The sequence below is a fragment of the Eschrichtius robustus genome, chromosome 10 (assembly GCF_028021215.1).
Source record: "Eschrichtius robustus isolate mEscRob2 chromosome 10, mEscRob2.pri, whole genome shotgun sequence".
Taxonomy (NCBI): domain Eukaryota; kingdom Metazoa; phylum Chordata; class Mammalia; order Artiodactyla; family Eschrichtiidae; genus Eschrichtius; species Eschrichtius robustus.
Genome location: NC_090833.1, coordinates 5,573,999 through 5,851,496, shown reverse-complemented (window position 1 = coordinate 5,851,496; position 277,498 = coordinate 5,573,999). Strand labels below are relative to the sequence as shown.

Sequence of the window (277,498 nt, the reverse complement as noted above, 5' to 3'; positions counted from 1 at the left end):
GTACCTATCACAGCACAACAAACGATCACAAACTTAGCAGCTTGAAACAACATCCATTTATGATCTCAGTCTCCGTGGGTCAGGAGTCTGGGCACAGCTTTGTGGTCCTCCGCTCAGGATCTCCCACGGCTGCAGTCAAGGTGTCGGCCAGGCCGCGTCCCTTTCTGGGGCCCAGAACTGTCTTCCGAGACCTCATGGCTGTTCGCAGCATCCAGGTCCTTGCAGCAGTAGGACTGAGGTCTCTGTTTTCCTGCTGGCTGTCAGCTGCGGCTGCTTTTGCCATGTGGCCCTCATGCAGGCAGTTCCCACCACAGAAGCTTGCTTAAAAAGGAGAATCTCTCTTTTTAAGGCTTTTGCCTGATTAAGTCCGGCCCACCCTTTGGGTGAACTCAAAATCCAACTGATTTGGGACCTTAATGACATCCACAAAACTCCTTCCCCTTTGTCACAGTCCATTGGCTAAAAGCAAACCACTGGTCCCGCTCACAGTTAAGAGAAGAGGATTATACCGGATGTAGACACCAGGAATTATGGGGCTCATCGTAGGATCTGTCTCCCACAGATGGTGATGACTATCCTGACGTCTATCATCATCAATTTGAACTTCACATTAAAGGAATCAGTGTCTCTTTGTGTAAGGCTCCTTTCACTCAACATTGTGTCTATGGTATCTATCCATGTTGTTGCCTATATAGCAATTTGTTTCTTTTCACTGTTACATAGTATTTCATCACCTGAATGTACCATGATTTATTCACCCATCCTCTGTTGATGGATAATTCAGTTGTTCCTAGTTTCTGGCTAGTCAAATCGAGCTGCTAGCACTTGGGATTCTGGTTTGGATTCTAGAACAGTAAAAGGACATTAATGGAAAAACTGGTAAAATCAGATCTAAGTCTGATTTAATATTGGACCAATGTTAGTTTCTGAGTTTTGACAAATGCGCCATGGTTACATATGAGATGTTAACTGCAGGGGAAGCTGGGTGAAGCACATGGAGACGCTCTCTGTACTATCTTTGCAACTTTTCTATAGAGCTAAAATTATCCCAAAATAAACATTTTACTTAAGAAGCAAATGAATAATGCTGCTAGCAACCATCTGCTACTGGCCATGGTGGAGTAATAGGTACCAACTAACTCTCCCACTATAAACATCCATAAAACTGGATCAAATGTATGAGGCAGTTATTTTCAGGAAGTACAAGACTGCAATCCCTGGGAGAAGGGAAACATGTGAGGTGAGCTCCGCACTCACCTGGCCCTCTGCCTGGGGCCAGTGCCCCAACCACAGATCAGAGAGCTGGGGTCCAAGCTGAATACAGTCATCCCACTGAGCTGGGGAGGCAGAGGTCAGAGTTTGGAGCTGCTAAAACAGCTGGAATCTGTGGGGCTGGAGAAGAAGTTGCTGCACAGCAATGGGTTTCTAAGCAAGTCCTTGGTCCAGATCTGGGCTGTATGTGCTCAGGACAAGACCCCTTGGGTCTTCCCAGAGACCAGCTGCTATAGGGTGGGGAGTGGAACAGAGATACTGAAATCAAGCAGTGCTGGGGGATGTTGGCATTCTGGTCCAGCCAGAGAGGAGAGACCTCATTAACCTCGTGGGCCTCCAGCTCTGACATCAGAAGAGTCTCCCCTTAGGAATGAGGACTGTGCCCTACAGTAAGGTCTACATGTCCTAATAACAAAAAAACAAGCCCTGACAAGATCCACAGGGGAAGCAAAATTAAGAGTTTCAGACCTGCCAAGTTAGAGGGATTTGAGAAATACCTTGGGCTCTCTACAGATCTGCTCTAACAAGGTACAAAACCAAGCATGCATGAGCCCAAGGTGATCAGCTAGCAATGAAACTGCCTGCTCCAATAAGAACCAATAGTCTTCCTAAGAAGATTACAGAATCCACAGTCTCTACAACGCATCATTACAATATCCAGTATATAATCAAAAATTACTAGAGGCACAGGAGTAAAGCTCCTTTGAACATTCTTGTACATTAGTTTCATAGGCACTCATCTATTATTACTCAGGAGTGGAATTGCTGGGTCTCACTGTTGTTTTGCTAAAATTATTCATTCAGCTGCTTGAGAGGTTAAGAGGAAGGAACCCCAAACCCAGCCTGTCCCCTAGTCTTCAGACTATTTTAATGTGTCTACGAGGGGCCATCAGTACCCAACTCTGGGCTCCATAGCTTGTGAGTTTTTACCAGGAGAATGCTGGGCAGGGCCCTTGAAGGCCTCCATCTCCCTGACGTCTCTTGTCTCTCCCTCAGTGTGGGCTGGAGTCGGCGCCCTCAGATGAAACCCAACATTTTTGTCATTGTTGTTCTAAATCTCTCCTGCACCGCCAGAGTCAGGCCAAGGAGAAGGAAAATAAAATCACACCTGATTCATTTGGACAAACTATCCTTAGAAAAATAAAACCTGTGTTCCCTGACCCGCAAGCTCTGCAAGTGTCCATCCCCCTCTACCCACCGCCTTGCTTCCTTATCTCACTCACACTGGGTGATAGCAAGGAACCCATCACAGCCAGGCTCATCTCAGAAGCCAGGGTGGCAGAGACCAATGGGAGGGAGTTCAGTTGTGGCACAAGGCACTGCACACAGTGGGCACTGATGGGCTGTGCGCCAGCTGTTGGGCTAACCCTGGGGGGAACCAGAAGGGACAGAAACGAACAAGATCTTGCCCTGATCCTAAAGGGGAGGACAACTGGGGCAGAGCAGGAGTTAATAAACATGCACTGAATAAATGAATGAAAGAACGAACGAACGAGGCTGGAGAAGCCACCCCCTTTCCTGCTCTGACGGCCAGGATGGAGAAGGAGGGAAAGGAAGGTGGTGGAAGGTCAGCGTTTGGTCCAGCCACAGTCATTCTGTGAACTTCCACTCCACCAGGCATTGAGGATGCCCTGGTTGGCAAACCAAGTTTTTATGCCCACGGGGCCCACACTCAAGAGGCAGGGGAGCAGATCACGGACTTGGAAACAAATAGAATAAAATGTCAGATGATGATGAGGGCTAGTAAGATACATGAAGCAGAGCAAAGAGGTGGAGAGTGATGGTAAGGGACTATTTTTTTTTCTTTCATTGGGATTTGCTCTATTATAATTAGCTCCATGGCAGTGAATGCTGGCATTGCCTTCTCCCCTAGAGCCATTACATTACTTGGTAATTGAAAATAGCATTTAAACCATCCACTTGTTTCCACGTTAGAGTCCCAAAGAATGAAAATATCTGCTCATAGGTTAGAGGCTGCATTTCAGGTATTTATACCTCCTATGAGTTCTACCCATGGGAGTACCATCTGCTGTATTTGCATACCTGATTGAATTTTTATTTTTAATTGTGGTAAATACATATAATGTAAAAGTTACCGTATTAGCATCTTTAAGTGTACAGTTCAGTGGCATTAAATACATTCACGTTGTCATGCAGCCATCACCACCATCATCTCCAGAACAGTTTTCACCTTGTTAAACTGAAACTCTGTGCCCATTAAACAGTAACTCTCCATTTCCCTCTCCCCTCAGCCCGGGAAGGGGTTATTTTAAACAAGGCAGTGAGGGAAGCCTTTCTGAAGTGGTGACATTTGGGGAGCAACCTGAGCTAGCCCTCCAGATGGGGGGTGGGGGAGGGATGGTCAAAGTAGCAGGTGCAAAGGCCCTGAGGCGAGAGTGGGGTCATGGGTTTAAAGAGCAGCAAGGAAGCTGCTAGTGGGGAAGGGGGTGGGTAGAGGACAGAAGGGGAGAAAGAATAGGGAGGAAGGCAGGGAGAGAAGAGGAGAGAGATGGAGGGCAGATCATATAGTGTCTTGTGGGTAGAAAAGAGGACTTTGACTTTTTTTTTTTTTTTTTTGGCTGCGTTGGGTCTTCATTGCTGTGCACGGGCTTCCTCTAGTTGGGGCGAGCGGGAGCTACTCTTCGTTGCAGTGCACGGGCTTTTCATTGCGGTGGCTTCTCTTGTTGTGGAGCACGGGCTCTAGAGCGCAGGCTCAGTAGTTGCAGCACACGGGCTTAGTTGCTCCGCGGCATGTGGGATCTTCCCAGACCAGGGCTCGAACCCGTGTCCTCTGCCTTGGCAGGCAGATTCTTAACCACTGTGCCACCAGGGAAGTCCCAGGACTTTGACTGTTGCTCTGAGTGAGACAAAAGGCACCAGAGGCTCTTAGGCAGAGACGTGTCATGGTCCCTTGCTGTTCCCCTGCCACAATGGCATGGTCTCCACTGGCTGCTGAGTGGAGAGCCTGAAGCAGGAGCTCAGTCTGGAGACCATTAGGAAGCTACTGCCAGGTCTAGAAGACCCATGATGGGGGCTTGGGCCAGGCGATAGGGTGGCAGTGGTAGAGTCAGGGTTGGAGTCAGGATTGATTCTGAAGGTGGAGCCAACAGGATTAGCTGATGGACTGGACATGGGGGTGGGAGAAAAGGGGGCCCCAAGGTTTCTGGTCTGTTGAGTTCTGTGACTTTTGACCTTTTCTTTCAGCAAATACCTGTTACTATTGTAATGAGAAAGAAAAAAGAAAGTACATCTTTTACTGAAGGGAGAAAAAAGCATCCTCTTCGTTGAAAGCAATCCTGAGGGGAGCGCATTACAGGAGGCACCATCTTTCCCAGGTGCCCCTTGAAGATGGTTTATCCAACTTAGGGAACTTTGAGCAGGGCGGGTCCGAACCTGCCTGCTACACACGTCAGTCTCTTATTGTCCTTGTTCATTCTATGCCCTTCCTGTCCTCCAGCCTCTGACCAAGGCCCGCAGGGATGCACAGAGCAGAGGAAGGTCCAGAACAGAGGACTGGGGGTGGGGTGAGGAATAGGGGCAGCGAGAAGGTTTTGGTGAGTTGAATGAAATTCTTGCTTTTGATGAAAAGAGCGTCCTTCTCCTCCATCAACTAGATTCCCAGCACAGACTGGGTTCCCCTCCAAGGCCAGTTTCTCCTGGGCAAGGACTGTCCTTGGCATCTCCCTTCATCCGCCCCTCTGTCACTGCCAGTGTTTACCATTGAAACGTGGAGAACAGAGACCCATCCTGGTCTCACCCCTGTGCCCAGGCTCATGTGGGTTCACTGGCCCTCGGTGTGTCCCCTCCCACTCCTCAGGGCTCTGTCCCTCCTCAGAGCCTTCTCACTACCCTTCTGCTGCCCAGATGTCTCCTTTCCTTCCCTCTCTGCCCACCTGAGGCTCTCAGTGTCCCCCACCCCCCTCCTCCTGACCCACTTCCCAGCACCACCCCCCCAAGGTCTCTTCCTCCAGGCAGTCTTCCCGACCCTCCACCAAGGTGCCCTACAGGTCCGTGCAGCTTCTCCATGGAGTACACATCACGACTATAATTAATGATTATCTCTGGGATTTTTAATTATCATCTGTCCCTCTGCTAGCCTGTGAGCTTCTCGTTCACTCTGTATTCCCAGCCCCTAGCAGAATGCCTGGCCCATAATCTGGGCTCAAAAAATACTTATTAAATGATCTATAACTCAAATAGGGATGAGTGAATCTGAAAAAGAGCCACCCAGGAGCTAGCATGCAAAATGGACTTTGAAAGTAGATAAAATGTCAATCAACAAAGGTGGAAAGATGGGGGTTTCCAGGGAGAGAGCTCACCATGAAAAAGGAATGATAGTAGGAAAGTGTAGGTCAACCTCAGTACTCAAAGCTGTATGTACAGCAAAATAAAATATTTTTAACCTTTATTGAACAAAAGTGCTTGTTAAATGAATGACTGTCCATCTGGATGGATGAATAATTGAGTGGATGGATGGATGGACAATGGGTTAAATCAAATCCTCTCCTCTTAAGAAACAAGACCTGGGAGAAAAGAGGATTAATAAAGATGGCTGCATTGAATTAAGGTTAAGGAAAACTGCTTTAACTCCAGACCATATCCCACTGTCTATGTACCCTTGTGTCAACTGCCTGTCTGCCACACTCCTTCCTGCTCCCAGGACCCCTGCCCCTGACTCCAGCATCCCCTCACAAGTAGCTACTTCCTTGCTCACTACTTCTTACCAAACCTAGAGCAGAAGCCCTGGGCATGAGGGTGGCCAGGAGATAGACCCTTTGTCCAAGCCTCAACCCAGGTAGGGGGGCTGCCTCCTCCCCACTCCCTCTGCCATCTCTCGGTGACTTTTGTCCTTGGATCATCTGCGTGACCAGAGAGGTTTCATTCTCTTGCAACTGGGCGGCCATTAGGAAGAGGCAGACGCATTACCCTCTCACTGCACAATGGTTGGCTAATTCAGTTATTCTGTTTCACCTGAAGACTGTCTTTGCTGCCTGAGCCTCTCCTTCGGAGCAGGGCAGGCCCCATCTGTCGGACAGTTCGCTCCAATGTCTCCGGCCATTATGCCTCCACTCAGAGGACGGGTGCGTGTGCAAGCGAGCGAGCGTGCCTGCCTGTCTGCACTCTCTCCCTCTTGTCTCTTTATCATTCTCCCAGGGCTAAAGAGAACTTGTTTCAAAGAGTGCTGTCAGATGTGTGCAAAACAGACCGATAAAACCTAATGCATTTGCTCCCCTTTGTCTGCCTGACTCTCCTACTGAACATTTCCCACTCAGAAAGCCACTTAAAACACATCAGCAGTAACTCCACAAAACAGCCACTTGTTGGCTAATTGTGCTAAGCAGCTGCTGGCAGGGCTGGGGGAGGGGTGAGGAGGGGACCTCTGCGAGAAGCCCCTTTGCTCCTAGCCCAGCTCCTAGGGAAGGGTCCTAGCCCAGGCATCGCCTCCCTCTCCTGCCTCTGCACTGGGAGGTTCTCGCTAGGAGAGAAGAGACAGGGCTCACTGGGTGGGGGGCAGAGAAGAATACAGGCCTGGGTGGGGGGGACAGGATTCTCTCCCAGCACCCCACCAACTTGCGACGGGACCCTGGGAGGGGGAGGGGTCACTGCCCAGCTCTAGGACTCAGTTTCCGCTTACATCCCTGGAGGGTTTTGGACTGTGGCGTCTAAGGTCTCTACCAGCTCCCAAAGCCTGACTGGTGTAGTGCCCCAGAGCCTCGGACAGACCCGGGTTCAAATCTTCACTCTGCTCCAGACAGGCCGTGTGACCTGCAGCCCCAGCCTCTCAGAGCGTCACTTTCCTGGTGGGGAAAACAGGATAGTTGCAATGTCAGCCCTCACGGATGCTACGAGGATTCACTGAGGTGGTGCCTGTTTGGATCTTGGAGCCGTGAGCACAGGCCCTCCCCAGCTCTCAGAGAATCACAGTGTGAAGGATGGGGGCTGCTGGGGACCATTATAGGGCACCCTGACCCAATCTCAGGAATCAGGCAGGTTAAGCTGAGACCTGAAGGTTAAGAGCTGAGCCTGCACGCCGTGTGGGCAGAGATGAGGTGGGGTAGGATCGCAGTTGGAAGGAACGGTATATGCAAAGGTCCTGAGGCAGGGCTGAACTGGAGGACCGGAAAGGAGCCCAGGGGAAAGGCTGGTGAAGTGACAAGAACCTGGCCAGAAGGACCCTGCAGGATACAGTAAGGAGCTTGGCTTTATCTTGAGGTCAATAGGGAGCCACGGAAGGGATGAGAACAGCAAGGTGTTCTCACGAAATTTCTCTTTTTCAAAGACCCCTACTGGCTTCCAGGTGGAGAAGGAGTTGGGAGGCGGGGGTTGAGAGCAGAGGTAGGGAGCTCTCCCTCCGCTGCTCCAACAGCCCAAGCAGGTGCTGGCTGGGTGGCAGAAGTGAAGGGTCCTCCCTGGGATGGGAAGAGGGAGGAGCCGGTGTTCCCTGCTCTGGATCCTCAGGACCCCCAGCTCGCTGGCCCTGCTGGTGTGGCCGCTGCCCAGTCTGGAGAGGCAGGGGTTAAGCGCCACAGCCTTGCAGAAATCAGAGGATTACAGGGTTGCGGGTGACCTGTCCCTTCTGTCAGACAGGTGCGACGCACCCTGCTATCTCTGGGCTCGACTGTCACCGCTGTGCACTGTATCAGGACTCCATTAGGGGTCCCAGGCGCTGGCTGGCAGCTGTGAGGCCAGGGGTCTTGAGGACGGCAAGTCCTTACCCCACTGCACCTGCATGTGAAGATAGCCCTGTCCGCTGGTCCACGCTGCAGCCTCCCCAGAGGCAGGAGAGCCATGGGTGCAGGCAGCACATGTGGGCTTGGGTCTGAGCAGCCCCAGTTTGAAGCCTGACTCTGCAGCTCCTGGACCTCGGATATGATGCTCAGTTCCGTTCCCTGAGCTTCGGCCCTCTCATCTGCAGGTGAAAATGGTGATGGCAGCCTCCCCAGGAGGCCACAGAGGGGTCTCAACAAGGCCCTAGGCTTCAAGGAAGTGCCCGGCACACCGGAGCTGCTATCATATTCCTTACTTCTGTCGCCTGCCTTTCTACATTGCGAGGTGATGGTTATTATTATCACCCGGTCTTTCGCTTCTGCCAGTTTCCCTTTTGGCCTTGTCTTTGGAAGCTCAAAGTCAAAGTGAACGCGTTGGTCAAAATAGCTCACTCTTCCCAGGTTCCTGGTATAATTACCACCCTCTTCATCATTGCTTCTGATGCCTCCTTTATTTTTGCTTTGCAAACTTTAACCGTCCTTGGTGCGTGTGATTTCAGAGGCACCACACACACACACAAAAAACTTGCAAATGAGAATAACTTAATTGCCTCCCTGCCCTTGACTGTGGGCGGTCACTTCCAATCCTGGGATGTGGGCCCTGGAGGCTGCCCAGGATGCCTGTGCTGGGGGCAGCATTAGGGGTCCTTCCTCTTGGCCTCCTGCTCTGCCTCTGGGGGTCCATCTTCTCTCACAGCAACTACAAGAGGAGCCCCAGTTCCATCCTCATCTCCCGCTGTAGAGTCGCTCACACCGGCATCTATGGATTTTGTGGCCTTTCCTGGAGATGGTTGGGCTAGGGGGTCCCAGAGAGGCCCGTGCTCCCCCCACACCTCTGCTCCTCACCCCCAGCCCCAAAGACCCCCAATTCTTCTCCCTCTGCTCTGCAGGGCACCTCCCGACACCCCTGATGTCTTGGGCCCCTCCTGGAACTCTCATCCAGCCCCAGCTTGAGAAAGCTGCCGCGTGGTTTGGCACCGAGTTCCAGTAAGTCTGCCCCCGAGGCACATTGTTTTGCAACACTGATGCTGGATTAAGCTGCGTGGTAACCCACATGGGTACCACGACTGGGGAAGTGTGCTCCCCTCTGGAGGAGCCTCTCTGCTTCTCAGCGCTGCCGCCTCTACAAAGTATGTCGTCGTGGGCGCTTTCATGGACTATTCTCTCCGCACAGGGAGCTCATTGATCTTTCCCAGGTTGTTCACATCTTTCTTTTTTAAGGGGAAAATAATTCTTTAAATGCTAGTAGAATGCTCATTTTCCTGTTCCCCAGATATGTCAAGTTTATATACAGTCAATAAGCCTGTTAACAACTGCCCATCTTCATTTCTCATAAAAAAATATCCCCTATGTTTATGTTACAGCTCACTTTTGCAGTACATGGGTGAGAAGAGGAGGCCAGGAGAGAGTGACTTCTGCAATTTTTCATTGATTCGTTAATTCGGCAAATATTGTCGAGTTCCTGTTGTGTGCCAGGCAGGCCCTGTGTTACGGTCTCAGGATATAACTTTGGAAAGGGCAAACAAAGGCCCTGACCTTGGGAGCTCACAGGCTAGTAGAGGGATTAGCCAGTTAGTATAACAGCCTCAGGGAAAGGAGGAGAGCATCCCTGAGGAGGTTAGGTCTGGCTGGGACCTGGAGGAGAAGGAATATTAACCAGACCAAGAGGAGGGGAAGGGTGTTCTGGGTAGAGGGAACAGCACTTGCAAAGGCTAGGAGGTCAGAGAGCCATAGACCTGTCTGGGAACCTGACAGATCCGTGTGGCTGGAGGGAAGTACCCAGCCAGGGTGAAGGGGCTCAAGGGGGACAGGAGAGACTTGAGGGAGAAGATGAAGGCAGGGGTCAGGTCTTGCTGTACCCTTGGGCTGAGTTCAGGAGTATGGAGGCCATAGAGGAGGATTATGCAAGGGAGTGGCCCAATCGGATGAGTGATTAGTGGAGGAATGTTCAGGATCTGGCTTCAGAAGGGTTTGAATTCAAATCTCAATTCTGACACTAACCATTGACCTCAGGCAAATTGCTCAAGCTCTGAGCCTCAGTTTCTCCAGCTATAAAATGGGGACAGTCATAGGTTCTACCACCAAGAGATGTGGAGAGGAGTCACTGAGACACTGTGTGAAGCCATCAGCCCAGGACCCACATGCAGTGGGCACTCCATGGACGGTATCTTCTGTGGGCAGGCTTTTTGCTTGATTTGCTCCCTGCTGCATCTTCACACCCGGAAATAATAGACATGCAGTAAATACATGTCAAGTGAATGGAGAAGTAGACAGTGGATTGGAGAGGAAAGCAGGGATCAACCAGGGATCCCTCTTGATTACGGAAGACAAGAGGATAAGAAAATAAGAAATAAAGCTAATTCAATAATCAAAATGCTATAAGCCGGCACAAAAGGTTAAGTAACTTACACACAATAGCATTTTCCCTGCCCATTTACAGGTGAGAGCACAGAGGCTCAATCAATTGCCCAAGGCCACCCAGAGAGAGAGAGAGCTCTGAGGCTGGAATTTGCATCCAGGCCCTTTGACCCTGAACCTTTGAAGAACAACTATGATGTCATGGGTCCTACCCATGTCCTGTTCCACTTGATTTACTTACCTTTTGGCTGCCCACACGCGGCTAAGCTACATGCAGGCATAAGAGGGGACCGGTGGGCACAGAAATCAGTGGTCCCCAGAAAGGGTCTTGTCCCAAGGGCCTTTCAGTCCATCAACAGCTTTTTTTTTTTTTTTAATTTTTAAAAAAATTTTGACCATGCCGTGCGGCATGTGGGATCCTAGTTCCCCGACCAGGGATCGAACCAGCACCCCTGCGTTAGAAGGGTGGAGTCTTAACCACTGGACCGCCAGGGAAGTCCCCGTCAACAGCTATTTATCCAGCACCTGCACGGTGCACTGCCCTGTAGGTACAACAGGGAGCACGGTCTGTCCGCACGGGGCTTACAGCTCGTGGAGGTGATGGACATCAAACCAAGAATGACCAGTGGGTGGAGAGCCGCGTTGGACAGGGACAGGCAAGCTGATGTTCACTGGCAGGGACGGTGGTTGAACTATGCGGATGTGTCTGTGTCCACTTCCGTCCCGTGGGACCCACCACACAGGCCTCACCAGGCCCACTAACTAAAGAGTTAAAGCCTGCCCACCTGGGGATCTCCAGGCCCCTGCTGCAGGGCTGCAGTCAGCGCCCATTGTGATTGGCTGTACCTGGTCCGTGCAGCCATTCAGGATTTTGTGCGGTACCCCCAGGTGCAGAGGCTACAGAGAGCTTTGAGGGCCCGCCCTGATGGCGGACAGGAGTGAGCTGGGAAGGCTGCTTGAGGAAGGGACATTTTAGGGATACCTGAGGCTGAGTGAGAGTTAGGTGGGTGAAGAGAGACAAGCAGAGGGAAAGCCAGGAGGAAGGAGACACGGCTGCAAAGGCCCAGGGTGGGAAGGTGCTGGGAGGGGACGGAGAGAGACTCCATGATGAAGCTGGAAGGAAGGAGGCCCTTGGGGGGTGGGAGAGGGGGGAGATTTAGTTTTTATCCCAAAGCCAGGCCAATGAAGGGCTTATCCCAAGGTCAAAGAACCGGAAGAGGTTCAAGGAAAGAGAGGGTCCTGGCTTGGTGGGAGGGGCCAGAAGGGGGAAGGGAGATGGGTGGAAGGGGAGGCTGGGGCCGTGGTGAGGATGCCGGAAGAAGGGCAGGAAAGTGGGCTGGAGACGGAGGCACAGGCCCCAGTCAAGCGAGAGGTCAAATGAGAGGTAAAATCCCCCATATAGCCCACCCACCAGGGTCCTGGAGCTTGATGCTCAGACATCATTCCTTGGACCCCCAGAGACCCAAAGGGAGCTTTCTGGAACCGGAGGCAGGTTCCAAGTCTCAGAGCAGGCAGGTGTGAGCGCTGCAGCGTCCAGGCCCGGCTCCCCGGAGCACCAATTCTGAAAATGACAAATGGAGACCCAATAAGAAGGTTGGAAAATGGGCACCTTGGCGCCTCCCTGTGTCTATTGCAGGGTTTGGAAATAGCTGAGATGAAAAGAGAGCCACAGGGCGGGGGTGCCCACTGGGCAGCTGGGAGGCCAGAGGGAACGGCTGCCACTGGTGCAGAGCAGGAGGCCGAGGAGGGAAAGGAGGCACAGGCAGGATAATGGAACAGCACGATCGGAAGATGGAAAGGACAAACGTCAAAATGGACACGCACACAAAGACCAGTTGTGGTGTGGCCTAAGACTGTGGTGTGTGTGTGTGCGCGCGCGACGCGGGCTTGGAGGAGCAATTTCAAAAGCCTCCAGCCCCTTAGCCCATCTGAACACCCCCCTACTGTCTTCACTCCCGACCACAAAAAAAAAAAAAAAAAAAAAAGCAGAGAGAGAGAGAGCACGAGAGAAAGAAGGAAAACAAAATATCTACAGTTGTCGAGACAAGAGGAGAAAAATAGGGGCAAACATCCGTAATTTTCTCTGTGGGGCTTTGAGGTAATTGAGCCATTTGGATAAAAATAAAGGCAGCAGGCCCCTTAGGTAAGAAGAGCTTTTGCAATCTAAGAAGCTTGAATTATGCGTCTTGTGTCACTTGAAATCCCCCCATCTCCCCCTTCCCCGGGCAGCCCAATCCACTTTCCCTTTTCTTATTATTTTTTTAAGTACCCTGTCAAATGTCGTCCGCAGAGCAGAGAATTTCAGCTGTCACAACTAATTTCAATTTTTCCATGTGCTTTTCCCCCCTCGGTGTCCCGGGGGAGGGGCCTGGCTGAGCCCCCGTTCCCTCCCTCTTGCATCCGCTCACTCTTTTTATTTATCATTATTGTTATTATTTCAAAACCAGATTTACATCATAAATTTGTTTGGGGAGTGTTTAAGGACTGTGGTTTGCTTCTTTGGGAAACTGGGCCTGGCCTTGTAGGTTTCCAGCTTCCCCCCCCCCCCATTCACACCCCCAGGTCCACCACCTTGAGCCCTCAAGGACTCCCACCACTCTCTTCTCGCCACCCACCCCGACCCCAACCATCCACCAGAGAAAACCCAGACCCCAAACACAACACTGATGCTTGAGGTTCTATCAGAAGCGTGGGAACCACTCACGTCTCCCCTGGTAGAGGGAGGGCCAGCGGGGACAAGTGACATTGATTTGGCCCACTCTTCCCCATTTCTCTCATCTTTTCCCTCATCTTTCTTTCCTTCTTAATTTATGCATTAACTCAAGGGGCATTGAGCCAGGGCCGCCTCCTACGTGCCCATCCTGCCAGGGTGCTGGACACATGAAGGTCAGCAGGCACAATCCTTACCCTTGAGGAAACGACAATCTGGTAGAGTCAGGAAGGCAGACAGATTGGTACAAAGCATTTGGTGTGCTGGCCGGTGGCTGTGCAAGGACGGTGGGGTACAGTGGAGGCTAGGTCATGGTAGCTCAGCTACTATGAAGCCTTTGCCAAGGAGCGGTGCTTGAGCTGACATTTGGAAGCAAATGGAAGCTTGCCTGCCAGACAAGTAAGGGAAGGGAGTTCCACACAGAGGGAACAGCATGGGCAAAGCCTAGTGTTATGAGTTGAATTGTAACCCCCAAATTCATATGCCAAAGTCCTAACCCCCAGCACCTCAGAATATGACCTTTTTGGAAATAGGATCCTGACAGATGTAATTAGTTAAGATAAGGTCACACAGGAGTAGGAGGGGACCCTAGTTCAACATGACACAGACAGACACACAGGGAGAGAAGGCCACGTGAAGATGAAGGCAGAGATTAGAATGACGCTTCTACAAGCCCAAGAGGGCCAACGATAGCCAGCAAACCACCAGAAGCTGGGTTCTGCCTCACAGCCCTCAGAAGGAACCAACCCTGTGGACACCTTGATCTCAGACTTCTAGACTCCAGATCTGAGAGACAGTAAATGCTGCTGTTGAAGCCAAGCAGTTTGTGGTGCTTTATGACAGCAGCCCCAGTAAACTAATATGCCTGGAGTGCATGAAACAACATGTTCTGAGAAGTGCGTGTGATTCAGCAAGGTGGGTGCTGGGAGTTTGAAAGGGGTGGGGCTGGAATACAGCAGGGCCAGATCCTGCAAAACTGGAGACATTATCTGGAGAGCAGGGTGGGGGGCAGGGGCATGCGGGGAGGGCATGAGAACATTTTAAGCAGAAAGGGGGTGGGATGGGATGAACATTGTTTTCTTTCAATGTTTTCAAATTGAAGTATAGTTGATTTACAGTGTTGTGTTAATTTCCGCTGTACAGCAAAGTGATTCAGTTATACATATATATATACATATTCTTTTTTTTTTTAAGATTTTTTTAAAATTTATTATTTATTTTATTTTTGGCCGTGTCAGGTCTTCGTTGAGGCATGCTGGATCTTTCGTTGAGGCACGGGCTCTTCGTTGTGGCACGCGAGCTTCTCTCTAGTTGTGGCGTGTGGGTTTTCTCTCTGTAGTTGTGGTGCACAGGCTCCAGAGCGCACGGGCTCTGTACTTTGCATCACGTGGGCTCTAGTTGAGGCGCGCGAGCTCAGTAGTTGTGGCACACGGGCTCAGTTGCCCTGCGGTATGTGGGATCTTAGTTTCCTGACCAGGATCGAACCCACATCCCCTGCATTGTAGGGCAGATTTTTTACCACTGGACCACCAGGGAAGTCCCTCTTTTTTAAAAATATTCTTTTCCATTATGGTTTATCACAGGTATTGAATATAGTTCTCTGTGCTGTACAGTAGGACCTTGTTGTTTATCCATTCTGTATATAAAAGCCTACATCTGCTGACCCCAACCTCTCACTCCCTCCCTCCCCCAACCCTCTCCCCCTTGGCAGCCACCAGTCTGTTCTCTATGTCCATGATTCTGTTTCTGTTTTGTAGATAGGTTCATTTGTGTAATGTTTTAGGTTCCACATATAAGTGATATCATATGTTATTTGTCTTTCTCTTTCTGACTTACTTCACTTAGTTTGGTAATCTCTAGTTGTATCCATGTTGCTGCAAATGGCATTATTTCCTTTTTCATGGCTGAGTAGTATTCCATTGTATATATGTACCACATCTCCTTTATCCATTCAACAGTCGATGGACATTTATGTTGTTTCCATGTCTTGGCTATTGTAAATAGTGCTACTATAAACATTGGGATGCATGTATCTCTTTGAATTATAGTTTTGTCAGATACGTGCCCAGAAGTGGGGATTGCTGGATCATAGAGTAATTCTATTTTTAGTTTTCTGAGGAACCTCCATATTGTTTTCCACAGTGGCTGCACCAACTTACATTCCCGCTAACAGGGTAGAAGGTTTCCTTTTTCTCCACACCCTCTCCAGCATTTGTTATTTGTGGATTTTTTCATGGTGGCCATTCTGACTGTGTGAGGTGGTACCTCACTGTAGTTTTGATTTGCATTTCGGGATGAGCTTTGTTAAATGCACACCCTGGTTACAAAGAAAGCACTGGGGGTGAGACGTCTTTTTTCTCCCACTCCCTTACTTTCTCTTCCCCTTCAGCGCGTGCTCCAGAGCCAGGCCTGGTTTACTCACCAGTGGGTTCTGGGGCTCACGATGCAGCCTGTCCCTCATGGGTCCCCACCAGAGTCTGTCGAGAGAAGAAACAAGTCAGCTAGCTCCTGGTTCCCCAGCTCTTCCCCCATTGCCCCCTTGGTTAATGGCCCTCACAGAGCACCTGGTGTACAGAACACTGTTTAGCTGAGGGGGCTGAGTGACAATACATCCACTCTGGGACACATCCCACCGTGCAGCTGGTGTGTCAGCACAGAGGCTGCAGAGAAGTGGCCACCTTGGGACCAGAGTCACCAAATGAGGATGGACGTGGATGAGGTGGAGAGCCAGCCCCTACTTCTCAATCCCCTCTCTTCCTCCTTGGTCCACCCAGGCTCCTAGTGTGAGCTGCTTGGTTTTCTCCTGTGTTGTCCTGCTTTCCTCTCTTGTCCTGCTGTCCCTGGGAGAGAACAGAGAAGGGCCTAGAAAAGGCCAGGGCCCTTCTCCAGGACCTGAGACACAGAGAGGTTACATGACCTGCCCAAAATCACACAGCTGGTAAGAGGTGGAATCGGGGAATTGAACCCAGGAAGTTTGGGACAGAGCCCTCACTCTCAACACACACGGCCCCCCACAACACCCATTTGTTTAACTCAGCACTCACTTCCAGAAAGGCAGTGTACCTGGTGATTAGGGCATGCTCTCTGGAGTCAGGCTGCCCACAGCCGAATGTCGGCTCCATCCCCTCCCAGCTGAGCCACGGGACCACTCCGAGCGCTGGTCTCCTCAATGCAAAATTGGAACACTAATGGCTCCTACTAGTGGCAAATACTGGCTGCTGTCCACCAAGCTGTTTCCCTTTTCCTCCCAGGCACTCCCAGCCAGACTACGTTTCCCAGGCTCCCCTGCAGGCACCTTGTGACAGAGTTCTGGCCAATGGAATGTAGGAGGAAGGGACATCACAACTCCTAGGCCTGGCTCCTAAAACGTCCTGCACCATTCTTCCCACGCTCCACCCTGGGCCCATGAATGACCGCGTGGAACAGAGTCCCCACCCAACACCCTTGCCCCACATTGGACTATGAAATGAGCAGGAAATGAGCTCTTATTGTGGGGTTATTTGTTACGATAGTTAGCCTGCTCTTATGAACACCCTCCCCATCTAGCTCTCGTGAGGACTGAAGGGTGAATCTCTCCAAAGTGCTCAGCACAGCGCTTGGTGCTTATGAAGTTCTGGCTAATGAGTTACCATCATTGTTCCACAGCTCTGTTCTGCTGGAGTGTGAGCTCCAAGGGCCCGGCACATAGCGGATGCTCATAAATACACATCAGATGCCGTGTGTACCTGTGTCCAGCATTTGGGTCAGTGTTCCCTTCCCAGGCCTCCAGTCTCTAAGAGCTGGGCTCCCTGTCATTCTGTCAGGGATACTTCAATCTGGTGGCTCCTGGCCTCAGTAACCTTCCTCCCTATAGCTGTAGACTCAGCCCTGCCTCCACTCACGATGTGAGAAAGATGTGCCAACATCCACTGCAGGATCCCCCAAACTATGGCCATGCCTCAGAACCCAGGCTCAGAGTTCCTATGCAGGGGTCTAAGGAGCCTTCCCAGGATTTGGCTTCAGAGGCCCTGAGAACCCCCTGAGTCAGATGCCATAATCTGGGCAGTGTTACCCTACCTCCTCTCTCTAAATGTCTGTGTGAGGGGTGCCAGTACCACACAGGACCACACCTGCTAGCCAGCCCTGCCTTCCTACCATTTAGGAGCTCCTCGGGGGAGCTTTGTGATTTTGGATGTGCACATTAACCACTCTGAGCCTCAGTTTCCTGCTTTCCTGCTCCTAGGGCCAGGCTGCTGGTTACGGTGCCCAGAGTAAGTGCTCAACCAATGCCTGGGGTCAAGGCTCTGCCCACCATTCTCATCCCAACAGAAACTGGGAGGGTGAATCCTGAGTGCTGAGATGACGTCTCCACAGGCAGCATCAGAGCAGACCCAGGAAGCCAAGCCCCATGCTCTGTATTGGGGCTGGAAGCCATGTGGCTGGGAAATCACTTGTCCACAAGCCCAAGTCTAGTCACGGAGTTGTGGTACCACGAGGGAAATTGCCCTAAATGTGAGTCCACGTGCAAGCCTGGGGAAAGTGGCTCTGATGCGTGTGAGCAGATAGCGGCAGTCCTTAGTGCACAGTGTTTGCAGCTTGTCTGCCTTCCAATCGCTCCTAAATAATATGTTTTATTTGCTGTGACTGCTCACAGGGGCCCTGCTCCACGCAGCAATGGCAGCCAAAGCATAACGTTTAAAGTCTCATCTGCTTTTCATTTGTAATGAAATGGGTTTCAGACTCCCTCAGCCGGCTTGCCCAGTGCTGAGAAGCAGCTCTCCCCAGGATACATTTGGGCCAGGCCCATCACTGAGCAGACACCAGCATGGCCCGGAAGGATGGATAAGAGAGGCCAGTTGGCTGGGAAGCAGCATTTCCTGCGGCAGTTCTGGGTCCAAACCTTGAGTCCTCCGCTTCCTGGCTGTGTGGCTTCAGTAACATTGCTTGTCCCCTCTGAGCCTCAATTCTTCATCTGTGGAAGAAATGATGAGGTCTTTGCCACCCAGGGGTTCCCCTAATTCTGATTTCTCCAGCAAGGAACCAGCAGGGGGAGTTCTTGGTTTTCCGCCCACCACCCGCCACGGCAAAGGCTTCAAAATTCAGCTTCTATATTTGCACACCCATGTTCATAGCAGCATTATTCACAGCGGCCAGAAGGTAGAAACAACCCAAGTGCCCACTGACAGATGAATGGGTAAACAAAATGTGGTATACGTACAGTGGGATATTATTCAGCCTTAAAAAGGAAGGAAATTCTGACACATGCTACAAAATGGATGAATCTTGAGGACATTATGCTAAGTGAAATAAGCCAGACAGAAAAAGACAAATATTGTATGATTCCACTTATATGAGGTATCTAAAGAAGTTGAATATTAATATAGACAGAAAGTAGAATGGTGGTTGCCAGAGGCTGAGGGGAAAGAAGAATGGGGAATTAATGTTTAATGGGTCAGAGTTTCAGTTTTGCAAGATGAAAAAAACTCTAGAGATGGATGGTGGTGATGGTTGTATAACAATATGAATGTACTTAATGCCACTGAACTGTGCACTTAAGAATGGTTACAATGGTAAATGTTATGTATATTTCACTACAATTTAAGTTTTTTGTACATTAGAAAGAAAACTCAGCTTCGTTAAAAAAAAAACTAAAAAGGAAGAAAAGAGAAAAACAACAAATATAAATATTAGGAATGGGAAAGGGAATACAATGATGGAGGAGATTTCAAAAATGAATAGCGGATTCCATGTATAGATCTGGCTAGTAAAATTGAAAATCTGGATGGAATGAATGATTTACAGTTTCCAAGACATTATGAAATTACTAAAATTGACTTTAAAAGAAGTGGAAAACCAAATAATACATTAACTATGGAAGAGGTAGACCATTTTCTCCAAGAATTCCCTCCCCAAAGAAAGTATCCGGGTCCTGATAGTTTTATGTCTGGATTATTTCAGACATCCATGAAATAAGTAATCCCAAGATTCAGACTCTTCCACAGCAGAGAAAAGAATGGAAGCCTCCCAACTTATCTTATGAAATTTGCATAACTTCATTGCCAAATGGTAACACAGCACAGAAAAAGAAAATCACAGACTATGTGTCATACAAATACAGATGCAAAAGTCATGAATTAAATTCTGACAATTTTAATCCATCCATATATCACTGTCAGAGAATCAGGATGTGGCAACGGCCATTTCTACCTTTCCTTTAATAACTTGCTACGTGTGTAAATCAGGAATTCATCTTCAAAAATTTTTAAATTAATTTTTATCGGAGTATAGCTGATTTACAATGTTGTGTTAGTTTCTGCTGTACAGCAAAGTGATTCAGTTATACATATACATATATCAACTCTTTTTTAGATTCTATTCCCGTGTATTGTAGTCATTACAGAGTATTGAGTAGAGTTCCCTGTGCTATACAGTAGGTCCTTGTTGATTATCTATTTTATATATAGTAGTGTGTATATGTCAATCTCAATCTCCCAATTTATCCCTCCCCCTCCCTTTCCCCCTTGGTAACCGTAAGTTTGTTTTCTACATCTGTGACTCTATTTCTGTTTTGCAAATAGGTTCATTTGTACAAAAAAAATTTTTTTTGAATGTTCAGTGCTTTTATGTAGAAAGCATGGGAGGGATATAAAAATGTGAACTATAAAGTTCGTGTGATAGCTCAGCTCCTGTAGACACAGGCGCTACTGGGAACCCCTGACTGCTTAGAGATAAAACCAAGGCTGCAAAGATAAACCAGAAAGACTTAGAGACGTGCCTTTTTGTGGGTGTTAAATGCTGAGACCTCCCGAGAGAAGGGGGAGGCTGTGGGGACTGGGCTGTCGCAGAGAAGTCTTCATTTATATACTCATACATTTATTTATTCACACGGGAAACATAATTGATTGCCCACCCTTCTTGCTCCGCTAAAAATAATCCCTGAGTACTTACTGTGCGCTGGACACTGTTCCAGGCACACGGCTTCAGTGCAAACTAGAGAGGCAGAGTCCCTGCCCTCAAGCTCCCATTCTCAGAACCCTCAGGCAACAGAGGCAGGTCTGGTAGGGATGGGAGTACCTTCCTGCTGCTGTGCTACAGGCCCCGTCCTCCTTGGTCTCTGCTACAGGGTGGAAGTGCGCACAGTTCGGTGGCTTGGTGCTTGCTTAGGACCCAGCCCACAGCCTCATCGGTGATGCCAATCCTAATAACGGGCACTTCTGAGCACCCTCTTGCCATCGTCTGCCGGAGTGCTCTGTGTGCATCCCATGTGCACTCCTAGAGCGGCCTTGGGACATGGCCATTTTCCAGGCGAGATCGCTCGGCTCAGTCAGAGACTTAAGGGACTTGCTCAAGGTGACTTAGTTACTAAGTGGCAGAGCTGGGATTGGGGCCGGGTCTGACTCCAGAACCTGTGCTCCTAGCCACTGGGCAACCCTGCCTCAGCCCAGGTGTGGCACCTGGTGGAAGTTTCCAACCAGCTCAGGACCCTTGGGATTCTTGAGGCTTCACCACACAGGGCTCCCAGCACCTCTTTTCTCTGCCCTGTCTCTCTTTCTCTTCCTTCTTCTTCCTCCCTCCCCCACTCCCATCGCTCTCCTAACATTCTTAGAAGATAAGGGAGTCTGAGTAGCAGGGGAAAATTTTTACCAGATGGTGTAACATTGTAGTTAAAATCTGAGGCTGTGAAGTCCAGCAGACATGGCCTTGAAATCTAGCTCTGCAATGTACTAACCTTGGGCAGATCCCTTCAGCTCTCTGAGTCTCAGGTTCCTCATCTGTAACACGGGAATAATTAACAGTACCCAACTCATAGGTCATAAAACTTGAATTAGATAAAACTGCCCCTAGTTCAATAAACTTGACGTCATCATCACCACCGTCACCATTGTCACTTGTTATGATGAGGGGCAAACGACAGGCAAATGTTCATTTCTATCCTTCCTTTATCTGACCTACAATATATTTTTCACCTGGCTAGATATTCTCACTATGCACTAAAGAATAAGATCTTTTTTCAAAATTGATTTTTAATTGGGAACTATATTCAATGTCTTGTAATAACCTATAATAGAAAAGTATCTGAAAAAGAATATATATATAATATTCAGTTATATGTACATAAAACGGAATCACTTTGCTGTACACCTGAAACTAACACAACCTTGTAAATCAACTATACTTCAATTAAAAAATAAAGGGGGAGATGCAAGAGGGAAGAGATATGGGAACATATGTATATGTATAACTGATTCACTTTGTTATAAAGCAGAAACTAACACACCATTGTAAAGCAATTATATTTCAATAAAGATGTTTAAAAAAATAATAAAATAAAATAAAGGAAAAAAATTTAATTGACTGTTAATTATATGAGCAATGCACAAATACATACTACTTGTTTTTTAAAAACTACCATTATAGGTAAGACTAAAGTCTCTTTTTTTTTTTTCATCTTTATTGGACTATAATTGCTTTACATTGTTGTGTTAGTTTCTGCTGTACAACGAAGTGAATCAGCTATATATATACATATATCCCCATATCCCCTCCCTCTTGAGCCTCCCTCTCACCCTCCCTATCCCACCCCTCTAGGTCATCACAAGGCACCGAGCTGATCTCCCTGTGCTATGCGGCTGCTTCCCACTAGCTATCTATTTTACGTTTGGTAGTGTATATATGTCCATGCCACTCTCTCACCTCGTCCCAGCTTCCCCTTCCCCCACTGGGTCCTCAAGTCTGTTCTCTACGTCTGCATCTTTATTCCTGCCCTGCCACTAGGTTCATCAGTACCATTTTTTTTTCAGATTCCGTATATATGCGTTAGCATACAGTATTTGTTTCTCTCTTTCTGACTTACTTCACTCTGTTTGACAGACTCTAGGTCCATCCACCTCACTACGAATAACTCAATTTCGTTCCTTTTCATGGCTGAGTAATATTCCATTGTATATATATGTGCCACATCTTCTAGGTAAGACTAAAGTCTCTTTTGAGTGCCTGTCCTATAGGCTCTGCCATCTTCTCATCCCTTCCCTCCCCACCCCATCCTTCCCCATCATTCTCCAAAGGTAATCTCTATTATCATTTGCTGCCTCTGCTTCAGGCGTTTTTTTTTTCCTGTGCATTTGCCAGCACATGAATTTATGTGTGTGCAGTACATTTGACTTGCTTTTTACATAAAGGGATCAGACCAATCATATCTTTCTACTATTTGCTTTTTTTACTCAATAACACCTCTTTCGATTTACTAATGTCAGTGAGAAAGGAAGAAGGAGGGGCATCCTAGGTCTGGAAACTTCAGGACCAAAGACTGCAACTCACAGACTAGTCATTCCACTGTGGCACTTGAATTTGCTGGGCTCACCTTTGCTCTCCTTGTGACTTATCTGTTTTATCTTTGCAAACAAACCACGGTTGTTGTCTGTCTGAATCACCTGCAAGCCTCAGGTTCTAAAACATGAAAACATCTTTCTCTCCATTCACTCGGGTCAGAGTATCCATCAAACCCAGCCAGTGGGAGGGAGGCTTTCTTTACAAGATTATGAAAAGACAACTCAGGGTCTGCGGCTACGAGGCCCAGGCCTGTTGTCAAGGCCTCTTTTCTTGAGCCCCAAGTTTTTGGAAGCTGTGATCATCAACAAGAAAAACCAGAAAGACATGTGTCACTGCGAAGCATGGAAAACACACCCGAATGTTACAAAAGCAGTCTGTGATTTGACCCTGGAATCAGACCTTGTCCCAGGCATTGGGGTGAGAAAGGATAACCCACCACCTGGTCTTTAAGACTTTTTGACCCTTGAGGCAATCCCAGCCACTGATTTTGTCTTAGGGATGAAAGGCCCTTAACCAAGAGTGACATTTTGTTGAAAATGCAGCCAGGTTACTTCCTGCTTCCACATGGGGTAGAATTTTCTTTGGAAGCATCACATTTTTCCTGCTTCATGGCAGCCTGGTTCTAGTGAAGTAGCCATTGTTTTTCCCCCTGGCCTCCAGGTCCAGAGCTGAGTCAAGCACCAAGCCACAGATAAAATAGACAACTAATGAGAACCTACTGTATAGAACAGGGAACTCTACTTGATGCACTGTGGTGACCTAAGGGGGAAGGAAATCCAAAAAAGAGGGGATATATGTATAGCTGATTCATTTTGCTTATAGTAGAAACTAACACAACATTGCAAAGCAACTATACTTCAATAAAAATTAATTTAAAAAATAAAAAATAAAAATAAATAAAAAACAAACAACAACAACAAAAAGTTAAAAAAAACAAAAACAAAAAACCAAGCCTCAGAGCAGAAAACTGGTGTTCCTAAATGGACATAGAATAGAAGCAGGACACCTATGTGACTGGGAGAGAGAAGCCTGCCTACCTGCCTCTCTCTTTTCCAGATACTTCCAGGCTCAACCAGATTCAACACACACACACACACACACACACGTGCGCGCATGCACACACACACACTTTTAACTCTATCCTGAATTTGTGGGACCAAAAGGCTTGAGAATCTCTAGAAATCTCTGTGTAACAAATAGGGCGTATGTTCTGATAGAAACTGTTCTTTTCCATTATAGCAAGCAACTCAGCCTCCGCGCCGAGTTTATTCTTTGCAGTGTTCGTCACTGCTACCACCACCACTCCAGCCCATTTCTGTCTGCTGACTCATGTCTCTTTCCCGTCACAGATATCAATTGCAGGCTTTCTTTATGGTTTGGTTATTATCTTGTGATCCTTGCAACTCCTTCCTGGATTTCATTTCCAGCCCCCGTCCTAGCTATCTTTTTCCTGATATCATGCCATCTTGGTGAGGATGATTATTGAAGACAAGGGCCTTTCAGAGACAATACCTCAATAATCCATCCACAGGAAGAGCCTTTGTTGGAAGGATGGATGGATGGATGGATGGATGGTGGATAGACTGATGGATGGTGGATGGATGGATGGATGGATGGATGATGGGTGGATGGATGATGGGTGGATGGATGGACAGGTGGATGGATAGATGGTTAGATGGATGGATGGAAGGGAGAAAGTTTAATGTAACAATCCCTGGCAGTCATTATTTACTCCCTATGCAGAAGGAAAAGAAACAGTTTCATAGGCAATCAAATGATTTTGTGTTGGTCTAGCCAGGAATGAAGTCCATCCAAGTCTTAGCTAAGGATGAGGGAGGATGGATGTGACCAGCAGGGCACATATAATTTACTGAAGTATAGTTGACTTACAATGTTGCGTTAATTTCTGCTGTACAGCAAAGTGACTCCCATATATATATATATATTCTTTTGCATATTCTTTTCCATTATGGTTTATCACAAGATATTGAATATAGTTCCCTGAGGGCACATATATTTTTGAATGCTGTCTGAGCATAACCCATTTGAATGCATCCTCTTTCAACCAAATCTGTTTCTTCTCCCACACTCTCAAACTGGTTTTGTGTCACCATTTTTAGTGGACAAGAGTTGTTTATTTCCATTGTATCCACTTTTCTTCTGGTAACAGTTATATTTTCCTCCATCCCTTCATTCCCTCCCAATATCTATGGCTCTGAGATCTCTGAGCTCTCAGAACTCTATGGCTGAGATCCATGACTCAACTTCCTCCCCCCAAGATGGCTTATGTAATCTTTTTTCCAACATATTATTATGAAATTTTCAAACAGAGCAAAATTGAAAGAATTCAATAGTGAACACCCATTAACCCACCCCCTAGTTTCTACTATGAACATTTCACTACATTTGCTTTATCTCATGTCTATCCATCTATCTGCCCCTCCGTCAAGCAATTCATCCATCTTATTTTTGTTGCATTTCAAAGTAAATTGCAGACATCAGTACATTTCCTCCTAAATGTGTATCATTGACTAGAGTACAATATTTGTCTGCGTGTTTTTTCTTTCATTATAAAGTTTACATACAATAAAATATACAAATCTTGACATATGCTTGATTTTGTATATACTGTGTAACCTAAATTCCTATCAATATATAGAACGTTCCCTCATGCTCCTTTCCACTCAATCTCCATCCTCAACTTTCAGAGGCAACTACTGTTCTGATCTTTCCACTTGGGCTGTTTCTAGTTTTAGGCTATTATGAAGCTGCTATGATAATTACCATACAACTTTTTTTATGGACACATGTTTTCATTTCTCTTCGGTAAATACGTAGGAGTGGAATTGCTGGGTTAAAGAGTGGGTATATTTTTAGTTTATTAAGAAGCTTCCACTCTTTTTTTCTAAGTGGCTGTACCATTTTACACTCCTAAGAACCATGTGTTAGCGTTCCAGTTGTTCCATACCTTGTCAACATTTGATATCTCTTCAGTTTTAGTTTTAGCCATTCTGGTGGGTGTGTAGCGGTTTTAGCTTGCACCTGCTTAATGACTAATAATGTTGAGCACATTTTCTTGTGCTTCTTGACCATTTATTCATTTTCCTTTGGAATGTGTCTGAATTTTTTGCCCATTCGAAAAGGTACATGCACCCCAATTTTCATTGCAGCACTATATACAGCCAAGACATGGAAACAACCTAAATGTCCACTGACAGATGAATGAATAAAGAAGATGTATATTTATACAATGGAATATTACTCAGCCATAAAAAAGAATGAAATAATGCCATTTGCAGCAACATGGATGGACCTAGAGATTATCATACTAAGTGAAGTAAGTCAGAAAGAGAAAGACAAATATCATATGATATCACTTATACGTGGAATCTAAAAAAAAAATGATACAAATGAATTTATATACAAAACAGAAATAAGGACTTCCCTGGTGGCTCAGTGGTTAAGAATCTGCCTGCCAATGCAGGGGACACGGGTTTGATCCCTGGTCCGGGAAGATCCCACATGCCGCGGAGCAACTAAGCCCATGAGCCACAACTACTGAGCCTGTGCTCTAGAGCCCGCACACCACAACTACTGAGCCTGCATGCCACAACTACTGAAGCCTGCACACCTAGGGCCCATGCTCTGCAACAAGAGAAGCCACTGCAATGAGAAGCCCACGCACTGCAATGAAGAGTAGCCCCCACTCTCTGCAACTAGAGAAAGTCCGTGAGCAGCAACAAAGGCCCAACACAGCCATAAATAAATAAATAAATGTATTAAAAAAGAAAAAAAGACCCAATCAAGGCACATGAACTGTATCTGATTGTTATGCCTCTTTGGTCTCCTTTAAAAAAAAAAAACAAAAACAGAAATAGACCCACAGACATAGAAAACAAACTTACGGTTACCAAAGGGGAAGGGGAAGAGGGATAAATTAGGAGTTTGGGATTAATATACACACTATTATACATAAAATAGATAACCAACAAGGACCTACTGTAGAGCACAGGGAACTATACTCAATATTTTATAATAACAAGGGAAAGGAATCTGAAAAATGGAAAAGAATCTGAAAAAAAATAGATATAAGGGAAAAGAATCTGAAAAAAGGAAAAGAATCTGAAAAAAAGGGATAAGAATCTGAAAAGGAAGGGAAAATAATCTGAAAAAAATAGCTATATATTTATATATAACTGAATCACTTTGCTGTACACCAGAAACTAACACAGCATTGTAAATCAACTATACTTCAATAAAAAAAATTTTTTAAAGGAAGGAAATTCTGACACACGATACAACATGGATGAAACTTTAAGACATTATGCTAAGTGAAATAAGCCAGTTACAAAAGGACAAATACTGTATGATTTCACTTACATGAGGTACCTAGAGTAGCCAAATTCATAGAGATAGAAAGTAAAGTGGAGGTATCCAGAGCCTGGGAGAGGGGAAAACAGGGAATTCATGTTTAAGGGGTACAGAGTCTCAGTTTGAGAAGATGAGAGAAGTTCTGGAGGTGGATGGTGGTGATGGTTGCACGGCAATGTGAATGTACTTAATGTCACTGAGCTGTACACTTAACAACAGTTTAAATGGTAATATATGTATATATTCACAATATAACAATTAAAATTTAAATATTTATTTTTAAAATTTGACTCATTAGATTTCAAAAAATAAAAATTGTGATATTAACAAGTGTCAGCCGGGATGAGGAGTAACAAGAACTCATCTGCAGCTGGTGGGATGTGTGTCCCACTCTGGAGATATTTTGTCCACATTGGAGAGCAACTGGGCTTTCTCTAGCAAAGCTGAGGTGGCATATTCCCTACCACCTTCCCCCACCCCCAGCATCTTCACGTCTGGGTGTATATCCTAGAGAATCTGCCAAACACTGCATAAGGAGACAAGTTCAAGAAAGCTTACTGCAACATCATTTTGTGGCAGAGAAAAAATGGAAACAATTTAAATGGTGATCCACAGGAGAAAGAATACATAATTTCTAGTTTATTCATATAGTGGAATAACAGGGAAAGTAACTGAAATACGGCTACACGGGTGAACTTGGATAAACCTCAGAAATACACGTGGGGTCAAAAAATAAAAAAAGACACAAATGACAGAAGGATACATAGAGCGTGATACCATTTATATCAATGTAATGTTTAAAAGCATTAGACACACACACAGACACACACAAGAATACAGCATCCATTAGAATGTAGATTACCGGGCTTCCCTGGTGGCGCAGTGGTTGAGAATCTGCCTGCCAATGCAGGGGACACGGGTTCGAGCCCTGGTCTGGGAAGATCCCACATGCCGCGGAGCGACTAGGCCCGTGAGCCACAACTACTGAGCCTGCGCGTCTGGAGCCTGTGCTCCGCAACAAGAGAGGCCGCGACGGTGCCGCGCACTGCGATGAAGAGTGGCCCCCGCTCTCCGCAACTGGAGAAAGCCCCTGCACAGAAACGAAGACCCAACACAGCCAAAAATAAATATAAATAAATAAATAAAAATTTAAAAAAAAAAGAGACAATAACACTAAAAAAAAAAAAAAAAAAGAATGTAGATTACCAAGTTCAGGAAGGCAGTTACCACTGGAGAGGGAAGGAACAGACTAGGATCGTGGAGGGTTAAACAGGGCTCTTCACTAGTAACTGCAGTGCTGACTTCCTTTGTTGACATTGGGTACATGGTTCTTCATTACATTATTCTATGTACTTGTTTGCTTGAAATATTTCATAATAAAAAATAATAAATCAAAGATTAAAAGAATATGATGGGACATTGCCAAAAGGGTCTAGGCATTAATTTATAGAAATCATTGTTCATTGAACACATACTATGGGCTCAATGCTGGAGACACAATGGCAAACAACATGGATACAGTGCTGCTGTCTCTGAAGCTGATGATCTTGTGGGGGAGACAAGTTTTAATCAGATAATCAGGTGAATGAATGTATAACTTAAACTAAAATAGGTGCTCTGACTTGCAGGAAGGAGACTGGGAGTTTTCTATAGAGGGGTTTAACTGGTCCAAGAGAAACAACTTAAAGATGCTGACATTGGGAGATGCCCAACAAACAGCCCAGCTGGACCATTCTACATTGAAACCCACAGTCAACAATCCTCACCCACCCAGAAGCATGAACAGGCCACCATGTATTCCCAAACACCTGAGGAAAGTCTGTAACATGAAAAATAGGGACCATAAAGCCTACCTACTTAGATACATACATACATACATAAAACAACTGAGATCAGTGCAACGTGAACTGTGCAGGGAGAAAAATCTTTTATTAAAAAACTATGTTTATCATCCTCAGAGAGATAAGGGAAGGTATTCCATCCACAAAACAAGAACGGAAGGCTATTTTTTAAAGAAAGGACTGTTGGGAGAGCAAAGGAGATCTCTTAGGAATTAAAAACATGACAGCATAAATGAAAAACTCTACAGAAAGACTGGAAGATCAAATTGAGGGAATACTCTTTTTTTCTCCAGAAAGGAAAGCAAAAGACAAAGAGATGGGAAACAGAAAAGATAGGACAATTAGAGGACCAGTAAAGGAGGTCCAGTATCCAAATAATAGAAGCTCTAGAGAGATAAATAGAGAAAATCATGGAGGAAATCCTCAATTAAATAGTTCAGGATAATATCCCAGAATTGAGGGACATTAATTTCCACATCAAAAGGGTAACTGAGTGGCCGGCATAATGGATGAAAAAAAATCCACTTCAAGACACAACACCATGGAATTTCAGAACATTGGAGAAAAAAAGAAGAGTCTATTAGATTTCCAAAGAAAAGGGGAAAAAAGTCCAAAAGGATAATATATCAGAATAGCATCAGGCTTCTCAACAGCAACAATGCTTGCTAGAAGATAATGAAGGAATGCCTTGGAAATTATTGCCTCAATCTAAAATTCTATACCCAGCCAATCTATGCATCAACAGTGAGAGTGATCAGTAACGATCTAGAGTAATTTTCCTACTGTCAGCAAGGAGTGGGACTGATGCTACTACTTAAATTCTAGCAGATCATCTGAGGGAAATTGTATCCAAGTGATAATATGCTGGGATTTGATAAACTGGGATTCATCCGCTCAACATAATTTAGTGTCTCTGTGGACCTGATACTTGGTGTTGGGAATACAAACATACAACACAGTGTAATTTCTATCAGGAATCTGGATATGTCACTTGACTTCACTATGTCCTTACTTTCTCCACTACTAGAATGGATCGGATGCTCACCTACTTTGTCTCACAAAGATGATGGAAAAGACAAGAGTATGAGAGAGAGAGTAATTTCAGCTCCTCAAAAGGAAAATATGAACAAATATGAATCCAGTTCTTTCTCTGCTTAGCTCTGTTATCAGCACTGACTTTTGTTTGCCCAGCAAACATCTCCAGGCACACAGTGCATTTGGAGAGCAGGGTGCCTCCCTTCCACTCCAACTCTGAAGTTGATGGAGAATTCCACTCCTGGCCACAGCCGATTGGTTTAGGGTAGACACCCAACCTTTCTGAGCCAATCAGAATCTTGCCCTGGAATTCTTTTTTTTTATATATATAAATTTATTGTATTTATTTATTTTGGCTGCATTGGGTCTTCGTTGCTGCACGCGGGCTTTCTCTAGCTGTGGCGAGCGCGAGCTACTCTTCGTTGCGGTCCACGGGCTTCTCATTGCAGTGGCTTCTCTTGTTGTGGAGCATGGGCTCTAGGCACATGGGCTTCAGTAGTTGCAGCACGTGGGCTCAGTAGTTGTGGCTCGTGGGCTCTAGAGCACAGGCTCAGTAGTTGTGGTACACGGGCTCAGTTGCTCCGCGGCATGTGGGATCTTCCCGGACCAGGGATTGAACCCGTGTCCCCTGCATTGGCAGGCGGATTCTTAACCATTGCGCCACCCGGGAAGCCCTGCCCTGGAATTCTTAAACTGGAATGGAGATAAAGAAGTCTGTTTCTCTTCAGGTGGCTGGCAATGATGTTGTGTAAACTCCAGTGCTGTTTGCTTCGATATTCCATCTTCCAGTCTGAGGAGGAGAAAGAGCAAGTTGGCCACAAGAAAGGATGAAGCCCCAAAAGGCACAAGACAGTTACCAAGGTGAGAGATGAAAAGAGAACCCTTCCTGACTTGGCAGCCTTGCTCCATTGCCAAACCCATTCCTTTCATGGCCTGCATTTCACAAGCTTCCCATAGCAGCACTCCAACAGATCCCCCCTTTTTTGACACCTCAGTATTTTATTTCCTAGGGTGATTAAATTTTTTATTGTAGTAAAATATATATATAACATAAAATTTACCATTTTAACCATTTCAAATGCACAATTCAATGGCATTAAGAACGTTCACAATGTTGTGCAACCATCACCACCATCCATTTCCAGAACTTTTTCATCATTCCAAACTGAAACAGTACCCATTAAACACTAACTCATCATAAATGTACACTTACCATGTGATCCAGCCATGCCTAGGTATTTACCCAAGAGAAATAATAGTATATGTTCATAATAAGACTGATATTCAACTTTATTTATAACAGCCCCAAATTGGAAGCTGTCCAAATATCCACCAACAAGTAAATGGATAAATTGTGGTATACCCATTCAATTGAACACTATTCAGCAATCAAAAGGAATGAGCTACTGATACACAGCACCACATGGATGAATATCAAAATAATTATGTTGCGTGAAAGAACTCTGACAAACGAGTACATACCGTGTGCTTTTATTTATATAAAATTCCAGAAAACACAAACTAATCTATAGTGACAGAAAATAGATTGGTGGTTATTTGTGGATGAGGAGGCCAAAGGCGGGGAGGCTGGAGAACGGGGAGAGGTGGGATGGAAAAATTACAAGGGGGCATGAGGAAACTTTGGGGGGTGTGCATGTTCATGACTTTGATAGTAATTATGGTTTCTTGGGTGTATATGTAAAACAGTGTCAAAGTATACACATTAAATATGTGCAGTTTATTGTATATCAAAATTTTTTGTTCTTTATTATATATCAAATTTTATCAATAAAACTGTTGTAAAAAAAATACTGGATGTTAGAAGACAATGAATGATGACTTCAGTGTCCTAAAGGAGAATTATTTGCAATACCAACTTCTACAACTATCTAAATTGTTAATTGAGACAGCAGAATAAAGATTGTTTTGGACAAGCATGGCCCCAAAATATTTACTGCATGTACCCTCATAGGAACTTACTTGAGGATGTAGCACTACTCTGTGAAGAGTAGGGTGGTATGAGGGCAAGACTGGTACTCTTACTCTGATGGTAAGACACAGGGTACCTGTGTCTTAACATTGCTCTAAGGAATGTCCTTATTCCTCATCAGTGCTGGAGATTCTTAGTAACTCTCCTTTATTTTTAGATTTGATGCTGACATGCTCTTTAGTCTGCATTTGAAATTCCAGTGGATGTTTGACAATAGAAAAGGGGGTCTATGAAAACCTCTAAATGGAGAACACCCCACTCCCAAAGAGTTACTGCTATGAATTCGTTCTACCTCAGAGAGAAAGAAAAACAGTGCAGATCCTGCGATAGGAATGCAAGCCTTCCCCAAATTACAAATGACCAGATGTCAAGGATCCTTAGCATAATGAATACTGGAAATACCCATATTATATCCTTTAGGGTAAGGGTCTACTATACAACATTCCCCATATATATTTTGTTCCTCTTAATTTCTTTAGAAAATCATATCACTGTTCAGAAATATTCGCCTTTTCTCCCTGGAGGTGGATTATATATCTCTGCCATTTGGCCAATACTTGACCACTGGCTTGTTTTGGTCAATGAAGTGTGAGCAAATGTAATGCATAGCATTTCTGAGGTGAGGCAGAAGCTTTAATAGACAGTCCGTGCTTTACCACACTTTCTTTTCCCTTTGCCTCAATGACGTTTAATGTTTGAGACAGGCTGTTCTATCAGCTTTGGATGAAGAGTGAAGGCAATGTGTAGCAGAGGCACAACCTATCAGCAATGTTCATCATGTAGTATGAATGCTCATGTTCATGTGAAAAATAACCTTTCTTGCTATTAGCCACTGATATTTTGAGGTTTGTTACTGAAGCATAACCTAGACTCTTACAGATAAAATTTCATTTTAGAGTGGCTTCTAGTTGGTAATATCTAAGGAAGCATTTCAATGTCATCAGTAATGTACTTCTAAATCCCAGGGTGGGATGGCTTATTTAGGTGACAGTCTCGTATGCAAAGCGAGTCACAACCAGAGTATGTGGATTTTTGTTTAACCTCTGAGAATCTTTTCCTATCCAGTTTGGGCAAAATCATTCTCATTCATTCATTTCAGAAATATTGAGAGCCAACAAAATGCCAGGCATTTTGTTAGGTACTGGGAAGAGCAATGAACAAGGCAAGCGCGGTCCCTGTCTCAACAGAGGTTTTATTCTAGTGGAAAAGACAGACAATAAACAAATAATTACACAGTGATTTAAAAACAGTCGCGATAAATGCTAAGATGATGAAGTCTATGGTGTTAGTAGAACATAGAACACTGGACCTGACTGGGTCTGGGTCATCCTCCTCTTTGGTGCCCCCAGAAATAAGTGAGCTGCCCAAAGTTACTCAACAACTAAAAGGGGGAAGAACAAGAACCTCATCCTCTTACTTAGGCGTTCTGTGATCTTTGGACCAAACCTTGAACTGTGCCTTATATTTGGGCCAATAACCCTGTTTTCACTCATAGGGAGAGCCAGCTGGAATTTGGATGAATCAACCTACTTACCTCAGATTTTTAAAAGTATTCAAAACTCAAGTATCACTGATACTGGGTCAGCAGAACCATCCCTGTTTGGGAAGGTTGATGCCATATCCTTGATTTTTACAAGGATAGCAAATTAAAACACTCAACACACCCAAGCTGGACCACAAATAGATATGTTGGCATGTGTTGGTCCTGCCTCACAATAGCACTTCAACAACAGCAACACCGCCAACTATGTGCTTTCCTACATGGCTTGAAATATTTTGTCCAAAAGCGATACTCTCCAATATTGCAATTTTGCCAAATTCTTTTATTTTACCATAATCTAGGAATTAATCCGATTTGGCTTTATTCAATTCAAAATAAGTTTCCTAAGCACCTAGGGATACAGGGAAAAATAAGTCTCAGTCTCTGCTCTAAAGGAACTCACAGTCTAGTAGTGAAGTCATTAACAAATGAAGAACTGCTCTTTGATTATTGGCCATTTATTGCTCATACCACTTTCCAAAATCTAAAGTTCTCCTGTCATGCTGACACAAGAGCTCAAGAGAAGTCACACTGGATTTTACTTCTTTATTTCCCCTTTCTTAGTGCTCATCTTCATTCATAACTTCAAGATGGGCATAAAATAGTTGACAACATGACTCTCCATTAAATTCGATTCCTTGGCACCATAGAGCTTGGAAATATTAATCATGAGGGCAATCTTGTTAATCCAAAGAGGGGCACCTCTATTTGGACCTGCCACTGACAAAATGTGTGTCAAGCCCCTACGTCTTGTTTCTTGGTCGGGGCGGGGGGTAGCTGTTTGCTCATTTGTAAAATCCACCTCAAAAGCTCAAGTGTGTTCCAGCGTTAAGATTCCTTCCTTTGCTTTGAAATATCTATATCTAGTTACCATCATTTTAAAAAGTTACTTAAGCGTTCCAAGAAGCCCTCTTGCAATACTGTTTTGACTCAGCAGGCAGGGAAGCAATGATGGTCCTGTGGTATTTCCTGTATCCCCAGAGTCCCAGAGTTCGTGAAGGAATGTGTAAGAGGACACCACGCTGTCTTTCCAGTAGAAGCGCCCTTCCTAAGCTGTGTCGCTAGGCAACCCCAGGTGTGGCATTAGCCCATCCTCGAGGAAACTGATCACGATGCAAGAACTCGGGCCCAGGACTCTGCAAACGTGGGGCACTGTTTTGTGGTGCTGTTCCTTGCCCTCCAGCCTCCCTCTGGGTCCTCACGGTGCCATTTCAAAGCGCTCAGTCCCAGTATTCCTAATCGATGGTCATTTCTGAGAGGGGCAGCCAGGGTGCCGTCTAGGGAAAGCCAGGTCACTCCTCTCTGGGTTTCCAAACGGTCGACAGCCGGACACCTCGGGAGACACACACACACACACACACACACGCCTCAAGGGTATGTCACGACATCATCGACGGCCCTGGACCAAATCACGTCTGGGAATGAAGGGATCGCAACCTATCCCTCGAAACCAGATGGCAGCCTCGCTCGCAGGGCCCGCCCCCCACTTCCGGCCGGACCGCGGTCACGTGCCCTGACCCCGCCCCGCAGACGCGGCTCCTCTCGCGTCGGCGAGCGTCCCGGCTTCCCTTCCGCCGGAAGTGGAGCGACTTTCCTTTTCCGGCTACGGGTCCCCAAGCGGAGCGGGAGGCCCGACGGGGGAGCCGAGCGGCGGCGGCGGCGGGGGCGGTAATGGCGGAGCTGGTGCAGGGGCAGAGCGCTCCGGTGGGGATGAAGGCCGAGGGCTTCGTGGACGCTCTGCACCGGGTCCGGCAGGTACGGGCGCGGCCGGCTGGTAGGAGCACGGGAGCCCGAGGCGGGGCTGGGTCGGGCCTGATGGGGAGGAGGGGGTCCGGCCTGGGGGCGGGAGGTAACCTGGGCTGACGCCCCAGCTGGGCTCGGCCGTTCCTTGTGGCTCCTGTAGCCGAGAGGAGCCGAGGGATGAGGCGCCACTGGGAGGCCCAGGCCCAGCCTGTCGGGCCGGTCTCCCAGGTGCCTGCAGCCGCTGGGAAAAGATTTGTCTAGGACGCCTGGCCCTATCGCGTCCTCACGCCGGGGCTGGACCCGCAGGGCAGCCAGCGTGGGGTTCTGAGGTTTACGAGGGTAGGGGGCTAGGGGAGCTCACGGCGAGGACCCGGTCTAGACAGAAGGGGGCTGTCTCAGGCCCAGTAGCTTTTTAAAACTTGGAAAACATCCTCTTCAGACTTATTATATTTCGAGGGTGGAGTGGAAGGAATTCGAGGGTATTTTACTTTTGAGGGTGCTTCGGGAGAGGAGAGAAAGAAAGATGTTAGATAGGTGTGGGTGGTCCATAAGACGTAGAAATTCCTTATGGGCAATAGTTTTTCCTCTTTCAGGGAGCATGTGATATGAAGTCATTCCAACAGTGAAACTTGACCATCTGACAATGTCGTGCATTTTGTCAGACTTAAATAAACTGATTTTTAAGAGGTTGCAAGCTTCCCTGGAGAATGAATATGGGACCTGCCAGAAATACTCTTTGGTTTCTGGTATGATGTTTAGAACAGAACATGTCCTTGTAGTGTGTGTGAAACTTAACTGAACTTAAGTGTTAGCTCTAACACTTCAATTTCTTCTGCTGAGTGTCTTATACTCATCGTCTCTTCCTATTTAATTGTAGGCATACTAACGGATACTTTAAAAGTTGGGCTATAACTAATTACTGCTTGATTCCTAACAGAAAGCTACAGGACTCATTGTATTAGAAGAAAGCCTCCACTCGGTCGCTTGAAGATATGGTCTTTCCACCTCTTTCCAGTATTCGAGGGGAGGGAACCCTACCTGTTTCCCAGATACTGACTTTTCATTGTAATACTGATGCTCCTATAGACATTACTTTGGATCCCAGAAGTTTCCAAACCTGTGGTTCCGCCTAAAATTTTATCCGATGACTTGTTACTTACTGCCTAGGCACCAACCAATATATAGTGAGTATCCATCTTACTTAGACTTCAGAGCCAACCAGTGGCTGTAATGGATGAACAGTGCTATCCAGCTCCCCTTCCAGCACTCTGCTTGCCGGCGTGTTACACTGCTCTCCTCTACAGTACAGGGTCCTGAACCTTGTTTCTCACCGGCTACTAATATGTAATGGCTTTCACTCTGTGCTGATGTGTGACAATCACCTTGTCGGCCTCTGTATCCAGGAAGAATTATAGTCACTACCCTAAAGAGCTCAGATCCTCAGTTTGCAGAAGGCCTGTAGTTGAACATAAAATGAATTTTGAACCATTGAGAAGACTTTCTGCTTCTCTTGAGCCAGTGGTTGAACTCATATTCTTGGACAACCTGCTCAAGAGGGAGGGAGACCCTCTGTTAAATGCTGACCTAATGTGGATTGTTGAAGCAGTGGTGTTTACTACTAGCAGAGGAAACTTCACTGGAAATGTTCCCAGCTCTGAAATGCACCATTGACTGGAGCAGTTGTAAGCCCAATGGAGACAGTGCTGTAAGTGTATTACTTCCGAATATTAACAGCTGGAGGGCGATAACTATCTCCAAGGATTTGATGGCCTTTAAAAACTAAAGAAAACACAGGTTTGTGGGTAATTTTAGGTTTATTTATAGATTTGCATTGGGCAAGAATGGACTGTTAGAAATCTAAAATATTGTGTGCTTATATCAATAGTAAAGCTTACCTCAAAGGGGCTCATATCATATGGGCATCTGATGATGGTGGTTCTACCTCGCCATTGTATACACAGCATGTTGCAGAAATGTGATTTTCCCCCCAGTAACTGGAGATAAAAGACAGTGCATTTCTTTATTTAAATGATTGGAAAGCTTTCTCTCCTCTTAGGTGCCCTCATAAACACCAGGGACAGTCTGTAAGGCCCTCATAAGTTTGTCAGGGAGCAGTAAGCTGTCTGGTGCTCAGTTTATCCAGAATATCACAGTGGAGTCTGAGTTGACCCTGATGGGATTTGAACCTGCAGTTTCTATTAAGTCTGATATGTAGAGTCCAGCACCTAATCCACGAAGCTTCCCTCCTGGCATCTTGAAACCTCCTTTTGTATCCTTTGGACTCTTTCCAACAAAGGGAACCAATTGTTGCTGTTAGATCACTCTAAGCATGGTATTCCTAGATCTGAAGGGAGTCTCTGAAGATGTCATATAAAATTTAAAATTTCTGCAGCAGTGTGAAGTCAGTGAGTTAATAGTGTTTGGCCAAAGGGATAACATAGTCATTTTGTAGGGAAGTACACAAATGTAGAAATGTGATCTGATTCAGTCCTACTGGTGAAGATCTAAAACTGCTGGGTGTTAAAAAAAAAAAAATCATGTCCAGTTCTCTGAAGTCATTGGCTGGTTAGCAAAAATAAAGTGTTCCTTCAACTCGTTGTTTAGAGAGCGCAGGATCCTAATAAGAATGGGATGTGGACTTAAAGCCAGATTATCCTGTTCTGTGGCCGCACTGCACCTCTACGCTGACTACTGTCTGGCAGGCTTTCAAGGGGACCTCATGGAGATTATGGATGAGTAGATACAAATCTGTTTTGTTTTGTTTAGCTTTTCTAAAAATATAAAAGCGTTCCTGGAAAGCCCACTGCTGATAGTTTAGTAGCATCCATCACCAAGTGCACCCATTCGCATTTTAACAGGACGGTGTCACACCACAGTGTACTTCACATTCCCAGCAGCCTTCCTTCCACGAGCTGGACCAACCACCTGCCAGTCATCACCCAAATAGACGTTCTCTTATCAAACTGCTAGGGCTTCTTAGGACTTTAAGCTCCTATTTTGACCTAGACCCAGTCAGTGCCTCTGCACTGCATAATTCCAGAGTGTTCTATTCACATAAATACAGTGTTCATTGGTACCTCATGGAGTTGGGCATCATGGTGATTCTGCTCCCAAATGATTGTGACCAGGCCACTGAAGAGTCAGTGGAAAGTAACCTTTGACAGATTTTAAGGCCTAGAGCCTGTTCTTTACTAGCGCTGTTTTTTGGAACTGTTGGTTGGCGTGGGGCCTCCGACGTCCCACAGACCTGCACAAAATGCTTCCCAGTGCTGCTGTTTCACACTTCGAGCCTGAGCAGTAGATGATTTGGCACGTGTGCTGTATAGAAACACTAAATTTCCTTTAAAAGAATGTGCCTCTACCATTTAAAGAAAAGGCCTGTGTTCATTGGCTGTTGGGCACTCCTTGAGAGATACTGCCTTTGCTCACCTCATATGTGCCTCATGGCAGAGTCACGTGTGCTGAATGCTCAGTGGCTTTTAAGTTTACTCCACTGAGACTGTCTCAGACGTGCCCAGTGGTTGAGTAGCTCAGATCATCATTTCACAAGGGACTCACTCCTGCATGTACATTCGTTTGAACTTTCTCAGACACTTGAAGAAAACCAGTGTCTGCAGGACATCTGTGGGCTGCTCTGTGTCTTTGCTTTGATGGGACCCAGTAGAGTACCCTACAGAGAGCGAGTTCTTGTTGAAGGGTTTTCATGATGTGACTGAGCCCATTTGGGTCACCGCGCTTTAATGGAAGCACTGAACTTCATATTTGGTATTGAAAAGTAGATGGTAAATGAACAGTACGTTCCACTGTATGCCTCTAACGCTTTTCTGATATTCAGCTGGGACTTCTTTATCTTTCTTTTAAAATCTGATAACCCACGTGTATCATCAAAGTAAGGTTTCTTAAGTCCCAAATGCAAATTTGCCTAGACCAGAGTTTTCAGACTGGTGGCTTGTGGGCTGGAGAAGGCTCAGAGCGGGCCTGCAGGCATGCTTTGTTTGACCACACAGCGCCAACACTTAGAAACTAGAACAATTTCACGTAAAAAGTGAGATTTTTATCTAATACTTGGCCATACTGCTCCCACGTTCTGCAGTGACTTTATTTGGCAGGAGCTGGGTAGCAGCTGCCCCTTTGCACGGGGCATTGACTCTCCGAGTTGCCTTTGTTCTCACCACTTTGCTTTTGTTCTGCACTGCCCATCGGGATGCCTAGTCAGCAGCTTTTTTTCCTCATCCTTTTCCAAATTGTGAGCCCATACAATAATTTAAATTTCTGACGGAAAGAGCTGTGCTGGAGAGTTAAGAGATCTGAGTCTCCTGCAAGTAGCTGCGTGACCTTGGGCTAGGCTGGCCTTTCCCAGCATTTGATCTACAAGCTGTTCATAGATCTTCCATGGAAAAGGGCTCATGGACAGAGAAGTTTGGGGGATACAGGGTTAAATAAAGGTGAATTGGCTTCTTTACTGCAGGACTTCTCAGAGCCCTTAGTATGCTTCTGTGCATTAAGTCCTACTAGGGTTTGGGATATGCATTGTAAATATACCCAAGTTCTGTCACTTCATACCCTCTTTTCGTAAAACCAAATCACCGTCTGTGGATCAAACTTCAGGAAATATTAAGCTAGATAATCTCAGTGGTCCCTTCAAGCTCACCAACATTCAGAGCTTCCATCTAGCTAGATCTGAAAAAAGTTTTGGCCATATTATTTTGGTTCTTTTACTTTCTGATGTGTTGGGAGTCTGTTCCAGCTCCTCTCTCCCTAGCTTTGCTGTGCAATTCTTTTAATCATCCCTCTTGAAAATGTTTTACATTTATTAGAGTTTTGTTTTAAAGACACTTGGGAAAGAATAGCCAATACTTTTGGAGGCATGAACTACATTTTTATCCTAGTATCAGATGATAGCAGATCACTTGCAAGACTGAGTAGTGTTCTTGGAAATTGTGAAGTGATGGGGATTGCCTGCTATTGTTTGAGGATCTGCTGAGGCCAAGGCCTCTTTCTGGATGCCGGGCCAGTGTAAAGATAAATAAGACAAGTTTGCTGCTGGTTTTATCTTACCGTGGAATTAGATCCTCACAACAACCAAGTGAAATAGTCAGGACAAGGGTTATAATTTTCATTTTATATTTGAAAATAATAAGCCAAAGAGAGATAAAGCAGTATTCTCGGAGGCACACAAACAGTTAATATATGCAGTAGTTCTTGGACCCATGTCTCCTGCATTCTAAGAGGGACTCGGTTCCTTTGCAGAGGTAGTTGGGTAGTTTTCCATCTCAATGAGAATTCTGCAGCAGAATCTTCAAAGCATCAAAGGGATGCTGGTGGAATTAGATGGGACACAGGGGAGAAAACTAATGGTCATGTCATCTTGAGGGTCTTTGGAGGGGAGATCCTAGCTGGAACAGTATTTCAGCTTGGAGCCTCAGCTGGTCATCTTAGCATTTTTCTGACAGGCTTCTCCGTATTCACTTTAACTTTAGCAAACGTTTAATGAGTACTTTCAATGTGCCAAACGCTTTGCTGTGCATTAGGGAAGTTCTTGAACTTTTTTTGCAGCATAGACCTTTTTAAGACTCTTGAAAACTTTGAACCGCTCCTCGGAAATATTTAAATAGTTTGTATGTAATTTCAGGAGGTTCATGAATTCTCTAAAACTAATCCCTGGAGCTCCCAGTCAAGGAACCTTTGTCCTGGGAGTACCAAGATGATTGAGACAGGTCCACACCTCAAAGAGCTCCCTGTAATGGGGAGACAGTATAACCAGCAACTTCCTCAGTGAGGTCACGCTACTTAAAGGTAGTTTTTAAAGTGCTTTGCAAACAGATAAGGGAGTATTTAATTCTCCCCAAATGTGGGTGGCATGAAGTTGTCAGCAAAAGCTACTAAGAAGAGCTGATATCTTATTCGATTGACATATAGAATTCCTTGTTTTGGTTAATGCCAGTTAATAGGGCAGAATCAGCCAGGGCCCCATCTCTAATGACAACAATAGCTACCATTCATTGAGCTTGTGTTGTGCTGGGTGCCAGGCAAGGACTTTCATATAAGTTTTCTCACTTGATGGTTGCAGAATACCCAAGAGGTAGTATAGTGAAGTGGTTATTAAAGCTTTGGATTCAGTCTATATGAGTTCAAGTTCTGGTTCTGCCAATTACTAGCTTAGTGACTTTGGATAAGTTATCTAACATCTTTAAACCTCAGTTTCCTCATCTGTAAAAGGGAGATCATTGATGGTGGCTATATCTATCCATCTATATCTATATCTATATAGATAGATAGATAGTTTTGTTTTTTGTTTTTTGGAATAGCTAATATTGGAAGTTAGGAGGTTACCCTTGGGAGGTGGACGTGGGTAGTGACTGAAGGGGTCATGAGTCCAGCTTCGGGGGTGCTGGTTATGTTCTGTTTCTTGATCTGGATGCTAGTTGCACAGGCATTTTAGTACATGAAAATTCAAGCTGTCAACTCACCCATGTACTTTTTTTGTATTATTATTTTATTATTTTTCAATAAAAGGTTAAAATAGCAAACATTTTTCGTTCCTTACGATGTGCCCAGCGTTGTTCTGGGTGCTTTACATTGTTGTCTTGGTATCCCCATGGGTATAATTCCAGGCAGACTGGCTCCAGATCCCACAGAATTGAGACTAGTAGCTACTGTCTGAGGTCACCGTGAAGATGAATTGACGGCACCATCAGGCACTTAGTAAGTGCACAATAAATTTGATGCACTGCTGTCTTCATAGTAACCTAGGCAGTGGGTGCAGAACGAGGACTTGCCTCTGTGCACCACGGCTCCAGACCTGCCCTCCGAGACTTGCTCGCTCCCAGCCACTGGGCTCGACCGCTCTGGCCACATACTGTGTCCTCCTGCTGTGGGGAGTAGAGACTTTTTCAGCTCAGTCTGTCAGTTCGCCAGGGCGGGGCCACCCTGGGTGACTTCAGAGCAGAGGTTCCAGGGAAGCAGGTTGGGTTCCTCCTCCCTAAGTGGTGGTGTGAGCTCTCACCTCTACTTTAGAATCGACAGTGACTATGTTGAAGGACATGGACCCAATCAGTGTGTGGATGACTTGCCGCCATTCAGATAGCTTTGCCTGTTTCCATTTAGTGTAAAGTTTTATTAAATGTGAAGTTGTGGAAATATTCACAGCTTTCTGTTTGGGTTTATAGGGTGAGCTACTCTGATTACAAAACTTAAAGATGTGCACTGGGAATAATTAGTTGCCATGTTTCCTAACTTTAGTGAATCGTGTACCACCTTTATTATGATTGTCATATCAGTGAACCCTCAGTATTCTATTTACTTTATATTTTAAAATCATTTTAAATTTAGGTTTATTTAAAATATTTTTGAACATTCATCCATGCACTTCCCCAGATTGCTTTGTACTCTTTAGAAAACACTGGTTTAGTTCATCCCTGCATTTTACAGGGAGCAAGACCACTGAAGGTCTTGCCCAAGGTCGTATGCCGGAAGAGCCGGCTGGAAAACCAGGACTCCTGACTGATGCCTGGTCCAGTGCTCCCCTCCTCCATGTTTCCACTAACTACTGGCAGTGGAGGTTAAATGTCTATGACGTTGATTTATATTTCATCTATTAGCTGTGCTTAAAATAGCACAGGTAGTGAGGTAACCCATTCTTGCCGCCTCCCCCCCAGAAAGGGGGGAAAGTGAATCAAGTAGTAGAAAATCAGTAGCAGCGTCCCCTCAAGGTCTTGCTTTCAGATAAGCACTGGAGTGGCCTTGGTTTTCTTGGAATATCGTGGCTTCTGTGACTATTTTCTGGCGTACGCCATTATTAACTGAAAACGTACCTCACTTCCCTTAAGCAGCTGCTGTTCAGAATGGTCAGTTATGGACGTGAGGAATTACTTGAGCTCTGCGTACTGGAAATCATTAGGTTTTAAGTCCTTGGGAAGTGACTGTGTTTAAGAAAGTATCAGGTGGAGGAAAGGGAGTTAGCCTAGTGCTGTGGTTAGTAGCACGGACTCTGGAGTCAGGCAGGCCTGGGCTTCAATGCTGTTTCTGCCGTTTATAAGATGTGTGACTTTGGGCAGGTCACTCAGCCTCTCTGAGCTTCACTTTTCCTTGTCCTAAAGTGAAAATAATAATACTAACCTCCTAAAGAATCATCATGAGGAATAAATGAGATAGCATCTTTAAAATGTTCTTAGCAGAGTGCCTACACATAGTAAGCACTCATTGAATTTTAGCTCATTATTTCAGTAGGCATTTAAAATCATGTCTTAGAACAAGGTAGCATTTGTATGAATAAAGGAATGCATTGTTTCTTTATAGCATATTATAATATATAATGTGATATCCATGTAAGTTATGGTATAATTGTATATTATAATGTTAAACTCACATCTAACATTTGTTTAGCTGCAGTTCAAATGCAGTTATTGACTTCAGAGCTACACCTCTTAACCATTATCCTGTACTGCTTTTCTCTTAGTGAAAATTTCCCAAATTATAGATTGGGAAGCAAACATGATTTAAAAACAAGTCTGAAATCCTCAGTCACATTTTAGAAGGTCGCTTGTTGATTTAATCAAAATTAGGAATAGAAAACTATTGTAACACTTCTGGCATATCAGCTTTGGGGAGAAAATTACATTCCAGCAACATATGAAACATACCATATAAATTATAAGGAAGGCCAAGGACTCAGGAATGACATCTGAGCTAATTTGGAAGGAAGGGAAAAGGTCTGGAAGCTAAGAGGTCTCATCAGAAGAGGGTAGAGAGAGTGCCAGATTTGTAGAGCTTACATTTAGGGTCCTGTCTTTGAGGGTGATCTGACATGCACACTACTGGGGGACTCCACTGATAACCATAGCCTTTTCTCTTGTGTTTTGGGGTCGTCCTTACTGTCTCTTGCCAATGTTTTGGTCTGTCTTCAAACAGACAACTGGGCCAGTAATCTTGAAAACCCTCACATTGGCCATTTACTGCTCAGTTTATTGGACAGACGAAAGGGCCTCGGTGGGGCATAAGCCACTGCAGTGTTCTCACCTTTTAATCTGCCTGCTTCCCGAGCTGAGTCCTTAAAGATAAGTTTTGCATCTTAAGTAAGTAGCCAACCTCCACAAGCTTATCCAAAACAAATATGGAGAGCAAGATTGAAAGCTGGTGGTAGAATGCTGTTAGGCGAGATTTATACAGTATTCTGTTTTAGAGCAAATGCCCACTTGCCTTGAAATTTGAATATAAGAGATGGGGTTTCTATCAGCAGTCTTAGTATTTTAATTATTTAACTTAAAATAGTGTTTTTCAACGAGCACCTGTCCAGGCTACCATCATCTGTAGCCTAGACAGGGCAAACATTTTCTTCAAAAGTCCAGATAGTGGGAATTCCCTGGTGGTCCAGTGGTTAGGACTCCGTGCTTTCACTGCCAAGGGCCCAGGTTCAGTCCCTTTTCGGGGAACTGAGATCCCACAAGCCACGTGGTGCGGCCAAAAAAAAAAAGTTCAGGTAGTAAATTTTATGTATATATATATATATGCTCTGCACACCATATGATCTCTGTGAATGGGTGTGGCTCTGTTCTAATAAAACTTTATTGACCAAAGCAGGTAGTTCACCAACTGGGGTTTGCTGACTCCTGGCCTAGAATACCTCCTAAATGGTCCTGCTGCTCTTGTCCCCTTAGAATCTATTGATATTTTCCTCGTCCAGGGACATTTTTTAAAATCATAAATCAGCAGGTTACTCCCCTTACTAAGCCTTGTAGTTGCTTTCCATCACCCTCCATATAAAATCCAAGCCCCAGAATTCCCTGGCAGTCCAGCGGTTAGGACTCCATGCTTCCACTGCAGAGGGGCACAGGCTCCATCCCTGGTCGGGGAACTAAGATCCTGCAAACTGCGAGGTGCAGCTAAATATATACATAAATATAAATAAATAAGTAAGTGAATAAATCCAAGCCCCTTCCCATGACCTCTGAAGCCCTATGTGAACTGCTCTTGCCCACCCCTTGGAACACATCTAGTTCCTTCTATTCTAGTGACGTCAACTTACCTATCAAGCTTGCTCCTGCCTCAGGGCCTTTGTACAAGCTGTTCCCTCTGCCTAGAATGCTCGTCCTCATCATTTAGGTCTCAGATCACATCTCAGCTCACAGCAGCCTTCCCTGATCACCCTGTTTAAAGTAGCTCTCCCGAGGACTCTGTATGTCCTTGTCTTCTCTTATTAGTATCATGCTTATCACCAGCTGAAATGATCAGTTTACTGATTAGCTTGTGTACCTGTGACTCCCCACTGATTGCCAACTCTGGGAGAGTAAGGACCTGCTTATTCTTGTTCACTGCAGAGCCCAGGACATAGTAGACACTCAGCACTTGTTGGGTGAGTTGCCTTCTTTTACAGCCCTGGTATTTGTGAAGTGCTTTCTCATGTACAGAGCTCCTTTGTGTTCAGAGTATGTTGTTATCTTTTCAAAAACTATGAAGCAGATGGTATTATACCCAGAGGATCTTAGACAGAGAGGAAGGGGACTTGCCCAACACCACAGAACTAGGAAATGGAAAGGAGGAGACCTGACCCAGGATACCTGACATTTAAATTCTGCCTTAGGTTTTCAGTATCATGATTGTCTTTGGTTGTTTATTTGTTTAAAGTAATTTATGTTGGTCCCAGAAAGTCTCAGAATTCTGGGCACATTTGGACAACCTCAGGAAAACTACCACTGGAGACATAGGTCTGGGACATCTCTGCTGGCTGCCCCTAATCCCCCCTTGCTTGTGAGGCTTGACTGAGGGACTAACGTCAAGACCAGTTGTAAATACTCCTTTGATTAAATCAAAGAGTTAATTTATTGTGAAAATCACGTTTAATTCCTAACGGAAACAAAGCAGATAAGTGTAGGAAGCTCTGCATAGCATTTGTTTCTAGGGGAAAATTTTAATAACTATGTTCTGTTCTTTGATGATAAATGTTAAAAGTAGAATAGCTCTCAGAGGTTATCTCGATCTCTCCAGTGCAGGAATCTTTCCAAACTCGTCTGGACAGATGGTCACCCCCCTGCTGTTTGAACTTCCAGTGGAGAGCAGCTTGTTGTTTTATGTTTCTGTAGATCACATCGTCACTTTATAGGGGTTAAGGTTAATAGGACGAATATATTCCTAAAGAGCTGTCAACATTTGAGCAAACATGGCCTCTTAAATATTGCTGGGGAATTTGTTCCTTAAGGGAATCCTGTGCTAAAACCTTTTGAACAGAGTTCTTCATATTGTTGGCCTGCTTTTTTCCTTAAAATGTGGTATACCTATATTTTAAGTGATGACTTAAAAATTTGCTTGTAGAAGACAAATTTTTGGAAGTATCATTTCTAAAGAGACATTATCACTAAGACCAAAAGGGAACTCAGTTAATAGTGCAAAGTCCATGTCCTGTCACGACATTGCTTTACATTAATCTCCGTCGGGGGGAGAAATGGGGTAGCAGACCTTTAAAGAAGACTCTTGTCTTTCTCCCTCGATGGAGCCATGATTTGTTACTGAGTATTTAAATCTGATTCTCTCTGTAGATTGCTGCTAAAATTGATTCAATTCCTCACTTGAATAATTCCACACCTCTAGTGGACCCCTCAGTGTATGGCTATGGAGTACAAAAACGGCCCTTGGATGATGGAGGTAAGTTGCTGTAAATATCTTTGCCTTTCAGGTGGTAGTGAACCTGCCAGTTAAGTTGGAGTCTGTGTCAGCCATTTCCTTAACAGCTTTCTCCAGCGTCACTCTCTGAAGACTGGTTGCGGGGAAGTATTTAAGATGATTTTCCTCAGCAGTTCTACGGCATTTGAGTTCTTACTTGCCTTGATAATACAGGGAGTCTTTTCGGCTGGGCTGTAAGGTAAAAGACAGTCTTCGAGCATCAGCTTGGAAATAATTTGACTGATTCGAGAGTTTTGCTTGATTTAGCCCTCAATTATTCCTCAGTGCACACGTGGGAATTGAAGTTCCCACTTTTCTCCAAAGAAAAGCTGAGATTTGGTGCATGGCTCTGGGGAGGCTGTGGCTACATACTGACCTTAAAGAAAGGAAAGGGGAGTGATGACCTTTTTTCAGTTTATCTGCTGGTTGTTTCCCACCATTCCCATTTATAACAGGCTCTTTCTAGCAGCATCCATTTTTCTTTCATTCATTCCTTCGTTTATTTCATTGGTTTGTTTATATACCCTACTCATCCCCAAAAGAATTTGAGACCACTTAGAAGTGCGTCATTACCAGCACTTTGGCAAAGAGTATCAGATGTGTTTCTGCAGAGAACTTGGACTTCCTTTATTATATTTCATCTCCCACAAAGTAGCTCTGTAAAAGGGATTCTGAAATACACAAGATTGCACGTGAATATGCACATAGTGGGTGGGCCAATGTCTTCTCTTCCTGTCCTCAATCTGCATATGTACCCAGCCATGTATGTGTTCATATTTCTGTGATACATTATTAAGTGAAAAACAGTCAAGGTATACAACAGTATATATTTTGTAATCTCCTTTCCCAAAAAAAGTGCATGTTTTATGTTCATAGAAAAAATGTAATATGGCATGACTAATTGCTCTGGTCTCTTTGGAGATTCTAAAAAAGAGATCGCCATCGTTTTTGTAAGTGGGAACCTTTTTGGAATAATTATATAGACTCACACGGTGCAGATTTTAATGGAACAACCCGCAGTTTGGGTGTAAAAGTTCTTGTCTATTTAAAAAAATTATTAATGTTTATGGTCACTCACAGAAAATCTACCACAGGGCCACTGGAACTAAGGTGACGATTTACACTGCTACTCTGAAACGGTATCTTGTGATCATCTTATATTTGATTGGCATTAGTGATTTCTTAGACCAGACATGACTGTGATTGCATTATCTGCATTTTTGCCTTAGCAAAAAGCTGTCATGCAAAGCAACCTTTTTTACCTTTTCTGGGCAATCATGTTTCAGTTCCTCTTATGGGACATCAATATAAAAATAACACTAAGTTGTCTGGCTCTGAGCATATGTCTCATTAATGGACAGTGTGTCTCTCTGGCCCACCATTTCCAGAAATTGAGATCAATACATTCCACAACTCTCAGCCTTGTTTTCACCCACTGTGTGGAGTTGAAGTCTAAAACTTGTGCCCACAGAGAATAGTATCACTATGTCCTTTGCATAATGAATGCCTAAAAATGTGCAAATGAAACCTCTGGCATCTTGCAGACTTTTTTTTTTCCCATTAATCCTTTGCACACCCATTTGAAAGAATGTGGCTCGTTAAGTCACCAGTAAGTCCAGAATCTCACTTGAAACTCCAGTTCATTATTATATGTGTATTGTCACCTTTTTTTTTTTTTTTTTTTGAGAACCATAATTTTTTGCATTTTGGGGGACTAAGTTCTTGTGATTAGAGAATAAATACAATTTTTCTCTTTCCTCCCCCAAAATATTAAGTCTCCTTTAGTAGGAAAGAACTGAGGGAGACCCTTTCTGCCTTGAACCGTGTCTCTTGTCATCCCCAGGCCTGTGTTTTACCATGATGACAGACTGTATTTGAAGTGTGAGAAATTTCTCTCAGCCTTTTTACGTTCTACATAACAGTTTGATAAAGTTAATCCTCTCTTCTGTTTAAATAACAGAATTACACAAATTGTTTTTCTCCAAGTTGGTCTCTTTGTGTAGAGTTTGAGATTTGCTGTGGACCTTAAGGAGAGCTGGGCATCTGGGGCCTGCCCCAGCCTCTTGTCAGTTGTCTCCTGACAGGGGTGAGGTCACTGGGCCAGTTCTGTTCTCTTGAATAAATATGTGGATAAACAGATCCTGTCAAGGAAAGTGACGTTCTTGTTTACCCGACAGCTTTCTAAGGGTCACAGTCTTGCTGTTTGTGAGATGAAAGTTTAGAAAAGCAGAGACGAACAACAAGCAGGAATGCCGGCACTTTTTTCTTAGCAATAAAGATTTCCGAGGGCTTTGCAGTTTTTTGTTTGTTTGTTTCGGCTTGGGATTTTTTGACGGAAGTTCATCAGATCACTTCTTTAGCAATATGAACTTGCAGACTTTTCCCGTGAAGCCAGGTTCTTTGACCTCTGGGAGGTTAAAGTTCAGTCCCCTAGAAGTTTTTGGAGGTGTTATTTGGGTCTGCTTAAAGGTACTTCAACTCTTAAGTCAACCATAAAGAACCTTAACATAGGGCTTATTCGGGACATTGAGATGTGCAAACACGTGTATGAATGGGAGGATTTTTTAAAGTGCTAGGCAGTAAAACCAGGAGGAAAGCGATTTGAGTTCGTTGTGTTCTGATGTAGAAAGCGATTTGGGTTAGTTGTGTTCCAAGGCAGTTGTGAGTTGTCCGTCCAACTGCCAGTTCATGAGCTCACTTGGAACCCAGCAAGAGCTTCGCACCCAGCTTCCAGAGCCTGCCTTGGTCCCTGATCTGGGAAGAGCAGTCATTCTGCTGCCCTCCCCCTCTGGGTCAGGTCATTTTTTTTTTTTTTTCCAATTTATTTATTTATTTATTTATTTATTTTTGGCTGTGTTGGGTCTTCGTTTCTGTGCGAGGGCTTTCTCCAGTTGCGGCGAGTGGGGGCCACTCTTCATCGTGGTGCGCGGGCCTCTCACTGTCGCGGCCTCTCTTGTTGCAGAGCACAGGCTCCAGACGCGCAGGCTCAGCACTTGTGGCTCACGGGCTTAGTTGCTCCGTGGCATGTGGGATCTTCCCGGACCAGGGCTCGAACCCGTGTCCCCTGCATTGGCAGACAGATTCTTAACCACTGCGCCACCAGGAAAGCCCTGGGTCAGGTCATTTTAACTATCAGCATCTTCTGTCTTGGCACCCACGCTTTCTCATGGTTTTTGAGGTGCACCCTATGGATTCGAGAAGCTCCCTGCTGGTCTTGGTGTGACAGTGGTTCCATCCAGGACTTTCTTCATGCTTCTGCTGGAGCCCATCGAACCAGTTCCATCCCTCTGCTCTATGACTTGTGGCAGCTTCCGGTAACCAGGGGGGCCCAGCCCTTCCTAACCTGGCCACCGCCTCCTGCCCCTCTAGTCTCGCTCCCCCGTTCTGCACTCTGCAGCGGCCTAGTCAGCTTTCTTCTCTTTGCCCTTCCAGAAACACTTCCCCCATCCCAGCCCTTTACCTGGCTGACTCCTGCTCACCCTCAGTCTCGGGTGTGATGTGACTTCCTCCTGGAAACCTGTCCTCATCCTCACCTTTTGACTTTCTTCAGTGCCTCGCTCGCGTGCCCCCTCAGGGTGCCCCCTCCCTTCTTTCGTTTCCTTCGTCCCCTTTACTCCTTCCTCCCTCCCTGTTCCCCCTCTTCCTCCCGTTCTCACACGCCCACCTCATCGGGAAATAGTAAATGGCACTCTGCTCTGAACTTTGACAGCAGTTCACTTGTCCCCTTCTTGGGGCACATTTCATCTTCTTTATTCTGCAGGTGACGGGAACGTCACGTCCCTCTCCTACCAGATTCCACGTGCCATGATCATAAAGACAGTTTATTTCCGTACCTACCTCATGCAGTGAGTGAATAAATGCTTAATACCTAAGTTCTCCCTCTGTGTATCCTATGATTAGCATTTAGGAAATTTTGTGAAATGGAAGCTCCAAATTTAAGAGAATAGTATTAGCTAACTGATTTAGAAATGCAAGTTTAAGTTTAATCTAAATCAGAAGTTGGCAGGCTTTTTCTTAAAGGGCCACGTAGTAAATATTTTAGGCTTTCAGGCCGTATGGTCTCTGTCCCACCCACTCAGCTCTGCCGTTGGCACTCGAAAGCAGCCTTAGACAGTACGTAAACAAACGAGCATGGCTGTGTCCCAATAACTGGTTGTTTACAAAAGTGGAAAGCTGGCCCTCAGGCGTAGTTTGCCAACCTCTGATCTCCAATCAGCCTTGTCAAATGATTAACTCTAACACTTGCTTAATCGTCAGTTAGGAAGGTGCACAGAGGGTCCCCCCTCCCCTAATTTCCTTAAACAAATCTCCTTGTCTCAGGTTCCACTCTCTGTCTTGACTGCTGGAGAAAACAAGTGGTTTCTGCTGTTTACGTAGAGCTGGTTGACAGATGGAAAAGGCACTCTTCCCATTGTCCCCGCCATATTTCGAGTGGCAATGAGAGCATCTTCTCCAACTTTTTTTACTCTGGGAGAGTTTTAGGTAATCACGTCCCCTTGAGCTTTTTTAGTTCAAACAGACCACACTCTCTTCCTGTCTTCTCTCTAAAGAGTGGCACCAAAATCACAACTTGGGGTGAATCAAGCACCATTCCTGCCATTGCAAAGGATCGGGGTTGGGGGGCGGGGAGTGTTATGCTAGTGACTTTGAAAATATGCCTGCCTTTTCTACCAGAGACTTACCTTTGATACTTACGTAGTACCATCTTAGATTTACCACACTTTCTGGTCTTCTTGTGGAATGAAGGAAGGAGAATTCTTAGGGGTACTACCAAATGAATGATTTACAGGAAGATAGGAATAGAATATCTCTACGGTCCTTTCCAAGTTTTATTTCAGCACTTGTGGCATAGGGCAAGGAGAAGGAGGAAAAAAGAGTGAGGAGGCAAGAATGTTTTAAATTCCAGACTTTCAGAGAGAGAAGAGGGATGAGAGGTGCCCGTGCTCGGGAGTGGCGAGGGCCAGTGTGCCTGCAGCTGCATGGCAGGGGCGTCCGTGCAGCTGCAGGCACGGAGCCTGCACCACCTCAGGCAGGAGCCTGCAAGGGCCAGAGCCTCTACTTTGGAAAGAGAAAAAAATGCATCTCAGAGATGCTCATACTCTCCCTTCATGGAGGGTAATAATGATGCTGCAGGGATGAAGAGCCAAGACTAAAACCTGGTCCCTGAGAGCTGGAGGGGGTGGGGGAAGATCTGCCTTTTACAACGTAGGCAAAGTAAATCAGGGGTGTTGTCAAGCAGTAGTCTTCAAGCTGGGGTGCATGATGTCCTCCCAGGGTTAGGTGGGTGTGGGCAGGTTCACGGGATCCTTCTCCGGCTCTTACACTTCTGTACACCCTCTCCCCTAAAATGGATCTCTCTGAGAATTGTGTCTCTGATGGGGATGCCACGTGGGCCTTCTCCTTTCCATGCCCCTTTTCACATCACCCTTCTTTAGTTTATGGCGGTTCATCACCAAGAGCGGTAAAATCCTCAAATGCCTGAAAAGGGGTGAGTCCAGGATTCCGAGTGGGGAATCCCAAGATGATAAAAGCATGAGAGTCTTGGTAAGAAATATTAAAGGGGTCAGGATCTGATTTTTATTTTATCCAGGTAGCAGCTCATGGCAAAGGCTCATGCTGTCCCCTCCTCCCCTCCATCTGATCCATCCGTTTTAGGATTATAATTCAGAAGTGAGTTGTAGTCACGTGAGTGCATATTAACACATGTGTGAGTTGGAAAACGGAAGTGAGTTTTTTTTTTTCCTGGCAAAGTATGATCGGACTGGTTGGTTTGACAGTTGGCTTAGCCAAGTAGATGAAATCGTAGACATCGTCCATAAAAATAAATGAGCTAAATCTGCAGTATCAGTGTTGCAGCAGAGATATAACTGAAGCCATGTACAATACCTGATGTATTATTTGCACCCATTAACCTAGGAAAATAACTTAATTGTCAAATCAAAAGGGTTTCATAGTTTTTCAAAATTCTTTTAGGGAATATATGACCCAGAGTGGTTCTTGACCCTGGCTGTATGTGAAAACCACCTGATGAGCTTTTTTTTTTTTTAATTTTATTTATTTTTTATTTTTATTTTTGGCTGTGTTGGGTCTTCATGGCTATGTGTGGGCTTTCTCTGGTTGTGGCGAGCGGGGGCTACTCTTCGTTGCGGTGCGCGGGCTTCTCATTGCAGCGGCTTCTCTTGTTGTGGAGCACGGGCTCTAGGTGCGCGGGCTTCAGTAGTTGTGGCACGCAAGCTCTAGAGCGCAGGCTCAGTAGTTGTGGCGCACGGATTTAGTTGCTCCGCAGCATGTGGGATCTTCCTGGACCAGGGCTCGAACCTGTGTCCACTGCATTGGCGGGCGGATTCTTAACCACTGCGCCACCAGGGAAGCCGCCTGATGAGCTTTTTGCAAAACTAAATATGCACTTACCATTCAGGCCACGGTTGCACTCCTGGACATTTATCCCCAAGAAAAGAAAACTTGTGTTGACACAATAACTTGCCCACAGATCTTCATAGCAGCTTTATTCATAATAGCCCCAAACTGAAGCCCAGATGTCCTTCAACAGGTGACTGGTTAACAACCTGGTACCTCCATGGTCTCCATGGACTACCGCTCAGCAATATAAAGGAACAGACTGTTGATACCTGCAGCCACCTGGATGGATCTCTAGGAAATTACGCTGAGTGAAAAAAGCCAACCCCAAAAGGTTACATACTGTATGATCGCACTTCTATGACATTTTTGGAACGGAAAATAGATTAGTGATCCCCAGGGTTTAGAGATGGAGTGGTGGGAGGGCCCGTACAGAATAAGAAGAGGCCGGAAGGAGCCCTGGAGCCTGAACTCCTTATTGTGGAGGTGTCTGGAGAAGTGGTTTGACCAAGGGCGGGTACCTGGTAAGTGGCAGAAGGAAGACTTGAACCTGGGTCTCTGTCTCATGTGCTGTGATAGGGTATGCTTGAAAGTGGAGACTCCGGAGTCTGAATTTGGGGTTTGCATCCCAGCTCTGCGTGTTATTAGCTGTGTGGCTTTGGGCAGCTTGCTTCCCTTCTCTAAGTCTGTCTCCTCGCCTGTAAAATGGAGATAATATTTACCTCATGAAATTATCATCAGGATTGTGAGAAGTTATTTTCACACTTTTAAAATACTACTCACAATGTAAGAAATACTCATATCTCCATCAGAAATAGTTACTACACACATACTGAAATCACATGTGTAATTGAAATTAAAACTTTATGAAATACATACCCTTAATATACATGGCCCCTTCTGTTTTCTATTTCATTTTTTATAAAGCTGGTCATGACCCCCTAAATTGATTTCATAACCGCTGGATGAAATAAAAATAAGGCATAGTGCTGTAAATAAGTATCATACCCTTTATTTTTCCTCTTAATTTTTCTCCCGAGACGCTTGGGTGGGCACTGGAACTGGGGAGGGGTGCAGGTGGGGTTCCTAACACCTCTGCACTCCTGGAGACCAGGGTAGGTTGCTGCTCATCACAGAGCCGTCTGCTTTCCCCATGAGAATCTCACCTTGAAGGCAAAGATGACCTCGTTCACCATTTCACGCCCAGGACCCGGCACAGTGCCCAGTGCCTGAAAGGCGTGACGGTGCAGAGGTCACGTGGGCACGGGCACTCGCTCACCTGTGCCCTTTCCTGAGGGCTTGGGTGTGATCGCGCCTCCACTGGTCAAATGGGACGGTAGTAACAGCATCTGCCTCGCAGGGCTCTTGTAGGACTAAGTGGGTTCTTGCCCTCAGAGGCCCCTAGAGGAGCGCCCTTTGAAGCTCGTGGTGGTCTTTTTCCACTCACAGAGCATGTCAGCTGCAAGTGCAAGTGACATCATTGAGATAAACTTGGATTTACTCTCACCTTTAAAAAATTATAATTTGCCAAATTAGTTACAGATTATGTGTCTAGGGACTTTCAGCTGATTTTAGCGTGTCAGTGCGTTGTGACTCTGGGATGGGGGTTGCTGCCTTAGAACACAGGAAGCCTTCGTATTGTCCTTGGCAGAAAAGCTTTTTAAAAATGCCTTGGAAACTGCAGACGTCCCTGCAGCTAACTGCAAGTCTCACTGACTTTAACCGGGGCTTGGAAAGGCATCGGTCAGAGTCGAGGAGACTGGAATCCAAGCACGGGCGCAGGAGGGTTGTGTTCAGAGGCTGAAGAGGAAGGTTTGGTTTATTGCTTTGTTCTGCGGGTCACGGGTCACGTAAGAACTGCCGGCGCTTCCTCTCCGGACCCGCCTGCTCACCTGCCGCAGGTCTGCTGCTCTGTGCGGGAGGCCGGCCTGTTGTCTGCACTGTGACGAGGGATGACGGACGCTTTGGTCCCTTGAGCTTTTTTGAGGGGGAGTGGGAGGGGGTAACCGTTAAGATGGTTGTGTATTATAAAGCTGGGTGTGTTCCCCAGCGATATTTTGATAGCATTTCTTTGGGGGGAAGAAAATGGAGACTTTTTTCCTCCTCACTAATGGGGAATAAATGTGTCCAGTGCCTTATTTTTTTCAAAGATCATGATTGAAACTGGCAGAGGGTTACTTTTCAGAAAGGATTTCTCGTGTTGTAGCGTGAATATTTTCTCTAGGAAGCTCATCTTCTCATCGCCCGGGCGGCCTCCCATTACATAGCGCGCAGGGTACATGAGAACCACACCTGTGCGCGTTTGTGCCGAGGGGCACTTCGGAGGCAGGCTGAACCATGGTCGACCAGCAGGTGCCATTAACAGGAAATAGGACTGATTTTATTCAGCACTTTTCCTTTTTTACAGTAAAATGACGGTAGTTACCATAAATTGAGCTTGATAGGCATTCCCATGTGCCTCCCTCGCCTGACCCCTTTTCATCCTGAAGACGCAGAGAAGGCCCCCTATTCGTGGAGTCGGACGTTAGCGGTTTGCTGTATGAGTGCCCAGTGCCCCTTATCTAACTGCTGGTTTTCATTTTTAGGCATCAGATGGGAATGTTTCCGAAGGGAATGAAACTTTAAATGGCGTTGCAGCCTCAGGCTACAGCATTTGCATGGAGGAGGGAGACGATTTGTCCTGCTTAAGAGTCCACCAACTCAAAGAGTTGGATCTGGATTTGAATTTGATTTCATTCTTCGGTGCTGTGGCTCTCAGCAGTCCGTCTATTTGTGGGATGGTGGTGTGTGCACTTTTATTTTCGATCTCTGTAGGCACCTCCACTTGGCAGCAAGGCAGTTGGCTGTCAGAAATGATACAGTGTGCATGACACCCGTCACACGTACTTTGCCAACAAAAAGGAATTTCCTTTTTTTGATGAGCACAAAATTTCAAATGGCTTTTGACCACGAGCCCTCTGAATGTTCTTGTGAATCTCATGAAGTTCTTTATGGTAGTGTAGCCCTTTACTGTGTTTCTGCGGCTTTTCTAGCTGAAATATCAGAAAATCATCAGCCCTTTGACACCTCTTACCAAATAGCACAGGGGACCAGGAGCCAAGGTCCGGCCACGTTGCCGTGTTTGGGGACTGGGCACCTCTCCTCTGTGTTTGCATCATTTCAGGACATTTTAGTTCCTCTGTCTTCCCTGGATTCTTTACCCCTACGAGAAGAATTCTGACAGTAAGCAGGGAAGCTGAGCTTGACCCTTAAATAGGAACAGGGGGCCAGCCAAACTCAGCAACACTCTGTCATGGACCTTCTCCTTCAGTGTGTTGTTTTCATACCCACTGCCTTAGGTGTGGGCGTTCCCCTCTCACAATGTCCACTTTTCACGTGGAATGGGAATCATGAACACTGCCTATCCCGGGTGAGGGCGTTTGTCATATTCAAACTGGAAATGCAAAAAGAAAATTTTAAGATTCAATAAAAAGCAATTCTGTTATCCCTGAGATAAGCAGGTTAATAGTATATAATGTCAGTATTTCGGCTGTAGACCATTATGTTGCTGTTGATCCAGGAGAAATATGGCATCGACTCAGTAGTTTCGTGTACTTTTTGCTAGCATGTTTCTCCGTGCTTTTTATTCTCCTTTTAAAACATCATGATCTGGTTTCTTCTCCTTTGTCGTTTTATGACTGGTCAGAGAATGACAGGGTTAAGTTCAAGCAGAAAGAAGAGCTATATTGGAGACCTAGATTTCGGATGTCAAACCATTTCAGTCTTTGTTCTGAGGTTGATGTAATTGATCCTTCCCCACTTATCGCATATCTGTCCTTCTTATAACTTTCCCCAGAGACATATTTTTGAATGCTCTTGTTAGCATATTGTAACATTCATTCAGTTCCTTGTAAGACAGTTAGGATTTATACTTTTTTGTTGTCTGCTGACCGTGTTTCCTGGGCTGCATTTTCCAAAAGGGAAACACCACAGAATCATTTTTTGCTGATGGCTGGTGGAGACACTCATCAATAGCTGAAAGAGGAGAAACGAGCAAAAAGCGTAGATGGAATGGTGTTGTGGGGATATGATTGCAAAGTTGGTTTTCATCGTTAGAGCCTGTTGGGCACCGTTGTCTCTGTGAAATGGGCTTGAGAGACGGTTGCTCACGCTTAGTGTCCACTGTACACAGACGGCGGTAGTGGCTCAGCAAAAAGGCCCGGGGAGGGAGGAGGCCGGATCCTCTCCTGGAGATGCTTATGCTCTTGAGGGGGTAGGAAGAGGGGGGGGTGGGGTGCCCCGTGGCATGGCCGGCGGGAACATATGTGCACTTTCTTAGGGACTGCAGCTGCCACGGGGCAGTCTTTAACAATGCTTCCGAGCTAGGAGGTTAAATCTTCTCATTTGTTTTAAAAAGAGGAAGAAGAGACCCTCGCCATCTTTACATTGAGTTTGGATCCCAAGCGGGAGGGAGGTAGGAAGAGAGAGGGATTTAGGCGAGCAGGATTTTCTCCCAGGCCTCTCAGCATGTGGACACACAGATCAATTTCTTATCCTGCGTTCAGCTGGACACTGGGTTAGAGACTCTGTTGATCACGACGTCCCCTCCTGTTTCGTATCATGTAACGCATTCATTTCAGCCACTGAGCCTAAATTACTGTTTGCTTTCTTTCTGCCTTTCTTTTTGTTCCCCCCTGAAATGGTAAGAACTTGTGTAAGGATGAAGTTAGTTTATCCGTGCTAATGCTTTGATTTTTCTCTTCTCTTTCTCTTTGCCACAGTAGGTAACCAGTTAGGGGCCTTGGTACATCAAAGGTAAGCAGTGGGTTATGTTTTATTATTTATTGATCATTTCTAATTGTTTATTGATCCACCATCTGTACTAGAGTGTTAGAAAGTCGGAGGTTGAGAGTGTGAAAAAACATGGGCTAGATTTCCTTAAGACTCAACTTTTTTTGTAGTCCTTTCCAAGACAGTGTAAGCTGAAGGGATGAACTAATACAAGGTATTAAAAAGCAGCCATTATCGTCTGTAAACTTAGAAGACTTCTGGGATGTTGGCGCTGCTCTTTCTGCCCACATATGTTGAATTTAAAAGTAGAGAATGTGAGAATTGTCCTCCTCGTTGGATGGTTTTCCCAGTATTTGTTTTACGGACCCTAACCTCTTCACTTGAGCAAAGCTGTGCTGAAGAAGTGTGACTTGCTGGGCTTTCACAAGATGGAGCTGGTGTTGCTCCAGTAATCACGGTCTGGGAGGTGGGAGCCCGGCTCCCCCCACTGCAGTGAGACGCCTCGCCGCGGAACCTTGGATGGCTGCCCGGCTGACTCCCTTCCTTAGTTTCCCCTCACAGAGTTCCCTTAAACACTGAGAATTTAGAGAGAGACAAAGACCTCTGGGCTTTAAAAAGACCAGTCTGTAAGATGGAATATTTGTGGTCACAATGTTGTCCTTCAAAAAAGGATAAAATATACAGGAAACCGCCAGGAAGGCTTCTCTTCCCTAAGGGGTGAAATTTTATGCTGTGTATTTGTTACTGTAACATGTTATCCTTAACCTTCACCAGCAATGATACAGTTATATCCTCTTGTGTTCTGTGCAGATGTTTAGGAGTTTCTAGAAATCACCAGGCATCAGATAACCAAAAGATCTATTCTGGGGTTTTTTAGTTATTGTTTCTTTGTTTGCTTTGTTTTTTAATGAATTGAAATATAGTCATTGAAATGAGGTTGTGTCAGTATCAAATGTTAACTTTCCTATAAAGCCATAGTTAATCAGGATTTTACTTTCCAAAATGTTTATACTTTGTGCGTTAGACCAGTTTCAGCCTTGCATTTAGCGTAGAGCTTTGTCTTCCAGGAAGCCCAAAGCAGTTCATCCTAATACGTTTTTTCCTCAAAGAGAGTCTGCTAAAATTGTCCCTGCGGGCTGAGGAGCTGCCTGAGTTTTGAGTTGTGCTGGTGTTGAACCCCTTCTAGTAAATTCCCCAGTGCTGTTTCCTGGGAGTCGGCAGCTTGTGCTGCGTGTGGCTGCACGTGCGGGGGCACTGTTCCCTTCACTGCCTTCAGGGACCCTCCCGACAGGGACCCCCGTCTAGCGTGCGATGTCCTGTCAGGCCGGCCGAGCCTTGCCGGTAACAGCCACGCTCTTACTCGTGAGGAAGCCGGGAATTGCCTGATTTCGGTGTGAATTTGGATATCCCAAGAGGTAGAGAGAATCCCTGTGCATATGTAATCTGAGGATGTAAACACGGGAAGACTTTGCTCGCATCAGAATGATACAGTGGCAGTGCTATTTATGATATTGCATTTCTTCTAAGTGCTGCCCTTTCCCTGAAAACATGCACTTTATTCATTCCTTTCCATGATGGGTAAAAATCCAGCTGTGTGAGAGATGTTTAAAAATGCTTACCTTTTTTTTTTTAAACTACTTGCATTTAGCTTCCTCCTAAGGTAAATGTTTAGATTTAATTGCTTTCTGGGGTGTTGGGCAAATTGGATATTGTCCACAATACACTATACAGCAAATTTGAAGATTTGTTTGGAAGAGCCAGTGCAGTAGTTGTTTTTTTTTTAAAAAAAAAAACAAACGCATAATGGATGGGGTAGCATTTAACAGAAGTACGTTGCCAAGTAAGCAAGGTAATTATTCTGTACTGGTCAGCACTGATTAGGCCTCGGTTGGATACCGGTTCCACCTGGGACGTCTCACACTAAAAGGCAGATAAATTAGAAGGAGGCCAGAAAGCAACAAAAAGATTGGGAAACAAGGAATATTGAAGAGTAGTTGTCCCTCTTCATCTAGGGAGACTTGAATAGAAGTCTAAAACACTCCCCACTCCCCAGAGGATCTTCAAGTGTTCAGCAATGCTGAGGGTAGCTGTAGGAAGAAAAGGCAGTTGTTAGTGCAGTTGATGGTTTAATGAAAAAAATAGAGGTTTCCTCCTCTGACACAAGGAAAGGGGAGGCTTGGATCTTTTGAAGGAGTGATGGACCAAAGGGTTCATTAGATGACAGTCTTTGTGGATGGTTGTGGACTTGTTAGCCAAATTGGCATGATTTCTTTTAAGCCTTTATCTTCTAACATTGCCAATATGGGAAATTCGGGGAACCTAAAATGACTGCAGAATTCTTTATTCTGTGTATTTTTCCAAAATGTTCTTTGTTTTTAGGGCAGTAATAACAGAAGAATTCAAAGTGCCTGATAAAATGGTTGGATTTAGTAAGTATCCACATTATCTACTTTTTCCCTCATTTCTGTCCCTTATTTTCATTTTAATCTCTTAGTGTGAGTGTCACTCGTGGTAGAATGCTCTGCACACCATGTTCTCTAGAGCCCTGGAGCACTGCAGGACTCTCCAGGCTGAGGGGGAGACCAGAAGGTTGGGCCCTGGGTCCCCCCCCGCCCACTTCAGCTAGAGAACCCCGTGTCATCGGCTGTGTTTCACATGCAGTTCCTGTGGGCTTGCTGAGGCCAACTTGTTTTGTTGTGCCGTGAGCCAAGTGGGAATGTTTGCTGAATTAATTGTCACGCATGTGTGGTTAAATATGGAATGAAGGGGGCATGTTCTCACCCTGTTTAATTTGTTTCAGTTATCGGCCGGGGAGGTGAGCAGATTTCACGGATTCAAGCAGAATCTGGTTGCAAAATTCAGATTGCCTCGGGTAAGGGCTACTTTTTTTTTCATAGAGCTCAGTTTGGTAGAAATCAGTCTTTTTTTTTTTACTGAGTTTTTCATATTTAGTACCTTTGCTTGTTGCTTAGAGGTTTAGGGGCTTGGGTGAGTATATGTGATTGCTGTTTTCCTTGTACTTTTGGAGCTGAACGCCCAATTGAGAACCAGAAAAACCAGAGCAGAAGTGGGCCCAGAGATGATGCCGCCCGTCTGGCCTCTGGGGAGACCCTCTGCAGCTCTGGGCCCGGTGTGGCCCCTCCCAAACACCTGCTGGTCTAGGACCTCTGTTTTCTGCACCAGAATGTTATGCCAGACATAGTGGGGCCTGGACGAGTCCTGGAGCTCTGGGCTCACGCCTGGGGACTGCTCGCCAGCTCCCCTGGAGTAGACCGTCCCTGCCCTTTGTCGAAAGAGGCCAGCTGAAGGTTCTGGCTAAATTAGCACATGTTAAACACAGTTCAGGACCTTTCCCAGCCTGGTGCATTTTGACCATGTGATACGGAGAGAGACAAACTGGGGAAGAAGAGTTTTTACTTTCGTTTATAAGTTTCATCATCTGAGTTTGACCTCTTTGCACAGCAGAGGATGGGATTTGGAGGACATTCGACCACAGAAATGTTTGTCATTTTAAAAGATACTTAGTACAGTGTCTTGAAGGCAGTTACTGCTGTTAGCTATTTCTCTTTAATTTTTTTTGAATATGAGTTTTCAGAGGCAGTTGTTTTTAGGAACAAAATAAAGCGTCGTGTGTGGTGTTGGAAAGTAAGATTTTTTTCCTCTCTTGTCAAATGGCCTGGAACCAGTTCCACGTGGGTGTCACTATTCTCTTGAAGTGTTCATGCAATTACTGGTCATAACTCTGATGTGCATGCCATTAAATTCCTTACGAGTGTGCCTCAGGGCTGCAAACAGATAACCATTAAACTACACTGCAGATGGACAAACTGAGGAACAGCGGGTTAAGTGACTCTGGCACTTACTAGCACGCAAGCGGGTCAGATGTGAAGCTGAGGCTGGTAATCAGGACCGACTCAGAGACCTCTGCTGCGTCCTCCCAGCTTCCCCTGCAGGACTTGTTTTCAGTTGGAGAATCTAGGGTGGAGCTACCAGCTTGATATTCTCTCCACAAGTGGAAGCAAGCTGTCTTTTTCTGGGAGCCAGGCCTTCTGTGGGGCTGGTGTAGGAACCAGCCCAGAGAGACAGTCTGTACACAGAGGCGAAGGTGCACGGTTGCCTGATGCCCACCAACACACCTCATCTTCTTGATTCTTCTTATAGAGAGTTCTGGGATTCCAGAGAGGCCCTGTGTACTTACCGGAACCCCAGAAAGTATTGAGTAAGTTTATTTTATTTACTTTTTCCTTTCACTCTTCTTCCTCCTTCCCCAGATGGGGAGAAATGGAAGGGCAGAATTGTTACTGAACACTGTCGATCTGTGCTGCAATCTGGCCACGAAAGCAGGTGCTTCCTTAGAGAAGGACCTGGGAGGTTGCCACGCCAGGGGAGTTGTTGTTCTGTTACCTTAAACACATAAGGTATCACCTTTTTTTCAAACCCCACAGAATTTCTCACAGTTGTCATAACATCTGCTTCATAAACCAGGTCCTCGAGAGTGTACTTTCACCCTGCCTGAATGCTCTCATTAACTCGCTTCTTCCGTGTTAATATCTCCTTTACCTGAGCAGGTCTGGATCAGTAAGCCTCTCACTTTGTGAAGCATTGAGAATCCTGGCATCAGGTCCTTTGCCTGGGGCTGATCCCGTTGCCCTTCTGATATTTGTGAACCAAATGAATCTACTCTTTGTGGCCATTGCTCCACTCAGAGGGCCATATGGACCGGCCAGAGGGTGTTTGGACTTTTGGGGCCCTTACTGCAGCCTTAAGACTAGCATTGCTCTCCTGGTACACGCATGCTTGGAGCCTTGTACCAGATGCAGGCCTCGTAAATCCAAGAAGCCCCTGGGGAAAGGGGAGGTACTAACTTAGAGTCTGCTCTCCTTCCTCTTTCAGTCTACCAAGTAGCGTTGCATTTGGGGACAGGGGTGCTGAGGTTATGTCTGGCTCAATAGGTAGGGCTGTTTTATTGTTTCCATTTCTCAGGGAGTCTAGATGAGTTTAAATTTTCTTGTTCTGCTGTAACATTGCAAGCAGTGAACCAGAATAAATATCACTGGCAGGTGTGCATTATAGGGCAAGCAGGATGCTTTTGCTGGAGTCAAGGCACTTTTCTTCCAACACAGGTTAATCTAGTACACAAGCAAAATATTAAAAATCTGCTGTAACTGAGAAGATACACAAGGCTGACTCTACACAAAGGCTCAAGACTACAGAAGGCAACATCTATTTCCTGCCATTCGCTTCTTTCTTCCTGCTCTTTTAAACATTCCTGCTTCCTCTTCTACCCAAGCAGTGGAGGCAATGGGATTATAACTTTAGGAGGAAACAGTTTTTTCTTCAGTGTGCAGTATAGCAGCCTGTTTAGTAGCTGAATTTTTCCCTATTAAAAGAACCACAAAATAGATTGTACGTGGTGATTTAAAGAATAAATACTGCAAATAACAGCCATGGGAAATTCTGGTGCAGAAAAGGAAATGGGCCCAACGGATGACCTCGGTAGGCTGGGTTATTCTATTTCAGCATTGCCATTTCCCTCCCCAGTCTCCAGGTACATCAGCATAAAATCCCACGTGAAATGCAGGCTCGTGACAATCTGACATGAAAAGCACAAAGCAGGTGTATATGACTGTACAGCTGCACCAGGGCCCTGCCTCCTTTTTTTCCCACCCCTTGAAACCAAACTGGTGATTCGTAGCCGTAGCTTAGAAGTCATCGAGCAGTCTGGTTGGTTATGGAGAAGAAATTTGGAGTTTGAGAATTCAAATGACGATTACTAACCCTTGCTTTCTCTCTTCCCGTCTTTCTCATTGCTTTCTCTCCTGCTCTTATTTAACAAATATCTGTTGAGCATATGCTCTGTGAGAGGGGTAATGCTGGATCGGGGAGCAGCAAGAGATGCAGAGGGGTCAAAGGTAGACACTGCCACCAGAGCAGCTGACATTCGAATCGGAGACAGGCGTGTCTGTGGCGTGCACGCGAGACACAAGCGCAAGCAGAGGGCAGACGTGGAGGGGCTGTTTTGGAACGTTGCTGTTGTGGTGTGCGTTGCTTTTAAATTCCAGCCCAGTAGCGTGGCGGATGGCAGAGACCTCCCGGGTTGTGAGGGCAGGAGCTGGAGCTGGATGGAGGGCTGCCTTGACTCCTTTGCGTGTTCCCCCGGTGCTGTTTCCCCTTCCTGGGCGCCTACAGCATTCATTTAATGCTGGCTCTCTTGTGGTTCTTTTCCCTCCCCAAAGACAAGCCAAACGGCTCCTGGGACAGATTGTGGACCGCTGTCGGAATGGACCTGGCTTTCATAATGACATAGACGGCAACAGCACGATCCAGGAGATTCTCATCCCTGCGTCTAAAGTGGGGCTGGTCATCGGCAAGGGAGGGGAGACAATAAAGCAGTTGCAGGTGCGTGAGCCCTTGGCCGAGCAGCGCTCAACAGCCCTCCTCCTCCTCCCATCTTCCCGGGTTGGGAGGTTCTGTCGCGGCTGTGGCGTGTCCGAGCTGGGCTGGCTGTGCACCACGGTGCAGAGCTCCCCTCGAACGCTCTGCCCGAGTGCCTCTGCCGTTCTGAACGTTTTCTGTGGCCAGGCTTGATGCCAGCTGTGACGCCAAGGCCTGGGGTCCCCGTGAAGTGGCAGCATTCACTGTGGCGATGAAGCCCTGTTAGGACTCAGATAAAAATCCTGTGTCCAGAGCCGGGGGCCCTGAGCCAGGAGCACTCCTGCTCGTTAGTTGTGCGATCAGAGTTCTGTTCGTGTGCTTTTCTGAGGCTCAGGGTCCTCGTCTGTAAGAGCAGGAAGGGGCCGGCCTCGCTGGTGTAATGAGCTGCAATAATACCCGTTATTTTGATTTACATGAGACCCTTAGTGCAGAGCCCGCCACTGAGTAAATGCTCCGTGAACATTTGCTGCTCTGAGCTCCAGAATCCCTCACGTGAGACACTTGGGCCAAACGTGTTGTAGAATTTAATAGCCCCAGCAAGTTTTGGGGCTGCATCCCGTAGCCGAGTGCAGGTTTCCATGGCTAAACCTAACAGTCACACTGCGTGAGAGGAGGGCTGGAAGTATGCTCACGTGAGTTCAGGGTAGTTTTGCTGCCAGATTTAGTTAGGAGCAAGCTCTTCTTTCCGAGCTCTGGGCTTTCAGAGTTGCGGGTCGAGTTGTGGCCTGCCTGTGCGCTCTCGCATAGCCCGGTCCTTGGGTGTGGAAGGCATTCTCCTGTGGACTCCTGAGAGTTCAGACTTTAGAATCCCAGAATCCAAATTTTGGTGCCGCGCTCATCGGCTCTGGAGCCTTCGGTAGCTTGCTCAGAGCTCTCCTCTGTGAGGTCGGGAAGTGGTGGCCCTTCCCTCCCGTTGCTGTGCGTGAGCTCTGACCACGTGACGTTAAATAGATTGTCTAGCTCAGTGCTTATTAGCGTTTTGTAAAAGTAGCTCATTCATATTTAGATATTCCAGGGACCGGAAAGGGAGGAGAGTTTTGGGAAACGGTTTTCTCTGTCAGGCTTGGACGCCCTCAAGCACGGCGTGTACGTCAGCGTTCTCGGAGGCCAGCCTCACGGGCCGGATCAGAGGGCAGCGCCTTTGGTAGTGGGGCATGGCTTACCGTGGACACGCCCCGACCCGTGCAGCTTGTGCCGTCCTGCGTGCCTCTTGCTGACAGTGAGGGCTGTACCGGTGTGTGTGCCCTCACAGGAGCGGACAGGTGTGAAGATGGTCATGATCCAGGACGGCCCATTGCCCACGGGAGCAGACAAGCCTCTTCGCATCACCGGAGACCCGTTTAAAGTACAGGTAGGAGAGAAACCATGGATCAGGCAGGTCCTGGGTGTGGCGGTATCACTTGGTAGTACTTGTAGAGCTTTTATGTCATTCAAGAAATTATAAAACTGGGTGTTCCTTGAGCTGGTTTTCCCAAACCAAGTTTGGTGATGCAAAGAACGGGGCTGTGCTGCCCGGTACCAGAGCTGCCGGCCACGGGGCTGTTGGAATTCGTTCAGATTAAATAAAACGTGAGCTCCTCATTTACACCGGCCATGGTTCAGCGCTCAGAGCGCTCAGAGCCGCATGTGGAAGGTGGCTGCCGTCAGGGCAGCCCATGCACAGAACTCGTCCATGAGCGCAGAAGGTTTTATTGGCTGGCACAGCCCTGATCAGATGCAGTTTTCGATGTTGAGCTGTGGTCAGCTCAGATGCAGGCTCCCTCTGGCTTTTATTTGTTTGTTCTCTAAACCCATTTTTACAAGATCACTGGCTGAGGTGGGAGGTGACCAAAGGTGCCAGTACCACACAAGGCACGTGTGTGCCCTCGTAGCAAGCGTCCTGTGTGCGTCAGAGGACAGCCGCAGGTGCTGAAAGCGGGGGCTTAGGTCTGAATCACCCAGGTGCTCCATCTTCCAGCACCTGGGCTGTTAGCAGGAATGCGTGTGGGCTGTGGGTGTGGGAGTGTGTCTGTCCCCGTGAGACACGAATGCTCTTTTTTCTGCCCACTGCAGCCTGCCTGACCTTCGCTGCATTTAGAGTAGCTCCAGAGCGACACACCTTGGTGAGCCAGCCCGTCAGCGACAGCTGTCCCTCTGCAGGGGCTTTGGGGTTTTGGGGCTTTGATCCAGCAGAGGTTACCAGTCTCTGGCAAAAGAATTCCCGTAGTTCTTAATGCTGTCGTTCAGCTGAACTCAAATGATATCACTGGTAGTTTTTTTTTTGCCAAGGTTTCTACATGTAAAATAACGATTTTAAAACAGGTTTGAGGGCCGGTGATTACAATGGCTGCTTTGCTTAGGTTCCCGTCAGCAATGCAGCCCTTCACTATCTACTGCCCTGTCAGGTCCCCCAGAGTTTCTGATCTCTTTAGATGTAAACAGGTGGGCTTTAATAAAAAAAACAGACTGCACCTAATCTTCCTCACTCGGCTCATGCAGTCCAGCCTGGGACTCCTCTGCTGTGTGTCGTAGAGCTCTGGACGGAGGGGAGAGCTGGCTGGACACAGAAAGCCTGCCTCCCAGAAGCCCTCCACTCTTGCCTTCTCCAGTGGAACGTTTGGCTTTATCTTTTGTAGAAAGAATACCTGGGCAAAGAGCTTATTTCATTGATGTTTCATGAATTTGCAGGAAATTTATTATAAAGAAAGGTTTTCAGTATTTTTTTTATTTTAAAACTGTGTATTCCATATTTTTTATTATGAAGAAGCTGTCTGCTTTATTTAGGGTATATTGTTCTTTGGGTTTCTTTTTTTTTTCCCCTCTTCCCAACTTTTTATTATGAAAAACTTCAAATATATAGAAACGTTGAAAAGATAGCGTAGCGAACATCTGAATACCCTCAACCTACTTACTGTTTTGTTTGTGTGTTTATGTTTTATTTTTTTGCTTCACCATTTGTAAGTAAATGTCAGATACTGTGACTTTTTACCTCCAAATCCTGCAGTATGTATCTCCTAAGAATAAAATTTGCTTCTATAAAACCAGGCCTAAGGAAATAACGGTAATCCCAATAACATCATATTATAGTCAGTCCATGTTCCGATTTCTCCAAATGTCATGAGACATTGCTGCTTTGGGTTTTCTTGTTTTCGTTTGGTTTGATTTTTCCAGAACTGGGACTCAGTTTCAGTTCTAACATGACTTTGAGTTGTGCACGGTTGCTCCTTCGCACAGGCTCCTGTGGGGCCAGTGCTGGCATGGGTGGGATGGACTGACTCAAGTGCATTCTTGGGGGTGAGGACACTGAATGCGCCTTAGAGACGGTCAGGTGTGAGGGATGGTCTTGCCAGTTGGTAAGATGTTCGAGCTCTGAGTGCCAGAAGGTATTTTCGGGCTCCCAGGCTGGCCTTTTCCCTTTTCCTCCCTGGAGCTTCTCTGCCATGGGATGCGTTGTTAATGTCTTCCTTCCCATGGAAACTGCCCACTGCCAGAGCTCTCAGACCCCACACTTGCCCACTAGAAAGAAATGGCACGTCAGTAATACGGTGGAGCGACCATCACCAATTTAAGAGGGTTTGATCTTTCACCTGGTGTCATGTCTTTTTTCAGGATTTTGCTTTCCTTAATGCCTTTTATCTGTGTTTATGCAGCAAGCAAGAGAAATGGTATTAGAGATCATCCGAGAAAAAGACCAAGCTGATTTTCGAGGTGTACGCGGTGATTTCAGCTCCCGAATGGGAGGAGGCAGTATAGAGGTATGCTTGAGTCACAGGTTAGTAGGCAAGTTTAAGGTTGTAGGGCACGCTTCTGTTAGCTCTTTAACGTTGAGCAAGTTATTTAACTCTTTTCTCACCTGCAAAACCCTCCGAGTACACTCACTTCCCAGGATGGGTGTGAGGAAGGAGTGGGGCAGGCAGCTGTAGTGAGGAGCGCCAGCTACGTGCATTTCGGGGAGTGGGGCCGCTCCCCCTGGTTGGGGGTTGTGCTTCAGAGCGTGCCCCACTGCCCAGGTGAAGACCGAAGTCCAGGTTTTCGTGGTGATCTATGTTGTGGTAGTATCAGACTCCTAAGCCTGTTTTACTGATGAGGTGGAATGGGATCGAAATACATCCTTGATGTCTGCATCCGCTACAGCGTGGGTGGACCTTGCAAACGTTATGCTTGGTAAAATAAGCCAGGTACAGAAGGATGAACATTGTTATGATTCCACTTACATGAGGCACCTAGAATAGGCAAATTCATAGAGACGGAAAGTGAAGTAGAGGTTACCGGGGGCTGGGGAAGGAAGCACTGTGGTTTCACAGGAGTTCTTATTGGGGATGATGAAAAGGTTTGGGGTGTAGACATCGGTGGTGGTTACACACATTGTGAGTGTGTTTAATGCCACTGAAGTGTGTTTTTACAAATGGTTAAAATGATTAATACTATGTTATATATATTTTACTACAATAAAAGAGTGAAGGAAAAGAAAAACATTTTATAGGACCATAGTATAATCAATGTGTGTGGTACATTTATGTTTATTTCATAGAATTTGGAAGATAAATTTTTAATCTTAAAAATTTTTTTTAATCTTTTATCTATGAGGTTTATTCTTAACTTTACTTCATCTTTATAACTATTTTTGATCAGGTCTCAGACCTATTGGATGCCTTTAATGGACAGGAATGCAGTCATCAACCACAGTATTTTTCCTAAGAGGAAAAAAAAAAATGCTTCATTGTATCATTTCCAGAAATGCACTGTGATAAAAATCATTGTATGTACACACACACACACACACACACACACACACACACACACACACACACACACACACACCACCACCACCCCCCCCCCCCCCCCCCAGGTTTGCAGAACAACTCTGATGTTTTGCTTCTCTGTGCTTAGGTGTCTGTGCCTAGGTTTGCAGTTGGGATTGTAATAGGAAGAAATGGGGAAATGATCAAGAAGATCCAGAATGATGCCGGTGTGAGAATTCAGTTCAAACCAGGTAGGTTTTGATGGTTCTCAAAAGTCCTCAGCATTATGAAGAATTAAAGAACACCTCACAAAACGAGGACTTTGTTATTAGCCCAGTGAGTGTTCTTTGCTCTCCCTCACCCTCTCTCTCTTTTGCAACATTCTGTTACCAAATTTCCAATTTAGGTTTGTCCTCTGGTCCCTCATTTCTTTCTGTGGATATGCTGGCCTGGTCACCCTTCTTGTGCCAGAACACTCTAGCCCAGGGGTGTCCAGGCTTTTTTCTTTTTTTCCTTGGACTAGTAAAATTGGGGGGAATCAACATAGCATTTCCAATTTTTAATTTTGCCAAGTAAAGACTTTAAAAAAAAACTGATCTTTTGATTTCATAAAATTAAAGATAACTTAAAACCATTAAAAAAAATCGTAAAATCAAGGACCGTTCTTTAAATTTTATAAATTTACCTTTATGAGCAAAGTCATCTACAATGTCTTTATTTCCCTCATTTCTCTGAAGATGGGAAAACATCATGATGGACTACTTCTGGGAAAATACTGCTGTAGCTCAACTCTGTTTTCCTTGGCACTTTTTTTTTTTAAAGTTTAATTTAGTTTCTATAGTGATACCTTTTTTTAAATGGCTGTAATTGCATAAGAAATGAGTATTGACGTGGATCATGGAAAAAGACGTAGCCGTACACGCTTCCCTATCCAAAAGGTTCCGTGATATGGTGATGTTCTTATTACCCCTTTGGCACTGGTAGGAACATTGATTGCAAATCAGATTGACGTTTGTTTCCTTCTGAAGTTGGGCTTTTCCTAATCCCGTCTCTCACCTTGTTCCACAGATGATGGTATTAGTCCAGAGAGAGCTGCACAGGTCATGGGACCCCCAGAGCGATGCCAGCATGCAGCACATGTCATCAACGAGCTTATTCTTACAGCCCAGGTGGGTCTGGCTCTCTGGAGCTTCAATATCTCACCGGCAGAAGCAGCAAGTGCCACCTGGGGCTCTCGGGGCAGCACCCTGGAGCAGTCACCCCCTCTCAAGTCACGGTTTTGGAAACCAGTACTCTTGTCAGTTACCTCCCTCCAAGATTATAGCCATGGGCTTCTCTACATCTGTCTCTTTTCCCGCCTTAGTTTTTGTTTTTGTTTTTGTTTTCCTGCTAGTTTATTATTCTTCTGCCTTTATTATCTCAGAATCTAGATTTTTTTTTTACAAAGTTCCTGACTATTTAAACTGTTTGTGGGATGTAACAGTGCAGGTTGCCAGGTTTCAAACAGTTCAGTGTACCTAGTATAAAACTACAAGTAAAGTCTAATCTCAGCTTTAGAAGGCACTTCGTGATCTGCCAAAATCCTAACGCTGTCTTCATGCACTTGATTCCATGCACGTCTTTCTCTGGAGTGTGAGCGGGCTTGTGTGATGCTGTTAGGATACACCTGCCCCCGTTGTAAATTGCTCTGGAGAACTACTGTAGCTGGTGGCAGGTTGGCACATCATGTCCCCCAGGTTTGTAGGAAAAGTCTGAGAACAACAGGAGCTGAAGAAAGAAGCCAGAGATTAGAAATCACCATCCCAGCTCTGCCATTTTTCATGTGACCTTCAGCGAGCCTTTGAACTCCTCTTGGCGTAGTTTTTTCAGCAGCAAACCAAGGGGTTTGTACCAGGTGATGCACCCCACATGATCCCCTAAGTCATCTGGGGGCACCTGCTGAGGTTACAGGTTTATAGACCCCACCCCCCGCCCCAGATCTCCTGAATCAGAGTATCCAAGAGGGTGGCTTGGGTCTCACCCACAGCCCCAGGCAGTTCTTAGGATGAGGCAAGTTCAGAGAAGCGTCACTAATTCATCTCTGACATCCTTTTTAGTAGTAAGAACTGTGGATCCCAGGACTGCAAAGGCTGTGAGATGATGAGGGGACAGCTTGTCTTTGAGAATCTGTGGCATACCCAGAAAGTTGGCCACGTGTTTGTGTTCTAACATAAATCCCTGAAATCACCTTGTTCACTTGTCATTTGTCGCTCATGAAAGCAGAGTGCAACAGAAAGCACTCCAGTGAGCTCGGCTTTCTGCTGGTTTCGATTCTGGGTGAACATTCAGTTTACCCTTAATCGACGGGAGCAGGCTGTGCCGAACGCCCGCTCAGCTTCTCCCTTCCGTGAAGGAGCCCTCAGCTTGACCAGGTTTGCCCTCAAGCTTTACAAGATTTTAAATGCTGCTGCTCCAAAGTGACTCAAAGGACAGAGGCTGGAATGGGGTGTTTTGCCCTCGAATGAACGGAATCTTCCTCGCTTAGGTGTTGGATGTGGGTTTCGCTCTCCGGTGGGGAAACTGTGAGAATAAGTCGGGAGACTTCTCCAGCCCCGGACCGTGGGCGGATGGGCCTGGCTTGTTCCTCCCTCTCTTGGGGAGCGAGACAACCAGTTTCTCTTTGAAACCCTTTTATTCTTTTTGCTGGTTGAACTGCAGGGTAGTCTGACTCTTAGAGCGGTGTCTGAGTTGTCCTCTATAGCAGCTTTGTCGGGGGAGGGTCAGAAGTCATCCTTGCTACTCACGTGTCACTTTCAAAAGCTCATAGCTCTGTAGCATCTAATATCTGGTTTCTGGTAGGCCCAGCATTGAGAAGAAAACCAGCTCCTGATGCCTGTAGATTAAGGCCCAGTAATTAAAACTCCAGGGATAAGGGCACTGGGCTTCAGACTTAGGAATTTATATCTGACTGCCTGTTTTAGTTGGGTGTGTTTGTGCTGTTTATGTAACCACGTGATTTATCCGCGCACGTCTCCTTGAATGCGCCTGTGATTTGTGTTAATTCTACTTGTAAAGAGCACTTCAGAATCTGAACTGTGGAAAGGTGCTCAGGTTCTAATGCGTGGCATTGATTACATCCTGTCACTTAACCTCTTCCCCGGAGGTTGGCAGTGACAGAAATGTCACCTGAGCTTTGCTTCCTTCCCAGGAAAGAGATGGCTTCGGAGGCCTGGCGGTAGCCAGAGGAAGAGGCCGTGGCCGCGGTGACTGGAGCGTGGGAACCCCTGGTGGCATCCAGGAGATAACCTACACAGTGCCGGCAGATAAGTGCGGCCTCGTCATAGGCAAAGGTAAGAGGCGGTCGCTGGAGTTCGGCGTTCCCCTTCCAGGTGTTTGGCCTGAGAGCAGACAGGCCACGTCCAATACCTTTGAAGCACAGAGTTCCTTCTGTTTGCTGCACTTGACTGAGGGGCCAGGTCCGAGGCATCCGCTGCCTTCTGCAGGAACCGTCCTCTGCATGGGCCTTCTCATGAATGGGGCAAAGCCAGTACTTCATTACAGCAGCGTGTAAACAGATGGTCAGGAAGACCCGCTGCCTATGGAAGCAGCTTAGGTTGTTGAAGAGGCACCCTGAACAGGTGAGGGGCCTCTGAATGTTTGTCGATCGACTGATTGGTGATTAACTCACCTCCAGGGAGCCTAGAGGAACCGTTAAGATAATTTCCTCAAGCAAAGATTGCTTTCTGACAAGTGCGTCACTTTTTTCCTTACTGGATTTGGGTATTTGTTCTCTATTGACACAACATGTGAAAGTGGTTTTTATCTTTTCGACATATTTACCGTGAGTCTCAGGCACCCTGTGGAGGGAAATAAAAATTGATTTGTTAGTTGTTTCTAGGCGTTTTCGAGAACGTTAGGTGGGAACCCTCGTTAACGGCTAACGTGGCTCCTTCCTGCCCTTCAGTGAACAGCGAGGGAGGGAGCAGACAGGCTTCTAGACCACTGTTGCGGGCTGGCCTGGGCTCACCTGGGCTCAGCTGGGCTCACCTGGGCTCACCTGGGCTGGCCTCGGCCAAGGAAGGCTGCTGAGAGCAGGTCTGGGGCCCCTGGAGCGGTGGCTCAGCTTCTCTGCTCTCTAAGCAAAGCCCTTGACCTGGCAGGAAACTCATGTTCAGCATTGGGTTTTTGTATTTGCCTGTTTATTCCCTTTGTATGTGTTTGACGACATATGGAAGAAATAAATACAGTTTTCTCCCTAGAGTTTCCCCAATTTCTGTGATCACCAGACATCTCTTAGCTGTTGGAGGGGTGCTAGCATCCCGTGGAAACTGACCTGGGAACGTCTTCACCAGCAGAAAGCTGAGGCTGCCGTGGCACGGCCTCACGAGCGGGCACGGGGCTGGAATTCCTCCTGTCCCCCTCGTTCACCTCCCAGAATCTGCACTCCGTCCCACTCTCGGACAGTGTGTGTTTTATGCTCTTTTAAAACGTTTATCTCCTGTATCTGTGTTGTCTCTTGGGTGGTTAACCTCTCAGAGGTGGTAGGAACGACGTAGGTTTGTTTTAATTTTCTGGCAGGGCGTACATGCTGGGAGGTGTTTAATGGACATTGTTGGCTGCCCAAATGCTGCGATAAGTCAGACGTGCTGCCCAGACCATCAGCTGGCCTGCTGCCATGAGGTTAAATCCAGCTGATGCCTGGAGTTCGAGAATCAGATCTAGGTTTTTCTGTGCTTTTTGAGAACCGTTTTGTCAACGAGGTTTTCATGGGAAGTGTCTGCTCCAGACCTGGCAGAGCCTTGCTGTCTTCACTGCGACAGTTCCTCCTAGTCAGTGAAACCTCGGTGCTCACAGGACAGTCGCTCATAGTTTGTCCTCTACAAAGTCATCCTGAGCGATCCCCGGAGGGAAGAGACAGCAGAACGTAGCGGTAACCGATGCTGTGTCCTGGTGCTCCAGTAGCAGCCTTGGGAAGCCAGGCTAAGTTTCGTTCAGGCAGGAGCAGGGGTCTTTCTGTAACTCCCCGCCCCAGGGGCTGGGTATGAGGTCTTCCTGTTTCTTGGGAAAGGCGCGGGGTGAGGGGAGCCACACGCAGGCAGGCCCTGCAGCCCTCGGACAGACGCTGCACCTCCCTGGGCCCCTGCTGGATTTCCATGATAAATACAGCAATAGTGACAGATAGTGTGGCCAGCCCTGCTCTTGTCAGCCAAGCCTTTTAGCAGGTTTGATTAATTGCTTTACGATTTCACATCCAGCCGGGGCCGTGGGTGGGCCGCTTCTGCCCCCCATCAGGTGGAAGAACGGAGCAGGCTGCTGAGTGGGCCTGCAGACAGCTACCGTGTGCCAGGCTGGTGGCCTCATTCTGAAGGAAGATGAACTTAAATTAACTCCTTCCGGCCCCATGCAGTTTGCAGTGCCTCCTCGCCTTATTAGCACGGGCCTGAGGCCTCGGGGAGGAGTCTGGGGCTGCCGGTCCAAGTGCCGGATGGAGGGGAGCCGGTCTGGGCCCGTGGGCTTCTCTGTTCCAGACACGCGCGCCCTTCTGTGCTTTTGTCTCCGGGACCGAGTGGTCTGGGCAGAGGGTGGGGTGGGGGTCCCTTCAAGTGCTGGGTGTGCAGTGGGAAGGTCTCCGCCTATTCTTAGCTCTTCGCCGCTCCCCCAGAACACTCTTGCCTAGGAGCGAAGCTGCTTACTTTTCATGATGCAAAGGAGGTAAAATTCATGACCTGAGTAAAGGTCGGTAATTGTGGGGCTGGGAGGGGCTTGCACGTACCTGGAAGCAAAGTGAAGCTGCTGAAGACTTTCTGCGACTTTCTTTTTTTTTTTTTAATTTATTTATTTTATTTATTTATTTTTGGCTGTGTTGGATCTTCGTTTCTGTGCGAGGGCTTTCTCTAGTTGCGGCAAGCGGGGGCCACTCCTCATCGCGGTGCGCAGGCCTCTCACCGTCGCGGGCTCTCCCGTTGCGGGGCACAGGCCCCAGACGCGCAGGCTCAGTAGCTGTGGCGCATGGGCTTAGTTGCTCCACGGCATGTGGGATCTTCCCAGACCAGGGCTCGAACCCGTGTCCCCTGCATTGGCAGGCAGATTCTCAACCACTGCGCCACCAGGGAAGCCCTCTGCGACTTTCTTGCCTTGGCTGGTGCTGCCCCCGAGACCACGTGTTTGCTCAAGGTAGAAAATGTAGGGACACCTCCCTTAAACTGCAGCAGATCTTTAAGAAAACCATGCATACAACACTTTGGTCTGCTGGGCTTTTCTTTTTTTTAATTCGCTTTTAAATTTAAAACTACCCTAAACCAAGCTAACATCCTACCCAGAGTAACGTTTGAACCAAGCTTTCTTGAATGCCGACAGTCTCCTGGTTTCCTTACTACGGTGTGAGGGCCACTCACGCTGCCTTCAGGAAGAATGGCCGGACCCAGGCTCCATCTTTGCATCCTGACCCTCCTAGAATCCCACCATGCTTTCTGGATGAGAGGGCCGTGCCTGCTCCCTTACTTACCTACTCCTTGATGCTTTTGTTCAGACGTGGCTTTCCAGCAGGGCGGGTGGAGGGCAGGTTGGGAGTTTGAAGGATTGTGGACGTGTACAATGAAATGAGAAATGTCACTGCAGCTTAGTTTCGACTCTTGGTGGGGAGGGGTGACACAGAGACTGGCCTTTAGTCTTCGCTTTGACCCTTTGGGGCTCCCTGGTACCCTGCACCAGATTTTACACACGTCATCTTTTTCCAGTTCTGCAAAACTCTGTGCTCCAAGTTTTCCTTGAATGCTGGCTCCGCCAACCCAGTTGAGCAGAGCTGATCTGTAAGTTCTGTGAAATTTGAAGAGAAGAATCAAACCATTGTTACACTGATGGAGCTTTTGTTATGCAAATTTCATTAAGAGACTGGGACTCTCACAGGTTTTTCAAAGAGTCCAACTACATTTTCATTAGCCCCGCTCCACCCAGGCCTCTGTGACCTCCATTCTCGGGCTGCCGCTCTGTCTAGACCTGTCCCCCACCCACGGAGGAAGCAGAGACTTGAGAAGAGACAGGATGGGATATTAAAGGCCTGAGTGGGCTCTGGGTATTGTTGGGGCCTGTGGCCGTCTGTTTGACCTGTGGAGGGCGGGAGACAGCAGTGCGGTGGCCCACACCGGGGCTGAAGGCCCCCATTGTGCCATGGAGGGGCCATCAGGTCACCATTCTCATGCTGAGAAGGATGAAGTGCCTTCTCCGGAGCTGAGCTCATTGTGTGCAAATCTGTGGGCCAAGGCCCAGACCTGGTTTCTGGGCCACTCCAGACCTCTGCATAGGACACTGAGACGGAGACCAGCTGGTGCCACGTGGTGTCATTGCGCCTCAGCTTTGCTTCACAAGTCTGGCTTCACAAATGAGACAGCTCTAGTTTTTACAAGAGCCGTTTTAAAGTATAAATGGAAAGTACTTGTCTACTCTTAGGACGAGCGCTGGTGTGCAGAAAATACCCATTCCTCCTCTGGAGGAGACAACTGTAGCCACTTATTCTTCTGTGTCCTCCTGCCCACAGGGGGTGAGAACATCAAAAGCATAAACCAGCAGTCAGGAGCACACGTGGAGCTTCAGCGGAACCCCCCTCCCAACACGGACCCCAACCTGCGGATATTCACCATCAGGGGGGTTCCTCAACAGATTGAGCTGGCCAGACATCTCATAGATGAGAAAGTTGGCGTACGTACAAGGTCCTTTCCCCACCTGGCCTAATAGTAGCTGGGTTTTCATTTGGATGTCCAAGGCACCTGTTTCTCCCCAGAACCTTGTACTTCCTGTGGCTCTCGGTCCTCACGTGATGTGAGGGCAACAGCTCCCTCCCACTTTGCTGAGGGGGAAGGTCGGGGCGCAGGGACACCAGGGCCAGGCCCAGACGCGCAGAGCTCGCCCAGGCCACCGCAGCTCAGGCCCCGAGCCGTTGGCCCTGCAGGCGTAGATGAGCAGCCAGGGGCGGCAGCCTTCCCCCAGCACTGCCCCTGAACTCCCACTGGCATCGCCCTGGCGGCCAGCCCTGCAGGCAGCGTTCATTGACTCTGGCTTTAGTTTCAGGCACCTCAAAGCAGATAAAGAAAGGGAGTGTTGATGGAGGACAGATTGGCCACTGCTCACCTCAAAGGGGACGTAGAATGGCAGAAAGCTGTGGGCCAGCCTAAATTGACGGGAGAGTCAGCAGGTTGGTCCCTACCCCCAGGGTGACATGCTAGGGCAGTTGTGGTGGTGCCAGTATTGGTTGTGTGGTGGTATCGGTCACTCAAGGGGCAGAAGCTGTTTCTGCGAATAAAGCCCACTGTGGGCAAGGAAGGCTAGTGCGAGTGCCGTAGGGTATCTTTACTTCACTTGTCTCTCTCCCCGAAAGCTGTGGTTTGCCTCGGGGCGGGCCTGGGCAGAGGGTGCAGGTGCAGCCGACAGGAGGTGAGAGTTCCCTCTGTGCCCTGACAGGGTACCAGTCTCGGAGCACCCGGAGCCTTCGGACAGAGCCCCTTCAGCCAGCCACCTGCCGCGCCGCATCAAAAGTGAGTCTTTTCTTGACTGGAAGAACTCACTCCCCCCAAGGGTCCTCCTTTTCCAGCTATTTCCAGGGAGTGCCAGCCGAAAGCCGGAAGTTCTGGGTGTGGGCAGGACTCCTCTCCTTCTCTCTCACTGGCGGTCCCTCTGGCCTGTCTGTTGCTCACTGACCAGTGCTGGGACGAGAGCCTTCCCAGAGGGCGGTGGGTCTTCTGGTCCCGCCAGCATCCCCAAGGAGAGCTTACCGCCCTGGGGCTGGGTGGCGGGAGGGGGTTTTGTTTGTTTGTTTGTTTGTTTTTGCAAAAGCCGTTGTTGGGTCCCCAGCCGTTGTCACTGTTTTCCACTTTCTTTCAGCACCTTTCCTCCAAGGAGCTCAGGGTGCTTCCCAAACATTGCTGCTAAAGTGAATGGAAACCCTCACAGCGCCCCTGTGAGGTGGGTGGGCTGCCTTTACTCTGTCCTGCCCGCTTCTCCGGCAGAGAGCATTGTGCTTGCCTGGGGGGCGGGCGGGCGGACCGGGGCCAGGGGCGGGGTGTGGCCTGCCCTGGAATGAGTGGCTCTTGTCCTCCGCAGTGGTCCTCCGGCCTTTCTGACCCAGGGCTGGGGCAGCACCTACCAGGCGTGGCAGCAGCCCACACAGCAGGTTCCAAGTAAGTGACTCGGGAGGAGGTGGGATGCCCCCGGGGACAGGCCTGCTGGGCGCATCTCCAGCTGGGCGGGGACAGGGGGCCCGCCTCTCTCCTGGCCCACCTTCTCAGGCCTTTCTTTCCCACCTACTCCGTCCTTCTCAGAGCTGCAGCCTTCCGTCACTCTGGTCCCCCAGAAATGGGTCCGAAAGGCCTGTGGGCCCTGAGGGTGTGGTTTGACCTGAGCCCCTCCTGCCTCTCGGCCCCTCCCACCGCCTCTTCCAGCAGCCCCGCCTAATGGGTGCCCCGCCTGCTCCCCTCCTCTGGCCTCAAGGTGGCCTTCTCCCTCTCTCCTCCCCAGCACCATCTTAGAAACGGACTCTCTTATCTCCTGAACTTCCAGAAAGCGCACGATTAGAGAATTTGCTCTCTATGAAAACTGATTGTAAAAGAGAAGGTTCTCGTTGGAATTAAACCCCCTCCCACTCTCCGGCCCCCACGTCAGCTTCAGGAGTCATTCTTGAGTTTTACTGCTGGTAGAGCCCATCTTGCACAGCCTTCCAAACAAAAACAAAAACAAAACAAAAACCTTACCTTAGGTTCTTTTGACGTGTGAAGGGCCAGCCTGGTGGGGTTTGGAAAGCGCTCTTCAGCACGTCTGCGGCGCGCCAGGCTGCAGGACCCGCGCTGCAGCTTTGCCCACAAGGGGCTGGGCCCGGGGTTCTACCCCTTTCCCCTTGAGCAGAGTGCTGGGTGTGGGACCCTGCCCCGGGGCGCCTGGTCAGGTTCACAGCTGGAGAAGCACCCCACGAGTCTGGAGGAGTGCTGGGCAGCCTGAGGCATGTCCCCGCTTCTCTGGGGCTCCAGTTCTGTCATCTGTGAAATGAAGGGTTTGGACTTGATTTCAAAAGTACTTGTGAGCTCTGAAATTGCATGGTTGTGTTTGTTCCCTCCCTTCCCCCTTTCTTGTTTTCTTACGGAATACCTTAAACGTGCAGAGTATCTTAAAGAACTTCACACGAACACCTACACAGCACCCAGATTCTACCCTCCCCATTTCACTGTGCTCACTTATCCCGCATTCCGGGCGTGTTTTGTTTCCTCCTGTTCCATCAGAGGGCACCCCCAGGGCGGGAGGCGACCCAGAGAGGGTTCCCCAGTGCCCATCGCCCAGGACAGAGGAGCCAGGAGAAGCCCTGGACTGTGGGGAGGCTTTCCGTTGAGGCTGCAGGGGACACGTCCATCTCCCTGCGGGGGGACGGTTCCCACAGAGCCCGCTCCGCTGCCGCCTCAGGCCAGGCGGGCGAGGAGTTGGCAAAGGCACGTGGGCTGAGCGGGAGAAAATGCAGCCAGTGCACCAGCCTTCACCTGTGGTGTCGCTGGGTTCATTCGGGGGAATTGAGAATTGGTTTTGGTCAGTGAAAGCTTGTTTAGAAGAAAAATCCCACTTGCCCACAGCCTCCGTGTCTGAGGGGGCAGTTCCTGCTGCCGCGTTGCCCAGGCCTTGCCTTCTCCTGGCGCCAGTGTCCAGGTCCGAGTCCCGTCCTGCCGCAGTACAGGGAGGAGGGGTCCCCGCCCCACACACCGACTGTCCTCGTGCCTGCTCCCCTCCTCAGCCTTGAGGAAATTAACTCTTGGGGAAAGCATTGTGCCTTGAAATGTGTTTTTGAGCACGTCCTTCCTGCCTGCTGCAGGCTGTGTTTCTAACAAGAAAGGATGTTGGGGGGGGGGGCCCTCGGCAGAAGGAGGGTCCCGACTTCCCGCTGTGGTCAAGTCTTTTAAACACTACCCGCCCCCCGCCCCCCCCCGTGCCCCTGGGCAGGCTGCTGCTCTGCTCCCCCCAGCCCAGCCTTTCTGCCCCCAGTGATGTGGAGAGGAGGGCGGGGACGACCCCCAACAAGTCCTCGCCCTCACCCTGGACAAGCGCGAGGCTGGGGGTCAGGTGTGTACCCCGTCTTCTGTCGTAATCTTTAGCGCAGTCTCTGGACACTTTCCCTGTGTGTCCCCTGTAGTTCTCGTGCAAAGGCAAAGCAATCAGTCCTTGAAAAGAAGGGCCAGGGAAAGGGAGTGGTCAGCGCCATTTGGATTCTTTGTCGGTTTGCAGGCCAATCCAGGGAGCCGCAGACAGCACTCTGGCCCCGGGGGCTCTGCTCGTGGCAGCCCAGTCCCCGACTGAAGGGAGTTGAGGCCCTGCCTGCTGGTCGCCCTTGCGGGGCAGCTGTCTGCCAGCCCCAGCCGCGCCGGCCTGAGTGGAGGCCCTCTTGGGGGTCGGCCTGGCTCCTCACCGCGCCCCCCCCCCCCCACCGACCCCGGGCCACAGGGGCAAGGGAGTGAGTGCAGAGAGCAGGGCCTGCAGCCTGCGGGCTGGGGGCTGAGGCCCCGGGAGCCCAAAGGCCTGACTGCTTTTGTGTTCTTCGCCCAGGCCAGCAGAGCCAGCCGCAGAGCAGCCAGCCCGACTACAGCAAGGCCTGGGAAGACTATTACAAAAAACAGAGTGAGTGCATTGGCCTTCTTAACAAGCAGCTCCCCAGCCACAGAGCCCCCGAGACTGTAGACTTCAGAGTCCGTGGTCCCCTGACCCCTTTTTTTCTTTCTCGCTTTCCCTGTGTGAGTCGGATCTCTGCGTCTACCTTTGCCGCCCTCTCCCCGCGTGTGCCTGTCAGGGGAGACGCGCGGTTGTCCTTTGCCATCCTCCACCCCTCCTCGCGCTTCTCTTCTGGACTCCAGAGGGCCCGGAAGGGCATGGCGCCTGCCCTCAGGGACAGTCCCGGCCTTGGCCGTCCGCTTGAGAACCGCTTGGTTAGGACTCAGACCAGCCGGGAGCCGTTTCGTGACTGCCTTGCGGTCTTGCCGCTGCCCGGCTCTTTCTGGCCGTTTCAGGACAGGTGAAGAGGAAGGGGACGGTGACACCCAGAGCAGGGAGTCCAAGGTCGGAACGGGTGCTGAGTTGTTTTTCTTCCAATGTGAGCTCTTAACTGTGCCAGTTTTCTTAACTAAACCAGTCTTTTTAAAAAGAGGAGGAGGAAACCTAATAACAACAACCAAAAACAAAAAAACCCTAAGTGAATCATTTAAAATTAGTACTGAAGTCTCTGGTGTGAATCCCAAAACTGCTGAACCGGAATGTTCGGGTATTGTTGGCAGGAGGTGTCTCACGTATCTTGAGTCTGAAGGGTGTTACTTGCTAGTTGGAAGAGCTCAGGTCATAGGCCGTCAAAGAAATGTTCACCTTGTGTTTGGGATCATTACTAGGTCAGTACCCTTCTGGGGGCCAGGGTGGGGGTCAGGGAGGTCACCGTCACCTGGAGCACCTGGTGAAAGTCTTCCCAGAGCCCCCCATCCAGATTCCCAGACACGCATGGGCCGGGATGCCCTGCGCAGGTGCACACACCCCCGTGCCGGGGCACCCGCTTTCTCGCCGTCCCTCCTCCCCGTCCCCCTCCGGCCTGGGGCACTGACTGGGAGCTGGCAGGACAGGCAGACAGATGCAGAGAATGTGATTCTGGAGAGAGAAGACAGACAGGAAGGTCTTGGAGGAGTGGAGCGGGGACTGGGTGAGGAGAGACTGATAACCGCGCTTTCTGCAGCCGGGCTCGGGCAGACCAGTCCTGGCGCAGCTCGCTGAGGGGTCTGGAGGGAGAGCTGAGCATCGGGCACTGGTTGCGGATGCCCCCGAGGCTTTGGGAAGGGATCCCTCCAGGCTCACGGTGTCCTTGCCTCCCACAAGTGCGTCCCTGCTCCCAGTAACCCGTGCTTTGCTTTGTCGATCAGGTCACGCTGCCAGCGCCGCTCCTCAGGCCAGCTCCCCGCCGGACTACACAATGGCCTGGGCGGAGTATTACAGACAGCAGGTCGCATTCTACGGGCAAACATTAGGGCAAGCTCAGGCCCACAGCCAGGTCTGTAGCCGATCACCAGCACTGCCAAGACTTCCCAGACCAACCCTGACCCCCCCCCCCCCGCCCCCGCCAAGCCTTCTGTGTGTGCCTGACCCCGGGGCCAGGGCACAGGGCCCCTGGGCTGTGGAGGAACCAACCGCTTGGGCCCCGGCACTGCTCAGCACGGCCGCCGTCTGCAAGAGTGCCCCGCGGCAGCCTCCCTGGCCCCCTCCTCGCCCCAGACAGGACAAGTTTGAGCCAAGTGGAGGAATTGTTTGGGCAGCCCCTACCAGGACGAGCCTGATCTTCCCTCAAATCCAGACCCAGAGCGCAGTGCTGAGTGGCACTCAGTTTCTTCCTCTGGAGCCCAGGTCCCCCAGCTATAGAGGAGCGTGGCAAACTTAGCTGACCCTGGGCCAGCGTGGCATGTGACTAGGGAGCAGGACTGGCACTGGGGTCACTCCCCAGGCCTGTTCTTGAAAAGCGTGGTGTGGCCAGGCTGTCACGCTTGTCCCCAGTCAGCAGTGAGGGGCCGCAGGAGCAGGGCTAGTCCACAGCCTCTGGAGGCTGGGCCCTGCCTGGAAACCTGGAGGGCTCTGTCTAGTCAGAGGCCCAGAATGGTTTTCTTCTAAATGCACGGAAGAGGACCAACTACTGCCGCAGGTCACATTTCAGGTGCATTTTTCAGGCGACCCGATGCCAGTCAGGTCCCTGTGGACAGTGTGTCCGTTACCACAGGCCCTGGACCCAAGGCCAGTCGTTCATCTCACTGCCAGAATGGCCCTCTGCGCCTGGGCCTGGTGGGAACAGGTGTCAGGGTGGTAGGTGACTGAGAAGAAGCATCACTCGCTCACTCCCCGCTCCCCGCCCAGCACCCCCTGTGGAAGGAGGTGCCCCGGGGCCTCCTGTACGAGAGAGGTTTTGTCTGGGCCAGATCCCATGACGAGGCCCGGAAGGATGGCGTGTGCCCGCGGGCGTGCGTGCGTGTGTGTGTGTCAGCTCCTGTCACCTCCCTGCAGACAGAGCCCCCGACCCCAGGCCGGCCCTTGAGAACTCGCCGTCAGACTAACTGCTCTCCCCCTTCCTTCCGCAGGAACAGTAGGACAGTGGCCTGCAGCTCCCTTTCCCCCCCCCGAAACCATTGTGAGCAAAACCTATTTGTAACAGAGGTTTTTAGATTTGCAAACCTTTTGATGAAGAACCTTTGTTTTGTTCTGTGAAACACTATATTTAGATTAACAGAATTTTTCTAAAAATCGGGAAAATCAGTTACTAAAAATTGCTGATAATTTTTGTTTTGTTATTTTTGTTTGTTACTTCAAATGTGTAAGCTCTGGGATTCTTTTTGGAGCAATACCTGCAAATTCGGGCACCAGAATGTGCCGCAGAGCAGTGACATTTCAACATGGTGTGTTTTTGTTTTGTTTTGTTTGCGTGTCTTTTTATTTACAGTTTTTTCTGTTGCAACAGAAAGTGGCTTGGAAGTCTTAGGTGGCTTGTAACAAATTCTTTAAAAAAATTTTAAACAGTATTTAAATATTCTTAAATGTGTAAATTCATTAAATGTTTTACTTCTAATTTCTTGTATCTTGGCTGTCTGGTTTTATTGCATTTTTTTAAAAACTGAACTATTATGTATTGTAATTAATTATGTGAATTCTGAATTGAGACAGATAATTGTATTGCTGTCCAACAGGGATCGGGAGGGGGCATTTTATAGGGTTTGTATAATTTCTTAGAGTTCTAAAGGGGTAATAATATAAAAATGTGTTTGTGTGTTTAGCAGACGTTTTTTCATGTCTCCATTACCTACCGATTGCAATTGTGTATCTAAGACCTCCAAGCTTGTTTTAAAAACAAAACAAAAAAACCTTTCTCTATTCTCTCAGAAATATAAATACTGTTATTTTTAATATTAAAAATAAATTCAATATAACTTTTAACAAACACTGTGGAACATTAAACCGCATAAAAATGTAGTAACTATTTTTTAATTCCAAGGTGTTTTTTGCTTTTTTCTTTTAAATATTTTCTTAATATTTGTCAAATTAACTAGATGAATAAATAAATCTAGCATTAACCACAATATGAATTAAATAATTTTGATTTAATAAAAGGGATAATATGATTTCCAGTGTTTACTGTAGTGTATCTTGTACAGATAACATGTATTTTTAAAGGAAAGAAAAACGGAATTGAAGCTATTTTTTCTTGCGTTTTTCAATTGACCTGGGGGACATTCCGTTTGAGATATACTGAAGTTACAGTGTCTGGGGTTTTTCTCCTTATTTTCCTTATAATGCTTGAAATGTCTAACTATTAAAAAAGGCAATTGGAAAATGTTATGCATGTTGTTTTTTAAAAAAAGTGTTTTTATTGGACTGACAATTCATTTTACACTCTACATAATAAAATTTCCACAAGACATCTTGTGGGCAAAGTGTTTTTAGTCTGTTTGCTCTCCGTTTGCTTGTTCCTCCCGCTGCCCCTGCCCGCTGCCCCCTGAGATAAAGGCGAGGATTCTGGCCGCTCTCGGCCGATCGTCTTGCGCTACGTCGGCCCGACCTAGCTGGTGCACAGCCTACGTTTGTAGCTACTTCGTTAAGCTGATTTTATCTTCATGGCTTCGTATAATCTAACAGTTTGACTTGAGAGCCTTGGTTACCTCAGCCCCTCTTACCTGTCACATCTGCTCATCTCTTGATGTGGGTGTGACACCAAGAAGTCAACCACCAGGTTCCTCGCGCAGAGGTGCTGCCATCCCAAGTGGAGCTGGAAGATTCACTGAAGGGGGTCAGCGCGGCTCGCCCTCTCCCTTCCACGCACCTCCCCACACGTGCGCCTGAGAAGTGGGGACCGAAGCGGTCAGTCTGGCCCGCGGTCAGTCTGGCCCGCGGTCTGCTCCCTCCCTGTGTGGGTGCTGTTTACTCTCAGCCCTGGACCGGCTGTGGGACCCTGAGCTGCTGAGAGAGCTGGAAAGTGCCGGCGACTGTGCTCATTTTGTTTCACTGTTTTCATTAAGGAAACAGAAAGGGGGTGTCCTTACCCATAGGTTGAAACCACCGTGGAGGGTCCTGTGGTTTCAGGACACACGGGGACAGTGTGGGCCCTGGACTGCAGGGTTACTGAGGAGCACAGGGGATCGGCCTTCGACTCCTTTTTCTCCTGCTTCCCTGCCCGTTGATGGAAGCACCCGGCTTGGAGCACAGCTCTCCCCTCGACTGTGAACGTGCCCTGCCTCTGCCGCTCTGCACGGAGGCGTCTCTTCACTCAGACACAGTGCTGCTAGGAGGGTCCTGTCAGACCCCTCCTTATGGCTCGTTCTCGTGTGTGTGTGTTTCCAGTTCTGGTCCCTTTTCTTTTCTCTACCCCAGGCTCTAAGAGGAGGGGAAAAAAAGCATCTGTGGCTCCTTTAGGCCAAAAAGGGGTGTGGAGAGCAGCCCATCTGCAGCCATTCTGAGGCCTGTTGAGAGCCGGAAGACAAAAAGGAGATGTGGCATCTTTAACTACACCTCTAGAGAATCGAGGTTGACGTTGAGAGATTGAATAGTAAAAGCCACTTGGAGGGAAGGAGGGGTCGAGCCAGAGGAGGGCATAAACGCTGATGATGGGAAAGGGAATTAGGGAGAGGGCATTACAGAGAAGGCTTCCTTCTAATTCATCTTCCAAGCTCTGTGCCAAAACAGCATTTGGCATGGTTCACAGGGAGCGATTGTGTGATAATGAACCCTAAGGTGTCCCTTAATTGAAGACTGAGCATTGCGGTTTGTGCCAAGAGTCATAAATGGTGCAGGCTTGCAGGAGGATGCATTTTCTTAAATGTATCGGTAAGTACAGATTAGCGCTTGTCCCCAGTGAAATGCCCATACTATAAATTATGGAAATCTCTCTCTCTCTCTCTCTCTCTGTCTCTCTGTCTCTCTCTCTCTCTCTCTCCCTCTCTGATGCAGCCTTTTATTGAGGCACGGGGGAGGAGAGGCGGGGTGCAGTCCAGCAGGAGGCAGGGGGAAAGTTTGCAAGCATATGAAATTTGGCCTCTCATTAACATGGCGCCCACGGAAGATGGTTTTCATCAGCAGTCTGGTGTCCTGGAAGGCTAAAGTGCTTGAAATGTACCAAGTTCAGCGATTGTGTTCCATTAAGAAAGCTGCATGGTCATCACAGAAGGGACAGTCTGTGTGTTGGGGGAGGCAGGGGAGGAGGGCGGGTGCCCAGTCTGTCTGCAGAACTCTCGCCCCACCTCCCATACTCCATCACACTTGCATGCTTGGGCTCCGCCAGCCGCCCAAGCTCAGGATCCAAGGACCCAGCTGGGCTGTTCCCAACCCACCCAAGAGTTTGGGCTGAGGGCGGGGAGTCCGCCAGCCAGGTGCCTCCATCACTAACCCTGGTCTCAGGTAGGAGGTGCAGTCTTCCCAGTGTCCCTCTCAAGTGGTCACCATCCACGATGTCCTCCTGCAGCCCCCGCAGTCAGGTTGGCTGGGGTACAGATGGCGTGTTGCAGGGCTTGGTCCAAGAGGGAGTTTGGATGCCACGGGGCCTCAGCCTCTAGCTGGCTACGGCAGCACTGTTTCCCGAACCCACTTCTGGCCCCCTGGGGCCCAGCTGGGGTTTTTAAGATGGTCTAATGCAAATGGCCCTGATAGACTCTTCGAGATTAACGGCCAGAAAGTGGATTGACGCTCAATCCCGCGGGGCGTGCTGGTCCTGGGTCCGCATCTTGGGTGGGTGGAAGGCCAAGTGAAGACAGCCCTGAAACAATGGGAATCTCCACTGGCCTTTGTCTTGAGGGCCTTTTAGTAGCATCTACCAAGAAAGTTCTGGCCCTTTCCAGGCATCTCCTTTGCTGGGGGTCTCCACACCTAGGGTGGTAGGCAGGTCTGTTCTTCCCGTTTTACAGACGAGGGCTCAGAGTCCAAAGCTAAGTCAATTGCCCTTATCCACACAAGTACGTGGGGTTCTGGGCCAAGTTCTCTGCTGCCCTTCACCCAGGGCTTCAACAGAGAGCATCACGATTGCCCACAGGGGGCTCATGGTCAAGCAGGGGGACACGGCCAACGCCACCAAGTGAGACAGTTGATAGGATGAGGAAACAACCCTAAAAGTTAGTGCTGTGTGCCAAGCACGGGTCAGGCCCTGTCACTGCATTGCAGTCAATCATCATCTCTGATTCCGTATTTGCAAATTCACCTACTCACTAAAATTTATTTATAACCTTAAAATCAACACTCACCACACTTTTGTGGTCATTCCCAGAAAAAAATAAAAAATTGAGTTGCCCGCTGCTCGTGTTCCCAGCTGAGATGAACCAGGCAAACAGTCTGCCTTCCTGTTCCAGCTCCTGTTCCAAGCAAGGGTCCTCCCGGCAGTCTCTTTAGTGCCGTGTATTTTGCAGTTTTGTGCTTTGCCGTGGTTATTTTGCGTTTAAAATGACCCCTAAGCGTAGTGCTGTCTAATGATGTCCTTTACAGAGAAGATACAGGTGTTAGATAAGCTTTGCTCAAGCATGAGTTATAGGGCTGCTGGCTGTGAGTTCAACGTTAATGAATCGACAATATATATTAAATAAGATGGCTTTAAACAGAAACACACATAAAGCAAAGTTATGTGCTGGTTGGTTGGTGAAATAACGCAGCGAGCCTGTGTTTCCCTGAGGAGCAAGGGTTCAGTATTCGCTGGTCCAGTTTCTCTGCAACTTTATAGAGCATCACGCTGCAACTAACAAGAACGGCCAATACCTCACTTTTCCGTAAGAGCCTCATGGCCCTGGGGGCCCGCCTGGGAGATGAGGAAACAGGTTTGAACAGGTTCTTGCCAGAGTCCTGGCTATGGAGGCGACAGAGCAGGGCTCAGACCTCAGTCAGACTGCAAAACCGGCCCACTTGGCCACTCCGAGGACAGAAACGGACACGTATGCGAGGGACACCTAAGTTGGTTCTAGAGGGACCTAACGGGTTCGGCCCACCGTGGGCACAGACTGGAAGATTCAAAGGTACAAACTCAAGCTCCGCTACTCAACAGTTTCCTTATCTGCAGCGGGAATAATAACTACCTCCCCGATCCCGGGGCTGAGGTGGGATTCAATGACACGTATGTGAAGCCCTTGACATCTGGCTTATCATAAGCTCTCAGACAGTGGCAGCTCGTAGTAGTAACTGAGTCCAGGGCTTCTGACCGCTTTGGTGGCTTCTTCTGTTCCCCTCTGAGCACCAGGACAGACTGTGTGATCTGAAACAAATGTCAGCCTCAGCACGAACCCTCTAAGCGTCTCCTGGGCTCTCTTGGTCTCCCCAGGACACATGATCCCAGGTCCAGCTCGCTGGTCCCCTGAAGTCCGGGCAGCTAGGCCATTAGGAAGGAGCTGCCCCCAAGGGGCAGATGAGGAGCCAGGACCACCCCCCGGACCCCAACACACAGAGGTGTGGGTGACGGCTTGGGCCGGTTGTTGGGTGATTCGAGGCTGCTCAGTATTGGCCCACAAGATGCTGTTTAAGGAAACCCTCTACAGGAATTCCCTGGCGGTCCAGTGGTTACGACTCGGCGGTGCCACTGCCAGATCTGGCTTCAATCCCTGGTCGGGGAACTAAGATCCCGCAAGCTGCACGGCGCGGCCAGAAAAATTAAAAATAATAATAAGGAAAACCTTTTCAAGCACATCAAAAAGGAATAAAAAAGAGGTCTCTCCCTCTTGCATCAGATTCTCTAATCCTGATTTTGCTGGGAAGCAGGTACCTTGGCCCCTGAGCAGGGACCTGAGCCCCCCGCCTATCCCAGCTGTCACTCACTGCCAGCCACTCTGCTGCATTCAGACCAAGCTCCCAAAGTCCACGTACCTTCCATTCACTGGGGTGCGGTCAGATGCTTGCAGCTGCAGCTCTGTGTTTAAGAGAAGGATGACGATCAAGATTGGGTGCGGACAGGACAGGGATCATAGTTTTGTCCTGGGGCTTGATGTCATGCCACGAGGTCACCTGTCTGAGCGTATTTACTGAAAGTTTCTTCCCCAGACCTGCCTTTTCCTCAGTCAAGGGGAGACAGCGACCAGCTGGGGCATCCAGAGTCCTGGCTTTTGTTCCCTGCTTGGATGTCTGACTTGCTCTGTGACTTGAGCAGATCATGTCTCTTCATCTCAGTTTGTCTTCGGGAACCAGACCACACCAGTGGTTTCCAAATTGTGTTAGTGTTCCCCAGTTGTTTGATTCAAATTCCAATAAAATGCATTAAATGTCTTTAAACATTTTCCATTATAATTTTTTTAAACACCATGCACTCAAGTATGTTATATGCTGAATTTCCATTTGTTCAATCTGCTTGTCTATCTTTGTGTCAGTGCAATTCTATCTTAATTACTGTACATTTATAGTGAGTCCCTCAGCTTTCTTGTTCTTCAATATTGCCCTGGCTATTCTCAGCCCTTTGCATTTCCATAAAAATTTGAGAATCAGTTTATCAATCCCCTACTCCCCACAAAAATGACTCTAAAGCTGCTGGGATTTTGATTGGGATTGCACTGAATCTATGGGAAGAATTGACAACCTAACAATATTGAGTCTTCCTATCCATGTATATGGTATATCCCTATCTCTTGTTTAGTTCTTTGATTTCCCTGTATAATTTTAGTAGTTTTCAGTATAGAGGTCTTGCACATCTTTCTTTCCATTGAATCCTGGTTTTTTTGATATTTTGCTGTTATCAGAAATGGTATTTTTTAATTTCTTTGTTGCTGGTGATAGAAATATAATTTACGTTTACACATTGACCTTGATTCCAATGACCATACTTAAATTCCTTGTTAATTCTAATAACTTGTAGATTCATTTGGCTTTTCTATGTTCAGAATCATGTCATTTATAAATAATGATGGTGTCATTTTTTTGCATTCCAATCTTTATGCCATTTGTTTCTTTTTATTGCTTCCTTGCAAGGCCAAGACTGCCAGTACATTATCGAATGAAAACAGTGAGAGTGGACATCCTGGTCTTGTTTGCATTCTAAGGGAACACTTTCAATAACTCACCATTAATTATGTGTTGTACATTTGTCGTATATACCTTTTATTGGGTAAGGAAATTCCCTTCTGTTTCTAGTTTGCCAAAAGTTTTATCATGAATGGGCGTGGAATTGTTCAAGTGCTTTTTCTGCATCTGTAGACAGCATCACATGAATAATCTCCTTTTTAATTTTAATATAGTGAATCACATTGATGGATTTTCAAATGTTAAACCAGCCTTGCATTCCTAGAATAAACTTCACTTGGTTGTAATGTATTACCTATCCTTCTTGTGTATCATCGAATTGATTTGCTAATATTTTTGTTTAGGATTTTTTGCATGTATATTCATGTGAACAATCGGTCTATAATCTACACCATAATTTAACCCACTGAAGACCTGAAACATGCCCACTCATGCTCCTAGCTTAACCCATTTCCATTTGGGTTATGCCACCACCGTTCACATTCCTGATGAGGAATGTTCTCACTCTGGACTGGTCTTTGAATTCAGGCCTGCAGGTATCGGCTCCAGCAAAATCGTACCAAAAAGTTCATCACTCAGTTTATTACTGAGTTCCATGCTCAGTTAGAAGCGAGGCAGATCATCTCACCATGGCCAGTGGTCACTGTGCAGTTAACACCCACAACTAATATCGCTAAAGCACCAGCCATACTCAAGGCACTGTGCTTGGCCCTGGGGGGTAAAGCAAAGCCACTTCTCCCCTTACGGAGCTTGCCATCCAGGAAAGGGGTTCATTTACGCCCGGCAGTGGCTACTTAGCAACTCAACTTTGAAACAAAAAGTTCTTCCTACACCTTCTCTTTGAATCTTCTGAATTTGTTGTATTAAAGACTATTTAAAATAACAAGGTAAGCAGTTTTAATACTGTTGTCCTTAACAACTGCTTATTTGTCTGAATCGAGTTCACACCCACACTGTGCAACCGATTCAGAAATAACATGGATGCTGTGGCTCAGGGGAAACTCATCCCCTAACTCCTTGTTTTGATTCTATCACCAGCCTCACTGCTGTCGTGGATTGACTGGCAAGTAAGTATGTAAATGTGAACTTATCCATCTCTTGCTACTTAAATGCCACTTGTATCTGTTTTCTTTGGTTTTCTGCAGTTTGAATATGTTATGCCAAAGTGTGGCGTCTTTTGTGTGTTTGTTTTTTTGTAGTTGTTTGTTTTGTTTCTTTTTTGTTTTTTCTTAAATTTATTTCATTTTTTTTATAAATGTTTTGTTCCTTTTTGTTTGCTTTGTTTTGGGATTTTGTTTTTTGTTTGTTTGTTTGTTTTAATTTTTATTTATTGATTTTTGGCTGGATTGGGTCTTCGTTGCTTCGCGCGGGCTTTCTCTAGTTGCGGTGAGCAGGGGCTACTCTTCGTTGTGGTGCGTGGGCTTCTCATTGCGGTGGCTTCTCTTGTTGCAGAGCACGGGCTCTAGGCGTGTGGGCTTCAGTAGTTGTGGCATGCGGGCTCAGTAGTTGTGGCTCGCGGGCTCTAGAGCACAGGCTCAGCAGTTGTGGCGCACGGGCTTAGCTGCTCCGTGGCATGTGGGATCTTCCTGGACCAGGGCTCGAACCCGTGTCCCCTGCATTGGCAGGCAGATTCTTAACCACTGCACCACCAGGGAAGTCCCCGACCTTGTTATTCATCTATTTTATATACAGTAGTGTGTAGCTGTTTATCCCAAACTCCTAAATTAGGAGGGATAAATAAGGAGCCTCTCACTAATTTTTGAAAATTCTCAGCCATCATTACTTCAAATATTCTGCTCCATCTCTCTTTCTTCTCCTCCTCCTGGTATCCCAACTTCACAAACGTTATACCTTTTGAGATTGTCCCACAGTTCTTGGTTACCTATCCTGTTGTTTCTTTCATTCTTTTTTCTCTTTGCACTTCAGTTTGAGAAGTTCCTATTGACGTCTTTTCAAGCTCAGTGATTCTTTCCTCGGCCATGTCCAGTCCACTGATGAGCCCATCAAAAGGATCCCTCATTTCTGTAACGGTGTTTTCAATCTCTAGCATTTCCATTCGATTCTTTCTTAGAGTTTCCATCTCTCTGCCTATGTTACCCATCCGTTCTTGCATGGTGCCCACTTTTTCTATTAAAGCGCTTAACATATTAATTATAGTTATTTTAAATTCCCTTTTGATAATTCCAGGCTTGGTGTCCTATCTGAGTCTGGTTCTGATCATTGCTTTGTCTCTTCGAATCGTATTTTTCCTTGCCTTTTGGAATGCCTTGTAATTTTTTGTTGGAAGCTGCACACGTTGTACGAGATGATAGGAAATGAGGTTAGTAGGCTTTTAGATGTATGTTAATATCCCTAGGAGTCTGTAGCTGTAGGTGTCCGAAGCTTCAAATTCTCGAGTGTCATTTTTTTGTCTCCTCCCTTGACTTTGGGCTTCCCTACGTGCTCCTCCTCAGATAGAGTCTAAGACCTGCAGCTCTTTCAGCTGTAACGCACCATTAGTATACTGGGGCCCTGCTGGTGCCATGGTGGGGGGCAGGAGATGGGGAGTATCCTATCATCTTCCAATTAAATGTCAGTCTTTTAAGTGCGCCTGTGTCTCAGGGCTGCTTCTCCAGTGGTAGAGCTTTTCCCTCTGCCTCCCCCTCCCTTCTCTGGCTGCAGTAATTCCAAGCAAATTCCTGTTCCCTGTTTGTTTGTTTGTTTCTCCCTTAGGTGAGACAGGAAGTGTGGAGGGGGCTGGAGGGAGAGGAATTCCCTTCCCCCACGTGGGATGAGGCTCTGGGTGAACTTCACCAGGATTTCTCTCCTGTCCCCCTACCAAGGACACTAGGAGGTCTCAGATCTTCTCCTGGAGAACCTGATGGGGTTCCTGGTGGCAAAACCCATGAAAGTGTGAGCCTTCTCCCCCAAGACTGGGCACCCCAGGAGTTTCTCACCCTGATGCCAGTTCATTCGCGGCCTTCCAGCAATTCATCAAAATTGCCATTCAGTGTTCCTGCCAGTTTGTGACTCCAGGGATCCTTCTCCAGGTGAACAGATCTCAGCTGTGATCCTCCAGAGTCCCCCTTCCCTCCAGCTGGCAGCGTGACAGTTTGCCTTGCAACCTCAGTTCTCTGACGGGTCCAAGAAAAACTGCTGATTTTCCATTTGTAAAGGCGAGGGTGATGACTTCCATGTTTTCTACATGGCGGAGTTGTACCTGGAAGTCCTATGGCTGTTTTCTAATTAGATTCCTTCCTAAGATCTCATCCGAAGAAAGCGTTTCACCGCTCACCCAGCATCTGAAGCTCCCCCCCCCCCACCCCGTCCAGGGATGTGAAAGTGCAGCTTCTCACTTCACGGTGGGGACATAGAGATGGCACAGAACCAGGCACAGTTGGCTGGTGTCTCCAAGCACCCCCTTCACGAGAGCTGTAGGGAAGAAGAGGACATTCCAAGCAGCTGGAGATCAAGGAGGCGAGGCTTTTCTCCTTGAAATCCCATGGAGAAGAATTCTACAACTCCACCTAGTATCTCTCAGCCTGGGCACGAGGATGTGCCTGGCTTGCTCAGGAAACATCAACATCTTTTTGTTGTTGTTGTTGTTGTTCTGTTTTGTTTTGTTTTTAATAAATTTATTTATTTTTGGCTGTGTTGGGTCTTTGTTGCTGCACGTGGGCTTTCTCTAGTTGCGGCAAGCGGGGTCTACTCTTCGTTGGGGTGCACGGGCTTCTCACTGCGGTGGCTTCTCTTGTTGCGGAGCACGGACTCTAGGCGCGCGGGCTTCAGTAGTTGTGGCTCATAGGCTCAGTAGTTGTGGCGCACAGGCTGAGTTGCTCCACGGCATGTGGGATCTTCCCGGACCAGGGATCGAACCCGTGTCCCCTGCATTGGCAGGCAGATTCTTAACCACTGCGCCACCAGGGAAGTCCAACATCAATATCTTGAGGGTAGGGACCAGCTGGGTCCTTTTCAGCCTCTCAATGCTCGGACGGGGCTGGCACAGTGCAAGTTCTTCGTAGATGCTGGTTGAACTAAACAACCTTTAACTAAAGTCTCTGGGACTGGAAGCTACCCAGGCTGGACTGACGCTGCAGGACATGACACTCCCTTGCTTGATGCTCCAAGCTCCAGGTCCAGCCCGGCACACTGTGGGTGTGCATTAAATATTTGCAAAATTAAAATAAATACATGATGCTCTGAGAGTCTGGGGTGTCCAGAAGCCTCCAGAATAAATACAATTTGTGACTTACTGGACACCTGGAGCAGCACATTTCCCTTTCATTGCAACTATACCTTATTTAACTGGTCTTCAGGTGAGTTTGTCCTCCCTGATTGCCCAAAGTCTGCCATTGGACAAAGAGGAGGGAAGAGGTGGGAGGATGTAAATGAGTCTAACATTAAAAAATCTCGGCCTTCCCTGGTGGCACAGTGGTTAAGAATCCACCTGCCAATGCAGGGGACATCGGTTCGATCCCTCGTCCGGGAAGATCCCACATGCTGCTGAGCAACTAAGCCAGCGAGCCACAACTACTGAGCCCTCGTGCCACAACTACTGAAGCCTGCACGCCTTGAGCCCGTGCTCCGCAGCAAGAGAAGCCACCACAATGAGAAGCCGGCGCACCGCAACAAAGAGTAGTCCCTGCTCGCAGCAACTAGGGAAAGCCCGCCCACAGCAACGAAGACCCAACGCACCCAAAAATAAAATAAATTAATCAAAAAAAAAATCTCCATCCAGCCCAGCTTAACATTCATTTCCTGACACCTCTGGAGTCTCGCATGGGGGCACGTGGAGGGCTTTCTTGTCTGGCTTGCATGGGGCACACGGATATGATGATACAACCCTGAGGTCTTTCTTCTCTGGCTGTAGAGAGCAGGGAAGGCATAGAAGGAAGGGCCCAGGCTTGGAGAGCATCCGTTACTCTTGCGTAGCCTCTATTTCCTCTGCTGCAAAATGGGGTGAATGTTGGGACTTATCTTGCAGAGTTGCTATATGAGCTGTTCATAGTCCCGTGTGCGTGTGCCTGATCCAGTGCAGCAGAGGAGCAAAAGGAGCTCTCAGACAGCGGGAGCCAGCACCACTTTATCCTCAGTGCTGTCGAAGGTTTTGGAACTAGGACAGCAGCGGTGGTCAGGTACTACGGGAGAGGCATCTCTCTGTGGACAGGATACAGACTGGAGGCAGGGAGGCCAAGGGAGTCTGACGCCCTGGCTGGGACGAATGGGAGGAAAAGAAAAGCCTTGGGCGGGCCTGGTCCCCAGCAGTGGGTCCCTCTGGCTCAGCCTCTCAGGCCTGAGGACACCCGTGCCACTGGCTCATGTCTACTCAGGTGGGAGCATCTGTGGCTGGGCCTCGGCCTCTCTTCCCACATCCTAACCGGGCCCCAGGGTTCAGAGGATCTGGGCTCCCCTAACTTGTTGGCTGTGCCAGCTTGATAGGGGCTGGAGGTCCCCAGATGTCACTTCGCTGGGACACAGAAGCTCCTTCATGCCGCCCAGAGAAGGTAAGCAAGTCCAGAGGCCTCATTGTCCTTCAAGCTTGTTCACACCATCATGCCTGGAAGCATGCCTGTTCATCTCTGTACACTTCATGCCTAGTTCCTCCGCAGCAAATGAAAGGTGCTTCCCTGACCACGGGAACAGCCTCTTGGCATTGGCAGACAGTGCACGGGTCCACCTAAGTCACAACTGTGACTTAGCAGCCCCAGCCAGGAGGCTGTACGGGACAGTGGTGGAGGCCCAGCCCTGGAGTCAGGTTGCCTGAGTTTGAGTCTCAGCTCTGCTCTTTGCTCACTGTGTGTGGCCATGGGCATGTCCGTGACAATGCCCTCTTCACCTTCACCTGTGATGGCAGGGCTGCAGCAGCCACCTTGTGACCACGAGAACAGAGGGAACCTCGGGCCTCTCATCCTTGACATGCTAAGCAAACTTATGCCTACTTACCTCTGCAATCTGTTTTGTGAGAAAATAACCCCCTTCCTACAGCAGCCATTGAGGTCAGGTCCACTGTTGATGGGGCCAGAAGTGTTCCTAAGACACCTAAAACTTCTCTGTGCCTGTTTGCCCTTCTGGTAGATGGAGATAATTATAGCAGCTACCTCAGTGTGACGGATTGAGAAAACTCCATGTGAAGTACTTAAAAGTACTGATACTCAGTGAGTGCCCAGCAAATGTTAATTATATTATTGTTGTGGTGGTGGTTGTTGTTTTCATTCCAATTACTTTTTGTAAGACATGGACTGGAATACAGACTCCTTGGCATACTGATCAACTTCCTTAGCATATGGTTTCCAGTGTCTCTTTGTAGGTGATATTTGGTACCCGCTTTCGTACTTTTATATTTCCCAAAGTTTCAAGCATGGACATGTGTTACTTTTTGTTAAAATTTATTTATTTATTTATTTATTTTTGGCTGCCCTGTGTCTTCTTTGCTGCGCATGGGCTTTCTTTAGTTGCGATGAGCAGGGGCTACTCTTCATCGCGGTGTGTGGGCTTCTCATTGCGGTGGCTTCTCTTATTGCAGAGCACGGGCTCTAGGCGCGCGGGCTTCAGTAGCTGTGGCTCACGGGCTCTAGAGCGCAGGCTCAGTAGTTGTGGCGCACGGGCTTAGTTGCTCCGAGGCGTGTGGGAACTTCCCGGACCAGGGCTCGAACCCGTGTCCCCTGCATTGGCAGGCCGAATCCTAACCACTGCACCACCAGGGAAGCCCGCTACTTTTAAATGTAATAAAGTTGCTAATGTTTTCGATATATCAAGTACATTCTCTATCCTATGAGCTTTCCACGCATGATGTCTTTTATGTCTCATGACAGCTCTCCCAATGGAGTTTCTATTCTTATCCCCTACTTTGCAGGTAAAGAAACTGAGGCTCAGAGAGGGAAAGTGAGTGCCTTGGCTCCTGGACAGTACCTGCTGGAGTCAGGATTGGACTCGCATCCTCAGGTCTCTGGCGCTTGGGGCATCTCCTGATGGGGCCAGAGGACCCATACATGTGAGGCCAAGTGGTCTTTGGAGAGGGGACAAGAATGGAGATGACAGCCACAGGCATCTCTTCAGTGTCAGCTCACTCACCGGGCACATCAGGCTGCATGAGACAGGCAGGGTGATTGTTCCCACTTTACAGATGAGGCCGAAGTCACTTGGACAGAGGCGTCAGAGCCAGGGAGGTGCCAGAGCCACCAGGTTGGCCTGGGAGAGGCTGCCACCACCTCTGGCCCCACCAGAGTGTGACCCACCCCTGGAAGCTGGTCAGAGAAAGCAAGGACTGGGTCTGCCCTGGCCACCTGCTCCCCCCAGGGCCTTGCCCAGAGCCTGGCACACAGAGGCACTCAATAAATATTTCTGGAACAAAGGAATGACCAGGGCCTCCAGGATTCCCCATGAGGCCGGAGATGGTGTGGGTGGCAGTGGTGGTGGCAGGGAGCTGCACCTTTAGGGCCCAACTCCCTGTGCCAAGCCTCTCTGCTCTGGGGACATCCCCGGTGGACGGTGAGCGGATGCGAGGGCCCGGAGGTGGAGGAGGAAGGCCAGCAGGCTGAGGGTGGGGTGGGAAGGGCCTCTGGAGAAAGGAGGGGGCATGAGTGAGTCAGGCATGGTTCCTTCTGGCTGCCCCTAGACTCACAGGAGGGGCAGAGAGCTGGTGAGGGTGAGGGGCCAGGCAAGAGGGCCTGGAGGAAGATGGTGCTGGGAAGGGGCCCGCCCGTCTCCCACCTACCCGACCTGATCCCCCCTCTTCATCTTTCCTGCCTGCTTTCGTCGACCCCTCCCCCACTCCCACCCCCTACCCCAATCTCTGTGTCTGAGGCACCCCCGTTCCTCCCCATTCCTGCCTCTCCGCCGTCTCTCTAACTCTCAAAGAAGTCTCCCCAAGCCTCGGGCTCCTTTGGAATCCCTGCCTCCGCTCCCTTCATTTCTCTGTGTCCTTGTGTCTCCACGTCTCAGACTGCTTTTTATCTGGATCCTTCCATCTCGGCGTCTCTTTGCCTCAGTCTCCCTCCATCTCGGCCCCACTAGGCCTCCGGAAGCCTGTGCTTCCTCTCCCGCCGTGCCGCGTCCCCTGGAGGTCCAGCCTCCCCAAGTGCCTCACCCCTCCGTCCCGCCGCCTTGATCGGCCAGGACTCTAGCGGTGGCAAAGGCGGGCCTGGGGGTCCGGGCTTGGGAGACGCTGGAGAAGGTTCCCGGGGGCGCAGGAGAGGGGGCACCGGGGCCTCAGCGCCCAGAGGGGCTCGCGTGCCAGTCACCTGCCGGCAGGGGCGCCGGCTCCGCGCCGACGCGCTCGACGTGGGCGCCCGGAGGCGCGCCTTTGTCTCTGCGCGGCCGAGGAGGTTAATTAGATTGAGGAAGGGGCGCTGTCCCCCTTCACGGCGCTGCGGCCGCCACTCCACCCGGCGGCCCCGCGCTGGCCGGCCCGAGTCACGTCGACTGAAACCGTCTCTGCGGCCCGCGCCTCCCACCCCACCTCGGCAGCGGGCAGCGGTCGCTCCTTTGTACGCGCGAGCCGGGGCGCCCCCGGAGCCCCGAATCGTCCCGCGGGAACGCGGGAGGGGGCACACGGGCCCCACGCGGGAAAGGAGTTTCCCTAGGCCACGCGGGCGTGGGGACCAGACTTTGAGACTCAGCAAGACAGAGAAATGGGAGGAGGAAGCCCAGAGGGTGTGAGAAAGCCGGAGCGGGAGCCGGAGCGCAGGCGAAAAAGGAGAGGGCGCAGAGGAAGGAGGGAGAGGAGGAGAGAAGTGGATGGGGGACGCGCGACGGCGGCGGCGAGCAGGCGGAGGAGACGGGAACTCGCGTGCGGGAGGAGGGGCGGGGGCGCCGGGCAGGGGAGGGGGCGAGTAGCCGCCGGAGGCAGCCGGACACACGGACCGCGAGACGCGCGGACGGCGCAGGGGCCCCACTCCCGCCTTGGGGCTGAAGCGCCGGAGGCCGGGGGACCGGGGCAGAGGGTCGGGGCGTCACTCGTCCACATTCTTCGCCTTTTCTTCCTCTGGCTCATTCTGGCCGATCGATACCTGCGCGGGACCTGCCCCCGCCGCTAATAACTTTTTAATGAGTTCGAGGGGCTTAGAGCGAGCGCGATCTGCCCTCCAGGGTGGATTTTCCCCTGGCAGATGTTTCGGGAGGAGGAGGCGCGCGGGGCCCCCGGGAGGTGGGAACAAATCTTTCCCTCCGAGGGGCGAGGCAGAAGACTTTCTTCTAAAGTTCAAAAGAAAGACGGGCTTTCACTCGGCCCCCAAAAATGTATTTCCCGGCGGACAATGGGCTCCTTTCTGCGCCTCCTAGGGCCGGCGGGGCGGGAGGGGCGGGGACCCGTGCGCCTTGGCCCCGCCTGACCGACGAGCGCCCCCTCCACCCGGGCCGGGACGCCGAGCGAGGGCGCGGAAGCCAGGAGCCCGGCCTCCCCTCCGAACGCCCCTGGAAGAGCGCTGTCCGGACCTGGGCGCACAGGCGAGAACGAAGGTGCCCTGGGGGCCGAGAAGCGTGGCCTGGGGAGCCCTAGGCTGCCCCCCACCCCGTGCCCTGGGCCTTGCGGGTGCGGCCGCCGGACCCGATGGGGCTAGTGTGGGTGCCTGGAGGGGAGGTAGGACAGGTCTCCGGGCTTGGGCAGCGGCCCCGGTTCTCTCCGCGATCCGCCCTGCGCAGGGCAACAAGTAGAGGTCAGCCGGCTTCCAGCGGCCGCGGGGCACTGAGTCCCTCTTCACCTGCCCAGGCCCGGCCACCCGTCCCGATGTCCCCGTGCCCTTGCCACCTCCCCACCCACCCAGTGCCCCTCAGCCCGTGGGTCTGTCGGCCCGCCGCCGCCTCCCTCTCTCCACTCCCGTGGGCGCGAGGAGACGGGGGTGCCAGGGCTATGAGGCTGACCTCCGAAGAGCCGCGGCCGATTGATTCGTTCCGCCCGGAGCCCGGGCCGCGTGAATGGGGGCCTGGGCGGCGGCGGCGGCGACGGGGATAAAGATGTTCTTCCCGCCAGGGGGAGGGGGCGCGGGGCGGGAAGCGGGGCCATTCACTCCTGGCCTGGCCCCTCGGGAAGCCGCGCCGAAGAAAGGGGGCCGGGGCCTATTCAAGCCCTACGAGCCGCCCACAATGGACCGATATACTGGGGGCCTCTCTATTAACGTCCATGAATATTGAAGAGAGCTCGGAGCGGCGGCCCGCGGCCGCGAGGGGGGCGGTGCCTGCGAGTTCTGGCTGCCGGGGCTAAGGGATGGGGCTTGGCGCGGGCACACTCCGCGCCCGGGCCCCGCGGAAAACTACACGGTTCATCCGCGGAGAAACCCCAGAACGTGCAGCGTTTTCCCTCGCGATCTCAGCGAGGGGAGATGCCAGCGCGGCGGGCCTTGCTCCCCAATTCCAATGGGCCCTGAGGCTGGGGCGCTCCCTACAGGTCCCCTTTTCCCTGGGGCGCGGTCGGGTGGGTCTGCGGCTAGAACAGAAGCACACAACTTGAGGACGCAGAGGAGAGGCTCGGGGCCGGCTCCGCAGGGCCGGCTCCGCTTCCGCCCGGCCCCCAGCACCTCTCCCGGGGTTTGCGGGTCCAGGGGAAAGAAGAGGGCTCCCTGGCCGCACTCCGGACCCTCGATCCTCTCATCTTCTGACCCCGAGCTAGCGTCCAGGACCCACACTCTGCACCCCCAGGACGGAGGGACCGCACAGAGCTGAGGACTTTTCCTCAGTGGGGTGTGGGCTGAGAATCCTCGGGGCTTTCAGAGGAAAGTGACCTGACCCAGAGAGACCAGGCGGGAAGAAACCTCAGTTCACAAAGTCCAACCCAAACCATTGCACACATCAGGACACTGAGGCTCAGAGAGGGGAAGGGCCGACCCAAGGACGCACAGCAGTCCTCATCCCTCCTTGGTCTCCCGGAGGCGCTGAGGTTGGTTGTGGCTCCTGGTGACTCTCTTCCTGTCCACCAAGTCTTTGTGGAAGCCGAGGCCCAAGCGCGGGTGAGGCTCCCATGCCCGGACTCCATCCGCCCTCCTCAGACGCGAACTCTGGGCCCAAGCCAGAGCCAGTGTGACTCTCCGGCGATGTCTGGAAGAAAGTTGAGGTTCCGGGACCCTAACCCGCGGGCTGCCCTCGCTCCTCCACAGCTCTGCCCTCTGCTGGCGCCGGGCACGACGGTCGCCCCTGCTGCCCAGTGTGGCTTCTCCCGGGCATCAGACTCGAGGTGACCCGGGCTCTGGGTCTGAAGGCCAGTGGTTGCTGCCTTCCTTACTCTACGCCCCGATGCGGACCCCGGGATGCCAGGAGACCACTGGCTGGAACGGGGTATGCAGAGGCCGGGTGTCTGCGGCCGCCAGGTGTGAGGCTGGCTTAGCAAAGGCAGGACCCTGTGATGGAGGGAGCACTTTGCCAAGGCGCCTGAGGACGGTACTCCTTGTAGGAAGGCCAGGCCCCCTGCCCCTCCACCCAAGTCCCCTCTCTGAGGACAAGGCCTGGGGAGTCCGATTCCTCCAGCTAACCGTGAGCCCAACGCACTGCCCTGAACGTCCAGAAAACCCGGCTCCATTATCGGAATCTGACGTTGCGGGGAGGTGGGGGGTGGGTGGGGGAGGGCTGAGGAGTTCAGCAGATGGAGATGTCCCTGTGCCCCCCACCCCTTGTCTGGGGCTGAAGTGGGGATGAGGCGAACCCTGGGAGGCGGCAAAGCCCGCAGGAAGCGGTGACCTTTCCCGCTTTGGCTCCGCGCTCAGCAGCTCCCTGTCTCCGGCGAAAGACCGCGCTGGCGCTCTGGGTACCTCGGAACCTCCGCGAAGAAAGTCTACCGGTGGGACGAGGTTGAGGTGGGGTGGGGTGCGGAAGCGAGCAGGGAAGAAGCGAGAGAGGAAGAGGGAGGCCAGAAGAGAAAGGATGAGAGCTAGGAGGCAAGAAGGAAGGAGTGCAGGACGCAGCGGGCCTCCCTAGGTCGCAGCTGAGCAAAGGAGCCTGGAGGGTCGAGCCTTAAGCCGAGGGCGCACAGCGGCCTGGCCTGGGGCTGCCTGCAGATTTGGAGGGCGTTCGCTCCAGGGCACAGCCGCTGCTCCCATTCACGACGGTCCGGAGACCCCTTTCGGTCCCCCTGCCTCCGTAAGAAAAGCCTTTTCCAAGCGACCCCCGGCTATCTCGGATTTCGGTCTGCCCTTCCCGACCCCGACCTAGCCCCCTAGGACCGGGGGACGGTCGCCTACGAAGCCGTCTCAGGCCGGGCTCAGCCCCGACGGCAGCCCCGCCCCGCAGCCCTGTCCGCCCAGGGAGGAGTTTGACAGCCGGCCGCGGGCAGCGAGCGGGGCGGCTGCAGCGGCCCGTTTGAAGCGAAGAGCAGGCCTCCGCAGCGCCGTCTGCGCAGGAGTTCAGCGCGGCCTGCGCCGGGCCTGCTGGCTCCAGGGCGACTACCGCAGTCTGGGGCGTGGAGCCCGGGAGAGCGCGGGACCCGGCGGGCCGGGCGGGCCAGGGAGCGTAGGGGAGGTGAATGCCGGCCCGGCCGGGCAGGGGTGCTGAGCGCAGATCCGGACTAGGATAGTGGCTGAGCGCGGGGCCCGAGGCCAGGCGTCCCCTCCGGCCTAGTCTGGTCCCTGGAGTCCGAGCGATCCTCGCCGCGCCCCCTGCCCTACTCTGTCCCCTCCTCTCCTCGCCCCGGGCTGAGCCTCCCTCCCTGCCCGGCACTTCCCACGGGGAGAGGAGGAGGAAGAGGAGGGGGGTGGAAGGGCTGGGGAGGGGCGGGAGGACGCAGGGGGAACGTTCCGAGCGGCCCGAGCGCCCCCGCCCCTTGAGCTCTCGCCGCGAAGGCTCCTCGAGCCGGGCCGGGTACAACAAGTCTGTCCTCCGACGTCAGGGGGTCATTAATAACCAATTAGGAGGGTCACTGCGGCTCCTATAAAGGCGCTGAGATTTTGCCAAGCGGAAGACCGTCCGGGCCGGGTGTGCGAGAGGCGAGCGCGCGGCCGAGAGCCCCTCGCCGCCGTTTCTCTGAAGCCACCCGCCTCCCACCCACCCCGCACCGCCCCCCCTCCCCGCACCCGCCTCCGCCTCCACCCCTGGCTCTCCAGCCCTCCGCGCCGCCTCTGCCATCTCCGCAGATTTCTCCATCTCTCTCTTCATTTCTGCCTCGCTCCCCCTCGTTCACTTTCCTCCCAGCGCCCCCCCTCGCCTCCCGCTCCCTCCAGCGTCCTATCCTCACCCTCCTCGTCCTCCCCCTACTCCTCTTCCTTCTCCTCCTCCATCACAGCCCTCTTCTCTCGCCCCTGTGCTCCCCACTCGCCCACCACATCCCCGCCTCGGCCCGGCCGTCCGTCCGTCCGTCCCCGGCGCCGGCGAGCCCCGGGCCGCCCATGATGGGCTCCGTGCTCCCGGCTGAGGCCCTGGTGCTCAAGACAGGGCTGAAGGCGCCGGGGCTGGCGCTGGCAGAGGTCATCACCTCCGACATCCTGCACAGCTTCCTGTACGGCCGCTGGCGCAACGTGCTGGGCGAGCAGCTCTTCGAAGACAAGAGCCACCACGCCAGCCCCAAGACAGCCTTCACCGCCGAGGTCCTGGCGCAGTCCTTCTCGGGCGGTGAGTCGCGCCGTCGAGGCCGATCGCATCCCCTCCTCCCCGCGGCCCCTGATTCCCGGGCCCACACGCGCAGGACGCGGCGGGGACACGGGGCGTCGCAGCAGCTCGCGCCAATCTGGGCGTTCCAGATGCTGCGTGTGACTCAGTTTCCCGCGAGCCGAACCAGGGAGCGAGCGGCCAAGCCCGGGCGGGGAGGGGCCGGGGGGTGGGGCACCTCCACCCCGCGCGGCTCGGTGAAGAGATCTCGGCGTCCAGGCTGCCGGGCGCGCCGCCCCCGCGCTTCCCCATCCGCCCCTCACCCCTTAGAGCCGGCGGGTTCCCGGCATTTAAAGCCTTACTAGGCGTGTAACAGCAGTTGACTCAAAAAGAAGGGGTTTTAAATTCATTTAGTTAACTTGGGCTTGACCCGCGAAAGTTCCCACTTAAACCAAGAACTTTAAAAGGCAGCGGGGGCTGGGGAGGGGGCGGAGGGCGGGCGGGCGGGAGAGAAAGCCGCGGAGAGAGCGACGGAGAGAAAGAGAGAGCAAGAAAAGTTTCTTTTCTTTAAGATGTCTCAAGTTCTTACTCCTCATTCATCAACCCGCAAACAATATCTTTCCCCGGCGCTGGCATCTCTGCGCGTCGCCCCCTTTTCCCCCTTTACGATTTCTGTTCCTCTCTTAATTTACCGTGCAGACTAATTCCACTTCCATTCACGTTATGTCAACCATCTAATCCCCCCTTTTTGTACGGGGAATTCCTCGGCCCCTTTTAAACAAGTCCCCTCCGCATTGAGCTACAATTTACTGCTACAGCATTCTTCCAGGGCTAATGAATTTAGAATTAGCAATTTCTTTCGAATGGAGCCGAATGAATGCGATCACTTTAACAGCGTGACAAATTGCCGGCCGCGCCGCAATGGACACCGTTTAACCCCCCCCTTTCAGCTGGCCCGCTGGCCGGGTATTTTCCCAGGTAGCTTAGAGGGGGACCTTGTAAGACACGGAGGCCGCCCCTGTGCGCCTCGCCGCTCCCACTCCGGCTGCCCGACCAGGCGGGGGGACCCCCGGAGGTTGCGAGCCGCCCCGGCTCTTGTCCGCCCAGAGAGGCGACTTCGCGGCTCGCCTCGATCCGGGCACTGCCCTTCCTGGCACCTCGGATCCTGGCGGCAGCGAGGGACCCAGGCGCGCCCGGGGTCACCCAGAGAGCGCGAGACACGGCCCGCCGTCGCCCGCGTTTCTTTTGAGCTTCCGCCGCCTCGAAACTAGACTTCGTTTCCGGGCGCTGCCAGCCCGCCCCGGGCGCGAGGCCCGCCCCCCAGCACCGCGAAGGGAGTCAGAAGCCCTGACCGCGTCCTGGGTCCTCCGACCGTGCCCCGTGCTCGGTGCCGCGACGCGCAGTGAGCCCCGAGCGACGCACGATCGGCCCAGAACCAGACAGGGCGAAAGAATCTCGGCTGGGCCGTCAACCCCTCGTGGGAGCGGGCCTCAGTTTACCCATTGGTAAAGCCACGCACTGCGGCCGGCTCAGTAGTTCTTAAACTTTGCCGGGGTGGAGGGCAGGGGAGGTTGTGGATGCTTTGAGAATTCGTGGAGAGACTAAAAACAAAAACAAGTGCAAACAAACAAAAATCTCTCCTCGAAATGAGTCCCAAAGCACCTCTCGCTTTCGGAGGGTCCCCGGGTTGCAATCAGAGGAGACTCGGGTCGCTGAGCCTCCACCCCCGGGGAAGAGCCGGGCCTCCCCTGCCTCAGGCTCTGACCCAGTCCCCATGCCTGGCGGCCACAGAGGTTCAGAAGCTGTCCAGCCTGGTGCTGCCGGCCGAGGTGATCATCGCGCAGAGCTCCATCCCCGGCGAGGGCCTCGGCATCTTCTCCAAGACGTGGATCAAGGCGGGCACCGAGATGGGCCCCTTCACCGGCCGCGTCATCGCCCCGGAGCACGTGGACATATGCAAGAACAACAACCTCATGTGGGAGGTGCGCGCGGGCTGCGGGGCGCTGGCTGCGGGCTGCGGGTGGGGCCCTGGCGTCCGGCCGCTACTTCCGCCCTCGCTGGAAGCTGCGGGCGCTTTGGGCCAGGCCTTGACGCTCCCTGAGGCCGGATCCTGTGCCGCCTGATACCTGGAGGTTCCTCCCCAAATCGCGAGGCGAAGGCGCTCTCCTCTGGCCGGCCCTGGGGATCACGTCCGTTGTTAGGTCCGCTTCATAGCGGAGGGTACGGAGACCCAGAGGGGCCATGCCCTTTGCCCAGGGTCCCACGGAGAGCTGGCAGGCCACGCCTGGGAGCCACCTCCCAGCCACCTGCATTCTTTCCCTCGCTCCAGAAGCAGCAAGGAAAGCCCCTCAAAGCCAGCCCTGGCCTTGGGGTGAGGGGTGGCTGGAAGGAAGGATGAAGGGAGCCCGTGCTCCTTGGGAGTCGGCTTCTCAACCCAAGCAGAATAATGACATTGGAAATGAACACCGATTAACTGGCACTGAGTCGGCTTTCTGAGCCCTGGGCCTGCATTCCACCAGGTTATCGCAGCAGCCCTATGAGTTATTATTCCCATTTTACAGAAGGAAACTGACCTTCCATCCAGGGTCTTCTGACCCTCCTCCTCCACAACAGTGCCAGATGCCAGGGAGGGCCACCCTTGGGACAAAGCCCCTCCCAGAGCACTTCCTCCTCTTGGGGCTCTCACCTTGAGGAGGCCAGGCTGAGGCACCCTCTCCCTAATGTCATTTCCCCTCCTTCCCCCACGGCTCCCCACCATAGCCCCCACCTGGCAGACCATTAAGGAGACGAATGGGGCAAATCCTGCACCTGGTCACAGGAGCAAAGGAAGAGAGCAGAGGGCCATGAGGCCTCTCCTAGCCTCACCTGCTTCCACCTCTGGAGGCCTGGGCCGTGGTTCCCATCTCCACTTGTTGCTGGGTTAGGAAGTTGGGGTCCAGTTTGGTTTCTGAGTACTTTTGGCAGCTCCCACACAAGGGACCTAGGCCAGGCCAGGGTGACACAGTGAGCCAGGCTTCCCTTTCTAGGCTCTTCTGTGTCCCCCGCTGAGGTCCTGGCCAGTGCTCTCCGCTGCTTTGGGGAGCACCTCTGCATCCCCGGAGAACTAGCTGGAGTGGATGCCACTTTGTGTGCTCAGTGATCTCTTGGAGACGCTTTTCATCTGGGGATGGGGAGGACACGGCAGCAGGAGCCTGTGGGGCCCCGGAGACTGACTCCCTGTTGGCCACTTCTAGCCAGCTGGCCTCAGGCAAGTCACTGTACTGCTCTGAGCCTCCCTTTCATCGGCTGGAAAACCAAAACAATAATAGCTGCGTCCACTTCCTGGCGATGGAGAGAGAGAGTGTGTGGATGTGCCCGGCCTGGGGCCTAGCCCTGGCCACGGGCGGCACACATGACACAGCCCTGCCTCACCTGGCCCCCCATTCACCTGCGCCCAGGTGTTCAACGAGGATGGCACGGTGCGCTACTTCATCGACGCCAGCCAGGAGGACCACCGAAGCTGGATGACCTACATCAAATGCGCACGTAATGAACAGGAGCAGAACCTGGAGGTGGTCCAGATTGGCACCAGCATCTTCTACAAAGCCATTGAGGTGAGTGTGTGTACTGTGGTGCAGAAGCAGCGGGTACCGCTGGCGGGGGCTGGGGGAGCCGGGCCGCTGTGTCCGGGGACTGAGGTGGAGAGAGGGGCGTAGACGCTGGCCCAGCTGGCCCTGCCCAGGCTGGAGGACTGAGGCCCATGCACCACTGTCTCTGGGAGCACGACCTCCAGGGCAAGCTTTCTGCTGTAGATCAGAAAGGACAGAACTTTCCACTTTATGCCACCATGAATATCATGAGCACCTCAACTGGGGTCCCCGGATAACTGCTGAGAGGATGCTGGGGTTGAGAAGCCATAGAAGTACAGAGAGAAAGACACCAGAAGGCAGCCCAGGGGAAGCATTTGGGTGGGAGAGAGGGCGTGGTGTCGGCAGCGTTTTGGCTGTGCGTTGCCCGTCACCAGTGACGGGTGGACCACGCGCGACTCTAATCTCAGCTATCACATCCTGGTCACTTGTGGCGTCAGGCTTTTCCTAGACGCTGTATGCGCGTTATTGTATTTAATCCACAAGGGAGGATTCTGTGATTACCTCCAGTTTGCTGGGTCTCCCTTGGTGACTGGCAGACTCGGGAGCCTTCATGGGCATTTGTGAGGGATCCTAACACTAATGTCTGAGCCGGGTGAAGCTTCTCAGACGAGAGAGAAAGGGAGAGATTAAACAGCATATCCCATGGTGGGTGGGAGGGGCTGTCAGAGGAGCCGGCCAGGCCCAGGGCAGGGAGAGGTTCAGGCGGGATGGGAAAAGGAGGTGTCCCCAGTGGGGAAACGCTTGGGCAGAGGCAGACAGGCTCACAGTGTTTGGGGAGATGACGATAGCACAGAGCTAGCCGAGTGGTGGTAGCCGGGCGGTGGTAGCCGAGGCGGCCATGCTGTTAGGACCCTCCCTGCACGTTGTCTCTTGGCAGGACATTTGCTCAGCGTCCCGCCCAGGAGGGGGCAGGCAGCCCAGCTTCCCTGTGGCAGGTTGGTGGCGAGTGCTCTGCACGGGTGGTGGGGCTCTTCCCCCCCGTAGTCCTCTGGACCGCACGCTTCTTCTCCTCTGTGGAGGGAGAAGCACGGTGCCCCTTGGGGTGCGGCTAGGCCTGGCTGAGTTTGGGGGTGTTCTGAAGGAGCCCCCCCGCCCCAGGCCAGAGAATGACTGTCCTTTCCTTTAGTCCGTTTTCTTCCTGTAACTCAGAGCCCCATGTCTTTCTAAGGCCCCGAGGGGCACTGGACAGTTGTCCCTCAATAACCAGGCCCCTGGGAATCTTCCAGGAGTGGCAACAGAATGGCCTTTGCCTGGGCCCTGGTGTGGTCCAGCCAAGGGCTGGACCTGAGGAGAACCAAGAAGGGTAAAGAAAGGTTGGGAATTCCCTGGCGGTCCAGTGGTTAGGACTCGGCGCTTCCACTGCCGGGGCCTGGGTTCAATCCCTGGTCAGGGAACTAAGATCCCGAAAGCTGTGCGGCACAAAAGAAACAAAAAAGAAAGGTGAGCCGTTCTTGGACTGGCGTTCAAGTGAGGTGGGACAGTGCGAGGATAGGACTGACAGTGGCCCAGGCTGAGGACAGAGGTGTTTCTTGTGACTGTTGGCTGGGCTGCCACCCTGTGGGAGCAAGGGCCTCCCATTAGACATCCTAGGATCAGCCTCATGGGTGGCTGAACCTCACTTCTGGCAGAGAGCACCCCCCTTTACCCCCTCAACCTCACACGCGTCCTCACATTTGCACACTGCTTCCCGGCCACCCTGAAACAGATGAGATGGGGGACACACAATCATTCCATCCCTCCACGCAGACACACGCACGCTCACACACACACGTGCTTACACATAGGAGAGAGGGTAAGGATGCTGATATGATTTTGGCAAAAGGACTCCCCATGGCGTCAGTTGCGGAGGCCTGAGTCTCATCTTGCTGTTCAGGTCACACTGGCTGAGAGCTGAGCAGAGTCGGGAAATATTAATAGACGTTTATACAGAAATTCAGAGTCGGAGGACAAGGTGGCTGAAGTGTATCTCCATGGAGGAATCTAAGATTATAAGATTTTTAAAAAGCCATCTACATTTGATCAGGAATTTAAGTTGAAAAAAGAGGATCGGGAAAAATCTACCGTATATGATCAAGATAAGTAGATATCACCGGTTTGGCTATTCATGCTTTTACAGAGTTAGCAAGCCGAGTGCTGGAGTGAGGAATAAGGAAACACAAACTATCACCCATTTTACTTTTAGTAAGTGAAGTTAGGTACATTTTTCGTGGTGGCAGTTTTCTTAAAGCAATGTGTCAAAATGTCAGATGCCGCTTACCGGACCAACCGTGTGTCCAGGTGTGTGTGACCACCGTGCAGCAGGGCTCGGCCAGAAGAAATTTCTGCCGCTCCAGGCCACTCCCCGGACGCCTCTGGAATACGTGGGCTGTTTGTTCTGTGCGTGTGTGTGAGGGAGCCAAGAAGGGTCTGTGCCATGACCTGTTTTCTTAATCTTTCCGTCACTCAGAACCACTGTGTATATTTCATAACAGTAACCCATTACTTGCCAAAAAAAATGAGAAGAAACATCTTCATTCAATAAGCAGAATATACTACTGCTGCTCTAAAATTTCCCACAAATACAAATTAACAGCTGTCCAAACGGAGACGAGGGTGATGGGTCTGCAGGCCGGCCAGCCTGTGCAGAATCCCTGGGCGGGGTTTAGCATCTGGCTGGATCTACCAACATGTTATCCCAGGCTCTCCCCTCGCTATCTTCAACCGCAGAAGAACTTACTGTAACCTCAGGTGCCTAAAATGACATTTCTAGAAGGCGCCCAGCACATAGCAAATGGGCACTAAATGTGGAATGAATAAGTCCAGGTGATGGGGGCTGGGTTGAAAGTGGACACACGGACCCTTTTCTCCCAAGAAAACAAAACCGGCAAAGAAACCAGCTGCCCCAGGGAAGCAAGAACTTTGACCCCAAAACTCAACACAAGAAAACGATTTAGGAAGAAATTATAAAAATTTTGGATTTGGGAACCAGGAAGAAAATTCCCAGGCTTTTCCCCTCCTGAGTTTTTGGCAAATGACTGTGCCCTGAAGTGTGGGCTTTTTCTTTCAGCTGCTTTTCCTCTCGTTTCAGGCAATTGAGGTTTGTTTTGGTTTTTTTTTCCCCTAGAGTCTCATAGCCCCATCTCTCTTTTTCTTGGCTCTATGAGGGCAAGCACCATTTTCCTTCTGACCTTGCTCACCGGTGGGTGCAGTTAGGCACTTTGATTATTAATAATAAGCATAATTAATGATGCTACCATCTGTGGGGCAGTTACCATGTGCCAGCACCATGCTAAGGGTCTTAGCAACTTTGAAAAACTCGAATCCACTCAGTCTGGTGCTATCACTATCCCTGTTTTAATGACGTTGAAACTAAGGTTCAGGGAGATCTTGGGAGATTGTTGAGCTGTGATTTGAATCCAGACCTGTGTGACCCCACGGTGGAGCCCTTGGTCACCATGCCGTGGGACCTCCCTGGCCAATATCTATTTGCTGGAACTCTATTAATTGGTGTGTTGGGACATCTGTGGTACAATGGAAATTGATATTCGTCCAGATGACACTGAGGTCCTTCTAGACAAGGGCTTCTGTACCACCGGGGGACGGGGAGGACATCAGACCCTCCTGGGAGCATGTTCAATACTGTGACATGAATTTGTATTAGGAAAACAAACCAAAACCCCCAAACGTTTTCAATTGATAATAAAAATTCAGAAATGGGTCAGGACAGAACTTCTGGGCCAATAGGGAAGGTGAATAGGCACCAGTTGGGAGAGTATGTAATTTGTCAACCAAGGAGTCAGGCGCTGATATTCACCCCGTGTCTTGATGATGTGGATTTTATGGTACAGGATTCATTTCTTTGGGAATTGCTTTGTTTATTGTGTATCCTGAGCCAGTCTCGGATCCCCAGAAAAGTAGATGAGCAGCTGATTCTCCTTCTCTGAGCCCCGTGGAAAGCCCTGGCTGGGCCAGGCCAGAGTGTTGGCCATAAAGAAACAGGGCTACTGAGGAGGCCTGCACAGGACCGTGGCCATTCTTTGCACTTAGGTGATTGGCTGATGGGACCCTGGCAGCCTCTGGACAACGGTACTAAGATCTCAGGGAAGAGGCTGTGGGTCTTCCCGGCACTCCTGGTCTCCATCTCTGGGGTCATTGCATGAGGGGTGTCCAGGAGCAAGCAGATGCCACAGGTCCAGGCCAGGACCTGCTGCTGGTTTCCCAGAGCTCTGAAGGGCAGAGAGAGACTCCAGTGCCCGGCCTCTGTGCGCGTGAGGCCGCCTTCCCCAGCGCTGCTTTACAGCTGGAGGCTTCTTGCTGTCTGGGGATGTGTGTCATTCTCAATTCTAGTAGGTTCTTTTTAATAGATTTCCTCTCTTTAAAAAATATTTTTTTGTATAAACGTAATATGTGCTCATTAATTCTTTTTTTTTTTTAATTAATAGCTACTTTATTTATTTTATTTTTATTTTTTTTAGCTGTGTTGGGTCTTTGTTTTGTGCGAGGGCTTTCTCTAGTTGCGGCAAGCGGGGGCCACTCTTCATCGCGGCGCGCGAGCCTCTCACTGTCGCGGCCCCTCCCGTTGCGGGGCACAGGCTCCAGACGCGCAGGCTCAGCAGTTGTGGCTCACGGGCCCAGTTGCTCCGCGGCATGTGGGATCCTCCCAGACCAGGGCTCGAACCCGTGTCCCCTGCATTAGCAGGCAGATTCTCAACCACTGCGCCACCAGGGAAGCCCTGTGCTCATTAATTCTTAAAAAATCAGATGCATCTTGTAGAAAATGAAAGTCACTCTGCTCCATCATGCTGTTCCTCACGCACCTTAAATCAGCATTAAAAAAAAAAACTGGTCTCAAAACGACAAACCCTTCTGAGGAAAGATGTGCAGAGAACCGGCCACAGTGGCTGGGTGCCCTGAGTGGGAGAGAGAGTTACTTTTCCTTATATACTCCTTTGTGTCTGTATCACTGTTTTAATTTTAAAAATGCACTAGTAAAATTAATTTTAGTACATTTGAAAAATGTGTTAGTAAATACATGACTCAGCCTATATTGAAACGGTCAATATTAAAGCTCTTATTTTAAAAATATTATTCCCAACCACCATTTTAAATAATAATATTCAGAATTTGTTCTTGGCTCCTCATTCACCATCATGATTGTTGTTGCTGTTATATCTGTTTTATATTTAATAACAATTGTTAGTCAATTCAAATGAAAAGGCCGGTGTTGACTTAGATATTTGATTCCCGGACTGCATGTCTGGGGGTGGAGATGCAGGTCCCACTGGGGACTTGCTGAACCTCTCATCCCACATCTGTGCTCCCCCCGGGCAGATGGGCCAGGGAAGAGGTGGCACCGGAGTGGCACTGGTGTCCTGGGAGCATGTGGGCCCAGCCTGTGCTGCTTTTCTTTTTTTTTCCCCGCTGCGCGGCTTGTGGGATCTTAATCCCCCGACCAGCGATTGAACCCAGGCCCTCAGCAGTGAAAGCGCCGAGGCCTCACCACTGGACCGCCAGGGAAGTCCCCAGCCTGTGCTCTTGATGGTCACTGAAGGCAAAGCCGCAGGTCATCCTGGGCCACCCCTCACGCTCCGTGGGGACAACTGAAGGACCCCATGTCCCGGAGATGGCTGCCAGCTTCTCTGAGCGGTTGATGAGCTCTCGGAAAATAGTACAAACAGCTTTAAGTGCGTGGCCCCGTTGAGCCCGGACAGGCACCCCGTGAGGCTACAGAACCGTCCCTGCTTTGCAGTTGAGGAAACTGAGGACCAGTGACAGAAGGCACCTTGCCCAAAGTGGCACGCTCGGCAGGGGGGGAGCCCAAGTGGACCCCGACGTGTGTGAGCCCAGGGACTGAGCCGGAAACCTCAGCAGTACCGTCTCCTGAAGGAAGGGGCGTGTACAGACAGTTGGACAAGGGGTTGGTTGCTTTAGAAGAACCGTGATGTATAAACATCTGGTGTCGTGTGAGAATTGAAGCCAGGGGTTGGGACAATGTCAGAGGTGACATAATCAGAGTCTTAGAGTTGGGGGAGCCTCAGGGATCATACTCCCCACCCCCTTCACTTGAGGAGACAAGCTTAGAGAGACAGAGTGCTTGCCTAGGGTCACCCAGGGACCCGGTGACCGAGGGCCCACCGGCACCATCTCTCAGCAGCTACCTTCACAGTGAATTTATCTTGAGTATTTTAGCTCCATCACCCTCTTTTCTAAGGGGTTCACAAAACTCTCTCAGCTCCACCCTTTCTCCAGCAGGGCCTCCAGCTCTGACCCCTGCTGGCCTCCTGGACAGCAGCCGTGACTATGAATGACCAGAGAGGCCTCGAGGACTCTTGCTGTGGTGCCAGATTCTGACCTGCCTGCTTTCTTTGACGCACTGCCTAATTTTCCTTGGGTTCCGGGACTGCATTTGGTTTTTCCGTATTTAAACCCCGTCAGTCCGAGCTGGTGTGGCACCCTCTGCCCGGCTCCTCATCACTCACTGTCCCTGAGGCTTGATGTGACACCCCATGGGCTGTAGGGTCTGTTGGGAAGGGGCACAGTGACCCCTGCCTGAGTCTTAGGAGGATGGATGTTGCCTGGGCCCCCTGGAGCTTCACTTCTCCCACCCCCTCCTCTCTCTGCTTCCCTCTCCTTTCAGGGTCCAGCAGGGCTGGCTGTGCTGCTGTGAGGCTCTTCCTGGCTCTGACCAGAGGAAGGAAGGTGTGGCGAGCAGATCGGGGGTCTGCAGGCCAGAACCAAAGGGAAGGGAAGGGGGCCTTCTCTGTGACCGTGAAGGCCAAGGAGAAGGGCCCTATTCTGGTGTGATTTCAGACAGCCCTAGATGGAGTCCTGTGTGATCTTTTGTACTTCAACCAAAAGAAGACCCACCAGGAAAACAATCCAGCCGTTGCCGGGGGGGCGGCATCCACCTTTCTCTGGGCAGATCAGAGAGTGACCCCCAGGGTGGGTGCCACAGCTAGCTCCTCTGGGGTCCAGAGGCGATGGGCCTTCCCCTCTCTCATTTGCTCTAGCTGGCTGGGGCCTGAAGGTTCTTTGCTTTGAGAAATAACTGGCTTCCACCAAAGGTGTGGCGGGCCCCTGGGCTGTCCCAGAGGGCGGGGTCAGCGCCACCTCAGGAACAGGCCTTCCACTGCCTCCCTGGATTGTCACTGCAAAGCCCTCCCTCCTGACCGCCGGCACCATGTCCCTGGGGCAGGTCCTCCCCTGGGAGCAGCAGAGCCCTGTCACCATTTGTGGAGTTCTCTGCCATAGATCTAGGACATGGCAAACGGATCTTGCTTAAGGCTGTGTGCCCCAGTATTTCCGGAGGTGGAGGTGTTCACTGAACTGAATGCTTCTTTTTTAGCCCCGTGCAGGGTGTCAGGCAGAGCCCTGTGATGGGGAGGGAAGGGTATGTGATGTGGCGCTGCCTCGTGGTTGCTCTGGATAAGAGATATTTCCAGAACATCATCAGGCAGGGTGTAACCGAGAACCACAGGGTGCCCCTCAGGCCACACTCCTTGGGAACGTCTGGCTCAGCCCCACAGACCTGAGGGCTGGCTGACTCTGCTTCCCCTCGGAGAGAAATGAAAAGTTTTCTAGCTTTCCTTCTTCCTTTACTTCTGCTTGCGGCAAGGTTTCCGTTCCATTGCTGTCAGTTTGGGAGCTCCTGTGTGGCCAGGAGACAGCTCTGGTCCCAGCAGCAGAGCCAGGACAGAGAGAGCGAGAAGCGCAGGCAGAGGGGGGCAGAGGGGCAGAGCATCCTAAGGCCTTCCGTGTCTGTGAAGCTTGCCAGGGATAGCTTGGAGGAAAGGGACCCAAGTGTGCCTTTCTTGGGGCTGAGACTGTATCCACATCTCCATGGTGGGCACCAGGACAGCCCCTCCCGGCTGTGAGGGGACCCCCCGCCCCCCGCAGCCCGGGCTGCTGCCTTCCTGATCTCCTTTTGCCTCCTTCCCTACAGATGATCCCTCCAGACCAGGAGCTGCTGGTGTGGTATGGAAACTCACACAACACTTTCCTGGGGATCCCTGGTGTGCCCGGGCTGGAGGAGGAGCAGAAAAAGAACAAGCATGGTAGGTAGTCCCCATGAGGCCACAATGACAAGGGGGCCACGGAAGCCCGAGAGAGAGAGTGAGTGAGTGAGTGTGTGTGTGTGTGTTTGGCAGGGAGGCTCCTGGCCTCTGGGGACCCTGGTTCCACGTCCAGCAGCATCAAGCACATGGGACTTACTGGTTCAAGGAGGCCAATGCCCCTGGAGCCGCTGCCATGGTCCAGGCATAGATAAAAGACAGTTCTGATTTTGGACAAGACAGACTGTCTGGGGGCAGATTGGGTGGAGGAGCAACGGGCCAGGCAGCAGGAGACTGGATTGAGTTGCAGTTCTGCTGTGCAATCTTGGGAAATGGCTCGGTGCCTCAGTTTCCCTACCTGTAAAAGAAGGATGTTGGGCGAGATGATCTCTAACCTCCCTTCCAGCTCTCACAATCTACATTTCCCTGCCCTGTCCCTGGTGCTGAGCCTGGCCCAGAGTAGGTGCTCAGTATAAACCTGTTGAATGAAGGCAGAGCAGAGTGTGCCTGTGTGTGTGTTGCAGCGGGGTGGGGTGGGGCGCTGATCATCACGGTAGAGACCACCTGCTCAAGACCTATTTCCTGCCAAGTATTGCGCTAAACCTTCTACAGGTGTCATCCCACATGGGTCCTCATAAAACCCTTGTGATATTTGGTTATCCTTATTTTTAGAGGATGAATCTGAGGCTCAGGAGCTACTGTTTATCCAGCCCTTGCTCTGCAGCTAATGTTTCACAAAACATTTCTCTGACCCTTACTACAACTTTTGGGCGTGATGCTATTATTACTTCCGTTTCAGGGATGAGAAAAGTGAGGTGCAGTTCACTGGTACACAGTAGGCATTCAGTAAATATTTGTGGGATGAATAAATGAAAGGTTTTGGGAGGGAGAGGAGGAGTTATAACAGTGACTACCACTGATGGAAGGTTACTATAAACCTGGTACTTCCCCCATGTCCGGCCTCAGGCAGGTAAAGTGATCAGTACAGAGTAACCTTCAAAGACGTCAGTTTTTTGTGATCATCTCGTGTGGTCGTGCATAGCCCCGTGAGGTCGTAGTAGGTTCCCATTTTACGGATGAGAAGGTTGAGGTTTCCCGAAGCTAAGTCACTAGGTCTCTGAGATCTCGCAGCATGGTCTGGAGTCCCACTCCTATTTGATCCCAGGCCAGGGCTCTTGCTGCCCCTCCCACCCCTCTGCCAGTGCCAGCAATCTGCGCAGTGGCCACCGGACGATCGGAGGCGGTTGGGCCCTGGGAGGGGCGCACGTGGGGGACGGGTACGGGGAGAACGGGCCGCGGCCGCGCGGGTTCTAACGAGGCTGCTCTCTCTCTCCCCCTCCCCGCCTGCCCCCCCCGGGCCCCGCCCGCGCGGCCAGAGGACTTCCACCCGGCGGACCCGGCGGCGGGCACCTCGGGCCGCATGCGCTGCGTCATCTGCCACCGCGGCTTCAACTCGCGCAGCAACCTGCGCTCGCACATGCGCATCCACACGCTGGACAAGCCCTTCGTGTGCCGCTTCTGCAACCGCCGCTTCAGCCAGTCGTCCACGCTGCGCAACCACGTGCGCCTGCACACGGGCGAGCGCCCCTACAAGTGCCAGGTGTGCCAGAGCGCCTACTCGCAGCTGGCCGGCCTGCGCGCCCACCAGAAGAGCGCGCGCCACCGGCCGCCCAGCGCCGCTCTGCAGGCCCACTCGCCCGCGCCGCACGCGCACGCGCCCGCGCTCGCCGCCGCCGCCGCCGCTGCCGCCGCCGCGCACCACCTGCCGGCCATGGTGCTGTGAGCGCCGCGGCGCGCCCGCTCCCGCCCGCGCGCGCCTCCGCCGGCCAGCCCGCCGGGGCGCGCGGCGGGGCTGCGCTCCCTCCCGACTCGCACTCCTTGCGGCACGCGGCCGCCGGACCCGGCGCTGTAGGTGCGCCCCAGAAATGACGCCCAGGCATACACTCTTCGCCCCGTTTCGCAGATGAGGACACTGAGGGGTGACGTCCTTTTCGCGGGCCGCCCAGCTGGTGCAGCTGCTCGGCCGCCTCCTCTTCAGGGGGTCCCCATGCTCGGCCTCACCCCCGAGTCTCCCTCCTCTTGTGGAGTCGGCTGCCCAGGCTGAGAGCCCCCTGGTGGGTGCCAGGAGAGGGGACCGAAAGTCTCCGAGGGACCTCAGCGGGGAAAGGGGGCCCTCACCACCCCCACAGAGAGCTGCGTGTTGAGATGGGGCTCCCTGTCCCAGTGTGGGCAGCGGGCCCGGGCAGTACGCGCGTCTGTCTCCTCCTCCTGCCTCTGAGACTGGTATCCTGCAATGTCAGGACTCACGGACGCGACCGTGAGAGTTGGAGACTGAAGGAGTTCAGGGGCAGCCAGAAGAGGCCGGAGAGACCTGCCCTTCCCTGCCAAGCGGGCCCTTCTCTCCTTCGGGCCACCTTCCCCCGAAAGTCGGCTCCTTGGGGATGGACGAAGCACAAATGTGCCAGGTAGGCTGAGAATGAAGGCAAGACGGAAATCCACTATGGTGACCCTGGGAAAGGCCCTGCCCTTCTTTGGGCCTCCGTTTACCCTTTCCCCATCTGTAAAATGAGAGGGTTGGACCAACGCCTCCTCCCCTTCAGCTCTGACATCAAGCTTGGAAAGTGGAAGTTTCCCGCCCCTCCTCGCCACTCTCCGACCCGAGGAGGCCAAGACTGGCTTCGCAGCCCGGAAAGCATCTCCGAGCTGTGCGGGATCCGGGGAGGTTCCGCCCTTGCTCTGTCCCAAGTTTCCCCAAGCTCCGGCCGTGGGCGCCCTCTGGTGTCGCCTTTCCCACCTTGCAGTCATTAACTAGAATTCCCGTAGGGCGTTTTGTAAAATAAACTATAATAATATTAATGAAAAGTACAAAATGTATAGAATTTTCAAAAACTTGTGTTCTACTTCCAGAAAATGGTCACTTTAACTTTGTAAATATTTATCTAAAATGATATTTACGAAACTGTGATATATATTATTTGATTGTATATGTACAACTGTAAATACCTTTGTACCTCTCTTGTATTCTAAAATAAAAATTACTTGGAACATTTATCACTTAGCATCTGAATGGATTGATGCTTTTGTCTGCATGAAAAGGAAATATGGAAAAGGAAAAGGAAATATGGAAAAGGAAAAGGAAAAATGTCTAGAAGTTGGAGAGGCGGCAGGAAGAGTTGTTCCACTTACTGGTTTTGAAAGTCACCCTTGTCACAGCTGGGTGTCAGCTCCCAGAGAGATGACCACAGTACAAAAAAATCAGAAATCTCCCAAGGGGCTGGGCAGATTCCTCGTGGTTTCCAGCTGACTCTCAAATATCAGTGTCTTGCTTTGTTACTGCCCCCAAATCTTTACTTACTTTTTTTTTTTTTTTTCATTTTCATGGACAACTTGAGGAATCTAAGCAGCCAGTGTGGGTGGACCAAGATGGACACCAAGTGCACTCCCAAAGCCTAGAATTTCCAAATGCTCTGGGCACCCATTTCCAGACCCTCCTTGAGGAAGACCAAAGAGCAAGGAGGCCATCAATGTAGGGCCAGGCCCTGGCTCTCCTCTCCAGGACCTCCTGACCAGGAGGAGGTGTACAAACTGGGAAGTATGAGTTCACACCTGTGCTCCGGCATGTAAGGCTGTGAGGCTATCACCCTTCCAACCCACTGGCATCCCTCAGGCACACCTCTCTGTGCACCCTCATCTAGCTGTACACACACACACACACAAACACCTGAAGACACTGGAATTCACACTTGTACACACAGGCCATCCCCATTTGGAGCTTCAGGTATTCCCAAAGACCGCATACTTTGGGGGACTGATCTTGCACCCTGGCAGATGGGGGAACAGGCAGAGATGTACACTTGATGTATTCACTTGTAGGTCCCATCTAGGGTCTGGGGTTTCCTCCTTGGGCTAGTGGGGGATGTCACCCTTGGTACTCCCCCTCCTCCCATTACAAACCTTGCCTCTCCTTTGATTCCTCACCATGAGGATTCCGATGCCTCTGGTGGCCCCTGGCCTTACCCTTCTCTCACTTCAGTGCAGGTGTCAGACTTCAGAGAAGTCAGTGGGGCCCTTGATCAAAAATCTAAATCGCTCTCTGTAGGTAATTCTGTGAAGTTTCAGCTACAGTTCACAGGGCCGCAACGCGGGCTCCAGAACCCACCTGGTGGCAGCAGGCTGTAATTGCAGACGAAAGTGCATGTGCTCTGCCGGCTGCTGACCTGTTTCTCCTCCAGAAGTGTGCTGGCGCTGGAGATGCTAGGATGAGCAGATAGGAATCATCATAATGAAGAATTGCACGCTGGTGGGAGGCCTGGTACTCAAAGCCTAATCTACCTTGCTCCCATTTCCAGAAGAGGCTTCGGGCCCCTTTCCCAAGAGTGCACGCCCCCTCCTCCCCACAAAGGCATGCAAACACAGCCACGGTCATTTTGGGGTTTAGGGATTTACATGCGTGCATTCCAGGAATCCTCCCCGTGAACCGATGAGCTTGGTACTCTTTTTTCTTGTTTCTCCCCCATGCTCTATTAAAGTCCATTTGAAGTATGAGAAAACTGTGGCAGAGAGGAAGTCATTTGCCCGTGTCATTCAGCCAATGAGTGGCAGAGCAGGTTTCACCATGGCAACTGACCTTAGAAGCCATGCTCATGACCAGCAGGCCACACCACCTCCCAGTCAGCCTGCAGATTCGGCCAGAAGGGCTTGCTGCGTATCCCATAGGGATGCAGTGTAGACCAGCACTGTAAATTGTCCTTGTATATTTCAACCTTGCAAAACTCACTTATTCATTCTCGTAGCTTTTTGGGGTAGACTCCTTAGGACTTCTATGTACATGATCATGTTGTCTGTGATAAAGGCAGTTATATTTCTTCCTTTTTAATCAAGATGCCTTTTATGCCTTTTTTATTGCATGGTTCAGGACCTCCAGGTGTAGAGGATTCTAGATAGAGGCCACTGGTCTGTGTTTGAAACCCTGCTCAGCCATTCACTAGCTGTGTGACCTTGGGCAAGTCAATTAATGGCTCTGTGTCTCAAGTTCCTCAAATGAAAAATGGGGTGATACTTAGCTCCTGAGGATATTGTGAGGATTAAGTGGGATAATATAAATAAATGAATAAAGGACATGGCTTGGTATCTGGCACATAGTAAGTGCTCGATATATGGGAGCTGTTGTTAACATACGGATGCCTTTGGTGGTTAAGAAGGGTTGTAGCTGCTTCTACCACCTACTTCACTGGACATCCCCCAGAGGGTATCTAAGGCAGCTGTCCATCTCCTCTTCTCCTGCCCCGTCCTATAGCCATTATCCTCAGATCTCTTGAAATGGAAGAACAGATATCCTAAGCTTTCAGCTTCCTTCCCACCTTGGATCTGGTCTGCTGGGATGTGTGGCCGTGAGGGGTGGGAAAGGTTATGGATGCTGGCAGGTTAGCACCCATCCTGACTGCTTCCTACAACATGGCTGCCTCAGGGAAGTCAGACTTCGTGCCTGTTGTCTCGGGGCTTCAAGGGCAGGTGTTGCAGGAGAACCAGGTGGAAGCTGCATGGTCTATTCTGACCAGTCCTTGGAGTCCCGTAGAGGCACTTCTGACATGCACTAGCTATTGAAGCAGTCACAAGCCTGCCCGGATGCAAGACGAGGAGGCACTGACTGCACTTCTTAATTGAAGATGTGGCAAAAAATCTGTGGACGTGTATAAAAACTGCCACAGACATCAAGGCTATTTCTATGTTTTCAGGAGAAGGCAATACTTTGATGAGGGTCCTTGGGCAGAAATCTTTGTGCACACCTCTGATTAGAAATTTTCTGAAGAAAAAAGAAAAAGGGAACTCCCTGGCGGTCCAGTGGTTAGGACTCGATGCTTCCACTGCCAGGGGCACGGGTTCGATCTCTGGTTGAGGAACTAAGATCCCACAAGCCGCGTGGCACGGCCAAAAAAAAAAAAAACAAGAGAAAACTTCTGCAGTTACTTTTACCATTTCATGGAACACAAGGTGAAGCCAGTGGGTAGATCAGGATTGGGCAAGAGCTCAGGGCCGGAGGGTTCCTGCTGCCTCTGTTTTCACACTTTTCAAGATTTCCTTGTTGTTTACTTTCACTTGAAGTTCATCTGTCCCTCTCAACCCACTCCCCAGTGTCAATAGTTCCTTTCCCTCAAGGCTCACTCATATGCCGCTGCTGTCAGGAGGGCTTATCTGTCCTCCCCTCACTCCCCCCCACCCCATCCCTGAGCTCCTGACCGAGCACCCTGATGCCTGGGGCAGAAGATTCTCCAGAAATGCTTGCCGAATAAGTTTATTCATTCGTTCCGCAAATATTTATTGAGTGCTGTTCTAAGGGTACCCGGGATTTGTTTTAATCAAGTATGGTAAGACATGCAAACATGGAAATGACTGTCCTGAAGGGAGAAGTTCATCATACTTAAGATTGCCTAGAAACAGGAGGCACGGCACACCACGCAGAGCCACATGGGGAAGCACATGGGGGGCCGATCAGAAGGCAGCGGGAATGAGGAGAAAATGTGGGAAAGAGCCTTTGCTAGGGTTTCCAAAAGGAAGGACCAGGGGAAGTGGGGGAAGCAGGTTTAGGATTGGCTGGTTTGAATAATTTCAGTAGGCTCTGAGGCACAGGGCCTGTCCCTAGTTGTCTGGTACAGGGCCCTGGGGGGATTAGGGCAGGCGCATAGGGGTCCAGAGTCTGAGAGCCCCGTAAAAGAGGTGGTAAGGGGCATGGGCTCTGGATTGATTGGTTTGCATTCAAAAGGCACACTCCTGGGCCAGTTGTTTACCATTTCTAGGAATCAGCTAACCCTGGAAGGGGCAGTCCTTCCAGGCTCTGGGAGGCCCCAAAATGTCCAAACATCAGACTACAATCGAAGATATGGTTAATAAAAGGGCCTACTCTGTACCCAGACAGTGCTAGGGACTGGGCAGTGAACAAAAAGTCTGGGCATTTGCGGGGCTTATACCCTGTGGGGAAGATACATGGTGAGTAAATATTTTGTAAATATATGTCATTTTTTCGACAAATGTTTTATGGTTGCCCTCTAGGTACCAGATGAACAAAATAGATAAAGGCCCTATTCTCGGAGTATTCCCGTTCTAGTGGAGGAAGACTGCAATAAACAAACAAACAAAAGAAACAAATAAGAAAATTCAGTGACAAGAAATAAAACAGGATCAAGTGGTAAAAGAGGGACTGAGGATTATTCCAGATAAGGTAGTCAGGGAAGGCCTCCCTGAGGAGGTGATATTTGAGCAGAGCTCTAAGTGAGGAAGAGCAGCCAGCTACACAAAGAACAGGAGAAGAGCATTCCATGCAGAGAGCACCAAAAGCACGCAGATCCTGGGGCCAGCGCCTCTGGCTGCAGCGTCTGTAGTGAGTAATAGAGCAGGTTAGGTCAGAGATGGGCAGAGCCAGGCAAATGCGAGTTTGGATTTCATTCTTGTGTACAGGGAAGCTGCCAGAAGTGTTCTAAGCAAGGAAGTGGTTTAATCTGATCTGTTTTTTATTTATTTATTTATTTTTGAATATCCTAAAAGACTTATTTATTAATTTTTATTCTTTTCCATTATGGTTTATTACAGGATATTGACTGTAGTTCCCTGTGCTATACAGTGGGACCTTGTTGTTTATCCATTCTATATATAATAGTTTGCATCTGCTAATCCCCAACTCTCAATCCAACCTTCTCCTACTCTCCCTCCCCCTTGGCAACCACAAGTCTGTTCTCTATGTCTGTGAGTTTGTGTCTGTTTCGTAGATAAGTTCAGCTCCCTCTGGCTGCTGTATGGAAATTGGGTAGTAGGAGGGGCAAACACAGAATTAGGGAGCTGAGTTAGGTGGTGATGCCCAGGTAAGAGATGACATTGATCGGCTTGGGGAGATGGCCCTGGAGATGCACAGATGGGGAGGTAGAAGGATATGGGAGGAAGCGGTGAATGTTAGACCTGATCAGCAATTAAAATCACACTGGGCGTTAAGACACACCCTCACAGACTTCTGGACCCCACTTTGCAGAGCCCCAGTGCCTAAATCTGGGCTCAGGAATCTGTATTTCTAACAAGCGTCTTAAGGATGTGCACTCAGTGGCCCCAAACGTCCATCAAGGATAGCAATGCCTACGTCCAAGATGGGCTGAGTATAAGGAATTCATAACGTAATGTTTGTAAAGCATTCAGCAAAGGACCAGTCCCTCAGGACGTGCGGGCTCTAGCGTAAAGCAGGTGCAGTCTGAAGGAACATGGCCCTGTTACCAACTGCTGTATGAATTCTAGTCCTTTTGGGGCCTCGGTTTCCTCCTCTTTAAAAAGGTACCTACAATGGACTGAATGTTTATGTCCCTCCCCCCAAGTTCATATATTGAAATCCTAACCCCAAGGTGATGGTAGTAGGAGGTGGGAACTTTGGGAGGTGATTAGGTCATGAGGGTGGAGCCTCCATGAATTGGATTAGTGCCTTATAAAAGAGACCCCAGAGAGCCCCCAGCCCCTCCCACCATGTGGGGACACAGGGAGAAGACAGCTATCTGAACCAGGAAGTGAGCTCTCACCAGACACTGAATCCGCCACTACACTAAGGCAGATCCATAATCCCAACGTTGTGACAAGCTCCCTAAACGTAAGTGCTGTGAGAATGGGAGGGGTTAACGTTATGTCCATCCCTCCTTGAAACTGAATGATGTCAAGACTATACCCCAGCCTTGGTCTAGGGGCACTCCCAGGCCTAGCTGCCTAGCAGACTGAGCTATGCTGGTTCAAAGGACAGCACCGCCCTCTTCTGGCTGAGGCCAGACTCCACATATGGACCCTTCTCATGCTTTCTTGGCTCTAGCCCCTTCCTCCAGGCAAGGAGGCGGGCAAGCGTCTGGCCTGTCCACTTACCGATGACCTGTGGGGCATTAGAATTTATACCATTGACTGTCTCACAGGGTTGGCTTTCTTGACAAGTGTAGTTGTGAGCCGTGCTTAGGTGAAAGAAATGCTGTCCTTTTGGAGATTTATCAATCTCCAGACAATTCCTGGCTCAATTCACAGTATGAGTAAATACAAGCGAAGATCTTCGTATTATGTGTGCACTTGTCCTCCCTGCCAAATACACCCTTCTGGAAATGCTCCTGGCCCCGTGCCCCTAGACCAAGGCTGGGGTATAGTCTTGACATCATTCAGTTTCAAGGAGGGATGGACATAACGTTAACCCCTCCCATTCTCACAGCACTTACGTTTAGGGAGCTTGTCACAACGTTGGGATTATGGATCTGTCTTAGTGTAGTGGCGGATTCAGTGTCTGGTGAGAGCTCACTTCCTGGTTCAGATAGCTGTCTTCTCCCTGTTGGACCTTCAGGAGGTCTGTTGGACCTTCAGGAGGCAGCAGACCTGATTTACTGGGCTCAGTGTGTGGTGCTGACACAAGTTATTTCATCGAATCCTCTTTAGAGTCTCTGTGCATGAAGAATTATCATCTCCAATTCCCTGAGGTTGAAACTCAGTCTGTTGTGGATGCTATAAACCATGCAGGGGAAAGGTGAGGGAGAGGGTAGTGGGAAGCAGGGAGAGAAATGAGGGAAATGCTCCTGGCCCAGAGATAAAGCCACACATCCATCTATCTGTTCATCACGGAACCCTTAGAACAGCTCCTGGCTCAATTCACTGTATGAGTAAATACAAGCGAAGATCTTCGTATTATGTGTGCATTTGTCCTCCCTGCCAAATACACCCTTCTGGCAAGGTTTGAATGTCTTCTTAGATGGTTCCTTGTTTTTTCAAAAGAAATACTAGGGAAATCAGCTCACTTAAGAAAGAATGGAAACAGCACCTGGAGCATTGTTTGGGGGTGTAGGTGATGGTTGGTGCTGAACAAGCGCCCATGAGGCAGCAGTATGTAGAACACAGGGGCCACTAGTTAACAGTACGAAAAGGGGCTCTTCTCTCTGTCCAAATGATGTTTTCTGTATATCCCACCTCCTGATGCTCCTGGGCAATCTCATACCCAAAAAATTAGATTTTTTTTTTTTTTAAGATAAGGACTTAAAAAAAATTAATAAAAAAAAAATTAATTAATTAATTAATTTTTGGCTGCGTTGGGTCTTCGTTGCTGCCCGCGGGCTTTCTCTAATTGCAACAAGCTTCATTGTTGTGCACAGGCTTCTCATTGCAGTGGCTTCTCTTTGTTGCAGAGCACAGGCTCTAGGTTCACGGGCTTCAGTAATTGCAACACATGGGCTCAGTAGTTGTGACACGTGGGCTTAGTTGCTCTGCGGCATGTGGGATCTTCCAGGACCGGGGCTCAAACCTGCGTCCCCCTGCATTAGGCAGGTGCATTCTTAACCACTGCGCCACCAGGGAAGTCCTCCCAAAAATGAGATTTTAGCAGCTTAGAGTTGGAAGGAAACTCTGAGGCCCATTTCTCAATTATCTCTAACCCTGTAAAACAATAACTGGGATGACGAGTACAAGAGAGTTTTGGTGAAAAGTCAATACATCATACAACTTGAGATTTTTATTACTCCGCAAAGGCAGCCTTGCCAATAATAAAAATGGCATCTCGACTCCTTCATTCCCTTCATGTTAACCTAATGGTTGACAATAGTCAATATGGCAGCCAGACCGTGAGTTCCCATTGGCGGCTGCTCTGAGGCCCCGCCCTGCCCCGCCCCTAAGAGCGAAGGGCGGGAATTGCGGAGGCGGATATTGCGACTCCGAGTCGGGCTGCGCCTGCGCAGGTTATTGACGTCAAGATGGCGATGGAGATGAGGCTTCCCGTGGCTCGCAAGCCTCTTAGCGAGAGCCTGGGCCGTGAAACGAAAAAACACCTGGTAGTGCCGGGGGACACGATCACCACGGACACAGGCTTCATGCGGTACGTGGGGACGTGGGGGACTCTGGGCCACAAGGGGCGGCTACATTGCTCTCCACGTGAAACCCGGGCCTGTGCTCTCTTGCATCTAAGTTCCCGTGGTACCCGGGGCACATCTGCTGAGCATCTCAGTCGCCTCGTTTTCTAGGCTTCGGACTTCTTACCCCCTGCATCTTGTGTGTCCTCGTCTGCATTTGCCCCAGTCTCCCGAAACCTTCCTCTCTTGACCTCTGGTGGCCGCGACTCGTGGGTCCTCTGCCTGAGGCCCAGATCCTGAGCCTTCCTCGTTGAGGACTTGGAAAACTGGGGTGGGTTAGGAGCTGGGGCCTCTTAACAGTTTTAGGCCGGGAGGCGGTGGGCGTTTTTGACTTGGCGCCCTTATCCCTCAGCGTCTTCTCCTAGCCAGGGGCACGGTTTTGGAACGAGTCATTGTTTGGGCTTAGGGCGTACAAATACATTGTTATATGCACCCAAATCTCCACCTTTGAATCTGAGGGCAGTACCGTATGTTGTCGTTAAGAGGGCAGGCCCTTGAGTTGGACAGCTGGAGTCCCAGTCCTGCTGCTATCACAATACTATTGGCTGTATTGTCTCTCCGAGGCCGGTTTCCTCATCTGTAAACTAGTGATAATAACATTAACGATTCGATAAGGTTGTGAGGATTAAATTAGGTAATAATTACGAAAAGAAGCAAAACTCACCGTTCTGTCACCATCATAGAGAAACACTAGTGGTTATCTCAGCCTTTTTTTGGGCGGGGGTACACTTGTACATACAGGAGAGGTACAGCATTTATACCGTTGCCCTTTAACCTCTTAGTTTGGGGTTATTGGGTCCCAGGAAATCTTAAGATTCAGTCCTTTATTCATGCATTCAGTATATGTGTGCTTGGGGTACAACAGTGAACAAAGTGGAAGTCAACGTCCTGGTGAAGTTTATATTCTACTTGGGAGAGACAGATAACAAACAATAAGCACGACAAGCAAATACGTTATTCAGAATGTTTGGCGATAAATGCAATAGAAAAACTTAAAAGCCAAGCAGGGTGAGTGGAGCGTAGTTGGGATATGGTAGTGGTGGCAGCAGCAGGGTGGGTGACTATTATAAATGGGATAGTCGAGGAAGGTCTGGTGGAGAAAGTGACATTTGAGTAGACTTGAGTAGAATGAGGGAGATGTCCACGTCGCTGTCTAAAGAAGGAGTGTTTTAGGAAGAGATGGCAACCAGGGCAAAAGCCTGCCTTTAAGGGCAGGAGAAGTCTGTTAGGTTTGAGGAACACACTGGTCTTGATGCGAGAGGTCACCTCAAGTGTTACCCTGGTATTCTTTGTATCTTCCTCTTGCAACAGGGGCCATGGGACCTATATGGGGGAAGAGAAGCTCATTGCATCTGTGGCTGGCTCTGTGGAGAGAGTAAACAAGTTGGTCTGTGTGAAAGCTTTGAAAACCAGGTGAGAACAAAAGGTGTGTATTCTCTTGTGGCATCCGAGTTGCACAGCCAGGTCTTCTGCCACGACATACCCTCCACCCCCATCCCGGCCTGCTCTGTCGTTCTGTAGGTCTGGGATTTTGGGAACATGGCTATAGGAAGGGTATAGATGACTACAGGTAAGCGCGGGCTTCAAAGGTTTCCCTGTGTTACCTGACCTCTCCAAACTTTGGTTCCCTCCTCTGCAAAATGAGACCTAGCATGACCTACCTTGTAGGATTTTCAATGGAATTCATTGAAACAGTGCATGTAAAGTACTTACACAGAGCCTCCTACCTAGAAGGGCTCAGTGAAGGTCAGCCCCAGAATGTAAGCCAGTGGGGTTGGAACAGAGTGAGCAGGCGAGGGGTAGGAGCAGATGCAGGCAGAGAGGTGAGGTAGGCAGTTTGTCTGCCTTGTAGCCACAATAAACATTTTCGACTTCCACTCTGTAATCTAGGAAGCCACTGGAGGAGGTGGAGCAGAGGAGGGACATGATCTGACTTCTGTTTTAATAAAATCACTCTGGCTGCTGTGGGCGGCCGGGGAGGTGGGGGGATAGGGGCAGGGTTAGGGAGACAGATTAATGTACTGTTTTGAGTATGTTTTGTGTTCTGAGTGGTTTTTTAATCATGAAAATGTGTTGGATTTTATATTCCTTGGCATTTTCTCTATATAGGACCATGTCCTATATAGAGAAGAGATAGTCTTCCTTTCCAATTTGGATGCCTTTTATTTTCTGCCTATATCGTAAAGGTCGAGGTAGTAGGATCTGCTGCTGGACTTGTCCTGGAGCATGAGAGAGAGAGACAGAGAGCGAGAGATTGAGAGAGATCAAGGGTTCCTCCAAGGATTGTGGCTTGAGCCACTGGAGGGGTGGAGTTGCCATTTCCTGAGCTCGTGACAACTGGGAGAGTTTCAGTTTGCTATGGGGGAGTGAAGGGGGCTGGTGGAAAGCTTTGTTGTAGGTGTGTTACTTTTGCAAATTCCTATTAGTCACGTAAATGGAGGTGCTGGGTAGCCAGCAGTTGACTAGAGTCTGGAATTGAGGGGAGTGGTGTACTCATTAGTGGTATTTAAAGTCATTAGGCTGGATGAGCTCACCAAGTGAGCATGGGCTGAAAAGAGAAGAGGTCCAAGGACTGCGCGCCTTCGGCATGGAACACGTCCTCATTAGAATTGGGATGAGGAACTAGCAAAGGGGCCTGAGACAGGCAGCCAGTGGGAGGGGGCACGGTGAGCAGACTGGTTTGGGCGGTGTCCTGTCTCAGTTTCCTTTCTCCTCCTCTGGCTGATGCAGAACCCGTCTGTGTTCCAGAGCCCACCAGAAAAGATTCCATGTTTATCATTTTCTTTTTATTTATTTATTTATTGTTTTAAGTTTTTGGCCGCACCCCACGCATGTGGGATCTTAGTTCCCCGACCAGGGATCGAACCCGCGCCTCCTGCATCGGAAGGCAGAGTCTTAACCACTGGACCGCCGGGGAAGTCCCTCACTTTCATGTAATTAACAAAACAGAGGTTTCAGGCTTAATGAACTATTTGCAATAAATGGTTTAAGAATAGTTAGTTAATGGAGACTTCGTACATATAGGACGTTTGAAGTCATCAGTTCCTGAGAATAAGTCCAACCAGCATAGTTATGTGAATTTACTAAATGTGGTGCCTCATCAAGGCCTTCATCCCTGTTTAACTGAAATCTCAAATGGTAACTTGGTCTTGTAATGAAGTCTTTTCACTGATGGAGGACCTTCTGTTTTATCTTTCAGATACCATGGTGAAGTGGGAGACATTGTAGTGGGGAGAATCACAGAGGTAAAGTGTATCTGATTGGTTTTTACAAAGTAAAAGCAGGCTGGTGATCTAATGAATAGCATAGTCATTCTACATGCATTTATGCTAACTAGGCATTCGTTGTGTTTGGCTCTCATGTGACCTTTGATGTCAACAGTTTGTTACATTTGGAATTATTGGTCATTTACAGTGTGAGCTCTGGCCCCTGGAGTATGTGTCCAGGTGTGGGGTTTCTTTCTTTGTAGGTTCAACAGAAGAGGTGGAAGGTGGAGACCAACTCCAGGCTGGATTCAGTCTTGCTTCTCTCATCCATGAACCTTCCCGGAGGAGAGCTGGTAAGGGTCTCTGGCTGGGACTGTATAGTTTGCTGGCGAGAGCTCTGGGGTTCTTTGCTCCACCAGAGAACTTTGCTTTACCCTGAGGTTGCCACTTTTACAAGGCAGTTTGCTACCTTGATGTACGTGTAGGCTTTTCACTTGGCCCAGGCCTCCCAACTTAGGCAGCAACTGGCATATGGTAGGATCTGGAATGTCCATGGGGAGCGATCCCAAAAGAGAGTTGAGAGAAGCTCTCAGATGCTTGGTGCTAATAATTTTCCTTTTCTGGGTGTATCAGCTTTGCTCAGTGAAAGTGTTCCTTGAAAAGTTGTGTTTAGATTAGCTTTTCATGAATTGAGTAGCATTTTATTATTCCAGACAACCACAGGACCTAAGCTGCCTCCTTTTATAAAATGCAGTGGTTCAGCTTTACCTTCAGGCCAGCATCTATCTATAGAGAGGCTCACTGTGCTAGGCTCTCTGGAGAATGCCAAGATCCAGGAGGCACGACTGAGTTCCTGAAAGAGCTTAGACTAGCAGGGGATATGAAATAACTGGTCTGAATACCCGGCAGTCCAAGAATAAACAAGCGTGTGATTGTACGAAAGGAGTGATTAAGTTCCCGGAGAGAAGCTCATAGGAAAGATGAGTGTTGGAGTTGATCCTTGAAGGATGGGTAGAATTTTAATGATGAGTTCAGGGAATCTGAGATAAAGGGAAATGTGTGAGCAAAGATACAGTCAAGCTGGAGGTAGTCTGGTTCTGCTGGAGCGTGGAGGGCCTCTACAGAAGGTAAGCGTGGAAAAGGGGCCTGGTCTAGATTGGGAGGGTTTTGAATATCACGTAAGGAGTTTGAATATTATTCAGAGGAAGGAGAAGAGGAGCCGTGGGAAGGTCTGTAAGACGGAAAGTAGTGGTTGTCACTTTGTCTTCCTTCAGTGGTACAGGTTACCTACTCTGGTGTGTGAACATTGTGGCTGCCTTCAGAGATCTCGGGAGGAAGTGAAAGAGAAAGAAGAGATGGATGGAGAGAGATCTTCCTTTAGGATCTGACTTCCATAACGTGGCCATCTCTTTGTGTATTTCAGAGGAGAAGATCTGCAAAAGATGAGCTGGCGATGAGAGGTTTCTTGCAGGAAGGGGACCTTATCAGTGTATCCTGTACCTTGCATTCCAGCATCTTTATGTTTGCTGTGGAGCTGGCAATTCGGGCTTAAACTGTAGGTCTCCCACACGAGAAACATGTAATCCTGGCAGGGATCTGAGTCTTTGACTGGGTGTGAAGGGCTCTGCTACAGCCTTTCTCTGTCTCCTTAACCCAGCTGACCCTCCAGCTCTTGTTCGGACCTGCTGCTGCTCAGGCATGTCTTTGGGTCTTGTAACTTACGGTGGCCCATGCTTTAAGCTAGCTCAAATTTTCTTAGTGATGTTAACTTTTTTTTTTTTTTTTTTTAATGAAACTATAAGAAAGATATTGTTTGGTAAAACTTTTGTTTCAGTTGCTTACACAATCACAGATACATGTACTCTGAGTAAAATATGCTTCTTACTGTGGGTTGTATAAAGAAAAGTTTGAAAGCCACTGATCTATATTTTTGTTTATTTATTTATTTATCTGAATTTTTGAAATTTATTTTTTTATACAGCAGGTTCTTAGTAGTCATCAATTTTTTTTTTTTAAATCAGTCATCAGTTTTATACACATCAGTGTATACATGTCAATCCCAATCTCCCAATTCATCCCACCACCACGCCCACCCCCCCGCCGCTTTCCCCCCTTGGTGTGCATACGTTTGTCCTCTACATCTGTGTCTCAATTTCTGCCCTGCAAACCGGTTCATCTGTACCGTTTTTCTAGGTTCCACATACATGCGTTAATATATTTGTTTTTCTCTTTCTGACTTACTTCACTCTGTATGACAGTCTCTAGATCCATCCACGTCTCTACAAATGACCCAGTTTCGTTCCTTTTTATAGCTGAGTAATATTCCATTGTATATATGTACCACATCTTCTTTATCCACTCATCTGTTGATGGGCATTTAGGTTCCATGTCCTGGCTATTGTAAATAGTGCTGCAATGAACATTGGGGTGCATGTGTCTTTTTGAATTATGGTTTTCTCTGGGTATATGCCCAGTAGTGGGATTGCTGGGTCATATGGTAATTCTATTTTTAGTTTTTTAAGGAACCTCCATACTGTTCTCCATAGTGGCTGTATCAACTTACATTCCCACCAACAGTGCAAGAGGGTTCCCTTTTCTCCACACTCTCTCCAGCATTTGTTGTTTGTAGATTTTCTGATGATGCCCATTCTAACTGGTGTGAGGTGATACCTCATTGTAGTTTTGATTTGCATTTCTCTAATAATTAGTGATGTTGAGCATCTTTTCATGTGCTTCTTGGCCATCTGTATGTCTTCTTTGGAGAAATGTCTATTTAGGTCTTCTGCCCATTTTTGGATTGGGTTGTTTGTTCTTTAATATTGAGCTGCATGAGCTGTTTATATATTTTGGAGATTAATCCTTTGTCCGTTGATTCGTTTGCAAATATTTTCTTCCATTCTGAGGGTTGTCTTTTCATCTTGTTTATGGTTTCCTTTGCTGGGCAAAAGCTTTTAAGTTTCATTAGGTCCCATTTGTTTATTTTTGTTTTTATTTCCATTACTCTAGGAGGTGGATCAAAAAAGATCTTGCTGTGAGTTATGTCAAAGAGTGTTCTTCCTATGTTTTCCTCTAAGAGTTTTATAGTGTCCGGTCTTACATCTAGGTCTTTAATCCATTTTGAGTTTTTTTTTGTGTATGTTGTTAGGGAGTGTTCTAATTTCACTCTTTTACATGTAGCTGTCCAGTTTTCCCAGCACCACTTATTGAAGAGACTCTTGTTTCTCCATTGTATATCCTTGCCTCCTTTGTCATAGATTAGTCGACCATAGGTGTGTGGGTTTATCTCTGGGCTTTCTATCCTGTTCCATTGATCTATATTTCTGTTTTTGTGCCAGTACCATATTGTCTTGATTACTGTAGCTTTGTAGTATAGTCTGAAGTCAGGGAGTCTGATTCCTCCAGCTCCGTTTTTTTCCCTCAAGACTGCTTTGGCTATTCGGGGTCTTTTGTGTCTCCGTACAAATTTTAAGACTTTTTGTGCTAGTTCTGTAAAAAATGCCACTGGTAATTTGATAGGGATTGCATTGAATCTGTAGATTGCTTTGGGTAGTATAGTCATTTTCACAATATTGATTCTTCTAATCCAAGAACATGGTATATCTCTCTATCTGTTTGTATCATCTTTAATCTCTTTTATCAGTGTCTTATAGTTTTCTGCATACAGATCTTTTGTCTCCCTAGGTAGGTTTATTCCTAGGTATTTTATTCTTTTTGTTGCAGTGGTAAATGGGAGTGTTTCCTTAATTCCTCTTTCAGATTTTTCATCATTAGTGTATAGGAATGCAAGAGATTTCTGTGCATTAATTTTGTATCCTGCAACTTTACCAAATTCATTGATTAGCTCTAGTAGTTTTCTGGTGGCATCTTTAGGATTCTCTATGTATAGTATCATGGCATCTGCAAACAGTGACAGTTTTACTTTTTCTTTTCCAATTTGTATTCCTTTTATTTATTTTTCTTCTCTGATGGCCATGGCTAGGACTTCCAAAATTATGTTGAATAATAGTGGTGAGAGTGGACATCCTTGTCTTGTTCCTGACCTTAGAGGAAATGCTTTCAGTTTTTCACCATTGAGAATGATGTTTGCTGTGGGTTTGTCGTATATGGCCTTTATTATGTTGAGGTAGGTTCCCTCTATGCCCACTTTCTGGAGAGTTTTTAATCATAAATGGGTATTGAATTTTGTCAAAAACTTTTTCTGCATCTATTGAGATGGTCATATGGTTTTTCTTCAATTTGTTAATATGGTGTATCACATTGATTGATTCATGTATATTAAAGAATCCTTGCATCCCTGGGATAAATCCCACTTGATCATGGTGTATGATCCTTTTAATGTGTTGTTGCATTCTGTTTGCTAGTATTTTGTTGAGGATTTTTGCATCTGTATTCATGAGTGATATTGGTCTGTAATTTTCTTTTTTTGTAGTATCTTTGTCTGGTTTTGGTATCAGGGTGATTGTGGCCTCATAAAATGAGTTTGGGAGTGTTCCTTCCTCTGCAATTTTTTGGAAGAGTTTGAGAAGGATGGGTGTAAGCTCTTCTGTAAATGTTTGATAGAATTCACCTGTGAAGCCATTTGGTCCTGGACTTTTGTTTGTTGGAAGATTTTTAATCACAGTTTCAATTTCATTACTTGTGATTGGTCTGTTCATATTTTCTATTTCTTCCTGGTTCAGTCTTGGAAGGCTATACCTTTCTAAGAATTTGTCCATTTCTTCCAGGTTGTCCATTTTATTGGCATAGAGTTGCTTGTAGTAGTCTCTTAGGATGCTTTGTATTTCTGCAGTGTCAGTTGTTACTTCTCCTTTTTCATTTCTAATTTTATTGATTTGAGTCCTCTCTTTTTCTTGATGAGTCTGGCTAATGGTTTATCAATTTTGTTTATCTTCTCAAAGAACCAGCTTTTAGTTTTATTGATCTTTGCTATTGTTTTCTTTGTTTCTATTTCATTTATGTCTGCTCTGATCTTTATGATTTCCTTCCTTCTGCTAACTTTGGGTTTTGTTTGTTCTTCTTTCTCTAGATCCTTTAGGTGTAAGGTTAGATTGTTTGAGATTTTTCTTGTTTCTTGAGGTAGGATTGTATTGCTATAAACTTCCCTCTTAGAACTGCTTTTGCTGCATCCCATAGGTTTTGGATCGTCGTGTTTTCATTGTCATTTGTCTCTAGGTATATTTTGATTTCCTCTTTGATTTCTTCAGTGATCTCTTGGTTATTTAGTAACGTATTGTTTAGCCTCCATGTGTTTGTGTTTTTCACGTTTTTTCCCTGTAATTGATTTCTAATCTCATAGCGTTGTGGTCAGAAAAGATGCTTGATATGATTTCAATTTTCTTAAATTTACTGAGGCTTGATTTGTGGCCCAAGATGTGATCTATCCTGGAGAATGTTCCGTGCGCACTTGAGAAGAAAGTGTAATCTGCTGTTTATGAATGGAATGTCCTATAAATATCAATTAAATCTATCTGATCTGTTGTGTCATTTAAAGCTTATGTTTCCTTTTTAATTTTCTGTCTGGATGATCTGTCCATTGGTGTAAGTGAGGTGTTAAAGTCCCCCAGTATGACTGTGCTACTGTCGATTTCTTCTTTTATAGCTGTTAGCAGTTGCCTTATGTATCGAGGTGCTCCTATGTTGGGTGCATATATATTTATAATTGTTATATCTTCTTCTTGGACTGATCCCTTGATCATTATGTAGTGTCCTTCCTTGTCTCTTGTAACATTCTTTATTTTAAAGTCTATTTTATCTGATATGAGTATTGCTACTCCAGCTTTCTTTTGATTTCCATTTGCATGGAATATCTTTTTCCGTCCCCTCACTTTCAGTCTGTATGTGTCCCTAGGTCTGAAGTGGGTCTCTTGTAGACAGCATATATATGGGTCTTGTTTTTGTATCCATTCAGCAAGCCTGTGTCTTGGTTGGAGCATTTAATCCATTCACGTTTAAGGTAATTATCGATATGTATGTTCCTATGACCATTTTCTTAATTGTTTTGGGTTTGTTTTTGTAGGTCCTTTTCTTCTCTTGTGTTTCCCACTTAGAGAAGTTCCTTTAGCATTTGTTGTAGAGCTGGTTTGGTGGTGCTGAATTCTCTTAGCTTTGATTTCGCCATCGAATCTGAGTGAGATCCTTGCTGGATAGAGTAATCTTGGTTGTAGTTTCTTCCCTTTCATCACTTTAAGTATATCGTGCCATTCCCTTCTGGCTTGTAGAGTTTCTGCTGAGAAATCAGCTGTTAACCTTATGGGAGTTCCCTTGTATGTTATTTGTCATTTTTCCCTTGCTGCTTTCAATAATTTTTCTTTGTCTTTAATTTTTGCCAATTTGATTACTGTGTGTCTTGGCGTGTTTCTCCTTGGGTTTATCCTGCCTGGGACTCTCTGCGCTTCCTGGACTTGGGTGGCTATTTCCTTTCCCACGTTAGGGAAGTTTTCGACTATAATCTCCTCAAATATTTTCTCGGGTCCTTCCTCTCTCTCTTCTCCTTCTGGGACCCCTATAATGCGAATGTTGGTGCATTTAATGTTGTCCCAGAGGTCTCTTAGGCTGTCTTCATTTCTTTTCATTCTTTTTTCTTTATTCTGTTCCGCAGCAGTGAATTCCACCATTCTGTCTTCCAGGTCACTTATCCGTTCTTCTCCCTCAGTTATTCTGCTATTAATCCCTTCTAGTGTATTTTCATTTCAGTTATTGTATAGTTCATCTCTGTGTGTTTGTTCTTTAATTCTTCTAGGTCTTTGTTAAACATTTCTCGCATCTTCTCGATCTTTGCCTCCATTCTTTTTCCAAGGTCCTGGATCATCTTCACTATCATTATTCTGAATTCTTTTTCTGGAAGGTTGCCTATGTCCACTTCATTTAGTTGTTTTTCTGGGGTTTTATCTTGTTCCTTAATCTGGTACATTGCCCTCTGCTTTTTCATCTTGTCTGTCTTTCTGTGAATGTGGTTTTTGTTCCACAGGCTGCAGGATTGTAGTTCTTCTTGCTTCTGCTGTCTGCCCTCTGGTGGATGAGGCTATCTCGATCTGCTAGTGTTGGAGGGTCTCCTGCAGAGGCGGGGGGTGGCTGTGTCTCACCGTGAGGACAAGGACACTGGCAGCAGAAGTTCTGGGAAGTACTACTTGGTGTGAGCCCTCCCAGAGTCCACCATTAACCCCACCCGCGATGTTAACTTTTATCCGAGGGAGTAGAAAAGGTGGTGTTCATGTCAGAGTATTCATGACAGCCAAGGGGGACAGGTTAGGTCACAGCAGTGTGACCTCCGGGTCCATCTACGACTTTGGGCGGGACTCTTGGCCATGAGAGGAAAGGATGGAGGGGGGAGCCAGGGACGCAGGTGACGTGAAAGTGTTTGTTCCTTCATCACCCGGCCAGGCTGAGGTCCAGGCAGTGTTCTCTGATGGAGCTGTCTCTCTGCACACGAGGAGTCTCAAATACGGGAAAGTAAGTTGGGCTCTGGCTGTTCTCATTTGCTGACTGAGACTTCAAATCCATTTCCCAATCCCCAGTGCTCTCTGGAATTCTGACCTAAAGCCCCCCAGAAGTCAAGCCTTATCAGGCTGGCAGCCTACACACTGATTCACACAGTCAAGGGCCGGTAGCATCATAAAGGATGACAATTCTTAACCCTTTTTCTACGGAGGAGATTGTTCTGGCAGAAGAGCCCCTATGACCCTGGACCCCGGGCCCTGCAGCCCTGCTGTCTCTGCTCTCTCCCAAGGGGCGTGGCAGCTTTGCATTGCATTTGTGCTGAGAACAAAGGGAGGTCATGTACTGATGAAGTAGGATGGCCTCAGCCCTTAGGCACACGTCCAGTCAATAAAATGGATATTATTGTTAGGAAAGATGGGCTTGTCACTTGAGCCTCTAAATGAAATTTTACCACTTTTCTTATTTAAGGTGACAGTATGGAGGCTATTTATTTTTTTAATGACAGCATACTTTCCAAAACAAATTATGATTTATCAGTCTCTTGCCTTTCTCTGGGTGAACGTTCTCATTTTCTGAGTGGAACAAAAACCTCTGTCCTCAGTGGAGTGGCTACAGCCAATCATGCTCACATCCTTGAAGCAGGAGAGGAAGCAGCTGCACTGCACGTGCTAACCTTCGTGGGCCCGGGTCCTGTAATAGACGCCCCCTCAGCAGGATGTGGGCCTTGAGCCGACCTGCCGGGACCAGGGATGGATTTGCACTCAGCCTAGGAGAGTCGCCTTGTCCAATGGCGTATCTCGTGGGCAGGATGGGTGGTTGGGGTCAAGGTGGAACAAAATAGTGCTCCTTGACCCACAGGAGGCTCGAGCCCACGTCCTCATTGGCTCCAGCTTCTCTAACAGCTGTGGCACCAGCCCTGGATTAGAATGTGAAGACGACTGCAAAGGAAAATAAATGGTAGAGAAGAGATGGAAAGTTACCTTCTGTTGGGATATGTAAACAACTTAATGCATCCGGAAGTGTTCTCTGTATTTACTATGTATGTGCATGTAGGGGCAGTTATCAACAGGAAGGACCCTGATGCCAGTCTAACTAGGACATATCCTGTACTCTGCTTTTAAGTTACCTCTCTGATGACCCTACAGTGACTGAATTTACAATATACTTTTTTAGCTAGGTCAGGGCGTTTTGGTTCAGGTCTCCCCCTCCCTAGTGAAACGGCAGAAGACTCACTTCCATGACTTGCCATGCGGTGCGTCAGTGATTCTGGGCAACAACGGCTTCATCTGGATCTACCCAACACCTGAGCACAAAGAAGAGGATGCAGGGGGCTTCATCGCAAACCTGGAGGTGAGTAAACGCCATTGTCACTGTTGGGATGGAGCGGCACTTAGTCGGTGCTGTGCTTCTGTGGCGGGTGGGGACGCTCTCTTATCTATCTGCCGCATTGCTATAGTTTGAATTTCCATCGAAACATTGTGTCGCCCTCTCTTGTTCTCAAGAGATGAAATCAGCGCCTGGTTTGATCTTTGTTGGCAGAGATGGCAAAGTTGCAGGGTAATAGCCCAAGAGCCACTGAAGAAGCCGTCCTTTTTAATCTCCCTTGGAGTTAGCTGTTTGATTGGTTTGGAGTCCCAGAGTGATACTGCCTCAGTTATAAATGATTCCTGGGATTTGCTGTAACCATTCGCTTCTTTTGGTCCTGATTCTATTTCCCTCCCCTTCCCCTTGGCATCCCCTGGTAGCCTGTCTCCCTTGCTGATCGAGAGGTGATCTCCCGGCTTCGGAACTGCATCATCTCGCTGGCAACTCAGAGAATGCTGCTGTATGATACCAGTATCCTGTATTGCTATGAAGCATCCCTTCCACATCAGGTACTCTACCCGGGGCTTCCCTTTTCCTTGTTGATCTGTGAGCAGCCTTAAGTGTCATCTGCTCCATGTTTCCTCAGACAGCAGGCACGTCTCCCACATACCTTAACCATGTCCATCCGTGTGAACTGATCTGGTGGACAGCCTTGTTGAGTGTCTGGAGAGCTTTCGCCGAGTTGCTAGTAATATCCTCAATGTCTAATGTCAGTGTAAGGATTTGTGGGCCTTTGGAGGTGCCAGGTGGGGCTAATTTACAACAGCGACCCCCTGGACTTCATCTTGCCCATCCCAAGTTTTAGCTGTCTTTCTAGTGACTGCCAGAGTAACATCTTTGTTCTTGTCAGCTGTATCCCATAGAATCGTGCTGATTTATTAAGCTGGTTCTAGCAGATCATATCTTGCAAATACTTAGCCTCTGATACATGAAAGGAAAACAGAAGGTTCATGTTAACCATGCTTGGTTTCTGCATTTGGATTGGCTTGATGGTGTGCTTATTGATTGAACAAGTACCTTTTTTCCTTTCTTTTTCAGATCAAAGACATCTTAAAGCCAGAAATAATGGAGGAAATTGTGATGGAAACACGCCAGAGGCTTTTAGAACAGGAGGGATAAGGAGAGGCACCTGAAGGCCAGGACTGTGTGTACCTGACCGGAGCAGTCCTTGAAAGTGAACAGTTTGCTTGGTGGTCCCCATGTGCAGCTCAGTGAAGACCTGGGGAGCTCATCACTTTACCTACAAGGGGCTGCCTCCACCCTCAAGACCTGCTTTCTCCTGTTTTAAGGCAAAGCCTGGGGGAAGGTGAACAGCACTGCCGGCCCCTTGGGTTGCCCACAGAGTTTTGGTACTAGGGGTAGTTTCAGGCCTTAAAAGCACTCAGTGTTCCAGCCGAGTGGACTCCTACCCTGGAATAATACAAGGAATCTTTTGTCCTGTACTTACCATCAACTCACCAGGCACAATGCCCCATGAAATTGCCTGTATAAAAAACGTGGCCTCCCTGACCCCCAAATTGTCTGTTTTGGCCTCCATTCCCACCTCCTCTACAGCGCGAGTACAGCACTGAAGAATATAGTTGGTAAAGTTAACCCAAGAATCAAATGGAAGAATAAAGCAACCAAGCAGCCTTTGGCTTGGTGGGAATCTTATTTCCCATTGCGTGTTCCTCCTAGTGATAGATGCGAGTATATTCCCGCCAGGCTGCCTTAATCTGTCCTGCCTTCAAGGATGATTTGTAAGAAGTTCAATTATTGATAAAAGAGAATGAATGTTTTGGGTACTCTGATAAACATGAAAACAAAGTTAAGAAAAATGGAGATGGGAAAAGAAAAGGTGTTTTCCTCCTACAATTGAAGGAGTAATGCATTAACTGTTCAATAATTCAGGGTTAAAAGGTAAAAAGAAGCTGTTGAAGTTCTCAGTGGGAAAGGCTAGAATGTCTATGCATTGTTTTTCAGATGACTATCTAAAAATGATGCCCTGATTTGGGTTTTGGGAAACATTCTTTTAAAGTCAGTATATGAGAGTGCTGTTTGGTGAACTATTTTTTTTATATTTATAAATGTGGCATCACTTTCTGTTCTTGTGTTCTGTGTAATACTTGGGAGCTGAGTACAGTTGAAGGAAGGCTTGGGAGATAGGAATTCTTCTGACAGAGACCTAACTAATCTACTCGGGTCACCTAGTAAAATTTAAACCTAGGACGGTTTCAGGAGTAAGGTGGAGCATTTGACAGTTTTGAAATATAGCTCAGCTCTTTCTTGTTAAATTGTATGTCTTTTCTTTATAACATTATTCGGACAAATTTTTTCTCATTTTTTTTTTTTTTCTATCCCAAGTGTATCACCTGTTTTGAGGAGTTTGCAGACAACTGAATACTGTATAGGCTATGTTGCAACTTTGGATTTGCTCCCTTGTTGTTTCTGAAACACATTCCAGGTTGTGTGCCCCTTAAGAGAAGGGAATGGGGAAGGATGGGAGCCTGCATCCCTGGTTTGGGTTGGTTTTGACCAGGACCATATGGAGGTTCGTTGAAAGTTTATCTTTCTCACTTGGTCTCCCAAGCTGCCAGCCTCTGCTGTTCATTCAGTATATTCTGAATAGTGATTACCTACTAAGTGGAAATATATAAAGGTCTGAAAGCACCTTTTGGTGATTATCCACTTTCTGTGGCCCACTAGAGGGTGCCCTTGTTAAGTGTAATTCCAGTAGGTGTTTTTAAAAAAAAGCTGACGTTTTTACACGGGTACTGAAACCCGGTAGCAACTTGTGGGTTGCTTTGCTTTATAAACATGAGGACAAAATTAGACTGAACTGAATCACTTTTAATAGAATATATGAGCTTAAAGGGATTTGTTCAAATTTGGCAACACTTATTTACTTCTGACTGTCAGGTATTTGCTGGGCTCAGGATTCTAGTTTTAAGTCCTTAAGACTATCATTCTACAGTGTTACACAGTGCATCTGTGGAAGAAAATATTACAGTCTGGGCTTGGGGTTCACCTAAAACTAGTGCCGTTGGCTTCTACCCAGACTTCAGGAAGCATAGTCTCAATCTTTGTGGGAAACAAGATCCCATTTGATCCTCATGATAACCGTGTAAAGTTTGATATGACCCCCATTTATAAATGAAAGCCATTCACAGAATTAAAGTGACTTCATTAAAGCTCATTAGCATCTAAGAATCAGTAGGTTTAAGCTCTAGAGAGGGGTCATAAAGCAACCCTTTAGAGAATGGGTTGGACTGATTGTGAAAGGTTACGGGCTCCAGAAATTTTATTTCCAGCACTGAGACCAATACTTGGTTTGGATTTTACTCATTTTACTTCTTGCCTGTCCCTCCCATGTCTGCTCTGGCAGGACAAGGATGAATCCGTTTGTGTCCCCCCCTCAATTTTATCCCAGCACCTAGGACGGTGGTACACAGGGGCTCAACAATGCTTGTGAATGAATTATTAGTTTAAGAAGTGTGGGTTAGTAAGAGTTCTGATTTGATTGCTCAGTTTTAAGCTAAACTAGAGAGTGAAGAATGAAGATGTGTAGGAAATGATGAAAGCATTAATAGGAATAAAAAGCAAAATTCAAAGAGAAAGATCAGGGTGATAATCAGGATAAGAATGGGTGAGTAAAGGGAACAAAGTTGTTGAAGTTTGAAGAGTGATCTACAAGCCAGGACCAAGTCTGTCAGCCAGACTATTCAGTGATAGAGCAAAGCTAACCCAATTAACATCTAAGTATAAATCCCACTTCTAAATTTGGGCACACATTTTCACATGCTTCACATTCAGGACCTCCAAGTGACTATTTTTTCTTCAAGCCAATATCTATAAAATTAGCACCATTTCCCAGTCCAGCAAAAGTATTTCTAAAATACACAGCTCAGTAACTGAATGTACAACACCCGTAATGCAACTGGTTTCCCCCTACTGTCAGTAGCAACTTCTAAACAATCAACTGTCTGACACTAAGTCAACAGTTACTTGACACTGAATGGTACAGTGGAAAAATCAAGGGCTTTAGAGCAGTATCAGTCTGGCCTCAAATAGTGACTGTCACGTCACTAGGCCAGTGACCCTGAGTAAGTCACATCTCACTCGGTTTCCTCATCTGTATATGGGGGGTAGCAATCCATGCCTCACTGGGCTAGAGTGAGGACTAAATGAGAATACAGTTTATGAAAAGCATAACAGCATAGTATAGACTAGGTGTTGTGATGAGTGGATCCCCTTAGAAATGGGTATATCCGGGGAAGGTAGGTGCACTGCTCTGGGGGAGACATGGAGTGAAGAACTGGGGACAAGGGTACATTTCGGTTGCATAAAATGGGTTATGGCAGGTGTGGGTTTGGTGTGTCCGGGTCATCGGCTAGCTCTGTAGGCCTACTCAACAATCTCGGCTAACATGTTTTCATGTAAATATGTGTACACCTCTGAAATTAGATTGTTTAATCTTACCGCCCCCCCCCCCCCAGAAGTTAACATACATCACTGTGTGAGTTTGAGATTAATCTCAAAGGTTCCTTCTCACCCAAACATCTACGATTGTGCTTGGTTTTGCCTCCGAAAGGTTCTTAAGTGCTGTTTCTTTAATGGGTGAGCTTCCTGCTACTCCAAAGAAAGAATTCGTTAGCAGAATGTCGGACGCTTTCCAGTTGTCTGTTTTTCGCTAGTTCTAATATTTATGCTTCTTGGAGTTAAAGGTGGAAGTCGGGGGTGAGGGACGGCGGTGAAGTCACCAAATACCTCGGTTTCCAGGGGCGAGCTAAATTTTCTCTCCTAAAGAGGCTCAAGGAAGTAATCCAACTCCAGTTCGGGGAAATCCAATCCGCACATTTCCCCTTGCTTTGGTTCCTCGCCGGTCTTAACTACCCGCTCAGGGGAGCCATCGGCCAGCCCTACGCCAGGCCGGATAGAGTCCACCGGCTCCCAGGAGGGCGGGACCGAAGCTCAGGAGCTGGGAGCAGAAGGCAAGTCCCCGGCGAGCGCTGACAGGGGCTGGCGCCGCAGGACCACAACTCCCAGCACGCCCTGCGGGCTACGCCGAAAGTGGTTGGCTGGGAGCTCTAGCCGTACTGTCCCTAACGGCCAATGGGATGCAGGAGAGTGATCTGACCCGGATTCTCGGGGACCAATGGCAGTACAGGGGAGGCGGGAGCTACCTTACCACTCACCTTGCGCTCGGAAAAAATACATTTAACAGGTCGTGCGGGGCTGGGCTCCGGAGGGCAGGAAGACTAGAGCCGAAAGGCGCGGCGGCGTCCCAGAAAGCGGTGCCGGGAGGGTCCCGGTCACCTCGCGGCGCGCACCGGACGTCACTGGGGGCGGGGCCTGGCCTCGTTGTGAGCGGCTCGTAATCCATCATGGCGGCCGCGGGGGTCGGTGACCGTCCCTGAACAGCGCTGGAGCCGGAGGCGGTTCCCGGGTCCTGCGGCTGAGGAGCCCTTCCGTTGTCCACGGCCCCTACCTGCGGGGGGAGGTCGGGTCCTGCGACGGAGCCCGGGGGATGTGACTGCCTGGCGGCGGCGGCCGTAGCAACGTCCGGGGCCGGGGGAGGGGGTGTTTCGGGCAGAGACCCCCCAGGCTCGGAGCAGCTGAGGCAGCCGGGCCTCCTCCCCCCCCTCTCCGCCCGCGACCCGCCTTCGGGGCCGCGAGAGTCTTTCGTCCCTTACAGCCCCGCCCCGGCTCTGGGACCCTCGGGGTGGTCTCTTTCCCCAGACCTAGGTAGGACACCCCGTTTCCTGAGGCGTGGAGGAGCGTCGCCCCCGGAGTAAGCCGCCCGTGCCTCGTCCCGGCAGCCTCCCTCTTGCCCCCGAGCCGCTCCTTGCTGCGACTCCCGGCCCCAGGTTTGGCCTCGGAGCTCCCCATTCAAATCCCATCCCTGCTGTCAAGGGGCCTCCCCTTCCCCCCAGGTTGCTCCCGTGAGGCTCTCATGCCCTGACTTCTTCCAATGTCACCTACGGCCCCCTTAGTCTCAGCCCAGCCAAAAACTTTAATGCAAAGGAAAAGCTTGGACTGGTTTCACAGGCCTTTTAAAAAGCGGACTTAAAAGTTGCTGGCAATGCATTCCTTCTCGTCTGAGTGGAGGGCCAGCTCTCGCTGAAGTCGGGGTGACCCGTGTCCTTTTCCGGAGAGCGGGGTAGAGAAGCAGGAGCGGCAGCTAGTGCAGCAGGAAGTTTGTCGGAAGATGAAGACACCAAGATAGGGGCTGGGTGACTTCCCCAGGAAAAGTTCTGGAGGAGCGTCCAAACACGATCAACGTTTCCTTGATGTGTGGAAATCGACATGACTCTAGCCTTACTGACCCTTGTACAGCACACCCTGTGAATATTTCTGTTTAGGTTTTTCTCCTTGAAAGGGAAGAAACTTACTCAGCCAGTAAAAGACACTTAAAATCAAGAAACTTTGGGATCACATCGCAATTACGTGACTTCGAATTGATAAACTGCGAATATAATCTGAACTCCTCTGTTTACATATGTCAACCTGAAATCTTCGCTTCCTTTCACTGCGGGAGATGTCTTGTGATTGACCTCAATTACTGACTTGTGGAGATGGCGGTGAATGTGAAATCCCACATATAGATCGTTTTCCTTCTAAGCTCACTGATCATTCTGAAAGATCTTGAACCCTCTTCTGGAAAGGGGTGCCTGTCGTTACTTTATGGGCCAGCAGCCTGGAAAAGTTCTTGGGGACCAGAGAAGGCCAAGTTTGCCTGCCCTGCACTTTATCAAAGGAGCAGGGAAGAAAGAATCATCGAGGCATGGGGGTCCACACTGCAATGTTTTTGTGGAACATGGTGAGTGCTTTTCAAGCTTTCCTGGTCCTGTTTTCAGCCTCGGGATGCCTAAGGAACTTTTGAGCCACAGCACTTGTTGTCGGTTCTTTGCAGTTTTACTTAAAACTTCTGTTTCTGTAGTTATCTCTTAGTTTCTGGTGGAACTTTCTTTGTATAAGAAAAAGTTACTGGGTGACACTGGATGGCTTTATTCAAAATCTCTTCTGAGTTGGTTACTTTTGCCTGATTTCCCTTCTAACTCACCGTTGACCTTGGACAAGCCATTTGACTATTCCACCTTCCGGAGGAGGTTGGATTTAAGTGGTTTCTCAGGAGCCATAGTCCACGATTCTGCTCTGATCTAACGCATGGGCTCTTCCTTCCCCTGCGGTGCGGGGATCTTTTACTACTTTATCTACAGGGAGCTTTTACCATATCCTCAAAGGGGTTTGTGCTCCCCTCAAAGTTAAAAACCACAGGTCCTAGTTGCCACTAATATTCTTGACCTTTTCAATCATAAGTAGAACTTGAAAATACTCACTTTGGAGCTATGTGGGAACAGTCGAGGCGGGGGAGGCAGCATTCCTTGTGAATTGAGGACCCCCAGCTTCTAGTTATTGCGCCTTACGCCAGGAGTACTCCTTTGCCATGGATGGAGCTTTTTCCTCCTCCTCTCTCCCTGTTTCATGTGACATTTGGGGCAAGAAAGGTTGTCTTTGACATTTTTATGAACGTCACTGGCATTTGAGTGCCGACAGTACATATTATACCGGTCACGTCCAGTCATTTTGTGTGAAGTTTTAATGCTAAGTGTCAGCTTAGACTGATGTCTGGGACAGGGGACAGCCATGCGCCAATTAATTAGGGTCCTGTTTGTACTGTCACAGCCTGACATTTTTCAGACTGTGTACTTTATATTAAAATATCAACTGAGCTCACCCACCCTATTAGCAAATGTAGGACGTGTGCGCAAGTAGCATATACTTTGAAATTCAATCACAGATACCCTTAACAATGGGTGACTACAGTGAACAAAGTTCTCTATTCAGTGAACTTGCATTTGACAGTTGAGATTGACTTTCTTAACGGAAATCGTCATCTAAATAATCTGAGTACTTGGATTTTACTTTGCCTTGAAACATTAGTTATATTTTAGCATTGGTTTTAGACAGGCGAATATAGTAATATGTTATGGCGCTTCCCAAATTCAGGATTTATAAAGTGAATTGTTCACACTTTTGATTAGTGATGATCATGCAACCTTAGTGAAAATTGGTACAGACTTTTTGGAGAGCTTTGGCCAAACTTATCAGAATCTGCAGTGTACATACCAGTGACCCAGTAATCTCACTTCTAGGAAACTATCCTGGTATAGAACACTGTAGTGCCTTACACGTGCCTTATACCCCTTCAGGGGGTCCAGAGGTTAAAACTTTTCGTATTAACACAATACTAAGACGTTACTTGCACTCTTTCCTCTGTTGGTGCAAAAGTAATGCAGGCTCCTAAGCATGAATCAAGGCTGTGGCAACTAACTATGGTAGCCATCGTATCGTTCATGCCATGCACTCATAGTAAAAAAAAAAAAAATTTTCTTTTTGGTTTTCACTTAAGAACGTTCCTGGTGAAGCAGCAAAAATTATTAATTTTACTAACTCTCGACTCTTGTGTATATATCTTGTTAATCTTCTGTGGATGAACGGGGAAGTAATTCTGTTTGCTGGTTGTCTTCTAGGAAGAGTGCTTGGGCAGTGGTTAGTTGCGAGCTGAACTTGCCACTTTTTTCATGGACTACCATTTTTACCGACAAACTATGGTTATTCAGATTAAAAAATGTATAACAGAGTCTTTCAAGGAAGACAACTGGTAGTGTCTATTGTCAATGATAACATTTTTGCTTTCCAGCGAAAATTAGGGTTTTGGAAAACTTGTATCTGCTACTGTGATGTAGAGATTGGTGGTAATATTTACAAATGTGCTATTTTGATATCTTACAATGGAATGTATTATTTGGAAAATCTACATAATTCAGTGAACTGATATTTTCTAAATGATCAACACATGATGTTATAAAATCAGGCACAGGTAAAAAAGATTCATTCAAGGTGCAAGATGGACCATTGGATTTTAATGTAACAGAATACAAAAATTAATTGGTAGAGTTTTAGATTCTACTCAAAACTAATGTTTAAGAAACTACCACTTAGCGAGTTTGGTGTAGCTTCAAAGAACAATACCTACAATTATCTATAAACAGGGGAAAACAAGTTATTTTCCAGTGTTAATAAACTGTTTATTTTTAGGTGAACAAATGAATAAATGATTTACATTTTTCAGTTTAAATTTATACTGTGGTAAATATTGGTGAGATAACCTATATAAACAAAAGCACTTTGGGGTCCTATATAATTTTCAAGAGAGTAAAGTGGTCATGAGATAAAGTTTTAGAACTGCTGCTACAGAAAGTTTATCAAGAAGTCATATAAGGGCGTGCTGAAAAAAAAAAAAAAAAAAAAAAAGGAAAGTCATATAAGGATGTGTATTGCCAGCATACTATAAAGTACCAACACTGAAAGATGCCCATGTAATGGTAAGTGGAAAAAAGCAATTTGGGGATCAGTCTGCATGGTATGGCTCTATTTTTGTAAAACAAAAATTAACTATTTATTTGTACATGCACAGAAAAAAGTGTGGAAGGATTTAGACTGACATAGTGGTTAATCTCTAGGGAACTGGGATTTAGGTGGAACAGCACAGAGAACTTTCCCTTTTTACTTTGCATTTGTGATATTCCAGACCTTTTACAACATATTTGTTTTATTTTGTAATACCCAAATTATGAGGGTTTAAAAACCAAATTGGTGGCATCCCAACCAAATAATCACTTCTTTGTAGCACCTTTTAATGAAAGAAGTTGCCCAGATCATGTTTTACTGAAGACAAGTCAATTTCTTTGGACTTCGGGTGTTCTTTTTCTAGGGGAACAAATGGTTCTTGATCTCTCACAGGCTGATCTTTCTAGAGTTGGTTAACATCCGTATAGACTGGATTAAAAAACTCGCAGCCATAACATACAACGTTGAACCAGACGTGAATCTGGAAGCCAAGAATAGTGTTACGTGGTGGTGGTGAACCTGAAAGGAGTGGGCAGATGGCAGCTTTTTGCTAGGATCTTTCAGGGTCAAAGGGCTGGTCATATGTACAGGGGAAAAAAAAAGGAAACCATGATATTATTTCAGGGACCATATGTTCCTTCCAAATTTCGGTGTCTTGACTAAGAAAATTCACTTTTATGAAAGCTGGTAAAACAGGATCGAAAGCATTCACTAGTAAACCTGTTTACCTTAGTGTGTCCTTCTTTCTTCAACAAATATTTATTGAGCTCACACTATGTTCCAGGTAGTGTTTTAGTCATTGGTGATACATTAGTGAATAAAAACGCTTCCTTAAACTTACATTCTAGTGGGTGGAGACAGACCATAAATAAGCTAAATAAGTAAAATATAGAGTATATTAGGTGGTGGTAGGTGCTGAGGAGAAGAATAACATAGAAAAGGGGGCAGGGAATATTGGGGGGGGGGTGATTTTAGTTAGGGTGGCTAGAGAGGCCCCACTGAGAAGGTGGCATTTGAATAAAGACCTGAGGAGGGAGGTGAGGGAGCAAGCCATGGAAATGATGGCTTTCAGGCAGAGGGGAATCAGGGCGCACAGGGCCCTAGGCAGAGCTTGCTTAGCAGGTTCACGGAGAAGCCTAGAGTAGCTGGAGCAGAGAGGGCAGAAGGAGAGTTGTAGGGGATGAAATGGGGGGTGGGGGGAGGTGGCTGGAGGAGAATGTGGCCTTGTTGTCCATTTCAAGAATTTTGACTTTTACTCATGTGTTGGGAGAATTTTGAGGGAGGAGTAACAGGGCCTGATTTACGCTTTAATAAAATCTCTCTGGCTGCTACGTTCTGAAGGAAGGCAAAGGAGGAAGGAGGGATTCCACTTGGCTGTTGATGGCACTACCCTGGATGAGAATGGTGAAGGCTTGGCCCAGGGTGTGGCGGTGGTGAAGGGTCAGATTCTGTGAATATCTGAAGGCATGGCAGACTAGATTTGCTCTTATATTAGATATGAGACGTGGGGTGTGAGGGAAGTCAAGCGTTTTTGGACTGAATAACTGGAAAAATGGCGTTGCCTTTTACTGAAATGTAAACTAGAGGAGCGGGGTTTGGGGAAATGGGTTGGGGGATGAAGATCTGGAGCTGAAGTGCGTGTTAGGCATCCAGGTGGATATGACAGATACACAGTTGGGTCTACAAATCTGAATTCAGGGAAGCAATCCGAGTTGGTGAGAGAACCTGGGGGTCACCGGGTTCTAGATGGTATTTAAAGCTAGGAGAATGGATGACATCCCCAAGGGAAATCTCCATGTATGTGTCTTTCATATAAGTAAGGTGCTATTCAGTAGTTTAGGATATTAAGACTTTACATTTTTATATAGGATTAGTTTGAATCTTTTGTGGTTTTTTTTTTTTTTTTTTTTTGCGGGGCGGGGGCGACATTCAAATTTTGCATGGGAATGATTTTTAAATCCTATATCTCCGTGGGTTTTTTTTCCTCTAAATCAGAAAGTTGCAGAGTTAAACAAAAATTGCACACAATTTTTCCTGTTTTTCTTGGTAGTGAATATTTTTAATATAAAATCATTTCAATTTTTAAAGTTTTGTAATGCTTTTCTAGTTAATGCTTTAAAAAGAGTGAAGCTTTTTTTTTTTCTCTACAAATTATTTCTGGATTTTCTAATTTTAAGTTAGTACATCTATGTCCTTCAAGGTATTACTTATTTAATTTGTTTATATCAGATGTTTTGCTATGACCTTAACTGAAAAATGATTTTAAGAAATTGTTTACTCTCAATTTAAAACTGTTTTCAAATAAAACCTTATTCAAGGTAATCGAATAGGAACTTGATAGATCAACACTGTAATTCTCATCACTGTTAAATTATACTAAGCATTCAAACACATCAGGAGGTGGGAGAACATACAGCTATTGAGTCTTATAGGTATTAAAGTTCAATCAGATCCTTAAAAAGAGGTTGTTTGGAAAGATTATATCCCTATATTTATGTTGGGTATCGGGGTTTTGGTACATGAACTAAGAAAATGCAAAATTGTATGTTTGTACATTTTTTTTAAGGCATCCTGTTATTTTCCATAGTCTAATACATTTTGTATGGTTTCTTGTTTTTCATGAAATCTTATTGCCCACTTTAAGAAATACGCTTATAATATAGAAGAATACAGAAATTTCAGTTATGGGATAAGTAACGGAGGATGATCAAAGATGATTTAACAAAAAGAGTTTTTACCTTATTTAAATGAAACATCCTGTTAAAGAAAATAATAGAAATTGGAGAAAACAAGAAAGCATTTTGTATTGGTTAAGATCTGTGCTTCAGATCTCCGTGTGATAACCGCTGGTGTGTTGTGAAGTGTGTTGCAAAGAGGTAAATTTTATGAGTGGGAGGAAAAAGGATGAGTTAACATGATTGAGTTAGGAATTATACCCATAGGAGTATGTCAGGCATATTATCTGGGTCTACAGGATAAAAAGATTAAAATTGCTACTTAGATGATGAGCTTCAGTTAAAAGAAGCACTCCCTTAAGGTCTTCTGTGTGCGTATTCTGCAGTTCCCTGACTCCTTGCCTTTTTGGTGGTTGTGCCCCTGACGTCACTCTTCTGTGGGTTCAAAACCCACCTGCCTTTCAAAACTCTGCTTGGGTCCCACTTCCTTCTTGAACACAGATTTTGATGTGTTGTTTTTGGAGTGTTTATCTCCCAGATATTTGGGAGAGTCTAGATATCTTACTGATTTCTAACTTAATTCCATGTGGTCAGAGAACATCCTCTGTAAAATTTCAGTTTTTTGACATTTACTGAGATTAATTTTATGGCCCAGCCTATGACCTGTCTTACTGAATGTTCCATTTGTACTTGAAAAGAATATGTGTTCTGCAGTTGTTGGTTGTAATTTTCTATAAATGTGAATTAGATCAAGTTGGTTGACAGTGCTGTTTAAAATCTTCTACAGCCTTACTTATATTTTTTGTATACTTTTCTTATCTGTACTTTTGCTAAGTTTCTTTTTGGTCTCTTTTGTTACTGAGCGGGGATGTTAAAAATCACAGCTATGATAGATTTTGGGTTTTCTTTGCTTTTAATTCTATCTTAAAATTTTTTTTTAGCTTTTAAAGTGTTTATTAGAAAACAAAGATGGCAGGGGTGGGGGAAGGAGGGGGCTAAGCAATTAACTAAAGAAGCTAGAAAAACAAAGTAATCCCACAGTACACAGAAGGAAGAGAATGGTAAAAATAAAAACAGAAATTAAGGGACTTTCCTGGTGGCACAGTGGTTAAGAATCCGCCTGTCAACACAGGGTACACAGGTTCAAGCCCTGGTCTGGGAAGATCCCACATGCCGTGGAGCAACTAAGCCTGTGCGCCACAACTACTGAGCCCACATGCCACAGCTACTGAAGCCCGCGCACCTAGAGCCCGTGCTCCACAACAAGAGAGGCCACCACAATGAGAAGCCCACACACCGCAACGAAGAGTAGCCCCCACTCGCCACAACTAGAGAAAGCCCGTGTGCAGTAATGAAGACCCGACACAACCAAAAAAAAAAAAAAAAACAAATTAAGAAATGATAAAAATACCAAAAGCTGGCTTTGAAAGAAATTTGTAAATTAGGTGAACGTCTAGCAAGATTGATGAAGAAAAAGAATAGGCATACATGAGCAATATTGAGAATGAAAATATAACTGTAAGTATTCTGTTAGTTTTTGTTTCATGTAGTTTGAAGCTCTGTTAGGTCACCAAAACTTAATTTTTTTTTTCCTGTTTTTCAGTTGGGATACTTTCTGTTGATCTGTGTTCAAGTTCACTAACTCTTCTGCAGTTTCCAGTCTTAAGTTTCTTTAAAATTTTCATTTCAGATATTGTCATTTTAAATTGTGAAATTTTCATTTGGTTCTTTTTTATAGTTTGCATTTTTCTATTGAGATTCACCATCTTTTCACTCATTAGGTCCATCTTTTCGTCCAAATCCTTGAAGGTATTTATAATAAAGATCTGTCTGTTTGTTTAAATATCCAGGTCATCTTGGGGTCTATTTTTATTGATTGCTTTTTCCCTACATTATGAATCACATTTTCCTGCTTCTTTGCATGTTTAATCATTTTTTATTATATGTCAGACTTATGTATGTTACATTGTAGGGATTTTGGGATCTTGTCTTACTTTAGAGAGGTTTTCATTTTGTTCTGACAGGAAGTTAAGTTACTGACATAACTCTTTTGACCCTGAAGTTTGGTTTGTGTTTTGTTAGATTGAGTCTATTTTGGATTTATCCTCAGTTCATAGGCATGGCCCTTACTCTAGGGGTCATTCTTTTTTTTTTTGGCTGCGTTGGGTGTTCATTGCTGTGCGCAGGCTTTCTCTAGTTGTGGTGAGCGGGGGCTACTCTTCGTTGTGGTGCAGTGGCTTCTCTTGTTGCGGATCACTGGCTCTAGGTGGGTGGGCTTCAGTAGTTGTGGCTCGTGGGCTCTAGAGCGCAGGCTCAGTAATTGTGGCTCACGGGCTTAGTTGCTCTGTGGCATGTGGGATCTTCCTGGACCAGGGATCGAACCCATGTCCCCTGCACTGGCAGGCAGATTCTTAACCACTGCCCCACCAGGGAAGTCCTAAAATTCTTTTAAATTAAAAATTTTCTTTCAAATTTTCTTTGATACTTAGTACTTGGTTCCTTGATGGTAGAGACCAAGTTCATACATCTTCATGGGTCAAGCGCTATATTTTTTACAGGCTAGATGCTCAGTAAATATGGAATTGAATCTAGTTAAGTGATTTTCTCAATGCCCCCTCTGTATCATGAACTGTGTCAGTCTGGGGTAGGACAGCAGACTACCCCAGAACAAGGGGGCAAGGTAGCTAGCCAACAAAAGACTCTTTGTGTCCAGTTTACAATCCTGAGGACCACCATTGGCCATCTGCTTGGGAAAGTGGTTATTGCCTTTGAATCAACAGTGTGGGGTAGGTCCAATAAACGGGCTGAAGTAAGGGGATACTTGTTCAATTTGATCTTGGTGGTTAAGTGGTGGGGAGACCCCTGTTGGAGCCAACAGTACCTTTCACCTAGGTTCTCATCTTTTTATGCCAAGGGCTGCTTGTGGCCACTAACTGAATCTGGAAATACAGTGTAGCACAGGAGTATTGGGCTGAATTTATAGTAATACCTAAACTTAATTGGAACCTTCACTTAAATAGATTTTATTTTTGGCATTTTCACTTTTATGAGAAAGAAAGAAAGGCAGCCAATCCAGTATTAAGAATTTGGTCAAAACAAACAACTCCTGAATTTGCCCTGGTATTGAGTAGATTCAACCTCAACTTCTGTACTTTCTGCTTCTGAAATATCATTTAGTAATTCATGGTTTTATTGGTGATTCTGTAGAATCCTGAATTACAGAGGGTGTTTCTTATGGATGTGTAAAGATCTAAATATTTTAAAAGCACTTTCATATACTTTTTGGGGGGAAATCTATAATGTAGATAGGATAGATGTTATTCCTCCTTTTCAGTAGAGAAAACTGAGGTTCAGGGTGGTGAAGTAGTGTTTTTAGGATTATATTGCTGATTCATTATAGAGCTGGGGTTGAAATCAAGTGTTTTTTGATAGCTTGAGTATTTTTTCTGTCAAAAACATTACTTTTTTGAAGATGGACTAATGCCTTTTGAAAATCTTCACAACGTTGAAATGGAGCAGCGGGGTGTTTAGATTTAGAATGCATCTAATCAAGAAGTTTATTTTTTTCCTGCTTTGTGGAATATGTTTTTGACACTATATTGAATATTCTTACCTTTTGGTAGTTGGGTGTTTGGGGATGCTAGTGCATAACACAGTACCTTATTTAGGCATTTATAACTTATAATTTATGCTTTAATAAATTTAATTTTATTGTTCATAATTTTAGAAACCTATAAATTTTCCATGCTTCGTGACAGTTTTAAATTTTATTTTAAAATTTTTAATAATTTCAAATAGTACAATTTCTGATTTAACTACAAAACTATATTACATACATTTAAACTATAAAACTATATTACAAATGTCTATTCTGAGAAGCTTGCTTCTATCCCAGGCCTCTCTATCCTTTTTATTCCACTACTCCCTTTGGGAAGCCAGTTTTATTAGTTTCTCTTATCCTTCCAGTGTTTCTTTTGCAAATATATATTTATTAAACAAACGATAGCATGCAGTATATACTGTTCTGCACTTTTAAAATTTTTCACTTAATGTATCCTTAGGATCTCTCCATATTGGAATATAGATATCTTCATTCTTTCCGTTGGCTTCTGTTGTATCCCACTGTCTTGGAAGTACCATTGGTTTTTCAACTAGTCCTCTGTTTCTGGATATTTGGGTTGTTTCCTGTCTTTAGCTATTATGGACAAAGCTGCAAGAATAACCTTATATCTGTCATTTTATACTTGTGCAGGTATAGCTGTGGGAGAGATTCCTAAAAATGGGAGTACTGGGCTAAAGGGTAAATGCATTTGTAATTTTTATTAATAGCTAGATATTACTTAGTAGATAGTAGTAGCAGATAGATAGATATTAATATGGATACTATGTTGATAGCTACGTTCCCTTCACTAGTAATGCACAAGAGTGATTGTATCCCCAGAGCCGAGCTGAGAGAGTGTTACCAAGTTTTGGGACTTTTAAGTAAGTGATAGTATTTTGGATTTACTATGGATTTAATCAGTAGCTCTCCTATGAGCTAGGTTGAGCATTTTGAACATGCTTAACGGACATACATATTTACCTTGCCGTGAACCATCTCACCAGGTTCATTATGTGGCAAATGCTGAAGTAGGGAACTGCGCAGGGCCAGGTTGGTTGCCTGCACAGCATCCGCTGTCCTCTGATCCGTCACTGCCCGGGTATCTCACAAGAAACAGCCCCATCCCAGCCTCCGGAGGGGGCCTGATTAGGTGTTATCCAGCCGTAGCTGTACATTAAAATCTCAGGAGCTTAAAAAGACTTCTGTCCAGGTCCCACCCCTAGGGAGGATTTAATTGGCCTGGGGAGATGCCCGAGCATTAGTTTTTTGCTTGGTTTTCTATTAAGGAGAGATTTTATTCAAAAAGTTTATTGCGAGGGAGGGTAAGGGACTATTGAAGTAGAACGCTCTGACCATAAGGGCTGCAAAGTGTCCCCTTGTTTTTGTTTTTAATTCTCCAGGTGATTCTGACAGGCAGCCAGGATTGAGCACCCCTGGTCTAAGACAGTCATAGCATTCTGAGTTGACCCAGTCTGATGGAAAGCAAGGCCTTTTCTTCCCTGGAGCTGGGGGTGGACCGTCTTTGCTTCTGGTTGTCAGTGTAAACCTAGAGGGCAGCCAGGCTCAGGCTGGAGCCTGAAAGCCTTGGGGGGGGGGGGGGTTGGTGTTGGGGGTGGAGTGGGGGAGGGAGTGGGCACAACGTAGGGCTGCTACGCCAGCTTGCCTCTGGACTTTGAATTATGTGACGTCGTATGTTTCCTTATAGTTTAAGTCATTTTGTGTTGGGTTTACTATTACTTGCACCACCGGTGTTCTCGCTGAAAAAGCAATACATTTTAACTTGATCAGTTATTTCACCTTTCCATCTTTTGAGAGAAAAACGACAGATTCCATTGACAAATGATGTTATAATTCTTTATATTTGTTAGGCTCTTAATTTACATACCACTTTCACACTTGTTTTTATGTTTTGTAAAATTGGCAAAATCCTGTGTTATAAGGATATTCTTACTTCTCCCTACCACAGTGTACTAATTAGATCCCTGAGGTGTATTGCTGGACTGCCACGTTAGAGCAGCACTTTGTTAAAGATAACGCATTATTTATATTGTCTTAAAACCCAGTCCTGGGTTGGCCGTGCGGCCTGGCCGCTGCCACTTCTCGGGCACTGACTGACTCAGCCACTGCCAGCCCTGCTGTGCCCCTACAGCCTGGCTTGTCCTGCAGTTGGCACCTCCAGCTAACGTGCTGAACGCCGGGCAGCTTTAAAGAACGCAGGACTTCTGGCTTAAGGACCTTTTATGTTTGTTCCAGACTGTGCTTCGAGGAAGCCACGGGGAGAGTGGTAAAGCCTGCTGAGTGCTCAGGGGGAAAGGCTGGTCAAGGACTCAGCTCAGTTCCGGTATCTACCTTGAAGAATGCTTCTGGCTACTGTTTGCCTAAATGTTAAAACAGCTTCTACCTCACAACAGTGTCTGTTCTTGAGAAATGACGGTCAATTAGGAGGAAAACCAAAAAAAAAAAAAAATCCCAATGCTAAGAACCTCATAGCCTAAGATATAGTCAGAACATTGCCTAAGGGGAAAGAAATGTCATGATAATGTTTGTCTTTCAATTGCCCTTCCTTCCGCAGGCTGACAGTACTGACAGGTGACATTTGATGAGTGCGTACTATATTCAGGCACTAGTCCAATCACTTGTAATGTATTAAGTTATTTAACACAACAACAATTTCAGATATTTTTAACAGCAACGGAAAAATGGAAATTAAGAAGTGATCATTATTAGCACATCTGGAAGGTTTGTTTTTGTTTGAGAATCGCATTTGAGGTAGTTGCTGGGATCCGGTGGTTTGTGTGGATGAACGATAACACATAAAAATGTTAAAACATGCTATTATGAGTAATAGTAATAGTTACTACTCTCCACCCCCCACTATTCAGAACAAAATATATTGTTCAGTGGCTACAAGGTAAGGAAAAATTTTTACCCTTAGAGAAATGTGTTGTTTTTTTTGGGTGTTGGGGGGGTGATATGTGAGCCTTTTCAGTCTAGCAGGGAAAATAGAGCTCTTGAAATACAGAAAAGTGCATTGCCTCTGTTATGTGTTCGCAGTAAGCTGCCTGCATAGCCCTGTGTTACTTCGGCTGAGCCATGACATGTGACGTTTAATTAGTAGCACCCTCCTTGGCATTGTCTGATTCACGAACATGCCATCATGTCATTGTCAGTTAAATTAAATGCGTAGTGTTTCCTGAAAAAAATTTTTTTGAGGGCTCTTTTTTTTAAGTTTAATTAAGATATGGGCATAATAGAGAAAAGCCTTCAGGAAATATAAGAAAGATGTATTATTTTTTAAATAGCTACATTGTTTTTTATTAAAAAAAACATGCATTTCTGTAAATTATTCAAAGAAGATTTGATTCAGAAAGTAATTCGAAGTTCAGTCAGCCTGATGAGTGTTACTTTAATTCCTGTTCAAATGAAAAGTAATCATTTCCTAGTAAAAGTAATACATGATCAAAGTAAGAAAAATGTAGGTGTCCTAAGAGCAGTTTTCAGGGTGCATTTGGGTTACAGTGTTTCCAACTTATGAAGTCATAGTTACTGGATGGATTTTTATAAGTTGATCAAATCCTGGTATGACTTTCTGTGTAAGTTCACATCATTGCCTTGTAAGAATGTGTAATCATGATGTTGATAGTGAGTCAGAAGGGCCAGTAACTTATGATTCTTTAATAGAAATGAAGTTTTTGTTTAAATTGGCTTGTTGGAGAACTTATCAGTAAATTCATAATGAATCCCGTAATGAATGGTCACAAATACACAGTCCAAAGAGCCATGTCCTTGCTCTTTGGGATGTCCTTTCATTGTAGGGCTGGAAAGAACTGGAAACTGCCTCCTTCTCTGTGCTCAGGTACAAAGTTCCTAAGCTAAGTGGGCGGCTGCTCTGCTCTGTGTGAGTGCTAGTCACGGGTCTGCCTGTGCCCACAGATGCCGTTGCAGACCCATGAGCAGGGATGCCGGTTAACCCACTGGAGAGCATGTTTTGGCCAAGAATTGTGGCTTACCCAGAAGAGGGCAAGACCACACCTGTCCTCAGGCATTTACAATCCAGTACAGAGAAAAACAAGAGAGAGGTGAGAAAAATGTAGTAAAAAGGAAATTGGATGAGGGCCTAAGAAAAGGGATAAAGTAGGCTGGTTAGGATTGGTGACACCCAGCTGCTTGCCACTGCATAGCACCGGGGCTCTGGGGGCTGCAGTACATCTGACCCAGACCTTCTCGAGCAGGGGACTCTGTGCCCTTTTCAGACCAGTCGTCAAGAGAGAGGAACCCAGACCAGAGGGCAGACAGCAGAAGCAAGAAGAACTACAAGAAGAACTACAATCTTGCAGCCTGTGGAACAAAAACCACATTCACAGAAAGATAGACAAAATGAAAAGGCAAAAGACTATGTACCAGATGAAGGAACAAGATAAAACCTCAGAAAAACAATTAAATGAAGTGGAGACAGGCAACCTTCCAGAAAAAGAATTCAGAATGATGATAGTGAAGATGATCCAGGACCTCGGAAAAAGAATGGAGGCAAAGATCGAGAAGATGCCAGAAGTGTTTAACAAAGACCTAAGAATTAAAAAACAAACAGACAAAGATGAACAATACAATAACTGAAATGAAAAATACACTAGAAGGACTCAATAGCAGAATAACTGAGGCAGAAGAACGGATAAGTGACCTGGAAGATAGAGTGGTGGAATTCACTGCCGTGGAACAGAATAAAGAAAAAAGAATGAAAAGGAAGACAGCCTAAGAGACCTCTGGGACAACATTAAATGCACCAACATTCGCATTATAGGGGTCCCAGAAGGAGAAGAGAGAGAGAAAGGACCCGAGAAAATATTTGAGGAGATTATAGTCGAAAACTTCCCTAACATGGGAAAGGAAATAGCCACCCAAGTCCAGGAAGCGCAGAGAGTCCCAGGCAGGATAAACCTAAGGAGAAACATGCTAAGACACACAGTAACCAAATTGACAAGAATTAAAGACAAAGAAAAATTATTAAAAGCAACGAGGGAAAAATGACAAACAACATACACGGGAACTCCCATAAGGTTAACAGCTGATTTCTCAGCAGAAACTCTATAAGCCAGAAGGGAATGGCTTGATGTATTTAAAGTGATGAAAGGGAGGAACCTACAACCAAGATTACTCTACCTGGCAAGGCTCTCATTCAGATTCGACAGAGAAATCAAAAGCTTTACAGACAAGAGGGAGGAACTCGGCCATTTGCCCCATAGTCTAAGTCCTCTGTTGTGGTGTGAGTCTCATTCCTAGGCCCATCAAGGTTACAGTGTCATGTGTGTTCTCTGGTTGTCTTTGGTTTTGGCTGAACTCAAGGGATGGCCATTTGTGAGGAATATTGGTACATTTTACCACTTATGGGCTCCAGCTGCAGTGGATGTCATTTTGAGGATGTACGCTTGGCAGTGAGTCAGATGGGATGCACACATGGCTTTTCAGTTATTAACCCAATACAGTGCACTCTCCTGACAGACTTCTGAGACGTACGGGTGACTACATTTAAAAGCTTTTCTCCGCTGGCTGGAGGTTGAGCCCTATTTCAGCAAAAGCACTTCCATCTCTTCTGAAGTGCATTAGGAAAACTGGAGGCAGTCCCTGATTCACAGACAATGGGTTGCATCTAAATAACCCATCTTAGACACCAGAATGTCATACATTCCTTACCTGTTGTAGCTGCCCTTTGAGTGCTTTCTCTGTGCTAGACTCTGTGCAGAGCCCTTGGCATATTATTTTTAAAAGTTACCAAACAATGCCAGAGTCCTTATGCTAAGAACAATCTAAGTTTGGGGTTTTGTAGCTTAAAACCCTCTCGTGGTTCCCATTGTGTGGAGCAACAGTCTCTATTTTTGTAAAAAATCACGTACCTTTATCCCTAAAAATTTTTTGAGCAAGCAAATTATAGTTACCAATTAACGTCAGAGCCCTTATGCTAAGTTGCAATCTGTTTGGCGTTTTGTAGCTCAAAAACTTCTGGTGGTTCCCATTATATAGTGCAGCAGTCTCTATTTTTGTAAAAATTTATGTACTCTTTTTTTTTTTTTTGCTGTGCCATGTGGCATGTGAGATCTTAGTTCCTCGACCAGTGATTGAACCCACGCCCCCTGCAGTAGAAGTGCAGAGTCTTAACCATGGGACCACCAGGGAAGTCCCCAAAATTATGTACTCATCTGAAAATTTTTTGAGCAAGCAAACCATATATATATATATATATTTTTTCTTTTGCCAAAGTTGCGTTTAAAGTTTTGGAGTTGAATTTTCTCACCTGTTTGCTTTTATGAAGACCAAGTGGGCAAGGAGTAAAGGTAGGGAGGTGAGAGGGTACTACCCTTCCTTGGGACCTTTAATTGTCTAGTGTGTGGGTGGTTTTTGCTGGCCGACCTAATAGAGCACCCTGCTGTTTTGTTTGCAGTTTTCTTCGGTAGAAGGACAAAAAAAATCAAAGCTCCTCGTTTCTCTCTTCTTTCTGCCTACATACTCTGGCTTATGATAGGAAATGGAAACTCCCGGAGTGAGCGGGAAATGACTTTCACATTTAGGTTTCTCATTCTAAAGTTCTTTCCCTCAGATTTCAGCCTGAACTCTTTTGATAACAGACCTTAGCTCTGTTCTTTGAAGTGCATATGGAAAAATGTTTATCAATGTTGAAATTTAGCATTTTTGATTTCATAAAACTCCCAGTTTGGCTGATTATTAAATTCCTGCTTGTTTGGTTGTGGCTGAATTCTGTTTTTAAAAGAGGAGACTGCTCCCAGCAAATTGAAGATCAAATTAATAAATAAAAGTGGACCTGGAAAAGTAAGGCTTGACAGTGTGACAGTATATGTTAAACCAAACCTTCCCAGAAATGAAAGTACAGACTATAGAATGTATAGTTATTTTGTCCCTTGACAATTTCCTGCTTCTGTGTTTATCTCCTAGTCCAACAGGGAGACAGGGGTGATATTGAAATCATGGTTTTATCTGAACTCAAATCCCAGTTTACCACTTAGCGGCAGCGTGACCGCAGGCATCAGGACTGACGTAGTAGATACTGGTTGAGCGCATTGCTAGCAACTGGCAGTACAACAAGTCGTTTTAATTCTCGGAGTCTCTGGTTCCTGATTTGCAAAATGGGAATATAGTACTTACCTTGATTGTGCTGTTGATGAGAGAATTAAATGAAATAGTAAGTAAAAGATGTCTAACAATGCCGGGCACTTAGCCTCTAACAAATATTAATTATTGCTGCTATTATTATTTATAATTCTAGAATAATATACCTGTCAGTAATAAGGAGCAGGCCAAAAGAGACTACACCAGAGAAAGATTAAGAAATAAACTCTAGTAGTGATAACGTTGTGATGAGCAGTTTGCCTGAGACAAGGTTGTACAGGGTTGGTAATTATGGATTATCTGTAAAATCCGTGGGTTACATCTGAACACACTGATGACACTGGAATGCAACTCCTCCAGAAAATTCTAGAGAAGACCCCCTGCTTAAACTGTAAATACTTTTTTTTTTTCAAAGTACTTCCTATAGGGTGATTGGAGGATGTGAGCTGTAGCGATCTTTCCACCCCTGCTGCATGAAGTCCGGGCTTCTCATGACCCGCCCTGAGGACTCCCTTGTCGTTTGGGCCCTTCAGGCAGTTCTTGCTGTGAGAAGCAGCATCCTCTGACCAGATGGCTGCCTTTTCTTTTCCTCGTGTAATTTATTGTTTCTTCAGGACAAAGTTATCTGATCCTTAAATCTACTGCTTCTTGGTTAGCACACAGTTTTTCAGCTCTTTTCTCCGAGTCTGCATAGGTTTTATTTAGGAACCTGTGTAGACGACAGATTCGTGAAGCACGGTTTGGTGTAATATACTGTGGTTAGTTGGCTGGAGGTGAGTTCTGAGGTTTATAAGTGTGTGTGGTCACCAACCCAGCAAGCTTTTAATTTTCCTTGGTCCGAAGGATTTCTTGTGTGGACAAAAGCCTAAGAAATTTACTGGTCTACCAGAGTATTTGTGTTTTTTCTTTATGTTGTTGTGATGGCTAATTCTCCTCATGGCTTTCTGGGAATCTGTCAATTTAAAGAAATTTATAGGAATTTAAAGTAAACCTTACGCTCTGTGCCAGTTATTTGGAGACTGGTCTTCCAGGCCCCTGCTTTCAGTCTCCTCCCTTCTTATGCCATTTAGCCATGTTATTTTTTGCCAGCATCTTCACTACCCATACGATGAAGGGAACAGGTGAATTTCTTTGAGGCTCTTCCCCTATAGGAGCATTTTTTGACTTTATAGCCCTTAAGTTTATATTTAATTGTGCAATGAAAGTGGGCTGACCCAAACGTCTTTGGAGAATTCTTCTGGCTCAGAAGTTATTTCATTCTCCTTTGTCACTGTGCTAGTGCTGATTTAAGTAGGGAAGATATAGAATAGACTATAAATAAAACTTAAAGATTTGTGTAACTACCACCCACCACAACAGGACGCAAAATACTTCCATAACCCCCATAACCTTTCTCATGTGATCCCTTTACAGTCACTCCCTCCCCTCACCCCTGCCCCCTGGCAACCACTGATCTGTTCTTGTCACTGTATTTTGTCTTTCTGAGAATGCCATATAAATGGAACCATGCAGTGTATAACCTTTTAAGACTGGCTTCTTTCACTGTGCACAAGGCCTTTGAGATGCATCCAAGTGTTGCATATAACAATAGTTTGTTCCTTTTCATTACTGAGTAGTATTCTGTTGTATGGATGTGCCACAGTTTGTTTATTCACTCACCTGTTGAAGGACATTTGGGTTGTTTCCAGTTACTGATGCTTATGAATAGAGTTGTTATAAATCTTTGTGTACAGTTTTTATGGGAATACACACTTTCATTTCACTTAGCATCTTAGTTTCCTATGGTTGCTGTAACAAATTACCACACGCTGGGTAGCTTAAAACAAGAGGAATTTCTTTTCCCACTATTCTGGAAACTAGAAGTCTGAAATTAGTATTGCTGGCCCAAAGTCATGGTGTCAGCAGGGCCTTGCTCCTTCAGAGGTTCTAGGGAAGAACCTCTTCCTTTCCTCTTCCAGCTTCTAGAGGCCACCAGCATTCCTTGACTTGTGACCCCTTCCTTGAATCCCTCCAACCTCTCACTTCCATTGTTACATCTTCTTCTCCTGTTTTGTAGTCACATTTCCCTCAGCCTCCCTCTTGTTTTTTTTTTCTGTTTTGTTGTATTCATTCACTTGTTTTATTTTTTAGATTCCACGTATAAGTGATAACATACAGTATGTGTGTTTCTCTGACATTTCACTAAGCAAAATACCCTCGAGGTCCATCCATGTCCTTGCAGATGGCAACATTTCATTCTTTCTTATGGCTGAGTAGTATTCCATTGTATGTATATATACCACACCTTTTTTTATCCATTCGTCTGTTGATAGACACTTACTTAGGTTGCTTCCATATCTTGGCTATTTGTAAATAATGCTGCTGTGAACATTGCGGTGCATGTATCTTTTTGAATTCGTGTTTTTGTTTTCTTTGGATATATACCCAGGAGTGGAATTGTTAGATTATATGGCAATTCTAGTTTCAGTTTTTTGAGGAACTTTCATATTGTTTTCCGTAGTGGCCAGTTTACATTCCCACCAACAAGGTACAAGAGCTCCCTTTTCTCTACATCTTTGCCAGTGTTTGTCAATTGTGGTCTTTTTGGTGATGGCCATTCTGACAGGTGTGAAATGGTATCTCATTGTGGTTTTGATTTGTATTTGCCTGATGATTAGTAATGTGGAGCATCTTTTCCTGTGTCTGTTGGCCATCCGTATATCTTCTTTGGAGAAATGTCTATTCAGTTTTTCTTTCCATTTCTTAATGGGGTTGTGTTTTTGATAATGAATTTTATTAGCTGTATATATATTTTGGATATTAACCCCTTATCGGTCATATCATTTGCAAGTATTTTCTCCCGTTCTGTAGGTTGTCCTCTCATGTTGTCACTGGTTTCCTTTGCTATGCAAAAAATCTTAAGTTTAATTAGGTCCCATTTGTTTGTGTGTGCGTTTGCTTCTTTCGCCTTAGGAAACAGATCCCCAAAATACAGCTAAAATGTATGTCAAAGAGTGTTCTGCCTATGTTTTCGTCCAGGAGTTTTATGGTTTCTGGTCTTACATTTAGGTCTTTAATCCATTTTGAGTTTATTTTTGTATATCGTGTGAGAAAATGTTCTAATTTTATTCTTTTATACGTAGCTGTCTAGTTTTCTGAGCACCACTTATTGAAGAGACTGTCTTTTCTCCATTGTATATACTTGCCTCCTTTGTTGTGGATTAACCATAAGTGCATGGGTTTATTTCTGGGCATGGATATTACTGGCTCTTGTGATAAGTTTATTTAGTTTTATAGGAAACTTGTGAACTATTTTCCAGAGTGGCTATTATTTTACATCCCTACCAGCACCTTTTCATGCCAGAATTCCTGGCATCCTTGCCAGCACTTGGTATTATGATTATTATTTATTTTTGCCATTCTTGTTGAGTACTCATTATGGCTTTAATTTACATTTCCCTGCTGGCTAATGATGGTGAGCATCTTTTCATATGAAAACTTCAGGGGCTTCCCTGGTGTCACAGTGGTTAAGAATCTGCTTGCCAGTGCAGGGGACACGGGCTCGAGCCCTGGTCCGGGAAGACCCCACATGCCGCGGAGCAACTAAGCCCGTGCGCCACAACTGCTGAGCCTGCGCTCTAGAGCCCGCCAGCCACAACTACTGAGCCCCCGTGCCACAACTACTGAAGCCTGTGCGCCTAGAGCCCCTGCTCCGCAACAAGAAAAGCCACCGCAGTGAAAAGCCCACACGCCGCAACCAAGAGCAGCCCCCGCTCGCCACCACTAGAGAAAGCCCACGCGCAGCAACGAACACCCAATGCAGCCAAAAATAAATAAGTAAAATAAATTTATTTAAAAAAAAAAGAAAGAAAAGAAAACTTCATGCCTTTTAATTTTTGTCTTTTTGTTGCCTTCATAAGTATGAGGAAGAAAAGCGTGAACTGAATCATAGCTAAAGAAAGAAGAGCATCATAGTCTTATAGCAGAATCTCGCCTAATAGCATTGTTATACAGTACAGTACCATAACACGTTCCAAGTCTCTTTTATACCATTTAATCTGTCTTCTGTTAAATTTCTTTAATTCAAATTTTTTAAATAAAGTATTATCTGAGTTGTTGATATGCTTGGTTCTATTTTAAGAGGTAAGTGTTATATAGCTTTCTAATGAATAATAAAAAATCTAAATCATGCTGATTCTCTACCAAATTATCTTTTTAAATGAAAAATCTCTACCAAGCCCCGCCACCACCATGATCCCAAGCATGATATGGGCTTATCTTTTTGCTTCTGTCAGGCTGCAGTTCACGCTGGTTTAATGTTGCTGTAGATCACTTTTAGGGACATTTAATCATCACTTAGACTAGATTTGAAGTCCTGACCATTTATCTTCTCTTGAAGCAGTGGTTTATAGTAATAAATTGTGCTAAGTTGTCGTTTGGTCCTTGATTAAGTCCAACACAGTAGCTTCTGATGCTTGAGCTCTTACTGAGCTATGACGGGCAATTAAATGAACGCTGGTAACCATTATCTGAGAATTAAAAACCTCAGTTCAGAAGGGCATGGCAGAGTAGAATAAATGAGCTGATGCAAAGTAAATGACATATCTTTATATTATTAAGTTATTCTAATTGTGCTCCTTTTAATATGACATTTGGGGTTTAATATAAATAAATAGTACCAAGTTTCAGTCTCTGAAAATTGAAGAGCCCATTATTTTACCTAAAAATGGTCATGGCTCAGAAAATGGGATTACGTGTCATTTCCTTGCTACCTACCAGAATCCGCCCCCTCCAAAGAGGTATCACTTCCTCTGCTCCCACAGCATTCTTTGCTTATCACTGTGTTATTTATCGCACTGTGTTATAATTGCCCCCCTGTCACTTCCTCTTAAATGCCTTTAGAGCAGAGATTGTGTGGTAGTGCCTATCACATAGGATGTTCAGTAAATATTAAATGAATGAATGCATAATGAATAGTTAAAGAACCTGGGTGATGTTTTGAGCTTGGAGGAGAGGAGACTAAGGGAAGGTGTGTTAGCTGTCTGAAAATATTTAAAGGATGGTCATATAAGAGGCAGTTGGTCTCACCCTGCACTGCTTTGGAAAGCAGAATTAGGAGAAGTGGATGGCAGTCACAAAATAAGACATGTTTGGGCTTAGTGTGGAAAGAGCTTTCAGACAAGGAGAGCAGTCAAGCAATAGAATGGGTGCCTTGGAAGACCATGATTATTCTGTCACTGGGGATATTCAAGAGGAGGCAAGATATGGCAATAAGGAGGGATTTGAACACAGTGGGGCTTCTCAGGACTCTTCCTTCTCTGAGTATCGTTGTTGAGTACACTAGGGAACAGTCTCAGGGAGATTATTTATCTAGTAAGGGAGAGACGATAGCTTCAGGTGGCAAAGGGCAAAGTATGTTAGGAATAGCTTGGCTGGGATATTCAGGGTAGTACATGGATTAAGATGGAAAGGCACGTTTGGTCTACTTCAGTGATGACCTTGAGTGCCAAGCCAATTCCAGAGATATTTGGTGGCCAATGAAAGCTATAGATGTTAGCATCATGAAAGTATCCCCAGTACTTAGAACAGTGATAGTACATGTTCAATAAATATTTGTTGAAGGAGTTTGTCAAAAGATCAGAGCCACATGATTTAGCAAAATTAACCTGTAATCTAAGTTTAGGTTGCAAGTGGAAGGGAGGACACTTCAGTAGGAAGTAAGGAGAGCCTGAAGAAAGGAAGATGACACAAAGAGCCCTCTTGGATATGGGATTGACTGGATTGGTCAAGTGGGCAGAGATGGGGAAGAGGTAAAAATGATTCTCTGAAGTTCAGCCTGGTGACCAGAAGTGGGAGTGACATTCACAGAAATAGGGTGGTTCCTTGTAGTTCTTATGTAAGCAGAAGGCAAGGCTTTTGGTTCTGGACATGCTTCAGTGATGGTGTTGGGTTGACAGTGTCTATCCACTCTTCCCACTGTGGTTTGTACGCATGTGTCACTCCTCACTTACTTCCATGTTATTCACGGTTCTCACCATGACTTGGAAGTCTGGGTCTCTAGAGAGGATCAAATGTAATGATGAGAATAAGTGCCTGGTAGGACTTATTTCCTGTAGGTTCAGTAAGACATGCCCCTTCATGTGGTTTTCCTGTTCACTCATAAGGTGTATTTGATGTGTTAGCTATAGTAGTGGGTACATTAGGAGACCCTTTTGACCCATTCTCCCCTTTTTGCTATGTTGGAAAAGCCAAGCAAAGCTCTATTTTGTTGAGTCGTTGGCGCCAGCCCTGGAGGTCCTTTCCCTGGGCATGTGGGGTTGCGGAATAAGGGCGCTCTGCGCAAACCCAGCGCAAGGGGCCTCTGCTTGGATGCTGCTCTGCCTGGTCCCCAGAGATGGGGTCTGTGACCTGCCATCTGTAGATGTCCGCTTCAGGTGACCGAGGAGGACCAGGACACGCTCCAGGACCTGTGCCTTTTAGGACTTCCGTTGTGCAGAAAGAACACTCTTTAGTGTCAGGATAAGTTTTTGTCAAAATACAGAAAAGTGTTGATTACACTTCTCATTTATTAAAAAGTGATTTGTAAGCATTGTAGTTGACCCATTATGTAAGCCATTTAGTATAATATTTCTCCATGAGAAAAGGGGCAACTGCTTTTCTTATGAAGAAGAATGGGTTTATTTATTTATTATTTTTTAATTTTTTAATGTTTTGGGGCAGTGTTTGGGTCTTCATTGCTGTGCATGGGCTTTTCTCTAGTTGCGGAGCGGGGAGGCTACTCTTCATTGCGGTGCGGGGACTTCTCTTGTTGCAGAGCATGGGCTCTAGGCTCACGGGCTCAGTAGTTGTGGCTCGTGGGCTCTAGAGCCCAGGCTCAGTAGTTGTGGCTCACGGGCTTAGTTGCTCCGCGGCATGTGGGATCTTCCTGGACCAGGGCTTGAACCCGTGTCCCCTGCGTTGGCAGGCAGATTCTTACCCACTGCGCCACCAGGGAAGTCCCAAGGATAGGTTTAGAAATGCAAAGATCAACAAATAGAAGTTGGTTCCCTGCTGTAGCCTGCTTCCAAATTTATACTGCTTTAGGAAAGCCGCTGAATTTGGGAGGCTTTGTATTTTTTCCTTTCTCCTGACTTTTGACACACCGGGTTCACACCGAGGCTTCCCCCCAGTTCTCCTCCTGCAGAAAGCTGCTTCTTGGGCTTTCTGCATCTGGATAGGGAGTTTAATTAATTATTTGGTCAAATGAAAGACACTTACCTCAGATTTCCCACATGAAATTGCAGCAGTCTTTAGATTTCCAGTCAGCTAATTCAGTGGGTCACGTAGTTCTTCGTAACTTTTAAACATTTTACAAATTCGAACACTACAAAGTTGGTGCCTTTTTCAGCTATTTTTCAGCACTGCTATAAATGGAAGGTTTTCTCTTCCGAGCCATTGAAACGCATTTTACCCTAACGTTGTCTCTTCACCTTTGGAGTTATCTTGACAGTGTCTAGGGCAAAGAAGAGAAGTTAGTAGGGCTGCGGGAGTGAAGGGAAGGTGTTGTTTCTGTTGCTGCTACTTGCCGAATCATCTTTGGATGTCTAAGGGAACTTCCGTACCCGCGGTGTGGGCCGGCTGCTGGCCTCTGCAGCGTCGGCGCTGGCTGGCTGCGTTCTAATATGTGATAACTGATCTGTGTCCGCTTTGACTTGACTGTAAGAAGGTTTTGAGGTGTGTGTGTCTGGGGCGTTTTAAAAGGAAATGAAAACAAAGCTCTTTCTTGCCTTGCGCTCATGGTTCTGGAATCTGGGCATGTGGAATCCTCCAGGCCCTCAGCCTGGGCCGAGTTGGGCCCTTCTTGGTGCTGCCTGCTGTCCTCTCCACATAGTTGACCTCAGGGAAGGGGGGGAACCCTGAACACTGGATTTTATTCTGCAGAATGCTCTTCTGACCTTGGGGGAAGGCAGTTTGGGGCCCTTTTAGAAGCTTGCTTTATAAGTAAAGAAACTGAGGTTGGCTCAAGCGTATATTCTCAGAGCTCAGAACAAGTTGCTCTAAGACAGGCTCTGAGATCAGCCCCCTTGGGAAGGGCTGCTCGCCTCCTGGAGGAGAGCGCCAGATGGTGGGAAGCATACAGGCCCTGCTGAGAATCTAACTTTCATACAAGAAACTGGAGGAGTTTGAGGAAGATTCTGAGAAAGCTAAGAAGCTGTGGTCCCTCCAGGGCATCCCCCAGGCACTGTCTTTTCTCCCCCAGGAGTTTTACCTCAGTTCCTTTAGAAACTGGGACCAGTAATACCTTCCTTGAAGGGAAATTGTTAATGCTACTTAGATGATTCGCCAACTTATATTGAGTGCTTACTCTGAGCGGGCGATGTGCTGGGTGCTTGACATATTGTCCCCCTTTTGATTTGCAGAGTGGCGAAGAGTTTGGGCGCAGGAGTCAGTCAGACCTGGGATGGAGTTCTGACTCTGTCTTTACTAGCCGTCAGACCTAACTACTTATTTCGGCCCAAATCATACCTGTTTCATTGGGTTTGGGAGGTTGACTAAGAGAGGACATTCTCTCATTCATCAGAGGAGAGGCAGGCCTGGTAAGGTGCCTTCCAACCGTTCTCCAGAGCTGTGGGGGCCTGGGGGCGCCTGCACAACTTGCAGGCACGGGAGCAAGGGGTGAGCGTTTCCCGGGATATCTGCCATTATCGTAGTAATTGTTGGGTATACTGTGTGTCTGGGATTCTCCTAGTCTCTTGCTTAATCCTCCCAATAGCACTGCAGGGCCAGGATTACTCAGTAGCCACGCTTCTCACTTACTCAGTGGTGAGGCCAGGACGGGAGCCCAGGCTCCTGTTGCAGACTTGGAAGGCTCACCCCAGGCCACGTTGCAGTTGTTTAGTTTTCATGATTTAACCTGGTTGAAATTGGTCTCCTTATGTTGAGTCACAAACCAATTGTCATTGCCTTGATTGCATATCCTGGTGCCGTTGGGATGTCGTTTTGCTGTACCAAGGAGAAGCAATTGCTGTGTTTGGTCTCTTACCCGCTCCTTAAAGGCAGTCCTTTGGTGTGGGGACTCGCATTATTAAGAACTGGAACAGGGGCTTCCCTGGTGATGCAGTGGTTAAGAATCTGCCTGCCAGTGCAGAGGACACGGGTTCGAGCCCTGGTCTGGGAAGATCCCACATGCCGCGGAGCAACTAAGCCCGTGAGCCACAACTACTGAGCCTGCGCGTCTGGAGCCTGTGCTCCACAACGGGAGAGGCCGCGACAGTGAGAGGCCCGCGCACCGCGATGAAGAGTGGCCCCCGCTCGCCACAGCTGGAGAAAGCCCTCGCACAGAAACGAAGACCCAACACAGCCAAAAATAAATAAATAAATAAATAAATTTATTAAAAAAAAAAAAAAAAAAGAACTGGAACATTGTTATCAAATGGATTCCTGGTATTCTTGGGTTTGTAATAGACACTACCGTCCTGTAACAAGAGACCTGTTGTTCCTGGATTTCTTTCTGTTCACTTAACATACACCCTTCCCAGTCTTACAAATGTCAGGGGCTCTTGAAAGCAGGAAATATTCTGATCTTTTCCAAGGGGCTGCATAACTGATCCTTGTAAAAAGACCCAAAAATATTAGGAGGTGACTTTTCTGCTTAAACGTTAGGATAATAAATCATTATACTGCTTCTCTACGTTTAAAGGAAGAAAATTTCTCTTATCAGTTTTTTTTGGTGGCTAAATGTACTTTTTCCTACTTTTGTGACTATTCACGGTCTTTGGCATATTACTAAAATCTGATAATTGACTTCTGGTTAGCAAAGTGACATCTATCTTCTCTCCAACCTGTCCGTTCTTCCCCACCCTGAAGCCTCTCACAGCCTTTTCTCTTTTCTTTGTGAAGGAAAGGTCTTTGTTTTGAAGCATTTTTAGGACCAGGAGAACAAAAATCAAGAAATGCTGAAATACCCTGTTTTAACCAACTCCTCCTTTAATTTTTTAAAAAGTCATCGTTAGACGTTAACAGACAAGAAGCCGTTCACTGTTATCCAGCATTGAGAGCATCATTTCTTCCCTGCTGTATCATGAGTGTTGCATTTCGCTGTTGCAATGTGATCAGAAGATTCTCCCAGTTAATATTATTTCTCCTTTGAAATAATATAAATCTTCATTTAGTGGACTATCCAGCCATTTCTTCAAATTTCTTTCTTTTTCTTTAAGTATACAGAAAAGTTAAGTGTTTTCCTACAAATGAAAGCGATTTTATATTTATCTCTATTAAATAAATAAATGTTCATCATTAAAAAAGAATTCAGAAGTATAGAAAGGGATAAGGAAGAAAGTAAAAATCACCCACAACTGCACTGAGATCTCTAATCCTATTTAGAGATAACCACTGTTTATTTTGTGGAAACCATTCAGATTTATTTCTCTGCTTAGAGCCATGCCCCTCATGCATAGAAACTGTTCATTTGCTCTTTAAAAAACCTTTAACAGTATATTGTAAACATTTTTCCATGCCATTGAACGTAGAATATGGTAAGTTTTTATTCTGTGTTGTGTGCATGTGTACTTTATAGTGATTGCATACGTTTACAGTGATCTTCAAATTGAGCATTTGCAAAGAAAAAATAACAGTTGGGTGCATAAAGTCTGCCAGGCGTTGTGCTAAGCACTATGTAGGAGTCATCTCATCAAATCCTCACTTCATCTGGACTTGTGCAACGGCCTCCTCTTGCTTTCAGACTTTCTGCTTTACAACTTATTTTTCATACAGAAACCTGAATAATCTTTCAGGAATGCAAATGAGATCATATTGCTCCTCTGCTAAAAACCCTGCAGTAGCTTCTCATTTCACTTCAACTACAAGCCAAACGCCTAACTGAGATCTGGCCTATGTCCCCGGCATCCCCTCACAGCCACGTTGGCCCATCTTTCTATTCATTAAATATGACAAATCCATTTCAACCATAGGGTCTTTGCACTGCTTTCTAGTTCTTCTGCCCTGGGGCATTTGGATGATTGGCTTTCTTTTCTTTCAGATCCCAGTTCAAATTGAATTCAAGTGAGGTGAACCCCATAATACATGTACTTTGTAGAAAAATTTTAAAATATAGCAAAGTATAGAATAGAACATGTCACCTATAATCCCACCATTGACTCTTAACATTTCTGTGATTCTTTGCATTTCATTCACTCCATTTATTCATTCTTTTGACAAAATATCTGCTATATGCCAGGTATATTGTACTAGTGTTTGGTGGGGTTACAGCATTAAAAAGACAGTCATGGTTCTTGCCTTGTGAGGCCTTCTGGGGCATTAATTCTGCTGTGGAGAAGGCTGCCTGGTGTAACGGTTAAGAACTCAGGCTCTGGAGTCAGACTAGCAGGATTCAAACATTTTGGTCCCACCACTTATAAGCTGTGTAACTGTGAGCTAGTTACACTCTGAGTCTCAGTTTTCCCATCAGTATTAGTTTAGTTATCTATTTCTGCATGACAAATCACCTCACAATGTAGTGGCTTAAAACAGCAAATATGTATTATCTCACAGTGTCTGTGGGCCAGGAATTTAGAAGTGGGTTAGCTGGCTGGGTCTGGCTTGTGGTCTTCACTGAGATTGCAGGCTGGATGTCAGCTGGGGCTGCAGTCATCTGACAGCTTGACTGGGGCTGGAGGGTCCGCTTCCAAGGCGGCTCACTTGCAGGGCTGGCTAGGCGGTGGTCGGCAGGAGGCTTTAGTTCCTGGCCACATGGCCCTCTCCACAGGCTGCTTGAGTGGCTGCAGAGCAGGCAATCCCAAGAGACCACAAGACAGAAACCATTATGTCTTTTATGACCTGGCGGCAGAAGTCACACTGTCATTTCTGCAGTATCCTATTGGTTACACAGGTGAGCCCTATTCAGTGAGGGAGGGGACTAAACAAGTGCGATGGGAATCACTGGGGACCATTTTGGGGGCTGACTACTATACCAGCTGTACAGTGACCATCATAATGGTACCCACATCCTTGGTTTATAAGGAGGATTAAATGAGAAATACACGTAAAGTGAATGAGGAAAAGTCCTGGTACTTAGTGAGCACTCCGGAAATCTTAGTTGCAATTGTGTGTTGTCATTACCATCACCACTACCTCCTCTGCCAGCCCAAGTGGGAAACGAACCTAACCTAATGGGGTCGGGGTGGGGGGGGGGGGAGGGCAGGAGGAGGAGACATTTAAGCCGAGACTGGACCAAGGGGCAGGCTTTGGAGAAGTAAGAACATTGCAAGCCAAGGGGCAGTATATGCGAAGGTCCTGAGTGGGCAGGCTGCTGAGTGGAGAGGGCAGAGTGGCCACGAGGGGGCAGAGATCACGTCACGCCCAGCTGCCGAGGCCAGGATGCAGTCATCACCATGCTCTTTAGGGAGATTTTCTTCTCTAGGAGTATAGCTGAGTTTATCCAGAAACCAGTGGAGAAAATCAGAGCCGAGCTTTCTGGATTGCATTTATCTTGCAAAGTGAAGTTCTTGTGTACCATGCATCTCCCCAGAGCTCTTGAAGTGGTTTTGTTTCATTACCCTGGGGGTGGGGGGGGAATGTATATCTGGGTCTTCTGGTTCAGACTAAACTCCGTTGCTGACCTTTCTTTTGGTGAGAAGGTCCATAGCCTTTACCGGCTTCTCAAGGCGGTTGTTGGAGGTGCTAGGCGAGGCTTTGCCGCCGTGATGGTGGCGCTGCAGCCAGCAGCCCGGGGCCACCTGCGTGCTGCTCACCTGCGTGCTGCTCATCTGCTTCTCTGCTGAGTTCTTGCAGGAGGAGGGAGTGCCATACAAACGTGTGGCAGAATGGAAATCTGCCATGTGAGAGATGTGGATATATCATGATTTATTCTCCTAATCCCCTATTCATGAGCACTTAATGTTGTTTGCAGTTTTTCTCCCCAGAATCTTCTTCATGATACATTTTTGTATGTTCTTATTATTTCCTTAGGATAAGTTTCCAGAAGTGGGATTTCTGCATCGAAATAATAGGTACTTTAAAGGATTTAGAGACATACTGCGAACTGCCCCTCTGGAAGGTGTGTCCAGTAGAACAGTTTACCTGCACGCTGACAAGGACAGATCAGTATGTATTTCTCTTTATCAAGGAGGAAATCCAAGTCAGTTTGTGGCGTAGAGCCGTAATTCCACCCGACAGCCCCTGTTTCTGATCTGTCTCTTAGGCCACCAAGAGCCCTTTTTCCTTTTTTTTTTTTTTTTTTTTCAACACCATGGCTTAATGCTTTAACAAATGTTGAAATTTTTGAAAGTGTTATAAATCCAATAGGGCATCACAGTCTGGCACGTTTTCCCAATCCTGGCACTGGCCAAAAAATCAGTTGTGTGCGGCGGCTTGGTGGAAAAACCATTCATCAGCAGAGTTAGGTAAGGAGACTGTCACAAGGACTGGGTGTTGGTCTCTTTTTGAGCACTTGCCCGAGGAGAGAGAAGATAAAGCAGAGAATTGGGTAAATTCATCAGATTGTATTTGGCAGCATGGAGACCAAGTGGGTGCGGGTCATTGCCCACGACAAGTTTCCCAGGGTTGTGGAGAAACGGCTGCCCGGGGCTTCCGGTGCGTTGGTGTGCTCTGAGGAATGCGGCCGTGGCCGTGGCATTCCACCCGCACATACCGAGCCCACTTGGCCTCCCCCGGCGTCTCCCGCCACTTGCTCACGGTCGGGCTGAATAACCAGAGCAAGCCGTGTGACCACAGTGTGGAAAGTGGGTCCGGCCGGGCACCCCAGACGCCTTACTGTTGGCTCAGGGAGAGGAAGGATGATCCTAGACAAACTTCTGAGAAGGACCCTGAGAAAAGAATGGAAAACCCGTTGTGAACGGCAGCCCCAGCCAACAGTGGCTTCTGATAGGAAATTGTAGGGCCGAGTAGGTAGGCTGCCGGGGTGGCTGTGTTGGACGTGGTTCATTAGGGCACAGATGAGAATGTGCCCTATGATTATGAAGAGGAGGAAGGGCAGGTCTTTCAGGGGCTTTTTCTTTCGCATTAATGGGTTCTCACCAAACCTGGTCTTCACGTTGTTGTCCTGTCCGTTTTTGGATGGCTTAGGACCTGGGGAAAGGGTGACAGCCTGTGACCATGGCATCATATCCCCAGGTACCCTGCCACCCCCGTAGGTGTCATCCTTGACTCCTCCCTCCCACATCTGATGCAGCAGCAAACACTCCAGAATAATGAATCCTACAATAAATCTTAGAATAATCCTAGAGTCCTAGAAAAAAATCCTAGAGTAAATAAACACCACCCTGGCCCCTCACCACCGCCATCTCTATTCTGAAAAATTTCTCAGCCTTCCAGCCCGGTCTTGTTCCCACCTGTGTCTGCTCTCTTGCCAGCAGAGAGACCTTTCCTCAGACATTTATGTCAGACCTTTTCACTACCCAGTTTTTAGCCTCCATTAGGTACTCATCTCAGAATAGAATTCCCAACTTCTCTCCACAGCCTGTTGGCCCTGTGTGGTCTGGGCCTGGTTTCCCTCTTGGACTTCCCCCCCGTCACTCCCTTTGTTTACTGGGGTGCTCTTCTCTTGTTAGTGCCCGCCGCAGGCCCTGCCCTGCCCTCTGCTGGGTACTGTTACACCAGATCTGGTGCAGGCCCCAGCTCATGTGGCACCTTTAGGAAAGACCTCCCCTGACGACCTAATCCAGAGTACCTGTGCTGGCAGAGTACCCATGCCAGCACCAGCTCTTTATCTGCTTTCCCCCTTTACTTTCTTCACAGTTCATGCCATCTGAAATCACCTTGTTTAGTTATGGGTATAGTTTGCACTCTTACTAGAATGCCGAGGATGCCTTCGTACTCCTGTTCTTCTGAAGGCTCACCTGGCCTCAGAATGCCCTGGAGAGTCTGACCTCATGAGGAAATACCAAATTTTAGTTCCAGAAGAGCTGCAGGTTGTATGAGAAACACATTTGATTCCTCAAACCAGCCACGGCACAGCCTTCCAAAATAAAGTGCACACATACACCCGTTCCTGCCCCACCCTCCGCAGAAGTAAGGCATCTCTTTTAAACAGAAACCGTCACCTGCATTTGAGCAAGGAAAGTTTTCCCACGAAAGGAAACATCAAAGTATAGCTCCTACCATGTTAAGCTCAGTCATCAAAATTTAGACAGAGGGGAACTCTGGAACAAATGACTTGGTTTAATTAATGAGTAAATTAGAAGAAAAAAATTAAGTGGAACCTATAGATTACAGGAGACATAATCACAATATATGGAGCTTATTAAGATCTGAATTCCAACAAAGTATAAAAATTGGGGTGGTGGAAATCCATAAATTATATAATATTAGATATAGGCTTCAAAATTATTTGGGCCAGAGGGGTGGGTGGGGGTCTAGGTGAAAGAAGATGAGCTATGAGTCGATGCTTGTTGAAGCCAGGAGGAGTAGGACGTGGGTACGTGGGGTATGTGGAGCGCACGGAGGTTCTGATGCTCTCCTACTTTGAGATATATTTTTTAAATTCCATAATCCTTTTTTTTAACTGGGGGATTTTTATCCCCTGCATTTTTACTTGCAGCTGTCTGCTGGAGCTGAGTGGCTGCTTTTCTCTTAAGTAGCATCTCTTAAAATGGGAGAGCTCTCCCTGTACATTTCATTCATGTGTACAACTATCAGAGCTTACGATCTCCTCTTCTTGTGTCCTTTTTTAAAAATTTAATATCTGTCTATCTATCTACCTATCTAGGCAGGCTGCGCCGAGTCTTAGCTGTGGCACTCGGGATCTTCAATCTTTGTCGAAGCGTGTGGGATCTTTAGTTGCGGCATGCGGACTCTTAGTTGCGGCATGTGGACTTCTTAGTTGCGGCATGTATGTGGGATCTATAGTTCCCTGACCGGGGATTGAACCCAGGCCCCCTGCACTGGGAGCGCAGAGTCTTATCCACTGGACCACCAGGGAAGTTTCCTTCTTGATAGAAAGATTGGTGGCAGGATTTACTTGGTGGCTACATTTGTGAACACGTGGAATAATTCATGATTTGCTGAGAATACAACTTCATCGGAGGCTTGGCGTGAACTGGCATTTAGCAGCAACATGCAGCTTATGGAAGACTTTCGTTTCGAGAGCAAAGCCTCTCTAGGATAGAGCTAGTGTTGACTCTCACTGTGTGTCCTTAATCTGATGGGGATGGAGGAGAGGCAGCACCAAGTAGCAGAAACAGGAAGCCCTCCCCCGGTGGTCACTCTGCACCCAGTCCGGGCTGAGAGTCCCCCTGCAGGCCCCCAGAGCCCTCCTCTCATCAACCCTGACTTGTATGGTCAGGGGGGTTGAGAGGGTTGTTGCCTGTCACAGCCAGTGAAGAAGAAAGGTAGTGAGTTACATGATGGCCAGGAGTATCTGACCCTGTGCACTGTTGTATTCCTGGCACAGAGTAGTATTTGTTGAAGGAACAAATTAGTGCACCTTTCCAAGCCTTGGGGGACTTATCTGTAACAGGTCCACTCTACGGGGTCGTTGGGGGAATTAAACCCTCTGTGAGGAACCTGACTTAGAGCATTTGGAATGACTTAAATATTCATCATTAGGGAATGGCTAAATAAATTGTGGCCAGGGTTCTGTGTAACATTCTGCAGCTGTTAAAGAGATGAAGGTAGCTTTATGTGGATTGCCGCGGAGAGATGTTTAAAGCATCCAATAGAAAAGCAAGTGTACTACAATCCCATTCATACTACAGGGAAAACTGTGGGTCTGTACATGTGTAGAAAAAAGTCTATTGATAGCTGTTATCTCTTGGGAGTGGATTGGATGGCGGAGTATGGTGTGGAGGGGTGAGGGGGCATTTTTCCCTCTTTATTTTACATACATCTGTAACTGACATAGAAAATTAAGCAGTAAACCTAAAGAAACAGAATAGTACTTGTTACATAGTTAGCTCAATAAATTATAACTATTAAACAGGGTAGTTATAAAGTTAATAAAGGCTAGAGGTCTAATTAGAGTAGGTCACTTACAGAGAAAAAAATCTAATCAGGTTTTGTTTAACTTTTATGGAATGCAACTTCTTTAGCTTCTGAAAACATAACCAGTCTTTAATTTGGAAAGCCAAACTATGGACCTAGTCTTTTATTGTATTTTATCTTATTATTTATAGTCAGGTTTATTGAGTTATAATTTCTATATAGTATAAAACGTACTCTTGGGGCTTCCCCGGTGGCGCAGTGGTTGAGAATCTGCCTGTCAATGCAGGGGACACGGGTTCGAGCCCTGGTCTGGGAGGATCCCACATGCCGCCGAGCAACTAGGCCCGTGAGCCACAACTACTGAGCCTGCGCGTCTGGAGCCTGTGCTCCGCAACAAGAGAGGCCGCGATAGTGAGAGGCCCGCGCACCGCGATGAAGAGTGGCCCCCCCGCTTGCCGCAACTAGAGAAAGCCCTCATACAGAAACGAAGACCCAACACAGCCAAAAATAAATAAATTAATTAATTAAAAAAAAAACCACTACATTGAGGTACCTTTAAAAAAAAAAACCAACTTACTCTTTAGTGTACAGTTCTGTGGACTTTGACAAATGCATACAGTTGTGAAATTACCACCTCATTCAGATGCAGAACAGTGTTATCAGCCCCGAAATTCCCTTGTGCTGCTCCTTTATAGTCATCCTTCCTCGATCCCTCCTCAGCTCCTGGCAACCACAGTCAGTTTTCTGTCCTTATATGTACAGGATGACATATAGTGGAATCATGCAGTATATGGCCTTTTGAGTCTGGCTTCTTTCACTTACCATCATGCACTGCAAGTCGTTCACAATGTTACATGTTTTCACAGTTCCTCCTGTGATATCTCTGAGTGGTATCCCCTTGTGTGGATGTGCCACTGCTTGTTTATCCAGTCAGCAGTTGAAGGACAGTCCTCCAGCCTTTTGGAGCACAAACAGACTTCTGGCTTTTGCTGTTAGCTTTATTTCTACCAATTTTGCCTCCTTTTTTTTTTGTTTTTTCTAACCCTAGAAGATTGTTGAGATTTTATAATATAGGCTGTTATTTCAGAATCCTCAGATGAGAAGAGTTGCATTAAATACAAATTATTTGGCATAAATATTTTAATTTTTTGTTTATTTGACACATATAGCGCTTACAACAGTTTCAGGCGCATAGTAAGTGCTATATACGTGTTTGTTAAATAAATAAAAAATTTTAAGTTGCCAAATAACTTGCATTTTATATAGAAGAGCGGGGCTGTGGGGTAGTACAGAGAAGCAGGAGACCAGGGTGGTAGGCCCTAGCGATATTCCTTCCCCACCTCACCCCTGCCCCAGTTGCAGGCTTTGGTACCGTGGGTGATTAATTGACTCTGGGTCTCACTAACATGAAATAAGGGTCCCAATCTGAATCCTCCTGAAAGGAGCAGATAATATCTTAACTCTAATATTTTAACTCTAAAGTTTGATCATTGTGAAAGTAATCTGTTATAAAATAGCCTATAAAATGTGCCCTGGGTAATCTGTTCCTTCCCCTACTGTTCTCAAGTACATAACACATCCTATCGGTAGCTATGTTAAAAGTGTACTAAAGTTAGTCACCACATGGTGGCACTCCCTTAAAAAATGAAATTTAAAACATTATAGTTTTGGGCATGGAATTGAGTACAGGCAGCTAGAGTGCCAGTTTATGTTCTATACATTTGTGCCTTGAGTTTTGGGGGACAAATAGGGACATAGAATCCTTTCATTCTGTTGGCTCAGGAAATTATGCAGACGTCAGAATATGGGAGCATTTGTTCTTTCTTACACAGTGTGACATATTCATGTTACATTAACCCATGCTATACTTTTAAAATGTTGCGGATATCTTCACTCAGAAGCTTGTGTGCTTAGCAGGAAAAAAATACATCTGTAAAGAAAATATCACCAATATTTCTCCTTCAAAAATTGGTATTAAAAAATGCTGCCTGATAATTACTGTAGGGAGTGCAGTTTTTTAAAAAATTATTTTGTTAGATTTTCTTCCCAAATTTGGGATTTTTTTAAAAAAATTAATTAATTAATTAATTTTATTTCTGGCTGTGTTGGGTCTTCGTCTCTGCGCGAGGGCTTTCTCTAGTTGTGGCAAGCAGGGGCCACTCTTCATCGCGGTGCGCGGGCCTCTCACCGTCGCGGCCTCTCTTGTTGCGGAGCACAGGCTCCAGACGCGCAGGCTCAGTAATTGTGGCTCACGGGCCCGGTTGCTCCGCGGCATGTGGGATCTTCCCAGACCAGGGCTCGAACCTGTGTCCCCTGCACTGGCAGGCAGATGCTCAACCACTGCGCCACCAGGGCAGCCCCCGGGAGTGCAGTTTTAACATTTTAGGTGTGATTCTCTTGAAGCAAAGTGTACATGCCTTGTAGATTTGAAGTGGATGTTTCTAAGCAGTGCTTGCTGTGACCGTCTGGATTTGGGACATTTACATCAGCATGTCAGGCTGGTTGACCTTGGCACCTTTGGGAGCTAGCTCCCATTATACTACTTTCCCTTCAGGATTTTCATTCCTGCGTGTGTTCAGTGATTCACTTGCCAGGTATTTATTGTTTGCTCACATGAGCACAAAGCATTGTGCTATAGAGCTGTGGGAGATTCAAAGATGGTCCTGATTTTCAGGAATCAAATTGAGAGGACGAAACACCCAAACGTTTATTAATTCAAATGCTAGGCCTTATTTTGTTCACATTAATAATACAGGTAAGAAGAATTACAGTGGTTGAGAGAAGGAGAGACTGCTCTTCACTAGGGTGACTGGTCAAGGAGAAACTTGGGAGTGGTATTTGGTGGGGGGAGATGAGGAGAGAGAGCTTTTGGGCGTATGAAGAGGCCAGGAGTAAGGAGGTAGAATTTGACCCCACCCCAAATCTGACTCTTGAAAGGAGTGAAGGGTACAGGACAGTGACACAGATTCCTGGCAGAGGGCATGTCCTTCCTGTCCAAGAGTCTGAGGAAAGGAAAATACAAGGTCCTTAGGAATTAGGTTGTGATCCAGCTCTGTATGCTTGCCCAAGGGGTTTTGTTGTTGAAGGATTTGGGGTGGGATGGGGACAATGTGACAGAACTTCGGGGAAATTTAGCATTGCCTTCAAACACAGATATGAGGGAGACTTTTGTTGGCGATATGACAGATTAACTGTTCTGAAAATCCACCTGATAAAAACACTTAGACGTGATGCCTAAATATATGACATCTTTTTAATGAATAGCTGGACTTGCAAGAAAAGGGGGAACTCCTCAAGGCCTAAAAAATAAAGGACAAACTGGAAGTTTGAGGTGCAAGCTCAAACTACAGCTGTCTTGGAGTCATTTGATGATTTCAGTAACCAAGAGGCTTTTTTTCCCCCCAGATCGTTTTATTGAGGTTAATTGACATACAATAAACTGCAGATATTTAAAGTGTACAATTTAATAAATTATGACATGTGTGTATACCCATGAAATCATCACCATAATTAAAATAATGAAAATATCAATCATCAAGTTTATGACCTTCTGCAGTCTTTTGCTCATCTACACCCCTCCATCCCCAGTCAACCACTTAGCTGTTTTCTATCCCCATACATTAGTTTTCATCTATATAAAATTCTAGACAGTACAGTCATATACTATATACTCTTATCTGCCTGACCTAATAATTTTGAGATTCATCTGTGTTGTTGTGTGTATCAATAGTTTGTTCCTTTTTATTGCTAAGTACTATTTCATTGTCTGAATGTACCATACTTTGTTTATCTATTCACCTGTGGGTGGGCATTTGGGTTGTTTCCACTTTGGGGTTATTACAGATAAAGCTGCCAGAACATTTGTGAACAAGTCTTTGTGCGGACATATGCTTTTATTTCCCTTTGGTAAGGAGCTAGGAGTGGAATGGTTCAGTCATATGGTGGGTGTCTGTGAGACTTGGGTTTTAAAGGCTATTTGGGCGCAGGAGACAAAGTCTTGGGCTTGTGTTAAACATGGAGGTGGAACTGAGACCACCATATAAAGCTGGGACTTTTGAAGTGCTATCCATATCTCTAGCAAAATGGTAGAATGAAAAAATAAGCCCATTGGCAGATTTTTTTTTTTTTTTTTTTTTAAACTTGTCTGATTTGGCCTGTACTTTGAATGGGGGAAAAAAGTCTCCTCAGGTAGTTTTTACCCTAGGCCTGCCTTCTCTTGAACTTTGTTTGAATTTACCTGACCTATGTAGTCTGGGTATTTCCAAGAAGAGAAATTATCTTAAAAGAGATCCTAGGTTGATAGAGTTCCCAGATATTAGCAGTAGTCAATACATATCCTTTTTGGATATTCCTGCCTTTATCCAGCCTTAGCCCAGGATTCCCACAGGTAAATCCTCGCCAGACATGAGCTCATAATCCAAAACTTAAAAACACAAGGAAATAAACAACCATGAATGAGAGAGAGAGAAAAAAGCAGAACTAGAGTGGAGCTTTAGATATTAGAATTATCAGGTTCAGAATATAAAATAATGGCTTAAAAACATTTAAATAAGTAAAATGTGAAGTAGGAAATAAGTGAGGGCTAAAATCCTATGAAGAAAGATCTGGAAGAATTGAAAACACAGATATATAATCAGTGAAATTAAACCCTAATGGATCGGTCAAACGATGAGTTAGACACAGCTAAAGAGAGATTTTGTAAATTGGGGATAAAGCTTAAGAAATTACACAGAATGCAGTATAGAAAGACAAAGATGAAAACTATGAAAATTAAATCTAAAGAAACAGAACAGAATGAGATGATTTAAAATAAATGGTGAGAGACTTCCCTGGTGGTCCAGTGGTTACGAATCTGCCTTCCAGTGCAGGGGACGCATGTTCGATCCCTGGTCGGGGAACTAAGATCCCACGTGCCACAGGGCAACTAAGCCCTCACACTCCAACGAAGAGCCCGCACGCGACAATGAAAGATCCCGGATGCCTAAACTAAGACCCGATGCAGCCAAAAATAAATAAATAAATAAATAAATAAATAAATAAATAAATAAATAAATAAATAAATAAATAAGACAGACCCAATGCAGCCAAAAATAAATAAATAAATAAATAAATAAATAAATATTTTTTAAAAAATGGCAAGGCAGAAGATGATAAGGTAATAGGGGAGAGGCAGTATTTGAGGAAATTATGCTAAATTATGCTAAAAATTTCCAACAATATTGAAAACCAGAACTCTTTAGATTTAGGAATCAGAGTAAATCCCAAGTAGAATTTTTTTTAAAAAACCTTATCCAACTCTCCCCTCCTCCTCGGCTTCTCCCTGCGCCCCGCCAGCCCTCGCGCTCTCCCACTCCCTCTGCCCGTCCTCCCCGCTCCCCTCCTCCCGCTCATTCACTTGCCCCTCTCCCTTCTCCACTCTCTCCCCCTCTCTCCTTTCTTCTCCTTCTTTCACCCTCGGTCTCTCACACCCCCTCCATTCCCCTGTCTCCTTTCTGACACTGCACTGCAGCTGCTCCTCAGCCCTGCCCCCTCCCCAGTGAGAACAAACCAGCAACATTGCTTTTTTTTCCTAAAGAGATTTCTATTGATCCGATTAAAAAAAACAAAAACAAAGCAACCTTAAGAAACCCCAAAAGCAAAAAAAAAAACAAAAAAAAAAACCTTATCCAGACAAACTGGAGTATAATAGAACACCAAAGACATAAAGGTGATCTTAAAGCAATCAAAGAGAAACTGATTACCTACCAAGGAATGCTATTTGACTGCGAGGAAACCTCTGCAGCAACGATGGAAACCAGAATACAGAGGAATAGTATCTTAAAGTGCTGAGAGAAAATTATCGCCAACCTAGAATTTTAAACTCAGCTAAAATATAATTTAATAATGAGGGAATGATAACGTTTTCAGTTAAACAAAAACTGAGCTTTTACCTCCAACAGACTCACAAAGGAACTTTTATACTTTAAAAAAAGGGAAAATGACCCCAAAAGGGAGAATATCTGCAATGCAAAAGAGAATGTCTGTGCGATACCCAGGAGACTAGCACTTAAATGATGAAGCCACTCTGAGATAAAGGAGTTAAACCTGAGAGTCCTCTGTCAGTCTGCTCTAGGTGTCCGCTGTGAAATTTGAATCAAGTGAGCTTTAAGTTAACCTAAATTAAGAAGTTTTGGTAACTGATTTTCAGGCACATTGGTGGCCAAGGATGGTATGCAAGAGAAAGCCCTGGAGAGGATGGGCAGAGTTGCAGGGATAGTGCAGACAGCTACAGAGCGATGAAACAGGGTCACGTTCCTTAGAAGGGGCTCTTTGTTTGTATTAATTTAATATTTGCCCTCCTGGACCTTTGCCTTTTTTCCTTTGCTGTTTGGGAAGTTTCCTTGACTACTTTTCATTCATTTTTTTAAATTAATTTTTTATTTTGGCAGTCACATTTTTAACTACCAGAGGTTTTTTTTTTTTAATTAATTTTAAGAATCTTTCTCATAACATGACATTCTTGATTTCTGAACATATAATCCTTATGAGTCTCTCTGAGGATATAAACTAGAGGAGTTGTGGGGTTTTGTTTTTTGGTGTTTTGAAAAATTTTCTCCAGTTTCCGAAATTATCTGTTTCCTTCAGGGTTAATCTGTTTGTCTTGGTCTTTTTCTGTGATGTTCTACGCTTTCCTTAAAAGTCTGATGATCCTTGTTGTCTCTTTCCATTTAAGAAAGTGGGAATGGGAAGGTTGATTAGGAGTTCTATGTATGTGGGTGGGATTGTAGCTTGGCTGGTTCCATTTCTGGATTAACGAGTAGGGGAATTAAGAAATCTCCTCAGATGGCTTATATGACATTGGGGCACCAACATGCTTCATTAGTGTTTTCCAGACTTTCCTTTAATTTCTTTTCTTTTCTTATTAATTAATTTATTTATTTTTGGCTGCCTTGGGTCTTCGTTGCTGCGTGCGGGCTTCCTCTAGGTGTGGCGAGCGGGGGCCACTCTTCGTTGCGGTGCGTGGGCTCCACACTGCGGTGGCTTCTCTTGTTGCGGGGCACGGGCTCTAGGCGCGCGGGCTCGGTAGTTGTGGCTCGGGAGTTCTAGAGCGCAGGCTCAGTAGCTGTGGCACACGGGCCCAGTTGCTCCGCGGCACGTGGGATCTTCCCGGACCAGGGTCAACCCTGTCCCTTGCGTTGGCAGGCAGATTCTTAACCACTGCGCCACCAGGGGAGTCCCTCCTTTAATTTCTTTAGAGGAGACTCCTCCGTGCTGGTGGTAAATGTCTGGGCGTGCAGAGGTGGGTCAGGTGTGTGTTTTGGCCGCCGACCATTTCACGTACAGGTGTAGACTCATCAGTTTTCACCCCTATGTCTCACTTCCGCCCGCATTCTACCTGCAGTCTTCATGTTCGGAGCTCTTCCTGGCACATGGGCTCCCTCTGTCACGCTACTCTTTCAAGACTCTCCTCAGCAGGGATTTCCTCCGCTCTGCTTCACTAGGCAACGTGCACCCATCCACGTTCAGATTGCAAAAAATTTGTCAAAATTTGTTGTATGATGACAGCCCCCTTTCTTTTCTCTTCACTGTCGTGGGTTTAGACTTTTTAAAAATTCCTTTATTGTAATTTAAAGGGGTCACAGTCAGGAGAGGGGATAAGCACATGTGCTCCGGCCACCATCTTTCCTCAGAAACACAGTCATTATTTTAACACCTTTGATAATTATGGATTACTGCAGATAGAGCAAACATAGGCCGTGAAGCCAAATATATATTAACCTCTAGGGTATTATCCAGAGCTTAGAATTTTTTTTTAAGTTCCTTATATTTTGAACATTTTCTCCTTGAAAATTAAAAAACAGTTTATGGTAATTTGGGAGGAAAAAACTTTCTAGTTAATTGAGAATTATGATTAAGTGAGATTTAAATGTTATCATATATTGAGAACTATGACTTTTTAAAAAAATCTAAGAATTAATTTCTAATTACTTTTTCACAAAACAGCCCCCCTGTGTGATGTGATAGCCTCTGGTCTAAGCAGCTGCCAGGTGAATGAAAGCTGAACTGGAGTGACAGAGTGGCAATAACAGCTCTGGAGATGTGTGTGCAGTTGTTAAGATGATTCAAATGGTAGCTATGGCAACGAAGATCAACAGAGGGAAAAAGAGAGACACTGGAAAAGCAGCAGCACATTTTAGGAACAGTCATTATTCACAATGGCAAAGTTGTTTACTATAAAAATTCCATCCTCCTTTGCCTCTTTGCGGCCCTCCGCCATTTTTTACTTTATGTTAGAGCTTGCTGATTTATGGCACAATGTGGTGCAATTTCACCTCTGAAACAAAGTCTGTAAAGTCTCGAGGTACATTAAAGACTTTAGTCCCCAACTGTAAATCACGAAAGGATCTTGTACTGTTTATCCCTTTATGCTTGGAGAGGGGGAGCTTATAAATTTATATAGAGAAATGAGTTTGAAGTGGTGTGTTTGATAGTGAAATGCCTCAACTAACCAACCAACAATATGTATATCATACGAGTAATCTGTTATGTGGGGAGTTACATTGGGTTTAAAACAATGTCATACTTTTGATACTTTTAGGTGGCTAATGTCTTGGTAAGGATAAAATAGAAATACAGTGAAGTTGCATTTGATTTTGAGGTACTACTGGCAAAGCCTGACATTTAGCTTGATTACTAGAGGTTTTATTATTTACAGCTGCTCAGTTATTGTATTAATAGAGCCCACTCTGCTTTCTGGCACCACAGATACCTTTTATAATTTGAGTGTTCTCAAAAGAACACTGTGTGAAAATGATCAGCCCCAAATGTAAACTACTTTTGTAAAAAGCAGACACATTTTATGTTGGTTCAGTCTCTGGTTTTTGGTTGTGCGTTTTGGGAAGGAAGCTGTAGGGCTGGAGATGTGGTGAACCAGGTAACGCCACAGTTATCTGGTTACAGGCCACACAGACGTAGCCTTATTTGCCTTTGTCATATTGGTGGTGATCTTGGGACTGTCTGTATCTGACCAGTCCCCAAATGAAACCTCTTGAAGCTTCAGTTTTGGATTCTGTTCACCTCATATTGATTCTCGTAGTAGGTCCTTCCTTCCCTCAGGCCTTTGTACCTGCTATTTCTAGGTGAACTGTTCCCCCCCACTTCCCATATCTCACACTTTCCTCTCCTTGGCTAACATCACCTCTTCCTCCAGGTCTCATCTTATATGTCACTTTCACAGAGACCTTTCCACTCTCAGTCAGATTCTCTAGCACTCGTATTAGTCTGTGTTGGCATGTTCCATACTTACAATGAACCCTATTAGTGTGGCAGTTATTTAAAGCCTTCCTCCTTCACTGTACTGTCAGCTCCAGGCAGGGAAGGGCCGTGACTGTCTTAGTCAGTCTGCTCTGTCTCCAGCGCCTGCATTGAGCCTGGCACATGCCACGGGCTGATGTTCTTCATTTTGAATGGCTGGGTGGAGGTCTGCCGTTGCCAGTCCTTTCCGTTATCCACTATGCCCATGGTTGGTGGATGCAGATGGGGACTGATTTAGGAGATCAGGTGAGCCATTCAGTGTCATCTCTATTAGTACTGGAAGAAATACTGAGTTATAGCCAGCTCTCAGTTATTTCTAATAATGAGGCAGGAGAGCATGGATAATTTAAGTTGCTCTCCCACTCCCCACAATGAGTTTTCTTTTTTTAGATTAAAAAAAAAAAAGGAGGGAACTGGAGATGTGTGAGATACCCAGCACTGGAGAAATGTGAAGTGGATTTCTTGTTTCCATTCTTTTCTTACCACATGATCAAGTAAGTCCAAGAAAGTAGATTGGCCCCTGAATGGGCAGTGAAGATGGATGTGAGGTCCCAGAGAGGATGGGCAAGTTAAGAAAAGATTTAGAAAAGATGGTCAAGCTATTTTACCAGTTGAAGAAAGAGATTAGACTGTGATGAAACAGAAGATGAGGAGCAGAGCATTCTCATTACCTGCCCGGTCCTAGCAGTCCTGTGAATGGGCGCCTGGTTGGTCTCTTGGCTCCTAAGACAGCCTTTGCCTGGATATATTCACAGTCTGTTTTGAAGTTGTACAGAGAAGCTCACTTGCGTCATTCTGAAGATGCAGTGAGTCAACACAGTCCCAGGGGAGCAGTAATGGCCTCAAACAGAAACTTGGAATGAAAAATTGCTGTGGATTTAAAGACATAGTACTTTCTTCCTATGACTTCACTTGGTAATGGTAAGATTAATTCAGATAACCCTCCTTTAACGGTGGGCCTTAAACACATATGGAATTTTTTTTTCCCTTCACTTTTGTCATTTAACCTTTTAAAATAGGACATCTAGTTGGGTGCTTGGTTTGGGGAGACTCTACTGATATAATTCTCTACCGCTCACTTGCCCTGCCCACCTCCCCCCACCACCCCCCGCCAAACAGCACAGACACATACATGCAGTCCTCAACTTGGACTTCTCAGTATAGTTTTCCCTGGTCATTCTTGACCTCAGTCATGTTGACATGCAATGGGATTTTCAGTGGAGAAGAATCACCAGAGAAGAATCTTCACTTAACTTTAACAATTGACCATATTTATATGTACTATTTCAGCCAGAATTTTAAATTGATATTATTTAATAGGATTGCAGATAACATTTTACTATAACAAACATCAAGGGGATTATCCAAATTCCTACTTGCAAATGTCTTAGCAAATTTAGCAAATTTACCAGCTGCATGATTATCCGATAGTGTGTACTAAAAGTATATTATTTTGGCTTACTTTGAGATTAGAGAATTCTCAATAGAATTTTTCCCTTAACTATCCAAATCTGCATTGCTTTTTTTCCCTCTAGTCCCCTAAACAGTGAGCCTTCTGGGCAGGAAATGAAAGAGGAGGAAGGAGGCAATATAGAATAATGTAGTGGTTTTCAAGCATTGCAACCTGCGTGGGGAATACATAACTCTACTATGAGTCTGTGTGTGTGTGTGTGTGTGTGTATGTGTATCTGAAGAAAGTCTGTGAATTAATACATACCCTCATTATACAGCACAGTGATTGTTCTTTTTTATTTCATATTGAAAAATGCTGGCTGTGACTTACTAGTGGATTTCATGACCAAGAGGGAGTCCTGACCTAGGTTTGAAGAGATGGTAGTGTAAAGAGTGTGGGCTCCAGAGTTTCTCTATCCAGAAATCCTGACTCTACCATAACTTGAGTGGGATCACACAGTTACTGGATTCACCCTTGAAAGCTTTGGCTCTGACTCCTGTGAGATAGGAATGGAGATAACACACACCCACCTCAAAGGATTATTGAGAGGATGCGAAGAGGCAGTGCACTAAAGCTCTTAGCATGGTGCCTGCAGAGAACGCCCAGTAATTGTAGCTGCTGCAGTGGTAGTTGTGACTGTCCTTACTAAGGTGCTGCAGCTGTATTGGCTTCATGGGAAGTCATGGAATTTCCTTTCCTGAAGATGTTTAGAAGGATGGATTGTATTTATCAAGAGCATTTATTTTATTTTCTTAATTTTTTATTATGAAAAATTTCAAACCTATAAAAACTTGAAAGAATAGTGCAAAGAACTACCAATCTATCCCTCACCTTGATTCCAACTCTTAACACTTGCCACACGCTCTCCATCTCTCTTTACATAAAACACTTCCCTTTTACCAGACCACCTGGAAATTGGCTGTAGACTCATGATAGCCAAGAATAAGGACATTCTCTTACACCACCACAGCACCGTTGCCGCACATAAGAAAACCATCATTAATCCAATAACATTGTTCAACATGCAGTCCATGTTCAGAATTCCCCAGCTCTCAGTAATGTTTTAAACATGAACCATTCAAAGAGTTTAGGATGAACTAGATGGCCTATGAAGTTCCTCATGGAGCTGAAGACTCCTGTGAGGTTGAAAGTAACCACCAAAAGTGTAACTCTCATGTGGAATATTAATCAGTTGTTGGCATCCTTTTATGTGAACATTAAAGAGCTGGTGAGATGAGATGGAGGCTGTGGTTGTCTCCTCTGTGTGGTACAGTCAACACACCTGCTTTAGAGATTGCATCCTTTACTTTGCCAGTTCACACAGATGTGTCCTGGTAATAAAATGAGGCACCAAAAAGATACCCGCCGGAATGCAAAAGTGACTGGACCCTGACTGATTTCCCTCAGAATTTTGCAGGGAGGGCAAGTAATGACACTTGTTTGACTATTTGCTTCTTCCTCTCTTCTTCTCTTCACACTTTGATACGATGGAAGGGTTGGACCTTCTACTCCTTTCTGGTGGGATGGAGCTCCTCTCATATCATTTCCTCCCTCTTCCCTAATGCAGTAAACGTCTCTGCCAATTTGTCATAGAAGGACATTTGAGTTATTTTGCTAACACAAACAGTGCTGCAGTGAAAATATGGCATATTTTGAAATGAGTTATTAGCTTTAAAAGCTGGTTATCGTATAATAATAAGTAAAAAATTATATAAATAATTAGCTTTAAAAGCTGGTTATCATATAATAGTAAGTAATAAAAGTTGGACCAGTAAGGATGGAGGAAAAGCAAAGAAATGACTAGTCAGAATTAAAGGGAAGACTAAATTACTTTTATTTATATTATTTCTTTTTATATTTTGAAGCTCTGTTATTAGGTACATACACATTTAGGATTGTTAAGACTTTGTGTTGAATGGACCCTTTTATCATTATGTAACATCCCTCCTTATCCCTGGTAATATTTCTTGTTCTGATGGCCAGTTCAGCTTTCTTTTGATAATGCTTGTGTAATATTTTTTCCCCGTTCTTTTACTTTTAACCTACCTTTATTATTACCCTAGTGGTAAATTGCTGTAGCTTTTTACTTGGAGCCAGGCTCATGGTTGGTTGGGGCAGAGAGTTTCTTGGTCCTCTTAGTCCTTAGTCTTAGGCATGTCCTGTGGTGGGGATCTCTTAGCATTCCAGCACTTCCACCGGTGCTCCGTGGCACCCAAACTCTACCTTCCGGTTGGGGGGGGTTGGTTGGGTGGGATAGAACTTCTCATGGGCCCCTCCTCCCCAGCAATAGCAGACCTCTATATTGTATCAGTGCATGATCCAGCCGACAATGGCTTTGCTTCTCCTCCACCCCCAGAAGCAGTAGATCTTTGCCTGGATCCTGGGGGGCAGGGAGGGTTTCTTGCCCTTCCCCCAGTGGATTAAAGTTTTCACGCTATATGAGAGAATGGTCCAGGAAGTGGGCAAGATTTCGTCCCAGTTCAGTATTGGGGGGCTCTCTCTAGTCTCCTTCTCTGCTCTCAACCTTTATCATGAGCATCTGGTAGAGGTCCCATGGAAAAGAGCTTGCAAGTCCGTTCAGACAGCTGTGATGTCTGGAACTCCCAGGGATTCGATATGTTATACTAAGCCACACTGGACTTTATAAGAATTTATTAAAATTTAAGCTGTTTTCCTCTTACCTAATTTTATGGCAGACACCTGTTCCTCCTGTGCTCTGTGAAAAGTCACACAGTTTGTATGTCTTGTCTCTCTTTGGAGGGACTTGTCACTCTTTAGAATTCTGTTCACTTGGTTACCTTGTGACCTTAGCTCTCTGATTAGCTCAAGAAATGTTACGATTTTATAGATTATCTAGGCTTTTCTTATTAGGTTGGGACGGATGTTCTCTTACGGCTTTCTATGTCATAAGCAGGAGCAGAACTCTATATTATTTCTTCACCTGTTCCTCAGCAGAAATATTTGGTAAAATGGAGTTTTAGATTCCTCACAGATCAGTACAGTTTGCTAATGCAAACACTGTATGTTTGTTTATTCTGTTTTCCACATCTACCATTGGCTCAAGTTTTTTTACTTTGTTTTTTACTTTGTATTTTGAAATTGTTTCAAAATTTACTAGGAGAGATTCCCACGTGCTCTTTACTTAGAGTCATCAACTTTTAGCATTTTGCCACATTACATTTGCTTTATCATTCTCCCCCCTCCTGTCTCTCTTTCTGTATGTGTATGTGGATAGAAAATTCATTTTTCTGAGTCAGTTGAGATTAGGTTGTAACATTTTGTCCCTTATGCTTCAAATATATTTCTTTAGACCAAGGATATTCTCTTACTTAACTACCGTATAATTACCAATTTTAGGAAATTTAACCCTGATAACAATATTTTCGTTTAATCTACCGTCCATATTCCAGTTTTCTCACATAATGCCTTTTATAGCATCCCCCCACCCCCACCCCCAAGTGTAGGATCCAGCCCAGGATCATGGACTGCATTGTCATGTTCTTTAATCTCCTGTAATCTGGAACAGTTCCTTAGTATTTCTGTCTTGCATAACATTGATATTTTTAAAGAGTATAGGCCAGTTATTTTATAGAATGTTTTTCAATTTTGGTCTGATGTTTCCTTACTATTAGATTCAGGTTACACATTCCTGGTTAGAATACTACAGGAGTAATGTTATGTCTTTCTCATGGTATCACATCCAGGTGCACACAGTGTCCTTCTGCCTGTCATTAGTGACATTAATTTTGATTATCTAGTCAACAGTGTGGTTTGGTTCCTCCATTGGATAATTAGTTGCTAGTTTTCCTCTTGCAACTAAAAAGCAATCTGTGGGGAAGACATTCCCTGACCATGTAAATAATCTGCTCCTCACAAAACTTTAACCCCAGAAATTGATGATACCCTGGGTATACAGATTCAAATGACCCAGAACTCTGGTGGGGTGAGGGAGGAGAGTAGTGTGCCTGTGACAAGCTTGGGCTCTCTTAGGGTAGAGAAAGGGGTCGCTGATCCAAGACTATTTCTTGTAAAGCCAAGGCTTCAGAGAGGTTACACTCTCAGAGAAAAGGTGGACTAGGAGAGGAGTACTTTACACAGTATCAAGCAGCAAAGAAAATTTTCCATTTCACTTTTGGCTTTGGGTGGAGGACAAAGTAAAAAAAAAAAAAAAAAAAAAAGTCACATAAGAACTTGTGGCTACTGACCAGCTCTCACATGGGTTTGGAAATTGATTTTATACTATTTGTGTGACACTGCCCCCCCATACTTGCAAGTTGGAAATCTTGATTTAAAGTGGACCTAGGTTTTTAGTGTCCCTGGGCACATGACAGAAGCAAATTGAAGTCTTCTCTGGACTCAAAGAATTCCCATTGATCATTCCAACTAATACGAACACACCAAAAAAGGAGAAAGGCAGACACACAGACCCAAAGAAAGAGGATATCATGAGCAAGAGTCAATAGAAATCATAGTAAACTCAGACATCTGAAGATTTCAGACATTGGAAATATTGGATATTGAATATAAAATAAATTCACTTAGTAATTTTTGGAAACAAAAGAAGGAATCGAAAATATGAGTGAAGAAAAAGATATCATCAAGAACAGCCAGGCAAATGTATTTTAAAAACCAAATATAATGTCAAGAAGTGAAAAGTGTAATCTTTGAAATAAAAAATTCAAGGAGGGGTTGAATATCAGAATAGATACAGCTGAAGAGAGAATTAATGAACTGGAAGATAACTCTGAAGACGTAACACAGCTTGCAGTTTAGAGAGATAAAGAGATAGAAAATATGATTGGTTAACAGACAGGGTATATAGTGAGAAGATCCAACTTATGTTTAATTGGAGATCCAAGAACATAAGAGGATGCTGTGGGGAATGGCAAAGAGGAAATATTGAAAGAGATAACTGGTGAGAATTTTTATAATTGATAAACATCAGGCCATCCCTTGTCATTTGTGGAAGCTAGGGCATCAGTATAAATGGAGGCCCACAAACTATATGTCTAAATATTTAAAAGTTACAAGTGTAACACACTACTAAATAAAATATATTCTATACTCCTGCCTTGGTGAATATACCATAGTAACCTAGAAATTTAGAGTGTTTGAACTTCACAGAGCTTCGCACTGGCATGTAGCAGCACAGACTGAGCCAGACCCTGACCTATGGCCTGACCCTCTTCTCTTTCTTCCCCCAGCTTTTTTGTGCACTGTGAGGGGCCTCATGCACACATGTATAGATGTTTCAGCCTGCCTATATAATCTCTGTTCACATTTCTCACAAACATGCCACTAGAGGACACCTCTGGCATGTTTAATCTGCCCACACTGCTGGTGCATTCCACTTTCAGAATAGACCTGGGAAGAGATCCATGTAAGCCCTGAATGTGGGCTTGGAGCTGATTAGGTAGGGAATTCCAGGGTCCTGGATACCTAGAATATGGTAGTTAGGTTCTGGGTGGGCACATCCCCTGAGCCTTCAGACCCCTTGCCTTGTGGGGAGAGCTGGAGTCTGTTAAATTGTGGAATTGAGGACAGGGTCCTCTCTTGTCCTAAGTTCTAAGTGTGGTAGAGAGATAAAAGTTCTCAGGTTCAGGAAGCCCATCAAAGTCCAACACAGTCAAAAAGGAAGGAAAAGAAGGAAAGAAACCCATGTCTAAATATATAGTGAACCTATAGAATATCAAAGACAGAAAAGACTCTTAAAATAGCTAGAGAGAAAAGACAGATTACCTACAAAGGATTAGAGTGACGGCTGGCTTTTCTACAGCAAGAGTAGAGGCCCTGAAAAGGTAGAATAATATTTTCAAACTAGGCAGAGAAAATAACTATTAACCTAGAATTGTATAGCCATAAAACAGCCTTTCAAGAATGAGAATGAAATGAAGACATTTTCAGATAAATAAAAACAAAAAGAATTTACCACTGAGAACTCATCACAAAAGGACATTCTCAAGGATATATTTCAAGAAGGGAAATGACTCCAAGAAAGAAGGTTTAGAATTTAAGAAGTTAAAGTTAATCCACCCAGAGATGTGGATTAACTTGCCTAAAGATCCCAGTTGGTTTAGAACCGAGCCAGGACTTAAACCCCCAAATCATCTTTCTTCCATCCAGACAGAATGAAAGTAAGAAATAAAGTTGAAAGCAGAATAGCATTTTCATCTAGGAAGTTGACCTAGGGTGCCTTGGGGTTCACTTCTGAGGTAAGCCCTACGTTTGTGCGAGGACACACCATCACTTAGGTTGAGTCTTGACAGCCTCTGGGAATTCGATCTGAGCTTCCCATTGCTAATGTGTCATTTTTCCTTTCTCCTGACACTGAGTTGGTTGCTCAAACTGAGAACTTTACATTCTGCCCTTCAAGAGGCCACATGGTAGCCTGAGGCCGCAAGTAACCGAAAGCCTCTCCAGGGAGGTGACCACTTTCATGTCACTGCTTGTCTCTTGATTTTCTTCTTTTTCCTTTCCGGTTTCCATCAGCTACCTCCTGCACCGACTGGTCCTTCAAGAATTTCTTCATCCTCCCAGCCCTCCGCTTGTACCCTTTCTCTATAATAAACCAGTAACCATGTCAAATAAGATTTCTGATGTGGGGTCCTGGGCAGCACAAAGAGTGGAAGTATTGAATGGGGGAGGGTATAAGATGTGTGGAAAATGTTGAATAGGATATTTTAAGAGAAAAGCGACTATACTTGAAGAAAACTTTAAAAAGGATATTTTAAGAGATATTTCAAATAATACTGTACTGTCTATTTACGTAGTTGTGCTTGAATTTTTAACTGGTGGTAGTCATAATAATCAGGATTTCCTGTAATTGGAATGTTCTTAAACCTTTCAGAACATTGTTGATATTATCCTCTCCGTGCAGTTTAGAAGTTTCAGACTATTTCTTCTAAGAAATACAAGCTGGTCCATACAAGCTGTGTTGTGAATTGCACATTTTGACTTGAGTTTTAGTACTGAGCTTTGCCTGCTTTTTAAAGAGTCAGGTAAACACAGCTAATGAGTGCAGTTTCAAACCTGAGCTACTATTATCCTGCAGGTGACATTGGATCATGGTACATCGCTATCTTGTTGAGTTTGGTGCTTCAAACAGCAAAGTTTGTGACTGCCCTTAGGTCATATATATTTTCTTACCTGCAAGCTTACATCCATAAAGTTAGCAGAATATATCATAGTCAAGTTCATAAACTAGCTGATTTATTTTGTTCGTTTACTGAGCTTGGGAAGAATCTTTTTTTAAAGGCCAAGTTAAGATACCTTAGAACATAAAAATATGTGTGTCTCCTGGCCCATTCTATCTTTTGAAGGCCAGATTTCATCAAAACAAATGAATCACTGTTTTTTCTTCCTTCATCATCCCCTAATTGGTTTCCAAAATAAAATGATTAATGGCTGCGTTTCTCAACTGCATTGTTTTGATTACAGTCCTACCACCAGTACTGATGATACACTGGGAAACACTTTCAAAATGGGTGATGTTCTTGACTGGGTCACATGACTTCCCGAAGGGTTCCCCTGATGTGTTGCCACCAGGAAGTCTTCAGAGGGGCAAGCCCTTTCATATGCTTTTGTTATAAGTTAAGGAAAATGATTTTAAATAATGAAACCTTGGTTATGATTCAGGCTCCATTTTTCTTCAGATCTGTTCTAGTTTTCAGACTGGAAAAAAGTATGCATTTTAGAATTCCCTAGAGCATATTTTTAATTCCTGGAGTGTTTTTTGTATTTTTTTTTTTTTTACATCATCAGTTTGTGTGAAAGCGTCATCAGTTGACCCACTGGCAGAATATGATTATTCCCGACTGTAGGCACCTCTCTCCTGGTACCCTCAAAAGAGCGACTCTCTTCACATTTCTTGAGCACTTTGTCCGATGTGTGATAAGGAAGCATAAAGCTAGTTGGACCAGCTAGAAGACCCAAGGGTTTCTTGTGAGCATCCCTTGTACTACAATTGGGCCTTTTGTTCATTGGTGAACTGCTCCTTGCCATGCTGTCTTATAGCTCGTTGGCCATTGAGTATTTCATTTATAGCAACAGGAAGGAATAATTACCCAGATATTATGAAGTGGGTGGTTTTAGAATTCCACTTCAGATGGCATCGACCCTTAATGCAGCTGGTTTCACTTAATACATTTTGTTTAAACAAACCCTGTTCCTGGAAGTGGTTTCGGAATAGTCTGTTCCTGTAGCTGTTCCTTTGCTCTTATTTTTAAAAATGTTTTCCCAACGCTATCCTAAGTGCATGAGCCTGACAGATACAAAAGTTTTGCTTAAAGTTATTGCACTTATGAATAGAGTTGTGTCCAGATATGATATATTGATTATCGTATTCATAGCTTAAAGATTTAATTGGGTACCTTTATTTTGCATAACTGGCCACATTTTTTTGTTTGTTTGTTTAGGTATATTTCTCTTTAAGGGACTCTGATGTCTAGAAATCACCACTGACTAAATAGATAAATTAGAGAATAAGTGTTTTTCACTTTATAAACATGAAAAATTCTTAACAAAAAGCCATGGCTAGGCTGATTAAGCAATCAGTACATTTTCAAGTGGGCTATAAATTTCTGGTTTAGGTAGGATACCACAATATTAAAATTAAATTTTAAAAAAGACTGAATAGAAATAAAAAGTAAGATACTGGTTGTCTCTACTCTGACTTTTCTAAAACAAGTTTGTATTACTTTATCAAAAGAATTTTAATGAGAGAATCTTTTAAGAACAGGAATTTAGAAAACATATGCAAGTCATTAAGAACTTTTTATATAAACTTTCATTTTGTTGTATTCTCTCATAGGATTTATTCTTGTCTTTGGAGAACTTATTTCGAATTATAATTATACTTTAATTAATGTGATACTTTGTTCACTGCCCCTCCCCTCCTGGACTGTAAGCTCCCTTAGGACAGGACCATATCTTGTGCTTTTATTAAATCTCAGTACATATTCTGTTACCTGGCACATAGTAGATGTTTAGTAGAAACTTATTGAGTGAATGAATGAATCAGTGAAATGCTTTTCACATTTCTATACTACTAGAGTGCAGTATAGTGATAATGATAGCAAACTTACATTACTCTTAACTATGTCAGACCCTGTTCTGAGTGCTTTATGTACTCCCTAAGTATTGGGTGGTCACTGCATACAAAGCATTCAACAATGTGATGGCTAACATTTAAATCTTGCTGCCAAGACCTTTATTATTTGTGTTTGACAGTTATTCCAGGCATTTTCCATATAGGAATATTCTGGTAATAAAAGAACACAGGATGTTCTTCCGCTCCCAGGACTAGTGCGTTTGTGATTCCAGGTGCAAATCTCTGTTGCCAGGACCCGTGGACCTGTTCTCAAAGCTCAAACACTACATCAAGAGATTAGACCAGGTACCTTTTCCTTTTTTCCCTCTCTTTTTCTCTCCTTTTCCCCCACTTTGGTGTTCATCTCTTCAGCAGGTCAGAATTGATACAGCTTCCAGAAGCTTCCAGTAAACAAATGATTACCTTTTAATTCTTATTCTGATGAATACTTTTTGGTTGTAATTGTTTTTATTACAAAGGTAGTATTTACTCATTATTTTAAAGTAAGTAAATGTCTCTTTCTCTTGATCACCCACCTTAGGAGTAACCCCTGTTGTTTGTTGAATATTCATCAGACCTTTTTCTCCTGGCTTCTTGAATGTTTAAGAAGGTTGCATTTTGAAAACACTGTATCCTACACCATATGTAAAAGTGGATGTTCTGCTTCTCAGAGTACAATTCAATTTACTTTGTAGATGTTATTAATGAAAGGCAGAGAAGACACTGGGCCCAATATTAAGTGTGGAACTTACAAAACGTTTATTAATGATTGTTACTAAGTTATTGCTCCCAATGGAACCTGTAACATATTCCTGTTAAATTAATCTCAAATTGCTAAGTATATTATTCCAGTAATCAGAAAATGTAGATAAGTAACAAGGAGCAGGAGACTTGTGCCCAAGTGAAAAATAAATGTGGATTTACAACATATAAGAATCTTTTGGCAAATCAAGAATGATCACCAGTAGCAAACAGCTTTACTGCTCATCTGTCTGCTTGGATTTAGTACACTGGTTTAGTACAATATTTGGTAGAACATTACTGACCAGAAAACATGGATGTCACATCTCTAGAAAGAAAAACTATAGTAGTTCAATTCCCAGTGTGTACCTTAGTTGTTTTTTGTTGTTGTTTTTATTTTTACTTTTCAAGTAAAAATAAGAATCTCTAAAAAAAAGAAAAGAATAATCACCAAGCTCTTTCTCACTACTTGGGAATAGTGAAAATACAGAGGAGACATGCTATGAGATTGATTGGTATTTCCCAGCGTGCTTTTTCTGTTTCTTTTCTTTTTTTTTTTAAATTTATTTATTTATTTATGGCTGCACTGGGTCTTCGTTTCTGCGCGAGGGCCTTCTCCAGTTGCGGCAAGCGGGGGCCACTCTTCATCGTGGTGCGCGGGCCTCTCACCATCGCGGCCTCTCCTGTTGCGGAGCACAGGCTCCAGACGCGCAGGCTCAGTAGTTGTGGCTCACGGGCCCAGCCGCTCCGTGGCATGTGGGATCTTCCCAGACCAGGGCTTGAACCCGCGTCCCCTGCATCAGCAAGCAGACTCTCAACCACTGCGCCACCAGGGAAGCCCTTTTTCTATTTCTTGAAAATTGTACAGTACTTTGCCACGGTTTGTTGAAGTGAGAAACCTGTGCCTTCAGTATTTCCTACCAACCCTTTCTTGACTTTGTTCTCCGCTTCTCCCTATAGTAACAATGAATTCTTTAAGGATAGCAGGGGGATTGAAGAAGCAAGGTGGTTAAACAAAAATTGCCTTTACACATACTAGCCCATTCTGTGATGTACCATGAGTTCAGAGCAACCTCAAAGGCCCCTCTTCCAGCCCCATGCTTCACCCTTAACAGTAATGTGAATGAAGCCAGGAGAGTCATAAAACTGTGGGTTTAAGGTGCCATAAGGAAAGGAGGCTTCACTAACGCCAACGTTTGGAGCTGTGTTTGTCCTCCCAGAGGTGTTCGTACTGGTAAGCAATGCTCGGTGGTGAGGGTAAGCTTTGCCTTTGTAAAGGGCATGACGGGTGATAGTGAAAGGGCCATGAGAAAGAATTACTGGGAGGGTTGCAGGTGCATTGGCTCAGGCAGATTGATTGTAGGAAGAGTACACAGGAAGGCTGAGGTTTGGGAGTTTATTCTTTTGAAAGTGATCCGTGTCTAATAACCCCTGGAAAATCTTCATTTACTTCCAAGGGGTACACATACCCCAGTCTGAGTCCTGATCTAGATTCTATCACGTATTAGCTGTGACCCTGGACCAATAACTTTACTCTTATGGCCTCAGTAAGAAAGTGGATCATAATGCCACCTCCCTAACGGGTTTGATGGGATTTCAATGGGATATTGCATATAGAGTGCTTGATACAGTAAGTAAAAAGTTATGTGTCAACCATTATTGACATCATGATGATAAAATCTGTAACATAATGGTTTTTATAAGTGAAATATAGTTGAAATTTGTTAACAGTCAACTCCTCACAGACCTTCAGGGAAGCCTGTCAAGGAAGGAAATCTTAGTGAAGTAATGGAGAACACTGAACACTACCTTGACAGAGTCTTAGGGGAGGATATGTATAGAATATTAGGACCTGGGTTGGGGGATTTTTTTTAAGTAATTAAAAAAAAAATTAAGGTATTCTTTACATGTAATAAAGTCCACCCATTTTATAAACTTTTTTTTTAAACTAAGTTTGGGTTTATTTATTTATTTATGGCTGTGTTGGGTCTTCGTTTCTGTGCGAGGGCTTTCTCCAGTTGCGGCAAGCGGGGGCCACTCTTCATCGCGGTGCGCGGGCCTCTCACTATCGCGGCCTCTCTTGTTGTGGAGCACAGGCTCCAGACGCGCAGGCTCAGTAATTGTGGCTCACGGGCCTAGTTGCTCCGCAGCATGTGGGATCTTCCCAGAGCAGGGCTCGAACCCGTGTCCCCTGCATTGGCAGGCAGATTCTCAACCACTGCGCCACCAGGGAAGCCCAGTCCACCCATTTTAAGTGTACGTTTTGATGAATTTTGGTGCGTAATCATGGAACCTCTGTCACAACTGAGATTATAAAACAGTTCTTTCATTATTACAATTTTTTCTGTGCCCCTTTCCAGTTAATGCCCTTCTCCAACCACTGGTTCCAGGCAACTACCCATCTGCCTTCTGTCTCTGTAATTTTGCCTTTTCAAGAAGTTCATGTAAGTGGAATAATACAAAAACCATAGACTTTTGTATTTGACTTCTTCCACATAGCATGATTTTTTGGTATTCATTCATGTTGTTGTGTATACTGTCTCTTTTCTTTTCCTTGATAAGTTTGTTTATCCATTTATCAGTGGATAACATATGAATTGCTTCCGTTGCTGGGGCTCTTGTGAATACTGCTGCTATCAACAGTCCTGTACTCGTCATTGTGTGGACATATGCTTTTATTTTTGCTGGAGAAATACCTAGGAATGGAATTTCTGGGTCATAGGACAAGTGTAAATATGGGCCTACAGATGGACTCTATTCTGATCCTGTTGATATGTGTCTGTTCTTCTACCAATGTCATACTATCCTGGTTACTGTAGCTGTATAATGTATCTTGAATTAAGGTGTCATCAGATTTTATTGTTCTTTTTCAAAATTGTTCAGCTATTCTAGGTCTTTGCCTGTCCTTATAAAGTTTAAAATTACCTTGTCAATTTCTTCAAAAAAGCCAGTTAAGATTTTGATTGAGATTGCATTGCCTATTATCCATTTGGAGGGGATTGCCATCTTAATATTGGCTTCATGAGGAATCAGTATTCTACAATCCATGAGTATGTCTCTCAGTGTATTTAGGTATTTTATAATTTCCCTTTCCAATGTCTTAATAATTTTCAGTGTACAGGGCTTGCACATCTTTCATTAAGTGCATAAAAAAGTATTGTTAAACGATACTGTAAATAGAATTGTTATTTAATCTTTCTAACATTTTTTTTTTCACTAGACAATGAATTAAGCAAACCTTCACTGAAGCTTAAATTGTGGTACAGAAATACATTTCAACGGATATAAGTCCAACACCATGAAGAAATTACGGCACCAAAATTTTCCCTCCTCTATCATACACACTAGGATTAATTTAGATTACTATTCAATCTAGTTTTCATTTTTCTAGGCTTTGTCCATACAAATTTGTGCAGTTTTTCAACATTAAATAGAAATCTTAAATCTATTGGGGTGGGGAGAATCAGACCTCAAGCCAATAAATGTTCATCAAATCTACTGGGACAGGGGCTTCCCTGGTGGCGCAGTGGCCCCCGCTTGACGCAACTAGAGAAAGCCCTCGCACAGAAACGAAGACCCAACACAGTCATAAATAAATAAATAAAAGAACGTGAATTTCTTTAAAAAAAAAAAAAATCTACTGGGACACTGTTCAAGAACAAAATCCACTTTGAGCATTGGTCCTCATAATAGCACCAAAACATTAGGTACTGTGCGCTAATTACAGAATCAGACTGATCCATTGATTGAAAGCTTTTTCAGTGAAGCTCTGAATCAACAACATGTTTAAAAGTCAAAAGTGTTCCAACCACTTGATTTCAAACCAAGTAGAATTTATGTTTAGAAACACTAAAAAAAAGTGTTTCATTTTTAAATACGGAAGGAATAAAAACATCACTGCATCATCCAGAAAGAATCAAAAATTGTTTGAGGACACGAAGAAATACAAAATTGAGTCAACTTTGCTCTTTTCTCAGCTGCTTAAATGTCCGTATTAGCAAATACAGCTAAAAGATGCCAACTCTTTTAAGCCTGTATTTCTAGTCATTTCCCATTGACCATTTTGGAATTTTGTATGTTATGTTTTATGGATAGCGTTCTGCTTCACTGTGTAGTATGTCCGAATAATCTGAACAGTTCTCATTCATCACTTGCTGTTACTCCATGGTGAAAGAAATACCAGTCAGAGGAACCGTCAGAACACTATCACATGCATCACGAAGTCACAGAACTTTTTAAGTCACAAGATGGCAAAGACATCGATTCTGCTTTGAACCAAAGTTTATGGCATTACCATTAATAGAAATTAGTGGAAATGGCTGCAAAAGTAAAAGTTAAGGTGAATCGTCTGAGCTGACTTGACTTGTTGAATCCAATACAACCTTTATCTTAAATCCCCTTGCCAACAAATTTAGTGATAATTCTTTTATACTACTACTTAGCAAGTTAATAAAGCCATGGTACTCACGAGAAGCTAATCTCATTTAATGGGGGGCACAGAATGGCATACGTTTTCCATACAGTTCTGCCAATATTCCCTAGTATCAATCTACACCTTCTTTGCTAATCAACACCAGCTTATTCCAAAAGAGCTCATGGTAACGAAAAATGCCAAACTCCCTTGACCTTAAAAGAAAATTAAGCCCAGGGTCCATCCCCCCGTTCCCCCTCTGGGGTATAAGGTTAGTGTAAACCCACAGTGTAACAGTGTATTGCTTTATGGAGTGGGTGTGGTTGGGAGGGAGACACCATGGTGAGGAACGTATCAATTAAAGTCACACAAGTATAGGAAGCAGTGAGATAGTAATACACAAAATGGATAACCACAGTCATTTTCTTAGAGGACTCGACTCGTGGAAGAAGAACTTTGATTGGTGCTGCAAAAACATTTGTATGAAGTAGAAATTGGTTTCTATAACATTAGTAGGGAGTATGTTCTAGTAAGTGGAGGTAACTGGATGCAAAATCCTGGTAGCAATTTAATAGAACAGTCCCAGATGGCTAGGCTGAGGCCAACGCCTAATGAGGACGAAAGCCTTGTCTGTGGGGAATTTTAGATGATACCTGGAGAAATATTACACTGTACATAAACCAAATTGAGTCGTTTTCACAAGTGTTGTAAAGTTTCATATAGTAAAAGGTTTTTTCTACATGCACTTCAATGTCACAGCAAGAGTGGCATAGGATACCTAAACAAAGAAGAGAGCATTCATGCAAGATATCTAACTCCTAGATATAATAATGCATACAATTCAAAATGATTACACTATCATTACATCTAGGGCTTTCTGCAACTACAAGGTGGTGGTTATGGAAAGCGTGGCCCTTGGTATCAGTATCTAAAAAGCACCCACCATCTTCTTCTATGTGTGTTCTCTTTTTGAGTTTTTTCTTCATTTTTCTTAATCAACTCTGCTGTTGTTGTTGCTTCTTAGCAAAACTGGTAAAAAAAACAAAATTGTAATCATTGAACATAGCGCTCTGGCAATCAAGACGTTTAAAACCTTCAATCTTCTGGGGCGAAGAAAGCACTGTGTGACATTTAGAACTCTGATTTACAAACAGGGTGGTCACAAATTTTCCTGGCTTGAAGGCTTCCACAACTTTCCTGATCAGGTCATCATAGGAGGTCGGACTTAAGTTTGTTTCAAAGCTAACATAAGAAAATTGTGGTTCTGGAATGATGTGAATAGTCCAATAAGTTCCATCCGATTTCATTCCATTCATTGAATAGCCACAAGGATTGAACAGTGTGGGATCAATGACAGAACCTGGTATCAAGTCACGAATTCCACTCTCACGAGGGACATCCTTTGCAGTAACACCATCTTTCATGAAGAACTGGTCCATAACTGCTGGGTCAAGCTCACTCATCAGAATTTCCAGGGTTTGATCTGGCTGATTGATTACCCGACTCCCTGGGAAATCCAAAGTATACAAGTACCAACAATCAGAATTCATGCCTCCCATACAATATGCTGCTCCATTTGGGAAAATTGCATTAAGAAACTCCGTTTCTTCCTGGAAATTCCGGTGTGGGTACCCTTGGTGAGAAGACTTCATGAAATTCTTACAAGAATAAAAGAAGCTTTGAGCCAAACCCACTGTAATCCCTAGCAAGTTTCAACAAGGGAACCAGTGCTTTCAGCAAGAGGGAGTACCACATGTCTTCAAAATGAAACGTCTCTTGGAGACAAACATGCTACTCTCGCTGAGTACGTAAGCTTCCTGCTTGTCAGTTTTTGTCACACTTATGATTGAACACTGCACATCCTTCAAAAGTATGTCCCACTCGGATCTTGGGATGGTGCGAAGATCCCCAGATCCTTGGTTTGCATCGCGTTGCTGCCTGGAGAACCAAACCTCCATCAGCTTCTCGGTCCCTTCGAAAAAATGTGCAACTTCCATCACCGTGAGACTAGCGAACAACCAACAACCACAGAAAATCAACTAAATTAAATCGCTTCTCCCGCCGCTGCCACCGCAGCTGCGGATTGTTCCAGCTGTGTTAACTAAACTTCAGGTTCCATTTTTGCTATAATTTTATATTAACTTTTTTTTAAAAAGGGTTAATAAAATTTTCCCGGCTTTTTGTGTGTGTGTGTGTGAGCGAAAGTTGAACGTGAGTCTGTTGGAAATAGAGGCAGATACAGCTCAGTCTCTTGTAGTCTGCTGTTTCCCCGTTAGAGAGAGTAGAGCGAGCGCTGACTAATGTCGCCAGCCATACTGTGGAAGCCTCAAACTTTTTATTGCTAATGTATAGAAGTAAGAATGACTTTTGTATACTGAACTTGTATCCTGCAATATGCTAAATTCACTTATTAGTTCTAGTACCCTTTTTGTGTGTTGCTTAGGGTTTTCTCCGAACACTCGGAGTTTTTTGTTGTTGTTTCTGTCTTTAGATCTTTTGTCTTTAGCTGAGCTGCTTTGAGTCTGTCCCACATATGAGTATGAGTAATTCAAGGGTCAGTGAGAGATGAGTGTACAGAATTTGGAGATCACGCCGTCTCTCTCCCTTCTAAGATTACTCTACACTCTTCGGCATTCGTAGTTTATTGGCTTCACTTTCCTGATTCACCAAGTCAGAAATGCTGTGAGTTTCTCTATGCATGTTCCTACCCCCTCTGTATATGACATGTCATAGTATCCAAAGACAAGAAATTGTTGATTACAGGAACTTAAAAAAAAAAAGGGAACTTTTTTTCAAAATGATTCGTCAGTAATGACAGAAAATTCAGATAGTTAACATGATATTTTGTTGATAAACAGGAAAGGAATCTCTTATCTGGCAGTGGAATAACTTGGTCACTTTACAGAAAGAAAACCCAAATTCTGATTTTACTTTTTGTCTATCACTCATTTAAAAATTTGCAATAAAGATTTATAAGTCCTTTTCTTAATGAATAAATAAATTTATTAACATTGAGCCAAGATTTCCAGTATTTTTAAACACAATTCAATATTTTCTTCAAATTCACTATCTGTAGGCATTATAAATCTAGACAAACAATTTATTTTCCTCAGACCCTTTACGTTTACCATTAATAGTTTATCCTCAAATTTGTCTTCTGGTTATCTTTTATCATTTATAAACCTTTGAATTAATTAATATACCTTCTTAGGTATGTGTTTATGAATAGATGACAAAAATTTTTTTTTAATTTTATTTTCTATTTATTTATTTATTTTTGGCTGCCTGGGGTCTTTGTTGCTGCACACAGGCTTTCTCTACTTGAGGCGAGCGGGGGCTACTCTTCATTGCCGTGCGCGGGCTTCTTATTGCGGTAGCTTCTCTTGTTGCGGAGCACGGGCTCTAAGCGCGTGGGCTTCAGTAGTTGTGGCACGTGGGCACAGTAGTTGTGGCTCCCGGGCTATAGAGCGCGGGCTAAGTAATTGTGGCGCACAGGCTTAGTTGCTCTGCGGCATGTGGGATCTTCCCAGACCGGGGCTTGAGCCCGTGTCCCCTGCATTGGCAGGCGGATTTCCAACCACTGAGCCACCAGAGAAGTCCCATAGATGATAAAATTAAACCTCTTAACTAGTTGTAAAATTGAACTGACTATATCACATTAAATAAAACAATGCATAGATTATATTTGTTTACTCTCTTAATAAACTAATAATTTTCTTAATGAAAAAAACAGACAAACCACATTTATCTTACACACATATTCCTATTTCTCTGTAACCATTTATATTAGCCAACTTTAAAGTTAAAGTTTCTAGACACAGGAGAACACTAGAAGACTGGAAACCAAGAACTGTCTAGCAAATTTTTCTATGAGCATACATTTTATGTCACTTTAACAAATTTTAAAGTGGCAAAATAAGCATGGATATATCATTTAGAGAAATTTACACATCCAGTTAATCAATCTATAGGTAATTTTTATATAAAAATAAGGAGGAAGGGTAATTTAAAACTATATGTGGTGCCCAATGTTTGGATCTTTTCCTTTAGTTAGAAATTATCCATATATCCAAAGATTATTAATTAACTCAATTTATCATTTGTTTAAGAGATCTTTAAGTGGACTAAACATCTGGAAATTAAAACTTAGACCAACACATCAAATCTTTATGATTTAAAGCATTATAAGAATTCATGAGATTGTCATTTTAAAAAGATATTTTATTATATAAGTTCTTTCAATTAAATTCAATTTTATTTTTTATAATTTTAAACAATTTGTGGAAACAATGATAACTTACTGGATCCATAGAACTAATAAAGTTAATTTAGAAGGTTTAAATCATGAGAAATTAACCCCAAATCTTACACTGATTTAATTATTGCATTATTTTTATATCATAATAAAATCAGGAGGCATAGAGTTATTTTTAAGCTAATTTTATCTCACTCTTGTATATAGTCCAAAGAATCATCTAATTATCAGGAATATTACATAAATATTTTAATATAAATAAACCTCCTATGGTCATATATCCAAAAAGATTTTTAAGACTCTTGGATATACTAAGCCTAGGTATAGGAAACAAAACTATTACCCAAACCCACATTTAAACTTTTGGGTTATAATTTCAGCAAGGGAAAAGTAGAAGCAAAAATAGTTTAATTTTTCTCTCTTTCTTATGGAAATTTTGGACTGTTAATCTGTACTAGATATTTCTTGAGTCTGCACATAAGGACAGAAAAACTATTTATAATTAGTTAATCTCCAGACTTTCCCAAGAAAAGAGAAAATATGGGAAAGGAAGGAAGAAAGAAGTGAGAGCAAGCTGCCTGCAGATAGATGCGAGTGGCTGATTATCTTCTCTGTGTAAGGAGAGGAGAAGACTTAGACAAAGCAAAACCCATTTTGACACGCCCACTCAAAACTACCAGAGCTAAAGTCAGTACGGCTCGTTTAAATAGTAATTCAGATTCTTGGCATCCTATTAAGTCATGTCCTTTAAAAGCTGGCACTTAGTAAGTATGGAAAAAAAGAGGAGGTCTCCCAATTTAAAAAGGTGATCTGTCTTTTAGATGGGCAAGACAGAGACTTTCCTCATGAGGTTTCTTCCCTTTTTTGTTCTGCGTTTAATGTGTCTCTTAAATGAAAAATCTTATTCATAACAAAATTTTCAAAATGGCAACTGCAATTTCAGATTGGTACAATTATACCAGTTAGAGAGAGATACATATGCGTTCAAATATGAAGAGAGCAGGTATTTGGCCCAAAGGGCCAGGAAAAGAAGACCTCACAAGAATGGTGTCAGTAGGAATGGTGCTTATGCAATCTTGAGAAAGAAGAATAGAGCTAGAGGTATCACACTCCTTGGCTTCAGACTATACTACAAAGCTACAATAATCAAAACAGTATGGTAGTGACACAAAAACAGACACATAGATCAATGGAACAGAATAGAGAGCCCAGAAATAAACCCATGCACTTAAACAGTCAACTGATCTATGCCAAAGGGGGCAAGAGTATATAATGGGGAAAAAGACAGTCTCTTCAATAAGTGGTGCTGGGAAAACTGGACAGCTACATATGAAGGAATAAAATTAGAACATTTTCTTACACCATATACAAAAACTCAGATTAAATGTAAGACCAGAAACCATAAAACTCCTAGAAGAAAGCATAGAACACTGTTTGACAGAAATTGTAACAATATATTTTTTATCTGTCCTAAGGCAAAGGAAGCAAAAGCAAACATAAATAAATGGGACCTGATTAAACTTAAAAGCTTTTGCACAGCAAAGGAAACCATCGACAATATGAAAGGACAGCCTACAGAATGGGAAAAAAAATATCTGCAAATGATATGACTGATAAGGGGTTATTATCCAAAATATATAAATAGCTCATACCACTCATTATCAAAAAAATAAACAACCCAATTAAAATAGGCAGAAGACCTGAACAGACATTTTTCCAAAGAAGACACAGGGATAACCAACAGACACATGAAAAGATGTTCAACATCACTAATCATCAGAGAAAGGCAAATCAAAACCACAGTGAGATATCACCTCACACCTGTCAGAATGGCTATCATCAAAAAAAGATCACAAATAACAATTGTTGGCAAGGATGTAGAGAAAAGGGAACTCTTGTAACACTGCTGGTGGGAATGTAAATTGGTGCAGCCCCTATGGAAAACAATATGGAAGTTCCTCAAAAAACTGAAAAAGAATTACCATGTGATCTAGCAGTTCCACTCCTGGGTATATATCCAAAGAAAACAAAAACACTAACTTGAAAAGATACACGCACTCCAATGTTCAAAACAGCATTATTTACTTACAGTAGCCAAGATATGGAAGCAACCTAAGTGTCCATCAACAGATGAATGGATAAAGAAGATGTGGTGTGTGTGTGTGTGTGTGTGTGTGTGTGTGTGTGTATATGTGTATAATGGAATACTACTCAGCCATAAGAAAGAATGAAATTTTGCCACTTGCAGTGACATGGATGGACCTGGAGGGTATTACGCTTAGTGAAATGTCAGACTGAGGATGATAGATACTGTATGTTGTCACTTATATGTGGAATCTAAGAAATAAAACAAATTAATATAACAACTGAAACAGACTTAAAGATATAGAGAGCAAACCAGTGGTTATCAGTGGGGAGAGGAAAGGCAGAGGGGTTAAGAGCTACATACTACTATGTATAAAATAAGTAAGCTACAAGGATATATTTTACAGCACAGGGGATATAGCCAATATTTTATAATAGCTTTAAATGGAGTACAAGCTATAAAAAAATTTTGAATCACTGTGTTGTACACCTGAAACTAATATAATATTATAAATCAACTATACCTCAATTTAAAAAAAAAGAGAGAGACTGGTGCTTATGCAAACTTCATATCTCCAGAATCTGGTCAAAGGCCAGGGAGTCACCAAGTGGAGTCCCAATGAACCCCCCAACAATTGATGTCTATCACTACCCTTAGGAAACAGGGCTTGTGGAAATTCACTTTAACACCATTTGCTTAGTGGTAGAATTAGGTTCTTAATTCAACCAACCCAAGCAATCAATAATGAGCGACTGTATACAGGACTTGGCTGTAGGTATATACAAAGATGGATCAGACAGAAGACATAGTTTCAGCTGCCTAGGGAGCTCACAGTCTAGCTCTTCTTTTGAGCAAGATATTGCTTAAGTTGTTGCCTTAATGGTAGGATAAATCTGCCTTGGAATTGATCCAAGGTGATTTAATTACTGTGAAATAGTTACACCAATAAGACTTAAATTCCAGAGAACCCCCCTACTGGATTCCAGCATGCTGCAGAATATTAGGATTCCTGTTCTTATGTTAGTAAGCCAGGCCAGCCCTATTTTCTGTGATGACTTTTTTTTTTTTTAATAAAATAATGCATTCACTAGTTTAAAAATATATAAAAATGTAGATTGACAAGTCTTACTCTGACCCTTGTGCATATCTACTTGGTTATTGCATTCTCATTTCTCCCATGAATAAACACTATAATCAGTTTCTTAGATGTCTTTCCATTGTTTCTTTGTGCAAATACAAGCAAAAATGAATTCATATACTTTTAAATCCCATTCTTACACAGAAGCTGGAATACCAGTTCAAAGGTGGTCAGGCAGGAGGAATTCTGTCTTACTTGGGAGAGGATCAGTGCTTTTTTTTCTAGTCAGGCCTTCAACTGATTGGATGAGATCCACCCACATTAAGGAGGGCAATCTCATCCAAAAACACCCTCATGGAAACAACCAGAATAATGTTTGACCAAATATCTGGATATTCTGTGACCCAGTTAAGCTGACATAAAATTAACCATCACAAGGGTCTTGTCCCAGTTAATGGTAGAATAAATGCTACTCTGGTCTTGCCTAACAGCATTTAAGAGGAAAACCCAAATGGATCAAATTGTTTCCAGACTGTATCTCAGAACAAAGCTAAAGAATATTTTTAGCAATGCAAAAATATCTGGGACCCAACATGGTAAAATACACAATGTCTGCATCCAGTCAAAAATTACTAGGTACGTAAGGAAGTAGGAAATATTCCAGTAACTGACCAGAAATGACACAGGTGGTAGAATTAGTAAATACGGACATTAAAATAATTATTATAATCGTATTCCATATGTTTAAGAAGCTAGAGGAAAGATTGTGTTAGAGACATGGAAGATGAACTTCTAGAGATGAAAACTACAATTGCTGAGATGAATACACTGAATGAAATTGATGTCAGAATAAACAGTGTAGAAATAAAGATTAGTGACTTTGAAGACAATGTAAACTGTCCAAACTGAAACACAGAAAGAAAAAAATCTGAAAAAAATTAATGAACAGAGCACCAGTGAAGTACGGGGCCAATTATATGTGTAACTGGAGTGTCTGAAGGAGGAAGGAAGTGTGAGGGATAGAAGAAGTAACAGAAGAAAAAAATGACTGAATAAAAAGCACCTCCAAATGTAATGAAAGTAATAAACCCATAAATCCAAGAATCTCAAGGAACTCCAAGCACAAGAAACATGAAGAAAAATGGTGTCAAGGCACATTATACTCAAATTGCTTAAAACTAGTGACAGAGAAGAATGTGAAAAGCAGCCAGAGAAAATGCAGATTGGGATGACAGCAGATCCCTCTTTGAAAACAGTGGAAGCCAGGCAACAGTGGAGCAAAAGAAAAACATCGTCAACCTAGCATTATTTTCTTGGTGAACATATCTTTCAAAAACAAAGGCAGGGCTCCCCTGGTGGCGCAGCGGTTGAGAGTCCGCCTGCCGACGCAGGGGACACGGGTTCGAGCCCTGGTCCGGGAAGATCCCACATGCCGCGGAGCAGCCGGGCCCGTGAGCCACAGCTACTGAGCCTGCGCGTCTGGAGCCCGTGCTCCGCAACGGGAGAGGCCGCGACGGCGAGAGGCCCGCGCACCGCGATGGAGAGCGGCCCCCGCTCGCCGCAACTGGAGAAAGCCCTCGCGCAGAGACGAAGACCCAGCGCAGCCATGAATAAATAAATAAATAGATTAAAATTAATAATAATAATAATAATAATAATAATAATGATCCTAACAATAAAATATCCTCTTTAAAAACAAAAAAAAAAACAAAGGCAATATAAAGTCTTCTTCAGACATATCAAAAACTGAAAGAATTCATTACCAGCAGGCTTGCACTAAAAAAAAAATGTAAAAGAATGTCCTTGAAGCAGAAGAAAAATGATACCTGGTGGAAACCAGAGCTACAAAAAGAAAGTGAAACACTGGAGAAGGGTAACTACCTTGTAAATATATAATATTTTTTCTCATTATTAATTAATTAATTAACTTATTTATTATTTATTTTTGGCTGCGTCGGGTCTTCGTTGCTGCACGCGGGCTTTCTCTAGTCGCGGAGAGCGGGGGCTACTCTTCGTTGCGGTGCGCGGGCTTCTCATCGCAGTGGCTTCTCGTTGTGGAGCACGGGCTCTAGGCACACGGGCTTCAGTAGTTGTGGCACGCGGACTCAGTAGTTGTGGCGCACGGGCTCTAGAGCGCAGGCTCAGTAGTTGTGGCGCACGGGCTTAGTTGCTCCGCGGCATGTGGGATCTTCCCGGCCCAGGGCTCAAACCCGTGTCCCCTGCATTGGCAGGCGGATTCTTAACCACTGCGACACCAGGGAAGCCCTTTTCTCATTATTTAAATGTCTTTAAAAGATATGTCTTTTAAACAAAAGCAGAAATAACACACTGGCATTTACAGCTTATGTAGAAGTAAAGTTTATGACAGCAGTAGCACAAATGGGAGTGGGAAAATGGAAGTATACTGTTGTAAGATTCCTATACTTTATGTGAAGTAATATATCATTTGCAAGTAGATTGTGATAAGTTAAAGATGTATGTGATAAACTCTAAAGCAGCAGAGTTATAGCTAATAAGCCAACAGAGATAAATTATAAAAATGAAGATATTTAATTAATACAAAAAAGGGCAGACAGAAAAACTTGGAAAAATGAACAAAGAACAGATTACATAGCAGTACATCTGAAACTTATTTTTTTAAAAAGAACAGATTGTATAAATATAAAATAGCAAGATGGTAGATTAAATTCCATATTGATATTATGTTAAATATAAAAGTCTAAACGTCCCAATAAAAAACAGAGATTGTCAGATTGGATAAAAAAGTAGGACCCATTTATACGTTACCTACAATGAACCCACTTTTAATATAAAGATACAAATAGATTAAAAGCAAAAGGGTGGAAAAAGATGTACCATGTCAACATTAATCAAAAGATTAACTTGAGGGCTTCCCTGGTGGCGCAGCGGTTGAGAATCTGCCTGCCAATGCAGGGGACACGGGTTCGAGCCCTGGTCCGGGAAGATCCCACATGCCGCGGAGCAACTAGGCCCGTGAGCCACAACTGCTGAGCCTGCGCATCTGGAGCCTGTGCTGCGCAACAAGAGAGGCCGCGACAGTGAGAGGCCCGCGCACCGCGATGAAGAGTGGCCCCCGCTTGCCGCAACTGGAGAAAGCCCTCGCACAGAAACGAAGACCCAACACAGCCATAAATAAATAAATAAATAAATAAATAATTAAAAAAAAAAAAAAGAGTGGAGCCTCTGTTTCCCACAGTCCTGTCGAAGTCCTGCAATCAAATCCCGCTAGCCTTCAAAGTCTGATTCTCTGGGAATTCCTCCTCCTGTTAAAAAAAAAAAAAAAAAAGGATTAACTTGAATGTCTATATCAGACAAAGTAGATTTCAAAACAGAACATATTACCAAGGATAAAGAGAGTCATTTCATAATGGTAAAGAGGTCAATCCAATAAGAATATATAATCCTAAGTGTTTATATATGTATTAGAGAGTCAAAATACATGAATCAAAAACTGATAGAACTGCAAGGAGAAATCCACAATTATATTTGGAGATTTTAACACCTCTCACTCAATTGATAGAACACATAGACAAAATCAATAAGGATATGGGAGATTTGAACAATATAAACAACTGTCTTGGCTTAATTAACATTTATAGAACACTCTACCCCTCCACCCCAAACAGTAGAATACACACTCTTTACAAGTGCACATGAAACTGTTACCAAGATAAATCATTTTCTGGGCTATTAAAAAAGTCTCAATGAATGTAAGCTGATTCAAGTCATAGAAAGTATGATCTCTGACCACAGGGGAATTAAATGAGGAATCAGTAACAGAAAGATATCTGGAAGAGCTTTCAATTATTTGGAAATGAAATAACACACACCTTTAAATAAACCATGAGTCAAAGAAAAAAAAATCAAAAGTGAAATTAATAAGTATTTGGAACTGAATGAAGGTGAAAATGCAACATAAAATTTTGGGGATGGGGCTAAAGGGAAATTTATTTAACACTAAAACCCTGTATTAGAAAAGAAAAAAGCTTCAAATAACTGACCTTGGGATCCCATCTTAAGAAACTAGAAAAATGAAAGCTAGTGAAACCCAAATTAAGCAGAAAAAAAGGCCAATGTGGAAATCAATGAAATGGAAAACAGAAAAACCATAAAGAAATCTATGAAACCAAAAGCCAGTTCTTTGAAAAGAGCAGTAAAATTGATAAACCTCTAGCCAGACCAATCAGGAAAAAAAGAGAAGACAAAAGAGCAACCTAGAAAAAACAGACAAGTTCCTTGAAACACACAAACTGCCAAAACTCACTCAAGAAGAAACAACCAGAATAGGCCCGAATCTATTAAAGAAACTGAGTTTGTATTGTAGTTAAAAAACCTTCCCACAAAGAAAATGCCAGGGCCTGATGGTTTTACTGGTGAATACTACCAAACATTTAAGAAAGAAATATTACAAGTTCTATACAGCCTTTCCAGAAATTACAAAAAGAGGGAACAAACACTTCCCAGCTCATTCTTCAAGGTAAGCATTACTGTGCAGATGTTCCCTCTTAGTCTCTTCTCCCTGTACAGCCAGAGTACTCCTTTTAAATATAATCAAATCCCAGTCTCTCCTCTGCCCCAAACCTCCAGTGCCTTCCCAGCTCCTTCAGAGTAAAAGCCAAAGCCCTAGCAATCACCTTAGGCAGACAAGATCTCCGCACCTTCCTGCAACTTCTGAATAATGTCCTTTTACTCTACCTCTTACCTACTCTGTTCCATCCACGTTGACCTCTTTGCTCTTCCTTGGACCTCCCCCAGTCATCCTTCCTGCCCACTGACTTTGCAATTGCTGTCCCCTATGCTAGGAAAGTGCTTCCCCCATAGTTCACGCTACCTCCTTTGGGTCTTTGCTCAATTGTCATCTTCAGTGATGGTGTTTCTGACCACTTTACTTAAAATTATAATCTCAATCCCCACTCCTCAACCTCAGCAATCCCATCAGGTAAGAGACCTGCTTTTTCTCCCTAGCGGTTTTTACCCTCTTATGTATTCCATAATTTATTTTGTTGTCTGTCTCCCCTCCCCCCAATGGAATGTGAACTATCGAGGGGCAGGGATTTTTCCCCCATATTCTACCTGTTGTAACCCTAGAGCGTAGGACAGTACCTAGCTCTTAGTATGTACTCTGTAAACATTTGCAGAATATTTCTCTCTTAATGGTGCTCTCTTTGCTTTGTTCTCAAAAAAAAGAAAGAAAAAGAAAACCACCTTCCTGTCTAAAGCGATATATTCTCAGATTGCCCCATAGTTTGATGACCAGGAATTTTTAAACCCATGGATTTACGAGAGGTGTTCCTCTCCTTTGCGGGGAAGGAGAGGGGTAATTACGAAAGCAACATCAGGAAAGGAGAACTGACAGAGGAGTTCTTAGGCAGATCAGTTTTAGAAAGGATGATGTATGAAATTGAGGCTTTGAAAGTTGATTCCTTTTTAAATAAATACTTGCATACTTCTTGGAAAGCTTACATGAACCCCCATCCAGGCATCAATGTACCCCATTTTGAAGGCTAAGACCAAAGTTTATTTAACTTAATGATAGATCCTTGCTATTTAAACAATCTACAGTGAATATAAGTGTATTCATATTCACTTGTATGTGTATGTGTAGGCAAGTCTGTAAATTCCCAGAAATAGAATTGCTGGGTCAAAGGGTAAATAAATTTGAAGTGTTGAGAGATACTGAATATTGCCAAATTTCACTTATGGGGCTTTTCTGAGAACCAGGAATCAGATGTGCAAATCCTAGGCAGAGTCAAGAGCTAGCAACTATAGGACAAAGTTAAAGGCAATTTTGTCACCTTAAATAGTGGAAAGCTGCAGAATTAATTAAACACTGCTTTCAGTCCTTCGGAGACCACGTACAAACCTGATAAGCCCCCGCCCCTTGTCTTTGTACAACTCACTGGCAGGAGGTTGAACACCCAGGGCTCTGGACACTGTTTTTCATAAAGCTTTCTGGCTCACTTGCTCTGGAAATGTTGAGACAGGAATCAGTTGCAGCCAGCCAGGGCTGACTGTCCATGTTCTTGATGTGGTTTGCTGGAGACCTGCCCCTCATCCTCCTGTGGCCCAAAGGCGCCTAAATCCATTTGTGAGGATTGGTTGGTTGTGGGCACAGTCTAGATAAGGGAAGCCAGTTTTCGGGTACAAGTGCCGGCATTTGTAAGTTAGCAAACTTACTCTTTCTAGTCAGGAAAATGTCATTTTTAAAAAGCCCTTGACAAGGAGGAAGAGAAAAATTTACCTTAGACCTTGAATCAGCTCACAGACTGAGAGCCTAGACAGATGATAACGCATTTGGCTCAGCCTCCATTTTGCAGGTGAATGAGGCTCAGAGTGGGGGAAGTACCTCCCCGAGCCTCCCACTGGAACCCAGGGCCCTGCTGTCTTGCAGGGCTTCTCTCTACCACCCACAGCTGCCTCTCCTCCACAGTCACCAGTGCTTTCCTATCCAGGTACAGGGAGGTTTGCATTAGAGAAAGACAACCCTTTAGCATGGATTTCTACCACCTGGCATGACAATGGATAAAGCTACTTATTGGTGCTGTTTGTACTTCTGGTATATATTCCACTTGGGGTCTTGTAAAGCAGAAGGAACGAAGGGAAAGAAACCGAACTGTATAGACTGTACTCACTCTAGGACCACTCATATAATTCTCACCAGCCAAATCAAGTCCAGCAATGGCGTGCCCTCTCACCGCCCCAGAGGGGCTCTGTTCACAGGGAAGCACCAAGCAGGGCCTCTGGCAGTGAGTGGACTCCCCTGAGGAATGGGACATTTGAAGAAGGAAAGCAGTGTTTTTATTGAGGTATAATTTACATATGGTAAAATTTGCCCCTTTTAGAGTATGAGTTTTGACAGTGCTTGTAGTCATGTAACTACCACCACCCTTGAAATCTAGAACTGTCCCATCACTCCCTGCCCCTCCCCCGCCAGTCCTAATTCCTTTGGTCGTCAATGCATCCTCCCAGCCCCTGCAACCACTTTTCAGTTTTCTGTCCTTAGGATTTTGTCTGTTACAGAATATCATAAATAGAATTATGAAGTGTATAACCTTTTTTTTTTTTTTTTTTTAAAGGGAAGAAAGGAAGGAGGGAGGGAGGGAAGAAATGGGATTGAGATTTATTTATTTATTTATTTATTTATTTATTTATTTACGGCTGTGTTGGGTCTTCGTTTCTGTGCGAGGGCTTTCTCTAGTTGCGGCAAGTGGGGGCCACTCTTCATCGCGGTGCCCGGGCCTTTCACCATCGCGGCCTCTCTTGTTGCGGAGCACAGGCTCCAGATGCGCAGGCTCAGCAATTGTGGCTCACAGGCCTAGTCGCTCCGGGGCATGTGGGATCTTCCCAGACCAGGGCTCGAACCCATGTCCCCTGCATTGGCAGGCAAATTCTCAACCACTGCGCCACCAGGGAAGCCCCGTGTATAACCTTTTGAGTCAGGATGCATTTAAGATTCATCCATGTTGTTGCATGTAATCAACGTGGTTCATTCCTTGTCATTGCTGAGTAGCATTCTGTTGTATGAAGATACCCCAGTGTGTTTATCCATTCAGCTGTTGAAGGACATTTGAGTTGTTTCCAGTTTTTGATGATTATGAATAAAGCCACTGTAAATTCACATACAGGTTTTTGTGTAGACATTAATTTTCATTTCTCTTGATTAAATAATTAGGAATGGAATTGCTAGGCCATATGTTAAGTGTATGCTTAACTTATGAGAAACTGCCAAACTGTTTTACAAAGTGAATGTATTATTTTGCATTCCCACCAGCAGTTCCTACCAATTTGCATTCATGCCAGTTGCTCCGCATTTTTACCAGCACTTGATATTTTTCTCCCAGTCTTTGACTTGTTCTTTTCATTCTCTTAACAGTGTCCTTAGAAGAGCATAAATTTTGGGAATTCCCTGGCGGTCCAGTGGGTAGGACTCCACGCTTTCACTGCCACGGGCCCAGGTTCAATCCCTGGTTGGGGAGAACTAAGATCCTGCAAGCCTCATGGCACGGCCAAAAAAAAAAGAATGGCATAAATTTTTAATTTTGATGGGAGTCCAATATATGAGTTATTTCTCTTAAGGTTCATACTTGGTATTGTACCTAAGAAATTTTGCCTAACCCAAGATCACAAAGGTCTTCTTCTAGAAGTTTTCAAAGTTTTAATTTAACATTTAGATCTATAATCCATTTTGTATTAAATTTTATATGTGGTGCATACTGACCAAGTGTCATCATTTTGTATATGGATGCACGATATTCCAGGACCATTTGTTCAAAACACTATCCTTTCTCCATTGAATTGTCTTTGCACCTTTGTGGAGGATCAATTCAGCACATGTGAGTGGGCTACTTGTATGCTTTTAACTGATTTCTAAATTCTGAAAGGAGAATGGTAAAAGGAAGAATCTTCCAGTCTTTCTATACTACTCCTTTCTCCACTAGGAAGCCTCTCCTAACGTCTGTAGGCAGAATTATCCACTTCTTCTGGGCTCCTTTTTATTATTATTTACTTATTTACTTATTTATTTGGCTGCACAGCACGGTTTGCGGGATCTTACTTCCCCGACCAGGGATTGAACCTGTTCCCTCGGCAGTGAAAGCGCGGAGTCCTAACCACTGGACTGCCAGGGCATTCCTGGGGCTCCTATAGCTATTATGCACATACTTATTATTGAATCTTTCTCACCCTTATGATTCCTTGTTTCAGGGTCTGCTCCTCTCTCCTTCCCACCTCTCTCTCAAGACCAAGCATCCTTGGAGGCCCAGAAGTGTGTCTTCTTCCTTTTAATCATCTTCATCACCACTGGCTCTATAATGTTTGTTGAATGAATGGCCCATTCTCAAATCTCTGATGACAAGTCAAATCTTTGATTGACAAGTGATGACAAGTCAAGAGTTTTATGAGAGCTATACCAGTCAGATGAGGACCAAGAAGTGAAGATAAAGACCCAATTCTCTTTAAAGCAGGAGCTGTTTCTTATTCTACTTTGGTGTGACGTCTGTTTTGCCAGGCACGTGTAGGGTGGGTCTGTCATACCAGGCACATTTGGGTTATTGGTGGAATCTCAGCTTCAGAGCATGCCTGGCTTCTTGAGTCCCTCTTCCTGTGGGATTCCCTCATGCTGGGCTTCAGTCACCGTGGCTTTGTTGGGAATACAACTCCCTACTTCCCTTGAGTTGTTTTGGAGATCAGGCAAGAAAAAGTAAGGGAAAACGCTGGACAGTATTGAGAATTATTGACTGATTAACCTTTGCAATTCGTTTGTGTATCAGAAGCCTAAGACTCATGAAATATTTACTGTTAATTCCAGTATTTAATTGGTTGCTTCTCCTTCTCCTAGTACTTTGGAAACATAATATTTACTACCTAGACATTTTACTACCTAGAAATTTTCCTACAATAGATCTTAAATATTCTGCTTAACATTTTGATCTCAACTAATTTACTCTGATTCTTGGTTTCTATGAGAAGTTTAACAGTTTGGACTGTCTGTCCAGATGATGAGTGGTGCCAGGGTGTATATTTGGGAACTCTTAAAGTTGCAGCCCTTCAGGCGTCTGTGAAGGCTGCAGACTGGAAAGCTGCAGTTACTTGTGAGAGTATCCAGGTGCTTCCTATGAGTGGGAGATGTGTTTCTGTGCCTTTCAGTCTCTGATGTGCCAGGCTGCTGGCTTTCTCAGATGTCTCTATTTTAATCAACCTGAGCTACATCTCCCACTCCCACCCAGGTCTTGACCATCTTAGTTGTATATACTTGTATATACAGTCCTCCCCCTCACATACACTCCTTAGCCAGGGGTATGCTGGGAGTCAGTAGAGGTGTCAGGGCTGGGTGGAATTGTTGCATGTTTCCTCTCCGGGAATGTGGCTCTCACCAGAAGCATCTCTAAATAAGATGCCACGTACCTGCAACACATAGAGCACGGTCTTTTTAGGTTCACAGCATGGAACTGAGCAGCCAAACTTACTGCATTTCTAATCCTCTGTCTCATCCTTTGTATGACATCCAATCAGGAAATGGGGTCAAAATCCTAGAACACATTGCTTTCTCCCTTTTTTATTAACATTTTTTGAGGTAAGATTTACATACCATAAAATTTACCATTTTAGTGTACAGTTCAGTGATTTCTAGTACATTTATAGAGTGTGCAGCCATTACCACAGTCCAGTTTTAGAACATTTCCATCATCCCAAAAAGATCCCTTGTGCCCCTTTGCAGTCAGTCCCACCCCCATGCCCAGGCAGCCGCTAAATCTGCCTTCTGTCTCTGTAGATTTGCCTTTTCTGCACACTTCCTATAAATGGAATTATACAATATGTAGTCTTTGTGACTGGCTTCTTTCATATCACAGTGTGTTTTTGAGGTTTATCTATATCGTAGCACATATCAGTACTTCCTTTTTATTATTGAATATTACTCCATTCTTTGGATGTACATTTTGTTTATTAATTCATCAACTGATGAATTTATTAATTCATCAACTGACGTTTGGATTGTTTCCAATTTTGGCTGTTATGAATAATGCTTCTGTGGACATTCATGTACAAGTCTTTGTGTGGATATGTTTTCATTCCTCTAGGGTAGATTCCTAGGAGTAGAGTTGTTGGGTCTTATAGTAAGTTTACGTTTAACTTTTTAAGAAACTGCCACAGTGTTTTCTGTAGTAGGGCTGTACCATTTTATGTTCCCACCAGCAGTGTATGAGTGTCCTAGTTTCTCCACATCCTCAGCAACACTTGGTTTTGTCTGTCGTTTTGATCATAACTATTTGAGTGGCTGTGAAGAAGTACCTCACTGTGGTTTTAGTTTCCATTTCTGGAATGACTAATGATGCTGAGCATCTTTTCATGTGCTTATTAGCCATTCATATTTCTTCTTTGGTGACACATCAATTTCAATCTTTTATCCATTTTTTAATTGGTTTGCTTACTGTCTTATTATTGTGTGTTGAGTTCTCTGCATTCAAATTCTTTATCAGATATATGATAGAACACAGAATTTTTTAATCTTCCTCACACCAGTACCAGAGACTCTGGAAAGGGGAAGGGGCAGTTAAGGTAGCAATAGTAATTAATGTGTAATTTTTGAGTCTTTGTTATGACCTGGATACTGGACTATGTGTTTCACAGCGATTATTTAAGACACTTTCTCATTTTCTAAAGGTTATAGGATAATTTCAAACGCTTGCTCTTCAATGAACAGTTTTTAATAGATAAAGAAAAGGAACAATTGATTTGGGAAATTCTTAGATTTACAGGAGTTAAAACTGGTCTTTTAGTATTACCGTAAAGACTAAATGGCTGTTATACAGATGCAGAATACCAGCGGTTTAAACAGCTAGATGTTTATTTCTCGCTTCTGTTAACAGGCTGACATTAGCTAGCAGTCCTGCATGTGTATGGGGACTCCACAGAATCAGACACCTGCTATGTTGTTACTTTTAAGGTGTGGATTCTACCTCAGGATCCAAATGGCCACTCCAGCAAGCCTGTCCCCTTGCAGGCAGTGGGAAGTAGAAAAGAGAGGGAGGGCATTCTCGTTCCTTTTAAGAACCTGACCCAGAAGTTGCATGTATCGGTTCTGCTCACCATATCATTGGTTAAAACTTAGTTACCTGGTAACGACTAGGCACAAGAGGGACTAGGAAATGTAGTCTTCATTCTGGGGCCATATGTCCATCTAAAGCTTAAGGGTTGATGGTGAGAGAGGAGAACAGATGTTAGGGGACATTGCTGGGCTTGGCAGTTCCTGTAACTAGTCTGTGTGGGATTCCCATTACTTTTTCATCAAAGAAAGTCTAGTTGATATGAGGTTATTGGCCTAAACCTTTTGGAGGAGTTCATTTTACTTTTGTTTTAGAATTGCACTAGAATGTTCTTAATGGTGAAGTAGCGATAAATATGAATTACTATTGCTTAGGGAATGTGAAGATACCTTAGTGATTAAATACAATCCTGGAGTTGCTTTACTGAATACAGATTTTATATACCAGCTCGGAGGAGGGGTAGCAAACAAGAGGACAGCTTCTGCCAGGTTGACTTTGTTTTGTAGTTTTCTTTTCAAGTGGCTCTTTCCTCCTGACTGTGCCATTTAATGAGCAGTTTCTCCAAGGTTAACTGTAGCTGTTCTTCTCTGGTTAGTATGTAGTTCTGGATCAATATGCCAGATCTGTCTCTTTAGGAAGAAAAAGAGCAGTACTGTTTCATTTAGAGATGTCATTACTTGTCTAAGGACAACAGTAATTTCTAACACGTGTAGGGAAGCAATCTTCTGGATCCATTTGTCCTTTGTATGTTTAAAACCCTGACAACAAAACAAATTGGTACTGAATGTTTTGAAGAAGCAAACATTAATGCTCTCTGAGTGTTTCATTTCTAGGTTTTCAGGCCTTGGTAACATTACCAAGAAATCTGCTTTCCCGGGTGCAGCTCTATTGCTGAGAAGATTTTAATATCAAAGGAGCCCATACTTTTACAGCCCATTTCAGCTGCCCCAGAGATAACTTGGATAAACACGGGCTCCTCCACGTACCTCCTAATCCCTGCTGGGTCTTACACTGTGGGGAGGTTCAGACAACTTGTTTTCTTTCCCTTCTGGCCCTTCTCTCTACACTCCCCTCCAGCTGCCTTCTTTCCCCCACCCCCAAAGTAACGTGATCTCCTAGGCCTGGTCTGCTGCTTTGGCAGATTCTTTTAGTCTTAGAGAAAGAGAGGAAAAAAATTAACCATTGGTTTTCCAGTTCAGACTTAACAAAACTATAAAAGCCAAAAGCAGTACCAGTGTTTGAAAATAAAAGTATTGTTTGTAAATAACCAGTGCTTGGGCTTTTCTTCTATCAACGAGTTCTACTTAAGTGAGATTAAATTTACCTTATTATAATGATGATAGTTTATCGCCTTTAGATTTTTGCAACATTGCTACTTTTGACTTGTTTGTTTTGTAGATATCTTAATCTTTATTCAGTACTCAGATTAAAAACAAACAAACAAGACTTTCCGCGATTTAAAAAATAAAATTCTGTGGCATTTATTTCAAAAGTTAACCAAAGTAAAAGGGACAAAGACAATTCATGAAATCATGCAAAACCTCTTTAAGTTGAATTCAAGCACTTAGATTTTAATAAGAATATCTCAAACTATTTTTGTTTAATAACTGTTTATAATTTAACTTTAAGTTATGTGACTGGATTTAAGAATTCAGGGTTTGGTTGTTTCTTCACCACCAGCAATATTAAGATTTGAGACCTGTAGTTTGCAACAAATTTTAAATACTTTTTCAGCCTAGTATCCTAAAACTAGTCTGTCACCTCTTAATTATGGGTGCCTAGTGGGTGTCACATAATCGAAAAAATCTAGCAAGGTGGTTTGGAGATCTGGGCTCTTTTCCTGGCTCTGCCACTAACTTGCTATGAGACCTTGTACAAGTTTCTTAGCCTGTTTGTGCCTCAGTTGTCTCATCCGTAATAATGGTCGAACTAGATTCTTTTTTTTTTTTTTGATTTTTAAAAAAACTTAATTAATTTATTTTTTATTTATTTATTTTTGGCTGTGTTGGCTCTTCCTTGCTGCACGCGGGCTTTTTCTAGTGGCGGCGAGCGTGGGCTACTCTTCGTTGCGGTGCACGGGCTTCTCATTGTGGTGGCTTTTCTTGTTGCGGAGCACGGGCTCTAGGCACGCGGGCTTCAGAGGCTGTAGCACGCGGGCTCAGTAGTTGTGGCTTGCAGACTCTAGCGTGCAGGCTTAGTAGTTGTGGCACATGGGATTTGTTGCTCCGTGGCATGTGGGATCTTCCCAGACCAGGGATCGAACCCGTGTCCCCTGCATTGGCAGGCGGATTCTTAACCACTGTGCCACCAGGGAAGTCCCAAAACTAGATTGTAATTTAAAATGATTAAAGTTTGCAGACCTGTTTTTTTTTTTTAATTTGTTATTTATTATTATCTATTTATTATTTATTTTTGACTGTGTTGGGTCTTCGTTTCTGTGCGAGGGCTTTCTCCAGTTGCGGCAAGCGGGGGCCACCCTTCATCGCGGTGCGCGGGCCTCTCACTATCGCGGCCTCTCTTGTTGCGGAGCACAGGCTCCAGACGCGCAGGCTCAGTAGTTGTGGCGCACGGGCCTAGTTGCTCCGTGGCATGTGGGATCTTCCCAGACCAGGGCTCGAACCCGTGTCCCCTGCATTGGCAGGCAGATTCTCAACCGCTGCGCCACCAGGGAAGGCCTGTTTTTATTTCTATTACCTCCCCCAAGCCCCACTGGAATGATAATAAAAAGATTTTTTGAAAAGTGAAAATGCATAAGGACCAAATGAACCCAAAGGGAAAAGTAGATAAGAAAGGTGAACACATTTTTGGAAAATGAGAGGCAGTCAAAAGCGTAGTAATAGACTTAGCAGAATCGAAGAAGCTGAAGCCTAACCTCTTCTAAGAGAGACATTGATTCGAAGTAAGCCAGTTTACTTGTACGAACCTGAGAGAAAAAGTCAGAAATTAGAGGCATTAGTACCACGGAAAGCAAGGGGTCGTGAGGCCTTAACTGAAATCAAGGGGATCAGTTGAAAGTCTGTAAAGGAGTTTTTAGATTCTTCACACCCTTCCCCATCCCTGTACAGCCAGATGACCACTTCTGTTTCCCACCTACGTGAGATGAGAAGTATTATTGAGAAATTGCCCTATAAAGGCTCCAGACTCAGGGATATTACCCCCAGCTGGGGTTCAGGTAAGCCATTGGGCTAAAAACAGTGGGGTGGGCAAGAGCAGATTTTTTTTTTTTTTTTAAGTCTGCATGCTGAATAATGAGATTCTCAGCCCTCTTCCAATATCTGGTAGCTAGAGCCCTAACAGAGAAGAGATGGAAAGATTCTTTTCTAGAGAAAAAACAAAAAAATAAAATTGAATGGTCCCAGAGAAAAGCCCATTTGGGGGTTCTCTTGCTGGAAAAGTAAGCTCACCACCTCCCTTCACTGAAGTCCACATGTTGTACCACTTCCATGCATATTTTTTTAGTTCCTCTTTCATGTATAATGAATGGACAGTCAAATTAAAAGTCTCTATATGATAGAGGGTAAAACAAGTTCGCAGAAAAAGGGAACATGGTGGAAATAAAAACAATGCAGGAAACAGAAGAAAAATTCAGAAGAACTATTCATTGCTCTCCTCAGAGAAAAATACAGCAAACATCAAACAACAGTGTATTATTAAAAAGTAACAGTCAGAATAAAATGAGCTCTTTAATATTGAAAACATGATGGCTAAAATTTAAAATTCAACACAAGACTTGGCAAATAGTCTATCTCAGAAAGCAAAACACAAGACAAAGATTTAGACAACAAAAGAGAACAGATAAGAAGATTAGAAGCTCAATCCCAGGGCTTCAGTATACATCTGGTAGGAATTCCAGAAAGAGAGAAAATGGAGGAGAATTTAGGAGACAATAAATATCAGAAAAATTCCAGAGCTTAGTGAAGTGAGTATTTTCTGGAGTTAAATGACAAATCTTTGAATTGCATTGGCTCCCTGAGTACACAGCATATATATATTGAGTCCAAGCCATATCATTGTAAAATTTCAGAACACCAAGAATATTAGAAGATCCTAAAAGCTTCCAAAGAGAAAAGCAGGTGATATATAAAGGATCAGGAGTCAGAGTGGAATTGCACTTCTAAACAGCAATACTGAAAACTAGAAGACAGTGGAGAAATGCCTTCAAAATTAAGTGGGGAAAATGATTTTCAACCTAGAATTCTATACCCAGCCAAACTGAGTGGAATGGAAAGGCATTCTTTAGACATGCACCTCCCCTAACCCCCCAGGAATCTACTGGATGATGAATTCCAGCAAGATGAGGATAAGTCAATACACAGAACTGAGGATATTTTAAGTGTCTTAGTATTTGGAAAAAATTCTCCTAGGTGTTTGGCAGATACTTGAAATGTTTGGGGAAAAAACAGGAATAGGCATAGAGAAGACTAATTAAATGAAAAAATCAAGGCAATTAATATCTCCATGATAAAGTTATATAATAAAGGAAACATTCATAGTATATTATTGGCGGAGCAATGAACAATATTTATATCATCATAATAATGTCAACACTGACCAATGATTTAACCAAAAATTGTGATTTTATTGTTATGGGAGGTTGGAGATGGTGATAGTATAATACTACTATAACAAGTTAATATATAATGTGGAAAGCTGAGGAATCCAGAAACAACAATATGAGGATATTAAAAATCTGAAGAAGGCTGCCTCTGGGGAAACAGACAAAGGGATGGAGTCAGGGGACTACTGATTTTATTATAAGACTTTTAGTACTATTTGATTCTTAACAATGTACGTATTGATATGTTACTTTGATTAAGAAAAAAATAATAAAAAATATTTAGGGCATACCAACAATATTAGTTTCTTCCGGGAGAAAAATTGTTTAATCATTATGTTTGACTTGTTGATTATAAGAAATATAGTAAAATCTTACTAAAATGGGATTTTCTAGAAAGTGGATGTAATTACCCTAAAGCAGTTTAGATTTGGCCCCCCCATTGAGAATTGTAGCTCTGTAAATACCAAAGGGACTAACAAAACAAGCAGTGTTATATGAAAGACAGCCCTATGTGTGGCCTGCACATCAAGTTCTGGGCCTGAAGTAGGCCCGCACTAAAGATGTGGGGTGTGGAGTTTGTGTTTTGCCACAAAGCTGTGGTTGTAAAACTTTGGCTTTAGGATTAAAGATAGGACTCTGTGTGACATTTGAACCTTGGTTGCTACTCCTACCCCATAGCTAGTGTTTCTTTCCCTTAATAAAATAAGTTGATCTCCTTGTCCCTTGGAAAACCTCCAGACTGCTTTCACTCCCTCAGACTGTGCTTTCTGGAATCATTTGCACATATCACATTTGTTAATTTTAGCTCTTGACTTAGTGGCAGTAAGACTTAGGCAGGAAAACAGACCATCACCTGATACGGAAAGAGGCCTCTTTTGGAAATAACAATAGTTATTGTTTATTGAGCACCTTCTCTGCATTGGGCACTTTCCATACATTATTTCCAATCTTCATAACCCAGTGAGAGAGCTACTCTTAAGACCATCCCCCAATTTTACAGACTAGAAAATTGAGTCACTTGCCCAAGCTGTCACAATGAGCGGCAAGTCTGAGACTGAGACTAAGTTTGCGAGATGTCATACCTCATTCAGTCTCCACTGTGTTGCCTCCCCACTCTCACCTGGTTTCCCCATACCAGAGTCCCTGGACCTTTCTGACACTTGACCAATGAACAGTGTTATCTCACTGAAAATGTATGATACTTAAAGGGTTGCATGTATGCCCTTTACAGGGGCAAAAGTGGGTATGATTGATGTGATATTCTAAGCTGCATTCTCCAGTGGGTTGGGCCCACATCACTAGGGAGCCTGGCAGTCTCTCACTGGACAGTGTCTGCAGAATCAGAGGATGTGGGCTTTGTTGGCATGTGAAATAGCATACACATACCTCAAGATCTTTGCTCTTTCCTCCTAAAGTTATTAACTGGGCTGGAAACAGTGAAGGGATCAGTCAGATCTGGGCCCATCTGGTCCTGGGGGCCCCAAACCAGGCACCATGTCAGATTCATCTGTCTGCCTTAAACTCCCACCCCCATCCTGCTGCTCCCAGATGGAGCTTCCGTATCCTGCATCTGTGTCCTGCTTTCTCCCCTTGACCAACTTCTGTGGTGGGCCCTTGTCCACCCGCCCACCCTGCTTTCAAAAATATAGGACTGAACTCCAAACTTTAAAAAAATTCAATCTGTATCCAAAATTTTCAGAGAAGAGTTCTCTTTTGGTAACTTGTTTAGAGTTATACAATTTCTTTAACTCAAAGATTGCTTTCAAATGAATAAATTTTAGAAATATCCGTCCCTGTTTGTCCTATTCCCAGGGAAAATAAGAAGCAGCTCTTCCCACTTCCAAAACAGTGGTTTTTAAACTTAAGTATGGGGACTTCCCTGTGGTCCAGTGGTAAAGAATCCGCCTTCCAATGAAGGGGACGCGGGTTCGATCCCTGGTTGGGGAACTAAGATCCCACATGCCGCGGGGTAACTGAGCCCGCGCACCACAACTACTGAGCTTGTGCGCCTTAGCGAGAGAGCCCGCGTGCAACAACTAAGACCCAATGCAGCCAAAAAGAAGAAAGAAAGAAAATAAATAAATAAATGTAATTTTAAAAATGTCTAAACTTAAATATGCACACAGATCATCTGGGGAACATGTTAAGATACAGCCCGCTCCATATATTCTGATTGTGTAGGTCTAGAATGGAGATCAAGAGTCTGCATTTTAAGTAAGCACCCCAGGCGATTCAAAATAGGTTGTCCATGGACTGTACTTTTAGAAACACACAGCTCAGATCACATACTTTAATGTAATTAAGAACCTTTATTCTTTCTTTCTTAATATTCTTAATATATTTTAAAATATTCTTAAATATCAATAGTTCTAATTCCCTGAATTGTTTTAAGACATATTTTTCAATAGTTAATGATTTTTATTTCATCCTCTGGCTTTGCTACAGTTATCCACCTTTCACTTAAATTGCAAATTATGTCCATTTTGGAAAGTTCAAGGGCTTTAGCCCTTACTACTTTCTAGGTGTGTGAACCTGGACAGAATACTTAGCTGTCCCGGTCCCTGCTTACCCCCCTGTTTCCTTACCTGTGAAATGAAGTTAATCTACACAAAATTCGTAGGGTTTTTGGGAGGCTTGTGCCTGGCACGTATTAAAAGTTTATTCCTTTCCCAAACTGAATGTAATGTAGCAAGCACGTTAGTTCACAGTCTTTTTAATTTCTTTGTTTGTTTTCCTTTTTTTTTTTTTTCTTCTTTAAGTTAATGGCTTTTAGGTTTAAGGTTGCTTAGAGGGAATCCTTCTCAGGCCTTTCTTCATTCTAGTAAGGAGATTGAAGCTCTCTTATTTGCTTGTAACAGAATGTTTTTTGTATCTTGTGAATAAGCTTCAAAGAGCATCAAAAGCCAGATCTGGAAAGAATAGTACTGGTTTAATTTGGTGGTGTGCAGCTTGACGATGTTTTCAATATTCGTTGCTGCTAATTCAGAGTGTTTTGCCAGACCTGTTGATGTATGGTTTTATAACTTAAGTTTTAAAAGATTTGGACACGGTTTATAAGCATTACTCATTTTAAGAGTTTCTAAAGGGATAAAGTCATTTTATTTTATTTTATTATTTATTCATTTATTTAGGCTGCGCCTGACCTTCACTGCGGCATGCGGCATCGTTTTAGTTGCAGCATGTGGACTTCTTAGTTGTGGCATGAGGGTTTCTCTTAGTTGCAGCATGCGGACTTCTTAGTTGCGGCATGCATGCGGGATCTAGTTCCCCGACCAGGGATCAAACCTGGGCCCCCTTGCATTGGCAGCGTGGAGTCTTACCCATTGGACCGCCAGGGAAGTCCCCAAAGGGATATGGTTATTTTAGACTCAAGAGCAGAATATTAGTAACAGTCATTAGCTTTTTAAAATAAACTTACATCCTAATATAAAGTATAGCACATGCAAACAAATACCTGGGCCTGTATTAATTGATAGAATTCAAGGATATGGTTAGAATTGCAAAAATGTCCATTAACATATAATCCTTTGCATTAAGGTGCCTACTTGAATATAGCCCATTAAATCTTAAATGCTATATAATGACAGACTTTATTATAGTCTGGTCCAAAGACCTTTAACTTTCTAAAATGGCACCAACACAGTAGTTTTCAGCTTATTTGTAATGGTGGCACCCTTTGGGATTTTATTTTTGGCATTACACTGGAGGTTGAAAGTTTCAAGTAACACTAAACAAGTTGGCTATCATTACAAACAGGCTCTCTAGCAGAAATGATAGTGGCTCCCAGAATCTAGACAGCATCCACAGTCACTTGTCACCTGGTGGCCCTGTAGCCCTGTGTCTCCAGGCGATGGGAACTGCTGTGTCTTCTTAGGTGCTCATGAGGCCTGACCTGGTACTACAACACAAACCATAGGTCCCTTACTTGCAGTAGAAACACATTTTGTACATGAATCAGAAACTGACAGGACATCTCTGAAAAGTTAATGACGCCTTGGCTGAGAAACCCTGTGATATACACCAGTCACATCCAGTCCAATCCTGAACTGTCGGGTACTGGTTTTGGCAGACCTGAGTGAAGATCTTGTTACTTAGCCATTCCTGGTGTACTGAAGATACCCAGGTTTTTGTCACTGCAGGTTAGGCTAGACCACGAACGAGTCCAGCTTTGCCTCTGGAGCTGATCACCGTAGCCGGGGTCTCTTGACCAAGGCTGCTTCTGAAACATATGACAACCTTAGTTATTTAACCAAAGATATAGATATCCAAAGCTTTAATTTACTTGGAATTTATTCTTGGTGGGAAGGGGCTGCATAATCCACTGGTTAGGAGCTTGATCCTTGGAGCTAGGTAGACCTGGGTTGAGTCCAGCTCTGCCTGTTTCCAGCCATAGGACTTTGGGCGAGGTGCTTGACTTCTCTAAACTTCAGATTTTTACCTGAAGAATCAGATAATAATTCTGTTTTCCTCACAGGATAGTTGTGCAAATGCAATGTGGTAATGAACAGAGGGTGCTTCTCACAAGAGTCTGACTCATAGTAAGATCTCAATACATGTCAGCTCTTAGTATTCATGTGCTCTAAGATGTGTACTAACTTAATTTTTCTCCCTATTGCAATTTAGTTATCTAACACTATTTAGATAACTTCACTTTCCTATAGTTACTGAAATTTATCTGATTTTATTTATTTATTTATTTTCGGCTGCATTGGGTCTTCGTTGCTGCAAGCGGGCTTTCTCTAGTTGCGGTGAGCGGGGGCTACTCTTCGTTGAGGTGCACGGGCTTCTCTTTGCGGTGGCTTCTCTTGTTGCAGAGCACGGGCTCTAGGTGTGCAGGCTTCAGTAGTTGTGGTGCACAGGCTTAGTTGCTCCGTGGCATGTGGGATCTTCCTGGACCGGGGCTTGAACCTATGTCCCCTGCATTGGCAGGTGGATTCTTAACCACTGCGCCACCAGGGAAGTCCCTATCTGATTTTTATTAAATTATTTGATGTGATTGGATTCCATATGGTTTCCCACTGATCTGGATTTCCGGTTTTGTGCCAAGGAACACGTTATTGTGATTATTGTTATTTATTATGTTGTTATATGTTATGATATTGTCTTATCATTAGTTATAAAAGGATTTGAGCCAAGTACAGCAATGAAATGGGTTTTAAACAATGGCCCCCATGGCACACACCAAACAAGGGGAAGAGTCCTCTGTTGAAGAAAATGAGGCTTCTTAAAGAAGGGACGCAGGCCATGACCCTGATGAGTTCTCATTGTGGAGACTGAACTCCCTTTACAAATTATCAGAAGTTATGTTTGAATTTGAACTCGCCCATCTCTTTTGTCTCCTAGTCTGGATGTATGATTTGACAGATGTGTTGCAAACTTGTGTAGTTGTAATGTGGGTTGCAGCTCTCTGATTATTCATTCCTCAGAGGCCTATTGAGTTAGCCTGAATCACAGTAAGCTCACTGAGTGTAAATGAGACCAGAACTGATAATTCCAGAGGAATCTGCATTATTCACCAACAGTCTAGGGACATAGGGTTCGCCAGGGCACCGCGCCCAGTGGAACTCACTTGGCCTTAAGTGGTGCAGATTGGAGGCATCTCCTGCCACAGAGATGCAGGCCTGCCCTCCCCAACCGCCCTAGTTGTCGGTGTCTTTCTTGGGGTGTTAGGACCGCACTTCCCAACGTTGAGAACCCGTGAATGCCGCGCTTAAAATAACCACCCCCTCTTTCCTTAACCTAGAAATTGGCGGGGCCTCGGTTTGGGACCGCGGTAACGGCCCAGGGCCGGGCTGGGCCCTGAGAACGCCGGGAAGCTCTGGGTCCGGGCGCGGCGCGGAGAGGGTTAAGGCGGCGGGGGCGGGCCTCGCGGGCCGGGCTCCTGGCCCTTTGTTAACAGGCGCGTCCGGAGCGGAGACCGAGACGCGGCCGCGGCCACGGGCGGGCGCGCGGGGCGGCGGGGAGGCGGCATGGCGGGGCCGCGGGGGCCCGGGAGGGCAGGCGGGGCCGGCCGGGAGAGCCGGGCTTGAGCCGCGCCGCGGAGCCAGCCCAGGGCGCCGGCCTCGACGCCGCCGGCACGCGAAAATGTTGGAAATTTGCTTGAAGTTGGTGGGCTGCAAATCCAAGAAGGGGCTCTCGTCCTCCTCCAGCTGTTACCTGGAAGGTAAGCGCGGGGCCGGCGCCGGGACTGGGTCTAGGCGGCCGCGTGTCCGCCGCCGGGCCTTCCTAGGCCTCGCCCGCCCGCCCGCGCGCGCTCCCTCCTCTTCCTCTCCCTCCCTCTCCCTTTCTCGCCCTCTCCCTCTTTCTCCCGCTTTCTCTTTCTTTCTCTTTCTTTCCCTCGCCCGCCCCTGGGCGCTGCCGTGAGCCGGGAGGGTGCGGGGCTCCGGCCCCCGCGCGCTCACCCCGGGAGAACCCACGTCGGGAGGGCGAAGTCGCGGGCCCCGGGCTGCGGGGCTCTGCCCGAAAGTTGGGGAAAGCGAACTCTATAGGCCTGAACGGCCTTGTGAGCCCACGTTGTGGAATTTCCACCGTTAATTGGGAATTATGTGTCAAAAAGGTCAACCCGTGTTTGTGAAACATATGATTTTCATTAAGTCTCGTGTACAAAGAGAACACGGCTCTACCATTTATGGATACAGAATTTCAAGTGATCTTTCTACTCCCCCACCCCCCCCACCCCTTATCTACGGACCACGACGAGGTCTTAGGAATTCTCTCACTTTTGCGGGTGAAAAGAAAAGTTACACCGTATTTTAAGAAGGCATTTTGAATGAGTCCAGGGTACTTGGGAGGGAAGAGGGTAACCTCCTCTTAAGTTCCTTCGATAAAGCCTCAGAGCCCGGAGCGGTTCACTTTCGCCCTCTTTCCATTCTACTCTCCTTTTCTTCTCTAATCCCATTTTTTTTCTTTCCTGTTTATTTGTCTTTGTTTTCTGTCTTAGTAAGGTGGCAACTGAAAAAAAAAAAAAAAAAAAGCCAATTGAGTATGATGAGTGGCCCTCATTTTGTAGCTTCAGGATGAATCTGAAATTTATCTGATTTGGGGACTGGTCATCCCAGACTGCTTGCTTTCAGCAGAAAGGCTAATTGTACTTCAGAGATGTAATCCTGCTTGCATTTGTTTGTCATTTTCATTTAGGACTTGAAATAGGAATAGAAACGTAAAGCTCATTTTAGAACAAGTAGAATTTCTGCTGCTGTAGTGCCATGAAGTTGTAATGTTTTTCTTTTTAAAATGAAGGCGCAATAAACGGAGGCCTTGTTAATCGTCTAACCTATTTTTCTTTTCTTTCCAACTTTTTGACTTGAGGGTCTGCCTGATGTCACATACATGTACAGCTCAAACCATAAACACCAGTGATACAGGTGAAACCCGTTGGCCCCTCTTGCCATGAGATGTGTATATTGTTAGCCCAAGGTTAGTCCCTTGGAGAAGATGCGTCCAGATGGAGTGGGCTCACAAAATCTAGCATTTAGAGGGGAAGATGGTTGATTTGTCCCTAAAAGTTGGCATCTGAGCAGCCAAAATCATCTTCAGTTAATATGTTGCTTACTTTCCAAGTTGCTCAAAATTCTGGACACATTCTCATTTACATCTGTAACGAGTTAGCGTTAGGCATTACCATCTCCATTTTGCAGATGGATACTTAAGGCAGAGTAGATGAATGGGCTTTTGTAACTGCAGAGCTGGAAGAAAGGTTAGGTCAAAGCAATGCTGTGACATTGTTTTGTTTTCCTGGGAGTAAACAGGGGATTTAGTTCTTACCTGGCTGGTTTAATTATTGTTTTGGGGGAGGGGAGGCAAAATCTAATGAGTCTTGTTCCAGCATGTCTTGAAATACTGTTGACTGTCAAGTCTCAAAAAAAATAAAAGTTCTGATTACAGCAGACTGCCTTGCATTAAGGCTTCATCTAGGAAGGTATCACTCTAGGAATTCTTTTCTGTGACTGAGTTTTCCTTCTTTCATTGTTATGGTTAATCGGAGAAAGTAAAGGAATTACTGTTTTGTAGTTGAGAGAATTTAACAAACCTCAGTGATTGTTTCTTAAAGACTGCATGTGCTATTAGTCGCTTGGGAAAAACACTTGCCAACATCTGGATAAGTAATCCAGGCTTTTTGCTTTTACTGACATCCTCAATCAATCAGTCAGTGTTTAATTGACATGCACTAGGGACCCAGGCATCCCGAGTCACGGAGAAAATTGAATATGGTCAAGTTTTCCATTCTATCAGAGAAAGTTCAGCCATAAATGCAACTTGATCATGCATCTATTGCTACTTGGGCCTAGCTGTCAAAGCAACAATTATTAAATGCTTACTGTGTTCCAAGCACTGTTTCAGCATTCTATGTGATTTAATTTGCTTATTTTTCATGATGGCCCTTTGGTTGCTTCCATTTTATAGATGAGAAAGCCGAGGCATCTGAAAGTTAGGAAACTTGTCTAAGGTCACAGAGCTAGCAAATGGTGGTGCTGGGATTTGAACCCTTGCTGTCTGGCTCCAGAGAGCCCAGTTTTAGCCAGTATATGCTTTACCAGCTGTGATTGTTTATCTCCTTTGTAGCTCTCTGTGGATGTTAAAATGGTATCTGCAGAAACACTCTAAAGCCTGGAACAAGGATATTCTTTTTTTTCTCTTTTAGAAGCCTAATACTGATAAAAATGATTACCTTTAGCAGTAGATGTATATTAAAATAGCTGTACATCATAAAAAATTTTAAATAGGAGAGTGAAAAGAAAATTCTGTCCTTTATCCAGTTTCCCTACCCAGAAGCCTCACTTGAGTTTCTTATGTGTCCTTCTAGAAACATTTTATGCATACATAAGCATTTATAGCATTTAAATTTTGTGCTCCAACTTTGTGAAAGTGTATGTTTATAGCGGTAACTATTCACCATGACCACATTTTGCCTTACAATCTTAGGTTTACTTCAAGCACTGAATTTTCTGATTATTTCTTCCCTCTTCTAGAGGTGTGAAAGAAAACATGAACATTAGCCAATTGAATTCTTTTTTTTTTTCCACTTTACTTTTCTTTGTTCATGTATTTGTATTTGCATACATTGTGCATGAATGTTGTACATGGACATGTTAGTTCTGTACTGTGGAATCAAAAACTAATGTCTGTGAAGTGAACTCTTCTTGAACTTTCAAAATTTATTTTAAGGGCCCACTTTTAAACGCTTCTTTTCAGCAGTTAACTTTCTGGTGAATGCTTTATGTGGTGCCAGCCACACAGATACACTTTTAGAACTTATGCCTCAGAGAAGCTTATGCTCTCTTTCTAAATACTCTCTTCTGAGGTCATCAAATACTTCCCTTGTTTAGTAACAAAGAAAATCTGAAGCTCTTTCTGTAACCAAATAGAAAGCCAGTCAGTCCTTTTCATTTGGGGACGTTGAAATTGTTGAGCATTTATGATGTGACAGTTCTTTGGCACCAAGCACTTCATAGACATCCTCACTTCATTCTCATACCAACGCTATGAGGTTTCTAGAGAAGAGGAGGAAGAAGGGCCCCAGTTCACTTTGGTTGGAAATACTTTTGAATTTGGAGTCAGGCGATCCCAGTTTTCGTCTCTCAGCTTTTCCGTTTTCTTACCTCTAAAGACCGAGAGAACAAACATTCTGTCCAGCCCACCTTCAAGGATTGTTTTGAGGATCTAGGAGATGATTCAAGGGAAAGTGTTGAGACCAATGAAGTGCTAAATGTATGTATTTATACTGATGTGAGGTTCTTTTGAGATGTCCTTAAGTCAAGGCAGTGTTATGGCTAGGGTATTGCCAAGGTCCCATTCTCACGTGAAGCACGCAGCTCTGGAGCCAGCCCGCCTGGGCTCAGAGGCCGGCCTGGGCCCAGATGCCCGTGACCATGGGCATGTTGCTCTCTGAGCCTTGGTGTTCTCATTTTTAAAATAGGGCTCATAGTAGTCCCTACCTTCTTGAGTTGGGAGATTCACATGAGAGATTTCATTTAAATTGTTCAGCACAGAGCAAGATGTTTGCAAGTGTTAGCTGTTGTTATTTTAAGTAAATATTTCACAGTCTAAAATATTGGCATAGCCAATTTCTCTAATGGCTGAAGTGTGATGGTAGAATAGAGCTAAACCCACCCATAGTTTTTCTTGTTGTTAAGAAAACAATTTGTTTCCAAGTTTGCTTTGATGCATATAATTAATACTTCCTGTCCTTGGTTTTAAGGAAAAGTATCTTCCCTTCCTCTGGCCCTTTTTTTTTTTAAATAAATTTATTTATTTTTTGGCTGCGTTGGGTCTTCATTGCAGCGTGTGGGCTTTCTCTAGTTGTGTTGAGCGGGGGCTACTCTTTGTTGCGGTGCGCGGGCTTCTCATTGCAGTGGCTTCTCTTGTTGCGGAGCACGGGCTCTAGGCACACGGGCTTCAGTAGTTGTGGCATGCGGGCTCAGTAGTTGTGTCTCGCGGGCTCTAGAGCACAGGCTCAGTAGTTGTGGCGCACGGGTTTAGTTGCTCCGCGGCATGTAGGATCTTCCCAGATCAGGGCTCGAACCTGTGTCCCCTGCATTGGCAGGCGGATTCTTAACCACTGCGCCACCAGGGAAGCCCTCAAATCCTTCTTTCTTAATCCACACCTTCGGTACTTTGTTATACTGTATGTTGGGTGGTGGTGATAGAGAAGACAGACAGAAGGGAGAGATACAGGCAGACTGGGAGACAAAGACAAGAAGTCAAGATAAGAGGGAAGGAAGGGGTGGGGGCTGGGACAGGGGCAGAGGGGGGATGGGGGGCGGCAGGGAAGAGATCCAGAGATGAGAAGGAAAAAGAGCCAGATCGTGAGAGAGCAGTGCTGGAGACTTAGTGAGACCGACAGACTGGCAGACAGACAGGTGGCTGATGGTTGGATAACTGGAGGGAGAGCAGGTGAGTGACTTCACCTCTGTTTCCACTTCCTGCCCTCTCAAGTGCACTCGGTACTAGCTGTTATTCACTCACGTTCAGTGGCGTAAACTTTAGCCTTATTACTCTTAAATTCTCTTTGGAGACCTAACCCTTATCAGTCTCACCAGTCCTCAGATTTACCTAATAGCATTGTACATTGAATACCTTAACATTTAATTTAAAGGCGGGCCATGAGTAGAATTAGCCGTTGCTTTTTGGAGCCAAAATACCTGTTTGGGGGTCATGTTCACTTAGTCCAATTAGCAATAGGAATAATAATGGCTAATGAGACATTCTGGGGAACTTGCCTGCCATTGGGCAGCCCCTTCACTTAAGTCAGTCGGGTCTAAACTGGCCCAGGAGCCTTGATGATGCTTTAAAAGAGAACAGGAATTGTGAAATGAGTGCTTTCAAACCATCCCAGGCCTGGCAGGCAGAGGGGAAGGCTTTCAGTCTGTTGCAAATGGCCTGTGACAGAATAAAAATGCCTTTATGGTTAGCAGGCTCACTGTGGACAGTTTGCATCTGGGCCAGTAACAGGGATTCATGGAACCTTTCTTCGCCCACAGACAAGAAGTGTGTGGAGGCATCGGGATCTCACCGGGTGTGTGCCTGTTGGGAGACTGTAACAAATCCTATTTCTTTTGAAAGCACAGAGAAATGTACTTTCCTGTTACACCTTGTTTTAGGATCTTGGCCGTGGTTTACATTCCATTAAAAAGTTACTATATTTCCTAGATCTTTATAAAAGTTTTCCTGGTCAGGTTGCATTTGCTTTTCATCTTTACTGTCTGTCGTTTCTGCTTTTCTTATTTCAGGTTAACAGATAATTAAGGTGCACTCTTCAATCGTGACTTAATATTTTTACCTTGTTGCTAAAGACAAACAAGTAAAGGGTGTTCGTACAGTTGAGTTCATTTTAAGAAACACTGAGCGGTGCTGTATGTCCTGCATTGCATTAGGCAGGTGCTGAAGACTCTGATAAGAATGCTTGGTCTCTGCCCCAAAGGAATTCACATTATTGTGGTAACAATAACAAGAGAAGGAATAATTATCCTGTGGTGCAGTGCCCTGGTGCCAGGTACCACTCCCGCATTCGTGCAAAAATTCCCTGCGTGCAGTATTCGTTGACCCCTCCTGACGGCCCAGCTAGGTTGAAACCATCGTGCAGTTGAGAAACTGAGGCTCAGAAATTAATATCTTAAAGACGTGGTGGGCTGAGATTTGAACAAGGCTTGTCCACCCTGGAGCCCAGGCTTACTGTACTGCAAGGGACATGGGAACAGATTCCTTACTGTGTCCCTATCAGACACCACGTGCTCCCCAGATGAGGTGAAGGGGAAGTAATCAGCGGGAGGAGAGGCGGTAGGGAGGCAGAAGGACCCGTCAGAGGTTTCCTAGAGGGCGTGAGGGCGCAGGATACGGAGTGGGCTGGGAAGGCATTCCAGGGGGAGTGACTGGCCCTTGTCCAGGTGCACACAGCTGAGGCAGCAACAGGGAAACTGCAAGGCCTTTGGGGAGGCTGGGTGAAGAGTGGGTGTCGGGGGGAAGGTGCCGCTTCTGGAGCGCGGACTTCTCCTGTAGAGGTGGTGGCAGTAACAAGCCCAGCCGTTTTCTGAGGGCCCGTTTTAGTCGCTAGGAGCAATGTCGCCTGCACTATCGGCAGACTGCCCGCTGTCCTGCAGGGCGCATGATAGCACTGTTCCTTCTGTTGCCACAGGTGACAGTGCTAGTATTGATAAATGTGACTGAGCGTCGACAGGCAGAGCTGCCTCCCAAGGTTTCTGTTCTGCCTCTTGGCCAGCAGCCATCTCAGTGGGTTTTAACAGAAGAGTGACTTGGTCAGATCTGCATTTTAAAACGACTGCTCTGGTGGCAGCGTGGAGGCGGAATGCAGGGGGTGGGGTCAAAGGGGGAAACCAGTCAAGGGTGTGGTGGGACATGGAAAGTACGGGACTGATCAGAGGTTTGGGAGGGAAAGTGGCCAGACTGTGGGTGTGCACTTACTGGGATGAGAGGGAGAGGGAGGGGGTGTGAATGATGGGGTTCAGAATTGTTTGAAGACGGTAGGGTCTTATTTTATTATTGGTCTTTATACTTCATTTTCAGTAACTGTAGACTTCTTTGACAGTAGGTTCTTAGAAGATGACACAAAATTCCTTTTATTTTTTGGCTTTCTGGTGGAGGGAGGGGGGCAGGGACCGTGTATCTTCAGAAGGGAGCGCTGTGTATCTGGACTGCTGATAGGGACAGAGGTTAGGATGGAGAATTCTGTTTTCTAAAATTGGCTAGGAACATTATAAGGTAAAAAGATTCCCAGACATAGTTAGACCTTGGGCTACTTAAAATAAATTTATTTTTTAACTTTTAATTTTTTAAAGGAGATTTCTCTAAGAAACCCATTTAATTTATTACCTACAATGCCCCTAAGTGGGAAGTAATAAAACTGCATTTATCTAAAAAGAAAACTGAATAATGCGGGCTTTGCGCTAATTTACTGCAGCCCCCTTTCTAGGCCTCTCTCCCTGTCGGATGACTGGGGTTCTAGTGAACCAAATCTGTAGTGTAGCAGTTGTGAACCTGCAAGGCCCTCGGGGTCTGGCATGGAATTCGGAGCCTCCGTGTCCTTGGATGGAAAAATATGAAAACTTTATTTCACTAAACATAGCTGAAAATTAGTATATTATTCTTTTAAGAATGTAGGTAACAAACCACAGTAATATTAGCAGTACTTGTGACTTTGCCACCAGTAGAAATCAGATATTTTCAAATCATGTAACAATTGTAATTATTACTTACACTCATTACTACTTTGAAATGACAGTAGCTACTACTAGAGCTTGTTATTTAAGGTGTTAATAAAGGAGCATATACTTAATGCATTAATAAAGAAGCACCGTATCACAAATTACTTTTTTAAAGATATTTTGAGGACTGTTTCAGTAGAGTTTTCCTTTGCAGTGCTCCATATGTATTTGATGCATTTACAAACTGTATTCTGAGAAAGAGTCCCTGGGCATCACCAGAGGGTCCACAACACAGCCCAATTGAAGACCCCTCCCTTAGTAGCCTTGATGTGTCAGGCTGGCCTTGGGTCCCTGTGTTAATCCTGCTTCTCTTGCCAGGCACCGTCTCGTTCAGGGTCCACCTCCTTCCTACTGAGCTCGCCCCCCTCACAACTCCTGGCCCTCAGTGTCTGTGTCCTTATCAATTAATCCGCAGGGAGCGCCCATCTTCTATTAGACTTCTGCTTTGAGGGTGTGTGAATTTTCATGAACTGTGTTTCTCCCACAAGGAGCAGAGGCCGTGATGATTCCTTGCATCGTTACCGCGTTGCCCTACCCCTGCTCCCCAGCAGCTGACACAGTGTTTTGGGGTGCTGGGAACATTTTGTTCAGAGTGTGAACTTAATGCCAAGGCTATATGCAGCTAAACTTGTTTTTTTAAAATAATTTTAACTGCTCCGGGTGAGGGTGTAAATTACAAAATAAAGGGCCATGTAGAATGTAGATAAAATGGCTTTCATCGAGTTCAAATTGTGGGAAATAATACTTTTCCTCTAAGCTCATATCATAAAAAGTTGTATTAGACTGTTATAAACTGACTTGAGAATAGTCTGAGCATGATCTCATCAGTTGGAACCGAGTATGAAATAAAACACGAAGGCTTCCTTCTTTTTTGAAGGATCTGTTTTATAGATTTTTAAATTACAGAGATTCCTTGAGCTAGAGCATAATAATGAAGGGCCCACAAAGGAAACAAGACTAAAGCAACCAGGGTTTAAATAATTGAATGTGAGCAAAAGTAAAGGGAATGTTTATCACACGCGACACGCCCCACCCCCGCGCCCCTCCCCCACACTGAACTGTCCCCGAGAGCCCCAGTGTGGACAGTAATGACCGCCACAGAGCTGGCTGTTCTGACTCTGGAAGGAACCGTGACCTTGGGCACGAGCGCCAACAGGAAGGTAGGAAGCTTCCCAGGGATGTTTTTCCTGGAGGTGAAGTCTCCCCTCCCCTCCCCTCGGGACTGCAGTAGCACATTACTTCCTCCTGCTTGCCAGTGGCAGCTCCAGCAGCAGCCCCTGAAAGTCTAGACAGATATGCCATATGGGAGAATCTTTTGTAAACATTTTTGATCAGTGACTCACAACTTTAAGAAAGGATTATCTTTGTATAAAATGCTCTTTAAATTGTACTTTAAAGACCCAAGCTATTTTCTTAGAATACTGTCCAAATAAGTTAATCACGCACAGATCCAGTGAATTCTATGGCATTGTTCTTACAGAATTTTCAGTTTGTTATTCTCATAGTTGGAGCCATAGCTTTTTAGAGCTTTGGAGGCATTTTTTTAGATAGCACCATTCTTGGTATATGACTTTTCCTGAGTTTTGTTGGTGAGTGGGAACCTTTTCGTTGAAGATGTGGTGAAATAGCAAAAGGATTTTCAATGAGATGGGAGGCATTTTTGAAGATATAAAAAATATTTTAAAAATATAACTCAGGATGCTGCAGAAAATGTTAACTAAAATTTTTAAGAATAATAGATGCTAAGATTTCTTCATCCATTGGCAGAACAGAAGAGGGGAGCTGTTTGGGGCATCCTTTTTTAATGAATCCTTTGAGCTTCTTTAGGGGGTCTAACCTGGGACCGGCAGGAAGTTCATGTATTAAGCAAGGAAGATTTAAGTACATTCTGCAACTTTGGCCTTGTAAACTGTGATCATTTTTAAGGTTGACGAGCATAGTTCACTGTGAAATGAAGCAAGGAACTTGGCATTTATACATTGTGAGTCAATTTTGACATCAGCCTGGATTGGGAATTGACTGGAAGGTTTTGGTGTTCGACTGTGGCTACACTTCAGTGTCTCGATCCAGAGGCAAGCATGAGCAATACTTCCCTTTGGGCTTTGGCCATTAATTTGTGGAATGGAGCAAGAACTGGAGAGGAAAATTGAAAGGCTGCCTTGGATTTCCTGACGTCCTGTTGAATCAAAAAGCTGTGGGAGGCCCTTTCCTTCCTGACAAAGGCCTCATCCCCTCACATGAAATTCTCAGCATCTGTCTCCATGTTAGGGACAGTCCCTCCTTAACCCATACTTTAAGTCGACAGTCACCCCTGAGCCAGTATCTGTGTTCTGCCTATTCCAGGTGTTTTCCAGGCTACTTCCCCTGATTATGTAACTTTGATCAAATCCAGATGCTGCAGAATGTTTGATAGAAGAGGTCAAATGGCATTTGAGAAGAAAAGCATTTCTGTATTCATGACTTTGCTTTAATTTCCTGTGTAGGCCTGGTCCGCGAAAGTCGTGTGCTCGTGGCCACGAGGTTGGGACACTAGAGGAGAATGCACACATACTTTTTCAGGAGATTTCACTTGAGGAGATTCCCTCCCCACCCTGTGTACTTTTTCATGTTAGATTATCAATTATATGTGTCCGCTGGCTTCTATATGTGACCGTTTTTTAATTTTTGTAATTGTTTTCTCATTATAAAAACAATCCACATTCATTGTGAGAAATATGCCAAAATACAGAAAAGAATAAAGAAAACTTAAAATGTTTGTAATCCCACCACCCCGAGTTAAATTACTGTTAATGGTACTGTTAACATACTACCATGCATTAACTACTGTTCACATTTTGATGTAGTTCCTTCTGGACTTTTTTCAATCTTTATGAAATGGGGGATTGTTATAGTATACTTCCAAGTTAGTAGATATTTTTCCCAAAAATATTTTGAATGGCTTTACGAATGTATTCCATTTTATCAATGGACCACCAACTAACTTATCTTGTATTGATAAATATTGTGTACCTTTCCTTTTCTGTGCTGTTATTTAAAAATCAGTATATACAAATCCTTGTGTGGGTCTCCTGGGATAAATTCCTAGCAGTATGTCAAAGGTGATGGAATTCTTTAAAGACTCAGTTCGGTTCACATTTCCAGTTTTTCTCCTAAAATGTTACAGCAATATCTATACCAACTATTAGCATTGTATGAGAGTGCCCATTTCATTGAAGTTTTACCCTGTTAGCCTCAAGAAAATGTCCCTGCCCAATTTCATGGAGAAGTTGCATTTCTTTGGTTATTAGGAGGGTAGACATGCTTTCTGTGTTTAACGGTAATTTAAATTTTCTGTGCGCTGCTTATTCATAGTTTTGGTCTATTTTTCCATAGAGGAGGGTTTTATCTTTTCCTTTTGATATGCAAGAGTTCTTTTATGTTAAGAATCCTTTGCCTAATAATTTTACATAATATCGACGTAACAGCAGTCGAAGCTCTTTTGACTTGCTTTCACCGAACTGACTTGCTGAAGCGACCAGCGGCTCGGCTTCCTTCATAACACACGACTCTCTGGTGCCCACGGGGTAGGGCAGCCGCTCCACTACCACGCGTTGCTCCCACCACCGGAGTCACAGCCACACCCAGAGCCACTTGTGTTTCTTTCTACATCTCTTTATTTCAGATACACTTGTTGCTTTAATTACTTGGTTAATATGAAACCAGTGAAATCCAAATGTGAACAGAGACTTGTTTCTATGAAAATTTACGTGAATGTTTTAGATAGCCTCTGTAAATGCAGGTAACTTTTTAAAAATTGCTACAGGACTCGGTGTGAGTGACACACCTATAAACATTGGAAGGGATTGTACTGGGATGACATATCGAATGGCTCCAGCTTCTTCTTCCACCAGTAGGAAGCTGAAGTGAGATATGATGCATTATAGGTAGGATGGTAAGATAACATCCAACTGTAATCACATACCCACACTCAAAAGGACAGTCCTTGGCCCTGTCGTCAAGACTAGCAAATCAGTGTACATTCAGGTGGGGTTAGGGGATCACGGATTTTAATTTTCAAAAATTCCCTGCTTTGACCAGCTTTTTTTGGTTAATCGGTCAATCTGTGATCACGATGGCACTAGATATACTTTTAGAGCTGCTGTAAGTAAGTACTCAGAGAACAGGGCCTAACGCATCACTAAGCCTTTTGCACATTCTAGGAAATGGTAGTGTTACAAGACACTCTTCCTTGAAATTATCTTTGCCCTCAAGATTCATAAAATGAAATTACCAAGCACAGTAGTGACGTAATTTGGGATTTTCTCTTTTAGAAAAACAATTCCTGAAGGTTCACTATAGTCAGTAGTACAAAAGCTAGAATTGAGAGGCCTTCTTATTTATGTTCTATTGGTTTATTCCAAAGAGATAGTTTAAAGAATGTTTGTTTCTGAAAGTTCTCCAGTTGTGTTTCTGGAAATTTAGGCTAGTCTCTCAGATGTATTAGGTGCCTCCAGTGTCTTTTTTGAAGTGAGTACTGCAGAATCACGCCCATCCCTGAGATGGGTGTTATTGCCCAAGAAAAGATGTTTGGGGGTCCTCTAAATCCATAAAAAGGGAAATTTAAAACAATTTTGTTCTGTTGCCATTTATGTTTGGTGTAAACAGATTGTAGATCTTTCCATTCTTCTCAAATTAGAATTTTCCCCTTTCCTCCTTCTTAAAAGTTTGATTTCTTAGCCATAATATTCTATAACTGTTAAGATCTACTTGGAGTAGATTTGCTGGCGTGAAAGAACCCATGGAGAGTTTGAACATAGTTCCAAAAAAAAAAAAAGAAAGACCAGAAAAAACTTCAGGAAAAAATATCGAACTGTATTTAACCCTGTAATGAGTAATAGTCACACATTCCTAACATAAAAGATGTTGATTGGTTTTCAACTTTTAGAATCTACCTATAGACAAAAATGAAAGACTTTATTAAAGAATAGAAGAACAGAATTTCTTTTACACAAAGTAGAAGAGAATGTAAAGAAGGCCATACTTTGAGGGTAGAGGGGGGAAAGCTGGAAGGAAGGGTAGGATGTGAATATCCTTATCTTGTGAGGTAAATAGTTGAGAGATACGGTCTCTAGCAGGAAGAAAAAGAAATAAAAGTGTAAGTCTGTTACTGAAAATGCAAAGGTGACCAGTAGAGGCTGGTGCAGGAGAGATGGGGGGAGAGGGAACAGCGATTATAATGATATAGCTTCTGTTTAGAGAGATGGAGGTGGTCGCCAAGAAAACAGCTGTTGCCTCTGGGTGTAGAGGGGAGTGGGATGGAAACTGTTTGTCCTTCATTATAAGCTCTTCAGCACTATTTGACTTTTAAATTATGCACGTTTATTAACTTTCATACATTTAAAAATGTTTTAAAGCAAGAAACTTTTGCTCCGTGTTATAACATAAGCAACGGCAAGGACGTGTGAGGATGGACTGTCTCTATATCTAGTTGAATTTTTTGAATTAGTGAACTTAAAAAGTTTAAACCATTTGGGAACGGTAGTTACCACTCTGGAATGTAAATATTTAGGGTTTTTCACAAGATTTGGGGAAGGAAGAGTCCATTTTTTAAATCACCTTTCTGATTAATAGATAATACGTGCAGATGTTAAGAAATGAAATAAATTAAGAATATATATAATGTTGGATGCACAGACTTTTTTGCTCCTGAGAGTAAAACTTTCTTCCCTGTTTCTTTCTTCTGTTTCTCTCTTTCTCTTCCAGAAGCCCTTCAGAGGCCAGTAGCATCTGACTTCGAGCCCCAAGGGCTGAGCGAAGCAGCTCGTTGGAACTCTAAGGAAAACCTTCTCGCTGGTCCCAGTGAAAATGACCCCAACCTTTTCGTTGCACTGTATGATTTTGTGGCCAGTGGGGATAACACTTTAAGCATAACTAAAGGTAAAAGAGCTGTGGGCAAGCTGGTGATCGTTGCAAGAGACAGAAATCTGGGGAAGCCGGAGCCGGACTGGCTGCCCCTTTGCTGGCGGAAAGAGCAGCTTTAGTTTGGAATGCAGAGAGACCCGAAAAACTAACAGCATCCTTACAAGAGTCACTTTTCCCTAAGGAGAAGAGTTCCTGCATAGTTCTTGGCAAAAACGGAGCTTTCCGTATTTTATATTGAAAAAGACATCTGGACCAAACACTGAAAACACTTTTTTTTTTTTTTAAGAAAAAGTATCTTTCCACTAAAAGCTTCCTTATATTAGAAACAAAGCACTTGAGTAATAGATTTATAAAAACTGAGGCTATATATTTATCTGCATATTCAATATAAACAGGAAGCTTCATACTCATACGCTTGTAAATACATATATTTATGTGGACTTGTTAAAATGAAATAGGTGTTTAGGCATTTGGAGATCTTTAGTAATCATAGAAGAGTACATGAGAATGAACGAATTAGCTTTTAAAACTGATATGTCTGATTTGGTTCTTTTCTTCTAAGGTGAAAAGCTCCGGGTCTTAGGCTACAATCACAATGGGGAATGGTGTGAAGCCCAAACTAAAAATGGCCAAGGGTGGGTCCCAAGCAACTACATCACGCCAGTCAACAGTCTGGAGAAACATTCCTGGTACCATGGGCCCGTGTCCCGCAACGCCGCCGAGTACTTGCTGAGCAGTGGAATCAATGGCAGCTTCTTGGTTCGGGAGAGCGAGAGCAGTCCTGGGCAGAGGTCCATCTCACTGAGATATGAAGGGAGGGTGTACCACTACAGGATCAACACTGCTTCTGATGGCAAGGTAGGGGGCCCCAGGCAGGGGAGCCTATGGGCCAGGGTGGGGACAAGAGGTCCTGCTGCTAGGTTGATAAGTTTTTGCAACAAAGCTCAACCAAGAAGATGTTTGAAACAGCAGGCATCATCCCACTAGCCTTGTTAATGACCCTCCGTTGAGGACCGATCATGTGACATTACAAGTCCACGGGCCGATGTGGTTCTCTAATTGTCCTGTTGGAGTTCGGTTGTTAGCAGTTTCGTAAGATAAGCGGATTGCCTGTTGGGTTTTGGACATATTTCTTACACTAAGACTCTTCCTTTTTAAAAAAAATCTCTTATTCTGAAAGTAATTTATCCTCAGTGAGGAAAATTCACACAGTAGATGGTTATTTTTAAAGTGAAAGACCACCTTAATAATAGCACCTCCCCAAAACAAGTCTGGTACGTAGCTTTCTTTCTACAGATAAAATCACATTTGTGTGTGTGTGTGTGTGTGTGTGTGTGTGTGTGTATAATACATATATACACACAGTTTTTCAACAAAAATGGGATCACGTCATACCCGTATATTTCCAAACCCAAATTGTAGTTTTGTAAAGGAGTTGTTATATATGGTTTTGTGATCATCATATAAACAGTCATTAAGAGCCCATGAAGGGAAGGGAGAAATTAACATTTACTGAGCTCCTGCTGTTTGCTGGGGCATTTTTCAATCTTCATTTCTTTTAAACCTCACCTCAGTCCTCAGGGCAGATACTGCTTTTAGCTGCATTTTTGCATTAAGGAAATGAAGGCTTAGAGGGATAAAATTTCTTGCTGAAGATCACATAGTGAGTAATTGATGGAACTAGGCTCAGATTCCACTGTCTGCTCCACTGCACCATGCTGTCATTGAGGGTGTAGATAGGTGGATTGTCGGGATGGGCCCAGATGGTGTATGTATTTTTTAATAATATGTAATGCATGCACATGGTTTTTTTAAAAAAAAATGAATTGCCTTGAAACGTAATTCTGTCTCCTAATTCAGTTCCCCTGCCCAGAGGCAACCACTGTGACCAGTTTCTTCCAGAGTTCCCTAGTATATATATGTTTATATTTTTTAAAAAACACAAATGATGCATAATCTACACTGTTCTGCATCTTGCTTTTCCCACCTAATAATGTATTTTGGAGATTGTTTTATGACAGCACATTTAGAGCTGCCTCATTCTTATTAATGACTGCCTAGCATGGATGGACCATCATTTATTTAAGCAGTCCCCTGCTGGCCGACTTTTAGGCTGTTTCCTAATCTTTTGCTATTATAAATAATGCTGTTGTAAAGTGGATTTCAAACCTTTAAAAAAAAATCTCGGCCCACGGTAAAAAAAAAAAAAAAAAGTCACCACCCAGTACACACACTAGGAACAGAAGGTTCATGAAACCCTACTTACTCTTACTGTACGTAATGCATTCTGATATTTTGTATACCATTCTGTTCTGTTTCATTTTTTTTAAAACTTCTGGTCATAATGCACTGAGTTTATTTCATAGACCCCCTAGTGGGTCACAACTGGCATTTTGAAAATACACTGCACATACTTCTTTGTGTACAGTCCAAGCATATGCAAGGTAAGTTGCTAGAACTGATTGGAGGTTATGTGTATTTAAAACTTGTGTAGCTATTGCCAAATTACTTTCTTTAGAAACTGTACAGATGTGTTTTCTCACCAGCAATGTGAGAGTGCGTGTTTCCCCTTCCCCTCATCAGCAGTATATTCTCAGACTTGTAAAAACATCCCTGTCACTGATTGGTAAAGATGGTATCTCGTTATGTTTAATATACCTGTGCTTCCTATGCCATTTACCTAACTCATCCTTTCCTGTGTATTTGAGGTATACCAAATTTGCATATGTATTTAGGTCTGTTCTCTTCCATTGGTCTGTCTGTTCATATGCCAGTATCAGACTTTTAATTGTTATGGCTTTATAATATGTTTTAATATCTGGTAGGGCTAGTTTAGTTCCCTCTTTTTTTTTTTTTGGCCATACCATGCAGTGGCATGCAGGATCCTAGCCGCGCCCCGCCCCCGCCACCGGCCCCCCGACCAGGGATCTAACCCATGCCCCCTGCAGTGGAAGCACGGAGTCCTAACTACTGGGAAGTAGTGGGAACTACTGGGGACTGGGAAGTCCCTAGTTCCCATTTCTTAATCTTGCTAGCATTTTCGTGGCTATCCTCACACATTCATTTGTACCATACAAATGCACAATACGTTTCTTTTTTCAGTATTCCTATCTGTTGTTTTTTCCACATGTCTCAGAGTCTTCTGGCTAAAGTCCTTATTGCCAGTATCTGATCCTTTTCGTCATCGCACACGTCTTTATACCGGCACTGTAGTCTGTAGGACAGACAGCACAGTCTGCCTTTGATGTGTGACCAGAGATCGGCCTCATCAGCATGCTTTTCAGGTCATTGTTCTCATCCCAGATGTGGAACTATGTCCTGCATTCTGTGGGATATATTCCAGGGTGCTGGGCCCTTTGAAACCTTGACTTCAGACCACAAGGGTGCCTTTTTAGTGAATTAGAACACCAGAGTGCACCGCCCATGAGGGAGGTGATTTCCCGGAGCTGACAGCTTGCTTCCCATCTGTGCCATTTATCCAGGGCAAGCCCCGCTGCACCACGGTAATCAGTTGAGGTTTGTACTGAACAGGATAATGGTTCCTTTTCCCTGGAGTTGTTTAATCAGCATCCTTGGAACAGATGCAGGCAAGCATGATCTAGTTTGACAACTCATTAGCTGGGGGTTGGTCTAAAATATGGTTAAAAGGGAGAGAGCAAAGCCTACGTGGATACATGATTTGCAGAATTTGAGAGTCATCTGACGAGGAAGCTGAGCCCTCTGTCTGAAAGCTCATGTGCGCCAGGTGGGTTCCTTTCCTTCCAGGTAGAGCACAAAGAACCCATTTGATCAGGCAGTATCCGCTACTCGTCAAAGTGACCTGGGCACCTTGCCCTCCTCCTTCCCTCCCCGGCAAAGACTCTCCCTTCAGCTGTCCGAGCACCTGGAGACGTCTCAACCCACGGGGTCATCAGGCCACACTCGAGGGGGCTCTGTTGGGTGGGATTATGTTCCTGGAATGAGTGGAACAATGTCAGAATCGGGGAGGGGGGCTGTTATAATGGCGCATGGGACGGTGTGGCTCGGCATTGAAGAAAAGCTGCTCACATAGCAGAGCTTTGATGCAATCCTTTTTGGATTTCGAAAGGGAAAATTTAGTTTGGTGGGAGGAATAGGCTGGGGTTGAATACGTTTTAATTCTTATTTTCAAATTAGCTAATCTTTAGAAAACAACTGAATTTAGAAGATTCTTCTCTAAGGCCCCGAAGGATTTCTTTCTGCCTCCACCCTCTTGGCGCTGGTTTACCTCCCTCCCATGTTCCTGAGCTTTCAGCAGCCGTTGTCAGTTGGTCAGTCAGCCCGGGGCCACCGGCTCAGGGCCCAGAGCCTAGGATTCTGGGAGTTTCAGGCAAGACTCTTGAAAGCACCATACCAAACTGAGCCATTGCTGTTTCCTAGGCGTTCTGAGAGTCTTAACAGCCCTCAGATACCCTGGGATTTGGTTTTCATTCTTGCCGCTTTCTTAAAGTTTGGAATCCTCTGCCAACGTAGTGGAATTAAAGACTGATTTTCCTCCTCCACCGCCCACCCCCAGTCATTCTTCACTTGTTCTGGTTATTTGTGCCTGCATCTTATGTACCTGGGTGGCATGCTGCCACCAAGCCTCACGATTATAGCCCTTGATAGAGTCTTTCCTCTCCTTCCTTTTCTCCAAGAGATGCAGTTGATGTTTATTTTCATGGTCTCCTAAAGTGACAGGTTTGGGTTGACAGGAGTGGAATTCGGGCGTCAGCTTTAGCAGAGGTGGCAGGACACTGGCTCAGCAGGTGCAGGCATCTGGTGAAAAGCCTGCTAAACCGTAGCTGTCGAGGAGACTGGGAGCATTATTATTAAGCACTGCTTCGTTATTAAGCACTGCCTTCCTGCTGGTATGTGAGTAGCTTGGAGGTTGGCTGGGGGTGGGGGGTCACTTCCTGGCCTTGCAGCCTGTAAATACTACGTCCCAGGTGGGACTCCAGGGTCTGAGGCAGCCAAAGGTTGCACACGTCCGATAAGCCTGTGAGTCTGGCTGTCAGGAGGAAAGCTGTTTCTGATGAGTTTCTTTGACAAGTCCTATCTTTCGGGTCCCTGCATGATTAGGAAGAGGCACACCCTGGCTGAGCACCCAGAGTGTTTATGTAACTGGGTGCATAGCGTAATGACATGCCATTCATAACACTAATTTCACTTTCTTCTGTGAACATGCCATGAATTCCTGATGAAGATTACCCAGTTCGCTAGCACAATGCCGCTCACAAACTAGCACTAATCAGAAGGAAGCCACCAGACTTGACTGTTAGAAGATGGCTGTGCAGTACATTTAAGGGAGTTTCAATATTTAATGTGTTGGTATGTTGGTATTTTATGTTGAAAAATGAACTAAGTCTTGGGGGGTCTGTAAATTTAATTATTGAAAAAGATAAAGTTTGCCCATTCAGTGAAACCTCCCATAACTCTGAAACCTCTAATAAAGGAGCCTGAGAGGGAATCAGCTGAGACCAAGAACAAATTCTGCATAAACTAGGGCTTCGGGGAGCCATCAGCATTCTGGGCGATTGAGTGAACTTGATCTTCGGGTTGGGGAGTGCTCCTTTCAGGCTGACAGGGAGAAATAGGTAATGAGCCTTGTTCCCAGGCGACCTGCCCCAGGAGCCCAGCAAGTGAAACAGGCTCTTTTGCGTGTACTGTGCCAGTGATTTCCAAGGCGGGAGGGGTGCTGTGGCTCCAGGGGGTGCCTTCTCGGAGTGCGTTTTCTCTCCTCTCGTCCCTCCTTGGTAGGAAAAGTGCCCACCAGCTGAGTAGCCAGAGAGAAGAGGGCTTGGAGCATTTGCAACCTGGAGTGAAGCAGTTGGACAGCTGACTTCTCCAGAGAGGGGCGAGGATTTGGAACCCTCCCTGCATCCCCCACTCTATCATCTTTGTGAATTGCACGTGCATTGGTGACTAACACCGAGGAGAGTGCCGTGTTGCCAGTGTGTGGGCCTTAAGCTAAGGGCAGGCTCAGCGGTGCCCGCCTCTGCCCCCCACCCCGACCCAGCCCCCAGCACGTGCAGGGGCCTGAGTGAGACTCATGGCCTCTCCCTAGAGTGGTTCACTTAGAGGTTTCTCCTCGGTGCTCTGAGGTCTAAAAGTAGGGCCTCCTGGCGGGCTGCCTCCTCACCCTGAAAGGTCCTGCCGTTCAGAGGCACCGTCTTCCGGAGGGACAAGGTCCCCAGGGCTGCAGAATCTTTCTGGACAATTCTTGGGTTGCTCAGAATTTTATTTTTAGTAGGATTGCTACAAGAAGATTGTAAATTATAAACCCCTAAGCCAAAGTTTGCCATTGGCTTGCATGATTTTTAAAAATTTGTTTGTCATCTCCCCAGGCAAAAAAGGAAAAAAAAATCTCCTGTTAAAGACTCCTGTTTACCCTCTTGAGACTTACAGATGGTTCAGATTGTATATTTGTTGTTATTTCCTTCTTCTGAAGTAGTTTTATTATCTAACATTACAAACGTGCAGAAGGTAATGGAGCCTACCATCGCCAACAGCCAAGGCCTTGGCCCTGCCGTATGTGTTTCAGGCTTTTTCTTCCTGTTTCTTTTTTTTAAGTAGTAAGATATTACAGCTACAGCTGAGTGATCCTGTTCCTTTTTGTCCCTCTGGCCTCAGGCATCACCGCTGCCCCCAATCTGTTTCCTCCTTCCCGTGTCTTTGCAGTTTGGGCACGTCTTAACTGAACACCTGGTCATGATTCTTAGTATCCTTTCCACCTTCAGCAATCGTCGGCTGCCCTTAGTGAGCCAACAGATTCAGTTATGTGCCTGGAGTCCAGATGTTCTGTGTGAATTTTAATGTGAATTGGTTTTGGTAAGGAAATATCCCCTCACTACATCACTGAACCAAACAAAAAAGAGAGGAGAAGAAAGATAGCTGTCCCCATGCACACTGTTGCTCTCTGCCGGCCTGCACCTCTGCCTCCCTCCCCTTCGCGGCGTCCAGACGCGAATGACCCAGGGAGGGGCTCCCTGCACGGGTTCTCACCCGCTGTAGGTCTCAGTTAGAGACTCACGTGCACTTGTGTCTCATATCCCTTCTCCTGACTTCCCTGTGCCGGAGGAGGCTGTACGGCGTCTGTGCAGCCCTCCCAGTCCCCACCCTGTTCTGGGAGAGCGCTGGTGGGGGCATCCCACGTGGGCATACTGCTGGGATTTGCAAGTCTTGCCCTCTGATGCTTCTTACTCAGCCCAAATCGAGGGAGCAGGAATGAGAAGGAGGTTTATGTTTTGTAGTGATTTTCATCTCTGATCACTGTTTAGTTCTAGATGACTATATAATTATAGGTTTTAGGTAGTAATAATTAAAAATTACTTTCTTTTCCAGCCAGCAAATGCTTATTAAGTTCTACTCTTTATTAATTTAATCAACAACATTTACTGAGTACCTGTTACGTGCTCATTTCTTGTGCTGGACGTTGGGGATACAGGATAAAAGCAGACAGCTTAGGGCTCTGTTCTCATGAAGCTGACATTCTAGTAGCTGGAGACAGGCAGTGGTAATCAGGCAGATAAACAAGGAGTTGTGAGCTAGTGGTAAGTACAGTGCGGAGAGGTAAGACAGGTGATACGATGACTCACTGGTGCCGGGTGATGAGTCTGCATTGGGTGGTCAGGGAACTACTTCATGGGCGTTTACGCTGGGCTCAGAATGGTTACAGAGAACCAGACATGTGAAAATGAGGCAGGTGGAGGAGGTCATGGAGAAACACAGCATAAGTGATTTTCTGAACACTTGGCCGTGTGCGGAGAGCCGTTCGTCTGAGGTTCTGCTGCGCTTTAAGTTCAGGCTCAGCGGAGCTGGCCTCCGGAGTTGCTTGAGCGTGTGCCGCTCTGTGGCTGAAGGCCGCCCCTGTCTCCTCAGCTCTACGTCTCCTCAGAGAGCCGCTTCAGCACTTTGGCCGAGCTGGTTCACCACCACTCAACCGTGGCTGATGGGCTCATCACCACTCTCCACTACCCGGCCCCCAAGCGCAACAAGCCCACCGTCTACGGCGTGTCCCCCAACTACGACAAGTGGGAGATGGAGCGCACGGACATCACCATGAAGCACAAGCTGGGCGGAGGCCAGTACGGGGAGGTGTACGAAGGCGTGTGGAAGAAGTACAGCCTGACGGTGGCCGTGAAGACCTTGAAGGTAAGCCCGGGGCCACCCGGCTGTCCGTCCGGCGAGAGCCTCGCTGCCCACAGCGCCTCGAGGTGGCGCACCACCTTAGTTCAGGGTGGCCTGTTGTCTGCTGGGGCGCAGCGACGCCTGCCTGTGCGCACGGCCCGGGGCCTCGCTCTTCAGCTCGAGCCATCTGTGTTTCCGTGTGCGGGTTGACTCGTTCTCTTATTCTCAGTGTGTTTCCACATACGCCGAGAGCTGAGAAGTGCTGTGGGTTTTTTTGGTGTTAAAAGATTAGTCATTTGGAGGAGTTTTTTCATTCTATGGCAAGGGTGTTTTAAAGCCGTGGGTTTCCGTTCTGTTTGTGTGGCATTTGGATCGCTTCCTACTGAGTTAAGAGAAGGGGGGTGGGGGGGGGCGGGTCTCTGAGTTGTAGGAGATGTAACCAAAATGCGTTTGACTCTTCCGTGGATTTTTGTTGGTAGATTTGAGAGGCAAGTGCATTGGGTGTTTCTAGCAGGTTCCCATTCCCCAAATCGTGTGTCCAAACTTCTGGAAGCACAGGTGTGGGCTGCCTCCTCTAGGAAGGCACCAAGGAGACATGGGGGCTTCACAGGGCCTCGGGTACTGCCTGCCCGCCGTCGATGACTGCGACTTCCACTCTCCACTGACGCCTGGCGTTGGTAGTCTCTAGCGTTGTTGGCCAGCCAAGGGAAGGAAGTTCAATTTGCAGGCCTCGCCTCCATCAAACTGTGAGCCATGTGGTTAGCTGTGGTGAGAGTGTCCCCTAGTGTTGCCCTGTGTGGCTTTCGCTTACTTTAAATGAACTCCCATTATGTTGACCCGTGCACAGAAATTGAGAGGGGGAGCCCTGTTTTGCAGCTGTTAACAAAGAAGCAGAACTGAAACACCCACCACTGGGAAAAACGAACCCGAGTGCGTGCGTGCTTCTCGAAGGTCGGTCAGGTGCACGCAGCCAGAACGCCCGCCTTTTCGAGACTCGGTCATTTCCCTGCTGCCCTCACTCAAAGGCACAGTAAAATGGAAATTGTGATTTCTGGTTGATATGAAGTGACACTTTAGAGAAAAGATTGCATTCTTTAGTCCCAGAAACCAAAGGTGGCTTCCTGGCCTTCACGTTGACTGTGTCCCCTTAGCTTGGTCCTTGGGGCAGGACTGACGCTTGGGGAGGGGGGTGGGGAATGGTGGTGGCATGGGTATTTCGAGGACCCCTGGATATTTTCCAGATAGGATTTTCTTTAACTTAATAAGCATTTATCAAACTCCTCACTTTTATTTGCCAGACCCTGAACTTGACACTGGGATTGTGGAAACGAATTGGACAGAATTCTTCACCTCAGGCTGGTCTAGGTGCTTAGAATCATCTGGTTGGTGGTAGTCTAGTTAGTAGGAGAAATAGGCAAGTATGACAATACTTGCGGTGTGGTGTGACAAGGGCTGTGTTAGAGGCACGAGCTCAGAGCTGTGGCACCACGTGGGGACGAGAGGAGGGACGGGTGAGCTCTGCTCAGCAGGGAGAAAGCAGGACGGGAGTTGTAAGGGGGTGAGCAGGAGTTGGCCAAGGGAACGGGGCCAGGAGAGGAAGGTAGGGGGCAGAGAGGGCTCGCCGAGTCGCAGAGGCCTTGAACGCGGCTGAGGAGCTGGGACGCTGTCCTGGAGGCAGTGGGGCGTGTTGAAGGGTTTGATGCACGGGAATAAGGTGGTCGGATTCGCTGTTCTCGGGGACGCCTATGTTGGCGAGCCCTCGAATGAGCCGAACAGCTATTGCCCCACCTCCCGGAGCCCAGGCCAGGGCACGGGGAGGCGTGCGCTCCAGCGTCCCAGGGCGGCACGCGGCCGAAGACCAGGCCCAGGGAAACTGGGCCTTGACCAGCTTGCAGAGCTGTTAAAGGCTCAGGCGCTACCCACACATTTGCCAGGATTTGCCAAAACAAAACAAGAGTAAAAGGACAAAATACACTAGATAGCAGTCCAGGAAAGGCTTGTTGGAAAACTTTAAAAAGAGGTAGAGTTTGCACTTGGGGAAACTGTAGCTCAGTAGCTGATGCTGTGGCATTATTTTCCGAACAACTGAAGAAGATGATTCTAGAGGAGGGACCCCCTGGAGCTCGGCGGTGGGTTTTTTTTATACCAGTACATCAGAATTATCTGGAAGTGGGTGCCTTCTAGAACATACTTCTCTAATGATGTGTTATTAAGCTTTTTATTATACTTTTAATAATTTTTCCTAAGAGCCTTATTAACTTGTGATCCCATAGTTCATAAAAAAATTACAGAATATAGTTGCATAGATTTCTGTGAATAGTCACTCCAAGGGGTAGCTAATTAGGGAAAAGGGAATGTGTCATTTTCTTTCTTTTTTTTTTTTTTTTTACTTGTGAACGTGGTTCTTTTTTTTTTTAATTTTAATTTTTTATTTATTTTTGTCTGTGTTGGGTCTTCGTTGCTGCGCGTGGGCTTTCTCTAGTTGCGGCGAGCGGGAGCTACTCTTTGTTGCGGTGCGCAGGCTTCTCATTGCAGTGGCTTCTCTTGTTGCGGAGCACGGGCTCTAGGCGCATGGGCTCAGTAGTTGTGGCACGTGGGCTCAGTAGTTGTGGTTCGCGGGCTCTAGAGCGCAGGCTCAGTAGTTGTGGCGCACGGGCTTAGTTGCTCCGTGGCATGTGGGATCTTCCTGGACCAGGGCTCGAACCCGTGTCCCCTGCATTGGCAGGTGGATTCTTAATCACTGTGCCACCGGGGAAGTCCCAAGGGACTGTGTCATTTTCTAGAGGTATATTAACCCAAAATAAGGTACTGAGCAACTGCTAAATAAATTATCCCTCCTTCCACCCCACCTTGCACAAAAAACACCTGTACAGTATGTCTCCCACTTGGCAAATAAGATTAGTATCAACATTTGGGGCGTTCATCTCCACTACAGACATGGAGAGTTTGAGTGGGTTCTAAATAGCAGTGATGGCTAACATTTATTGATTCTTACTACGTGCCTGAGTCTGAGTGCCTTATGCTTTACACAGAGCACCTCATTTAATCCTTCCAGCCACCTTAAGAGAAGGCTACTGATATTACCACCATGTAAGGTTGAGAAAACTGAAGCAGAGAGAGGTTAAGTAACTGACCCAGCGTTAGTTACATGGCTAGCAGTGACAGAGCCAGGATTTGAACCCAGGCATCCTGCTCCAAAGCCCAAGTCTTTTTTTAAATTGTTACGCAGGTTCTGATTCCTCATATACCATGAAAAATATACCTAAACCACAGTTATGCATTTTAAAAATCACCATTTCCCCAACCCGCCGTTCACTTCCCTCACAGGCTGTAGCTACGATCTGCCTGTCTCTTGAAGACTACTTGGGAAATCCTTGCAGTTCTAGCCCAAGCTTTTGTTTGTTCAGCCAGTTCCCACTGAGCCCCTGTTTGTGCCGGACCTCCTTGTCCTGGGTGTTTGGTATTGCGGGCCCCTCAGCAGACAGACCAGACTCTCCTTAACCAGCAGGGGGAGCGAGGCCCTACTTTTATCCACCACTGGGCCCTGTACCTTCAGGGCAAAAGGAAGACCCGAAGAGAAAAAAAGGGAGCACTCGGTTGGCCCCTATGGGTGGGAAACTGGAATTACAACAAAGGCCCCCGGATGGGGACCGGCTAGTTTGAATTTTGACACTATTCAGCAGGTCGTAGGCATGTACTCTCTTTGTTAAAGGTAGGATGTGCCTAAGAGAACTGTCAAGTACAAGAAGCCCCAAGTTTCAGATGAGCTGTATAGTAAGTTTGTAAGTCTGTTTTCTTTCTTGAAACAGTTGTGTACATAACAGAATTTGGAAAGGTCTGCTGTTAATCTAATTGTGTTATTAAAATTGACTCATAAGCTAGCTGACAAATTTACTAAAATAACAGAAATTAACACTGTTGAAAAAAGTTAAAACTTAGCACTGTACTCAGTTCTTTACCTATTTTTCCAATAGGTAATATATACAGATAGTTTCCTCTGCCCTTGATTTTGGAGTCTTTCCAGAAACAGTCCACATGCACGTATCTTTCTTAAGCATATGGCAGTGTGCTATAGACACTGCTGCTCTGTACCCTCTGTTGTTTACTTAGTGTGTCTTGGCAGATATTCCTTGACAGTACGTGTAAGGTGGTCTTGTTTTTGTATGGATATATTTTAATATCTCACCAGCCTTCAGTAGACATTTGTCTTCTTTCCACTACTTTGCTGTTACAAACAGTGCACCGGGATTCTCCTTGTTCGCGCACGCGGGAGAGTGTCCTGTTAGGTCAGCTCCTCCGAGTAGAACTGCTGGATCAAAGCGCTCGTACCAATTTGCGCTCCACCACTGGTGTGGAGGAAGTGCCTCTTTTCCCTACCCTCACCAACACCGTATGTTTTGGTTTGGGTTTTATGTTTGTTATTTTCCCCCGCAGGAAATAAGGGCTCCAGGACGGCGTGAACACTGGGCCGTCGCACGCGGCGGCTCTCACTTCACGGCGGGACGGGGGCTGTGCGCTGGGGAGAGAGGCCACTGCCATGTCGCAGTCGCTCGGGCAGCGGCTTCCCTTCTGGCCATGGAGCTAGATACGGCCGCAGTCCTGGGGGACCAGAGTCATGGGGGCTCCTCTGTGAGATTGTTTCCTGTGGACTTTTCACTTGAGCTTCAAGTCCCCCACCTGGTTTGTGAACCATCCGCCTTCCTCGGTCTAGCTCGGAAACTGCCCCGTCTCTCCAGTGCGTGGACCCTGGTCGAGCTGATAGGTGCAGGGTGGCACTTCGCTGTGCTTGTAACCTTGCTCCCCTGACATCGGGTAAGAACCGGAAACATGCGGAAACTGATCTGTCTTAGACACGAGCCCAGCACTGCGGCCAGGGGTCCCTGCTGAGAGGAGGCATGGAGAGCTCTAAAAGCTGTGCAGCAGCAGCGGGGCGCTGAGCTGTGTTTAAAAATAGTGTTCTTTTTTATGCTGTAGAATTCCTACTCTTGGGGATGAGGCCAGTGAGCAAAAGGGACGAAGCTGGTTAGAAAACACCTGTGAGGGCTTCCCTGGTGGCGCAGTGGTTGAGAATCCACCTGCCAATGCAGGGGACACGGGTTCGAGCCCTGGTCCGGGAGGATCCCGCATGCCGCGGAGCGACTAGGCCCGTGAGCCACAATTGCTGAGCCTGCGCGTCTGGAGCCTGTGCTCCGCAACAGGAGAGGCCGCGACAGTGAGAGGCCCGCGCACCGCGACGAAGAATGGCCCCCGCTCGCCGCAACTAGAGAAAGCCCTCGCACAGAAACAGAGACCCAACACAGCCATAAATATAAATAAAATAAATAAATAAATAAAAAAGAAAACACCTGTGAGATGTTGAGTCTGGAAGAATGTATCTTTGAGAAAGACCAAAAAGCCAGCGTTAATTAAAGAACCAGCCTGTCTTCCATACAAGCAATATGTTTAGTCTGCTTCTCAGGAGTAGAGATCAACTGTGTTAATAGTAATAAAAGCGAGTCCCACCGAGCGGGTGCTGACCGTGTTCCGGGCACTGCACTCGGCACCCTTTGTGCACGAGGCAGATACTGCCGTTCTCTCCATTTGGTAGATGAGAAGACAAGCTCAGAGATAATCTGTTATCTATTGTGTAGGTAACTTACCATGGTTACACAGCAGCAGAGCTTGGTCAGTATAACTCGCAATCACCCTCTTAACCTCTGTGCCAGCCGAAGCATTCGTCCACACCTGGCCAGGCCAGTCATTCCTCATGGAGAGAGGGCAGTTGACCCAACTCCCTCCTTGACAGACAAGACTGAAATTCACAGCTTTTATTCAGAGCGTTGCCTTTGCCCTAATCATTCAGAATTACTTTTATTTTACTATGTAAATGGAAGAATCCTCTTCACAAAGATGATGGAAATTTTTAAAATAAAAGTAAAGGAATATAACAAGGATAGCATCAGGGATATTTCCAGTTTAACACAGCTAGAAATGTAGGATGCTGTTAGTAGTTTAAATTATAAATTGAACCAGGTCTGATGCCAGCAGGGGGAGACAAGTTCACACTGATTGTCCTGAAAGAAAAAACAAGGAATTATTTATACCGTCCACACATCATGTGCGTGCGGTTCGTGTGTGTGTGTGTGTGTGTGTGTGTGTGAATGAAGAGAGAAAGGCAGAAGAGGGATGCCTTTGAAAGCCATAGTGTTCCTTTTTCGTGTCCGTGCCTCTCAAGACCTAGAACATGGTTCTTGTAGAAAAGAGTCAGTAGCTATAAGAGCAGTGTTCTATCGGAAATGATTTCACTGTGCGAGGTTCATTATGTGGTGCTTTAAACCTAGAGAGCTTCATTTGAGAGCTACTTTTTGAACATACTGTTGGCTGAGCAAGATTGTTAAAGGCCCTGGTCCTTACGTGAGCAGCACTGAATCCCCTAGTTCTGGCAGGCACTTGGCTCTGCAGCCGTTGACGGCAGTAGCGCGTCACCCTGGTAGATCAGAGCACTCCACGCCAGAAACGGTATGGTCTGCTGAGCATGTTCAGGGGCAGGGAGGACTCCGGAGAATTAAGCAGCCAGTGAGGTGGTGGCGGGGACGTGTTCTTCTCCCACCCGTGCAGCTCGACACAGAGACTACACAGGATGTTTAACTGACATTAGGAGCAGCACACCATTTTTAAAGAGCGGTAAACTGTGTCTAAGTTTCAGCCCCATCGAGCCCTAAGCCAAGTGATAGTGGGCTGACACCTCTCCCCACTGGTCATGCTTCGCTTGTAAACACGATTGACCAAAGCAAGACAGCACTGAGTAAAGGGTGACCCGTCCTCTGGAAGCCTTCCCCACGTGCCAGGGTAGGAACCGGCTAGCCACAGTGAGTAGGACACTTTAGCTCTTTGTTTCCCGAAGGGGCAGGTACGGTGTAAATAAAGCTCCACATTTATAGTACAGTTGATAAAGCTTCTCTTGGGGAATCTGGTTTTCAAGAAGCTCTCTCCCTATCTCCCATGCAGTCTTGCTCTTCAGACAGACTCAGACTCCATGTTGCAACTTGGAGGGTGGGATCCTGCTTCCCTTGCTGGTTTTTATAGCAAAAGACTGTGTCATGTATCACCCACCTGCTTCTTGCTTTGATGGTCAGTTGAGAGGACAGTGGGTTCTTCAAGTCAAAAGGAGGTTTACCGGACGTAAACCCACAGCCAGGCTCCTGAAAACAGAGCCGACAGCAGCACTCCAGACTGATAACGTGAGGAAATGCAGAAACATTATCGCATTTGCTCTGGGCATTTGCTGATATCTTTGTCTCCCCTTGGCATTTTAAATACTGTGAACTTGCCTAAAACGTGATGTGTACTGATGGTACTTGTGAAGCCGTTGATAGGGGAGCTGCTAGTGAAGGTTATTTTAGAATCTGTGAGTAATTGACCTGACAGGTAGTGGTGATTGCTTCATTGAGAGCCCCGTGAGACCGCATTCTTAAGAAGTTCAACATCCTCTCTTTCTGCCATATCTTGAGGCATCGTTCTTTGGTAGTGCTATACATCTTTTTGTGTCATCAAGGTCTCTTCTCTTAAATCAAGTACATTTCGGATTCTTCAAGTGATTTTTCTTTTTTTTTATATTAAGCATTTTGGGAGGCCTTGGAAGCCAGCTGTTCCTTAGGGAAGTGGCACCAAGTTTGTGGTATTTGCCTGTACACATCTCCCTCGCTCCCCACAAACTCCACGGGTGATGGAAACAAGTATAGTCTGCATAGAGCCACCAGGGCGAGTCACCAGCATATACAGCCAGCCTTGATGTAGTGCTCAGGGTGAGAGTTCCAAAGCTCAGCACCGAAGTGGACAATTCTTCGTGCCGTTGGGGTGATGATCGGGCCGCCTTGGAACCTGTCCAGAGCGATGTCGTGGTTGAGACTGGTGGACCGGGGTGATTGTTCGTGGAAGCTCCAGTTTGTATTAACCATTCGGGTCGTACTTCCCCACTTCAACACTTCCCTTGCTGAGATAATGTCATCACTTCTTTTTTTCCTGCAGGAGGATACCATGGAGGTGGAAGAGTTCTTGAAAGAGGCCGCAGTAATGAAAGAGATCAAGCACCCCAATTTAGTACAGTTACTCGGTGAGTGTGTGGAGCTCTGGAGAGAGGGCCTTTTAATTAGACCCTCTGGGGTGATACAGGTGCTATTAGAGAAGAGGTGGGTGGCTCACTGCATTGAGGTTTCTGATCTGTACATCTGTCCCCCACCAGCATCCAGCCCTTGGTAAAAGGAGGCCTGTGTGGGAGGGAGGGGGGTGTGTGTGTGTCCGTCCGTGTGCCCACGCGAGTGAGGGAGAATGTCATTACTTTAAATTGATACCCAAAAGCAGTCAGATGCAAATCGGCATCTGAAACCTAAGAATTTCAAGAGTTCCTTCACGGAAGTGATTCTGTATGTAGACATATCCAGTTGCGGGGAGGGTCGGGGGTGGGCGGCGGGCCTTAAACTAACAGTGATTTAGTTTGTCTGATGTGGCCTGGCCTTTGCTTATGAACTCAGTGGCAGCCTCTTCCTGTTGAAGTTCATTGGCTTGAGAGGAAGGAAAGAGCGGGGCCACGTCCCTCCCACAGGAACATAATCTCAACCCACAAGTGCATGGAACCATCTTAGAACTTGGGCCCAGGACGCAGGGGCAGAGTCCGAATCCGTTTCGGAAGCCTTGTTCTTCAGGGCTCGTCTTTTGTGATATGTGTTCAGTAGGGAGCAGGGCAGCACCCTGAAGCCTTGTCTCGTTGGCAGGGGTCTGCACCCGGGAGCCCCCGTTCTACATAATCACTGAGTTCATGACCTATGGGAACCTGCTGGATTACCTGAGGGAGTGTAATCGGCAGGAGGTGGACGCCGTGGTGCTGCTGTACATGGCCACTCAGATCTCGTCGGCCATGGAGTACCTGGAGAAGAAGAACTTCATCCACAGGTAGGAGCCCGGCGAAGGTGCCCCCCACGGGTCTGTGGGGCGCGCGTGGGGCGTGAGCGTCCTTCGACAGAGAGCCCCAACCTGCGAGGTCTTCTGGCTCAGCCTCTCACTTCAGTGCTGGCAGCTCATCGGACCTTGGAGCAAAGGCAGCCGCCAGGTTCCTGACGCCGCCGGCTTCGGGTGTGCATCCGGGACTAAGTTCAGCCCGGCCTGGCTCCTGGACCGCCAGAGTGCTTAATCCCCAGCCTGAGAAGTATTGAATGTTTCACTGCGGAAGCATTTTGGGCTAAGAGGAATATTGAATGAAGTTTATAAAAGGCGCCCCTTCTAATCATCACGGCTCCCTCTGGAGTAGAGCACTCATTGCTCCTCCGGGGCCGGGGTTCATCAGTTATGACCTCTTCCTGGGAGCCGTTGGCATGGCTTTTTACACAAGCGCTCAGTAACAGCCGTGCGTGGGTTTTGTTTCTGTGCTGCGTGTTTTTCCTTCTCTTCATTATCATTTCATTCTCCACTTAACTTGCTGTCATCTGGTTCAGGGATGTTTCCACGATTGTCAGAATTGTGTATACGTCACTCTGAATTAAGCGTCTTTGCTGCTTTAGAGCCTGGAGTGTTTTGACCTTCAAGTGTGCCACAATTATCCTGGCCTTTGCATTCTTTGCTGGTGGAAATGGCTTCCTAGCAAAGTGACGGCCTGTGCTGGACAGAGCCTGATGGGCTTTGCCGGAGTCTTTTACACAAGACGTTCTGCCCGCCACCATGGGGACCTTTCCTACCCAATTAACTCAAGTATGAAACCTGTACATGAGACTTCATAGTGAGGAGTAAGAGTAGCATGTGTGAAATGCTGGCGGCTCCTTGTAAGACGGATTTTCTCTGCTCCATGCGAGCCTGCTTCAGATGCGCCTGTCACTCAAGAAGGTGAACCCTCTGAGGCTGCAGGTTGAGATTTCGTGACTCCTGGTTTGCCTTGCACGGCTAGGTTCGTTCTCTCTTCATTCAAGCAAACTTAAAGTGCTTTACCAAAATCCTATTAGGCACAGCTCTCCTGTATTTCCTTCCCCTCTGATCGCTGATGACCAGGCTATCTTACACAGCCATCGCCTTAAGCTGGTGCGTCTTCTCAACCCTCATTCCAGTTTGCCTTGCGATTTCATGGTTAATGTCCGTGAACCAAAGATTAGACTCCTACTTCCCAGGGAGAATCAGGAGGCGAGAGGAAGCTGATTACACAGGAGACAATTTATAGGACGCATTTGGATAAGCATCAGGAAGAAATAGGACAGTGGGAAATACATTTGGGTAAAGGATGTCGTGGGCTTTTTTTAAATTTTGTCCTATCAAGTCTGAATAGGACAAGCGAGGCTCAGTCTGATGTAAGTTTCTCGAGATCGAGGCCTGGCCTATGCGTTTGTGCCCCGTGCCTGGCACAGAGCAGTAATAACTCAACAGACGCTTAGATGACACTTCTCCAGGCATCGGTCGAAGTGCTTTACCTATTAATTCACTACCACTCACAACCACCCTAAGAAGTAAGCGCCGTCATTATCATCTCCATTTTATGGCTGGCATAACTGAATCCGAGGGTGATTAACTTGCTCCAGGTCATGGGGCCGGGGAGCCTGCTCTCTGTGCCACCCTCGACGCGTGGGAGCGCGGTGGGTGCTGAGGGACGGGCGCTGCCCCCCAGCGGGCCCGGACTCCATTTTCCCATTGTCGGTATTGCACCTTTATAGACGACGGCGGTGGACTTGTGAAGCTGGAAAGCTAGCTGGGAACTCTCACAGATTAACTTGTTCCTTCCCCAGAGATCTTGCTGCCCGAAACTGCCTGGTAGGGGAAAACCACTTGGTGAAGGTGGCTGATTTCGGCCTGAGCAGGTTAATGACAGGGGACACCTACACAGCCCACGCCGGGGCCAAGTTCCCAATCAAGTGGACGGCACCCGAAAGCCTGGCCTACAACAAGTTCTCCATCAAGTCGGATGTCTGGGGTAAGGGCTGCTGCTCTGGTTTTGTCCTCGCCCGTGCAGGGTGGGGCTGCTTCCCTGTTTTTCTTTCTCTCCTTGCTTTTTCACTTCCTCTTTCTTGCGCCTTCATTTCTTTTTCACCACTTAATTCTCTTTCTTACTTCTTTTTCATTTTAAAATCTTTTCTCCCCTGTTTTCTGTCCACAGTGAAGTAAAAGTGAGCTTTTTTCTTCCAGAATAATTCAGATTAACTGTTTTTCCCCACTCACCATCTTTATGTCTTCACTCTTAGTTTGCTGCCTAGGTTTGCAGGGGCAGCCGGCCCACCCTGCAGGCACCCAGAGTCTTCTTCTATGGAGAGAATGCTGTATAGTTTGGTTTGGGATTCAAATAGAATATTACCCTCTGAAGCCTCTGAAGTGTGACAGTATTTTATTTTTACTTTTTTGAAAAGAACTTTTTATTATGCCAATTGTAAGCATACCCTAAAGAAGACAGAGTTGCCTAATGCGCCCCAGGCACCCATCACCCAGCTTTGCCGTCATCACCTCATGGTGCCTCTCATCCTGTACACTTGCCCACCCGCCCGATCCTTGTTATTTCAAAGCAGATCCCAGACAGCATAATATCTTGTCCATGAATATTTCATATAAGTCTCTTAAAGATGACTTTTTTATTTGTATAACCACAAGTTGAGATTAATTTCTGAATATTATCAAATATCTAGTCAGTGTTCAAATTTCCAATGAAATCATAAAAGTCATGCTTTTTTTCTTTTTTCTTTTTTTTTAAACAATATGTTTGAATTGGGTTGGAAATACGAATCTCACAGTGCTATTAGTTGACAGTGGCCCTTAGGTCTCCTCTAATGTGTAAATTCCTTCTTTATCCCTCTGCGTCCCTTGCTAGTTATTTGTTGAAGAAATCCTGTCATTTGTCCTTTAAAGTCTCCCACACTCTGGATTCTGCTCAGTGTACCCCTGTGGTGAGAGTTATCATGTTCTTCAGTCTTCACTCTCCCTAGATAATGGGTATTTGGATCGAGACAGCTTGATCACATTCGAGTTTGACTTGTTTTTCTTTTAGTAAGAGTACTTCATAGGAAGGGGTGTACATTTTCATCAGTAGGCCCATAATTCTTGATTTTCTCTCTTTGTCTAGATCTGCTGATTTATTAGGGGTTGCCAAATGATAATTCTCTAATTCTCATTCCTTATGCATTTATTAGCTCAATACTTCTATAAGAAGAATCTTCTTCTCCCCTACTGTTTGGTTATAGTAGAGGCACAGTTCATACAGGAAAGATAGGATAAATTGCTTCCTTGCCTTTATTTACCGGTTTCCACGATAACAAATTGGTTTCTTAATATCCTCCAATGGTGACCAGGTTTTTGTTGTTTTTCTTTTGTGATATTATTATAAGCTCTTGGATTTAAATATATTTGAGTATATTATTGAGTAATCCACTGCAGTTTTTTTTTAATTGATATTCAGATTGTCTCATCTTTGGCCAGTGGGTTCTTCAAATTGTCCCTGGTCCTTTTGACAAAACCCTATAGTCTTCTGTAGCATCTCTGCTATCTGGAATGATAAAATATTCCAGGTTCATTCTCTGCCCCAGACCCGAATCACCTGTGTCTCCAAGGAGTTCTGGTTCCTCAATGGGACCTGGAATTTCAACGATTCTGTAAGATTTTAATGAAATTTTTGGAGTTGGAAGGGCCCTTAGAGATAATCTCATGTACCCAGAAAGGAGAGGTGGCCTGTCTTAGGCACATGGCTAGTTGCTCTCAGAGCCATGAGTAGTAATGGCCCCCTCAGTTCCAGCCCTAGGTTCCTTCCAGCACGTCTCCCAACAAGATGGCTAGGCTACCTAAAAGACCCTGGAGGGGCTGCTCAACCCAGGCCCCTTCTCTCCTTCTGTTTTAGTCGGTGGGAGTGAGTAAACGGAAAGCCTCATTCTGTCCTGTTCTATCCGGGGCTGTTGGTAATTGAGAGCCGGGTAAAATGTCAGTGTCTGGCCTGCTTCTGAGGGTGTAACTTCTGATGTCTGCCGCACAGTTAACCAGTTTTAAATGCAGTGTAGTTAAATCTTACACATCTTGAACGATCCTGCTCTTTCTTTTTTCTTTTAGCATTTGGAGTGTTGCTTTGGGAAATTGCTACCTACGGCATGTCACCTTACCCAGGAATTGACTTGTCCCAGGTGTATGAACTCCTAGAGAAAGACTATCGCATGGAGCGCCCTGAAGGCTGCCCGGAGAAGGTCTACGAACTCATGCGAGCATGTGAGCCTTCCCCTGCCAGTTCTAGAAGTCTCTGTGGGCACTTTACATATACCCAGGGCAGGAGGATATATGTAAAGTAAAAAAAATCGAAGTATTCCATTTCCTCTCTTCATTCCCTTTCTTCAGAAGCAACTAATGTAACAGTTTGCTACCTATTTTTTTTTCACTTTTTTCAGTACACCTTTATTTACCCATAGTATTTTTTTTTTAAAGGAATTCCTTTATTTTTATTATTTATTTATTTATTTATTTATTTATTTATTTTGGGCTGTGTTGGGTCTTCGTTTCTGTGCAAGGGCTTTCTCTAGTTGCGGCAAGCGGGAGCCACTCTTTATTGCGGCCTCTCTTGTTGCGGAGCACAGGCTCCAGACGCGCAGGCTCAGAAGTTGTGGCTCACGGGCCTAGTTGCTCCGCGGCATGTGGGATCCTCCCAGACCAGGGCTCGAACCCGTGTCCCCTGCATTGGCAGGCAGATTCTCAACCACTGTGCCACCAGGGAAGCCCTACCCATAGTATTTTATGTGTGAGTGTTTTTTGTTTGTTTTTAATGCAAAAATGAGATTGATAGATACCAAACATGGGTTTCTTATTAATAAATACAAATTTCTGGTATCGTAGGTAAATATTCCAGGTGACTTTTATCCACTCGTTTTTTTATATATATGTATAAAAATTTATTCCCTCGACTTCGTTTTTTTTTTTTTTTGCACTTAGCAGTGTAACAGGCGTGTCTTTCCATGTCCGTAATTCAGAGCTTGTGCTCTTTCTCTCTCTCGCTCTCTCCCTCTTTATCGCCTCGTGTCTTTCTTTATATAGCTGCCTGGCATCTATTACATGATTTATTCATTCATCCAGTCCTCTTTTGATGAACATTTGTTTGTTTTTTGCCATTATAAACAAGACAGGAACCAGCACCCTCATACATACATACCTCTGTGCGTTATGCTAGTACTTACAGAAGTTAAACTGGTGGTTCAGAGAGCCATGTGCATTTTAAGTTTTGATAGATTTTCTCAAATTGTTTTCCCAAAAAGTCTATATGGATTTATATTCTCACCAGAAACATGTGAGAGGGACCCTACGTCCTCACCTACACTGGGCTTGTCAGTCAGTCCTTAATCCTCATTTTAATCTTGTTTTAATTAGCACGTCTTTATTGATGAGGAATTCGGACTTCGATAACCATGAAGTAAGGGTGAGATAGGAAGCAGGCTACTTGGTTGAGTAATTTTCTGCATTTGCCGGAAGCAGGTTGGGAAGAATATATTTGTAAATGTAGTTGTTGATGTCAGCGTGTCTCTGGGATTTTATAATCCATATTCCTGCCAGTATCTAAAGTCTTCCCAAATTCTTAATGTCTGCAACAGGGCACAGTGACATTCGTCACTTTAACTTGTCATAGCAAAAGACGGTTAGCAGGATTGGAACGCTGCTTTAATTTCCAGCCTTTTCCTTGAGAATTTCTCGTCCCCTGCTTGTTAGCAAGGCCTCATGGGTAGTCTGACTTGGGTCTCATCTGTCCAGGTTGGCAGTGGAATCCCTCTGACCGGCCCTCCTTCGCTGAAATCCACCAAGCCTTTGAAACAATGTTCCAGGAATCCAGCATATCAGATGGTAAAGTGCTGGTCCTTGGGGTGCCTGCAGTGGGGAGAGGGGTTGGGATGGGAGGGACGGCCGTGTGGGACCCAGCCCAGTCCTTCAGTCCACTTCCTGCTAGAGTGCATGGGCCAGCGGCTTACCTGAGACCAGAAAGCTGGGCGGGGGGTGGCCCTCTGTCTCTTGGCAGCCAGGGTTCTGAAAACTACTCAAGTACTATTTCCTCAGGATGCGTATCTCTTTTCTGTAACTGTGTATAGATGACTACTCTTGTCTTAAAAAGAAAAAGAAAACCAACATACCAAAATGACGTCGTTACTGATGACTGCTGGTTTTGTTGTTGATTTTTTTGGTGGTTCTTAGAAGTGGAAAAGGAATTGGGGAAGAAAGGCATGCGAGGGGTTGCAGGTACTCTGCTGCAGGCCCCAGAGCTGCCCACCAAGACGAGAACCTCCAGGAGAGCTGCCGAACACAAAGACACCCCCGACGTGCCCGAGACGCCCCACTCCAAGGGCCCAGGAGAGACCGGTACGTCCTCACCACCCGCACCCGCCTGAGGCCTGGGGGAGTCGACCCTCAGAGCCAGTGCAGGCAGATGGGAAGCAGTGAGTGGGAACTGCACAGAAAGACAGGCAGACCCCGTGTTAGTGGTCCAGCTTCGAAGAGAGGAAGGTTCTCCTTTTCCTACGGCAACCCCCTGCCCCGTCATTTAGGAGCCATTGGCTTAGGCAGTGGTGCTTATGAAACCTACTAAGAACAAACCCACCTTTTCATGTATTATTCACAGCATTTGTGGTTGCTCTTGCGGCAGATACAGCAATAATAAAATATTGAACCACACGAAGAGCAGCTCGTTGTGAAAGCACTGATACGAAAAACTCACTGGCACTGACGGGGCCGGGAGATGGCTGCGGAAAGCTGAGCCGCTGTCCCCTCGAGGCCTCTGAGAAGAATCTGTTTCTGGTGCTGTTCCCTAGACCAGCGAGGGCGGTGGGAGTGGTGAGAAAGGGCTCTCAAGAAGTTATCAGGAGTAACATTAGCAAACACTGATCCAGTGCTTCCTATGGGCCAGGCTTGACTCTAAGCGAGACTGTTCTGATTTAGCAGTTCCCCCAACAAAAAAAAAAAAAAGAAAAAGAAAAAATACAGAAGTCTGGGTTCTACAGCAGACCAACTGAATGGAGGTGTCTGAGGTGGGCCCGGCATCTGGGTGGTGCTGTGATGGACCACACGCTGGGTGAATGGGAAGGGACAGGACAAAGCCAGAATCTGTAGACCCCATGGTTCCCAATTTTTTTTCATCATGTACCCATATTAATTTTAAAAAGTTGAGGGTGGGAGGGAGGGAGACACAAGAGGGAAGAGAGATGGGGACATATGTATATGTATAACTGATTCACTTTGTTATAAAGCAGAAACTAACACACCATTGTAAAGCAATTATACTCCAATAAAGATGTTAAAAAAAAAAAAAGTTGAGTGTGCAGGTCTTATACATAGGTATGTGTATGTACTACTGCACAGACACGTATACTATAAAATATAGCAAAAATATACCCTTGAAAGGTTTACGTAAGAAATGAATCTAAATTAGAGTGCGTTCTTGGCGCGCCCTTGGACCGTCTTGCTCACCCCGCTTTGACAGCGTGTAAATTATCCAGAATCTGGCCCCTGCGTCCTTCTCTTAGTGGTTCTGATTTCAGGTCGCGGAACAGTGTGGGGAGGAGAGGCTGCTATGAAAACTTGCGGCTTATTGAAAGCCCCCTGATAAGCAATCGTGTTCATTTATGCCCATCAGTATTCATCTGAGGGGTGTTTTGATACGTAATCTCATGGTGTGCCAAGAGTGTCAGTTAGCTGTTCAGCCCTGAAGTGGAGCTGTGCATAATTCATTAGAATTTCACTTTCTTCACCTTCTTCCGCTGGATGAAGGTTTGGGGAGGTCCTTGGCTTCCCCTGATTCAGAAGCCCTGTGTGCCGCCTGGTGTTCTCACAAAGGTCCCCGCTACCTCAGCTTTGAGTTCCAGGGCGCTGACGGCACCCGTGCTCGCAGCTGCCCTCGGAGGGAGAGTTCTGTCATTCACTCGCGGGGAGCTTGGCAACAGCAGAAAGATTTCTTAGGAGCTATTATTCATATTTAAAGAATGCCCATTTAAAAATTTTAAAAGGTCACCCATCTTGTTTCCCAGGCATAATGGCCCATTGTCACTGCACCCTGTGGTATGTGGCCCCTTCCCTCCTGACCATCCTCGTGGGAGCCTCAAGCGGCTGACTGGTCTGAGAGGCACAGGTTCTGACCCTGTGCTTGGCCTTGTCATGCTTTTTACTCTCCAGATAGTGGTGTTGAGGGGACTCTGCTACTTTAAAGGAAACCAGCAAAGAGATGAGGGGACTGGGGGTGTCCCCGCTTTTTGCTGTGCCGTCTTCAAGGAGAGAGACCTAAGCTTTTCCTAATAATAATACCAACAACAGTGACAACAGTGGCTGAGAAATTTCGTGCCAAGAGCTGTGATTGCTCCACGTTCGTTATCACGTTACATTCTCACAGCAGCGCTGTGGATAGGTTTCATGTCCTCCGTGTTATAGGCGAGAAAGCCGAGGATGAGCAGGGAGAACTAACTCGCCCAGGTGGCTGGCAGTGGGACCGCGTGCAGGCCCATCAGAGCCCAGCGCCCAGACCCATGGCTGCTCTGTAGGAAGAGGCCGGCCGGTCCGGGCAGGTTCCCCGCTCACTCGGTCGCCTTTGGCCTGGACTCATTAAACTCTTCCCCATGTGTTTCAGATGCTCTGGACCACGAGCCTGCTGTGTCTCCACTGCTCCCTCGAAAAGAACGAGGTCCTCAGGATGGCGGCCTAAATGAAGATGAGCGCCTTCTCCCCAAAGACAAGAAGACCAACTTGTTCAGTGCCTTGATCAAGAAGAAGAAGAAAACAGCCCCAACCCCTCCCAAACGCAGCAGCTCCTTCCGGGAGATGGACGGCCAGCCAGAGCGCAAGGGGGCCCCTGAGGAAGAAGGCCGAGACATCAGCAACGGGGCGCTGGCCCTCGCACCCGCGGACGCAGCCGAGCCAGCCAAGTCCCTAAAGCCCAGCAGCGGGGCTGGCGTCCCCAATGGAGCCTTCCGGGAGTCGGGGGGTACAGGCTTCCGGTCTCCCCACCTGTGGAAAAAGTCCAGCACGCTGACCAGCAGCCGCTTAGCAGCCGGCGAGGAGGAGAGCGGCGGCAGCTCCAGCAAGCGCTTCCTGCGGTCCTGCTCCGCCTCCTGCGTGCCCCACGGGGCCAAGGACACCGAGTGGCGGTCGGTCACGCTGCCTCGGGATCTGCAGTCAACGGGAAGACAGTTTGACTCGTCCACGTTTGGAGGGCACAAGAGTGAGAAGCCAGCTCTGCCTCGGAAGCGGGCAAGTGAGAACAGGCCTGACCAGGTGACCAGAGGCACAGGCACTCCCCCACCCAGGCTGGTGAAGAAGACCGAGGAAGCAGCCGACGAGGTCTTCAAAGACGCGGCCGAGTCCAGCCCGGGCTCCAGCCCTCCCAGCCTGACCCCAAAACTCCTCCGTAGGCAGGTTGTGGTCGCGCCTTCCTCTAGCCTTCCCCACAAGGACGAGGCTGGGAAGTCCAGTGCCTTGGGGACGCCTGCTGAGCCGGTGCCCCCCACCAGCAGGGCAGGGCCAGGTGCTTCTGGAGGGGCCAGCAAGGCCCCTGCCGAGGAGTCCAGAGTGAGGAGGCACAAGCCCTCCTCCGAGTCCCCAGGGAGAGACAAGGGCAAATTGTCCAAGCTCAAACCCGCCCCGCCGCCCCCTCCTCCAGCCTCCTCCGTTGGGAAAGCCGGGAAGTCCTCCCAGAGCCCGAGCCAGGAAGCAGCCGGGGAGACAGGTGCCAGTGGGAAAGCAAAACCCATGGCTCTGGTTGTGGATGCCGTGAACAGTGACGCTGCCAAACCCAGCCAGCCGGGAGAGGGCGTCAAAAAGCCCGCGCTCCCGTCCATGCCAAAGCCACAGTCGTCCGCCAAGCCAGCGGGGACCCCAACCAGCCCAGCCCCCGCTCCCTCCGCGTTGCCGTCAGCATCCTCTGCCCTGGCAGGGGACCAGCCGTCCTCTACCGCCTTCATCCCTCTCATATCGACCCGCGTGTCTCTTCGGAAAACCCGCCAGCCTCCGGAGCGGATCGCCAGTGGTGCCATCACCAAGGGCATGGTCCTGGACGGCACCGAGGCCCTGTGCCTGGCCATCTCCAAGAACTCCGAGCAGATGGCCAGCCACAGCGCCGTGCTGGAAGCCGGCAAAAACCTGTACACGTTCTGTGTGAGCTACGTGGACTCCATCCAGCAGATGAGGAACAAGTTCGCCTTCCGCGAGGCCATCAACAAGCTGGAGGGCAGCCTCCGGGAGCTCCAGATCTGCCCGGCGACGGCGGGCAGCGGCCCGGCGGCCGCTCAGGACTTCAGCAAGCTCCTCGGCTCCGTGAAGGAGATCAGTGACATCGTACAGAGGTAGCAGAAGCCGGGCGTCCGCAGCCTGCAGCGCGTGAGGGCTCCCCCGTGCCCGTGACGGTGGCCGAGAGAGGACCGGCGAGCTGGGACCTTGGCCCAGGAGCTCTGCGCCGGGCAGAGCCGAGGCCACCGTGGAGTGCAGCCCTGCTACCTATGTCGTGGCCCCGCTGTCCTCCTGCACTTGCCTTCTCCTCAGCCCAGGCTCCCTGAGCCACCTGTCCGAGTTCTATCTGTGGAGTTCCTGCTCTGTGGACTGCACGCCAGCCTCTTCCCCACATCGTGCTTCAGAACTGAGCTCTTGGGGGCAGGTGGGAAGGCAGATGAGCGCTTCATTTTCATTTGTCTTTCTGGAGGACCTCCCCTGGCTATGCCTTCGCCTCCATTTCACCCCAAGAACGAGTACCCTGCACGGGAGCTGTGTCACCAAGGCCTTGGGAACCGTCACCTCCGCTCACCCTGTGCAGAGAGGTTGTGCACTCATCTTCCTCGTGCCTCCTGTGCTGAAGACACGTTTCCAGAACTGCATCTTGGGAAGCGCTGCCAGCTGGCCACCCTGCCCTCCACTGCTGCCGCGGGCTGGTGCCCTCACCATTTCCTCACGTGAAGGACAGCTCTTGATTTGGGGGGTAAAACAGGGTGCTAAAACCAACCAGCCTCCGGGTCCCGGGACAGGTGGGGAAGCCGAGGAGGCGCGTGATGTGGGGGAGGCTCCGTGTCACCCGCTGTCTCCGTGTCCTTAGAGCCCAGTTCCCGGCTCTCTTGTGACGTGCACTGCTAATCCTGGATAGAAAGCTTGAGTCTCAAGGGTAGCAGGGTCGCTGGTCAGCATACGGGGGCTCCAGAGGCGGGAGGGGTGGCGGTGGGTGAGCAGCTGCTGCCAAGATAGCCCAGGGCTGGGCCGGTCTGCGGTGAGCGTGGGGTTACCTTCCTTCCGAATTTCCAGGTGCCCTGAAAAGGCGCTTGGTCTCGCTTTCCGATTGATCTCTTTCGGCTCTGTTGTCCTCCTCTAAGGCAAAGCAGATGCTTGCAGGGCTCTTTCCCTGGTGACAAGCCAGTCTTCAGCTTTCTGGAGTTCTTGAAGCCTTTCAGAACTCGGCCCTCAGCACAGCTGCCTCCGATAACAGAAGGAGCTGCCATTGGGCGCCAGTGCACACAAAGGAGGAAAGGGACTGGAGCACCAAAGCCCAGCCAGCGTTGGCTGCACCCTGACGGGCACATGTCTTATTTAATTACCACGAGCAACACTTAACCTAATGTTTCGGTTGGGCTCATCAGGGATGAAGAAAATCACAAACGAAGCCCCAGAAAGGGTCTCAGAGAGCAGCGTAATCTCCCCCAGGCTGTCCAGGACTAGGCTCGTAGGGCAGGAGCCCAGCGTCCTTGACCTTGACCTAGAGCGGCTGCTGAAGAGCAGGCTGACGGGCACCTCTCTGGGCCTCACCGCGCTCGGGAGCGCCCCCTGGAGAAGCCAGGAGGAAACCACCTTCCGCTCCCCAGGCCTCCTAGGGCCCATGACCCGCACAGGCCCGATTTTTACGCTCGTCATCTAAATTTGTATTTTATTTCTCTGGTAGAGATGGTGTCCTCTGAGTCGTTTTATGCTGTTTTCACAGCACGTCACCTCTTTGCCCCCCAGACTGCTGTGCTACACAGACCGAGGGAGGTGCCAGAACACTGCCAGTGGCCTTGCAGACAAAGCAAAACAAAAGCCCACCCAGGTTCCCTCCACTGCCTGTTTCTGTGAGGTACTGGTCTCTTCTTGTTCACATGATGTGCCACTATATTTTGCATTTATACTTTGGTATTACACTCTTTTTATAGACTTGCTCTTTTATAAATGATGTGTAAATAGTTTTCCACCGTCCTCCCTTCCGGAATGCCTATGGTGTCTTTTTTTTTTTTTTTTCAGTCCAATACATTTTGTTTCTGTATGTGACTCTGTTTTTTGAATCCACGTCTCTCCTCCGTAGTATTTTTTAAATAAATGTTTACAACACTAGCACGTGGGCAGGTTGCTTTGGTCTGCGATTCCTCCCTGTTGTTCAGAGCCGTGGCGTGCGTGTGGGCAGGGAAGGACTCAAGCTTTCCTGAAGGGGCCGGGGGCTCCGTGTTGGGTCTTACAGAATAGAACGATCCCGCATCGGCCGTTTCACAAGCCTGTCCTCATCTCAGGCCCTTCCTGTGCCCTTGACACCTACCTGCCCGCAGCCTGGCTCTTGGCGGCGGCACTGAGAGTGGGCCGTGCCACCTGTCAGGCCGTCACGGTGTCATTGGAATGGGGGAGGGAGGTCACGTCCCGGATTTCTCTCTGGCCTGAAAGGGTTAATCCCTCCCCAAGTGCATTCTTTCTCTTTACATTTGAACTCACTTTCACCCACTGTCATCAGTCCCCAAAGCACCCCTCGCTTGCGTTGGACGCCCCGGACATCTTACTTCTTCGTGTGGCTGAGGAAGAGCAGGGTGTGCCGGCCCGGGCCGGGCTGTGACCTCTCCCAAGGGGACTGTCGAGGAGGGTGCTGACAGAGTCCTCGTCTCGGTCTGCATTTAACGCCAGCTGGCAGCTTGGAAAGTGGAAGTCGGGGGGAGTGAGTAGCACCCGCTGATAATGATACTCATTAAGCCAGCAGCCTTGTCAGAGGATACAGATCCTGTCCACCAAAGCACATCGAACAGCACGGTTCCGTGAAGCCCCTTCCCCGGAGACCTCGGCAGCGGCCCACGCTGCACGTCAGGCGGCGCGCTCGAGCCGGAGCTGCAGGCGGCCCCCGGGACCCATTTCTTCCCTCGTCTCACAGAGGCAGGACCCAGGCCCAGGCCGCAGAGTCTGAGAGTGGCTGAACCATCGCTTGACACCAGACCTCCCGAGTCCAGGGCTTTTCCCCCCCGGCAGCACGCTCTTCCCTTGAGTGACAGCTCGCAATCTGCAAGAGGGCGTAGAGCGATTATGTTGACAGCCACCCTGACGTGTGCCCGTCACGGGATCCTCACGGCAGCCTCTTAGGCAGGGTGCGTTGTCCCGTTTCCCCACGCTCTATGACTGGAGTTTACTTGTCCAGCCATAGCTCACACGTGGTGAGGCCGGGACGCAGCCTCGTATACACTCTAGCCACCCTGGCGGCTGTTCCGGTGTGAAATAAGGGTCTTAGAAGACTCTTCTCCAAAGTGAGACTCTTCCATGAATGTCACCCGAGCCCAAGAAACTTACTTGGGTCTAGCCATTCTAGGACAGTGGTCCTTAACCTTTTTTAGGTCACAGAAACCATTGAGGACCAAATGAGGACTGCGGATTTAGCCCCAGGAAGACGTACCCATGTGCACACACAACGGTGTTCAGAGAGTTCTGAGTCCTGCCCTCAAGGTGCAGAACCAAGGAGTGAGGACCCGAGAGCCAAGCCCACCGAAGGCGGGCAGCTGCTGTTGATAGTGTTACCACAAAATACAAGCCTCGAGTGTCAAAGTTTTAAAAACAAAACAAACACTTGCTCTTTCTGACTACCGAACGTAAAATAGATAGCTAGTGGGAAGCAGCCTCATAGCACAGGGAGACCAGCTCGGTGCTCTGTGACCACCTAGAGGGGTGGGATAGGGAGGGTGGGAGGGAGGCTCAAGAGGGAGGAGATATGGGGATATATGTATACGTATAGCTGATTCACTTTGTTATACAGCAGAAACTAACACACCATTGTAAAGCAATTATACTCCAATAAAGATGTTAAAAAATACATTTACATAACAAAAAAACCCCAAACACTGAAGAACCCCAAACGGAAAACAACCCAAGGTCATCAAGAGCGGGAAGGATAGGTACCTGCGGGGTGTTCACTCCGTGGAATGTCGGGGAGCAGTGGGGTGGGACAGACTTGCCCCACTGCATGTTAAGTTATGCCGGCGGCCGCCAGGCGACACGGTGATGCGTCAGCTCCCATGTACTTCAACGGGCATGTAGTCGGGTGTAGAAGTCGGGGGGGGGGGGGGCGGGTGATCGGGGTGCGGGAGGAGACTCATGCCTGGTCGGGGCACAAGGGAGCTCTGGGGGCAGGTGGTGTCCTCTTGCTTAGTCTGTGTGGTGCTGGCTAATGGGTGTGTCACTTGGTGAAAATTCATCAGACTACACTTAGAATTGGGGCACGTTCTGGATGTGTGTTATATCGCGATGAAAGTTTTCTTAGAATTACAGCTCACACGTGCATGCTTTTAGCTATTACAGACGCGCTCTGCATTACTACGTGAAACACCCACACTTTTTTTTAAAAAATGAGGGAGGTTCTGTCACTGTCTTCATTTAGTGGGTGAGAGAGCTGGCTTCAGAGACGTGAAGCAGCTTGCCCGAGGTCACATAGCACGTGCCAGCTTACATCTGTGCCAGACGAATTTG

General features: G+C 46.0%; 7 protein-coding genes across 12 annotated transcripts; 5 read left to right on the top strand and 2 right to left on the bottom strand.

The window, feature by feature from the left end:
• Window positions 1–34,804: 34,804 nt before the first annotated feature.
• FUBP3 (far upstream element binding protein 3) lies at window positions 34,805–84,326 on the top strand. 3 transcript variants are annotated; one of them, XM_068552290.1, is made up of 19 exons: window positions 34,805–34,948; window positions 46,468–46,573; window positions 57,712–57,742; window positions 60,098–60,147; window positions 60,519–60,590; window positions 61,880–61,937; window positions 63,955–64,117; window positions 65,406–65,504; window positions 67,783–67,887; window positions 69,023–69,125; window positions 69,943–70,043; window positions 72,062–72,203; window positions 76,388–76,548; window positions 77,308–77,381; window positions 77,728–77,808; window positions 77,947–78,023; window positions 80,422–80,493; window positions 81,771–81,898; window positions 82,971–84,326. In XM_068552290.1, the coding sequence occupies exons 1-19, from the start codon at window positions 34,865–34,867 to the stop codon at window positions 82,977–82,979; spliced, it is 1,716 nt and encodes a 571-aa protein (XP_068408391.1). In that variant the 5' UTR covers window positions 34,805–34,864; the 3' UTR covers window positions 82,980–84,326. The 3 variants fall into 3 exon arrangements, with proteins under 3 accessions (XP_068408391.1, XP_068408390.1, XP_068408392.1); XM_068552289.1 differs by having other exon boundaries at window positions 57,709–57,742; XM_068552291.1 differs by lacking the exon at window positions 80,422–80,493 and having other exon boundaries at window positions 57,709–57,742.
• Window positions 84,327–97,841: 13,515 nt separating this feature from the next.
• LOC137770889 (collagen alpha-2(I) chain-like) lies at window positions 97,842–102,876 on the bottom strand. The gene is made up of 8 exons (XM_068553948.1): window positions 102,825–102,876; window positions 101,787–102,623; window positions 101,497–101,686; window positions 100,212–100,452; window positions 99,691–99,896; window positions 99,341–99,463; window positions 99,163–99,264; window positions 97,842–98,739 (listed from the first exon to the last, which is right to left on the bottom strand). Exons 1-8 carry the CDS (start codon window positions 102,874–102,876, stop codon window positions 97,842–97,844), a joined length of 2,649 nt encoding a protein of 882 aa, XP_068410049.1.
• Window positions 102,877–103,136: 260 nt separating this feature from the next.
• On the top strand, window positions 103,137–116,777 carry PRDM12 (PR/SET domain 12). Its single transcript, XM_068553732.1, has 5 exons — window positions 103,137–103,359; window positions 105,127–105,317; window positions 106,773–106,928; window positions 114,886–114,997; window positions 116,371–116,777. The coding sequence occupies exons 1-5, from the start codon at window positions 103,137–103,139 to the stop codon at window positions 116,775–116,777; spliced, it is 1,089 nt and encodes a 362-aa protein (XP_068409833.1).
• Window positions 116,778–125,723: 8,946 nt separating this feature from the next.
• EXOSC2 (exosome component 2) lies at window positions 125,724–140,164 on the top strand. The gene is made up of 9 exons (XM_068553203.1): window positions 125,724–125,849; window positions 127,195–127,296; window positions 129,083–129,128; window positions 129,353–129,442; window positions 130,513–130,578; window positions 136,470–136,538; window positions 137,700–137,876; window positions 138,272–138,400; window positions 138,930–140,164. Exons 1-9 carry the CDS (start codon window positions 125,728–125,730, stop codon window positions 139,008–139,010), a joined length of 882 nt encoding a protein of 293 aa, XP_068409304.1. The 5' UTR covers window positions 125,724–125,727; the 3' UTR covers window positions 139,011–140,164.
• A 2,898-nt stretch (window positions 140,165–143,062) lies between these two features.
• On the top strand, window positions 143,063–143,948 carry LOC137770856 (uncharacterized). The gene has a single exon (XM_068553880.1). The coding sequence runs from the start codon at window positions 143,842–143,844 to the stop codon at window positions 143,938–143,940; it is 99 nt and encodes a 32-aa protein (XP_068409981.1). The 5' UTR covers window positions 143,063–143,841; the 3' UTR covers window positions 143,941–143,948.
• Window positions 143,949–143,977: 29 nt separating this feature from the next.
• On the top strand, window positions 143,978–275,122 carry ABL1 (ABL proto-oncogene 1, non-receptor tyrosine kinase). 4 transcript variants are annotated; one of them, XM_068553876.1, is made up of 11 exons: window positions 143,978–144,690; window positions 245,561–245,734; window positions 246,282–246,577; window positions 253,598–253,870; window positions 261,854–261,938; window positions 262,597–262,774; window positions 264,586–264,770; window positions 266,882–267,034; window positions 268,559–268,648; window positions 268,994–269,158; window positions 271,413–275,122. In XM_068553876.1, the coding sequence occupies exons 1-11, from the start codon at window positions 144,555–144,557 to the stop codon at window positions 273,125–273,127; spliced, it is 3,450 nt and encodes a 1,149-aa protein (XP_068409977.1). In that variant the 5' UTR covers window positions 143,978–144,554; the 3' UTR covers window positions 273,128–275,122. The 4 variants fall into 4 exon arrangements, with proteins under 4 accessions (XP_068409977.1, XP_068409980.1, XP_068409979.1 ...); XM_068553879.1 differs by lacking the exon at window positions 271,413–275,122 and adding an exon at window positions 269,442–269,962 and having other exon boundaries at window positions 143,979–144,690; XM_068553878.1 differs by lacking the exon at window positions 271,413–275,122 and adding an exon at window positions 269,418–269,962 and having other exon boundaries at window positions 143,979–144,690.
• On the bottom strand, window positions 203,555–204,556 carry LOC137770751 (S-adenosylmethionine decarboxylase proenzyme-like). The gene is made up of 2 exons (XM_068553626.1): window positions 204,448–204,556; window positions 203,555–204,093 (listed from the first exon to the last, which is right to left on the bottom strand). Exons 1-2 carry the CDS (start codon window positions 204,554–204,556, stop codon window positions 203,555–203,557), a joined length of 648 nt encoding a protein of 215 aa, XP_068409727.1.
• Window positions 275,123–277,498: the final 2,376 nt, after the last annotated feature.

Excerpts from the sequence above, each read along its gene's own strand:
- FUBP3 (XM_068552289.1), top strand. The coding sequence starts at position 34,865 with ATGGCGGAGCTGGTGCAGGGGCAGAGCGCTCCGGTGGGGATGAAGGCC. Across the intron at positions 57,743-60,097 it reads GGGGCCTTGGTACATCAAAG|GGCAGTAATAACAGAAGAAT; the intron begins GTAAGCAGTGGG and ends CTTTGTTTTTAG. Across the intron at positions 60,148-60,518 it reads TGATAAAATGGTTGGATTTA|TTATCGGCCGGGGAGGTGAG; the intron begins GTAAGTATCCAC and ends AATTTGTTTCAG.
- LOC137770889 (XM_068553948.1), bottom strand. The coding sequence starts at position 102,876 with ATGGCAGAGGCGGCGCGGAGGGCTGGAGAGCCAGGGGTGGAGGCGGAG. Across the intron at positions 102,624-102,824 it reads AGGGGTGGAGGCGGAGGCGG|ACTTGTTGTACCCGGCCCGG; the intron begins GTGCGGGGAGGG and ends GTCGGAGGACAG. Across the intron at positions 99,464-99,690 it reads TCGGCCGCGGCTCTTCGGAG|GGCGGATCGCGGAGAGAACC; the intron begins GTCAGCCTCATA and ends TGCCCTGCGCAG.
- PRDM12 (XM_068553732.1), top strand. The coding sequence starts at position 103,137 with ATGATGGGCTCCGTGCTCCCGGCTGAGGCCCTGGTGCTCAAGACAGGG. Across the intron at positions 103,360-105,126 it reads GGCGCAGTCCTTCTCGGGCG|AGGTTCAGAAGCTGTCCAGC; the intron begins GTGAGTCGCGCC and ends TGGCGGCCACAG. Across the intron at positions 106,929-114,885 it reads TCTTCTACAAAGCCATTGAG|ATGATCCCTCCAGACCAGGA; the intron begins GTGAGTGTGTGT and ends CCTTCCCTACAG.
- EXOSC2 (XM_068553203.1), top strand. The coding sequence starts at position 125,728 with ATGGCGATGGAGATGAGGCTTCCCGTGGCTCGCAAGCCTCTTAGCGAG. Across the intron at positions 127,297-129,082 it reads GTGAAAGCTTTGAAAACCAG|ATACCATGGTGAAGTGGGAG; the intron begins GTGAGAACAAAA and ends TTTATCTTTCAG. Across the intron at positions 137,877-138,271 it reads GCTTCATCGCAAACCTGGAG|CCTGTCTCCCTTGCTGATCG; the intron begins GTGAGTAAACGC and ends ATCCCCTGGTAG.
- LOC137770856 (XM_068553880.1), top strand. The coding sequence starts at position 143,842 with ATGTCACCTACGGCCCCCTTAGTCTCAGCCCAGCCAAAAACTTTAATG.
- ABL1 (XM_068553876.1), top strand. The coding sequence starts at position 144,555 with ATGGGCCAGCAGCCTGGAAAAGTTCTTGGGGACCAGAGAAGGCCAAGT. Across the intron at positions 246,578-253,597 it reads ACACTGCTTCTGATGGCAAG|CTCTACGTCTCCTCAGAGAG; the intron begins GTAGGGGGCCCC and ends CTGTCTCCTCAG. Across the intron at positions 268,649-268,993 it reads GGAATCCAGCATATCAGATG|AAGTGGAAAAGGAATTGGGG; the intron begins GTAAAGTGCTGG and ends GGTGGTTCTTAG.
- LOC137770751 (XM_068553626.1), bottom strand. The coding sequence starts at position 204,556 with ATGGAAGTTGCACATTTTTTCGAAGGGACCGAGAAGCTGATGGAGGTT. Across the intron at positions 204,094-204,447 it reads GGATCTTCGCACCATCCCAA|GGTACTTGTATACTTTGGAT; the intron begins GATCCGAGTGGG and ends ATTCTGATTGTT.